General features: G+C 38.6%; 3 protein-coding genes and 2 pseudogenes across 8 annotated transcripts in view; 4 read left to right on the forward strand and 1 right to left on the reverse strand.

Annotated features, from left to right (window-relative positions):
* The first annotated feature begins 33566 nt into the window (after positions 1–33566).
* Positions 33567–35058, forward strand: LOC118839288 (heterogeneous nuclear ribonucleoprotein K-like). 2 transcript variants are annotated; one of them, XM_036746747.1, is made up of 2 exons: positions 33567–34973; positions 35034–35058. In XM_036746747.1, the coding sequence occupies exons 1-2, from the start codon at positions 33583–33585 to the stop codon at positions 35056–35058; spliced, it is 1416 nt and encodes a 471-aa protein (XP_036602642.1). In that variant the 5' UTR covers positions 33567–33582. The 2 variants fall into 2 exon arrangements, with proteins under 2 accessions (XP_036602642.1, XP_036602641.1); XM_036746746.1 differs by having other exon boundaries at positions 33567–35058.
* Positions 35059–40646: 5588 nt separating this feature from the next.
* RCAN1 (regulator of calcineurin 1) lies at positions 40647–142499 on the reverse strand. 3 transcript variants are annotated; one of them, XM_036744815.1, is made up of 4 exons: positions 141769–142499; positions 48423–48596; positions 43626–43785; positions 40647–42368 (listed from the first exon to the last, which is right to left on the reverse strand). In XM_036744815.1, the coding sequence occupies exons 1-4, from the start codon at positions 142051–142053 to the stop codon at positions 42196–42198; spliced, it is 792 nt and encodes a 263-aa protein (XP_036600710.1). In that variant the 5' UTR covers positions 142054–142499; the 3' UTR covers positions 40647–42195. The 3 variants fall into 3 exon arrangements, with proteins under 3 accessions (XP_036600710.1, XP_036600712.1, XP_036600713.1); XM_036744817.1 differs by lacking the exon at positions 141769–142499 and adding an exon at positions 56450–56750; XM_036744818.1 differs by lacking the exon at positions 141769–142499 and adding an exon at positions 50806–50925.
* On the forward strand, positions 83406–84274 carry LOC118840192 (annotated as a pseudogene).
* Positions 142500–162539: 20040 nt separating the features above from the next.
* Positions 162540–195257, forward strand: LOC118837192 (annotated as a pseudogene).
* Positions 195258–203324: 8067 nt separating this feature from the next.
* Positions 203325–288358, forward strand: part of CLIC6 (chloride intracellular channel 6) — an 87046-nt gene continuing 2012 nt past the window's right edge. Inside the window, exons 1-7 of one of the 3 annotated variants that reach the window (XM_036744820.1) lie at positions 204732–204756; positions 214230–214241; positions 284097–284140; positions 284247–284356; positions 284956–285081; positions 285801–285907; positions 287480–287661. In XM_036744820.1, coding sequence (XP_036600715.1) covers positions 284301–284356; positions 284956–285081; positions 285801–285907; positions 287480–287661 — 471 coding nt within the window. In that variant the 5' untranslated portion in view covers positions 204732–204756; positions 214230–214241; positions 284097–284140; positions 284247–284300. Of the gene's footprint in view, positions 204757–214229; positions 214242–275786; positions 275805–284096; positions 284141–284246; positions 284357–284955; positions 285082–285800; positions 285908–287479; positions 287662–288358 lie in introns of those variants that run through there. The other 2 variants (XM_036744819.1, XM_036744821.1) reach the window with 2 other exon arrangements.

The raw sequence follows: 288358 nt of genomic DNA on the forward strand, positions 1-288358 counted from the left end.
GTCATTTAAAGAGGGCATCCAAGCCAGCCAGCTCTTCATTTCCTACCCAAATTAACTCCTCTGGACTTCTCTATCATGCCTTCACTCAGTGTCTTTTCCACCCACCCTCCACTCCATCTCCTCCTCCTCTGCTTTTCAGTATCTTCCTACATTAGATTATAAACTCCTTGAAGGCAGTGACTGTCTTTTGCCATTCTCTGCATACCCAGTGTACAACACAGTACCTAGCACATACTGGGCCCTTAACAAATGTTTTATTGAATATCTGATAATATAATCTTCCTAAGGTTCAAATCTGGCCATAAATATAATTCCCAGCTCAAAAACTCATTGCATGTAGAATAAAATACAAATTTATTACCTAGAATTTAAAGCTCTCTATAACCCAAGCTAATTTCATATTACAGTCAATCCTCAACATTCAAGCATTTACCTTTCATGACTTCAAGCATTCGAGCAATTTTATTAGTAACCTCATTTTCACTTTTGTGTTGGCAACTACACACGTTCCTGGCTATGCTCAGTAAAGGAAAAAAAATGAGAGGCTCCATGCTCACAAGCTTGTGGAGTGGCTGGCATCCTACTAGGTGTTTCACTGGTTTTGTTCACCCTACCATTGTAAAGAGCTTCCTGGGCATCCATTTCATATTTTCATTGTTTGCATTTAAAATTCAAGTTTTGTGCTGAAATTATGCTCCCAAAGTGTAGTACAGGTCCTTTGGGCTCTAAGCCCAAGTGTGCAAAGTCAGTGATGCAGCTTAATGAGAAAATAAAGGTGTTAGATTAACTTCGAGCTAGAGCTGGAATGTCTACAGCTGCTGTTGGCCTAATCCACCAACTGGCTAGAGATATTCAAGGTGTCAATCACATCATGGATGGCAGCCTCAAGGTTAAACATCAACTTCTCATGCTATGCTCCTATACTCGGAGATCCTCAAGGAGCTCAAATGGTGCAGGAGGCAGATATCACTGACCAGTTACTTCAAGCTGGTTCATTCATCCTTCACTACCTCCAACACCATCTACTAGCCATGACGGACAGAGCGTCAGAGGTGATGTTAAGACCTTGCCAGTTTCAGTCTTCCAAAAACTGAAACAATTGAAGTCCCAGAAACCTCTCCCTTGGTTTTCAAAAGGTGGCCAAGGTTGAGAGCTTCATAGCAGTATAATATACAGTACAACAGCCTCACACCGGCCATTTCATTTGCTGTATAGTACTTATGATACTGTAGATTTCATGTGTTAAGAAAAGTGAATATTGTCTGAAATCTTTTTTTATTGATGTTAACATGAAAGGTCACAATTCTAGGGAATTACTAGTGAGAAAAAATGTTGCATGTTACCAATTTTATTTTGCATACTGCATTTTATGTGTTATTTCTTGGTTACTCTGTTAGGAAAAGTACATATTATCAGAATTAATGTTGTGTTATAAAGAATTGTATGCAGAGAAGGGTATTTTCAGCAATCTCAGCAAAAGATTACAGTTTTTGGTGGTCTGGGAACCTAACCCCCTATTTCCCATAGGTTCAATGTATCAACACTTGTGTTTTTGAATTTCACTCCCTTTTCTAGGAACATAATTCCTGCAAAAGTCAAGGATTGACTGCACTTGTCTTTATGAATACTATGTCCCAACCTAGCTGGTCCACTAGATACTATTCTCTAAACTCAATACTCGACCTCTTGTCAGCATAAATTCACACCAGCAGTCTGTCATGCTTTGAATGCACTCTAATCTTATCAGGGGCAGTTAGGTGGTACAGATGATAGAGCACTGGGCCTGGAGCTAGGCAGACTTGAGTTCAAGTTTGACCTCAGACACAAGCTGTGTGACACCAACCAGTCATTTAACTTCTGTTTGCCTCAGTTTTCTCATTTATAACATGAGAATAATAATAGCACCTACCTCCCAGGTTTGTTGTGAGAATCAAATGAGCGAATAATTGTAAGGCATTTAGCACAGTGCCTGGCACATAGTAAATGCTACATAAATATTTGCAATTATTATTGTTAATTATTATCTCCATTTCTCAGAATCCTTGTCTTCCCTCAAGGCTCAGCTCAAGTGACACTTCCACTGTGAAGCCTTCCCTGAATTTCTCAGTTATCAGGACTATATGTCTCCTCAATTTTTCTTTCTTACTAATATTCAGTCGTTTCAGTTGTTCTGATTCTTCACCATCCCATTTGGGGAAAACCACTGGAGAAATTTTCCATTTCCTTCTCCTTTGGGAAACTGAAGAATTCTCCTTGTACCATGCTTATTTGTGTACCTGTTGTATACATCCACTAGAATGGAAGCAAGTGGCAGAAGAGGGAGAAGCTGGTAGGCAGAATAACAAAGACTCCTGGCATCTGTAGCAAAGATAAGGCTCTTTTTGTGTGGAGAATGGATGGCAGCAGGATCCCCAAAGAGGTTTTGTGTGGGTGATAAGGTGAGGTAACTGCAAGAAAAAAAAGGAGGAGGGAAAAAAAACCCAACTTTACAGGTATCCATGAAAAAGGCCCACTTTCCAGGGATGTGACCTCATAAATCAGCCCGACTAGGCTATACTATGAAATTATGGGTCCTCGTAAATAGAAATCCCCAATAACTAGGAAGTCAAAGGTGAATTGTAGCTTTAGCTCCAAATCTTCATGAACATTCATAATCTTCTGAAATACAAAGGCACTGTAATATAGTGGATAGAATGCTGAACCAGGAAACCAGAGTTTGAATCCACTTGTAGGGTAGGAAAAAGGTTAGAGCAGATGATCTCTTACTTCCTTCCAGCTCTCTGAAAAAGAGGCATCCTTCCTTCTGGAACTGAAGATTTCTCTGGTCTTTATGTACCCATCGATGGGGGGATTCAGACTCTAAATCTTACAGAGTCTGATGAATCCCAATACTCATATATATTCATATATAAACAAAAACATTTCTTCTGTAACATCTTTCAACAACAACCACAAAAAATGTTACTTTGTACGGGTATGATATTTCTTTAATAAAACCATATGTATGAAAATCTTAAATTGCCAAAGGTAAATGCTACGGTGATCATTTACATGATAAAGCAGTTCCCTTTGAATAATGAATTCCCTCATAACCTTTAACAATGTGTGGATACAAATGACACACATTTAACTATTCAAAAGCACATCTGTTTCTTTAATCGAGGTTTATCGCTTCATGATATCATCAAAACTATTTTCTTCTGAAATTTATCCTTAGAATAAGATATGCTTGCACTCAAATTCTTACATCTTTTTATAGTCAATATAAATAGAATGGACCAAAGGAAAACAGAAGGAATTATTTTCCCTAACATTGGAGACATTGAGATGAAAACCTGCCTATTCTTCTTTGCCATGCAAATACCATGCACCAGCTAAGATGATTGTTTATTGACAGTGAAAGTTGTTTCCTTAGCATTTTCAAAGATTATAAATGTTTGGGTAAATAACCACTGAACCATCCAATTGAACCGTGATTCAAATACACATTTGGCCAATTCTTATATAATACTCTGGAAAGTCTAAGGAAATATGTCATAAATAATAATATGGGCGGCTGGGTGGTGCAATGGATAGAGTGCTAGGCCTGGAGTTGGGAAGACTCATCGTCCTGAGTTCAAATCCAGCCTCAGACACTTACTAGCTACATGACTCTGGGCAAGTCACTTAACCCTGTTTGCCTCGGTTTCTCATCTGCCAAATGAGCTAGAGAAGGGAATGGCAAACCACTTCTATATCTGTGCTGAGAAAGCCCCAAATGGGGTCATGAACAGTCAGACATGACAGAAAAACAACAAAACAACACCTGTGCTCTTAATGTAGGACTCAAATTTATCTCCTTGTTCTTATTATATTATGTGGGTTCCATGAGTTCATGTTTCCTTTGTGTTTCCTACTTTGTATTGCCTGCTATACATATTGTGCTCCCAACCTTTGATGTCATTAATGTAGGATAATCCTAACGGGGAAACTCCCTCCACCACTGCAGGCAGGCATATGACCTACAACTTCTAATCTAAGGGAGTTTTCTAGAGCACTGAGAGGGACTTGTGCACGATCATTCGCAGAGGTACTCCCAAAGTTTTAGTGCAATTTTAAGTTTTAGTAGCTTAGAAAAGTGGGATTAGAACACATCCTTCTGACTCTAAGGCCAGCTCTTAATCTGGTACTATGTACCCAGTAAGTGCTTAATAAATGTTTGCCAAACGATACAAATGAAAGAACGTCAAGTTCCTGTAATGCTTTTGGGACTAGCCTAAGAGCCCTAACTTTCTGCATTGCCTGAAAGGAATATCACAAGAAAATGGGACACTTTCTCCTGCAATGAACCCCTCTCACCTACTTTTAAAATAATGCAATATGATTACAGATTTAGAGGCCATTAACCTTAGAGGACATCTGTTCCAACCATTTCAACTTTACAGATGAGGAAACTGAGGCCCAGAAAGGTGAAATGACCTATCCCATTACACAGAGGTAACAAATGGCAGAACCAACCCTCAGCCCAAGGTCCTTGACATCTCTATCTAATTAACATCTTTCCCAGTGTCATAACTGGGATGATGGAATTTGAAGGAGGTGTTGATGTCATACAATCCATCCCCTTCTTTTTCAAAACTGAGAACCAGATTGATGAAGATAGCACAGTATCACACAGCTAGTTATGTGGCAGAGTCAGAGGAGTGTCTAAGTCCAATCTTCTGAGTCAGAAGAACTTTTTTCCAGTCCCAGAAAGCAAGGTTTCCACTGAGGTTCTGATAATTATCCTAGTGTGCCTAAAACTGTAAAGTGGAGGTAGGAATACAGAGATATTTCTGGCCAAGCTTCCTAGTGCTAGGTTCCAGCAGGTACCTGCTACAGGGTGATCTGCAGAGACCATAAGGCGCTTCCTTCTTTCCCAAGAGGGAAGTTCTGAGCTGGTGAATTCTTTCCAAGAGAAGTCATCATCTCTCACAGTCAATCAACCAGCCAGCCAGCCAATAAGCATTTCTTAAATGTATTCTGTCAGGCACTATGCTGAGAGCAGAGAATATGAAAAAGGCAAACATTCCCTGCTCTAAAGGAGTCCACATTCTAATGGAGGAGACAACATGTAAATAAACAAGTACATATAACATATATTGTACATGTGTATATATGCGCAAATATACACATGTATGCATGCATCTGTGTTTGAAGAATGCAAAATTTGAGTCCAATCTTAAAGAAAGCCAAGGAAAACTAAGAGATGGAGATGAGGAGACAGAACCTTCTAGTCACAAGGGACAGCCAGTGCATCGAGAATTGTGGCTAGGACAGCAGGCACAGAGGCTGTAGCATAAATGTCTTTCCTTCAACTTTCCTTCCTTCCCTTCTGCTTCCTGCCCTTCTGTATTTCAATAGTACAGTACAGCATCATTAATGGGCACTTGTGTAAGAGTCTGTTTAAGTAAAGGAAGCACTGAATATTTTAAAAGAAAACAAGTTACACTTTCAAGTACCCATATGGCAACTCAAACTAACTCCAACCCCAACCCCCACCCCCAAAGCTACCTAGAAGTTATTGGGGGCCTCTTTTAGTGAACAGATAACAGTCTGTAATTAATAAATACAATATAAATAATAAAAACATAATCTAGTAACAAATAAATAATAATAAATAGAAACTCCAAATACAAATACAAAATAATAAATACAAACTCTAAATCAATTTGCAAGGAATGTTTAAAATAGACAGTTTTAAACCTTAAATCTAGGTGAGTATTTTCACCATCTTAAGAACGGGTATGGCTAAACAGAGGTAAGTGTTAACTTAGTCTCTGTCAAGGGACCAGAATCCCACATTCACGCATTCTCTCCTATTAAGTTGTAAGATTTGGGGGCCCAACTAAAGTCTATCCGCGGAGTCTAAAGACACAAACCCCCTACTTACCTAAATATATCCCAGAGAATGGGAAGTGAGGTGAGGGGCAGCTTTCGAGCGGAGCCCAGAGCAGCTAGGATCAGAGGGAGCAAACGCTCTTTAGCCACGCTCCCTCCTCCTCCGACAGGTGAAGGGGAGGTGTTGGGAGGGCGTTTCCGCCCCCTAAGTGGTTTCTAGAGAGCCAGCTGGCCCCCGCCTCCTCTGGGACTCCACACCTCGGCCCCGCCCACCCCGCTACTAAAATCCGGGCTTGCTCTGGGGAGCCCAGCTAGTGCATCTTCCAAGAGACCCCGTTTGTGGGCTAGGCTAGATTAAGTCTCCGGTTTTGCTAGGTCAGACCGACACCTGCCCAACCTTCCTCCATCCAGTTCCGCTCCAGGTTGGCCAAGCCGGCTTCCTCCTTACCTCCTCACCCCCCAAACCCCCCCCCCCCCGCCCCACGTCCGATTTGGCCCACCCAGGACCTTGCTCTTTGGCTTCGTGCGTCCCAGAAGGTAGCCTGGGGGAGTATTCTAGGAATGCTTTGGGTCAGAGGTGCTTTTGCGAAGTCCTCGAAGATATTGATTATCCGAAACTCTCAAATCAGGCCACGGACAGCCTGCCATATAAACTGGATTTCTTCACGAAACAGTAAATAAAACGCTTTAGCTTTGTCATGCTCTCTGACTAGGTATCATAAGAAACCATGGCCAAGCACGGTCGGATCCTAAAGTCTAAAATCTAATTTCAAAAATTATCCAAGTGACTGTCTAATGTGCAAGACATTGCAGAATCCTAGATGGGATCACTGCAGTTCAAGAGGAGCTATCTCTTCACTCCGGCGCTGATATCCTTGGAGAACAGGAATTATTTTCCTATTCATATATTCCCTGTGGTGGACATTCAGTGCAATGTAAAAATCGAATCTGTTGACAAGTATATTATTTTTATAGAAAGAAAGACCACCCTTTCAAAAGGTGAAGAATCTTTCTTTCCCATGATTTCAGCCAGTAGTGGTAACAGGGAAAGCTATCCAAATACATTTTCAGAAACTCTCTGAGCATGCTAACCGTATTCTTCAGGATCCTTTGTCTCAATCCTTTCACTGAAAGCCTCAAGAGTCAGAGATGGGGGGAGGGGGAAGAATGAGTTGAGGCACTCATCCTGTCCCACTAAAATTCAACTTCACATTCTTATGAACCATTATCAGAAACAAATCAAACACAGGCAGACTGAAATGCATTCCTTTTTTCTCCCTAACCTCACCCCTCCCAGTAATGACTGATCTTTCCATTATTTTCATTAATGCTTTTTTTTCTTGTAAGAGTTTATAAGAAGATATGCTAACTGTAGATAAAGAAAATGGCACATGTGACCTTAAACTTACACTCTTTCCTTCCCTAAACTGTTTTCTACACCATCACTCCCAATGGACAGAAATAGTGGACATTTCATTTAAAAACCATGTTAAAAAAAGACTTCTTGATAAATGTTTGTTAGATTGCATTGCTGTTGAATGCGATCTACTTTGTGGTGTCTATTCAACATCTCCCCCATCCCCCGCCATCATACTCATTTAGTGTTCATTCTCTGCCCCCATCCTCCAGGGTCTTCTGTTTTCAATCCCTAGTTGTCTTGTGATGGGGGAAAACCTGATGGGAAGGGATTGGCAATCACTGCTGGCCCCATTCTGCACTAGTGTCTTTGGTTAGGAAACTAGGATAGCCACGGTACCACCATACCTAGTTTCCAATTCAATAGACAGATAGACATAGAGTGTTCAGAGGAATATGGTAGGTGCTGAGACAGATATAAAGTTTAAGTACGATGTGGTTCCCCCCTTCTTAGAGCTTACAATCTGGTTGGTTGGTTGGTTAGTTGTTGTCCTTCATTCTTGAAGAAGACCAAAATGACATCTCTATGCTAGAGTCAGGTTTCAATGTGTCTGACTGTGGCTAATCAGACCAATAGGAGCTCAGAAGGCTCTACCACAGATCTGGCACAAACAGGCCATGTAAACATTTGGGGTGGATTCTCTAAATTTGTGCATCCTGTGTTTCCTTCGAGCTGTCTCAATTCAGCTCCACTCATAGAGCACAGCACCTTCTCTGCTGTGGGCACGCCATGACGAGTGGTCCTATGGTAATGTCTCCCATGTCACACGATCAATTCCAAAGTTCTTAAGAGAGAACAGTCAATATGGTGTTTGCTGCCTGACAACTCCAGGAGAAATGCCAGGAGAAGGACAGAAGTCTATATACAACATTTGTAGATCTGACCAAGGCCTTTGATACTGTTAGTTGTGAGAGCTTATGGAAAATTATGTCAAAATTTGGTTGCCCAGAGAAGTTCATTAGCATTATACGCCAATTTCATGAAAGCATGCTTGCCCGGCTTCTAGATAGTGGGCAATGCTCTTGTGCCTTCCCAGTCGCCAATGGAGTGAAACAAAATTTACAGTCTAGTGAAAGGACATAATCTACACATGAACTATGAAATAAAATAAAACCTAAGTGCATAAAAGTGGTACAAAACAAAGTGGCATAATAAGTCCAGGAGAGAGAAAGTATAATATCATGGACAGAAAACTGCCCTTGGAGCCAGGAAGATTGGAGTTCAGTCCTGCCTCTGATACCTACTGGATAAATGATTCTGGGCAAGTCACCTACCCTTTCAATGCTACAGGCAATTCTCTAAGACTAAACTGAAGGGAAGAAGTTTCCTAAACTGTAGTTTCCCTGTGCCAATGAAAGTATAGGTTCAGACCCTATGTGAAGTTCAAGTGGAGAAAGGTAGTTACCAACTGGGAGATTAGAGAAAGCTTCCTGGATAAAGTGGCTTTTAAAAGATGGGTAGAGAGTTGACACATGGAGAAAAAAGTGCTTTTATTTAATCCTTCATTGCATTTCCTCAGTAACAAGAAGAACTCTCACTCATGATGGAGTTCACAGGTAATAATGTTCCTGAGTGTAACAATATACTCAAGGCTTCTCTTACTAGTCAAGGGGATGTGTTTGATTTATATGCTGTCTCTCCCCTGGTGCCCAGGGGCTCAATTCTTACCTCACTGTAGACACAGGAATCATTCAAGGCAGGCACTTATAAAAAACCTATTGAGACACACAACAAAGGACAAAAATATATTATTTGGAAAGATAAAGGACTGAGAGAATGAAACCACCATTGCATGATACAAGTACTTCATCAGCAGAACACAGCTGCAACCGAGGCCTGGTTGAACGCTTGAGGGATACTAAACCAAAGGGAGTAACGTAAAACTTATGTGATTGACTGAATTTCAAGAATTGAACACCAAGAAATTGAAAGAGAGCCAGGAATAGAAATCACCCAGATGGAAGCATATCACAGACTCGCTTCCTTAACAAAAAGTATTAAGAATTTAAGCAATGTACTCCAAGACTGTCACTGATTTTTAAAAAAAGGCCCCACATACACTAAAATATTTATATGAACACTTTTTATGGTAGCAAAGAACTGGAAGCAAATCCATCAATTTGGGAACGACTAAACAAATTGTGGTGAGACCCTATAAATATGATGAATACAGAGAAGCATGGAAAGATCTCCATGGTCAGGTGCAAAGTGAAGTAAGCATACTCAAGAAAACTATATACATAATGACTAAAATATTGTAAAGTGAAAGAACAACCAAAAAACAATCAAAAGCAAATGCTGTAAAAGTAAAAAGCATAAGTATGGCCCTGAAGAAGAAACCGAAGACACACATATCTCATTCCCTTGCAAAGGTAGGAGGTCCATGGGAGTGAAACATCACATATGTCTTCAGACTAGTTTTTGAGGTATTGCTCGGTTCTACTGATTGTATTCTCTTTCCTCTTTTAAATTGTTTTTCTTTAAAAATATTAGTTGTTATAAGGAATGGCTCTCTGGGAGAGGGGAGGGTATGGGATGATCAAAGAAATTTGGGTAATATTTTTTAAAAGTATGAATAAAATTTATTTTTAAAAAAAGAAATTAAGAGAGAAATATTTCTCTAGTGTAAAGTCCTTTGCAGACCTACCTGAATGAAGGATACTTCACTAGTATTTAATCAGACTTCTAAAAAACAATGATCTCCCTTTTTCCTTTTATCTAAAGCCTAAGTCCTAATACTTTCTGTTAGAAAATTGTACAAAGGTTAAGCACAAATTCTAAAGCTCCAGAAAATGGTTGAAGGGTGGTAACCAGATAGAATGTGCAATACATTAATCAAGTTTGGAAAAGATTCTTTAGCATGCACTGACATTTTAATTGACTATTGTTCTGCTTGAAGAAGCAAATTGTTAACTGAACTATTATGCAAACTTGTAACCCTTCCTCAATCTTGACCCTGAAATTTCCTTTCTTCAGAAATACATAAATTTTAACTTCAAAATAACTTTTGTTAGAGTGATTTTTTCTCTTTAAAATTTTCCTTTCTTTCAAAAAATTAATAAACATTTATTTTTCTCTCCCTCCCCCAATTGAAAAAGGAAAAAAAAACTTGTAAAAATCTGCATAGTCAAGGAAGAAAAATTTCCTTATTGGCCATGTCAAAAACAATGTATTTCATTTGTGTGCTTCATCATTGGCCTTCTGGAATCCTGCCTGGTTACTGCATTGATCAGAGTTCTAAAGTCTTTCAAAGTTGTTAATTTTTACAAATTATTGTATAGAGAGGATTCTGGGAAGATGGCAGAATAGGTCAGAAAATACCAAGCTCTCCAGATTTCCCCCACAAATAAGACTAAATAGTGCCTCAGGGTTAATATAGAGCCTTAAAAATAAACAAGAGTTGGGGCAGAATAGCAGTCCTCCCAGAGCCATGGGAGAAGAATGGAAGGGAAACCCCCGAACTGAGGTTTGGTCCCTGTGAAGTGTAAACATCTTCAGGCTAGTTCCACTGAAACAGCAAGCAGGCAAGACCTGGTTGAGCTGGGTTGGGAGGTAGCCTTGGCCCCAGCCACAGGAATCTTCACCTCCCAGACAGTGTGGGGAGTTGCATGACTGAGGAGGAAGATGCCGATAAGGGATGCTGGGCCCAGCTGTATTGTTGAGATGAAGGAACCAGCACGTGCCCAGTGAGTGCAGAAGCAGTGGGGGTAGGGAGAGGGATTGGCTGTGGGCACCTACAAGAGGTTAGAAGTGTTGGTTTCAGTTCCAGGCCAGAGGGGAGAACTAAAGGAGGACCCGAGGCCAGAGGCACCATCTCCCATACCCCAGGACTAAAGGTGATTACAAGTTGCTACAAATTTTTTGAAAAATTGAAAAACAAGGAGGCAAAGGAGAAAGAACCCAGCCCATAGAAAGTTACTATGGGAATAAAGAAGACCCAGGTTTATCTTCAGAGAAGGATGGTGAAGCAAAAAACCCTCTCTTACTCCAAAGAGTAACATCAAGTGGTCACCTGCCCAAAAAGAATTCACAGAAGAACTTTAAAAAGACTTTAAAAATCAAATGAGAGAGATTGAGGAAAATTAAAAAAAAACAATTCAAGAAAAATAAGAAGACTATGAAAAGAAAGTTAACCAACTGGAAAAGGAGATCCATAATCTTAAGGAAGAAAATGATTCATTGAAAATTAGAATTGGTCAAAGGGAAGCCAGTGAAGTTACAAGAGACCAAGAAATAATAAAATATAAAGAATGAAAAGCTAGAAGAGAATGTGAAACATCTCACAAGAAAAACAAGTGATCTGGAGAACAGATCAAGAAAAGAAAACATGAGAATAATTAGACTACCTGAAAGCTATGATCAAAAAAAGAATCTTCATACAGTAATTTTTAAAAATTATCCTGAAGTATTAGAATAAGAGGGGAAAGCAGAAATACAAAAAATACACTGATCACCACCTGAAAGAGATCCTACCAGGAAAATCTACAGGAATATCATAGCTAAATTCTGAAACCCCCAGCTCAAAGAGAAAATGTTATGAGAAACAAGAAAAAAAAATCAAATACGGAGAAGCCACAATTAGAATCACACAAGATCTAACAGCGGTTACACTAAAAGACCACAGGTCTTAGAACATTATGTATGAAGAGCAAAAGAACTGGGATTACAGGCAACAATATCAGACCCAGCAAAGTTAAACATAACCCTGAGTGAAAAAGAAAAGACATTCAATGAATTGCTTGACTTTCAGGATTTTATTGCAAAAAGACCTGAACTTAATGAAACTGCCTAACTCCTATTTGCACTACTTTAAATTTAGGTAAATAAGGGGAAGCAGAGAGATGGAAAAGATGGAAATTCCCACGAACAATGCTGAAAGCTGCCATTCCTTTCCTAAATATGCTGGAGTGGGAAGATGACAGAAGAGCACCCAGGTCTAGGCAAACCAGGGTCATATGGCATCCCAAATGCTGGCCAGGAAGAGGAGGAGAAAAGGGAGGGAACCCAGAGCCAGAGCAGGATCTGGACCAGAACCCGTGATGTGAAGCCCTGCACCACTTCCCAACATGCCACTAATAGCTCTACCACGCATTTTTTCATTGACCTCTATGTGGTGCACATCATTAGTTATTTGGGGGTAGTGGTATTTCAGGTCTTGCTGCCATATAACAACATTGGTAAAATGCTTGTATTGAAAAGATGAGCCTTTGCTGTTATGGAATGCTTGGGGTTAGTAAAAGTTCTTTACTATTTTCTTAAAGGAATCCAGTCAACCCTCTTCTGATCTTTTCAACTCTGGGTCTAGTCCATTGTTTGTCTTAACTGTGTGGCCTAGTAACATGCCTGTTGATCTAGACATTCCAATGGATCTTCTCCACCACAGTGATGAACGCTTTCACCTTACTCAACGTTTATTATCAGAGGGTTGTTGAACAAGGTTGTTTCTGTTATTGTATCTTCCAAGAATAATTTTGATATGTGAAAAGGAAATAACTTGTTGTAAAAGAGTCCATTAGAAGAGGTTTTGTTCTCCTTAGATGAATGCTTTTATACAAGCGACAAATAGCAAGCAAATGGAATCTTATACTTTTGACATATTTCAATAGTTTGTGAAATGGTAAAGATGTGGCCCATTGTTGAATATCACCTATTTTGATAATGCCTTTAATTTATCTACAGACAACCCTTATAAACATTTTATAGAGATAGGAGAGTAGGCATATGGGTCAGGAATTCTTTCAGTCACCTTTTTTTTAAGGTATTAGCAAGGATCAAGATTTTTTCCATGTCTTTCACATCCTCTTTTGCCTCCAATACATAATCTTTATGTACTTGATTTTCCCATTCTCTTTAATGCCATTTCTATCTCCTGTGTAATCAATAACCTCAAGGACTATGATGTTAGAATCTCCTCTGTTTAGTGGTGGGCAAAAGTCTGTAAAAGTTTTTTAAAAAACATAATAATAATTTTACCCAGGTTTTGATGAAGCCTAGGACATTTAGTGCACTGTTACTTAGGTATGACTTTGGCTTGGGGAACAGGATGCTGATGCAAATCTCCGTGCCTGCTAAGGGGCTGAACTGGTATGGGAGCTTTGAGAGGAGAGACATCCTTTTCTTGGAGAGAACACTTCTGGGGCCAGAGAAGAGATCAAAGGAGACAGATCTCCAGGAGAGGAAGAGACTTTGGAAGCTGTAGACATGAAGGGGAAGTAAGCTTTCATAGCAATGCCACTTGTTGTGTAGCCATGGAGCCTTGCATCAGCATTGTCTCCACCAGTCTGCCTAAGCAACAGCAGGTAAAATCTCCCAGACTCAGTTGAAAATCTTATTATTAATTATTAATATCATATCATGACTAGTAATAACTTATTGAGTAATAATATTAATTAATATAATAATTAATATCAATAACATAATGAATATGCTATTTGAGCCAAAAAGGTAGCTACTACTTTGAGTTTATTCTTTAATCTCTGTGTTCATATGATGCCACATAACAAAAAAATTGTTGCTTTTGTTCAGTCATGTCTGACTTTTTGCGAACCCATTTGGGGTTTTGTTGGCAAAGATACTGGAGTGGTTTGCCATTTCCTTCTCTGGCTCATTTTACAGATGAGGAAACTGAGGTAAACAGGGTTAAGTGACTTGCCCAGAGTCACACAGCTAGTAAGTGTCTGAGGCCAGATTTGAACTCAGTAAAATGGGTCTTCTTCAATTCAGGCCCAGCAAGCTATCCACTGTGCCACCATAAAGCTACATTTCTTCAGTGATCACTCTGTGTAGAACACTATTAAGTTCAGAGGGTATAGAAGAAAAGATGCTCTAGAGGGGCAGCTAGGTGGCACAGTGAGTAGAGCACCGGCCCTGGAGTCAGGAGGACCTGAGTTCAAATCTGGCTTCAGACACTTGACATACTTACTAGCTGTGTGACCTTGGGCAAGTCATTTAACCCCGATTGCCCTGCCTTCCCCCTTAATAAAATCTAAAAAAGAAAAGAGGGCCTAGAATGGAATGCTGGGGGATACCCACAGTTAGGGGGTTCACCAAAGTGAGAGGCATGCTTCATCAGATTTCTGGAATCATGGTTAGTCATTGCATTGATCTTAAGTATTTTGAAGTTATTCCCCTTTGCAATGATGTTTAAGTAAGACACCATCCTTGTCCTTATGGAATTGACAGTTAAACATAGAAAAAAATGTGGCTTTTATCATAAGGACGTTAGAGAAGTGATCTCCATCATAGGGGCCATGGTCTTTCTCTGAGGGTAAAGATCCTGATTTGAGCCCAAGGGGTGAGCGATCCAGAAATCAGAGTGTGGGAAGAAGGCTTATATTCCATCTTCACTTTGATGGCCACTGGTGAGGATCGTCCCTGCCACAATCATACTTAGCCCCTTCCTCTTCTTACTTTTACCCAGCAAACTTTCCCCTCTGCCTTTCTGAGCTGGGCGTTGGCCCATCAAAGCACCCACAGCAGCAACTGTGTTGGTGCCAATGATAAAATAATAACAATAGCTCACATTCCTATAGAGTTTGCTCTGTGTTAGTTGCTTTACAATTACTATATTATCTGATCTCACAATGACCCTGAGAGGTAGGGGCTATTATCATCCCTGTTTTATAGATGAGGAAACTGAGGTCAACAGGGTAAGCGACTTGCCCCCTTGAGCTCAAGTAAGTGTTTCAGGCCAAATTGGAGCTCAGGTCTTCCTGACTACAGGCCCCATGATCCATCTATTGTGCCGCCTATCTGTCAATTATCATCATTATTAAAATTATGCCCCTGGCTTCTACCCATCTGTGGCAGGAACAACATCTTGAACCCTGCCTCCATGCAAGTTAGGCTAATTTTTTCTTAAATGGTATTGAAAACTTTCTGGTCACTCGAGTACAAAACAGCCATGAGAAACTCCGGGTGTCTCTCTGATACTTGACTGGTGGGAAGCAATGAGGAGATCAGGCAGGGGAGTGTGCTCAGCTGAATCAGGTCTAGATGACCTCAACATCTATCCTTATTAAATATCCTACTTTTGCCATGGCTAAGTAAATCTCATTTTGTTAATGGTTGAATAAACTATGAATGTCTCAGTTCCTGGCTTGAATCAGGTCCAGAAGTGTGGGTTCTGCTCTCAAATGGCAGTGATCAAAGAGTAAGAGCCCCCACCACCTTCCTTTTCATATTCTTTGGGACACAGTGAGTCATAGAATGAACAGGCACATCATTATATTGCCTTTGTTACAAACCTACTCTTCTTCAGCAGCCTTCCCTCACTCAAATCAAGGTCAACTGAAAGTCAGGTCATCATTTCCCTGATGTTATGGTCCTCTTCGAAACCTAAGGACAAACACAACTCCTCTTCTGAACCTCCCTATTGCTGTAAAGGTCACCAGCACCCTTCCAGCCACCCAGGTTCAAGTAGCTTGGTTGCTTCTACCTTCACTTTCCCACTATCTGCCCTCTCTCTCTACTGACACACCCATCCCCCAGATCTATGCCTTTATGGACTCTCCCCTGGACTATTGCAATCACTTTTTTCCTACCTCCATTCTCTCTCCCTCTGCAACCACCACCGCCCATGAGTCCTTCATACATCTGAGAAAGTAATTTTCCAAAACTGCAGATCCAGCTATAGAGTGTTCCTAAAGTCTAGACATATAGGCAAAAATGCGTATTTTCAAGAAATGAATCAAATTTTCAACATTTTATTTCATTGGAATATTAACAAATAACATCTTCAGTATGATTTCCATCATTTGGGATGCAAAGGTTGATGCTCTTTGCAAGATTCACATGAACTTGATGCAATAAAATAACTCCACATTGCCATCAATTTTAGCTCATTCACTCTTTATGTGTTTGATCAAGTGTGTTGCATCTGTGATTTTCATTGAGTACACCTTCTCCTTTAGCATACCCCAGAAAAAGAAGTGGCTGAACAACACAGAGTCTTTGGTGAACCGGTTAATGAGATGTTAATGAGATTTCTTATGTGTCCAGACTTTAGGGACACATTGTATGTCACCCCCTCCCACTCAATAAACTCCAATAGTTCCCTACTGACTCTAAGATCAAATGTGATTTTATCTTTATCTTGTTTTAATGCCTATTTTTGTGCTTTGCAATGTAAATAATTAATAATACAGCAAAACATTATATAATTTACAAATCAGTAAATATACTCTTATTGGAGGTTTATGTTAAAGTTTTCTTTTTTTCTGTCTGATAAGTATGCACTACTAGAGAAGATTGTAGACCTCTGCATTGGAGAATTAAAGAACAACGTGCTTTGTGAGGTGTGTGTGTGTGTGTGTGTGTGTGTGTGTGTGTGTGTGTGTGTATCGTTACTGATGTATTGATGCAAGGGGATCTGTACTAAAAAAGCCAGCATTTCGATCTGCTTGTCTGCCTGCCTTTCTGTCTTTGCCTCTTTTGCTGTCTCTATGTCTCAGCCCCACCTCACTCAAATCAAAGTCAAGTGCAAGTCATGTCATCATTTCCCTGACGTCATGGTCCTCCTTGAGAAGGAAGAACAAACAGAAGTTTCTATTTCTATGTCTATCTCTATGTCTGTCTCTGTCTCTGTCTACATTTATCTCTGTCTCTGTGTCTCCGTATTTGTCTTCTCTGCCTCTCTGTGTCTCTTTGCCTCTGTCTTGGTCTTTTGGATCTGTGTCTTTATGTCTATCTTTTCTTTGTGTCCCTATATTTGTCTCTGTGTCTCTTTGATTTTGGCTCAGCATTCCTACCCATCGGGGTAGGAGCTCCTTAGGTGGAAAGACTCCATACCAAAGGTAATCAAACAACTTTCGTTTATAGTCTTACAAAGTTCCTGGGGCAATGAAAATTCAAATGACTTGCTCAGTCTTCAGAACCGAACCCACAATGCAACCCTATCTGTCATAATTTGGCTTCATATTAATCAGTAATTCTAGACTGAAAGTGAATGATCTTTGAATTTTGCTAGTACTGTGTTAACATTTTATCTTTCACAACATGTAATCTAGGCTTTTTACTCCAAAGAAATTATCTATGTTATGAACATTTTAAAAAGCTTTTTGGCAACAGTCAAGTATTAAAGGCTGATGACTGTAGTTGGTTAGAGGTTTCTAGTGACAAGGTGATTATTGGAATTGCAGCCTGGTTACCCCAGGTTACTCTACTTCAAGGGTAGAGAGGTTATATTTTTAAGCTCTTTCAGGAAGAAGGGAGGTACCAGAGAAAAAGGAAGATGAAGGAAAGAACTTATCAGGCTCACAGATGGGCAAATCACTTAAAAGCAATATAGTCAGTTTCATATGAACTGATTCACAGCAACACCATTGGAAATTGTGATGGATATGATGGCACCTTCTAAGAAATTGGTTAATGTGAAACCCAAGTCAAGTGGCACAAAACTCTACAGCATTAAAATACATCACTTACTATTTGAGGTTTGGAAAAAATGAACTTTTATCATCCTAGTAAATACTAAAAGATTGATTTGAAAACACTTTTGCCTTAATTCCTTAACAATTAATTTTGAGCTATAAGGGAACTTAGAGATGGTCACTATGACACAGAAGAAAGAGTATTGATACTGGAGTCCAAAAGACTTGGTTCAAATTATACCTTTGATGCTCACTACCTGTATGATCTTGGACAAGTCACTTAGCTTCCTTGAACCTCAACTGGGGCTCAGAGACCTGGAGAAGGTAACCAAGCCACCAAGGTCACACAGACAGGAAATAGAAAAGCCTGGTTTCAAATTCAGATGCTCTAATTCTAGCATGCTTTCCACTGCAACTGTACTCTAAAACTTTGCAAAAGTATATTTTGTTTCATACAATATTCATAATTAAAGAAGGAATTGGCTGGAATGACATCTCAAGTATCATTGAGAAGCCATATAAATTATGGTCCTGGGTAGGAGTATAAATGGACTATTGGGTCAGGTACCTTCTTGCCTATGAGGGAGAGTGGAGGAAGTAGCTGGTCTTAGATATGACTGTATCCTCCTATGAAAAAAAATTTCCTCCAGATTGAACAAAGCAGGGGAAAGCAATGTCGTGAACCAGATTGGAATCTGTGTGGACTGGTTTTGTTCTCTCCCTACTCAATTTTTTCCTGCTGTTGAATAGTCCAAAGCTAACTATGTATAGTATAAAGTCCTTGTTGTCTGGAACTCATGTAAATTATGCTCCTTACCTACAATGATATGATCTCACCTTGTTCTGTTATTCAGAAAGAACAGTCCAAAACAGAGACTTACTATGCCTTTCTCAGTGTATGAGGTCCTTCTGTCAACAAATATTTATTGAATGCCTATTGTCTATTATTCTCTTCTAACAAATATGAAGTGAAAAGGATCTAGGGCTTTAATTCCAGAGCTGAAATTAAAGTGATATAACTTAATGACAGATGATTTGATAACACTTTTGTTATATATCAGAAATAGAAGAAGGATCACAGGTGGTTTAGTCCAACCTATACTAGAACAGAAATCCCTAGCATGCAGTCATCCGGCTTGTCCTTGAAAACCTTCAGTAATGAAGAATTCATGGTTTTTTGTAGACAACTCTAATTGTGAGGAAGATGTCCTTATATTAAATCAAATGCTGTTTCTCTGCCATCTAACTATTATAGAACTGAGTGTTAGAAAAGACATTAAAATTCATCTTTTCCTGGCCCATAATTTTACAGATGAAAAAACTGAGACTTCAAGAGGTTAAGTTATTTTTTAAGGGCACATAGTTACTAAGTAGAAGAGCAAGAATTTGAATCCAAGAGTTCTTATTCCAAATCTAGAACAGTTTCCATCTCCCTATGTTGCTTCAACCCACTGTTCCCAGGTGTCCTAAGGGGCTAAGGAAAACAAATCTAATCTCTGTTACACATGACAATCTGTCCAAGACTTGAAGACAACTAGTATATTCCACCTAAGTCTTTCACATATGCCTAGATCACCTAAGATGATGTACCCATATGGAAGACACTGGAGTATGATGGCAAGTAAAGTGGCACTTTTTGTTGTCTTTTGTTCTGGAGTGCTTTTCAGCGCTATGGCAATCAAGTGCCTTTGAGTCTTGCCTTTGTTTCAATCAAGAGTCATTGATTGAATCCAGAGTCTTTGATGACCTGCTTAAGTCACCAGAAGGCTTAGATCACATGGGTTTGAGTCTCATGGTTGTGACGCCCTCTGACCCTGAAGAAGTGTAAATATACTCTGAGGTTAGCATTTAGTTTTGGGGGCTTACTAACAGGAAGAGAGTCCATGTAACTTGGCCAGATGAAACTCTCAATAGTAGTTGTTGCAGAGCCCCCCCTCCCCCAAACCCTGCCTTTGAAAACCCAGATGTTGGTGCTTATCTCTCTGATAACTATGTGTGTATGTATTTCTATGGACAGACAGAAGCTCTGTCTGCTGATTTGTGTTTATTTGCTCTGTTTATATAATTTCTGCTTGTAATTTCTGTTTATATTCTGTCTGAAGTTCAGGGTGCTGGCTTTTCCCCCTGAACTAAATGAATGATATATGTATGTTTAATTAAAATGAGATTGTAAACCCCTTAAAGTAGGTTTTCTTAGAAAAGCAGATCAAAGAAACCGTGCTAGTGATGGGGTTTAGACTGTGGGAAACCCCTTGAACCCCACCCTGAAACTTCCCACCAGATCTGGCTTTTCATGCCCAAATAGCCTAGCCTAGCCTTCCTTGTCTGGATTGCCTTTTGGCTGTTTCCTACCCTTGATGATTGTATCAAAATTTCTATACCCTAGCTCTGTTACCCTAGCCCTCTATTATCTGTCATCTTCAGGCAGCCTTCAGCTGTTTCACACCCTGGAGTCTGACCTCACCCCAGTCACCCCAGGCCACCCTAAACCCCTCCTCCCATCACTCTGGACTACCTAACCACCCTGGATCCCTCCCACAATCTTTCTGTGTATAAGCTCCATCTTGCCTCCACGAAGGCGCTCAGATTCAATCTAGCTCAGCTCAGATTAATCTGGCTGGCCGGCATTAGCATCATGGATGCTCAGGCTCCCTAAGATACTGCCCAATATGGTGAATCTGTAATAAACTTTGTTTTTCTTTTACTGAGAAGGCCTGAGTCAAATTTATTTGAGCAGGACCTGACATGTTGGTATTTTGGGGTCTCGAGTACCCCTCAACCCCAAGCCTTAACACTAGCAGCCGGGTGTTCTGGTGTTATTGGTCTTGTTGTTGGCCTTACACAGCCACAGTAGCAGCAAGTAGCATCGTTGTTGCACAGCGGATCTGCTTCCAGGAGTCTAGAAAACTGGTGTGCATGTGTAGACATACTACATTGACCTACCATATGGTTGGAAGCAGCATTTTCCCACTGGTTGCATAACCATAACTGTTCCCATTGATTGCATAATTGTCTTTGTCTTTAAAACTACTTAACAGCACTGAGTTATTTTTTTTTTGTGGCACTTGAGTCTGAAGGTGAAGGATTTTATCACTTACATCTAGTATGTCATGCTTCCCAACTTGTCTTTGTTATTAAGCCACCTTTATTTTGCTTTGCCCTTCCATTGATAAAACACTATTCTGAGGTGGCCAATTCTCCATTAAATTCTAGACTAATTGCCATTCCTATAACAGATGTTGACAGAAATCATGGGATTTAGTGTATAGAGCACTGGTTTTGTAATCGGAAGATATGACTTCTAGGTAGTAGTAGTGAGTACTTAGTTATAGGCAGCTAGATGCACTGGGCCTGCAGTCAGGAACTTTGCTGTTATTTAGTCATTTTTTAGTGGTGTCTGACTTTTTGTGACCCCGATTTGGGGTTTTCTTGGCAAAGATACTGGAGTGGTTTGCTATTTCCTTCTTCAGGTCATTTTACAGATGAGAAAACTGAGGCAAACAGGGTTAAGTGACTCACCCAGAGTTACACAGCTAGTATCTAAGGCCAGATTTAAACTTAGGAAAAGTTTAGTCCTCCTGACTCTAGGCCCAGCACTTTATACACTTTGTTACCTAGCTATCCCATATACCCCTAAAAGATTAGATAAAAGGAGAACATGTACGCACAAAAATATTTAAAGTAGCATTATTTTTTTTGTAGCAAAGAACTAGAAACAAAGAGTGCAGCCCTCTATTTGCTAAACAAACTGTGGTTTATATTATTGTTCCATAAGAAATTATGAAAGGAACAGATTTAGAGAAACCTGAGAAAGCTTATATGAATAGATACAGAGTGAACTGAGCAGAAACAGAAATATTTGTGTAATACCACAGTATGGTAAAGGAACTCTGACCAGTTCAATGACCCAGAAACATTCTGCCCAACTCTTGGTGGGAGGTGATGATGGGTTGTTGATTTAGGGTGAGATTTGTATTTACAGACGCAACCAAATGCAACACAAATTTACATGCTTTGACTATACTTATTTCTTATAAAAGAGGGCTTTTATTTGTAAGAGGTAGCTGTGGAGTGTGAGAAATGCGATTTTGGGGATCACTGGACTTCCTAGGCAGGGCCAAAGTCCTGAGGAAGAACCCTGTGATAATCCCTAAGGAAGGCTGTGCAGACCACAGGACTCCCCAAGGAAGACCAAGTGGTAGCTCCCCTTAATCGGTGGGGATCCCAGGGCCTCCTAGGGATTAGACCCTAAGGAGGACCCAAGTGATGGCCTCTTAGAACGGCAGTAAGATCACAAGGCTCCCAAGACAGGGCCAGAAGTCCCAAGTGATGTAGCCTGAGATGAGCTTCTGCTGCTCATTGTTTTCCTTTCCTTAACCTTAGGAAAATCCATGTGATTTGCCCATTCTCACCCAAAGAACTCAGGACTAGAGTGGGCAGAGGAAGGCATTTATTATGCTCCTCGGGGTGTAGTGCTCACTGGACCACTCACACTAATACAGCTGTAGGAGTGGGGGGGGGGGGGGGCGGGGATGGGCCTGGGTAACCATTCCCTCCACTCCTGCTAGAGTTATGGTTAGTTTACATTCTTTATTTTTTACATAGTTTTCCTAGGTTATACAGTTTATATAGGTAAGATAATAAAGATACAGAAGCAAAAGTGAAGTTAATTAGATTTTCCTTGTCTGAGTTTAGGATTAATCTACATTCTTAACCCCCTACGTTCCCTCTTTAACATATGCAAATTATGCAAATCAGTAGGTCTAGACTCTTGACCAAGACCAGACCCTAGATAAGCTTCAACTGGTTCAACCTGGTTCCCCTGACTGCCTTCTCAAAAAGCATGTGTACAAGCCTCTGACCTTCACCTGACCGACCTTGAGGCCTGGTTTCTGCTAAAGCTGGGATGGGGGAGGGGGGGAAGTACATCTTTAGTTCTGTGGAAACAAAACTCCTCCTCCCATTTCTTACAGGGGGAAAAGGGAAAGGAATCATGATGCAATAAAAGTGAAAAGAAGGATACATTTGAAAAATACACAGGGGAGCAGAAGGACAGTAAAAAAAAAAAAGAATTCAGAAAAGATGGTAATCTTCATGTGACCATTTTGAGTTCGATATATCAATCAACAAACATTTATTAAGTGCCTACTGCCCTAACATTGTGCTTGCTAAGCACCACAGATAGAAAAAGAGGCAAAAGACAGTTCCTGCCCTCAAGGAGTTTATAACCTAATGGGGGAGAAAACATGCAAAATAAATATATGCAAAGCAAGCTACATAAAGAATAAATAGGAGATAATTAACAGAGGGAAAGGACAAGAATTAAGAGAGGTTGGGAAAGACTTCCTTCCTTTAAAAGACAGGCTTTTAGTTGGAACTTAAAGGAAGCCAGGGAGGTCAGTAGGTGGAGTTGAGAAGGTAGAATGCCCCAGATGGCCGGTGAAAATGCCTGCAGCCAAGAGGTAGAAAGTCTTATTCATGGAACAGTCTGGAGGTTACTGTCACTGGTTTAAAGAGTACCGTATTTCCCCATGTATAAGATGCACCTTAATTTGGGGACCCGAAATTTGAAAAAAAAAATGTATTACATAAAGTTATTGAACTCAAGTTTTATTCATCATAAAATTCATACAACTCCTCATCATGGTCAAAACTCCCATCCATTAGCTTGTCCTCATCTGTGTTTGATGACAAATCACTGTCTTCATATATTGCCTCGTCCTCAGTTCCATCTATGGCATTTGAAAGGCCACACTACTTAAATGACTTGACAACGATCTTAATCTTGATATTATCCCAGGATCTTTTCACCCAGGTACAAACTTCTCCTATAGTTGGTTTCTTCACTCTTGCCTCTCTCTTCTGCCCTGGCGTTTTCAGTAGGGTTTCTTCTTCCCATAGCCGGTCTTGGATTGTTTTCTCAGTTGGAGAAGGACCAAATTTCCATTCAGCAGCATGATTTCCATTCACTTTTGCAAACTGGATCACTTTTAACTTGAGTTCAGCACTGTACAAAAATCTTTTCTGAGCCATTTCTGGGCAGAACGTGGCAAAACGTAACCTAATATACTGGCAAGAAATGCAAAACAATGAGCACAAAGACAACAAGTGCGAAAAAGTGGGAAATGCAAGTAAAAAAATTTACAACCACTGTATGAGACGCACCCAGTTTTTAGACCCCAAATTTTTCAGAAAAGGGTGTGTCTTATACACGGGGAAATATAGTACATGTTGGGAAGTAAGATTTAAGAAGACTGGAAGAGTAGGAGGGGGCTACATTATGAAGGAATTTGAATGCCAAACAGAAAATTTTGTATTCAGTCCTGTAGGCAATAGGGAGCTACTATAGTTTATTGATTAGAAGGATGATGTGATCTTACCAGCACTTTAGGAAAAATCCACTTTGGTGGCTGAATGGAAGACAAGAGTAAGGAAAGATTTGAGGAAGGCAGACCCACCAGTTGGCTATTACAATAGTCAAGGCATGAAGTGATGAGGACATGCGCTAGAGAAGTGTCAGTGTCAAAGAAGAGAAGGCTTTTTGAGAGATTTTGCAAAGGTGAAATGGAGAGGCCTTGGGAACAGATGGGATATGGGGATGGGGGGGGCAGGGATAGTGAGGAATCCAGGACAACTCCTAGGTTGTGAGTCTAAGGGACTGGGAAGCTGGTGTTGCCCTTATAATAATAGGTATAATATGTATGGGGGGGGGCGGTGCAGTTAGGGTCAAAGATAATGAGTCTTCTTGCATATATATTATTGCTACATGTAACAGATTCATGGTTTTATACATTATCTGGCCTTCTTGGTATCCGAAAATGTTCATTTTTATTGATAACTTTCTAGTCTATAATTTAAAACATGAAAAAAAAATTCTGAGAATGGGTTTTAGATTTCTGGATGACCAAAAATTAGAAATGACAGGCCACAGACAGAGTTAAGTGAACACAAGCATTAAACTGGAAAGGAAGAGGAGAAGATGGAGAAAATTAAATACTATACTATGCAGAGTAGGTATGATGGAGGAAGATGAATATCAGAAGAGATATCCTGATGCTAACAGGAGCCAAAATCGAAGAAAGGGGCCATGATAAAATCCATGGCCCCAGAATTCTAAATATGTAACAAACAAGGTGATCTAGACCTCCTAGTGAAAGTGACAAATTTGATCTTATGAGTATGGTGGGATATAGAGAAATTAGGCCCTTTCCTGATGCAAATGAAATAGGGAACATGATATACTGATGTGAGGAGATTCAGGAACCAGAGCGGGCAACACATGTATTTGGGTGAAGAACAATAGAGGCAAAAATAGGGGCAATATTGTTATCAGTCTATACCAGAGTATACTGTAGACCACCTGGACAGAAAGAAGAAATAGATAAAGACTTTAGGAAACAAATCCTAAGCCTGGAACAAGGAGAGTACGTGTGTGTGTGTGTGTGTGTGTGTATATCTATCTGCACATATGTACACACATATATGTATGTAAATATACCTATATATTAGTGTAAGGCACTTCAATTATTTGGACTGTATATGAAAATATGTCTCATTCTACATCTCTAGTCAATAGATAATAGTTAGAAAATATTTATTATCACCTCCTATGTGCCAGGCACTGGGGATACAAACAGAAAAAAAAAGTCCCTAACCTCAAGGAGCTTACAGTCTAATGGGAGAAGACAACACACAAAAAGAACTCTATCACCTTTCTGTCACAAGGTGGGAAGCGTGCTTCATTAATAGCCTTTTGGAGTTATGGTTGTTCATTGCACTGATCAGAATTTTTATGTCTTTCAAAGTCGTTTTCCATTACAATGTTGTAGTCATTGTGGTCCTGCATCCTTGATTCTGAATCAGTTAATATAAATTTTACCACATTTCTCTGAATCCATCCCTTTTATCATTTCTTAGAGCACAATAACAGTCACTACATTCATATACAATTGTTGTTGTTCAGTTGTTAAAGTTGTGTCTGACTCTTCATGACCCCATTTGGGGTTTTCTGGGCTGAGATATTATAGTGGTTTGCCATATTATCTATTGTTCCTACAATTTGTTCATTGATTAATTCTTCAGTTTCCACTTAAGTTTGAATATCTTATTCAAAAGCCCTTTATTGATTATAATTTTAATTGTAATTATATTAGTAAGGAATATATTTAAGATTTCTGTATTTATGAAATATTTATGTCCTACTAAATGGTCAATTTTTATAAAGTTGGCATGTACATATGAGATCTATATCTATATATCTAAAGATAGAGATATACTTACTTTTTATTTCCATTCACTGATCTCCAGAGATCTATTATATTTAATTTTTCTAAAGTTTTATTTTGGTCCTGAACTTTTTTTTGTTTATATTTTTGTTAGACTTGTCTAGCTCTGAAAGAGCTGCAGTGAGGTCCCCACTATTATAGTGTTGCTAACAATGTGTGTGGAGAGAAGTTGCAAGTATCAACTTATAAAAATCTACCGACATATTCCTGACCAGTGCCAAATTAGATGCTGCTTTCTAGAGATAACCAGCAACACTAGCCAAATATGAATTCAGCATACTTAACTGGACAGGGAAGACCAATGTGGATGTAGATGCTCTGTCTTGGAAGCCATTTGGCACTTTTATTGTAATATTTAAAGGAGGAGTGGAGACCATGTATGACTGGGCTACAAGCAAATGACAGCTGAAAGCTATGACTCCCATCAGACAGCATGTCAGCATTGTATATGAATCTCATTTCACTGGACCAACTCTCTTTGCTTCAGTTGTCTGTGGTTGACTGGCAGGGAGAGCAGATGGTTGATGGAAGACCATGAGAAATGTTACAAGCCAAGAAGGGAGTGGTTCCAAAGGAATGGAACTTTGGGCCCTAGAATGCATCTTGCTATTTAGACAATGGCAATAGTCGTAACAGTTTCCAGGAAAAAAAAGTTGCAAAGAGTATTCTAATGAGCAGTCACTGATCCCACACATGATGTCAGGAAGCTGTTGCTGCTACTTAGTCTGGCACATACTAGTCACTTAATAAATAATAGTTGATTGATTTTGTTCTATGGCTATGATATCTTTACATGAAGACTTTGGATTTACATGTCAAGAGAGAACATTAGACCTTGCAAGAAACAGATTTTAATGGCTCAAGGTGCCTACAGATGTCAACAAGAAGTGTGAAACATGTGTCCCTTACGTACAAAGAAAAGTACTACCAAAGAATGCTGCCGATTGATAGAACATAAATACTGGCAAACATTGAGAACTTGGCCTCCTTGACTTCCTATTTCCAGAAGATGATATTAAGAACATAAGCCACATATTCATGGTGTCTGACCATTTCACAAAGTATCCAGAGGCATATGCAACCAGGAGCCAGAAAGTTTCAGAGATTGCTAAAGGGTTGTGGGGAAATTATTTTTCAATTTTTGGCCTTTCTTCCTGGATCCCTTTGGACCATGGTAGAAACTTTGAGAGCACGTTGTTCAAAGAAATTTTAGCTTTGTCTGACATCAAGATGTCTAGGATCATACCTTACTTACCTTCAGGGGGACCTGCTGCCTCCTTGTTTCATCTGCATGCTTTCAAACATGTTAGGGATACTGTGGAGTCAATGTGTGGCTTTCCTAGTGCACAATGCAATTCCACCAGTAATGATACCGTTGGATTTAAACATTACCTGCCAATGTTTAGGTCTGAGCCCATGGCTAACCATTGATTTGTGGTTTTGTATACTCTACTCACAGAGAGACTGGAGATACTTCCAGCTAGTACATATCTTGATTGAAAGAAAAGATAAGAGAAACTTAACACCCAGCTACAAATTTAGCTCAAAAGAGCATTGACACACAAATGTCAGTATGATGCCTCAGTTTGTGGTCAAGACTTTCAACAAGGGAATGATTTTGTTGAGAAATCTTTGTGTTCATGGGACATACTTATTAGAAGATCATTTAAAAACTACTATACTCTACCTAGTTGGGGAGACACCATCAACTTGCTTCCTTACAAATAGTCATAGAGGTTGTTGGGGTTCTTTTAAAGACTATTCATTTGCAATAACTTATTGTCCGTAGGTGAGCTAACTAACCTCCCTGATGAGCAGGTGGGGACTATTGGACACTAGACTTGGTGCCTTTAAGCAAAAGAGTCTTCCAGTTATGCAAAGATGGTCTCAGGGCAGCTAAATAGTGCAGTGGATAGAGGACTTGAGTTCACATCTGACCTCAGACATGACACTTACTAGCTGTGTGACCCTGGGCAAGTCACTTAACCTGAATTGCCTTGTTTCCCACCCCTTCCCCCTGCCCCCCCAAAAGATGCTCTGACCCAGACGATTGCTCAGAAAGAGATATTTCAAGTGAAGACTGTATTGTAACATAATAATCTGTTCAAAAAAGGGAAGACTAAACCCAGGCACAATACTTTGTCTGCCTAGAACTTCAGCTGTAAAGGATCATAAACTAATGAATGACTCAGAACATAGCAACATGGCTAACTCACCTTGGCCCTTTTCAGGTTCAGGTATAGGAATAAAGGCCAATAGTTTTCATAAAGAAGATGACCAGACAATGTGAGCTAGTTTACATAGGTCAGCTGTGTCTATTGTATCTTTGATAAGGCAAACATGAAATTATAGGCAAAAATGACGAAATGGTTATGATGTTCGTTTTTACTCATGTGATGTGTGCCTTGCATATAACTGCATATGTTCATTGATAAATGTGTTAATTACTTATTATTTTCTTATTCATCTTTATTTGATTTTGTGATAGCATTATACATGTACTTTTAACGATGCATAGTTTCATTACTGGTCTATTTCTATATACATTGCTGTTTTTAGCTACTTTTTCCACAGGTCTACTGATATAACTGCTTTACCTTTGTTGTGAACATTTTCCTGTGTACTTTGGATATACATGTACCTCTATGACATATGCTTGTAACAAATCCTGTGTGTAACTTAGACCTTTAGTCATAGAAGCTACCTGTCAAATGAAGGTTTACACTCTTATTTCTATTGCACGTATTGTTGGCATATGGGATTCTGGGTCAATTATCCATGTTCTCTTGAGGGCTGATATTTATTTGGTTCAACAATGTATAATTCCACACGCCAAGTGCATTGCAGCTGATTTTGCAATTTATGATCCCATGGCAGGTCACTGGAGACAACATTCACTGGAAGAGAGAGGATTCTGGTATCTTCACTACTGACTCTGGGAACCACAAAACTGTGGTTATGTTTGAAAAGACAATTTCTTTTTCCTCTCATGTGAATGCAAGGAGAGAGCAGAACTCCTGTGGGGGTTGAGGTGGGATATTAATTCAAGATAGGGCAGGAACTCTCAGTAACTGCATAAATGGGAGAGAGAGGCCAGAAGAGAAGCACCATGGCTACCATTGCTACTATAATTACTGCTATGTCTGAAAACTTGAAGGAGAGAGATTGTATTTTCCTTGCTGCTCAGAACAGTAATGGTGAAACTCTTACTTCCCCATTTCATACATTGTGCTGATTTTTCTCCAAGAGCCTCCCACCTACTGACCTGATGGGGTGATGGGACCTGGACCCTGAATTTTCCCATACAGTTTCAGCTGCCCAGATCACTGGTTTCTCCCTTAAGGCATATGGCCCACCCCAGCCCACCTTGATTACTTAATTAGTTTACTTGGTACTTCTTAATCCCATTTAGAGCCTTTCACTGTTGTGCCTGGGCCCCCAGGCTATTTACCACTCCTTAATCCCATCCAAACCTTCTCACAGTCTCCTTTGTTTAAAAGTATCAGTCACATCCTTATCAAATTTGCAGACTCACTCCGAACTCTGCCCCCTCCTATTGGCTATACAATAGCAGGTTCACTTAGATTCTAACCTGCTTCTATTGGTGTCACAAATAAACCTCAATACTTGACTGAAAGAAGGCTTGAGTGGTCGAATTCTTTCTAGGCAGACCTCCCCTGTACCCTTGCATTTTGGGATTCCCAGCCCCCCAAACCACAACACACCCACCCACCCTCCCTTCTTTCCTTCTTTTCTTCCTTCCTTCCTTCCTTTTGTCTCTCTCTTCCTTTCTCTTTCTGAATTGGCCAAGTGTTCTCAAAAAGAAACCAGTTTCTCTGAGATACTATTTAATACATATGCATTTGTCTTGGAGGAAATTAAAAGAAGTAGCAGAATGACAGGCTATGATCATCCTGAAGATATACAGGGAGAAAAGGAAACTCTTTCCAATTCACTAGTGCTTTCCCATGCCTTGAAGTTGGGGCTCAAGTGAATAAAGAGATATTACTTGTATGTGATATTATAGCTCTCCCAAAGGAGAAAAAAGGATTAAACCACATTAGTCTGGATTGTCATGGATCCCCTTGGGCAAAGAATTAGCTAAATCAAGGTGGTAAAGTGATGGAAACTTAGTAAGCAGAAACTTTCTAAATTGACTAAGGTGGTTGGAATCAGCTGATGACCATCTCCATTGTTCTAGTTTTTGAGACAGGTTAAAGGAAACTCTTTTCATGAGAGGTGGAGTGAAGGCATTAACTAAAGGAAAGTCACACCCATGATAATGCCTTATGGGAGGCACAAGAAAGGAATGTCTCCACCTACAAATGGTGGGAAGCATCCAAGAGAGAGTAGTTAGCTTTCAAACAAATGCAACTCTCAACCACTATTAGATATTTATGGCATGATATAGCTTAGGAATAAAGAGATAGATAAGGAAATTAGACTTTCTTGCCTGTTCTCCTTTGTGTGAAGTGACAGGCTAGTGGCTTTCCGCAGAAAGTTTACAAAAAGTTTTACAAGTGTTTCAAAGAGCAGGGGGTAGAAGCTTAAGTACTAGATACTTAACAATTTTTTCACAAAGATATCTGGTTTCCAAAACCCCTTTGCCATGCACCTGTAGTGTACTTATCTCTCTATAGGTCCTCTAATCATCTTACCAATCGTTATACCTCAGATCTAGCATGACAGGTACGACAGGCCCAAGGGTAAAAAATTTCATTTTAAGCCTTCAGTTCAAAATGAAGAGTGAAAAACAAATTGTTTAACTGAACTTTTGTTCATATTAATATTCCTTTCCTTTAGATGTTCTTAGTTCTTAGTTCCCTTATTAAATTAAATTCCTCAAGGCCAATGGTGGTATGTGTGTGGGGAGTTTTTGATGAATTTAATGAAATTATTAAATTTAATTAAAGTTTTTAATAATCCTAGCAATATAGTAATCTAGTCAAGCTTCTATCTAGGTAGACCCTGTAAGCAAAATAAAGGTATATTTCTAGATTACTTTGTAATAGAGGGTGCATGTTCATATTTGCCTTTCTTGGTGGATTAACGGAGCATGCAGATATTCTATGTTTGGTTTCAATCACTACATGGAACCTTAGGGAGCCAGTTTCCAGCTATGCATGACTGAGGGACTTATATTGTGTGGTACCAAAGTCTTCTAATTAGTTACAGAGCAGAAAGAACTGATGACTAAGGAGTTCCTGAGTTAGAACTGAGTGGGCATACAGAAGGGATGGATTATGCACCACTCTCTTTCATTTGTGCATGCAAGGAGGTAGGACTACTTTGAGTTTCCTAAGAGCTGGGTGAGAGAAAGACAGCTTCCAGGTCTCTCCCCTGGCCATGGCAGCTAGGAATGGCTGTCTCTGTCTCTTTGTGCCTACTCTTTACTGATTTCTGAATGAGATAAAGAGATACCACCAGAGATCCCATTAGCAGTTGGAGCTGAATGGTAGCAATAGCAATGTCCACAGGAGGCACTAGCGCTGTGGTGGATGTTATAAGGCACAGATTCTGGGAGCTGGCTAGAGTGGCCTGCCTACAGTGGAGGGTCCAACTTCATGAAGATTCTATGAAGGAAGAAAAGAAAAACCAACTCATCTAGTGCCATGTGATTTGGATAAATGTACCTCATTACCACCGTACTTGAAGCTTGAGGCACTTTTCTCATAGCATACAATGGGAAAAATCTCTCACTTAGTTAGCCCCACCTGGGGCCCCACCTTAGTTAACAATTCACACCCACATAGGTTTAACACCTAATAGGGGTTTGGGCCTGGAGCTTAGCACCTAGTAAGACTCAATCAAAGACACTTAATTAATCATTTTAAAACAGTAAGAAAGTCCCAACTTAATTGATGTTACAACAAGTCTACGGGGTCCCAAAGACTTGCCTCAGCAACAACTAATACCAATATTTTAAAAAAGCACTTGTTACTTCCAATTTTATTTTACATTCTACGCTCTTGTTTTCCATTGCCTAAAGTGAGGACGTCTAATTCCTAGGAGCTTAAAAAAATGCCTAGAATTTCCACCAAGGATTGACACAAAGAAAACAAAGTCAAATGGAAACTATTGTTACCTTTCTATGTTAGATTTAAATCATTGTTGGAAATGAACCTAGTTAATGTGAGCCATTTTTTTTATTTAGATTTTATTTTTATTTAGAAAAAAAGTCTCATGAAAGCATATCTGATTTTAGAAGGGGCAGACACATGTAAAACAAAAGTTCTTTACTCAATGATTAGAGCTTATCCTACGTGTCTGTTTGTGTGTGTGCTGTTGTGTGTTTGTTCTTCATTCTCAAAGAGGACCATGACATCAGGGAAATGATGACATGACTTGCAGTTGGCTTTGATTTGAGTGAGGGAGGGCTGTGCAAAGTCACCAGCCTCACTTTCTCCTCCAGAGCCATATGGGTCCAGCGGCCTGATATTCACTAGGATGACTGGAGATGGCCCAGGATGCATCAGGAAACCCTGGTCCTTCCAGGCTAAGGTCTTTTCAGGTTCTCACTTTGAGTGAGGTAATGATCGTTCAGCACAAACAAATGTAAAATGTGCCTTGTGAATTACAGATGCTCATGTTGGTACTGTTGCCAATTTTGGGAACCTGGGCAGGTGAAATAACTGATATGGGTCTTAAATTCTTTTCCTATGCGGCAAATATGGGCACAAACTACTTTCCTTTCTACAGGCAGTGAAAAGATGTTTTGTGGGTTCTACTTGTTGCTAAAGGAGACATTTTTTAAGCAATAAGGGAAAAAAGCAATTTTGTAAAAGTAAATTTTCTTTAAGAGATTTATATAAGCTCATGGATTATTATAGAGGACCCTAGATTCTACTTTGCTGCCCCATGTAAACTGCCACATTGGTTGATTCATAGTTTCCTGGGTGGGTCCATTTTAGGTTGCTGTGGTAGGTATGGCTCTAATGCCAGCACGCTTAGTTCAAGATCAATTTGGGGACAAAATGGGGTAATCATAATTCATCAAACATTTAACAAAGTAGTTTTACTTCAGCCAAACACAGCAAGGGTGTACAGCAAAGATACCATGGCTCTTATCTTCACTTTTGGTAAATGCATTTCCCATACCTTCTCAAGGAAATTTTCTTGTCTCGGTTCAGGCTCTGGAAACCCCCTTGAACTCTCCTTGAATCATCCCACTTGATTTGGCATTTGCCTGAGGTGACAATCCCTGCCACTGGCCTTTCATTGTCTCTATGCCTAATTCTCTGTTACCTTTAACCTAGAGCAGGTCTTATTGTCTGTTATCTCTGGATTGCCTCTGGCTACTTCCCCACCCTTGATCCTATCAAAACCCCATTCTTTTGGTTCCTGGCCTCCGACCTCTAGTCAACCCAGCCTTCTGACCACTCCCATCAAGATCCTCCCTAGACCCCTCCTCCAATCACCTCCAGACTACTTGGCCAACTCTAGGTCCCTCCCACAGCCTTCCTGTATATAAGATCCATTTTGTTCCTCGAAGGCAGTTGAGGAGGGGAGTGAGGGGCTTGAACTCTCTGTTGAACCCACTGGGGCAGCGGCGGCGGCGGCGGCGGCGGCGGCGGCGGCGGCAGCAGCGGCAGCAGCAGCAGCAGCAGCATAGAAGAGAAGGCGGCCACATCTACCCATTTAATCTGAGAAAATGGAGACTGAGCAGCCAGAAGAAACCTTCTCCGATACTGAAACCAATGGTGAATCTGGTAAGAGGCCTGCTGAAGATATGGAGGGGGAGGGAGCCTTTAAAAGACCTAGAAACACTGACAAGATAGTTAAACTGCGCATTTTGCTTCGAAACAAGCATGCTGGAGCAGTGATTGGTAAGGGAGGCAAAAATATCAAAGCGCTTCGTACAGACTACAATGCCAGTGTTTCAGTCCCAGACAGCTGTGGCCCCGAGCGCATATTGAGTATCAGTGCAGATGTTGAAACAATTGGAGAAATTCTGAAGAAAATCATCTCTACCTTGGAAGAGGACCTGCAGTTGACATCACCCACGGCAACAAGCCAGCTCCCCCTCGAATCTGATGCTATGGAATGCTTAAATTACGGACACTATGAAGGAAGTGACTTTGACTGTGAGTTAAGACTGTTGATTCACCAGAGTCTGGCAGGAGGAATTATTGGGGTCAAAGGTGCTACAATCAAAGAACTTCGAGAGAACACTCAGACAACTATCAAGCTTTTCCATGAATGCTGTCCTCATTCCACAGATAGAGTTGTTCTTATCCGAGGAAAGCCTGATAGGGTTGTAGAGTGCATAAGGATCATTCTGGATCTTATATCTGAGTCTCCCATCAAAGGATGTGCACAACCGTATGATCCCAATTTCTATGATGAAACCTATGACTATGGTGGTTTCACAATGATGTTTGATCGTGGAGGACGTCCTGTAGGATTTCCAATGTGGGGAAGAGGAGGCTTTGATAGAATGCCTCTAGGTCATCACGGGCATCCTATGCTCCCATCTAGAAGAGATTATGATGACATGAGCCCTTGCAGAGGAGCCCCACCACTTCCTCCTGGACGTAGTGGCAGGAGCAGTAGCAGAGCTAGAGATCTTACTCTTCCTCCACCATCACCACCTGGAGGAGATCTTATGGCTTATGACAGAAGAGGAAGACCTGGTGACCATTATGATGGCATGGTTGGTTTTAGTGCTGATGAGACTTGGGACTCTGCAATAGATACATGGAGTCCTTCTGAATGGCAGGTGGCTTATGAAGCACAGGTTGAGTACCATGAGTTTAGGGGTGGTTCTGGATATGATTATTCATATGATTATTATGTAGGGGACTGTGGCTCATACAATGACCTTGGTGGACCCATTATTACAACACAAGTAACTATTCACAAAGATTTGGCTGGATCTATTATTGGCAAAGGTGGTCAGCGAATCAAACAAATACGTCATGAATCTGGAGCATCAATCAAAATTGATGAGACTTTGGAAGGATCTGAGGATCGAATTATTACTATTAGAGGAACACAGGACCAGATACGGAATGCACAGTATTTACTGCGAAACAGTGTGAAGCAGTATGCAGATGTTGAAGGATTCTAATGCAAGATATTTTTTCTTTTTTATAGTGTGAGGCAGTATTCTGGAAAGTTTTTCTAAGGCTAGTGAAGAACTGAAGGAGTCCTGCATCTTTTTTTTTATCTGCTTCTGTTTAAAAAGCCAACATTCCTCTGTTTCATAGGTGTTGTGCATTTGAGGTGTAGTGAAATCTTTGCTGTTTACCAGATGTAATGTTTTAGTTCTTGGGGGGTGAGGTGTGAAGGCACACAAAACTAACATTGAAACTTTGAAACAGCAGCTGAGAGTGAATTTTGTGTTCGTTGTTAGTGGTAAAAAATGATAATTTTTTTCTCCTCTTGTAACTATTGTGAATGCCTTGCTTTGTGGTCACTGTAATTTTTTTTTGGGGGGGGGGTGGGACGGGGGAGAAAGAGTATCCAAGTGTCCTTGGCATCCATTCAGAGCAGTGTGCAGAATGTAATGCTCTTTTGTAAGAAATGTTTCATGATTTTTAAAATAAATTTAGTGAACCAAAAAAAAAATTTCATCTTGTTTCCATAAAAGTGCTCAGATTCAATCTGGCTTCTTACATTAGTGATACAAATATTCAGATTCCTTAAGTCTGGCCAGTATGGCGGATCTTTAACAAAACTTGTTTTCCTTTGGCTGAAAGAAGGCTTGGGTCAAATTCATTTGGGCAGGGCCGCCGTGTTGCTATTTCAGGGTCTCAGTACCCCTAAACCTCAACACTCTGATCAGCAGGTTTACAGGATAGGGTAACTAGTGTGGTCTCAGGCAACTAGTTGAGAAGGCCATACTCTGCATGACTGGGGATTTTTTTTGCCCATAGAGCAGAAAACTTCACCAAGAAAGCTGAAAGCTGAAGAAGTGTGTGTGGGGGGTGGGGTGGGTATGGTCAATGTTCATGAGGCAGAAAGGCACTCATTTTGATAGATAAAGAAACATTCTGCATATTGAAATTTTGTAAAGATAGATTCTAAATTCCGAAAAAGTGGTGGATGCAGAGCTTCTGGAAAAATCAGGGTGGCATACTGTAGTGGAAAGAGCACCCACTGGACATTGGACTGAATCCTCGGTTTAGCAGTCTGCTGAGATAGTTTTTACAGGGGTGTGGCTACTGTGCATGCTACAACTTCTTCGGAGGCACAGGCCAGGAAGGCAGCTGAAAGCAGGTGCTGTGAAGTGCCTAGAGTTTGGTCAGACATGCAAGTTGCTAAAGCCATCTACTGAATCTCATGCCAACACCAGTGGTCTTGACTTTTGTCCTTCCACTGGACTTCAAGGACTCTGCAGGAGTGAGGCTGATGACTTTGTGTAACCTTGCCTCACTTAAATCCAATTCACCCATGAGTCAAGACATCACCCTGTGATGTCACTGGTCCTCTTCAAAAATGAAGGATGAACAAGTTGGCCAAATCACAGAGTCCTCATTTGTAAAATGAAGACTTTGCATTACATGATCTCTCAGGTTTCTTCTTGTTTTACCTTCTATGATCCATGAAGTCAAAGCCTGAATCTAGAATAGTTCATTGCTAATGAAGTGTCCACATTGAAAAATTTCTGATTTTAATTTTTTTTTGCCCCTGAGTTTTCATTTAATCTGTTTAAAGTTGTTTTTCGAAAAGCATATCAGTAACTATTCTGCAACTAGAAGTGGCTGGTGCCCTGAGAGTTTAAGGGACTCCCCTAAGGTCACTCATGCAGTTTGCATCTACGGCAGGAAGAGACCAAGAAACCTCATCACTCCGCAAGATCCAATGGGAGCCTCTGTGTTCTACCTCAGGCCTGTCTAACCTTAGGTTTTTATTGAAACAGTAGACAATATGTTTTGATTTGCCATTTTAGTGAGATCTCTGCAGTAGCTTGGCTTCCTTTACTAAAGCATTTATGCAAATTTCTATGCTTGTAGGTGGGCCTCATTTTGGACAGCCCTGATCTATCTCATCACCATCCTCTGTCTCTTTGGAAGGTGGGGCCATAAACTCTAAACCTCCTTTTAAAGAGCTCAGCTCAGACATTGCCTTTTTCCTCTCCTGGCTGACTACTTTGGGAGCTCTGATACCTCCTCTTTCTCAATCCCTGCCCCACTCTGCACCTTGGGCTCCCCCACCCCCTTCACCTTCAGCTTCTTTTTGTATGTTGTTTTCCCCCCATTAGATACTAAGTTCTCATAGGGCAGATACTGTTTCTTTTGCTATTTGCATCTCCAGTGCTTAGCACAGTCCTGGGCACGTGGTAGGCACTTAATAAATGTTTATTGACTGAATCTTGACTCTGAGAACACTGTACCATGTTCAGTCTCTTGAGGTAGATAAGTGGCAAAGTGGATAGAATGACAGGTCTGGAGTCAGGAAGACCTCAGTTTATATCAGGACTCAAGACTGACTGTGTGACCACAGGCAAATCACTTAACCTCCAACTGCCTCAGCTTTCTCATATATAAAATGGGGATAAAAATACACCTATGTTCCAGTGCTGTGAGGATCAAGTGAAACAATTATTTGTAAAATTCTTTGCAAACCTTAAAGCGCTATGTAAATGCTAGTTATTGCTACTGTTGAATGTGCCATGGCCATTTATTAGGTTGCTCCTCTGCTTCATAAAGTTTCCATCCTCATTTGGGGGAAAGTTTGTCCCACATAATCCCAACCCGAAGCATTCACTTTTGTTTTTGCTTTGAAAAAGCAGCTGCTGCCTTCTCAGAACAGATAGTGCTTTGTCCTTGCCAGGACAAAGGGGTGACCTGATTGGGGGAGAGGGAGAGGTAAGAGCTGTTCATTGTTCATTTCTTTCTCTTCATCCAATTGCTTCTCACCCCTTTGCACTAGATCCTTTTATTTTGAGGGGGAGGGCAGGACAATTGGGGTTAAGTGACTTGCCCAAGGTCACACAGCTAGTATGTCAAGTGTCTGAGGCTGGATTTGAACTCAGGTCCTTGTGACTCCAGGGCCAGTGCTCTACTAACTTTACCACCTAGCTGCCCCACTAGATCCTCTTCTTCTGGCTATTTATCTACCACTGACTTGGCACCTTCAAGGATACAGTCCTCTAATATAGCAGGCACTTCGTCGGAATTGCTAGCTGTGAGCACTGGGAGTAGTAGCTGTTTGGCCATTTTCTGTGGGGAATGGGGGTGAGGGATGGGTAGGGATGGAACAAAGTGCCATAGTTCTAGACTTAAAATTCAGGAGAAAAAAGATTCTACAAGTATGTAACACTTATCACTCATTTGCAGATCTTTGCTATCTGGCTTTCATAAGCAGTCTCACAAGAAACTAGAGTCTAATTTTTCTATTAATTGCCATGTTAACTAATTCTTTGGTGAATCTGTCATGTAACAAGCACTGGACTGAGAGATTTTTGCCTTTAGGAAATAAGGGTGACAATCTGAAATATTAAGGAAGGTTACAGAAGACCAGGGCTCATTGCTTTGATAATTTTCCCTTTACCTCTTAGTCAAAATGGGAAAATTTCAGAAGTGACTATAATATATAGATACACCTCCTAAATGATTGTTTTATGTATGTATTAATGGGGAATGTTCAGCAATAGGTTAATATTCACCAAGAGACAACCTGTGTAAATTATTCCCATCAGAATTTAGCCACAGTATCTACATGAAATGCTTAGTTTTTGCTACATTTAACTTACGGCCATTTATTCTTGTCAAAGTTGAAGACTCTTTTGGAAACCTCAAACTTCCTGTGATTATTAATTCATATAACACATATGTAGAGCCTTAATATTTTCTGGGGTGAATTAATGTTTACAACCAGAAGAAGTATAAAGAGTTGTGTGGATTATTCTGTTCCCCTTTCACCATCCTTGATTTCTTTTACAGATTATCTGAATGTACCTAACAGCTCAATATCAGAATAAAGTGGTATTCTACCAAGAACCATTTCAATGAACGTTGGAATTAAAATCCATAACAAAAAGTCATGCATTTGGTGTACTTTTTCATGCTGTCTGACTTTTGGGGCAGCTAGGTGGTGCAGTGGAGAGAGTGCCAGGCCTGGAGTCAGAAAGACTCATCTTCCTGACTTCGAATCTGTCCTAAGACACTTACTAGCTGTGTGACCCTGGACAAGTCACTTAACCCTGTTTGCCTCAGTTTCCTCATTTGTAAAAGCAAGTGGAGATATGGCAAAGCACTACAGTATCTCTGCCAAGAAAACCCCAAATTAGGTTACAAAGAGTCAGACATGACTGAAATGGCTGAACACCAACACAACTGGCTCTATTTTATATTAAACCCACAGTTATGCTTTGGTGTTCCTCATCGTATGGAGCTATGAGCTATGTTGTACATAAGGATAGGGCTACTTTGCTAGAAGTATTCATCCCTCTATTGGTCAAATGAACAAGATTTCTTTTAATCATTCTGGTATTCATATTCAATTTACTAGATAGAAATGTGAAGTTATCGATATATTTAGGAAATGCTTAAGGAATGTCAGGGCCTGACTGCTCATAACAAAGAAGGAAAAACTATAGTGCATGAAATTTCCACAAAATGCATATGTGTATTACATATGTACACACATGTGTCTATATACAGATATATGAATGAAAAGCTTAGAGAATCAGTGAGTTCAAAAGTGGAGGGAGGAAAAATCTTTAAAAATCTGGAATATTTTAAAGGACATTTTTGGGGTGGGATCCTAGGACTTCTGACAGCCTAAAAGTGGAATTTCACCTCCCAAATATTGCACCCCCCCCCTGCCCTGCCCAGCCCCATGCATCTGAATTTTAAATTTTATTATATTGTGGGGAAATTCTACCATTTAGAGTAGGGGTTCTTAACCTGGGGTTTGCAAACTAAAAAAAAAAATGATAACTATACTTATAGTTTATGGCTTTAAAAATATTCTGAGAACAGCTTTACCCTAGCTAAAGTAGTCTATTATACAAAAAAAGACTAAGAATTTCCTGCTTTAAAGAGTCATCTGCATTAGTAAGTACTTTCTTTTAAAAACTGCAAATAACTTCGGGAAGATTAGGAGGTTAACGAGTTTCAACATGATGTGAATCAGACTGACCAGATTTTAATTCCTAAAATTTAGCTAGCATGAGGACACTGGAATGAGGGGAAAGAGAAGCTAGGGATTGGGAGAAGGTACAGAAAGGGAGATGGGATGAATTTTGCCTGTTATGAAATTTTGCCAAGGAAAGAAGGAGAAAGTTCATCCAACTCTCTTTTCTTCCCCTCTGGATGATTTCCTTATTCTAAAACTCCAAATCGGTTATATAGTTTTTTGTGGTTTGGCTGGACCGCCTAAATTATCAAAATGGTTCTAAGGTTAAAAAATTCTTATGAGTTCCAAATAAACTTTTATAACAAATCCCATTTACAATGTGGGTGCTATCTATACACATTTAGACATTTCTTAATAGACATAAAAGTCACAGGCACCTCTTCTTTTTTTAGTGGAACTAAATGGAATTATGGAACTCGAGGGTTTTGTGCGAACCTTCATGCACACAGGAAATGCTAACTCCTGAATCTGATTTTTATTCACTTCTTTACCAAGCATACGGTGTATACTACAGGATCCACAGCGAAGGCTCAGGATCTGCTAGTCCCAAACTACTTGCACTGGATTTTGATTTACGATGTATTTGGAGCTCAAAATTGATACTGCCCAAAAAAAACAGAGTAGAAATTGTTTGCACAAAGAGCATATTGTGCCAATTTATTATAGAATGCAGTTTTAAAAAAATGATGTCTCAAGGTTAGGTTCTCCAATTAAAAACCACACAACTAGAAACACTTGCACAGCTATGCAATGGTAGTTTTTCCTCCTGGTGCGTTGTAAACAGAGTTCTGAGAGCATTCGACTACATTCTTGATCATAGTAACTAACGAGTAGCTTCCAAACTTACTGTTCCTTCAGGGAAACCATATTTCAAATTTCTGAGGCATGCATTGTCATTTGGCATTAAGTACTTCAACATGAAACACTTATTTACTGGACGGACATACACATTGCAACAAGGAAAAAAATGACATGTGTAGATAGTAGAATACCACTTGAAATTTGGGGAAAGGCACTGCATCCCTCTTCTCTAATCACACATTTACTATCCACTTCACATGCTTTGAACCCAAACTCTGTTAAAAACGTTTAACAGCATCTTCTACAACATACAGATACACAAGTAATTATGCTTTGCAATAGTCTCCCACTGCCATATTTTCACCCAGCTATACACAGCTATGAATATACTTTAACAACTTTATTTACAAGTTTAAGTTTATTTTCATATTTCAGTGGAAAAAAAATCAAAATATTTGTGCCAATATTCCCTAAGCAGGCCTACAGCTAGCATTCATATTTTAACAAACATTAAATAAACCCAGATCCCAACAAAAATAACTAAACTAAGACTATCCACTGGCTAAATTGTGCAATAAAAATGCTATTTCCTTAATTCTTCATGCTGAATCCCACATATGAATATTAAAATCCAGATCAATTTCTTTTGGAAAGCACAGTTACAAACGGCACCAAGTAAGATGTCAGTGAATGCATTCCAGCTGTAAATCGAGTGTCACCAAAAACAGAGGACTAGGATCTGGAAGGGCAATAAATATCAAAATATAAAACAACAAAGAAACTCAACAAGACACTAACACAACAGTTAGTTTGGAAAATCAGCAACTGCACATGCACAAAAATAAGAAAACTTAAGGAAAAAGAAAAGATTTCAAAATTCCCACATTGTATGTTTGTGTGTTTTAAACAATGCTACTGTACTATGTATGTATTCCACACAATGACTGTAGCCCACCAGATGATGAATTCTATAATTGTAGATTGTGTAGCAACATAAAGTTCTCCCTACACCTGTGATCATCTTTTCTCTGAAACAAAATAAAAACAAAAAACCAAAACAGCCCACCTGAAAAGAACAAGTACAAGTGTCACTTATTAGCTTTGTCAATTCTTTCCCAAATGTCTGATCATCATTAACTCAGTGATGGGCATAAGGCCATTCTAGGGCTCCATGAACACTAACTGATGTGCAGCACTGAGAACAAGGAGCCAGGTGGCTCCTTGATTCTTTTCTGAGCAACATGAACTAGAAATCTCGCCGTAGCTACCCATCTTTGTTGCCACCACAAAAACCATGACCTGACATTTCCACAGTAAAAGATTACTCCCTATGAATGAACAGTGGTTTGGAATTCATCTATGCCATTATGCCAGTTCAGCTTAAATGAATAGGTGTGTACTCTGGTCTTCTTGTCTGAATAATTTTTGGTTTGGGTTTCTTCATTCCTTCGGCCTCATCATCCTCTTCATTTTCCTGATCGCTCTCACATACATGGACCACCACACTGGGAGTGGTGTCGGTTGCTGCATGCAATTCATATTTTTCACCTGTGAGTGGAAAACAATCACAGGACACCTTAGAAACACCCCTAATACGTGTGAAAACAAAACCAAGAGGTAGTAAATGGAAATGTGGCTGGCTAGAGTACACATCAGTTTGAGTAACCGGCCAAGGAAAAATGAATAAAGTTAGGGAGACAGGTATTCGTCATGGCTAGACCAAGGATTAGCCTTTTTTGCATGTGATGAACCCTCTGAAGAGCTATAAACACATTCTCAGAATATTTCTAAATGTATAAAATAAAATACACAGATTATGAAGGAAACCAGTTATACTGAAATATGTTTATTTCAATCTAAAATTTTAAAAATCAAATTCATAAACCCTAGGTCAAGAATCTCTGTAGATAAGATTCTGTAATTTCCTGTATTTGGTGAATTATTCCTAAAAAACAAGAATAATAAAAAACCCACTCCCACAGCACCCAATTCTTCTGAAATAAAAAGAAATTTGCAGCTGATTTGTAATGATGTAATGACAGAAAAAAATTTGACAACAGACCTATTGAGAGGCTTATTTTGTACCCTGAGGCAAATTGACAAACTAGGTGATTACCAATTTCATCTTGGCGCTGAGTATTTTCATTCTTACTGCTCAAGTGTACCTGTGAAACAGTCAACACTAATACTTTGAGGGCTTATCCAAGTATCAGTGTGTTTTCTCCTTTGAAAAGATGGACAAATATCTATCCGTGCCATAATAGACGGTTTCCATGGCTTTTGCTTTGTTTTCAGTTCTCCTACAGCCAGCCTGCTAATGAACGGTTCTTAAATTTAGTGAGGTTTGTCCTCAGACAGATAGCCCATCACTGGGCCTCTATCTGAAGTCTTTTTATCTCAGTAGATCATGTCAGAACTTGTATTCCATTAAGATAGCCTGGAAATTGCAGGGTTACCTTTGTGCTACAATGAGGCAATAAAGGACATCAGGGACTTAAAACATAATTTTTTTCTGATCAAAAATTTTTATTTTTTTTCTCTCTCCCACCTCCACCCCCCAAAAGCTTTCCACTGAAAAAGACATTAAGCCTATAATAAATGCCTGTTAAACTGAACTGAACAAAAATGGCTCTGAGGAAGAATAAAAATGTACTTGGTTTAAATTGTATGAAATGAAAAAGCCGATGGGAAAGGCGGCTATCTTTGAATTTTAACATCTTTACAATCTCCTCTTCCTCTTACATTCTTTTGCTTCTCGCCCCAGACTTCTACCATTGTTACATTGGTCATAAGAATAGTCCTTACCTGGCCCTAGCTTGGAGATAGCATATAAAAGATCATAATTAATGACTGGAGTAGCATCTTCCACTTGTTTCCAGCCAACAGGCGGAGAGGCAGGAGGAGAAATCAAAAACTGCTTGTCCGGATTAGGTGGAGCCAAGTGTGAACTTCCTATGTGCAAAGTCTAAAGAGAAAAGAACATCGGCATGAACATTTTCAGAAGGATTCTTCAGCAGGGAATTAAAGCATATGAACAAGGCTCTCTCATGGTACTATAATCTAGTGCATCATAAACTATTAAACATAACTGAGATGCCTGAAAAGACAGTTGTGAAACTGAAAAAAAAATGCTCAGGCATAAAAACACTTGTGAATCTAGCAATAATTCTAAAATGACCTTACCATAGTCAGGGAAAAAGATCCTTAAACAAATCATATTGCCTAGTTAGCTGTGTGACCACAGGCAAAGCGTTGAAACTCTCTGACTCCCACTTTCCAAATCTTGGGCTCAGAGATGTCGGGATGGTAATAAATAAGGATAAAAATCCCTGCCCTACTTTGCACAAAGGCTTACTGTGGGCATATGAAATAACATATATCAATCCTATGTAATCACATTAGTAAATATATGCAAGCTTTTAAAAATAATTGTTTTACACTTAGAGCACCCTCTTAGTAAAGCTTACAGGTATAGATTAGGAGTTCTCAACCTTTTGCACTTTGGGGAAGACAATGGACTCAGTTTCTCAGAGTAAGATTTTTGTTGACTACATTTGTAATTGAAGAAAATGTTACATTTTAGTTAGAGGTTAGTGAAAATAAATAATTTTTTCTAGGTCCATTAAGTTCATGGACCCCCTGAACTCTATCCATAGACCTAGTAGCCTCCTGGTTAACTGCCTTGGAGGAGCTTTAGTAATTATGTTGGAATCATGTAGCCATCTTAAACACTTGGAATTTTTTTAGGGTAGGGGGCCTCAAACATATCATAGTCTAACTTTCTAAATTTATAGATGGAGAACCTGAGATTTGTTCAAGATCCCACATGACTTAGTTGCAGAGATAGGACTAGAAGTCTTTGTTCAATTTCAGCCCAATCTTTTCATCAAATCCACATTACCTCTGTAACATTGGCTCTGTGTTTTAGCTCAATGAGGTTTATTATTATTTATTATATTATTACAAAGAGTGTTGCTAAAATCATATCTGCAAAAATAGATCTTTTTCTGGCTATTAATAGCATCTTTAAGTTATATTCCTGGTAAAAGTGAAAAAATCTGTTAAAGCTTTTAAATTAATCTATTAAAGATTAAAGATTTGAAAAGTCTACTTTCTAGGAGAACAAGAAAAATGGAAAAAGAACAAGTTGGCAAATGTTTAAAATAAATATCCACAAAAACTGAAGACAAGGTTTCACCAAATAAGATGATAAGCAGGTAAAGGGCATAGGCTAAAAGATGATGAGAAGAGAGTAACTTGACAGCAAAAGATTAAGGTCATCGGGAACCTTTGGTCAAGAGGTAGAGAATGACTCCTAATTTGAAGAGAAAGTACTACTAGCATTATGTCAGAAGAGGCTTGCCATTTTAAAGCTTTGCTTTTATTAGTTAACAATCTTCTACTAAAAGCCCATTTCTTGAGCTCCCATTGAAATACATCGCACCCTAATGAAATAACTGACGTAATTAGGAAGATGGAAAACTCATATGAAAATTCTTTCCTTCAGCTTAGCAGTAACATTTCCAAAACTCATTCCCTTAAGACTTCCTTTCCTTGGCCCCTTGAGATTACTCTCAATATATTACTATTAATAGCACAGGACAGTGGAAAGAGCATTGAACTAGATATCAGATAAAGTGGGGTCTAGGCTGGTGACCCACACAGACAGAAGGAATTTTTTCAGAAACTGGCATAGCAGAAGAGGAGGGAAAATGCGCAGGATCTATAAACAAATAGAAAAGGTTTGATGATAGTGCCTCCATTTAAGTTACGTGACTTTGGGCAAGTCACTTAAATTCTTTAGGTCTCAGGTTACAATAATAACACTAACTCATGATATATGCAGCCTAAAGGAGATAATAATATATGTGAAAATACACTGTAACTTATAAAGGGCTTACAAATTAAGAAATTAGTAAAAACCTATTGGGTTTATGACTTAGTCCTTTCTTGTGCTTATCAATGTCATAACGACAAAGTTCCTGATGGTGGTGAATGGGGAGCTCACGTACCTCCCTCCCCCAGAATGGTATGTATGCAGGCACAATTAAAAATTTATTAAAAATATACTACTTGTTTTAGGTGCGACTCTTTTCATGGTTGGCTTTAAGGATTGAGACTAGAGCTATTAGCTAAACTTTTTGATGCAAGTATTTATTATTTGCTGTGAGCTGAGCACAGAACTAGGCACCATGTGAGGTGAACATGGAGCAAACCTACAGTCCTGACCTAAGAACAAATTACAATATGAAAACTATATATGCATATGCATATAGAGACACATACACATATATGTATAGATATGTCAGGCCTAGACTAGTTATGTAAATAAAAACAAAATTATTTTCCAACTCACAGTTTTTGGAAGTTTTCTCTCTGAAGATGCAGAGTGAGAAAAAAATGAATGCTGCTTAATACCCTTGGATTCAGTGGAACTGTTATTTGGACTATAATTAAAGGATGTTATTAATAGTCCCCCAAATGATTGTTATATATTTATATGATATTTATATACAATGTATTTATATTTTATATTTATATATACTTATACAGTATATACATTTATATAATAGAAATAATTTTTAATAAAATTATTTAAACAGCATTCTTGTAATTGCAACAAAATTGGAAACAATCTGGATATCTAAAGATCAGGGAATATTTGAATTGTGGTATGTGAACATAACGTAATATTGCATCATGTTGTGTTGTTTTTCAGTAGTGTGCAACTCTTCGTGACTCCATTTGGGGTTTTCTTGGAAAAGGTAATGGAGTGGCTTGCTGTTTCTTTCTGGAGCTCATTTTACAGATTAGGAACCAAGGCAAACAGGGTCAAGTGACTTGCTCAGGGTCACACAGCTATTAAATCTCTGAGGCCAGATTTGAACTCAGGAAGAGTCTTCTTGACTCCAAGCCCTCTACCTAGCTGCCCTATTATATCATGAGAAATAGCAAAGATGAAGACTATGAAGAAATGCAGCAAGACTGAATTGAAATAGAATAAAGAAAGTAGGCTAAAAAAGCATGACTATGCACAAATTACAACTATGAAGAGAGAAGGGACTACAGAGATTTTTGATTACTTGTGGAAAGTAGGGCAAAGGCTTGCCAGTTCCACTTGGCCCCAGTGTTACTCCTCAGTGGATCTGTCAGCAGAGGGCAGCAGTTGTTCAGAAAACAAGCTCAGAAAACAGGAGGGCGATAATGTCATGGGGCATGTTGGTGGCTCTGCAGCGTCAGAGGTGTGAGCCATCTGTATTCTGCATGACTGTGCCTTCCCTCCCACAGAGGACTATACCACAATATGCATAACCAGAGAACACACACAGGGATACACACATGGCTAGGGCGAGAACAATTTCTATTTCTTGTAGAGTGGATGGCTTCCTTGGGTGTAACCGTCACCCTGCACTCTGAGAGGTGTCTTTGCTGAGCTGCTGCTGCTCTCTGCTGATGGCCACTTGTAATGTGGCTTCTTCAGCTACAGTCTTTTTGTGTGTTTTCCCAGCAGTGAAGCTTCTTAACTTGACTGCTACTGCTCTTTGCTGAGACTGGACTGACCTTCAAGTGTGATGCAGTTTCTTCCCTGTAGAATCCATAGGGCTGGCCAGTCCTTTAATGTCACAGTCCCAGCTATCTTTAGCTTTTTTTGAGATGCAAACCTTAGCCAAAAAGCCAAAATAGCTAGAAACAGAAGGCCTTGAGCATGTTTGAGTCTATCACTTAACTCCTATTCTCCTGTGGCTGGTTAGGGTTGCTCGGTATAAACTCATTTCAGTTACAGTTTGAAGTTCCTTTTAATTTCCTTCAAAACTTGGGCACTAGCCTGAATCCTTTTCAAATTATACTGCACTTAGCAAATCGTAAAGGAGCTGGGTGGTGCTGGAATGAGAAGTTTTTCATCTCTCCATAATCCTCCAGGTTGCCCTGCAAATCAACTCAGTAGAAGGACTGAAAAGGGCAGGGTGGATCTGGCTGAGATAGTGCCTTTGCCCTACTTCCCATAAGCAACTAAATCATGGTACTCCCTACATGTGAAAACAATATAATAGCAACAACATCTGGAAAACATAAAAAAATGAGCACACATGTAAACAAATATGACAAATCTGATACTACTTTGTTAATGTCAATTTGCATATTTATGCATATTTGCTATAAATATTGAAAAGCTTATGATTTAATGTATGATCTTTTGGCTTTTCTTTGTGAACCTGAAAGACGTGTTTGTTGAAAGCTATCGAGTTTATAAAAGAAAATATTTAAAGGAAAGAAGTGAATGAATGAAATCAGTATTATTTTCTACTTCCTTCCATAAATCATCACTATACAAAGCCACTCGTTCACTCGTGCATTTCTACTGATTTCCATGGTTGATTTAAAATACACCTCAATAGATTCTATCCCCGTACTTTTATGTTCCTTATAAACAAAACAAAATGTGACCTGCCCATCTTAGATGCTATTAAAAGGATGACACCAGTTTTCTTTCTTTCGAGTCACTACCAAATTTGACAAGTCTCAAGTTTGGATTTTTAGGTCAATTCATAAGTTGTAGCAGCAGAACACCTGTGTATAGAAAGAGTACTTATTCCAACTTACCTGAGCAAAATATAATTTCATTTCCTTCCCAAGAAACTCGGTTTTATGAAGCTGCAGTCGGGCATCTGCTGCAGACAATGGGTTACTGAAGTTTATTCGTACTCGTTTGAAGCTCTTAAAATACTGAAATGTGATGTCCTTGTCATATGTTCTGAAGAGAGATTCAAATTTGGCCTGAAAAATGACAAAAAGAGTGGTTACTATATTTCAGCAAATTTTTCAGGGTCTCTTTCTTAGATGACTGACAACATACAGGGGAACTCAGCTAGGTTGAGCTGCTCCCAATTATTTTAGGAACTGACAAATTTTTACTTCCTTCAGTAATGTAAAGGGCAGAAATTCAGCCTTCCCATTCAGATAAAATATTGTAACACAGCCCCCCAATAAGATTTGATATGCAACCTTTTATTTTGTGATTGGTCTCTCTCATTCCACCCTGACTCCCCTGGGGAACCTGGAGAATCAGGAACAAGGTGTTTTCTAATCTCAGCCCTGAAACTCTCAAATTTCCTTAATTTGATGTAGCTTAAGTTTACTGACTTTCAGAATGTATTCTCTAACTGTACTTGGTTGAATAAAAAACCAATGTTTAAGGCTTACTTCCACTTATTTTTGTGGAAATACATAGAAACCACCATTTGTAGACCGGTACTACTCAAATGTAGAGAACCATTTATGCAAGGCTTAAAAAATAATAATGCCATTCTAAAGTCCATTTTTATGGAAAATAAGTTTAAAACAAGTTAGTGAAAAAGGATTCAATTCAATGGAGGAAACTAAAAATTTATCTATTTTATCCTTTCACTCATTATTAACAAAACAATTTGTAAAACAAATAGTTTTTTGACATACTGGTTTTAGAATACTTATACATTTTTGCCTCTCTGAGCTATTATGTAGATGCACAATTATTGTGAAATTGTATGAAATCATAGAAATAAAAACTTGTTTTATTTATTATTAGAAGTTTATAGATAGAATATAGACAACATTATTTCATTTAAAAACAGATATCATCAATGTTCTCATTATAAATCCACTATTAAGAGCTCATCTAAATTTGGCAGCATGTTACTACTCCAAAAAGCAATTTATCATAATCTAACATGGGAAGCAAACAAAAGATACTATGCAGCTATAAAGAAATGAATCAAGGAAAAATGAGCTAGAAGGTTATCTAAAAGCTCTCCAATCTGACCCCAATCCCTTCACCCAATGGTGTTCTTCTCCTTTTCTAGTATTCCCAGAACATTTGATCCTTTCTTTGTCTCTTTCCCTTGCTTCTTTCTTGCTCTGCTTTATATTATACTGCTTTGCTTACGTGTGATATCCCACCCTCCACCCCTGCCTCAAGAATGTAAGGTCCTTGAGGACACAGATAATTTCATTTTTGCCTCTGCATCCCCAGGACATAGCATAGTATCTTGCTTAAAAAGTGTTTGTAGAATGCTTATATTTTATTTTTTATAGCAATTAACAATAACAGTATCTCTATAATGCTTTGAGGTTTGCAAAATGCTTTACATTTGTTCTTTCATTTGATCCGTCCCCAAACTCCTGGGATATAGATACTATCGTTATTTCAATTTTATAGATGAGAAAACAGAGGTTCTAGGAAGTTAAAGGCTGAAGAAGGGATTCAAGCTCCCATCTTCTTGTCTTCAAATCTAACACTCTATGCACTGTACCATGATAAGGTGACTTCTATTTATATCCACTCATATTTCTCCCCCCAAAATCTTAAGTTACACAAATTGCTGTAAATTCATAGAATGTTAGAGAACATCTAGCCTGAGCTGCTTATTTTTTCTTGATGAGATTAGAGTCAGCACTAGGAATAAAAGTCCAGGTACCCTGACTTACAATGTTTGGTTTACATTATAGAAATCTAACAGGTACAAGATGAAGACTCCCAATAAGCAGAGCAGTTAAGATTGGTGGACTGGACATATATATATATATATGAGTCTACAAGACACTAGTCCTTACCCCTCTCTCCCTGCTACTGAATCATTTTCTTATTAATTCTCTATCAGAGTTCTAAGACAGTCAACGAGCATGTTTTGATAATTCCTAATAAATTAGTAGAAATGCACACTATCTCTTACTAATCACTTAGCCTCAAGCTTCCACCCTAGTTAATAAGTAAACCAGAAAAATTGCTTTTCTCATATGGTTTTGCTCCTCTATCTCAAACCCCTGCTCTTACAGGCTAACACAACATCAATGTTACTGGTCGTATTCCCGTATTTGCTACTATTCCAGTAGCAAACAGCTATACAAAAACATAAAGTATTTATAATGCACTGACAGTGAGAAAAGTTCATAGCCTGTTTGTGCTCTTCAAAAACAGAGGGAAAAGAGTATGATAGAACATTCTCACCAATACTGCCATTGAATTCTTCTTGACTTAAAACACAGTTCTCAGGATAATAATCAATATCCAAGTCTTTCAGGAGTTCTCTTCAAGGTGTCTCATCTAAATGAGAGTTAAACTCAGGTCTCTCACAGTGTCTTTTCAGGTTCTCTCACAAAACAATAGTTAAACTCTCCTAGTCTTTGAAGTGACTCTTGACCTCAGTGCCAATCTCTCACAAGAATAAATAATAGCTAAACTCTCTTAGTCCTTGAACAGACTTTTAACAGACGATGGTTAACTCCTTCAATCCCAATCTTTCACACCAATGATTATCAGCTTCTATTGATCCCAATTCTGTCACAAGGTGACAACTAATTTACAATTTTTCTTTTCAGGAAACTGCAGTTTAAATGTAGTACTTTGGTCTCCCTGTACTACAATTAATTGCTAGTTCTCTGCAAGAGTCTCTCCCTTATTAAGGTTATAGTAGCAACATCTCTGTGGGACAGGCTGCTGAAACTGATTGTAAGAAAGACATACAGACTCTCAAAGTACCAGATAAAGCTCCTTTGCTTCCATCACAGGATAATATCTCATATTATCCTCATTTGTGTATAGGTCAAATCCTCACCCACACAGAAGAATGTAAACTCTTTGATGACAGACTTTCATTTTGTATTTTGAATCTCCAGAAATTAATTATATTAATGTACATTTCTATTAAAATATAGAATTGTGTCAGTGCTAGGGAAGAGATGAAAAAAATCACCTAAGAAGAGGGATTGTATTTATTTTAAATGCTCAAGTCAATAAAAAGCAAGAATTTATTGCCTTTTTAGTATGTTTACTCCTTTCCTGGATTTAGGGGAATATGCCCAAAGGAATAGATAGAAAGGAAAGGCAGGGCATATATTTGGCTCAGAGCTTACTGGTTTACTTTCATAATGAACAAGGGATAAATCAGCAGTTGTCATGAGGAATTTTGGTATACAGTGTTTATTATATGTGTTTATTTTAAAATAAGGAAAATGATACAAACTGTTGCTTTGCTCGATACTATCCTATGTCTCCTTTATTCCTATAACTTATAATTCATATTATACATATGTTTAGGTTAGAAGATAAAAGTGTTTCAGCTGCATGTGTATTGCTAAGTCTTTTTTTCTACTGTAACATGGGCAAAATTCATGTGAAAATGTGGGCTTAGTTAATGTGTAATTTGACATGGTCTCATCAATGGATATCATGACTATTCAATTATAAATGAATTTATAATTAAGAAGAGGTGACTTATTGAAAGAGTTAGAAGAAACAATAAAACATTCATTGAAAAGAAAATGACAAATTCCTAGAATGTATGCCCTGTATTGCTAATGCCTTATCATCACTAATCCCTTAAATACAACCAACTTTTTTCTTGTAGATGTCATGACAATTCCTGCAAAGCATGAACAAGATTATATATTATTACTATGCTTTCTCAAGCCATCATTTTTTAAGCAAACAAAAACTATGTCTCTGATTTACTCATATAGCCAGAGGTTCACCAATGTTTGTCTTCTTGGAAAGCTCTTGGGCTTGGACTGGAAGCTCAGTTCATACTCACTGTAAGGGAGGGAAGTGCAGCAAATACATTCTGGGGAAGGGATGACATCAGAGAGAATGAGAAAGTATACTGGAGAGTTGGGAAGGAACTTCAGGAGTTTTTGGCCCCTCCAAGACTGACTTGCTAGAGGCTATTGGGAGGGAAAAGCTGGCAGCTGTCTTCCTTGCCACAACTACTTTCTCCTATCCTCTGGGGGGTAGGGGTAGGGGACTAAGCTTCCAGTTTCAGTCCTAGGGCTCTCCAAACAGATAAAACATTGTTAAACCCTCAGTTACAGTTTTGTATTTCTAACACCTAAATATTAATTAATATTTGTACAAATTAGGTTAGCCTCTGGAGGGGAAGGACTCCCTGGAGACCGGGACTCACCTAAGCTCTTCCCCATATCCCTCCAAAGACCTTTAAATTTTTCCCTAAAACAATTCCTGGAGTGGCAGAACCCACAAAAGGACAGGGTGAAATAATTTTCTAGCCCAAGACAACTTAAAAGTTTGGCAGGAAAGTCCTGTTGCATCAGGTTGAGAGTGGAGTGCAGTCCAGTACAGGCCATACCAGAACAGACCAGGTATCAGCAAACCAGGAGCTGGTCTTGGCAGTAAATGGATCAGTAGCTGCAGCAGCTGCTTCCGTAGCTCTCAGCCCATGGATGTTAAGGGGGTCAAACAACTGGTCACAAAGAGATTACAGGGGTCTCTCTGCTGGCACTGGGGGTAGGGCTCTGTTGTTTTGCCCATATTAGATCCAGGTTGCAGTCCTGGGTGGCAGTCCCTGGGTGATGAGGAGCACTAGCACATCAGAGATTGCGGCAGCAACGGAACAAGGACCCTTATCACAGTTCCAAGGCAGAAAAGGGTGCTTGTGGTCACTCCTAGACTAGAAGAGCAGCAAATGAACCTATTTTTAGATCATATCCCCTTGGAAGAGCTGAAAACTTACAGGTCCCTAGAAGTATCTCTGAAAACAGCTGCACAAACACCCTGAAGCTTGGAACAGTGTGCCCTTCACCCTGGAAGCAGAGCCCCATTTTAGCAAAGAGTTGAAAGTAAAGAAATAAGCTGGGAAAATGAGCAAACAACAGAAAAAAGTTCTGACCACAGAAAGTTACTATGGTGACAAAGAAGGTCAAAAGGACTTTAAAAAACAAGTAAGAGAGGTAGAGGAAAAATTGGGAAGAGAAATGAGAGTGATGCATGAAAAAAGAGTCAACAGCTTGATAAAAGAGGCACAAAAAATGCTGAAGAAAATAACATCTTGGAAAACAGAATAGGCCAAATGTAAAAGAGGTTCAAAAATTCAATAAGGAGAAGAATGCCTTGAAAAGCAGAATTTGCCAAATGGAAAAAGAGGTACAATACCTTACTGAAGAAAATTATTCCTTAAAAATTAGAATGGAGCAAATGGGAGCTAATGACTCTACGAGACATCAAGAAACAATAAAAACCAAAAGGATGAAAAAATAGAACACAATGTGAAATATCTTATTAGAAAAACAACTGACCTGGAAAAAAGATCCAGGAGGGATAATTTAAAAATTGCTGGACTTCCTGAAAGCCATAATTAAAAAAAGAGCCTAGACATCATCTTTCAAGAAATCATCAAGGAAAACTTTCCTGATCTTTTAGAACCAGAGGGTAAAATAGAAATTGAAAGAATCCATCAATCACCTCCTGAAAGAGATCCCAAAATTAAAACTTCCAGGGATATTATAGCTAAATTCCAGAACTCCCAGGTTAAGGAAAAAATATCACAAGCAGCCAGAAAGAAACAGTTCAAATAGGAAGTAGGAAGAGAAAGGGATGGAGAGGGAGGTGGGGTGATCATAGAAGGGAGGGTGGATGGGGTGGGCAATAGTCAGAAGCAAAACACTTTTGAGGAGGGACAGGGTGAAAGGAGAGAGATAATAGAATAGGGGAGAAATAAGATGAAGGGAAATATGGTTATTAATCATAATTGTGAAAAAATTTTTGAAGCAAGTATCTTTGATGAAGGCTTCATCTCTCAAATATATAGAGAAGTAAGTCAAATTTATAAAAATAAGAGCCATTCCCCAATTGACAAATTATCAAAAAATATAGACAGTTTTCGGATGAAGTAATCAAAGCTATCTATAGCCATATAAAAAAAATGCTCTAAATCATTATTCATTGGAGAAATGCAAATTAAAACAACACTGAGGTACTACCCTCATATCTAATAGGTATGAGGCTAATATGGCTAATAGGACAGAAAAGAAGATAAATATTGGAGAGGATGTAGGAAAATTTAGACACTAATGCACCATTGGTGGAGTTGTGAATTGATTCAACCATTATGAAGAGCAATTTGGAACTCTGCCCAAATATTTATAGCAGCTCTTTTCTGGTGACAAAGAATTGGAAATTGAGGAGATGCCCATCAATTGGGGAATGGCAGAACAAGTTGTGGTATATGATTGTGATGGAATACTATTGTGACATAAGAAATGATGAGTTAGATGCTCTCAGAAAAAAGAAACTTACATGAACTGATGCAAAGTGAAATGAGTAGAATAAAGAGAACGTTGTACACAGTAACAGCAACATTGTATGATGATCAATTTTGACAGACTTAGCTACTCACAGCAATACAATGATCCAAGACAACTCTGAAGGACTTAACATGAAAAAGCTATCCATTCCCAGAAAAAGAACTGATGGAATCTGAATACAGACTGAAGCATACTTTTTTTAAAAAAAACTTTCTTTATATTTTTTAGGTTTTTATTTTGGTCTGTTTTCTTTTATAACAGGACTAATAAAGAAATATGTTTTGCATGATTAGGTATGTATAACTATATAAAAAAAGAATATATAACCTCTGCCTTAAATAACATTACAATCAAAATGTACTCTTTCTGCTGGATCACATTCAGTGAATAACAGCAGCTTGCAAGTAGCATTTAGAGTTTATGAAGACTTTTACACACATAGTATCACGTGATCCTTAGACCTGCCCTGTAAAATAGCCAGTATGAGTATTGTTATTACTGTTTTGCATATGAGGAAACTGAGGCTCAGGGAGGTAAGTGATTTGGCTAAGGTCATATAATAAGTGGAATAGCCAGGGCATTCACCTAGATATTTTGGACTTGGCTCCATTCAAGTGCTACCTCTTTCCTCATTTTCCCAGCTGTTAGTGTTATCTCTACCCTAATCATTTCCCCCTGTAGTATACTTACTTGTACCCTCCCAGTCGACTGTAACCTCCTTGGGGTCAGGGGACTTTGTATTTTTGCCTATGTACACCCAGCTCCTAGCACAATGCCTTGCAAATAATAAGGGAAGAATAATTTTGTTGTTGTTGCTATAAAAGATGATGCCATTCAGTAAAGTGTTTATTACCTTAAGAAGCGGCAAAATTAAATTAGGCTGTCAGGATTCATATAAAATACAAAAGTATTAAAGGACAGTTAGCTAGATCCTAAGAAATGTTGACAGGCAAACTAGAAAGGAAAAAACAACTCTACAAGGTGATAAAAATTGCCTAGGTTTCATTTTGTGAACTATTTCTCTGCATTTCATTAACTAGCACCACTCTACTCACTAGCAAGCTATGCTTTTTAGGAAGGCACTGAGACTCCACACCTCAATGATTTATTGTGTTTTGGGATTTTATTATTATTTCTTCCTTCTTACAAACTACAGATAGAAGCTGAGTGTTTAAGACAAAATAAAATTTTGAACATCTAAAGCCCATTTCCACAAAAGATGCAAATAATTTGCTCTCTTCAGATTGTCAATACTATTTCTTATAAGTCAGAGCTCTATCCCCCCTACCACCAAACAACACATTTTTGAGGAAAATTTACTATCTTTTGTAAAGTATCCACAGACACAATGCTAACCTCTTTTTTGATTCAAGCCAAAGAGTACACATGTATCCCAAAAAATCTCTTTCAATGTGCCACAGATAATTTTCAAATTTTAAAAACAAAATTATCTTAAACCCTTCTTAAACTCTTAAAATCCACAAGATAACAACCAATGCCTTTTAGCTAAAAGTCCGAGAGCTACTTTTAAATCACATTAATTTTGGAAGCCTTACCCTGGTTTCACTTTCGCAGAAGACATCACTGTGTGCAACACAGGCAATCAAGGAGCTAAAACTGTAGTTAAAATTTCTGAAATGCATCTTGCCTCTTTTTAAACTGCTAATGGTAGCTAGAGACAAGAGTGGTAAAGTCCCGAGTGGAGTGCTTTTTAAAGAAGCTACAAGTTCTTTCCGTAGAGAGCATTTATAAAGGAAAGCAGTCCAGCCCCTTGGGGAAAAAAGAGTAGCTTTCAGAGTATCCTGTATGGGACAGCAAATTCCTGAATAAAGTCCTGCATGCTTACAGGCAGTCAGGGACAAAATGTAAGCTCCTACTGGAAAGAGCTGACGTCAGCACATTAGTCACTTTCCCTATGCTAATTAACTTTGCTTTGGGAGGATGGAAAAAACAGCTGAAGTTTGCACAGCAGCTGCTTTATCAACTCCTCTTGCAGCATAGTTTCCATTGGTAGTAATTCCATTCAGTGCTCAGACAACATGCTCCTCACTTGAATGGGATGGCTCTCCCTAAGATGGAAAATGTTACTGCAGAAAAGGACGAAGGTCTATAGCAGTAAACAGTAATTACCCTTAGGGGAAATTTCAAGGCTCTTGGAAACTTGGAAACAAATCTCTTAGCATTTTTGATCCTTGTGATTTCTGAAAAACTTGATGAAAGTTTCAAATTAGGAGATTAGAGGAAAGATTTTGAAATGTCTTGGGCAATAAATCTAACAGTGAAATTAATTTTGAAATATAATTTTTCTAATATAACTTTTGATTGGATGAATATCCCAATTACTATTCACTAAGTTGTGCTTCAGTGCTTTGTCAAGAAAAAAAGGGTCCCTCAGTTTTTATTTCTACAAGGAGCTCTAAGAATTTCTTTTGAAAACCTTAAACTTGACCATTCTTATTGTCTGAAGTCTAAAAGTATGCTGCTCCTGGAGACTTACACACACACACACACACACAGACACACATACACACTATACATACTTAAATCACACAATAATGAGACTTCTTTCTTAAGTTGCATGGAGAACAGTGTTTTGAAAGGGAGAGCAGAGAGACAGAACATACAGCCTTAGCTGAAGACCAAAGTTCACATGGATTTTTTTCAGGTAAGATTACACACAAGCCTAGTTGAACACATGAGGATAGTTAGATTCTTTGCTGCTTTCCACTTCAAAAGCCTGAAACTCTTATGAAAATGCTAAATATTTGGCCAATTCAAAGTACTAACAAAGTACTTCTCTTCCTGGGCCCTTAACAGTCATTCCAATTTCCTTTTACAACTTATGTGCAAGCAGATTATTTAAAAAAAAACTTTTTCTAGTGAAGCATAGAATGACATTTGAGCTTTCAATGTAAAGGAGTGGTGGTGGTAGCAATCAGAATGTAAATTTTAAAATGAAGTTTGAAGAATTCTTAAAACTTTGTGAGTGATTTAAAAACCAGACAAAAACTTAACAGCAAATGTATCCCATCCAAAAAAGTCAAATATAATCTTACTTACAAAAATGTTAAATTGTGATGCAGTTTGACTGGCTGACAAATTATGTATACTATATAGGCTTTGCTATGCCAATTAACCATAACTTTCAATCTGAGAAGATCTAAATGTACACATTCTAAAAGCTGCTGAAAAAAAGGACACACTAGTCCCCATGGCCAGTGTTGTTCTTTGAGGTTGTTTATTAGATTGCCCATTACTGAAGAACTTGCCATTCCATTGCCAAGATTCAGCTGCTTAACCTGGACATAGATTTAAGGCTTGGGGTGGGGTAGAAGGAGGTGGGAAGGCATGCTGGTTCTTTTTTTGGAAGCCTTTAATTTCATTCCACCCTTTCTGATTGGGTGGAAATGGCTCTGGAATGTCCTCCACCTACTCTACCATCTTCTCTCTTCTCCTGTTATGTGGGGAAATATATAAAACATTAAAACCAAAAAAGGATTTTCTGGTCCAAATGCCTCATTTGCAGGTGAAGGAACTGATGTCTAAGAGATGAGAAGTGACATTCACAAGGTCACAAAGCAAAGCTAGCACGTATCAAATTCTATGTCTGATCCAGTTTTCTATCCACTGTACTGCATTGTCAAAAGAAGACAGGAGGTAAAAGGTAGTCAGGGTTGATGGTCAGAGAACAAGAAATGTATATGAGAAGGAGAATAAGGAGGAAGAGGAAATTCTACCTTCTTTCCTCCCCTGAGCAAAGTTAACACACAAGTAAGCTTGAGGAAGAGCACCTAAAATAGCAATAATCAACTTCGGTTTTTAGTTATCATTTGTTTGATGACCTAGATACAATAAATGATATGATTTTAGAATTATAATTCTATAAAGAAAGGGCACACTTCTTAAACAAGGCTCCCCCAGAGCTAACCAAAAACCTTTCAGTCACGGGCCAGTCTTTGATCCAATGTTTAAACTGAATTTGGTGGAGTGGGTAGCTTCCATTTTTAGGTGAGTTTTTGCCATTTAAAGCCCTGGCTTTCAATGACTGGTTTTGGTGGGTCACAAATTATCTGCACAGACTCACTAAAAAATCTTGATATGATAATCTTGTAGTTGGGGGCTGGCTGAGGATACTTCCCATGGAGCAAGGACCCTTCTCTTGTGCTCCGGACTCTTGCTAAAGGACATGCTCAAACAGAGGCCTATGGTTGGTGCCTGGATCCTTGTGACTACAGGTTGCGCCAAAGATGACTGGCAACTGAGCCAGGAAGAAGATGAAATCAGTCAATCAATCAGTAAAGATTTAATAAGTGCCTAAAATGTGCCAGGCGTTGTAAGAGCTAGAGGTACAAAAAAAAGAAAAAAAAAGGTAAGCGACAGTCCCTGCTGTCAGAGCACACAGTATGATGAGGGAGACAATATACAAACAACTATGTTCAAAGAAGCCATGTTCAGTATAAATTGGAAATAATCAGCAGAGGGAAGGCACAAGAATTAGGAAGGATTCAGCAGTCTCTGTTTGAGTATGTCACTAGGGCCTGCCATCTCTCTTTTGGCCTTCCAGCAAAGAAGGGAAAGGATTTTCCTTTTCTGGGTCTCTAGCAGCAGTTATTGTGGCTACGTGCACACGTCAGCGAGAACCTGAGCTTCCCTAGGGGAGCTGGCAACTGGATCCCAAGTCCTTAGGTGCCTCTTCTCTTCAGTATTTCTTTTCTGGGGCACAGGTGACGGAACAGTGCTGTCCTAAGAGATGGATGTTCCCAGTCGTGGTGGCTGCTCCCTACAATGATACACTTCTCAGAAGAGGAGTGGACCACCAACAGGAAGATTTCCACAGTAACAGAACCAAGTCATTAAAACTTTTTGGAGCCACGTATTAAGTCATGCCTTCCTGGATGGACAGATGATATGTACCTTGGATAAGCCAGTAAGAAAGGTGAAAGTAGGATACTTGTTCAGCAGTCCCAAAGTATTTCATGTTTTTAACTATCGACTTTCTGGCAGAGTACAATGGAGTATTATAAAAGAGTATTAAAAAGAATATTAATAGTACTGTATTTTAGCGTTAGTATATTAATAATGGAGTATAAATAAGAGTGTTATGTTTTAAATGCAAGCTAATGTGCACTTAAGTCTTTTTTTTTTTTTTTTTTTGCTTTAAGAGCTTTTTTTGTAGTAGAGGAAATAAATGCCTGTCTCAAAAATATTCTTAGTATAGTTAGTACATTTTTGAAGAGACCCTGTTAATCCTCTTTTGGGAGAGATCCCAGACATAAGCCACACTTAAGAGTTATTTAAGAGATTTCTCTAGGACTTTGGGGTTAGGGGTACAAATAGAGATAGCTGGTGGCGCAGTAGACAGAGTGCTAGGCCTGGGTTCAGGAAGACCCGAGTTCAAATCCAGCCTCAGACACTTACTAGCTCTGTGACCCTGAACAAGTTGCTTAACCTCTGTTTGCCTCAGTTTCCTCAACTGTAAAATAGGGATAATAATAGCACCTACCTTGAAGGGTTATTGTGAGGGTCAAATAAGATAATATTTGCAAGAAGTGCTGAGCACAGTATCTGGCACACAGTAGGCACTAAACAAACACTTATTCTTTTTCTTTCCGTTCCCTACAGAAAAAAAGTGTGAAGTCAAGTCAACAAACGTTTATTAAATGTTCACTGAATGCTGAGGATACAAAGGCAAAAAATAGCTCTGTTCTCAAGCAGCTCATAGTCTGTTGAGGGAGACATGTAATGGCAATCAAAATGGGTCTTTTCGCTGTTGTTTGAATGGGGCAGGTACTGTGGGATCTTTTTTGTCTTGGAGTATTTCTCAGCACTAAGACAATCGAGAGTTACTGAACCGCATATGATGTGGTGCTGGTGGTTGGTGCTTTCCCACATTGATTTCTCACACTCTAAATGGTGAGCCTCAACTGCCCCAGGACCCTGAGACAGGTATACCAGATCCAAGGCTGGCGTTTGACTTTTGGGGGTACACTCACTTAAAGAATGTGGATGACCAGACTCTGGGCAAGCTGTTGAATCCGCACCCCGCTCCCCAGCTTTATAACCCAGATAGATGTTGGTGCTTCTCTGGTAACTATGAATTGTGATTTGAATCAGACAAGGTCCATCTGTTGATGTTTGTAATTTGTCCTAAAGTTCAGGGGGCTGATCTTTTCCTCCCTGAACTAAGCGAATGATATATGCATGTTTGATTAAACTGAGATTGTTAACCACTTAAAGTTGCTTTCCTTAGAAAAGCATATCAAGGAACCTGTGTTAGCAGCCCTTCTGCATGCTGGTTGTTGTTGGTCTTACACAGCCACAGCAGCTGCTAGCCAGATTGTTGCTACAAGATAACACACAAACAACTAACTATGTACAAACAAGACACACACAAGGTAAATTGGATATATTTTCAGAGGGAAGGCACTAGGATTATAGAGGACTGGGAAAGATTTCTTGTAGAAGGTAGGACTTTAGTTGAAACCTGTAGGAAGCCAGGAAGCCGAGATGAGGAGGAAGAGCATTCCAGGCAGTGAAAATGTAGAGCCGAGATGGAAGTACTCTAATCCAATCCTCCCACTACAATTCCATAATGCAAAGACCACTGACCTGAGAGTCAGGAGGATGAAGCTTTAGTCCTGGCAGTGCCATGACTAGCCGTCTGAAAGGATTAAGTAACTTAATCTTTCTGGGGCTCAGTTTTCTCATCCATAAAATAAGGAATTTGACCTAGTTGATTATTAAAGTCCCTTCTGGTTCATTTATTCTGTGGTTCTTTGATACTGCTACAACCATCACAATGGTGATCTGTGTGAACAATCACTTTCAATTTATAGTCTACCAGTTCTCTTTCCTGATAGTTTATTCCTTAGCTTTTAGACACACACTTTGAAGTAGCTTGTCAAGTATTCACAAGCCTACGAAGAACGAAGATAAATACATAAAACTAAAAAAGAAAAGTTTGGATTAGATGATCTCTAAGGTACCCTGTATCATCACTGATACTGATTCAATACTAAAGATGACTGATTCTATTATTTGTAAAATAATTGTACTGTTTTCCCTGATCTCCTTTCCCTTCACAAAGGCCTGGTCATGGAATCAAGGGGTATGACTGATCAGAGTCCATGAGGTTAATCATACCTACTGAAGGAATGGAGACTGACAAGAAGTTTCTGTGTATTTAGGTATAAGGCACTTTAGTGGATCCACGTAGACAAGTTCAGGAACTGAAAAGGTCAGAGCAAGGGGCAGTGTCTGAAGGAAAAGCAGGGTTCAAACCAGGAATCACAAAAAGGTTCAACAACTAGTAGTAAGGTTAATAATAATAAGTAAGGCTACTAGGGCCTGGAGGAAGATTGAAGTTAAAGCCTTAAGGTTTTGGTGCTGGACAAGAAATGAAGATTTGGGGTAGAAAGAATGATCTCAATTTGCTGTACTGGGTCTGCCTCATGGAGGAATGTGGGTGTTAAGTTTAGCTGTGTGTAGCCAGCCTTGCCTGAATTCCCTCCAGCTGGAGAGCTTCCTGCTAGAGCCCTGATCCTCCTTAAAAGACCACTCTGTGTCCATCACCTCCTGGCAGTCAGACAGGTAAATGCTTTGTTCTTGTTTGCAAGTATGATTTAAATAATTTAAGAATGGGAGTTTCCGAAGTAATAGAACCATGTCATTACAGCTTTTTGGAGCCACATATTAAGTATGTTCTCAGAAGAGTGGAAAACAAAAACAAAAATAAAAGCCAAGGCCAACTGCCACTCCCTCCACCCCCAAAAAACCTCAGAACAATAATAAACACCCCTTAAATGCTTTGGTTAGCTTAAAGTTTTAGAAGAAAACTGGAAGCTTAGTGTGTTTTTTTCCCATTGGGATTATAAAAATCACAAATACCTTTAATGTACTTTCTTGAGCTTGCAAAATGTCATTTCACATATATTTCCATTAAGAAATTTTGGGGGGTTATATTCAGTATAGCAACAAGGAAAAACTGAGGTTTATGTTGAACTCCATCATTCCTATTATAGCATTCCTACAACCCAATTAAGGTTACCTCAGCTCTTCCATTATAAAGCACAAGGAGTTTATAACTCTACCTCAAAAATATGCTGTGGGCTGAGAACATATGCACAAATTAATTGACCAGAAAGAAAAAAAGATTTTTGACTTCAATGTGCAAACTTAAGCTGGGTGGAGGATGAAGCAATCTTTCCTGTTCTTACCCTCTTCACAAAGGGTGTCACCTGTTGCACTTAACCCCAAAGCTAAGACAACTTCAATTTTATGTGAACTTTCTTTGAGTTAATAGGGCTATGTTGTTATTTAGCATGTTCTTCCATTATTAGGTAAGGCAGCATTCTCCCCACTGCTGAGATCATACAAAAGAAATACGTTGTCATAACTCTTTTTCTCATAAGGTCAAAAATGGGATGTAGAGTGGTATAAACTGAGCACTAATAGTCCTAAATACTATGGTATGGTAGAATAGATCAAAGGTATAAGCAAATGACCAATGGAAACAGTTAAAAACACAGTTTCATCAATAAAGGGGCTAACTTACATTTTCCCCCATTTTAAAAAAAGAGACTACAAGACTGGACACCCTTGGACACCCTTTAAGATTCTACCTTGTTTGTCAAATTCTTTGTATGTTTCTAATCCTACTAATCATACTTCACATTCCTGTTTTCAAGTTTCCTTATTACCTCAACCTATCCTTAGCTGGCAAAGGTTACCCACTCTTCTGTAACTTACTGGAACCGACTGACCATGGAATGTTTAAGATGAAAAAAATAGCCAAAGGCAAATCATAAGGATTATTAATGATTCTGAAACTAGAAAGTAAGCATACTTGGGTAACATCTATTTCCAAAGTCTCTTTCTACCGATGCTGCAGTTACAGTTATGGTAGCTTTAATGGCTGAATGTGGAAACATTAACATGCTATGTTGTGGAAATGGGAGTTTTTCACTGTCAGTCTGGAGACTGTTCAGAGAAACAGATTGAGAAAAGTTGAAAAGTTGAAGTTGTTTTACTGTCATGGCTTGAAAGAAGCTGTAGAAGACAGAGAGAAGAAGAGGGAGAAGCCTTTTTTCTTGATGGAACCGATCTAATTTTTATGTCGCAAAGAAAACTCATTCGTTATCCTGAATGAATTGAATAGAGTGGAACTATGTTTTTAGAAGTGAAGTCTTCAGCAATAACAGGGATGGTCAGGGGTGACTCTGGCTGTGACTACTCACTCAGTTGTTGTTGTCGAGTTGTTTCAGTCACGTCCAACTCTTTGTGATCCCATTTGGGGTTTTTTTTAGCAAAGTTACTGGAGTGGTTTGCCATTTCCTTCTTCAGCTCATTTTAGAGGTGAGGAATTGAGGCCAACAGGGTTAAGTGACTTGCCCAGGGTCACTCAGCTAGTAAGTGTCTGAGCATGGATTTGAACTCACAAAGATTGAGTTTTCCTGATTCCAAGCGCAGTACTTTATCTACTGTTCTATCTAGTTGCCTACTCTCTCAGTTAAACACTGTAAATAATTACCTGTTTTTGTTTTATTATTGATTTAATTGTTGATAAGCTGTTTATTCAGTAACTAGTATTTATTTAATCCAAGAAGATTAGGGGACTTTTCTACTTATTAAACAAATGTGATCAACTGGTAGCGACTCTGGGCTTAGCTGACCGGGAAATGTTGAAATTTTATTAATTAGTGGGGGAATATATAAATATACCCCTGAATTACCTTAAACTGGGGATAAGACAACAAGATATGAGATGGGAGAAACTGTGTTGGCTTTGCGTGAATAGTGGGTGGGGTGCTGAGTATTGTCATTTGATGAGGATGGACTGGGTTGTTGTGCCTAGGCTGTGGTGTGCAATGCTGTGGTGAAGACATGTTTGCAGCCCCTTTGGGACAACTTCCATAGTCCTTATTCTTCTTCTCTTTTTTCTTCTTCTCTGCCCCCTTGTTCTTTTCTTTGGGTAGCCCTGTCCCATATTCTTTATATGGGACAATAACTCAAGGAACAGATGAATTAGGCTGGTCCTGTGAAGGAAGGGAGGCATTTGGCTTTTTAAAATGCTGCTTCAAGTATAAAAGGCTCAACCTGGGGAGAAACTTGTGTCAGAAACTTTACCTGAATTCTTGCTGCCCTTGGGGGAATGCCTTCCTGATCTAGCTGACTATTTGCTATCCTTATCCTGGAGGAAGAGAGTAATGTTTTATCATGATTTAGTGTCCTTTTAAATTCCCTACTAGAAAAACTAATTTTAATTTTGTTTTATGATCCACAATGCCTCACTGCATTTTAAATCTTGAACCTGAATTACTGGACTGGCCTAGTTTAGGCCTGGCCCACAAGACATGGAATGGGGCATGTAGTGGTGTGGGTTGATCCTGTTTAACCCTGTTACATTTGGAAAAAAAAAAAGTGAAGCCACAGAAATACATTTATTCAGAGATGACCTGGCCAAAGCAACCCTAACTTGGGCCCGGCTGTTTGCTCTTTTTAGCATATCCCTTCCTGGAGTCACTGTGCTCTGTTTACTTAAACTACTATAGCCTTGTTAGTTAGTGGATCCAGCCAGTGGGATTGGATCATAGGATTAGTAGCTGGAAGAGACCTCAGAAGTCATTCAGTCTAACTTCTTCATTTTGTAGACCAGGGAACTGAAGCCCAAAGAGGTGATGTGATTTATCCAAGGTTACATAAGTAATAAACATCAGCTGGGATTCAAATCCAGGGCTTTTTCTATTTTTTCCACATGCTACCTCCTCCCACTGGCAGTATGAGTTGTAAAGCCGGGATTCAAACCCAGGCAATGGCTCCAAATCCAAAGCTATTCTTTTTCCATTACACCACTATTAGCATTAAGGTGACAAGAGGATGGGACAACGGATTCACTAGGCTGTCTTGTTCAACTAATCTTGGCATTTGTTCTTGGTTTGAGTCTCATGCAACATGAAGCACCTGGATAATTCTGACAAACCCAAACTGACTCATTCACAGGTTAAGTCATTTCCCTTAGATTTAAGTGGGATGGTCTGTTTTCCATGTTAAAACCAGCCCAAACTTGAATCTTAAAGTCCTGTACTAGAAGCTAGGTGAGATCCAAGGTTAAGACAAGACAAAGTCCTTGCCATTGTAGGGCTCACAGTCTAGGAGGGGATATGACCTATACACAGGTAACTATAACAAAACAGGATTATATAATAAGTACGTAAAAGAGATGGAAAGTGAGACCAGGTCCAAAGTGGTGAAAAGTGAAATAGGAACTGTGGTGAAAGAGGGAAAGGAGATCAGAGAAGGTTTAGAAAGATGTTGCATTTGAGTCAGGGGTCAAAATATCAGTAGTAATTCAGCAGGCAGAGGACAGTATTACAGGCATAAAAGCTTTGTATGTCTCTGAATGAACATTAAACAATCAAAAAGGTAGAAATCAGTCTCTAAGCTCCTTGAGAGAGGAGCCTGTCTCATTCTCATTTGGTATTTTCTATTGCCTAATATATCCCCAGGCACAAATTGATAGGACACTAAAAGCTAAGAGCTGATCATAATAGAAGGCAGTGAGGCAAGGAAAAAAAATAGGATGTAAGCCTTTTGTCATCTCTGGAATCTAAATGAAACCCTTTTTAAAAAGTGAATCACATCCAGCAAACAGTAATGAATGTCTCCTACGTGACAGGCACAGTACTAGGTTCAGATGGTACCAAGACCCAAAGAGAAGAATCTCTGGCTTTTTTTTTTTTTGGAGGGAAGAAGGCAGGGCAATTGGGGTTAAGTGACTTGCCCAAGGTCACACAGCTAGTACATATCTCAAGTGTCTGAGGCTGGATTTGAACTCAGATCCTCCTGACTCCAGGGCCTGTGCTCTACTCACTGTGCCACCTAGTTGCCCCTGAATCTCTGGCTTTAAGGAGCTCACATTCATTAATTCTGCTAAGGATAATTTGCATCTACACCCATTTTTTGAGGCTCTCAAACTGTTTATGACAGATCAGAAATATGTAGGTAGCATTTTTATTAAATCCAGTATTAAATCAGTATATTTCCTGCCAAAACATAAAAGACACAAAATCAAATGTAAATACAAAACAAGCACATGGCACTCTGGATTAACCCTTAACCCCTAGGAAAGGAATTATGACAACACAGAGGTAAATTAATGCCAGACAACTGACACAGGTCAGGAAGCAATTCATTCTTTCCAATAGTTTACAAAATAATTGTCCTCATGGTGAGGATTAGTAGTGGCTGTTACTGGGAAATGAAACCAAAAACTTATCTGGAGACTAAGCTCAGGGATTACAGAAAGTGAGGGTTTAAAAAAAATTTTTAATAGTGTTTAAACACTGTCTTTTTAAGGAGACTTTCGTTGTTTTTCCTTTAGAAAATATAGACACTGCTGTTAATATTTAGGTACCATCACTGATGACAAGAACTATCAAGAAAGTCATGACTGACTGTATTCCTTCCCCTTCAAGTCTTTCCATTAGGCTGTGAATCAGCAGGCTTGGGACTGCCCTGATCCTTGTTACTCAGAGGGAAACCATCATAATGGTGCTCACTGGTTTCCTTGCAGTTGTGAAATTAGGTGACTTCAAGGTCATAACATATGAGGACCAGTCGAAGGAAGGGAGATGTTTCATCTGGAGAAGAGAAGATTTAGGGAGGGAACCTGATAATTGCTTTCAAATATCTGAAAAGCTGTAATGTAGAAGAGGAAATATACTTCGTCTACTTGATCCCAGGCAGCAGAAGTAAAGGGAAGAAGGCACAAAGGAACACACTTAGGTTTGAAAGAAGGAAAAATTTTCAAATGTTAGATTTATTGAAAAGTGCAAAGGGATGCCTCCAGAGGAAATGGGTTCCTCCTTACTGGAAGCCTTTAAGTAAGGGCTGGAATAATTGCCACTTGTTAATTATAATGTAGGGGAGATTTCTGGTCAGTTATGTTTTGGGGTAGTTGCCCTCCAAAGTCCACTCGGCCTCTCAGATTCTGTGCAATATTTAGATTGCCTAATTAAATAAAATAAACCATTGTAGGAAATCAGGATCACCCAAAGCCTAATGAGTACTAATAACACACTACAATAACTTCCTTTAAGTTTTATGAAGGGCTTTCCTTCCAACTGCCTGTATATTAGGTAGTGTAAATATGATTCCCATTTTACAGATGAGGATACAGACGTGGATAGATTCCAGATAGGACCTTTCCATGGCAGACAGTTTTAAGTGTTGAGCTGGGATTAGAGTCTCATGACTCCCAAATTTAGTACCTTATATTAATCATCAGAAATAGTATAAAAATATTACAACTATTACACTATTATAGCCTATAATATTTCAGAATCTACTGAATAAAATTAGCTCATGTATCAATATAAAGATACCTAGTTAGCAAGCATTTATTAAGTGTCTACTTATCAAGTTTTGTGTTAACTGTTTGGGATACAAAGAGCAAAAAAAAAAGTTTTGGATCCAGGAGCAAAAAAAAAAAAAAGTCCCTGCTCTTAAGGTACTCTTAAGGAGTTCAAATAGGAGAGACAATATACAAATAACTAATATAAACATGATATATACAAGGTAAGTTGGAGATCATCAACAGAGGGGAGGCACTTGTATTAAAGGGAGATAAGGAAAAGCTTCTGAGAGAAGTAGGATTTTAGCTGGGACTTGAAAAAAGTCAGGGAAGTCAAGCAGAGATGAGGAAGGAGAGAATTCCAGGGATGAGGGACAGCAAGTGAAAATACCCAGACGTGGGAGATAGAGTAGCCTGTGTGAGGAGCGGCAATGAGGCCAATGTCACTGGACTACAGAGTATGTGAATGTGAGTGATGCATAAGAAGACTGGAAATGTGGGGGAAGAGAAGCAGGTCACTAATGGCTCTGGATGCCAGAGGAATTTGTATTTAATCTGGGGGTAATAGGGAACCATTGGAGCTCTCTGAGTCCAGGGTGACATGGTTAAACTTGAGCTCCAGCAAGAGAATGGACTGTAGTGGTAAGAGACTGAAGTAGGGAGATGAATGAGTAGGCTATTACTATAGTCTAGGAGTGAGGTAGCATGTCAGAAGAGAGAAGGGATATATATGAGAGATGTCATGAAGGTAAAAACAGGACTTGATAACAGACTGAATAGGGTGGAGACATGGGACAGAGTAAAGATATGAGAATGCTAAGTTCCTATATATTACTATGCATTCCTAATAACAGAACATTATTTGTAATTTCAAAGAACTAGAAATAACCTAAATATCCAAAAGTTAGTGACTGGCTGAATAAAATTTGATATAACATTGTAACAGGATATTACCCACTAAAATTAGGATAAAAAGAGAATTGCAAAGAAATTTAGAAAGATATCAAACAGAACCAAAAGAACACTATATACATTAACTACAACTAAACATAATAGGTTTATTATTTTTATGTTAATATAAATTAATTTTTAAAATTGTCAGTTTTAATATCTAACACAGTAAACATTGACAGGATATAATTTATATAAGCAAAAGCTCTTGGGGGTGAGGGTGGGGATGTTTCTCAATAATTTATAATAGTATAAAGGGGTCCTGACACTAAAAGTTTTGAGAACTGTTGCCACACTATGCATGCTGCCTCTCAGCAATGAAAAAAGCTGCTTGTAAATTAAGATACTAGAGAAATGTTACTGATATTTGTAGAATCACAATATTTTTTATTTATAGATATTTTCTGACAGAGACAATATTGCCATCTACTTAAAAAGGCAGTTAATTAATTTTAAGTAAAATAACCACAAAAGTTGTCCCTCCATATAAAGCTTAAATTTACTCTCTAACAGATACATACACATTTATAGGGCCTTTATTTTAAAATTGTTGTGAGTGCTAGATCAAGAAGAATGCTGTCCAGGGAAAATAAAAAATTATCTAGCTTAAAATGAGATTTAAATTTTTTTTTTTAGTTTAGAAGTCTTCAAGGCAAAAATCAAAGGTTTAGGGAAAAAAAACCAAACCATATCTAAATCCAGTATTAGAAGTCAGAGGGTAAAACTGTAACAAGAACAATTTAGTTACAACAATGGAATATTCCCTGAGGTATACATTTCACAAGAAACTGTATAATTCCATTTCAGATGTAAAAAAAAATGTTGCATGGAATAATTGTGTTTTTCCTTTTGGGAAGGGAAATAGGAAAGGTGTATGTAGTTTTATCCATTAGAAGTTCTTAATTTAAATGTACTACTCAGAAAGGAAAAAAAAGAGGAGAAAATTACAAGTCCAATCTTCATGATTATTATTATGTAAAGGCACGCAACTAAGGGGGCAGCGCCTTCTGTTCTCATTAAGGGGTGGCGGGGAGGTCTGAACTCAAGTAGACCTAGCCTTTTAGAAAGACAAGTCTCAAGCTCTCTGGCTCATTACGATCCCACCGTAGAGTACAACCCTGGGGAAAAATGTCTTTAAATAAAGCTTAGGAATGGCTCATGCCTAAGACCTCCCCAAAAGGGATCAACAGGATACAAAGTAGATTAGACACAGAACAGCTATTTATTTCCTCCATCATAAAAAAGAAATGTTTAAAATACAAAAAACTCCTAAATGCACAGTGACAAATACTTAAAGCAAGGAACAGTAATCCACCATACGTTATGCTCTCCTAGGAGCCTAATATATAAATATATATAAAAAGTTTAAATACTTGAAACCAGTGGTGTGTTAACAACTGGCTCTATAAAAAAAAGTGAATATGAAAGACTTTTTTTTTTTTGCTTTTTTTGGCAAGGCAATTGGGGTTAAGTGACTTGCCCAAGGTCACACAGCTAGTACATGTGTCAAGTGTCTGAGGCCATATTTGAACTCAGGTCCTCCTGACTCCAGGGCCGGTGTTCTACTCACTGTGCCACCTAGCTGCCCCGATGAAAGACTTTTAAGTTTAATCTGCATTACTAATATTTTCTCCATCAGTTTCTTAAGTCTAGACAACAAAACAATAAATCAAGCCTTGGTTTGCCAATTTCCTGGGGTGAAGATGCTCACACTGAAAATCTAACAATTGGTGGGAGTCAGCTAGGTGGCACAGTGGAGAGAGTACCAGACCTGGAGTCAGGAACACTCATTTTTCTTCATGGCCTCAGACACTCACTAGCTGTGTGACCCTGAGCAAAGTCACTTAACCCTGTTAGCCCTAGTTTCCTCACCTGTAAAATGAACTGGAGAAGAAAATGGCAAAACATTCCAGTATCTTTGCCAAGAAAACCCCAAATGGGGTCATGAAGAATCAGACAACTGAAATGACTGAACGACATCAACAAAAGTTTGAGTTGGCTCCAGCACACCCCTGTTTGAAATACTTTGTGAGGCTGCAGAATAGGCATTTCCCTTTCACTTCAGATTTTCACCATCCAAACAACATGCTCATGGTCCATGCTGTATGTTCTGGCAAGCCAGGTATGCACGATTTGGGCTCAAGTTCCTGGCACTGGTCATGTTCTTTGAGTTCTTTTGGAGATTACTTTTGCCTGGTAAGACAACTAGCACCTGGATCCAGGAGCTCCTGACCTCTCAAACTAACAAGTTAGCCACTAATACTAGGAACACTCCTCTCAGGATCTCTGTTGCTTGTGCTCAGGGAAAGAAATAGACAAAGAAGCAGCCACAGGCGTATCTCAAGCCTACCTGACAAACATGACTCCTTGCTGCCACGTGTGAACAGCTGCCATTGCTACTAGGGATATTTCTTCCTTCCCCTTCCCACTACCAGAAGTAGAGAATCAAAGGGTCCCAACATGTGCCAAAGACAGAAGTTTGCTCTCCTTTTAAAGTCTACTGAGTGGGATAAAAAAGGGAGGGGGGGACCTATTTGTACAAAAATGTTTATAGCAGCTCTTTTTGTGGTGGCACAGAACTGGAAATTGCAGGGATGCCCCAATCAGTTGAGGATTGGCTGAACAAGTTGTGGTATATGATTGTGATGGAATATGACTATATACAAGAAATGATAAGCAGGATGATTTCAGAAAAAACCCAGACACTGGGGGCTGGGTTGGGCTATTTGGGTCAGTCAACTGGACTCAGGTGTGTTGGAAGGGGAGCTATGCTGCTGAATATGTTCCTTCTGGAGTGGAGAGGCCCCCCTCCCCCACTCTCTCCATCTCCCCCACTATAGACACCCAAGGTGGGAATTCCAAAACTGCTTTCTCCACCTGAGCTCCTTCTTGGTAACTTAAGAATTCTGGGCATGGGGAAAATCCGTTTACCTTTATTTGTTTTAAATATTTACTTTGATTTTACAAACAGCATTAACCAGTGACATTTTCTAAATATATGTTTGTTAGGAATATGGATGGGAGAAAGCAATCAAGAATACACCCCAGAGATAAGATGGCATTGTCTTCTAGTTAATAGAGGTCAATAAAGTTTTTCACTCTAGTGTAGAAAAGGACTTCAGACTACAATATTGTCAAATATTTTTTGTAATATTTTATAACATGCCTGAGGCCTAAGTGGTATATATTTCCACACCAAATATTCATAACATTCAAGCTACATGGAGCAGAATGCTTTCAAAATAGAAAGACCTAGAAGAAGAGCTCAAAATAATATGGGAACAGAATGAGGTATGTATCTTCTCTGTTGTTCCATCTGCTACTGGGACTGTATCAAAGATGCTTTCCATGAGCTTACATCAGATGAATTTATGTTCTAATTCTTTTATTCAACCACAAGAGCAATGATTTTATTTATCTATGCAACAGTTCATATAACATTAAATAAAAATGGCCTGATAGGTACTTCTCCTAGGACTATTCTCAGTCTACTTTGCTGGATCTTCATTCAGGTCATGCCCATGTTCTCAAAGGCTCTGCCCTGGGCCCTCTGCTCTCTATATAATAACTCACTTGGTGATTACATCAGTGCTGATGAGTTCAACTGTCTTTACTATGTAATTGATTTTCAGATTTATTTATCAAGTCCTAACCTCTCTACTTTTCTTTCCAAGTAGGATTATGCTCGGTTTCATTTGGTAGGTTATTCTTAGTTGTAAGCCTAGATCCTTTGCCTTCTGGAATCTCACTCCAAGCTCTCCATTCATAAATGACAGTGGCTGCTAAATACTGTGTGATCATAACTGGGGACTCCATGGTACCAGAATTCTTGCTGGCTACTTCCAAAGTAATGTGATCCTGGAAGAATTCTGTTCATTATCCTTCTGGTCTGAGCTCTGTAAGTTCTTGACCCAGATTTGAGTCTGATGGCTCGTGTGGGGTTGAGTTTTCAGTAGATTGCTCCTGGATTCAGTCACTGTTAGCCTTTAAAGATGTTCTGCAGATTCAGAGTAACTGAGCTCTTAGTTCCTCTTTGGTCTGGAACTTCTGCCCTGGTTATTCCACTGTAGGCTTACTCACTGGGCCAAAGGCTAGAACTGGGCTGACCTCCTACTGCTAGGCTCAGAGTCACACAGTTATGTTTCCAGAACTTGTTCCATGCTCGGTACATAGTTAGGGCCCTTACTGTCTTACTGCTGTTCCTCTTTGTCCCGCACTAGTTCAGGGATCTCCTGGGATCTCTTCTCTGACTTAGTACTTCATGTCTTGGTGTTCTGTTTTGGCCCTCTTTCCACCCTGGGGTGCAAGAATGCTCCCCACCACTGTGCAGGCTCCTGGCCAGACCTGTGCCCAGGTCTGAAAAACCTTTGTCTGTCTCCCTAAGATGCCCTAGGCTTCAAAAATGATTCATTGTAACTTTTTCTTGGTTTTCCTGATCAGCATTTGGTCTGGTACGTTTTCTAGATCATGGAGGAGGCATATTAGGCAAAAATGATTCCTCACTTGGCCTTCTTGACTCTGGTTATTTTTACATGCTGTCCCCCATGCCTGGAACTCTGTCTCTTCTCATCTCTACCTCCTAGCTTCCTTGGCTTTCTTCACATCTCCCATAGACTGCAAGTCTGAGGACGAGGGACTATTTGATACTACTAACCACATGAAGTAAGAGATCTGAGCAAACATTTGTTAAAGATTCAATGGACCACAGAGTCCATTGAATCAAATGTCTTTATTTTACAAATAAAGGTACAGGTACAGTAAGGTTAAGTGACTCACTCAGGATCACATAGGTAATAAAGGCAGAGGTGGTATTTAAGCTTAGGTCTCCTGTCTCCAAATATAGTGTTCTTTCTACTATGCAATGTCTTTGTGCTTTAATCTGAGTGAAATAACATGTAAAGAGGATAAAGTCTAACATTTTGGTGCTAATGCAAGCATATTTCAAAAGGTTAAAAAGAATAGAATGATGCATTGTAGCAAAAAGAGTAATAATCCAGAAAGCATCTAGTCCCTGTTCTGCCATGGGCCTACTGTGTGATCAAGAACTAATTAATCTTTCTGTTCAAGTTTGACCATTTGTTAGTAGCAAATAATAACCTTTGCCTCTCTGTGTGTATTGCACAAATATGTTATAAGGTATATTGCAACAACCTTTACAAGTTACTTTGAAACATAAGATTTCACGGTATCATACCCACACTATTTCCAGTAAGAACTTGTTCGTAAGAATCTTTACAGATCTCAATCAATGAATTACAACTGAAATAGGACCAGAAAAAAGTCAATACGGCTCATAAACCATTCTTCTAATGCCCAAGACGGACTTACTTCACATATTATCTTCTTTTAGGGATATTTCTGTTACGGTGACATTTAAGCCTTTTAAAAAGGACAATATGAACATCTCATAAGACTAACAAGCAAGAGTAATCATAGCAATTCACACACGCATATACTGTTTAGAGGTTTAAGAGTGTTTCAGTGGTTCAGAATTCAAGAAACGAAACATGTCCTTTTAAAAAAAATGTCCTTTTTAAAAAAGAAAAAAAACTTCTCCACAATTCTTTGTAAATTTTCTCTGTAAAACTAGTTAACTTTTAAGCTTAAATCTGTGATGTGCCTGGCCCTGAGGATGAAACAAAACAAAACAAAACAAAACAAAACAAAAAAAATGAAATAGTTTCTGTCCTTAAGAAGTGTATATTCTTCTAGGATAGGGTGGGGAAGTGGGACAACATGTACACAGAAAAGTAAATATAAAGTACATTAAAAATACAAAGTAATTTTATGGGCAAGAAGAACTAACATCTGGGGAAATTAGGAAAGCCCAAATGTAGGAAGGAGGTGGCACTTGGGCTGGGCCTTCAAGGAAGCAAGGCATTCTAGGAGGTAAAGATGAGGAGAGTTAAGATACATTAAGGAATGAAAAAAATATGCTCTAGTTCACAGCCTGATTTGGATCAACTTTCATTTACAAAAGGTGTGGCTATTCAGAAGAGTCATTTTAATCAGTTTTCTGGAATGAAGGCTTTCTTTTAGAGGAAAGTTCTAACTGTTATTAGTGCTACAATGCCAAACACAGATAAATTCAAGCTCTCTCATTGGATGAATGAGAGGGTGCAGCTCTTTGTAAAAAGGTTAAGAACTTCAAGATGGTTTGGGTCTGACAAATGTATGCCTTTGACGTTTGCTAAGTGCTTTCTTTGATCACAATTCAGTCACCAGAAAAAGGGCTACAAGAAAAAGGTGGCCTCCCTCAGTTGATGCTCTTACTACTAAAAAGATAAATGCATACTCCTAGCAAAAGCACAACTGTGTAATTATAGTTTGCCTTGAGGGTTTTATAGAAGAGTATTTGGAAGAAACCATGAGGCTAGTTTAATGATAGTTCCAGTTCACTGAACTATGGCCTAAGCTGCTACTTCAAGACTATTTCCATCTCCAAGTATGTGCTTATGGTACAATATATGTTTAGAGGGAGCCCTACATACCAGAGTAATGAACTACTATTAAATAACAAGTTATGAGTACCCTGTTCACATATTCATACTACATACACTGGATATAGTAACATAATATTATATTATGTATAGTAAAATAAAGGTAAATAGCTCTCTGACATTGATTAATGTGGACTTTTCAAATACAGAATTCTTGGCACTATTTCTTTCTTTAAAGAAAAAAGAAGGCCTTAAAAATATCTGAAAAGCTTTCAAAAGAGCTCATTATAGTATGAGAAATCCATCACAAAAATGCCAGAACCCGAACCCTAGCAGTCACTCCATTATATTCCTAACTACATATTAGAAATGTTCCTCTTCAAATAGAATATGTTTGACTTCATTTCTGCTGGTTATCTTCTAATAGGAAAATACATGCAAATTTACCATTCCAGAAAATACCTATAACAGCTTCCTTTGGGGGAAAAAAAACCCATGATAAAGGCTGAATCATCTCCCCTATGATTTTAAATAATGATGTCCATTAGCTGTTTAAAAATTCCTCAATAATGAAAGAACCAATTAGAGAATTAACCTATTTTTCTTAAGGGCAAAGACTCGGTGTCTTTTCTTTCTGGCTAAATACTTCTTTAAGCTCATCGCAAAACTCAGTTTGTTGAACTAGAAGAAAATAAAAGCCAAAACCATATTCTTGTAACTCTATATACTTTTGGGGTTCTAGCCTGTTCTTTTATTAGAGTAGGGAAGTTTCTTTGAGGCAATATCCTCTCTCCCAATGCAGATCAGAATCTATGCAACAACTTATAGTTTTAAGACAGTTGCTTTGGGCACTGAGAGGTTAAGTGATTTGCTTAGGGACCTCTGGCTAATACTGGTAAAAGCTGGGGCTTGAAACCAGGTGCTTCTGACTCTGAGGTCAAATCTCTAGTCTATATCAGTTTGATTCTCAGCCATTAGTATTTTATCCTTTTATTACTTTTGAAATACTTCTTGTATTTAGAAAGTAGGGAAAAATAGGCAAAAGTTATGCTGAGAGAAGACAAGATGTGGTGGAAAGAGCGATGGCCTACAAATATGGCCTACCAATGGTTTAAGCTTTAGCTCTACTACTTCCTTTATGACCCTGGAAAAATCATTTAACCTCCATCAGCTTAATTTCTCTCATTTATAGAATGAAATGAACACTAGCTATTACATAAAGGTGTGAGTCTCAAATGAGATACTCTATTCTTACCAGGTTTTCATGGTACTGCTCTCTCTCTTAGTTTTCCTTCTACTTTGTTTGATGGATCTTTATCCAAATCAAGCCCACTAACTCTGTGGCCCACAGAGCTCTGTCCTAGGGTCCTCTTCTTTCTACCTCTCAACCATTTTGCTTGGTGATTTCATGAGCTCTCTTGGATTCAGTTATCATCTCTATGCAAATGATTCCTAGTCCCAACTTCTCTCCCAAACTTCAGTCTTACCTCTCCAACTGCCTACTGGATCTAAAACTGGATGTTCCACAGACACGTTAAAATCAACTCTTTATCTCACCTCCCCCCCACTCCAAACTCTCCCCTCTTCTTAACTTTCCTATTACTGTGGAGAGTACCACTATCTTCCAGTCACCTAGGCTCACAACTTAAGTGCCATCCTCAATTTCTGTCTGTCTCAAGCCCCATTATCTAATCCGTTGTCATGCACTGTCTCCTCTGCCCCCCACAACTGCCACATTCAACCCTTTCTATCTTCTGACACTACCCCCACCCTGGTGCAGATCTTATCAACTCACATCTGTATTACTGCAATAAATAGCCTGATGATTGGTCTCCCTGTCTCATCTCTCCTCACTCCAGTCCATCATTCATTCAGGTGTCAAATTGATCTTCCTAAAGTGCAAGTCTGACCAAAGGACCTTCGTATTCAATCAACTGCAAGGGCTCCCTATTGCCCCCAGGATCAAATACAAAATCCTCTGTTTAGCTTTTATAGCCTCTCATAACCTGGCCCCTTTGTACCTTTCTAGGCCTCTCATACCTTATTCCTTTCCTCACCAAGTACTCTACAACCAGTGATACTGGCGTCCTTGCTATTCTTACACAAGACACTCCATCTCCCAACTCTGCATTGTCACTGCTGTCCCCCATGCCTGGAATGCTCTCCCTCCTCATCTCCATTTCCTGGTGTCCTTCAAGACTCAGCTAAAGCACCATCTTCTGAAAGAAGCCTTTCCCAGTCTTCCTTAATCTTGGTGCCTTCCCTCTGAGATGATTCTCAATTACACACACACACACACACACACACACACACACACACACACACCTTGTATGTACATAGTTTTGCATGTTGTCTTCTCCATTTGATTGTGAGCTCCTTGCGAGGAGGAATTTTTTTTTTTTTTACATTTCTTTGTATTTCCATCACTTAGTATAGAGTCTGGTGAGTAGTAAGTACTTAAAAAATTCTTGCTGACTGACTGATAAGTATTCTTTGTGTACAGTCTGAAGGGTAAATCTACCAGATAGTCTCTAAGAAGTCGGGAGGCAGTGAAGATTCTTCAGTGACCCTATATGAAGGTGTTTTTTAACCTTAAGATACTAAACGTATTTGAGCTAAACTGAACATCTACTTCACTTTAAAAGTGAAAAATCAAGACAAGAGGCAAAGTGTAAGAATCTGAAGTTTTTTTTTTTAATGGAAGAAAGATTAGACTTATTCTGTCTGATCTCACATGGCAGTATCAGGAATGATGGGTGGACATTGCAGAGAAGCAGACTTTGGTATTTTATAAGGAAAATCTTGGTAGAACCACACAAAAATAAAATGGGCTGCCTCAGGTGGTAGTGAATTCCCCTTTGCTAGAGATCTTCAAGTAAAGGACAGATAGCCAGTTGTTGAAGGATGTCCCAGAAGGGATTTTTTTTTGAAAGGCATGGGTTGGACTACATGGCCTTTGAGGTCCTTTACAACTCAGAGATTATATAATTCTATGAAGTACCACATCCTTTCAAGAGAATGGAAAAGTCTGGGACAGTAGATAAAGCATCCCATTTTACTAAATAAAGTAAATAATAAAATAAAGTACTAAACTATAACAATTTAGGGACCACTACTAGCTATGACTCTTTCATGGACTCAGTCTAAGACCCCAAGTGCTAGTTCTTCATTCCTCTATTGTTCTCCTAAATGTTAAAAAGGGATCCTGAAGAAAAGTGCCTAACTGTAAGTAAAAGTTGCAGTTCAATAAGAAAAAAGAAATAACCTCTCAGCTAAAAAGAACAAACCTTCACAACACTAGATAACCTCAGCAATAACCACAATACAGATTCCACAAATCAGCACCTCAGGAAACAGCAAAAATACTTAAGAAGCAAATTTATAGTGTTGAATACACATAATGACATGAAAGGATACTTCCAGTTTCTTCTTAACCAAATCTAACAAATATATAGTCCTAATCCAGATTTGACCATATCACTTACCTACTCAAATGTCTTTGTTGGCTCCCAATTGCCTCTAGGATAAAATACAAACCTCTTAGCCTTGTATTTAAATTCACACAAAACATGGCTCCCACCAACTTTTTGTTTGCTCATTTTTTTTGAATTTTCTTTTTCTTTTTAAACTATGAACTTAACAAACATCAACATGGATATTTCAATAAACAAAGAACAGAAAGGAAGACTGTATATGAATTTATAAACCATTATTACATACCACTTAAAAGAATATTTTTTTAGTTTAACGTGATAGTAACATGATTGTCCTAGTTGTCTAAGTCACCTACTGAATTTCTTTCTGTTTTTATCTTTGCATTTTAAAGTTTTCACTGATACTCTTTTTTTGGCATCGTTATCACTACTCATTCCCCATTCCCCAGGCCGCCAAAAGAAGCCTTTCCTAGGAACAAATATGTACACTCAAGCGGAACAAATCAATATAATGGCTGGGTCTGAAAACATTTGTTTAATTTTGCCCTCTACTCCATTCTCTCTCTCATGAGATTGGAAGCACGTTTTATATCAATCTTCTGAAGACATTCCAATCCACTTTTCTAGTCAAACCACATTCAGACTTCACATATTCTTTGTTTCAGTCAAACTTGCCTTACTAGCTGTTCTCCATACAGAAAATTACATTTTCCACCTCCATTCCATGTCTGCATAGACTCAAAAATGGTATGATAAGGAATAGTTGGCATAAGACATTCATCCCCAAAGCTTGGGGCCCATCCTCTCTTCAAATATATACAGTGTCCATGGGAGGGGGCTCAAACTTAAAGTAAAAAGGGAGTGAAGCACATACGTGGAAAGTACACAGCAAATTCTGAAGCTCCTGGAAGTAATTTCTTCCTTCATGGAGTGTCCGACAGCAACTTTGGATGCAGCTCTTTGCTGAATGTGCCTCGAAGATTCGGTTCCTTTCTCGAATCTAGAGGCAGCACTTTTCTCCAAAATTGTGGATCGTGTTCCCTGAAGCAGTCTCTTTCTTTATCCATCTGTGCTTAGGGTTTCTCTCTGCTCCTAATGCAGATCCTTCCCCTGCTATTTGCAACAGTCCTTCCAAGAACACTGCAGCTGCCACATCACAGGCTGCTCAAGATCTATGGACCTTTAGGTGCTCATCAGGTTTCCTACGAACTCTCACTTGGTACACTCATTTGGTCAAAGTCAGGAAAGAACAGACACCAAGAGAAAGAGAAAGCTACAGGTTCACTGCCACATGGCAGCTAGGTGGGTAAATGGGGTCAACTGCCCTTCCTTTAGGTTTTTAGAAGGCAGATCAAAGCAGTCCTTGTGCTTTTCAACCAAAATGAAGGGAATGATGGAGGAGCAACTTTTTCTATAACCATTAAGTTTCAGCAGACAGAGAACCTTCATCATCTCCCACTGCAATTGCTCAGTCACATGGGGCCAGAAACAGGCCGCCCCATGCTCCAAGGAATAGCCCCTATGGGCCAGTCCACCCATATTACATCTGTGTCCCCAGTGCCTTGTATACACAGTGAGTGATTCACAAGTGCTTGTTGAATTAAATTAGGTGGAGCCTGTACTTTAGTACTTTAGAAGAGGAATAAAATGATACTGATAGAAAATATCAAAAGAGGGGGAAAAAAGAGCAGAGCAGAGATTAATAAAATGGAAATTACGAAAATAACTGAAATGATAAAAAGTTTATAACAGGTACAAACTGATAAGCAATCACAAAACTGCATTAATTTAATAAAAAGGAAAGAATATACTCAAATGGCAAAAATTATCAAGTGAGATCACCGGTTTAAAAGAAGTAGAAAAAAATCAGATATCTTCATGCCAATATATTTGAGAAAATAACCAATCTATACCTAAAAATCACAAAATGATTAAATTGTAAAGTTCTCTATAAGTCTGGACTTCTGGAGTCAAAGGGTTATACAATATTACAGCTGGCGAGTCCATTAGACATAATCTAGAATAACACTCTTATTTAACAGATGAAGAAACTGAAGCCTAAGGTTACACATCTAGTTAGTGACAAAACTGGAACCCAGGTACTTTCTCCAAACTTTCTAAAACTTAGCAATATACAGTCCTCTATTTGGAGCTTTGTAACGAGCTGCAAGTGCCAGAAAAGGTGAATACTTTTGTAAACATTTATAAGAGCCCAGGCAAATACTGCCCCTCTGTACCTATGATTTTGTTTCTCAAAATCTACTAAGGTTCAAGACAGATGCTCTGAAGAATTCCGGGGGTAGAAAACCTCTTAAAGATGACCACACAGCAAAATTAAAACTGCACTTTAGTGATGTCAAATAACTAAAAGGAGCTTGGGAACTCTTGTTCCACGGTATATTTACCTTGAGTGAAAAATAAAAAGTAAGTAAGAATCTGGGTCTCTAGTTTGTTACCCACATGATTTCCAGTATTAAAAAAAAAATCATGGAAAGTGACAATTTCCTGACAGCAGACAACTTATGCTGATCACTGAAACACTTCTGACTAATTCATTCCATGGTGTAGTTTTCCATATGTGACTCATGACCATATCCTTCTTTTTTTGCTGCCTGGAATAATTCTGATGAAGGTTATTCCATATGTAAAATATACAGATGATAAAAGTGCTGGAGCACTTTTGGATTCTTAAACCTAAACCCTAGATGAATATTAAGTGATGTATAGGATTTAGATAAAAAAAAGGGGGTCCTTATTTCTGGGTTCTATATTCTAATTAGAGATCATTGTCCAATTTTATTTGTTTTTGAAATATTAACTGGTAAAAAAAGAAATTCAGTATTTTAGAAAACAGTTTAAAAAAAGGAACAAAGTGACAGGGAAAAAAGGAGTCATTAAAAAAGACCCTGAGAAATGCTACACAATACACATCAAACATAACAAAGTAAAGATAACTTCACCTTTTGTACTTACGAAAGTAATAAGGATGGCAAGAAGCTGTTTTATGATTACCCATTTCATTCAGATTAACAGAAAAAATACAATTTAATTTTGATTTCTGAAATGATTAAGACCTCTGGTAACACACAATAATACCACATGAATTCAATTGATCTCTCTTGGAAATGTTTACTTCTTATAATGGTGGTGTAAAATTAGAATGGCAAGTGGGGCAGCTAGGTGGCGCAGTGCATAGAGCACTGACCCTGGAGTCAGGCGAACCTGAGTTCAAATCCTGCCTCAGACACAACCTTTACTAGCTGTGTGACCCTGGGCAAGTCACTTAATCCCAATTGCCTTGTAAGAAAAAAATAAAAAGAAAGAATCCTTAAATTAGGATGGCAAAATATCCTGGAAAGTTTCCAAAGCATCTTTAAATTATTTCTATAGAAACACATCAACTTGCCTTCAATGAATGAACAAGCATTACCTAAATACACATTTATAACAGACCCAGAGAATGGTAGTGAACGTTATTAGAAATATTACAAGTGTCAAAAGCCCTAATTATAAGACATACTCAATACTGTATGAAGGGTGAAAGGGCCATGTTGAAAAGTATGCTTTTATTGCTGATAAAACTTTCATATCCTTATACTGCTGGAGCTATTACTTTACCTATATAGTATCTTCTGAAATCACCATCAAGTTTCATTACTTCAGATTTAATGTCCTTTATAGGACCTATCCACAGAATGTAATCTATAGGGCAATATGTACCGCAAACTAATACTTAGTAGCTTATTTCAAGGAGGTAACTGTTCTGTTATCATTTAACTGATGAAAAGACTGAAGGGAATCATGTGATGTGCCTAAAGACATTCAGAGTGACAGCAGGACAGCTAGAAATAAAACCCAACAGAAGAATTCTGACTTTCAGTGTGCAAGTTAGGATTACCCCAATGTGCTCCTTTCCCAAATCTAGAGAAAATACCAAATCAGGCCACAAATTAAGATGAAGATTAACAAGTATTTTGTGGTGGTATTCTAAATTTTGGAGTAATTTAGAAATATAATTTTGGTGTCATTTAAAAAATCAACACATCACATTGCCATACTTGAAAACAGAAGCAAAAGAATTAAATTTACAATAAGCAAGATTAATAAGTTTTGTGGAAGAAAATGATATGGATTAAGTTATAAACCAGAGTACAGCAAAATTCTGACCATCTAGATTAAGGGTTCTTAATCATTTTTTGGTGTCATAGAGCACTTTGGCAGTCTGATGAAGCCTATGAATCTCTTCTCAGAATGTTTTTAAATGCGTAAAATACATAAGATTACAAAGGAAACCAGTTAAGCTGAAATACAGTTATCAAAATATTTTTTATAGATCATGGAGCCTAGATTAGCCAGACCACAGCAGGCGTGGACCACGGAGCAGCTGTGCAGCGAGGTGCTACCCAAGAAAGACATCATCAAGTTTCTGTAGGACAACGGCTTAGATTCGTTTCTTGCAGAACATAAATTACTAGGAAACATAAAAAATGTGGCCAAGACAGCAAACAAGGATCATTTAGTCATAGCCTACAACCTCCTTTTTGAAAGTAAGCATTTCAAAGGTACTGAGAGTATTGCCAAAAGTGACAGAGCAGTGGGGCAGCTAGGTGGCGAAGTGAGTAGAGCACTGGCCCTGGAGTCAGGAGGACCTGAGTTCAAATCAGGCCTCAGACACTTGACACATGTACTAGCTGTGTGACCTTGGGCAAGTCACTTAACCCCAAATGCCCTGCCAAAAAACAAACAACAAAAAAAAAACAAAGTAACAGACAGATCAGGTGAAAAGTGTGAAACTTGATGAAGAGAAATCCAAAGAAGTCAAGCCTGAAGAGACTTTGGATGAGGGTCCACCAAAATATACAAAATCTATTCTTAAGAAGGGAGCAAAAACTAACTTTCCCAAAAAGGGAGATGTTGCTCATTGCTGGTACACAGGAACATTACAGGATGGAACTGTTTTTGATACTAATATTCAAACTAGTACAAAGAAGAAAAAGAATGCTAAGCCTTTAAGTTTTAAAGTTGGAGTAGGTAAAGTTATCAGAGGATGGGATGAAGCACTCATTATTAACAATGAGTAAAGGAGAAAAGGTTTGCCTGGAGATTGAATCTGAATGGGCTTACGGCAAGAAAGGACAGCCTGATGCAAAAATTCCACCCAATGCAAAACTTTATTTCGAAGTGGAATTAGTGGGCATCGATTGAATAAATGTTTTAGTGACTGAACTACATGCTTCAGGAGCTATTTCTACAAACCTGTGGCCTTGTCTGTACTTGAAGAACAAGTGACTTTATTCTTGGGGGTGAGGAAAACAGATTATTCATTTTGAGAATAACTCCCTCAATTTAAACATGTTGGGGCAGTTGGGGCTGGTTGGGGTTGAGTATTCATATTGTAATGTTGTAAATATCCTGAATACAAATACATCAAATACACACACACACACACACACACACACACACACACACGCAAAAAAATTAAAGTGAGATTGTTAATTCCTTAAAGTTACTTTCATTAGTAAAGTAGATCAAAAGAACCTTTGTTGGCAGCTTTTGTTGCTGGTCTTGTTGGGTCTTACATCCCACAACAGTTGCTAGCTGGATTGTTGCTACACCAGGGCAGCAACACCAGACCAATGGGGAGCCTACAATTCCACCACTGAACCAACAGAGCTTTCTAGCTAGCTGACAGGGGGCTGAGTCCAGCAGCATCTACTGTTGCTCAGACCAAAACCCACCTCAGGAACTTGAAGAGCTCAGCCCAGGGGGCAGCAAACAGATTTTGTCCTAGATCAGATGACTTTGAGAGCACTAAAAACTTGCAGGTTCCAAGCCTGTCCCTGAGATCCTGGAATAATACAATACTCAATATCCCAACAAAACAGAAATGAGAACAGCCCAGATTTTTTCCTCCAGCAGTGCCACAGAGCCCAACCCTAACTAACATCAAGTCTGAAGTCAGGAAGTAGGCTAGTAGGCTAGAAGAACAGACCAAGACCAAAAACAAACAAACAAACAAATAATTCTGTTGTAAGGAGTTATTTTGATGGTAGGAAAGCTCAAAACAAACCCAGAAGAAGAAATGGACTCCAACAAACCAACAAGAAAAGTCTCAGAGAAAAACATGGTTTAGGCATAAACTTAACTAGAATTCATGGAAAAGATGAACCAAGATTTAAAAATTGTTTTTGATAAAGGAATGATAGTACTTGAAGAAAAAATTGGAAAAGAAATGAGTTATGGAAGAAAAACTAGGAAAGAAAATTAACAGCATGGCATAAAAGGTTTAAAATCTTGCCCAAGCAACAAATTCCCTGAAAATTCAAATGGACCAAATAGAAGCCAATTACTCCATGAAGACAAAAGAAATATTAAAAGACAGTCAAAGGACTAAGAATATAGAAGTAAAAGGTATCTTACATGCAAAAACAAATGACCTGAAAAACACATAAAGGAAAAAAAAATTAAGAATCACTGAATTATATGAACACCATGACCAAAAACCAACCAAACAAAAAACCTAACAACAACAAAAAATGAGCCTAAATGTCATATTTCAGGAAATCTTAAAAGAAAATAAGTAATTACTAAGTGCACGTACTATTGCCAGGAACTGTGCTAAGCACTAGGAATACAAAAACAAGTAGAAAGAAAGACAATCCTTGCTGGTAAGGAACTTACATTCTAATGCAATAAGAAAATGTGTAAAAGGAAGACTGAAAGGGGAGAGGAGGAAACAATACAAAGGACGAGACAGATTCAAAACAGTCTTAGTTCTACCACTTAGTGATTTTGGCTCAGTCACTTAATCTCTTCAGGCCTCACATTTTCTCATTTCTCAAACAGAAATAAAATAGCCATGCTACCCAACTCAGAGGATTGTTTCTCGGATCAAATAAGATAGTATACATGAAATTGCCTTGTAAAACGTGAAGACATTGGTCTTTCTGTAAGAAGAATGATGCATCAATTTAGGGAGCACAATGATAGTTTAAGGGTGATTAAGGTGTCAACTACTGGGAAAATAAGAAAATAGTGATGGCTGTCTTCCCAGACAAGAAAGCTCCAGAAAAGTGGCTTTGGATATGGTTAGGAAATGAAAGTTATCCAGGAAACATTATCAGCTAAAATTCTGCAAACTACAGATTCTTTTTTCTTTTCTTTTCTTTTTTTTGTATTCACAAAAATGACATCAGCTAGATTCCTTTGTTTGCTTTACAAGTGACTTCAACATACTATAAACAAGGATACAATTAAAGTCACTTTATTTTCTCCCAGAGTATAATTAATATTAATTAAATTTAAATATTTAATTTACTCTCTTTTGCTTGGTTCGACTATTTAGGTACTTGTAAACAATTTTCTGGGAGTTGATGTTTAAGTTTCTTTTTTAAAAAGTCAGCTTTCCGAATAATCTATATATAGAAAGTTAGGCTAAAGAGAATTGACATTCTGGAAACCTTCAAAATTAAGTGTGTCATTTTGAATAGTTGGAGTTGAAGGAGCCAGCCCTCAGCCAAAGGCAGACAGAATCTGAGGGCCTTACTCCTACTTACTAATACTTTATAGCTCCAGTAACTGATTAATTAAATCAAGAACCAGAGAATAGATCCCAATCTCTCTTGTTAACATTCTGTAATGAGTTCATTCCCTTACTAAAAACCTTTCTCAACAGTACAGTATCAGCAGATGCATTCCCACCTAGAATCAGCAGGGTTTCTTGAAATTTACTCTTTAATCCAAGGATTCATTCAGAGGGTTAAATTTGCTTTTATTACAATTGCTGACTTATCAATCAAGGCCTTGACTTGCTCATCTGGGGGGGAGGGGAGGGTATGTTGGATGAAATTGTATCTTAGGTTCTTTCTAGATTCTCTTTCAAATATGGGTTGTTTTAAGGACTTCCAGCCCTACCTCATATTTGTTAAGTCATGCAGAGAAAACACCTCAACAAACTCAGGTTGCCTTAGTTTCCATTATGAACTCACATTAGACAGTCATTTTGAATTATGTCTCTCAAAGGTACTCTAAAGTACATTCTGGCTAAATTTCCACTTCAACAAAAGGCCTCTCAAGCAACTGTTTGCTCTTCAATGACATAAGTTTCAGTTCCCTCTGGCATGAACATTGGGTTTTTTTTTGAAATTCCAGCTAAGCTATTCTGCCTTTATTCACTCCACTCTCTGTTCTTTTCTTTTAGAGGGAAACCTTTGTTTCCCTGCAGGTTCTACAGGATGACCTTGTTTTCCATCAACATAAGTTCAAGCCAATCCAAAGGACAAATATAATAAAAATAATCTTATCATTCATTCATCATCAAAAAAGGACACTAATTTTTCATGTCAAACATCTGCCATACCTAGAACTCAGGCTTACTGAACTTACTGATCTATGAAAACCTCAGAGGACATTTTTAGATCAATTTGCTCATTTTCTAGATGAAGAAATTGTTTTACATATGTCTCTGTGACAAACATGGGAAAACAACTTGCCAGTGTTTCCTTATGCAAGTCATTAAGCCTCCTGCACCTACATGACCCGTTACCATCCTTGTCACCATCCTCATCCTATCGCTACACTTCAAATGATCTGGGGCTGAATCAATTTGGCTCCACTGACAAAAATCACAACCCCTCCACGCCTTAGAAGCCCAGTTTAATGAGCTGCTGGGGTGGAAATAATTCATTAACTAATGGCCAAATGCTTTGGTGTTTATTAAGGCTATCTGAATTTAACTAAGCTGGTCCTTAGGAAAAAAATCCTGTTTCAGTGACCAGGTTCTGAGAACCCAGGGTCATCTGCATATGCCACAATGAGGTATTTGAGTAGGATAGGGATATTCCTAAAGTATCAGTGTGACCATGTCACTCTATTACTCAAAAAGCTTCAGTGACCGAGAGCTTAAAATACAAATTCCTGTTGGACACTGAAAGCCCTTCCCATTCTAGTTTCATTCTATCTTTTTGGGCTTATTATTCATTAATTCTTTAATTTATTATAGGTTCCCTTCTGTAATCTGACAATCTGGCCCATGCTGTTCTTTATACACAACGATCCATGTCCCATCTCTGTGTCTTGGTACCAGCTGACATCCATACCTCTGTAACTTCCTCTTCATCTCTCACTATTAGAATCTCCAGTTCCTATCAAAGCTCAGCTCAAGTTGCAGCTTCTGTATGAGGCATATAGTGTCTCTTGCCTCGACACTCCTTGCCTCCCATTACATTGTATCTGCCTTGAATATACTTTGTACTTACTTATTTGTGTAGGCCTACCTTCCCTAAGTAGAATGTAAGATTCTTGGGGGCAGGACTTGCATTTTTGTGTGTATCACTGTACCTAGCATAGTGCTTGGAACATAGTAGATGCTTAATAAATGTTTGTTTCAGTTAACCCCAGAGCTGGAATTTGAACCCAGGTTTTCTGATTCCAAATACAGTACTTTTTCCTTTACACTCCCTCATTTCATAGAAAACCTGGATAATTGGAAATAAGAGAAAGACTGTATCTTGTAGGGGTAAGAGTCAACCTAGTACAAACGCTGACTCAAACTTTTCCATACTAAAATTTTAAATTTCCATATTAAAATTCCAATTAAAATTCAACCTGGACTTGTCATGTAAATCAACTGTCACTCAATACTGCTATTAACTTCTACAGCTGATGGGCAGCAGTTCAGACAACCTGTCACCTAAGCAGCTGCTGCTAATCAGTACTACTCAATTCACATTTTTATAGTTCTTGTGAGCTAGGAACTAATTTCCTCACAACTCCTAGCACAGGAACTATTATCCCCGTTTTACAGGAAACTGAAGCTCAGAGAGGTTAAGTGACTTGCCCATGGTCACAATAAATATTCAACCTCAATCTATGCCATGTCCATACTGTGGCTGGTTATTTCATTAGCCCTTGGGCTAACCCCTGGGGAGAGGTAAGCTATTTGTATACTTGACATATACACTGACGACGATTTGAAGCAATATTAAATTCTGTGCCACAGCATACAGTTGCTCGGGGCAAAGGAATGAAATGTCAAAATAAGAAACCTACTATAATTTTCTAGGACTTTTTTTTTGGTTGGGGCAGTTAAGTGGCACAGTGAATAGAAGGCTGACCCGAGCGTCAGCTGGACTTGAGTTCAAATCCAGCCTCAGACTTAATAGCTGTGTGCCCCTGGGCAAGTCACTTGACCCTGTTTGCCTCAGTTCCCCATTTGTAAAATGAACTGGAGAAGGAAATGGCAAACCCTCCAGCACCTTTGCCAAGAAAACCCTAAATAGGGTAATGGAGAGTCAGACATGACCGAAACAACAAAAATAACTATAATTTTCTAGGACCTTTATCCTTCCAAATTCTCTATTCTTCTTCCCCTCTATTCTTAGGGAAAGCATAAGACCCCACATGACAGTCTCTATTGGCTTGTACTGCCCTTAATCTACTGGTCTTTGTGGTAGAAGCAATATCCTAAGGCCCTACCCCATGGAGGTTAGGATATTTTTTTCCCTTAAAAAGCACTGAAACCATCTTTGAGACTTAATTGGCTTAAGGGACTAAGACTCCAAGCCATCAATATAACTTTCTGGTTGCCAAATTACATGAAAAGAAAACTAAAGGCATAACATATCTTATATAGTTCCCTATTTCCCCCTCCTCTAAACCAATCAAAAGATCCTGCTATATAAGGATTATAATTCTAATTAAGACTGGGTTATACACCCTGACCTTAGGTACCCTCTGCTTCCTTCATCAACTCCGAGACTAGTTTACCAGACTCAGAGTAAGTTGTAATTAAGAAGCTAAAAAGGTAGCTTGCAGGACGAGAAACTACAGAGGCTAAAGATGGCAATGTAGTGTTAACATTGTCTGACACATTTAATTCTTATGTACCCAATAGAGACTTCTTTAGATCAGTGCTGAGACAACCACATATTGCCACATAACAAAGCGAGCTTTTTCTTAAAAAGGAGTCATTTGTCTAAGTAACTGCTCCCATGGATTGATAATCTCTAACAACAGAACAAGGCCTCATTCAGACACATTACATATACCTATGTATTAGGGGTCTTGCATATGCAAAGTGCTTTTTATGATGCCTTTCCACATGGAGAAACTTGAGAAAGCTGCTTTCAGGAGAGTTGGGAAGGGCATTTGAAAGACTGAGGACCATGTATGGACATTTAGTAACTGATTCCAGTTTGTTAACCACGTGGTTACTAGTAGGCTCTGTGGTCTTAGTGGGCTTCCATCATCTCTCTCTTGCCTCAGTCCTTTCAACTCTCCACTCATAGCTGGACTCCTTTTAATGGTGGCATCCATTGAGAGACAATGCTCTAAGGGGAAGAGGTCTTAGGGTTACAGAAAGTTGCTTGTGTATGCAAGGATTTAAAAAGGGGCAGGTCTTTGTCCATGTTTTCAAAGTATCCACATCTAATGGAATACTGAGTAGGTTTATTACAAGAAGTGAGAGGAAAGGAAGTGGAGGCAATGAATGCAATTACCTTAAGAAATTGTGGCTGATGGGAGCAACAGCTGTGTCTCAGGCCAGAAAACCTAATTAGGCTTATTAACATGCTATAGCAAAATCCCAAACAATTATTAGCCATCAAAGAGTATTTCAAATGATAGCTATTGGAAGCTTAGCACCCTGCCATCCTGCTTGAAGGAGGTGGGGAATGGCTACAGCAAGAGCCATGGTTGTCCGGAGTGTTTGCCAGTTACAACCATTTCTCTTTTTCCTTCTTCTCAGCTGTCCCTGCCACTACCACTTACAGGGAGAGGGCAGCATGCCGCAGAAAAAGCCTTCCCCATCTAGGATCCGTTCTATACCTGTACAAGACTGGGAGCAGCTGCCCTGCATTGCTGGTGCTGTACCTTGACCCTTTTACATTTGGCAGAGTACAAAGCCAAACTGATGAAAAGCTTCACCTTCCTATTCACAATGAGGGGCTGAGCAACGTGTACTTTCTAATAGGCAAAGGGATACACTAGAGCCTCGTCACCACCTACCGCTACCCACTAAGGACCACAGAGCCTAGATACCTGTCCTTTGACCCAGCAATACCACTATTAGGTCTGTTTCCCAAGCTGATTTTATGTTCTATATGTTCTAAGATATTTACAGCAGCTCTCTTTGGGACAGCAAAGACACAGAAATCAAGGGGATGGCTGTCAGCTGGGGAATGGCTAAACAAGTTGTGGCATATGGTTGTGATGAAATACTACTGTATTATAAGAAATGGTGAACAGGTTGATTTTAGAAAAAAACATGGAAAGACTTCCATGAAATAATGAAGAGTGAAATGAGCAGAACCAAGAGAGTATTGTATACACCAACAGCAGTATTGTTCTAAGAAATTTGAACGACTAAGTCATTTGAGTACTGTGAAACTCAAATCAACTACAAAGGGGCTATGAAGGAAGATGCTATCTACCTCCAGAGAAAGAACTAATAAATAGTAAGTATAGTATGGTTTTACATATACATACATATTTATGTCTAATGGTAGCTTTCTCTAGAGTGCTGTGGGGAGGGAGAAAAAAATACACAGCAGAGAACAAAAGAAAACTTAGAAGGAAGCACAGAAAAGCAGGGTAGCTTTGAAAACAATGTATAGTACTTATTATATAGTTTTTTAAAAAAAGTAAACAATGTAAAATGGAAATTCATGTTTTTATATTGAATTCTTTTTATGTTGTGTTATGTACATGGAAATGTTCTCTTTTTTGGTATTTAAGTTCAAAATGAATGAAAAAAATTCAGAGGGCTTTAAATTGAAAAGACACATATATGCCTATCTAGTCAGACACTTCAGAGAAAGAAGAGTATCAGTATAAGGAACCAAATAATTAAGAAGAATCAAGCAATAAAATTTATGGTTTCAGATGCTAGTATACAAAATGTGCAAAGTGTGTACAATAATCAAGGTGATTGAGAGAATTTAAGGAACAGCAATACATTGTAGGTTATTTGAGATTTGATAAGATGTGATTCAAAACTAGAATGTGGCTGTGGAAGAATATCTCTTATTCAAAAAGAACAGATTAGATAAAAGGGGAAGTAGAGGAACACTACACGTTAAAAGTGCAAATATATGGAATGGAAAGTCTGGAGAGCCTCAACCTAGTACAACAAACTTGGCTGATGCAATCTCCATGTGGAAGAAGCTTGAGAAACTGCTTCCAGAAAGGAGGAATGACATATAATGGAAAGGCTCTGCTCTCTAATTTGGTGCATGCATCCTATAAATGGATCTGGCCTGCTAATCATATGGTGAAGAGATGGACAACACCTGGGATACAGGCAAAAGGCAATCCCTCATTCCTGATTAGGTGTCATCCAGTCCTTGGTAGAGAGAGGTTTCAGGTCTATTTTTATATCTCCCCAACAGTTGTACCATGTGTAACGGCAAAGTGGGACTTTTCACTGTTTTTTCTTTTGGACTACTTCTCAGCACTAAGGCAACCAAGTGCCTTTGATTGAGCCTTGCCTTTGATTGAATCGAGACTCTTTGATGACCTGCCACAAGAAAGCCTAAGTCACATGAGTTTGAGTCACATGGTTGTGATACCCTCTGCCCCTGAAGAAGCGTGTATATACTCTGAGGTTAGCATTTTGTTTTAGGACTCACTCATTGGAAGAGTGTTCGTGTGATTTGGCCAGACGAGACTCTGGATAGCTGTTAAGGAGCTGGATGGGGGGCGCCCTGACTTCCCGATTTGAAAACCCAGATGTTGGTGCTTCTCTCCCTGAGAACTATGTAATTATTGCTATGGACAGACAGTTAGAACCCCTGTCTACTGATTTGTGTTATTTGCTCTGTTTATATAGTTTCTGCTTGTAATTTCTATTTGTGTTTTCTCTGAAGTTTACGGTGCTGATTTCTTCCCCTGAACGAAATGAATGATATACGTATGTTTAATTCAAGTGAGATTGTAAACCCCTTAAAGTTGCTTTCCTTAGAAAAGCAGACCAAAAAATCTGTGCTAGCAGCCCTCCTGTGTGCTGGTGTTATTGGTCTTACACAGCCACAGCAGCTGCAAGCAGCATTGGTGTTACACTATGATGTGGCCCCAGGGCAAGTGGCCCCAGGGCAAGTGGCCCTGCTGTTGTTTTTATCTCACTTGTCTATTTTTTTCCTGTTCTGGCTGGAGTAATAGTGACAGGCACAACCTTGTGAGCTTTAAAAGGTCAAAATGGCAATCCACCAGAAGTTTGGGAATCACAGTCCAATGCCAAGGCTTGCTGCTGGCTAGCCCAGAAGCAAACTGATATTTTCACAATTTACATTTCATCCTCACAACAACCCAGTGGGCTAACCAGCGTAGTCTTCTTCTCATTTTATGGATGAGACACTTGAGGCTCCAAATAATTCAATGACAGCACACAGTTGGTCAGTGACAAGATCAAGGACTTAAAGTAAGCAGATTTCCTGACTCCAAGTCCAGAGGTCATTCCACTGTATCATAATAGCTTCCTGGGCTAATGAAGTGACTTTAAAGCTGGGAACAATGAGTAGGGAATGATAGCAAGAGATGGGAGGAAAGAAAAGAACTAAATTAGAATTTACTTTAGATGATCTCTAAAGTCAGAACTGAAAAGTTCTGAAGTTCTATATTTTACAATTACGACTGCCTTTCTAATTCTTCTACAAGTGCTGCAAGTTCAAGTGTCATCTGGCAGGAGAACAAAATAATAAACTCCAGGTACTTTGCAGGTTCATTCTTGTATGATGCCATTTTTCTGGCTTCCTGACTACATGAGCAGACAGGGAGGTGGAACATATAAGGGCAGGGTTTCAAAACTCTTCCAACCAGGGCTTCTAACCAACCACCTAACTTTCTAACTAACCAAAAAAAACTAACTTTGCTGAGAGGTAAATACCTGTGGCACAAGAAAGTTCTTTAAAAGGAACAATTTCATTTAATATCAAACTGAATGGCCTCTAAGTATTTTCAAACTAAAGGAGAAGAAAGAAGACTTTTGCATGAAAACAATCTGTTGACTGTATTACAAAGCCATTTTTACACAGTAAATTGGGAATGGTGCATATTTACAATTAACTCAGACTGGCAAGGGCTCTGAAGTTTGGAAACTACAAGAAAATGTTTTGAAGACAACTTGTAAGAAGTCTTAGCTAATTGGTACAATAGGAGACATGATAAAATAAGTGAATTTAACAAGTTAGGAAGAGGGGAAAATCCTTCAAAAGCTATTTCCTAAGTTATGTATGTGTGTTCCTTGTCTTTTTAAGATGAGGTTAGGTTTTAATTGTTCATTATATTACTAGGTAGCTATGTCATGCTACCAATTCTATAAGAGTAATAAAGTTTCATAAATATGAAAGCAGAAGATTTGTTGTGGCCCAAGTGGGGTGCCTCAACTTGTCCTAGCTCAGCCTCCTGAGCTGAAGAGTAGTGCACAAGGCTTGTGTAAGGGAGTTCATACCTCCTCTTATGCAGACAATCCAGATTTGTTAAGTAAGTATCCCAAGGTATCTAAAAACCCCAGATGAGATCTGGTGCTGAGTTTGCCCTAGCTGTTTGACTTTGGACAAGTTATCTGATTGTTCTGGGTTTCAATCTCCTGATTTGTCAAAGGAAAACAAGGTGGGGAGGGAGAGACCAAAGTTCTTTGTACTAGGTAATTCTTGAAGGCCAATCAATCTAAAATTTTCTGACTCTGAATATGCTTCTTTAATAAATGGGAATGATTCCAAATACCAAGACACAGGCCAGTTTCATTACTCAGACATTATTCATTTGCTAATGAATAATTACAGGACAAAACAAATGAATCATAGGTTCCAAAGTAGATCCTTTCTCAATTCCCAAAAGTGGGGTCTAATCTGTTGGAAGTATTCCTAAAATAGGAGAAGGGAGGCAATGGACAGAGGCGTATGACCTTGGGCAAAGTAATTCTAACTTTGGTTTCCTTCTTTGTAAAATGGGTGTGATGACAGCTGACCAGCTTCTTTAGGATGTTGGCCAGAATAACTACACCAAACTCTCTGTTAATATGGAGTCTGACAGCTCCATGTGCCAATGCTACTAGGACCAAGGGATGATGGTGACACAAAGATAATTTTACCCTCAGACCCCAAATGCTTACACTACATTTATGTCAACATCTCAAAATAAAACAGGGCAGCATGGTGGAAAGAATGCTGGACTTAGTTTCATAAGACTTTGTTTTGAGGTTCAGCTCTACCACTTGCTAGCTGGGTAACCCTGGGCAGATTGCTTTATCTCTCTGGGCTTCAGTTTCTTCATCTTTAAAATGAAGGTCACTGGACTAGATAGTTTCTATGACTCCCTCTACATGCAACAATTCTCTGAAAGAGAATCTGGCACAAGGGCTCAGGATGAAGTAGGCCTTGCTTATTTTATGGGTGTGAGAGTTCAACTTTGAAAAAAGCAAGAGCCAAACTCCTGTGTGCTGAGAAAGGAGGTCAATCTGCACAATCAGACCAGCTGCTCTCCTTTGGTTAAATCTGCTGGCACTTGGGCATGATACTAAGCAAGTAGGGTCAGTTCTAATGGAAAGAATGATGTGGCCTTCCTTCCATCTTGCTGAGGTTCCAGACTGATATGTAAACTGGCTAGTGCTGCCGGCAGTGGAAAATATGAATCCATTCTTGCCTGGGGTTATATGACTGAAAGAATAATCAGATCGGGGCTCATGTTAAAATATCACTGCTGTTCACTTGACAAGTTATTAGCCAGTCATGTCCTTGCAGCTTTGGGAATCATGTATGTTGCAACCTGATGCAGCTAAATACACACTACTTTAAAAGATCAGGACAGGGAAAATGATTGTTAGAACTAGGCTGGATGTTAGTGTGATTTTATGCCACTGATTTACTATTATTTCTCTTACACGAACAGGGTAGGTTCAGAAATGAATACTCACACCCCAGTGACTAGGCAACTAGCATCTTCATTCTTACCAGCATCAGAACTAGATTACTCATTCTTTTTCTAGAACAGCAACTATAAATGTTTGGCAGACTGGACTATTTAAATAAAACCACAGAAGGGGTCCAATTAAGATGGCACTGTGAAAGGTCACAGAGGAGTCCAGCTCTCCCACATGTGATCTTAAAAAGGCACCAGATCAAATAATGATCAAGAAAGCCAGAAAAAAAAACACAAAAAGCACCATTAGCAAGCCCCTCTATCCAGCCTAGGACTGCACAAAAAGACAGCCAAAAGCCACAATCACTGGAAGAGGTAGCCAGCCAATAAAGTCAGCACTTGCTTAGGGGAAGAGTATGGAAACCCGCAGCAGGGCTGGAATGAGGAACATCCCCTCAGCCTTAGAAGATTAGATCTAAGTAGAAACTTTTAATTGCAAACATAGAAGTCAAGAGACACCTAAAATTGTGAGTACACTGGAGCAAATGGAAGGAGCTATAATACATCAGGTCCATTCCAATGGGGAGGGGCAGGGAGAAGAGACAAGGATTCCTTCAAAATCCTAAGATCTTTAAGAGTCACAGAAGGAATTAAATAAGGCAAATGGAGGGACGAGTAATGGTATTGTTCTGTTTTGATGGTCTTGAGACAAGAAGGAAAATGGAAGAAAAACCACTAGGGAAGAGATGAAGGGGGTGGAAAGGGAGGAGTATACATACATGGAAGAAAGGAGGAGCAGAGTGGACAACAAATGAGCTTCACTGCTACCTGAGTGCAAAGGATGGTTAAACACACACATCTATATACCCACACAAAGATTTGGTGTTTGAAGAGGTTTAACTCAACAACTCAACAAGAAAGCTGGTGGGGATAGGAAAAAGGGAGAGAAGAGTTAAGGGGAAAGGGCTATTCACAACCAAAATAAACTGGGTAGATCATAAAATGGTTAGTAAATGAAAGTGTAAGAACCAGTGATGAGGTCTGGGAAAGGGGAAAATAGGAGGAGCAACAGAGCAGAAGAAGACTGGTTCAATTACAAAGGATTAGATCTCCTTCACCATCTTTTCTTTGTAAAGAGTGGGACCGGGTAGGGGTGGGGACCAAAGGAAAGTATATAAGGATGATAGAAGGAAAAATAGAATTAATATCACATATGAATGGGATAAATTTAACCATAAAATGGAAGGGGATATCAGACTTCATTTTAAAGTGGAATCCAACAATAAACTGTTTACCAGAAACATAAACATTCATATAGAGCTAAAGTGAGAGGCTGAAGTTGAATTTATAATTAAATGAATTTAAAGAATCTGGGGTAGCAAACATGACAAGGTAATGGTAAAAACAGACATGATTAAAGGGATAAATAGGAAAGTGTCTTGTGCTTTAAAGCACTATAAACAATGAAAATAATATCAGCAATTAATATATATGCACTCAATAGCATATCATTTAAATACTTGAAGGGAAAGATAATGAAATTATAATAGTTGGGGGCTTTGAAGCATTCCTCTCAGATCTAGAGAAATACGATAAAAAGAGAAATAAGAAGGAAGTTAAGGATCAGAACAGAACTTTAGAAAAGTCAGATGATTCATAGTATGATAGATCTCTAGTGATTAATGAAAGGAACACACACACACATCATCTCTGCATGGCACTTTTATGAAAAATAACCACGCATGGGACACAAATTCAAAACCAAATGCAAAAAATGAATATTAAATGTTTTTGCTAACCACAAATTTTTAAAAAATAAAGGGCCTTTGAAGAAAGTATTCAAACGTAAGTGGCTATGAAATAGCTTAATCCTAAGAAATTGGTGGATCAAAGAATTAATCATAGAAACAATAGATAATTTCATTAAAAGATAACAATTACAATGTAAGATTTTTTGCATGAACAACATAACAAAACTTGCAAGAATAATATGATAAAACTTTTCATATGGAACAAAAACAGTCCTCAGAAAAATTTATAACAATAAATTCTTTCATTAACAAGACAGAAAGAATAGCTCAATGAACTGGTCATGCAACTAAAATTAACTAGAAAAGTCACAAATAAAAAACTCCAAACTAAATTAAAAAAAAAGAAATCTTGAAAATCAAATAATAGATGAACAAAACTGAAAGCAAAACAAACAAATAACAAAATACTGAAATGAAAAATAAAACTAGGAACTAGTATTTTGGGGGGGAAAAGACTGGAATAAACTATTAGCTAATCTAATTTTTAAAGACAGTAAAACCAATATTAGAAATTAAAAAGGAGAAATAATAAATTATGAGAAAATAAAGGACATTATTAGAAACTATTTTGCTTAATTACATGACAACAAAAATTATAAATGAAATTAATAATAAATGTAATAGGATGTTATTCTGATGTAAGAAATGATGGAACGGATAGAGTCAGGAAAATCTAGAAGGACCTCTATGATTTGATAATAGAGAGTGGGGGTGAGTAGAACAATGAGAACAATTTATACAGTGACTACAATACTGTACAGAAAAACACCTTGAAAGATTTAAAATCTCTAATCAATGCAATGCCCAACCATGACTCCAGGGAACTAATGATTAAACATGCTTCCCAACTCTTGATGGAGCAGCCACACACTAGAGGTGTCAAGAAGACAGGTTTCTGAATAAGGCTAATGTTCCAATTTGTTTTGCTTTACTGTAGTGATTTGTCACAAAAATAGGCTTAGTTTGTGGGGGTGGAGAATTTTAAGGACTGAGGCTAGTGATAGCAATGCCAAAAAAATGTAAAGGAAAAAAGGCATCAATGAAAGAAAATTAAGGGATGAGATCAGGAGGCAGTTCTGAGGGATCACAGGGACATAAAGTTAGAGCTGGAAGAGATCTCAGAAATAATGTGGATCAATCTGCTTCCTTTTACAGCTGAGGAAACTGAAGCCCTGAGAAGTTAAGTGCCTGAATCAAGTTCATACAAGTAGCAAATGGCAGAGCCAGGATTTGAATTCAGGTCTTCTGACTTCTAATCCACCATTCTTTCCGGTCACTATGACAAGTGAGACAACTTTGAAATTAATGTGTTGAATTGAGTATCTACTTGGAAAAACAAACAAAACAAGCAAGCTGCACATAAGAGAAAAAAAGAAACGGCAATAGAATTTAACATGAAAAAAATAATACCACAATATTCAAGCCTTAAATAACGAGTTTTTTTTTTTTTTAGGAGAGCCCTGTTAGTGAGCATTAAGGGGTATCATCAAAGTAGACTTAGAAACTTAAATATCCAGGGCAGTGGTCTCCAAAGTAGACTGCACAACAGTCCTTTAGGCTGTGCAAAGAAAATATCAGAACTGAGAACAATATAGCTGTTCCCTGGCAGGCGGAAAGGGTGGAGGGACCATTTGAATTTTATTTAGGTTTCAATTCAGTGCAGAAAAAAAATGACAACAACTTCACAGGTTATAACATTCAAAGGAAAGATACTGCTACTTGATTATTTTTGTTTGTGCTACAAGCTGTAGGAAACTCAAAGCCCCTGAGGAAAAAAAATGTACTTTTTTTTCCTTTGGAGGGGAGAAGGCAGGGCAATTGGGGTTAAGTAACTTGCCCAAGGTCACACAGCTAGTAAGTGTGTCAAGTGTCTGAGGCTGGATTTGAACTCAGGTCCTCCTGACTCCAGGGCTGGTGCTCTACTCACTGCACCACCTAGCTGTCCCCAAAAACGTACTTTTAAGGTAAAAATGGCTTTTTTTTTTTTAGGAAAAGATAAGGGATGAAACACAGGGGTTGGGGTGGGGAGCTTTTCTGGGAATGCTCAGGGAAAACTGGAGACATCTCTCCCATTTTGATTTAGGAAACTACTTCTATTTTCTGGAAAGACCTGCTTTGTTTGCAGCAGTGAAACGCTCCTGGAGCTACTAGTTTTGGGTAGACCTTCACTAATCATGATCCCAGCTGCTCTGGACGCAGATTTTAACCCAGCAGAAAGACAAGTCAACACCGTCAAAGCAAAGATTAAGGAAACCAGGGTCTGCCTGGAGATTGTGCTATAACAACCTTCAACAGCAGCCACCTTTTGGGACTGAGACCTGACCTCCGGGAACCACTGTCTTTCCTTACACCCAACATCAGATAAGATGGAAATTTACTAGCTATATTTAAACAAAAACCTTTGCATAATTGATAGGTGGGTTTGAAAAATGAATATCATGATTTATTATGCACAGGCAATGATATATTTCTTCCATTTGGATCTATGTCTCTTTGTGACATATCATTTCAGCTAAGATGGCTTTTAAAACCAAGTACTAAAATAAACTGAACTAAGAACTGGACCTTCAAATTGTTATTTCACAAAGTATTAGATGAAGGTTTTCAAAAATAACAAAACATATTCAGTTACATTGCTCTGGCTAAAGCTATTATAATTTTTAGTAGAAACAAAAAATTTTTCTAACATTAATAAAATAAAAAATTTTTAAATAACATTTACTTCATTTTTGTCTCTTCATTTTAAATTTCTATTATGTATTGGTTTTTAAATATACAGTAGCACTTGTATATGATTTATAAATAAATATATATATATGAATGTGTGGACTCAAATTTTTTTTACTGATAGGGATATGCAAAAAAAAAGTTTGGGGATCATTAATCTAAGGTTGAAATTAAAGACTCATTGAACAAATAAAAGAATAAATAAATGACTTTACCTTTGGATGATGTTGCAACCCTGCGATCTGTTTGAGCTGATAAACAGTAAAACAGTTTGTCCTACTGACAAACTAAGGATTTGGAGTTTTTCTCTGTCTTTAAAAAATATGTCCTATGGAATCCCCTCATTTTCTTTTACTAATCCTGTTATTCCCTTCAAGTGATCCCATAGGAAAAACAAAAGTAATTCTCAAAAAGTAGGTACAACTATTTTGAAAGAAAAAAAAAGGAAAAAAAGCTTTCTTTTTGACAGGCTTTGAAAACAATTAACCAAAACTGAAAGATCCTGCATCACCAAAGACAGAAATTGTATTTTCTAAAGTGGCATTTTCCTAATTTACAACATCTATGTTCTTGATATGCATGCTTTTAATGAAAATCTAAAAAGAACCAAAATATTACTGAAAAGTATAAAAAGGTTAGGAAGCGGCCTAAACTTTCACTGAGTAAGAAGTGCTAAGGCCTTCTGCTGAGGTTCTCTAGACTTCCTGGAAAAAAGACACCTCTCTATGTAGGTCGAAGAATCATGTGCCCTTGTCTCAGTCAGCAGTTCTCAGTTCTGATTTATCAAGATACTGTGGAGGACAACAAATAGTGCATAACCCTGTTTCAAAAGAACTGGCTTCACTTAACCTTGCAAATTGGTTCTCCCCTATTTATTCTGGTAATAATATTAGATTTCTAAAGTGACTTTTTGTAAAATCATTTTTGAAGGAATGTCATGGGTGAATGAAGAAGTCAATGACTTTACTTTTAAGAGGTGGTATTACAAGATTTTTTTCTGTGTGATAATCATTTCCTTGAATAAAATCATGGATTTAGATCTGCAGACAGAAGACAGTGTAAAACATTCTATATTTATTTTCAAGTTAAATTAGTGGAATTGCCTACTTCAATCTATGAGGGTAAAAATACATCTGTGCTATTGCCTCTAAGTTACACAGGGAGCAGAGTCAAGATTAGAAACCAGGAAACAGGATCATAGTATTTGGAGCAGGTAGAGATTTTAGGTCTCAACTAATCCCCAAAGCTGTCATTTTACACATGAGTAAACTGAGGCCTTGAGAGGTAAAATGATTTGCCGAAGGTTACATACACATAAGCAAAATCAGAATTGAGGCTCATTTCCTCCAATTCCAAATTTAGTGTTCTTTCCACTAGACTCTAGCTTTCCCTAGCTCAGGGATCAAAGAGAAAGAATTGAGGTTAGATTTGGACAAATAAATAATAACGACTTAATTTATAGTCAAGTGAAGTCAATAAGCATTTATGAAGAAGCCACTACGTGCCATGCACTGTGCTATGCACTAAGGATACAAAGACAGGCAAAAGGTTGTCCCTGTTATCAAAAAGCTCACAATATAATAGGGTAGATGCTGTCCAAACCATGAACAAAAAAAGATAAATTAAAAATAATAAGAGGGAAGTCACTAGCAGGATTTTAGGTGAGGGGCAGCTAGGTGGCACAGTGAATAGAGCACCGGCCACGGAGTCAGGAGGACCTGAGTTCACATCCAGCCTCAGACACTTGACACACTTAATAGCTGTGTGACCTTTGGCAAATCACTTAACCCCAATTGCCCTGCCTTCCCTTTTTCAAAAAAAAAATGATTTTAGGTGAGATATGAAGGAAGCTGGGTAAGTTAGGAGGTAAAGATAAGGGGGAACAGAATTTCAGGCATGAGAGCAGTAGTAAAATTCACAAAGTTGGGGGATGGAATATCTTGTATCAGAAATAGCAAAGAGGCCAGTGTCACTGAATATAGACTCCTTGGAGGGGAGTAAGATTTAAGAGGTTTGGGAAGGACAGACTAGCTTAAGGAAGGGGTTAAAAAGTCAAATAGAGGATTTTATATTTGATTTTGTAAGTAATAGGGAGCCACTGGAATTTACTGAATGGGGATGACATGATCAGACCTGCACTTTAGGAAGATCACTTTGGTAACTGACTAGAGAGAGACTTGAGTTGGGGAGAACAGGTAGCCTATTGCAACAGTCTAGGAATGAGGTGATGAGGGCCTGGCATCATGGTGGCAGCGTAGAAGAAAGAAGGCAGCATATAAGAGATCCTACGAAGGTAGAAGAAACAGGGCTTGGAAACATTACATATGGGAGGTAAAAGAGAATGAGGAGCTGAGCATGACACCTAGGTTGGGAGCATGGGTGGCTGGGAGGATGGTGATGCTCTTAGCAGTATTAGGGGAATTTGGAAGAAGGAAGGGTTGATTAGGCAGAGACAATGAGTTCTGCTTGGGACAAGTTGAGTTTAAGATGTTTATGGGACATTTAGTTTGAGATGTCCAAGAGGTAGTTGGAGATGTGAGACTGGAGGTAGGAGAGAGGTTAGGGCTGGTTAAATAGATCAATTGCACAGAGATACTAACTAAATCCATGATGACTGATGAGATCACCAACCAAAATAATATAGAAGAGGGCCCAGAACAGAGCCTTGGGGGACACCCAGTATTTAGTGGGCATGACCTGGATAAAGATACAGCAAAGGAGCCTGAGAAGAGAAAGGATCAGAGAGGTGCGAGGAGAATCAGGAGAGAACAGTCTCAAAAATGAGAGGCAGTGTCAAGAATAGAATGATCAACAGTGAAAAATGAGACTTTTAGTTTCAAAAGATGCCAAGGGAACAAGAAGGATGAGGACTGAGAAATGGCCATTAGATTTAGATCATTGGTAACTTTGGGGAGAGCAATTTCATTTGAATGATGAGATCAGAAGCCAGACAGAGATTTAAGAAATGAAAAGAAAGTAAGTAGAGTCACAAATTATAGACAGTTTTCTTAAGGAATTTAACTAGCAAAAGGAAGAGAGATATATTAAAATAGCTACTGGGGTGAATGGATCAAGTGAGAATTTTTTCAGGATGGGGGAGGTATGGGGATGTATGTAGGTGGCAGTGAAGCAGCCATGGGAGAAACCGAAGATTAATGAGAGAGTGGGAGTGGTGGGGGCAATCCTGGAGAAGATGGGATGGATTAGGATCACTTGTGCATGGTAGAGAGGTTTGCCTTGGCAAGGAGAAGGGCTACCTTTTCATGTGAGATAAAAATGAAGGAGGAAGTCATAGTAAAAAGTATCTGAGTACTGTGAAATGTAAAGGAGGGGAAAAGAGGGAGCTCTCAGTGAATGGTCTCAATTTTTTTGAGTGAAATAAGAGGAAAGGTTCTCAACCGAGAGGATGTTTTACAATTCACAAAGCACTTTCTTCATTACCACCCATTTTACAGATGCAGAAACTGAGCCTTGAAGAGGTAAAGTTATTTGTCCATGGTCACAAAGCTGGTTAGTCTCAGAGTTGGGATTTCAACCACAACTCCAAATTCTATTTTTATTCTGCTGTCTCACTTGGCCATAGTTTCCCAGAGGCATACATTTCGGTCCAAGAATTAAAACTATTCTTGGAATCCTAGTAGATGAGGGGCAGAGTGAAGAGGAGAAGGAGTAATGTTGACATCCTGAAATAAAAAGCTGAAAGGGCTTCCAAACTGAATCAATCTATTGTACTTTACTTTGAATGAGATCATTAAAACAAACCAAAACAGACCAACAATAACAAAAAATACAGTGCTTTAATTTGGAGTATAATGAAGACATTTATATTTTCCAAGGTCATAACTATGTATAAAATATAAATTCTGTTTCCTGTAAAGTCAGTAAATGCTGTGGTGGTGTTAGTTTATTTCTAAATACATTACAGGAGGAGGAAAGAAAGTAGGCAAGCTATAAGCTCATTTGCCGTTCTCCCTCCTTTGTCAAGAAGGTCAGTGGCTCACAATCTTTCCATCCCAAATTGGGCCTTTCCATTTGGGGACTTGCAACTTGTATGTTAAAGGTAACAAAAGCCTTTAGATCCCATTTTATCGGCCTCTCCACCTCACCCACATCTGGGGGGCTTTTATTACAATCTTCCCCTCATTTACAAGTGTCCAACACATACAATCCATGGCTCTGGAATCCCTCTATATAACTAAACTCCTGCCTTTCCAGTCGTCCCTCTGCCTCACCCTAACCTCCACACTCACTAGTCTTGTTTCACTCCATGCAGTACTTTCCCATATTATCACTGTTGCTCTGGCTTCACTTCAAAATCTTCAAATCTTTTCCTAGAAAGTTCAGCTTTACGCTCTTCTCTACTTGCCCTGTTGCCTGCTCTGCCCCTTCCAAACCCCAATCCTAAATTACTCCCACCAGCCTTCTTTTCTGCCTATGTGCTGCTGAATATCACTGAAGGAAGTCACATGACAGTTCTGATGATTGGATCCACTGCAAACTTCTGCTTTCGTGTCCAAATTTGGTTCTCATTGTTGCATATCAATCCTCTTACGGTTCCTGCTTGACCACTGTATTCCTTGCAGTGGCTCTTTCAAACTTTCTCTTCTCTCTGAAGTCACCTACACCTACACACCAAGCAGAGGACTGTCTTAGGCTTCACTGAAAAAAAAAAATGAAGTCATTTGTCCTAAACTCCCTCTCAATTCCAAACAAAATCACCTCAGCATCATTGTGCTCCCCTTCCCATGCTCTCTGGTTCTGAAGAATAAAGCGGCCCTTCTTCCTGTAAACACTAATGCCTCTACTTGTGCCGTTGATCCTGTCTCCTCAGGTTTCCTAGAGGAGCTTGCTCCTTCTATCATCTCTCTTCCTAATGTCTGTGCTTTCTTTATCCACTGGCTGTTTCCCTGCTGCCTGTGAACATGCTCAGAACTCCCCCATCCTTAAACTTTCATTAACTCTACCTCCCCCTCAAAAATCATCCTCTAGATTTTTCCTTTCACAATCAAATGTCTAGGGGGAAAATGTCTCTACTAGTATAATCTCCTTTCTCACCTACCAACCATCTCAACCCTTGGCAATGTGACTTCTGTTCCAATGCTGCTTTTGTCCCCACCTCCAGACTAAAACTATTCTTTCCAAGGTTACCAAAAATAAGCTTCTCTGAAGCATCTGACAATATTGCCCACCTCCTCCTTTTAGGTACTCTTTCTTCCCTGAACTTTTATGAAATTTTGCTGTCATGATTCTCCTCCTACCTGTCAGAATTTCTGGGTCTCCTTTGTAGGATCATCATAGATGATCCTGGGCTCCCTATGTGTGGGGGCTGTGTCCTGATTGACCTTCTCTTCTCTCTCTATCTTCTCTGGCTCACCGCATCACCTACCACGGAATCAACTGCCATCTCTGCAGATGAATCCCATAAATACACCCCTAGTCTCTCTCCTGAACTCCAATTCCACATATCCAGTTGTCTAGACATCTCCCATAGGTATCTCAAATTCAACACGTACAAAAAAGAACTCATTAGCTTTCCCCCTTAAACTCACCCCTCCTCCTAACTTCCTTACATCTGTCAAGATCACTGCCATACTTCTAGGAAGTCATCCTTGACTCTTCATTTTGTCTTAAGTCTCCTGATCCAATTCGTTGCCAAATTTTGCTGATTTTCCCTCCCCAATATCCTTCATACCTGTCCCTTTCTCTCTACCCTCTCCTCGTATAGGCTCTCTTAACCTTTCACCCTGACTATGGCAAAGTCACTCTAATTTAAATAGTCTCCCCCATCTAGTTTCTTCCCTCTCTGACCCATCCTTAACAGCGGTGAATTGACATTCCTATCATGTCTCTCATCTACTCAAGAAGTTTTTGTGGCTCCTCATTAACCATGGGATAAAATACAAATTTCTATTTGGCATTTGAAGTTCTTTATAAGCTTGCCCTAGTCTATCTTCCTAGGCTGATTTAGCCATTATTTTCCCTAGCTCACTCTATGCTAGCCACATTGGCCTACTTACTGTTCCCCATATGCAATATTCTATGCCACTCCCACTCCAGTACCTTGATCAGTGCTTTCATACAGGCTGGAATAGTCTCTTACCACCTCAGTCTCTTGGCACTCCATCCCCCTTTATGGCTCAGCTCAAGTGCCATCTCTTATAAAAGGCCCTTCCTCAAGTTCAAGCTATTAATGCCCATACCATGCCTTTCACCCCAGTTACTGGGTATTTACTTTGTATATAGCTGTGAATATGGTGTATTCATTCTGATTTTTAAAATTTCTGTCCCTAATGCCTGAGGGCACAGTGCCTGGCACATAGTAGGCACTTAATAAATATCTGTTGACTGATTAGGCAAATTAAATTCTTGATAAAGATGACCACATTTATTTTACTCCTGGTAATCAGAGAAACTTTTCCTCCATGAATCTACTCCATTAAGGACATGGAAAGTGCTTGCTCAGATATGAATTTCCTGAGGCAGGATGAACACTGATTTGGAATGGTGATCAGACTAAGCTACTCTTCAGGATAGACTTACAAGGATTCATTTGTTGGCTTGAAGCTTTTGCCCATGTTCTTGGAAAATGCCTGTGTTCTTGGAAACATTCTATTATTAACTATAAATCTGTTTGTAGTAGCAGAAAAATCACAAGGTTTATTTCAAGCAAATAGTGTACCCCCCTCTGCCAATTTTTCTCTTCAGCTGATTTTAATAATCCAAAGGTGATGTAGAAACTGTTATCCTAGAAAAATTAATATATAAATCCAAACTACAATTTAAAAATAGAATGTGAAACCATAATAAAAAACACATTTCCTCTCTGGATTTTAGAAGCAGACTAATTATTACTCTAGAAAAATAATTATACCTTAAAAAATAAGAAAAATTTAAATTCACAATCACAATTCGTCCTTTTGCTCTGAAACATGTCCTTTTAAAATATTTCCTCTTACAAACCTACTCTTTCTTTTGCTGATTTCAGTGGAAAATTTCACTTCACTAAAGAAATACAATCCTTCCAGTATTAACATCTGTTATGGCTTTCATCAAATTGCTAGGTGAGATGATATAATTAGGGGTATCCAGGAAAGAAATAACAAAAAATGCAAAGAACATCAGTTGAGAATATAAGTGCTAGAAAAATTCTAAGTATTTAAATATGGGTCATGTGCAACCAAAGAAATAAAAGCTAACATGGCATTCTGATCATGTTATTATGCAGATAGCCACCTGGTTTCTTGATAACTGGGCCTCTTCTATCTTCTTCCATCACCCCCAAAGAATTTTCTTTTCTAAATCCACCTTTCATGGGGGGGATCCTGTTATACTGAATTTTATGAAAGCATCATGAATTTAAATCCCCAAATTAAGTGCATGATAACATGACAGGAGTGATCTAAATGTGTGGCATTAAATTGTAAAATGAGAAACTGGAATTACTTGTACAAGTATGTTTTGGTAAGTATTTAATGAATACCTCTCAGAATGTTTAAGAACCATGCCTATAAATACCATTTTAAAAAATGTCCAGTTTTAGTTATCCTGATCAAAACGATTGAGAATACTTCCTTTATTAAAAACAACAGCAACAAAACCTTCTCTTACTGAGCTAATAAAACTATACTTCAGAAAGGTTTGAAGCCCAGATGAAGGTTAAAAAAAAGATTTAAGTTCCTTATAGAGATTACTACAAAGAGTTTATTTACCTTATTATTGCTGGCATAGTCACAGGATTGGGAGATAAAAGGAGATCACCTAGCTCAATTTCCTCATTTTATAGAAGAAACAGAGAACTTCGGAGATGAAGTGCACTACTTCTGATGGAGTGCTTGGGTGCTTGTGCTTGGACCCTAATTCTAACATCTCTCCTTAGCCTCTGCTTGGGTACCTGTGCCTGGACCCCAATTCCAAAACCACATCCAGTTCTAAAATGACATCTCTCCCTAGCCTCAAAATACTGTCTCAGGCAGTTCCTCTCCAGTTCAAGGGCAGCATGCTTTAGCAAAATACTTATCTTTCCTCCTGATACTGTAGCCAGCTGTACCTATAGAATTTATTAGTTTGTACTCCCTGTGTATGTGACATAGTCAAAAGTATACTTACTTACATTCATCTTGTCTAACAAGACATTAGTTGAGAGCCACCTGGATATCTCCAGTCAGCCCTGACTCTTAGCTGACTTAGTGAAGGTTCACAGTCAAAACCACACTTCCAGATCAACCCCTCTTTGGGCTATTTCCCAGTGAACTCTGGGTAAGATACCTGTGCAGTAGATACAAAAAGAGCATGTTCCTTTAAGAACTGACCACCCCTTAATCACTTCCAAATCCCAACCCAAAACACCTAATTGACATGTTTCACCCCAAAAATCTCCTATAAAAACTAACTTTTCCTGCATCCCTATAAGGTTGCAGGTTCCCTAAGAACTCTTGCCTGCTGTAAAGCATAATAAATCTTTGCCACCTTGACTTAAAGAATGCTTGAGATCATGAATTCATTCCAGACAGGCTCGACCCTCTCCAGTACTCAGGTCCTTGAGGGATACTACCTCTCAACGACCCAGTCTGGGAACTCCAGTTTTGGGGTTCCTGGACCTCGTCTCCCTCAGCCCGCAACACTTCCTCACTTGCCCTGGTTGCACTGCCCACATACAAAAAATATTTTCAACTTGAGGTATGGTATCACCATTCCTATTACTAATGTAGTTCAGGGAAAACAAAAACAGAGATACAATCCCCAGTTCTGTTACCAGCATACTCCTAACATGGATATATGTGGATGTCCCTCTGATTCAGGACTAGTGACAGGAAGAGGACAATGGAAAATGGGAGAGAATTAGTGATATATTCCTTTGTGGAGGCAGATCAGGAAAGGGGGTGAGCAGTCAGTCAATAAACATTTATTAAGCACCTATTATGTGTCAGGCACTGTGCTAAGCTCTGGGGATACTAAAAAAGGCAAAAGACAGAACCTGCCCTCAAAGAGCTTATGATCTAGTGGGAGAGACAACAGGTAAACATATATGTGCAAACAAGAAATAAACAGGAAATAATCGAGAAAGGAAAGGCACTGGAATTAAAAGGAATTGGAGAATACTTTCTGTAGAAGGTGAGAGTTTAGTTGGTAAATAAAAGAAGTCAGAAAGGTCAGTAGTTGGAGCACAGGAGAGAGAATGTTCCAGGCATGGGAAACAACCAGAGAAAATGCCTGGAGCTGAGATGGATTATCTTCTTTGCAAACAAGCCAGAGGCCAGTGTCAGTCGACAATGTGAATAATAACAATAATACTAGTTTATAATTATGTAACTTTTATGGTTTGCAAAGTGCTTCAACTTATTTGCTCTTCAAGACACTGAGAGGTAGGTGATATCTCCCAAATGATGGTAACGTCTCCATTTTAGAGTTGAGGAAACTAAGGCTCAGAAAAGTTAAGTCCAGAATTATATAGCTATTAAGTGTCTAAAGTGCTAATTAAACTCAGATCTTCCTGATTCTAAATTGAGGACTCTCCTGACTATACTGAACTGTCTCTGGTGAGGAAAGTGTAATGGTTGCCACATCAGCTGAAAAATGGCTAGACTTGAAGGGAAGCTCTAGCTTCAGAGGGCTCACAAGGAAACCTATCTAATGCCTCTCAACAGAGATGTGCAAAATAAGGCACAGATTGTCAGACATGGCCATTGTGTTGATTTGTTTCCATTAGCTGTATTTTTTGTTATAGGGAGAAGAGGGGGTTTTCCAAAGGGGCAGAAATATTTTAAAAGATAAATAAAATATTTGGGGGGGGCAAACTTGGGGTTAACGGGGGAGCTCTTAATAAATAAGTCCCAGAATAAAGGGACATGTTTCTTTAATGGCAATTAAATGGCAATGCCTATTTAATACTATTGTATGGATGTACCAAGAAAACTAGTATACTTAAGTGTTTGTTTATAAATAATAACTACCAGATTTAGAGGAAGCAGAGTAACTGAAAGTTATAGACAGAGACAATTCATGGTCAACCAAAAATGAAAATAGAAGTAGTTAAGAAATTATAATATATGCTAATTAAGAATGTGATTTGATCCATAAAAACTTTTTATTGTCCACTGAAGTCTTCCCCTACTGTCGCTTTAAGGCATGGAGATGAACCCGCACCTTCAAAGCTGTGTCAGAAGACTTGGCTATCAAGTACAGAAAAACTGGAAAGATTTTCAAAGAGGCTAGAGACTACGGTTTTGCTCTGATGGCCAGCCTAACAAAGTTTGGAGAAGGTTATCACCAGAAGATTAGTGACCAGGTGATGATTTTTTTTGTAATGGTGGGAAGGAAATGAGGGAAAAGGTGGGGTTATTTTTTGGTGGGGGGGAGGCAGAGGCATAGCAACTCATGGAACTATGTACTAAGACATCGAGAGGCTCATCACAGCCTCTGGCTATGATTCTGTGAGTCTAAGTACTTCTATCATCAGAGAATAAGTTTGTACAGTTTTGCGTAAGACATTCCTGTGTCAGAAACATATTTAGTAAACCTGCCTTAACTAACCAACAATATATAAATGATGGAGTGATTGGAATAACTAGATCTAGGCTGAACTATCTGGTAAGGTCTTATGGAAGAGGTTGATCTGATGCAGCAAGGAAAGGCAGAAAGGGCCACTAAATCCAAGTCTGTTTTTCTTAGCACAAACATAGCTCTCAAAATAAATAATTCCATCTTCCCTTCTAGATCACCTCCAAGTCTATTGCAAAAGGGATTTTTATCAATTTAGATATTTTAAGAACTAAGTTTCTTTTAAAACTTGTTGGTTGCTATGAGGTTTAATGAATTAATCAACATATGACAAAAAAAAAGGAAATAAATGTTGGAGGGGACATGGGAAAACTGGGACATAAATGCACTGTTGGTGGAGTTGTGAACTGACCCAAATCATTCTGGAGAGCAATTTGGAACTATGCCCAAAGGGCTATAAAACTGTGCATACCTATCCAGCAATACCACTGGTAGGTCTGTATTCTAAAGAGATGAAAAAAGGGGGGAGGGGAGGAAGAATCAGTTTGTATAAAAATATTTTCAGCAGCTCTTTTTGTGGTGGTGAAGAATTTTAAATTGAGGGGATGCCCATCAATTGGGGAATGGCTAAACAAGTTGTGGTATTTGTAATGGAATATTATTGTGCTATAAGAAATGACAGGCAGGATGATTTCAGAAAAACCTGGAAAGACTTACATGAACCGATACAAAGTAAAGTAAGCAGAAGCAGATGACAGCAGTCCATTGTAACAGCAATATTACATGACGAAGAACTGTGAATGCCTTAGCTATTTTCAGCAATGCAATGATCTAAGACAATCCCAAAGGATTCATGATGAAAAATGCAATCTGCCTCCAGAGAAAGAACTGATGTCTAGATAAGAGACTGAGGCATACTATTTTAATCTTATTTTCTTTCTTTCTTCCTTTCTTTTGTCTTCTTGTACAAAATAACCAAAATGGAAATGTTTTACATGATTACACATGTATAACTCATATCACCACATTGCTTACCATCTCATGGAGGGAAGAAGGAAGGGAGAGAGGGTTGAAATCTGGGACTCAAAATTTTAAAAAATGTTTAAAATTGTTTTTATGTATGATTGGGGAAAAATAATTTTAAAAAAAGAATTTATCAGCATAAAGGACTTCAAGATCCAGTAATTTGGGGGAAATCTGGCCTATTATGCTGGTTAGAACAAGTAATTACTAAGAGTGATTCTACTAACCATTGGTCTGACTTCACAGCTAATAAGGCTGAAATAACTGAATTAAACCCTGAGCAAAAAGTAATGCTGTACAGATACAATTCACTATTCGTAGGTTAGTATGTAACACAGGGTGGCCAAAAAGTCCAAAAAGGTTTAATAGTGTAAAACTGTACCAAGAGTTTTTGACAACCCTACATGTCATGCCAAAGTGACAGCTGGCAAATAATGAAAGCATTTTTTATTTACATTGGAATGTATCACATCTTGGAAGAAATTATTAATTTTGTAATAGAAAAAACACAAATGAGGTACAGAATTAAATTTTTATTCAGAACCTACGAGATGCAAGGCAGTGAGTCAAGAATGAGGCTTTTCCTGCTATTGATCCCAAAGTTAGAGTCTAACATTCAAATTTCTGCATTATCCATGTAAGTCTTTTCCATTACAATAAAAATGGAGAAGGTTCCATCTACTTTCCCTTGTGCAGTTCAACTGCTAATGTAGACCTCCAAAAATTCCATTACCTTTTTTTAAAACAAAGTTTGTTAATATAGGAAAGCAGGAGAAAAGAACAAATATAAGAAGGCAAAAAAATGGCAGCATAACTGAGAAAAATGCTGAAATTGAAACAAAGACTGAACTTACATTCTGGGACACAACATTGCTTGACACTGGCAAGCTTGTTTAACAATGAGACATTGTTAGGTGGGATTCTGAAACAACTGATAGCCTGAGACACAAGAATATAGTTTGAGCCTGCACATACATGCACATAGTTCTCTAACCATATCAGAACAGTTACTTTAAGTGAAATTACTTCAATAGTTTATGACAAATTTACAATGCTGTCCGACAGTATTCCCACATGAATTTGCCACAAATTTTTGAGATCTGCTGTGCTTAAAAAGATTTTCTAAAACCCAAGAAACACTTATCAGGCTCCTGCTTATTATCTGTATGAATATAAACACCAGTGGGGAAGCAATTATAGCTTGGGGGAAGGGATTGCTTTTTTCTACAACTGTCATCAGAATAATAATTCAAAAAAAAAGAATAATAATTCAACAAAGGACCCAATGTATAGGCTACCAGGAAAAAAACTGCAAATAAGCATATGCAGTCTCTCATCCCTGACTGTACCAGGGGTGGTGAATCTGTGGCCTCCAGATCCTCAAGTGCGGCCCTCTGACTGTATCTAAACTTCATAGAATAAATCCCTATAATAAAAGGATTTGTTCTGTAAAACTTAGACAGCATTGTGACCTAGAAGGCCACAGGTTTCCCACCCCTGCAAGCCTATACTTTTAAAGAACAATATAATTGAACATATTAGACATAACTACCTGTCCTTAACACTGTTAAAATCATTGGAATTAAGTGCAGAGAATTTGTTACTGGCTCAAAGTAAGTCAGTTACATATAAGCTAAATACATCAAAGGCAATTTGGCTCCCTATAGGCCATGATTAATTTGTCTAGTTTCCCTGCTAGATTTTTTTTGACATAACTTCTTAATTTTATGTACAGTTTTATGATTCTTGATTATAGATCATAGATCATAAAGTTGTAGCCACTAACAGGGGAAAAAAATGCTTGATGATTTGCCTTAATTGGACCACCTCCATTCAAAAAACTCTAGCAGCTCTGTTATTTGCAGGATTCAATATGAAATCCTTTGATTTTTAAAACCTTCTGTAACCTGGCACCATCCTGCCTCTGTAGTTTTCTTATACTTTACTTTCCGCTACCTAATCTATGATCCAGTAAAGCCTTTCCTAGTCCCCCAGCTGCTAGTACCCTTTCCCAAACTGCCTCTACTTAACTGCTTTACATAAATTTGTATTCACTTTATATTCATGCCTATAGATTTTGGGCACATGATTAACTCTGGTTCCACTCTCTACTATCCAGTCCTATTTTGTCTTCCCCTCAGGGCTCTCTGAGGTTGGAAGTTTCTCTTCTGCCAGCTGTTGGCTCTGGTGTCTGCTATTGGCTCAAGCCCCCACTTGTTATGTTCCGAATTCCATTTGTTAGTATAGTGACCATCATCACCTCTATTTCCATTTAACCACTTAACATGAGATTAGCTTTTACAAAGGTATATTTACTTCAAAGGTATAGCAAATACAAAAACACAAACATTCCCCCCTCCCAAGATTTTAGGGGCATAATCTCCACTACACCACCTAGTTAATTTCGTTCCTATATAGCACTGGTCCCATAAAGTTTGAATCCAGCTGGGTTAGGGCTGGGTTCTTAACGGTCACTTCCAAAAGTCTCTCCTTGCTGGAGAACAAGGGCATTAATGCTGCAAAACTGAACTCTGGAACACTGAAGTGCTGAGAAGCCCTCTGGACCTTTTGAACTCACACAGCTCTAAATTCCCCTCCCTCCAGCTTCCCCAGAGGCCAAGAAACTACAACTGAAGCTTAAAGAACTTTCTGAATGCCTCTCCAATCAAAGAGCCTCCTCTTCAACACATGGTTAGCCAACCAAAAGCAGTTACAGAATGTCTATGCATGCTCTACAGTCTGTCTATCCAAGATACTTCCCTTAGACATAATAATGATTTTCTGGAACCAGTTCTCTACCCTCTGCCATGCAGAGAGATGCCATCTCAGGAAGTATGGGTAAGCTTCAGACCCCCATTTCATTTTTATATGTACTTGTTTTCACTATTGTTCCATTCATTGTGCTTGCATCCCCACAGTCTGGCACATAGTAGGTACATAATAAGTTCTTGTTGATTGGTTGATTGATTAGAACAGTCTTACTAAAGAAGGTATTAACAGCTTTCCCAGGACATTTTTCAACTAACTCAGACCTTATAAGGATGAACCAATTATTACATTTGGATCCAGCCTTTAGTATGAAATCACCTAAAAGCTAGAAAATATACCTTTTGCTCCAGGGGGGAAGTATCACTATAGATGCTAGATAATGTGCTATCACCGAAACTACTGTAGAAGTTCTAAGGTTAGAACATGGGCGGGGAACCTGTGGCCTCAAGGTCACATGTGGCGCTCTAGGTCCTCAAGTGCTACCCTTTGACTGAATCTGAACTTCACAGAACAAATCCCCTTAATAAAAACATTTGTTCCGTAAAACTTGGACTCAGTCAAAAGGCTACACCCAAGGAAGGACCTAGAAGGCTACATGTGGCCTCAAGGCTGCAGGTTCCCCCATCCCCGGGTTAGCAGATCCTCCTGACCCCACATCCTTATTAAGATGATCAAACTGTGATTAATTAGACAGAACCCTAGACTTTATCTTGAACTAAGAATGGAGAGGGCATTGAATAGTGATATCTATGGAATTCAAGCCATTTATAAGTTATTGGCACATGCTGCGTGTCAATTTTTTTGAAATGCATTTCCTAGTAAAATCACATTATTTTAGACACATGCAGAACCCAGGAATTATATGAAAGCACAGGCAAGAAATGATCTGGTTCCCTGGAAATGACTTGAATCTTGAAAAGATACTAAGTATTTGTATTACATGCCAGACTGCATAAACCAACAAAGGCATCTGCTTTTTCGTGTGGCTCCCTCCCCTGAGTATGCCCCTCCCAGGATAAGCTCTTCTCTTCTAATCTCATCACCATTCTGCTACCTCAAGCTTTGAATGACACCACCTTGCTCAGTCTCCCCTCCCCTCTGGAAAGCTGAAGGGTGTAGTACCAAACTCCTTCTAATGCTTCCCTTTATAGAGGGCAGAAACTGGACTTTTTGGCTTACTCCACTTAGCATTTACTGCTCTTATTGGTTTCAATTCCACAAAACAAGATGACCCTGTGAAAGGTATTCACCTGGTAGTTGCTCCCCACCTCTGAGGGGGAGAGGGATTACATTTCTTTTTATTCATTGTATCCCTAGAGCTTAGCACAGTGCCTGGCACAGAGTAGATGCTTAATAAATGTTTATTGGATAGGAATGAAAAGAACCCTAGGTCAAAATTCTATAACAGCTTTGCAGGATCACTCAAAGGATTATGGTATAATCTTTCTCAGAATGCTCCCAGTTCAATTTTAACCTATCTTGCAATAGATATAGCTCTCTGCCACTTCTGTGCAACATACAAATTACCAAAAACCACTGCTTCTGACAGTGACTCTGAACCACATGTTTTCCAACTGCACATTACTAGAATTAATGGGTATTGTATCAGAGAAGCTTCTAACTGATACCGTGTGAGGTAATGGCCAAATTTTTTGTTTGTTTGTATACTGCTGGGGGTGAAGAAGCTGATCTTGGCACTATAACAATTGGTTTCCTTTCTAGTAGATTCCTATTGTCCCCAATTTCTATAATTACAGAAAGGAGCAGGTAACAGAATCAATGAAGTATTAAGGCCCTAAATGAAGTATAATAAGAAGGGTTTACACTTCAATACCACTTTATAAAGTATGAAGAGGCTCTAATCAAAACTGATGGAACTAGGGGAGAACTAACCTTTGGTAGGCCAGGGACTGGCCATAATCCTGGTAGCTTTTAAAAAAAAAGACATAAATTCCTCCTATAGTCAAAGAACAGATTTTTTTTTTAAAGTTGCAAGTAAAAAAAAAAAAATCCACAGAATTAATAAATAAAACTGTGAGGTTTTTTTTTGGGGGGGGGGACTTAATAAAACCCATTAGCTAATTTGCTTTTTAGAAGGAAAGAAAAATAAATGACCAGTATCAAAAATTAAAAAAGGGGACTACACCATCAATGAAAAAAGAAATAAATTACTAGTGATGGGGAAAGAAAGAGAGAGGGGGAGAGAGAGAAAGTGTGTGTGTGTGTCTGGGATCTTCTGGCTTCCAGCATCAACAGAGAAGGCAAGCAATTCCAACTTCTCTCACATGTAGGAAAGGTGGCAATCTCTATCACATTCCTATTCTCAGGTTGCTACACTAGAGATTTCATGAAATTTCCCACTGGGTGAGATCTGAGGCTCTCTTCTGTTTGAGTTATTTTGGTTCTCAAAGAGAGCTCATTCAACCTATTTTGTCTGGCATATATTCTCTTAAGTGTGTTTTTTCTTTGATTTCTCTTTGCTATCTGTTTGGACAAATGGATTTATTTGCTACTTGCTGTGTATTGATTGTGAAATTGGTATCTGGTGAGAAGAGAATCAAACCTTGGATATATAGCTCAGGGTTCTACTTTCCCATTAAAGAATAGTGATCAGAGTGTACCTTGAACCCCAAAACTACTTTCCTTAGACTAACAATATTTAAGGGAGCAAATAAATAAAATTCTAGCCTGGTATCACCCTCACTCTGAAGAAAGAAGAGTAGCTAACCTCTGGCCCCAACCTCCTACTTTTTCTCCTGGCAGGAATCAAAGTCTCTCTTGGAGAAGTGTGGGGAAGGAGATGCTGGAAATATCTTTTCTTGCCTCCCATATCTAGACAGAACCATATGGGCACACACAACTCACACAGGTAAAAACAAAAAAACATGGCACCCACACTCTACCTCTAATATTAGAGACTAAATGAAATGGATGAATATTTACAAAAATATAAAATGCTCAGATTAACAAAACAAGAAATAGAGGACTTAAATAACCCAATCTCAAAACAAAAAAATTAAGCCACAAATGAACTCCCAAAGAAATAAAATCCCACATCTAGATGGGTTATAATGAATTCTATCAAACATTTAAATAAAAATTGATTCTAACACTACAAAAGTTGTTTGGAAAAATTGAAAAAGGGGGCCTACCAAATTTCTTCCATGACCAAAGAAGAGTAACAAAATTAAAAGTAAAATTAGACACACCCTTACAAAGGAGTCAGTCAACACAGAAGACAGTTTTAAAGAGTGTAATTATGGTACCAGAGAAGATAGCAAGGTATGGGAGACACCATACCCAGGAGAAATCAATCAATCAATAAACACTTATTAAGCTGCTGCTATGTACCAGGCACTGTGCTAAGTGCTAGGGAAACAAAAAGAGGCAAAAGACAGTTGCTGTTCTCAAGTAGCTTATATTCTAATGGAGGAGACATAATATATACAAACAACCTATATACAGGATAGGAAATAATTAATAGAGGAAAGGTGCTAGAATTAAGAAAGGTTGGGAACAGCTTCCTGTAAAAGACTGGATTTTAGTTGGGACTTAAAAGAAGCCAGGAAAGTCAGTAATGGAAGTATAAATGCAGACACATGCTAAGGAGTCAACTGACACACAGGAGGCAGTTTTGAAGACTGTGACTTCTGGCAGCAGAGAAGAGAGCAAGACATAGGGAACATCATACTCAGGAGGAAATAAGCTATGCAGGAGGCAGACCTCAGGAGTGAAAGCTTGGTGAGTTAAGACAAACAGCCCTTACCATCCTTACTATCCAGCAGGGACAAGGAGAGCAGCATGAGGGCACCACAAGAAGGGAAAAGACATTGAGGCCCTGAGATGCTGGAGGTGAGTTGCCCTGTCCACATGAGTTCTTTAAATGCGTAATGTTTTTACTAATGTACTCTCAGTTTGTCTACTCATCCCACTAATGCTGTGCACAACTGGGGGAGAAAGAGACCTATATTTATAGGGGAAATGTTTTGGTACTCTTGATATTACAATGCAATCTCAGTAAATGCCTGATTATGTCCTCTGGTTGACTATGAAAGATAAGCTTACTACCAGAGTTCAGTGAACCATAGTTTTAGGAATGGAGACCCACAGGAACACCGAATCTAGGGGAAAGTGTCTCAGTAGAGACCCAATCTGTGAGCATGAGTTGAGGGAATAGCTCTAGAGGAAATGCTACATTTGTTTTTAGTTTTGATTTTAGCTATCATAGCTATCACCTCAGCTAGCTTTTACAGGGTGTTCCTAAAGTCTGGACACATAGGCAAAAATGCATATTTTCAAAAAATGAAATAAATGAAATTTTCAACATTTTATTTAATTGGAATGTTAACAAATAATATCTTCAATATGATTTCCATCATTTGTGATGCAAAGGTTGATGCGCTTTGCAAGATTCAGGTGAACTCGATGCAATAACTCCACATTGTCATCAATTTTAGCACATTCACTCTTTACGCGTTCAATCAAGTGTGTTGCATCTGTGATTTTCATTGAGTACACCTTCTCCTTTAGCATACCCCAGAAAAAAAAGTCACTGAACAACACAGAGTCTTCGGCAAAACTGTTAATGAGATTTCCTATGTGTCCAGACTTCAGGGGCACCCTGTATTATAGGTTAAGAATCTTATCTAAATGGGGCAGCTCGGTGGCGCTGTGAGTTCAAATCCAGCCTCAGACACTTGACACACTAGCTGTGTGACCTTGGGCAAGTCACTTAACCCCAATTGCCCTGCCTTCCCCCCTGCAAAAAAAAAAAAAAAGAATCTTATCTAAATAATTACTGCTGTGCTTCATCTCTCAAGTTGCCAGGTTGAAAAGATGGGGCAAACTGCTAAAGATGCCATGAAACAGATATGGGATGGAGATGAGACCTATGACATGTCTATGGCACTGTTTGAAGAACAGATTGGTTTAGGAAACTCCCAAACTCCCTGTACCAATGCAGTTTGGTATACACTTGCTTGTGGGGTGGGGGGCAGGGACTGAGAAGATAAGTGACTTGCCTAGAGTCAGTATTTGTCAGCAGTCCAAGTCTTTCTGGCTCTGAGACTAGCTCTCTATCCACTGAATAAACCTATCTGTCCTGTAAAAGATTGTTAAAAACAACTAACAAGATTTGCCAAAGTTACACAAAAGTCACATTATTACACAAAAGATCACTCCATGAACAGAAAAGCAGGACTTTCTTGCATGCACTAAAGAGGCAATGTATCAAGACTTATATCAACTGTCTCTATCCAGACTGATCGGAGCATTCACAAGAAAAACAAGAATATATTCTGTATGTTGTTCACTTTGTACCTACTCCTCATTCATTTTTACCAAAAGTGTTAACATTTGTTAGGCATTATGGAACTGAAACAAGGTGCATCCCTGCCCTCATAAATAACTGCAGCCACAGAGTGTATATCATATAGAAAACCAAAGTGCAGACAGGTCATCATATTGAGCAAGCAAGAAATTATTCTTCCTCTATTTCATCTCTGGGAAAAAAAAAAAACAGAGCCATTAAAAGTGTCCCTTAGACCCATTTGTTACTGATCTTTTGGTTCTATCTCCTAAGAATGCCCCAGAGCCATAATATGAAGGAAATGATAATTCCTTTCTGACCACTACAAAGAGCTGAAGCCGTCAACTATTTGTTCACCTAACAGCATAAACACAGAGATAGACAGACATACCAAAGGGTATCTCAACTGCTGACTGAAATAGAATGTATTCTAAGGCAGAAGATGTGTTATACACACACACACACACACACACACACACACACACACTTCAAGGGACACTATTTGTATAATGTAGTGATTTTATTGCTTCAGAGTTCCCTTTTGAATCCCCCTAGCCATATGCAATGATTTCTAAAGGACTTCAATAGCAATAAAGTTCAAATCATGTTGAAGACCTATTAATTTCTTGTTTACTGATAATCAATACATGTTCTGCTTGAACTTACTTAAAACTAATGAAAAGATTAATTTAGAGTCCATCTGTGAATGTCCATATCTGTAGTAAGAAAATAGTAATAGCTAACATGGTGATATTCAACCAGTGAACTAGGTTGAAAATGAAACATCATGTAACAATCTGGATTCTTTAACAGACAAGAAATGTTAGACATTTTTCCATAATGCCAATAAAAATTCACTTTGGTAACCTAATATAGACAAGTACAACTGGAGAGTTTTACTTGAGTAGAGTCATATTTTCTAATGAGTAAGTCCTTTTGATGAGAAAGATGACAAGAGCTCAATAAGCTATTCCCCAGATCCAGAAATTAGTTACTGGTCCTACTCTAAAAAGATGTAGCCTGACCTTATAAAACTGGAAGATGGTAAAATTCTCTATCAACTATGGTAGAGGAATATCTACCACAGGTGCCTGCCATAGGGATGGGCTAGTTCTTTTACTTGTAAGACATGAAACTGTCCTTGGAACTTAAGTGGCTGAGAGGGGAGGGTGGGTAATGTTGGGGCTACCTACATAGTTTCCTGGTCATCAGAGAATAAAGCCAGGAGAAGCTGTAGCTGAAGCTAGTGCTCCCTTGCTTGCTCTTTCTCTCTCTGTGTATAGACACACACACACACACACACACACACACACACACACAAAATGAAACAAACAGGAAGGGAAGCTGTGCTTAACTTAATCAATGCTGTATGCTTGGCTGAATATCTTTCCATTGCTATAATAAGTAAATCTACCGAGGCAGCTAGATGGTGGAATGTTATAGAGAGCTGGGCCTGGAATCAAGAAGACCCGAGTTCAAATTCAGCCTCAGACACTCACTGTGTGAACCTGGATAAGTCAACTAACCTCCGTTGGCCTTAGTTTCTTCAACTATAAAATGGGGATAATAATACCTCTCTTGTAGGATTGATGCGAGGATCACACGAGATATCTATAAAGCACTTTGTACAGTGCCTGGTACATAGTAGGCATGATATAAATGCTTATTCCCATCTATTCTATTCCCCTGGTCAACTATTATTAGATGGATAATAAATATCTCAATTCATTCTAATCTTGAACCTGAGGTACTAGCCTGGACTTGAACCTAGGTACTAAACCAGCCCTGGCCTATGATACCCCCAACTCCTGTCCCTACAACATTTTTTGTTTTGTTTAGTTTTGGTTCAGAACTGTGATCTCATTAGTATAGCGAGCTTTTTGTTAGGAAACGTCCTCCGCCAATGCAGATCAGCCACTGTTAGACAACTTACAGATTTAGAGAGATGCCTGGAATACTAAGAGGTTAATGGATCATGTAGACAGTGCATATCAGATGTAGGACTTGAATCCAGGTCTTGATAACTTTGAGGTCACCTTTCTATCCACTATGCCACAGTGTTTCTCACTCTTACTGCAAAGCCCCATTACTTATTATTTATTTGGTTGAATTTGGAAAACAAATAAGTGGGGGTAGAAATCAAGATTTGTTAATGGGTTTATTTAAATAAAAGCACAGCAAGCCATTTCCAGGGTAGTATGAATAGCCAAGAGGGGGATCATCTTTCCTGGCACACACTAATGGAAAACTAGAGTAGCACTGAGTGATAAGAAGATAAAGACTTATCTCCTGACTAGATAAGACAGAGAATGTTAGGCATCTAAAGGATCTCAAAGTACTAATAAAAGGGCTTGTTTCTCATGTGGAGGATTCCCAAACACAATGCAAAAGAGGAGGAGGAAAGGGAAAAGTAGACAATAATGAAACAGACTCTTTTTCAGTCAATACCTTGGAGGACAGGAAAGGAGAGGGAGAGGAGAGAGAGAGGAGAGGGAGAGGAGAGAGAGAGGAGAGGGAGAGGAGAGAGAGAGGAGAGAGAGAGGAGAGGGAGAGGAGAGAGAGAGGAGAGAGAGACGAGAGGAAGAGGAGAGGGAGAGAAGAGAGAGAGGAGAGAGAGAGGAGAGGGAGAGAAGAGAGAGAGGAGAGAGAGACGAGAGGAAGAGGAGAGGGAGAGGAGAGGGAGAGGAAAGGGAGAGGAGAGAGAGACGAGAGGGAGAGGAGAGAGAGAGGAGAGAGAGAGGAGAGGGAGAGAAGAGAGAGAGGAGAGAGAGACGAGAGGAAGAGGAGAGGGAGAGGAGAGGGAGAGGAAAGGGAGAGGAGAGAGAGACGAGAGGGAGAGGAGAGAGAGAGGAGAGAGAGAGGAGAGGGAGAGAAGAGAGAGAGGAGAGAGAGACGAGAGGAAGAGGAGAGGGAGAGGAGAGGAAGAGGAGAGGGAGAGGAGAGGGAGAGGAAAGGGAGAGGAGAGAGAGACGAGAGGGAGAGGAGAGGGAGAGGAGAGAGAGAGAAAAGAGAGAGGAGAGGGAGAGGAGAGAGAGACGAGAGGGAGAGGAGAGGGAGAGGAGAGGGAGAGGAGAAGGAGAGGAGAGAGAGAGAGGAGAGGGAGAGGAGAGAGAGAGGAGAGGGAGAGGAGAGAGAGAGGAGAGGGAGAGAAGAGAGAGAGGAGAGGGAGAGGAGAGGGAGAGGAGAGAGAGAGAGGAGAGGGAGAGGAGAGGAAGAGGAGAGGAGAGGAAGAGGAGAGAGAGAGAGGAGAGAGAGAGGAGAGGGAGAGGAAAGGGAGAGGAGAGAGAGACGAGAGGGAGAGGAGAGAGAGAGGAGAGGGAGAGGAGAGGGAGACGAGAGGGAGAGGAGAGGGAGAGGAAAGGGAGAGGAGAGAGAGACGAGAGGGAGAGGAGAGAGGGAGAGGAGAGAGGGAGAGGAGAGAGGGAGAGGAGAGAGGGAGAGGAGAGGGAGAGGAGAAGGAGAGGCTACTCACAGGCTGTGTTTGTCCTTCACTCTCAAAGAGGACCATGACATCGGAGAAATAATGACATGATTTGCAGTTGACTTTGATTTGAGTGATGGACAGCTGTGCAAGGTCACCAGCCTCACTTTCTCCTCCGGAGCCAGCTGGGTCCAGTGGCCTGATATTGGCTAGGATGACTGGAGATGGCCCAGGATACGTTTCTACAATTTTGATTAAAGGGGCCATCCCTTGAATAACTTCTTAAAGAGGCCTATTCACTCAATGGGCGGTACCTCACTCAAAGTGAGAACCTGAAAAGACCTTAACCTAAAAGGGCTAGGGTCTCCCAATGCATTCTGGGCCACCTCCAGTCATCCTGGTATAGTAGCAATTTGGATTTGAAGATCTTTCCCACCCATTAATAGGCCATGTGACCTGCTTACCTCATAGGAAGCCTAAGACATGTGGTAGGAGGAGTTTCCTGATAGGAAAAGGAAGTTATGTCACAGAAAATGCTTAAAGAGAGAGAGATGTTATGGCTGCTGGTGACTGCTAATGGCCACCCTTGTGATTTTTAGAACTGAACAGACTGACTTAGCTGTGAGTTTGTTTTGGGGAAGACCCCAGCAGGGGGTCAGAGAGGCTCCATGTTGTGATATTGTATGTTGAATGTTTTCAGTTCCTTGCTGTTATGATGAAGTGGACTGACTGGCTGTGGGAGCTGAGCGTTTGGTTATGGGATCTGGTTCTCTGGTGTCTGAATAAATGGTTTACTTCTTCTGCCTTCTATGTGGAGAGCCCTGCATACTTTGCGATACAGAACCACATAGGCATTTTGACAATTATCCTTTACGTTGTTATTATTGCCTTACTGTTTCACCTGATGAATATCTGGTCACTGGACCCAGAGGGCTCTGGAGGAGAAGGTGAGGCTGGTGACCTCTCACAGCCCTCCCTCGCTCAAATCAAAGTCAACTGCGAGTCATGTCATCATTTCCCTGACGTCATGGTCCTCTTGGAGAATGAAGGACAAACACGACAACAACTATGTGTCATGCACTGGGGCCACAAAGACAAAACCAAAACAGTACCTGCCCTCAAGAAGCTTACATTCTGATGAGAAAGCCATATCCATCCATAAACACATACATATACACTTAAATTATATATATACAAATACATATATGTATACAAAACAAATAAAAAGATACTTTTGCCAACTAAGCCTTACCCCAAAACCTCACATCAAAGAGATGACCTTAGATTCTACAAAACAATGCCACTGAACAACACACAATTCTAACGGCCAAAAAGAGTCTGTATCGCTTTAAAAGATACCTTATTTGCTTCTGGGAAAATATGATCAGATTTATAATAACATTTCAATTTTGATGTTGCTTATTTTAATATCTGAATTTCAATATATGGAATTGCTAGCTGAATCAGATATTGAGGTCCATTTTGGGGGGGAAAAAGATATGTATATATTTACACACATATATTGGCCTTTTTTCTTGATCAGGCTTCAGATATAAACAAAGTATCAATACTACTAATTTTGCTAGTGAGGATTAAATGAGATAGTATTTGTAAAGTGCTTAGCACATGTGCCTGGCATATGATAAGTGCTACACCAATGCTAGTTATTATTGTGTGTATATACATATATAGACATATACATGTATTATACATACACATATGTATATACATATGTATATGCACATATGCAATATGCATAAGTATAGATTCAAACTGAAAGATATAGCTCACTTTACAGAATACCTAAAGTGCAATCAAAGAATAAGAAATTCTGATGTAACAAATGAAAGGCAGCAAGGCATGGTGGATAAAGAGCCGTCCTTAGTGTTGGAATGACCAAAGTTAAACTTCCTCCTCAGCTATGTGATGTGAACCTGGGAAAGTCATTTAATGTCTCAGTGGATGAGGCAGCTCTCTACAATTACAAACTTAGATAACAATTGCTGATCTACATTGGTAGACAGAATTTCCTTACTCAAGAGTTGTTTTATAGTCCAGTGGTATCAAACAAGTATCTTTTTGTTTTTTGTATTTTTATTTTATTAAGCATTTTCTAATTACATTTTAATCCCATTTGGGCTGCACTTGGGAGTTTTGCCTGCTGGCCCATGGAGAGGAGTTTGATACCTCTGTTTTATACCAATGAAACTACAGATTCCTGAAGAAACAAATATATAACATATGATACATAAATAGTATTACTGTAAATGTAAAGGAAGACTAACTGGACAGATGGCAGAAGAAGGCTACAAGAAAAAATTAAGTATGGCTACCTGGCAAATTCATGAAAACATTTCAGAGAAGTGTATTTATTTCCCACAGGTTTATGGTTGGTTCCCAAAGCAAGGTCATTCTGTAAACAGAGTAATGCAATCACTTGAGTTCAATAAAGATTTGATCTAGTAAGGAAGCTGTGTGTGTGTGTGTGTGTGTGTGTGTGTGTGTGTGTGTGTGTGTGTGTGTAGGGAGGGAGTGGATTTGTAATTTCAGTAATAAAGGAAACTCTCAAATGGAAAAACTCTCTCTATCAATGTACTTCCCTGCAATTTAAAGTCTTAGAAAGATGTCTAGAGCATTGAGAGGGTGCCCAAAGTCATAGAGCCAACATGTGTTAGAGGTGTGACGAACTCAGGCTTCAAGGTCAGTTCTCTCTCTACTACTCCACGCACCCTCCCAATATGTATAAATAAATAAAAGGACTGAATAACTTCTAGAACTAAACTAAAAAAGAAAAAAAGGTTTTTTGAGGTCAGTTCACGAACGGTAACTCAGTTAAATGTTCTAAAGGTTAGTCTAGTTTTAGAGCTGCAACATTATCTGCTGATTTAAGTCTTGGAAGGACCCAGTTGCCACTAGAGGGCCACAGGCTCAACTAACCACTGGAAAAGTAGATGTCTAATAACAGTGGTGGTGAGCTGTATCAGTCCACCACAATCTTGGCTCCAGAAGAGAGAAATATTGACAGCATGCAGCCCCAGAAAGTAGTTAATGCCAGTACTATTTGAGGGCAGAGACTCCCATGTGAGAGAAAACTTTCCCCCAATGCCTACTGTTTTCCTACAGTCCACTGCCCCTGCAAGTTTTTTTGTTTGTTTTGGGGGGTTCCTTTTGCTTTTAAAATTAATCTATGTAGAAATTTGATTAATTCCCAAAGGTTTTCTGTGGGAAATCTCATTATCCCTGAATAAAACATTTGTTTCATCAGATGAGTTCCTCTATCTGAACTTTCTTTTTTCTAAAGTAATGATTTAAGTCATAGAATAACCAAAACTACATTTGAGTAAATGGAATACAAATTTATACATGAGAATGTTTAGAGTCAGGTTAGTTATCTTGTTTTCCTTCTATATATGCGAAACTACCTTATTTTTCATTTTCCTAACAAAACTGTGAGTATCTTGAGAACTCTTTTCCATACTAGGTCCTCTCAGAGTAGCCTATCTAATTCACTGGGTATATCACTTATTTTTTGGTTCTTACATAATTTTAAGCTCTACCTGTAAGCACATTTTGATAACACCTTTGCTTGGAGGATACTTCCATATAACTTTAACATCTAAAACTATACTTTTCTTCCCTGCTAGATGAAGCAAAAGCAACGTCATTTACCAGACTGGATTCAGGACAGAACATAAATGAAGTTACTTTGCCCCCTAGTGGTGACTGCTGGCCTTTTATTCTCATTCATTCTCTACCCTCCCCTCTCCCTCCCCACCCCACCCCAGATAAATGGACTAGAGGAGCATAAATCATGGATTTACTACTGAAAGGAATCTTAGAGGTCATCTAAGCCATTTCACAAATGAGAAAATTAACACCCAGAGTCTAGTGACTTTCCCATGGTCACACTGATAAGTGGTTCAGCCAGTAGCTTGGAAGCTTTATGTGATTTTATAAAAGTACTTGATGTATAATAGGGATATATAATAGACACAGTGGAAACCCTTATTACTGGCTTTGGTGGATAGGCCTAACCCTCATCTTAAGCACTAACAATGTTCCATAACATTTTTTTGTTTTTACTACTGCAGGTAGGTGTTTGTCGTTTTTTGCTCTTTCACTTTTTGGGAAAAGAGGAAGCATGATTCTACATATAGTAAATAAAAGGAAGTGTGACACAGTGATAAAAGCAGTAGATCAGAAGCCAGGAGATTTGGATTATTGTCTAGTCTCTGCAATTAGCTAGCTATATGACCTCGGACAAGTCGCTTCTACCTTGTCACACTCAATTTCTTTAACTGTGAAATTAGGGGTTTAGATTCCATTCCAGTTCTAACATTTTATATTTTTATTCAACTACCAATAGTAACTCATAATCCATAAATATACAACATGGGATTCTATCCTTCTTTTATACATCACATTTTTCTTTTATTTTCTTTGGGGAAGAGGAGGGATATGTATCTCCAGGATTTTATTCTGCAATCTGAGCTTATGTCTTCATATAATAAAAGCTCACATTTACGGAGAACTTAACATATTCCAGGCACTATGCCATTACAGTTATTATTTCATTTGATCCTCAGAACTCTCCTAAATAGGTAGGTGCTATTATTATCATTTTACAGATAAGGAAACTGAGGCAGAGGAGCCTAAGTGACTTACCCAGGCTCACACAGCTGGTAAGTATCTGAAGCCTCATTTGAACTTAGACCTTCCTGACTCCAGGCCTAGCACTCTATCTACTGTGCCATCTAGCTGCCCCCTCATGTAAAATGGGGATAATAATACTCCCTACCTCAAAGGACTACTGTATAAGACATGATAATGTGAAACTTATAAACCACAAAGAACTATACAAACGTAAACTATCAGCATCACTCCTCATTTGGCAATGAACACTGTTTTGTAATATCCCTTTTGCTGTTGTACTTAAATGTACATCTTTTATATTGGTATTTAAATTTTCAGTCTCCTCCACTAGACTGTAAGTTCTCTGGCATCAGATTTGGCAGCGAACATAGAGAAGACCAGATGATTTCTGTTCATTCCCTGAGTTCCTAAACTCCCAATATTCAAGCTTCAGAGTAGAAGTTTCCAACCTGTGTGACTATTATAGCCACCAAGGAATTCAATCCATGAATATGCCTTCTGTTTATAGTAACTGGGAAGCAGGAGGTAGCAAGGGTGAGGGATATGCACCATCTTAACAGAGAAAACAGGAGCTACAGGACTGAATTTCTATATACTTTCTTCAAGTATGGGTGCTATAAGCAATTGGAACTAATGCTGAATACTTGCTACAGGACCTGTTTTGCATTTATAGTCTACATTTCCAAGAGAACAGGACAACGAAGGAAGGAATAATTAGAGAGCAAATCATTTGTGCCTTAACATTGGAAAAACACTCGTAAAGAATATGCACATTAGAGAGGAAAGGATAAAAAAATGGAGAAAAATAATAAAGCTGGTCTTTTGGGGGCCTTTAACTTGGTTCTATATATAACCTTATATGGTAACTTACATAACCTAGTTCCTAGTTCTTTTTGCTTCATTCAACATATTTTTGCTAAGTGCCTTCTGTGTTAAAGAAATATTCTCAATGAAAATGGACATTATAAGAGATACAAGGATTAGTAAGACATGGCCTCATTACATAGGGATCTTATAATCTAAAGGTGAAAAAGTAAATACACAAATTACTGTAATATATTATATTACTGTTTGTGATGAGTGCCATAAAAATGGTACTAAAAAAGGAACTATATAGGCAATGGGAAGGCCTAGAAGAAAGAAGACAGTGTCCACATGGAGAGACCATGGAAGAGATGGCACTTAAGCAGAGCTCTGAAGGTTGTACAAGCTTTTAACAAAAGGGAAGAGGAGAGTACAAGCAGAAAAAGTGGCATGAGAGGTATAGAGATATTTATAAGAAATGGGGAACAGTCCAATTTGGTTGGAATATAGGCTATGTATAGAAGAACAATGTGAAAAAGAATTATTGATAACAATTCAGGCCCAGTTTCTGCCACCAGAAACTATAGAGGAGTTATACAGAGGTATCTGATTTAGTGATCAATGTAAATTATGAAAAGAATGTAGATTATGCCATTTTTCAGAGAGATAATTTAAGCCTATTATGGTTCTGCTTGGTCTTAAATCCACTATCATCTCTCCCAAGTAGGACTAAGTATGGCTTCCAAATTAAAGAGGGAGTCAAACCAAAACATCTCCTCAATATCTTGATTACATGGATGTTCATCAAGCTATATTAGTTCCACCAGAAAACATATTAAAAAGTTCCTTCATCTTATGGAACCTTCTCCAATGATAGCAAAATGCCATTTAGATCCCACAAGTATAAAATTCTTAGCATATACCAAATAAAGATAAGAGACTGAAAACTTTAAGCTTAAATTCAGAGGTTAGTCAACAATCATTATTATGGGTCAGGTACTGTACTAAGCACTTTAAAGAAAGGCAAAAACATGGTCCCTGTTCTTAAGAAGCTCACATTCTTTTAAGAAGAAAGCATGCATATTAAGTATGTACATAAAAGATATATACAGTATAAATGGAAGGTAACTACAAAAGGACATTTCTACCTACTAGGTGACCTTATCCCTTATGTTATTGAGGAACTCAAATATTCTTGGGGAAAAGTGGCTTAGATTCTCAAAGATTAGGCTATCCCTGTGCTAGGATATTATTTTTCTAGCTCTACAAAGCTAACCTTTAATAATCTGATTAGTATGGCAATGAGTAAGCAATCTGATTTAGGTAGCATTGTCATTTTTATTATATTGACATTGCCCACCCATAAGTGATTAATATCTCTAATTGTTTAGTTCTTCACTAGTGCAAAAAAATGTTTTGTAGTTGTATTCATATAATTTCTGTGTATTTCTTGGCAGGTGGACTCCCAAATATTTTAGATGTTCTGTAATTATTTTGAACTGAATATTTCTTTTTCTTCTTGCTCAGTTTTATTAGTAATATAAAGAAAGACTGATGGTTTTGTGGGTTTGTTTTATATCCTGTTACTGTGCTGAAGTTATTGAATAAAACTTTATTAAATAATAAAATTCAGAGAGAGCAAGTATTCTAAAATGTGGTGCAGGTATTCCTGAGGGTCCCCAAGATGCTTTCAGGGGGTCCTCTAAGATAAAATTATTTTACAATAAGATGTTTTAATTTTGAATATGGTATATATAGATAAATATAACCCACACAAACAAAAGCTCTTTGGGGGAGTGTTCTACTGTAATTTTTAAGTGTGAAAAGGGGTCCTCGGACCAAAAATTTTGATAACTACTTATGTGGATGACCAAAAGATCAGACTCTCAAGAGAAATAAAGAAAAAAGTGGGAAGGAAGTGGGGCTAGATTTCAAATGATGTACTTCAAAATTATCCAGTGCTGTTTAAGAAACATCAAGTTTGACAAAACCTAGGAGGCTTTCTGGATTGCTCATGTGAGGATGATATAATGGTTGCCTCTTTGACGCTCATCAGCAAGTCACTAATGACTAGGAACCTGCTCATCTTTTGTATGGCTTCTGTCTTGTTGGCACTGGTGGATCCTTACTATTATTCTGAGGAATATGGGAAATTGCTTCCTATGCCTTCTCACAGGGTCTACTTCCACCCAACTGGAGGAACCCCTGTATTATTGCTCCAGTGATGAAGTGGTACTTCTTGCTTTCCTTCTCTGTCATGTTTGTGAACTTTCCAACCTCCTTAGATAGGGTTGATTCTTGCTCTGCCTTATTATAGAGAAGGACATAACCAAGGACAGTTCTAGTTTAGAATACGAGCTCATTTTAGATCACTAAATGGGTAGATAAAAAGTGTTAACAGAACACCAAAACACTAGATAAAAAACTAAATTCATATTGAATCATCTTAAGGTTCATTGGCAAGAGACCGGACAAGCTGGATAACTTGGTAAATGCAGATAATTGACTGATTTTCTTTAACTTTACATTGAGATATTTTGCATTGTGCAGACTTGTCTTTTACTATAGTAGGCAGAACACTAATTTGGGTTTCTGTTTCAAGGCACAATGCCTAGTCATTGAAGTTTTACTTGTCTAATACAATGACACATGGGTGTCCTCATATCCCGTACACACTCAAAAAAGAAATCCTCAAAGAGGATCCAATGCTAACCTCAGTCAGGAAGACTAAAGTTTAAATCCTTCCTCTGCCATATACAGTCTATATGCATGACCCTGGGCAAATCACTTAACCCAGGAGTGCAGAACCTGTGGCCTCAAGGCTACATGTGGCCCACTAAGTCCTCAAGTGCAGCCCTTTGAAGCCAAACTTCAGAGAACAAATCCCCTTAATAAAAGGATTTGTTCTATAAAACTTGGACTCAGTCAGAAGGCCACATCCAAGGACCTAAAAGGCCACATGTGGCCTTGAGGCCACAGGTTCCCTATCCCGATTAACCTCTCAGCGCCCTAGGCAACTAAGATTATATGTTTTAGATCAGGTGCCAATCTGTACTTTAAGAGGGAGTTTCTTATTGAGGAGTTTGTCCCAATAGGTCCAGACAAATGTACACACACACACACAGAGTCCTACTCATCCAAATATATTTTTAAAAATTATTGCCCTATTACAGAAGCTCAAACAATTTAACTGAAATATGTGTTCATTTCAGCTTACTAAATAAACCATAAAGAAATCGCAGGATTCAACAGATTATCTTTTTGCTTAATGTATCATATTCTGATAATGAAGTATTAATATCTTATAATTTATTACTAGATGTCAGATTTCTTTGATTAGTTCAAGCATTAATTATTTAGGGCAAATGAATTCAATATTTGATTTTCATTATTTTTTATTCCTTTTACAATGATGTAATAACATTTTCTGTTTCTTTTAATGCTTTCCAGACTAAATTCAACTTAACTGGATATCACAGCTGCCATATCTGCCTTTCTTCAGCTGAATGTTATATGATATGTTTCTTAATCTTTTCAATTCCTGTATTTCTCTTTGCCTTAGATTTCTTGCTTTCAGTACCTAGCTGTATTTATGTGGTGTCAAACCAACTGACTGAAAAGCGAAAAATTCAGTCAAATAGGAGGGACAAAACTAAAGAGTTATTTGAATTAAATGGTTGTAAGTTTAAAATAAAAACCAACCAAACAAAACCTAACTTCAGTCTTAATAGTCTAAATATATCTACAGTCTCAAAGAGAACAATAACCTCTATAAGAGGAAGAAAATAAATATCCTTAAGTGTGAAAGCACTGCTTAGTTTTAATACGTCCTTTCCTGTTGTAAAAGTGGAAGTATTATATTGTATCTGCTGAAATCACTATGGAAAAAAATTCTAGGATTGTTCAAGGTTCAAACTGCAAAATTTGCTTTTAGCTGCTTTGACATGTTTCCTACAATCCTTTCTGGTAGCTTTATTGCTTTACTATAGACAATCTATACTAGTACTGTCCATAAATGCTACTGGATAGGGCTTTAAACACATCCCCCTTAGTGAGCTGAAGCCTGTAAGATCCCAGATTAGGAAACTATTTTCATGAAAACTAGATATTTTCTCTGCGCTTTCAGCAGAACATTTAGTTTCTTTAGAACTGCCTAAAGATTCAGTGCTAAAAAGAAACAGAAAATAAATTCATGAAGAAAAACGGGGTCTGAAGCAAAAATGCTAATCATCAAATTATAAATTTCAGTGAGAATGCTGATAGCATTTTCACTCTGACGTAGTGAATTCAACATTAATTTCAATGGGGATTCAGGGAAGAGAGGTAAGAGAAATAAGGTAAATAAAAGCACTTTAAAATACATTGTAATTTCTCAATAATTACCCACAAAATATAATTTTGTTCTTTGACAATGTCAAAACTTGGCTTAAAGTATTTGGAAAAATGCTTCCCTCTTGGTAGGAAGGGCAGAAAAAGCTATTTTTATTTTCTATCACTACCATATGGACTATTCGAGGACCACAGCAGAGAGTGTTTACTATCTCATTAAGCAACAGCCTCCCTGTTTTGATGGTTATTAATATTTATAAAAAAAAAGAAACTGAAGGCAATTCTTCACATTCACATATGAAATGCATTTCAAGTGGATGGCACTACTCCCATCACTTAAAATGCTTTCTACACAATTGAGCATAAAAAATGTACACCAAAGGGTCTATTTTGCTTCCACTGATATACATATAATGACTATTACTATTACTATTACAGTGACACATTGAAAGGGGCAGGAGAACAGGCTCCTCAATGATGTGTAAGAAAAAGAATGTAAAGTGTCATTTGACATTTAAAAAAAAAAAAGAATACAGCCAGAAACATAAACACCAGAAACAACATCCTCTGCTTTAGCTATTCTATTTGACTGAAAAGCCTATTTTCTAATTTCCCTTTGTAATTGTCTTGGGACTCAGTCAGTCTAATGGTAGCCAACAACATATTAAGCCACTTATACTTTCTTTTTTAATGTTTTAATCAATTTATTGCAGAAGCAGGATATGCCCCCAAAATGAAACAAAATATTTAGAAAGGGGAAACATTCATGAAAGAAAAAGAACATTTTACTTCTTCTTTAAGGAATTTTGAAATGAGGTAATAACAATAACTCAATTATTTTTTAGTGCTTTAAGGTGTCCAGAATGCTTTCCCTAAGTCATTTCATTTGATCCTCATAACAACCATGTGAAAGTAGGTGCTTCCACATGTAGTCTTTAATGTGGAAGATACTGTAAGTTTTCAGCTAAATTCTGGAGCCCTGTGATAATGGGAAAGAACATACTTTTATCTTTGCTACTCATTTCCCCCAAATAAAAGATGTAGGAGGAAAACTAGGGTCTTCTAGATATTTCATACATAATCTGAGCCTCAGAACCCATGTGTTTATACCTAGGGGTAAAGTAAAAATAACCTACAAATGTCTGGATTTTACAGTGTAATATAACCCAGCTGTTAACATGCTACTAGAACTTCAGGATTTCTTTTCACAAATCTAACTATAACATGCATAGATACAGAGCAGCTTCAAAGAACTCAGAGTCATAAACTGGAATCATGTATCATGTTAACCATATTATTTTATATCTCAAACATTCTTCCCAGCAGTAAACAATGAAATGGTTTCAATCCTTTCCCCCCAAAGTTATAGGTAAGCAAATAAATGTACTGAATGTTACGTTCAGTGAGCAGTGTGCACTGATGGTTATTACATGTTGATATTCTTGCACCTTGCATGCTAAATGAAAGATCAAAATCAGAGGGCAGTCAAGCTTGGTACTGTTCCTATAGCATCACTGGCCCCAGGGCAGAGGTTTGGACAGCTATTCTATCAAGGGTCACTATTGGGTAGGTATGGTTGAACGAACAGAGAGGAAACCTGGGAAGTGATTACAGAGCTCAAAATGTTAAGGGTCAGGGCTTGTATTTATACTGTTGTATTTACTGTTGTTTGTCCTTTATTCTGAAGATGACCAATGACATCATGGGGTGATATCTTGACTTGCGGATGAACTGGATTTAAGTGAAGCAGAGTTGCACAAAGTTATCAGCCTCACACTCTCTCTCCAGCAGTTGAATTCCAGTGGCAAGACAGAAGTCAGGATGGCTGGCAATGGCCCGGGATGCTGTGGTGGATGACCCTGGCATTTCTGATGTCTGACCAAGCTCTATGAACTCTACAACTCTTGTTTGAGCCAAATTCATGGCACTGGATCAAATTATTCTCATCTGCCCATTCCACTGGAGGAAGTCTTCACATGCTTGGGGTAGACGTCCCCCTAACTCACCAACAGGTTTGAGGTCTGTTAACTACCTTCAACCTGGTTTAGTCCATCTGCTGAGACACTTTTACCTGGGTGTGACTGTTGTACATGCTACAGTTTCTGGAGTCACAGGTGAGAGCGGGGTGACGGTGGACACCAAAGGTGGATGAGCAGCCCTAAAAAGAACTCAGCAAGCCTTCACACCAGAGGTGCTAGTCTTCCCTTATCACCCCATATACCCCTGTATTTACCACAGCTTTTGGTATGATAACATTTTGTTCACCTAATTTAGTTCTAAGAATTCCTAAGTTAATGTAAGCAATCTTTTCCCATTAATTAAAAAATTTCAAAATTCTGTCAGCAAGATTTCTTTTATTTACCCACTACAATTATACTAGGAAAATGTAATAATTTAGATTTTAGTCAAGAAAAAACATGCATCTAACATGCATCTAAGGCACTGAAAATTAATTAATGTGATTCTGATTTACAGAGTTATATAGCCTTTCTAATTAAAGGTGACTGAATAGTCATATTACTTGCTAGTTCCAGGAAAGATAATCAAATCTTTGCTAAAAGATATAGGCAAACACTGATTTATTTTAGAATATATTAGTTGATTTTTTTCCTTTTATAGGTATCACCGTGAACAATACGGTGCAATTATAGAATGTACATAAAGTATTTGCACAGACACCAATTAATTTTTCTTAATTTGTTACAAGTCAATGAAATCTAATCTTTTTAAATGTATGACTTTTACATAATCATTTCTATAGCTGTGTTTTAATTACTATGTTTATCACAAACCTAGGTGACTTGCCCAGAGTTACATAGCTAGTAACTAGCTACCCTGAGACCAGATTTTAACTTGGGCTTTCCTGACTCCAAGCCCAGCATTCTATCAACTGCACCACCTAGCTAGAATCTTTTACCTAGAATTCAGGCAATAAAGAAAAATAAGATTTTATATTGGAGATAAACTGCTACAGTTATTAAACTTGTTTATACCTTTAAAATTCTTAAATGAATGAGCAATTAAAACCAAGGCTCTTCTTTCCTTAACAGCTAAAATTACAGGATACAATCAATAGAAAAAAAAAGGGGAAGGGGAGAAAGGGGCTGACATATTCCATATATTTCTCTCGGTATGTAAGCTCCTTGAGGGCAGGGATGATCTTATATTTGTATCCCCAGTATGCAGTACTAGAATATTATAGGTGTCTAATAAATTCTTGTTAATTGACTGATTTCATTATACAGTACAATGAACTAATATACAGGAAAAACAATGGGAAGACTTAAAGAACAGGGACAATGTTAGACTTCAAACTAACACTGTGGCCTATGTTTTAAGGCTCAGACAACTTCAGATCTCACCCTACGAAGTTTCAGCATTAGATTACTCCTACTGTGCACTGCCTTCACTCCTACTCACCTGCTGCTGAATAAAACTGAAGAAACTCACAAAATCACTGAGCGGATGGATCCACTACAAATGTATGGCACATAATTGCTGGGGCAAGGCAATCCCTATTCAAGTCAGTACTCTACTCACCACAGCACCTTTTCTAAACCTTTGCATCCCCTCCCATCACCACCCTCTCAGCTGAGGATCCTGCCCCATATTTTGCTGAAAAAATTGAGGCCATTCACCAAGAGCTCCCTCTTATCCCTTTTGCCTCACCTTATACCCCTCTGATACCTCTCTCCACTTTTACCCTTGTCTCACACGAAAAGGTGGCCTCTCCTTGCCAAGGTAAATCCCTTTAAATGCACAACATCCTCATTCAATTGAAACTTCTTTCTCCAAAGTTACCAATGACCTCTTAATTGTTAAATCTAATGGGTATTTCATAGTCTTCATCCTTCATGACTTCTTTAAACCTTTGACACTGTGAATCCTTCTCTTTGATATTCTCTTCTCTCTTGGTTTTTATGACACTGTTCTTTTACAATACAACATCCCTCCCCCAAGCCAGTCCCCTTCTCCTGTTGGTGATTCCTTCTAGGGCCTCCTTTTTGGGGCGAGGCTCAAGCTAGCCAACCTTCATTCCACTCCCAGCTCTGTTTCTGACTCTCTGAACTTCAATACCATGCCTCAGCTGCATTCTCTTTCTGGGCCGGGGAGCCACTTGACCCAAGAACATTCATCTTCCGCAGCCTTCTTACCCTGGCACATCTCTCCACGATGCTGGCCTCTTTCAACCATTGTTAAGTTCCTTCCCAAGGCCTCCATTTTGGGCAGTTATCTAGATTGGCCAACCTTCATTCTCCTAGCTCTGTTTTAGACTTTCCAGACTTTAACAGCTGGCTCTCAGGTACCTTTCTCCTCCCACTTCTTTTCAATTCCCTTTCATGTATTGTTTTTCTTCATTAGAATATAAGCTCCTTGAAAGCAAATAATGCCTTTTTGTACCCTCAGCACTTTGCACAGTCCCTGGTCTATAGTAAACATCTAATGTTTACTGTCTTGCCTTACCTCTCTCCTGACCTCCAGTCTTAAATCTTCAACTGCCTGTTGGACATCTCGAATAGATCATCCTGTAGACACCTTAGGTTCAACATAAAATCATTATCTTGTCTTCCAAACTCTCCCCTCTTCCACACTTCCCAAGTACTAATGAGAGTACCATCATCCTCTGAGTCTTCCAGGCTCAAAACCTAAGTGTCATCCTTTATCCTCAACTCTTCTATCTTTAACTCTCAGTCCCTCTATCTGTAAGCAAATCCTGTCTTTTCTACCCGTCTCTCTGAAATGGGCCCTCGTTGCCACCTGTCTGGACTATGCAATAGCCTTCTGGTCGGTCTCCCTGCCTCAAATTTCTCCCCATTCCAGTCCACCCTCCACTTAGCTGTCAAATTGATCTTCATAAAGTACAGGTCTGACTATGTAAACCTCAGTCCCTCATTCAATAAACTCCAGTGGCTTCCTGGTACTTACAGGATAAAATATAAAACCCTCCAGTTCAGCTTTTAAAGCCCTTCATAATTTTGCCCTTTCCTACCTTTCTAGTCTTCTTATACCGTATTCCCCTCTATTTACTTTGCCATCCAGTGTCACTTGCCTCCTTGCTGTTCCTCGAACAGGAAAGCCTTAAACTCTCTCCCTCCGGAGAACAGAAACTTTTCTATCTTTCTTAGTATCCCCAGCGCTTAACACAGTGACTGGCACATAATAGGAACTTAATAAATGCTTGCTAACTTGATAATTTCTTCATGTAAGCAAACTATATTTAGACAAATCTGTTAGCCTTAACTACCTAAAATATATTGCCCAAATAGAGTGGATTAGTTATTTATACACACGCACCCCCCTTACAATGACTGATTCATACATATATTTATATATAGACACATACGTGTGTATGTAATGTATATATGGAGGGAGGGAGAAGGAGAGAGGGGAAAGGGGAGGGAAGGAAAGAGGGGTGGGGTGGGAGGGGGGGGGAGAGGGAGAAAGGGAGAGAGAGGGAGGGAGAGTGAGGGAGGGAGGAAGGGAGGGAGGGAGGGAGGGAGAGGGGGAGAGGGAGGGAGAGAGGGAGAGGGGGAGAGGGGGAGAGAGAGAGAGAGAGAAAGAGAGAGAGAGAGATGGAGAGAGAGTATCTCCCCAATTTTGAAACATACAAAAGCCATGGGCCTGCCCATAATGATTTTAGCCAATGGATAAGTTCTCTGTCCAATGACCTAAAACAATGAAGAGATCTTTGGTTTCTATCTCCCTCAATGCACTGGGGTAAAAGGTTCAAGTATTCCATTCTGAAGATCCTGTTCATTTTGACCAATGCCAGAACTGAGGAGGTGGGAGTGCCTTTACAAAAGGGAAAAGGCGATTTCATATGTCATGGAATGTCAGAACTGAAAAATACCTCAAAGATCCTTTAGTCTAACTTCCTTATTTTACAGAGAATGAGTAATTGGCAGTTGCATGACTCTGGCTCATCACAAAAAGATTCTAGGTTTGTCTTCTCTCTCCCTCACTGGGAAAAGGGCAATGCTTTTATTGCCTATCATAGGCTATCTACATTGTGAAACTCACTGTGCAGAGCATGTCTTTGTTCATGTAGCAAGACATGCATGGGGCCAACAAAAGTTAGGCATTGATCACTTACTCCTGAATATAGATGGAATTGGTCTTAGAATATAATGCACCTACTTAGATATGAATCATTATCCATTCCACAGAGATTTTTTTTTTTTTAGAAAGCAGCCTTCAGATATAGACTCTGGATAAATGTAACCTAAAATCCATGCTGCGAAAATTCAAGTCTTTTGGGACATGCACACTTTTAAAAGAAAAAGTCTCAGAGGCAAATCTCTTTCTGCAATGCCAATTATAGAATTCTAGTGCCCAAATTCTATCTAGCAGAATATATGTAGATGCAAATTTTAAATGAAAAATTAACTAGTTCCAGTCATTATTAAAACTTCCTTTTCTCCCTGCCACCAAAGTATTTAAGGGTTTTTTAAATGAACTTTTGATATATTAAGTACTACAATCAATTTTCTTAGTACTCTGCTCATTACTGACATCACTCTAACAAAGTAATAAGTTCCCTAGAATTAGTTCCACAATAGACTAATTACAAAAGCATTTTAGAAGTTTGTTTCCTTCCACCCAGTCAACCAAACCAGATGACTAGATATGAGCTCCAATTTGAAATAATGTGGCCATGGACAAGTCAGATATCGTGTTTGACCCTCAGTTTTCTCATCTGTAAAATAAAAATAATACTCTCACAATCTACCTCATATCATTGTTGTAGGGAAAGCATTCTGCGATTCTTAAAAGTGCAATACAAACGTGAGTTGTTATTCTCATCAACAATCGCTCTTACTGCCCAGGGCCTCAATTTTCAAACCTATAAAAATAATTGCCTATTCCATAAGGAGAAAGGAGATTACACAGATTATTGGACAGACACACTTTATAAGACAATATAGCACTAATAATAACAGCTAGCATTTACATAGCCCTTTAAGGTTTGCAAAGTGCTTTACAAATATCTCATTTTATCTTCACAATGACCCAGGGAGATAGGCTTTATCATTATTCTTATTTTTACAGATAAGGAAACTGAAATAGGTGAAGTGACTTGTCCAGGGGTGCACAGCTAGTAAACTTCACAGGCTGGATCTGAATTCACATCTTCTCTCTCCAGGCCCAGCACTGCATCCACTGTCCCCCTGGTATTAGGCACTAAAAGAAGGCAGAGAACCATCTTGTGGTTTTTATCAGTATGAAGAGTTGAAAGAATATCACAAAACCTGTTGAGTCCTTTCTCAACTACTATTTGACCACAGGTTCCTTAAACTGTTCAAGACCTGTTTTCTTGGTATGTAAATTTGGAATACAGTTTCACAACCCACTTCACAATGATTCTCAAATAATAAAACGTATGAAACAGCATAAATAAGTACTAGCCCACGATCATGACTATTGTTGTTCTGGTAATAGCACATACTAGATAGATAATCCTGGAAAAGTCCCTTTCTTGAGATTCTTACCTCATCTGTAAAATGGGGATATCTGCACTAACTCGTTGGACTGCGGTAAGGAAAGCTTCTGTAAGTCTTAAAATGCCACACGAATGGGAGCTATTATTATTACCTTTACACAAGCAGATTTTCCTAATACAACACAAGCTCTTTGAGGGCAGAGATTGTTTCGTTTCTCTCAGGTCTTAGCACAGACCCCACACCCAGTAAAAGCTTAATTAATACTTGTGGACAGTTGATTGGCCGCTTTCCTAACATTTCCAGTGGTGTCCCATTAATAGAGGAGGTTGTAAGAAATGACAAAATGCTTGTTTCTCAGGGATGAGGCCTCGGGTCACATTATAAAAAGCTGCTGGGGTCGTGCAGGTGACCCTGCACCTTGGGTGCAGCTCGGGTCCTGGGCTGGACAGCAACAGGCGGCAGCTCTCGGCCAGAGCGTCCGGATCCAGAACGATTTGAGGCCCCGTAGGACTGGGAATGGGGAAACGGCCCTGGAGCTGAACGAAGCGCTACACCCTTGAAGCGCAATACCTTGGACGGCTTCTTCCTCCGACCCCGGGTGAGAGGACACCCAGATCTGGAAGGCTTGTGGAGGGGCCACTGAAAGCCTCCCCGGACAAACCGGGGACCCGCTCCCCAAGGAAACGCCCCCCCCCCCGGGAGCATCGGTGTCGGAGGCCGCCCCCCCCCCCCCCCCCCCATGCTCCTACCCGGACGTCTCCTCTCCTGGACTCTGCGCTTCTGACTCCCTCCAGCCCAGCCCACACACGCACCGCACTGGGCGCTCGCAGGTCCAGGTCACCCCGAGGCCGCACAGCGCAACAAGTGCCCCCCGCCCTCAGCACGGGCACGGGGCGAGCCCCCGCGGCCCCTCCCCGGCGCAGCCAGGTGCGGCCTCCCCCGCCCCGCCATCTGCCCCGGGGAGCCCGGCCCGAGGGGCTGCAGAGGGCGCGGCCGGGGTAGCGCAGGCTGCCCGCCGCCCTCCTCGCCCGCCCCGGTCAGGTGCCCCGCTAGAGCCTCACCCGGCACAGGCTGTCCACGAAGACACGCGGGTCCAGGTTGCAGGCGATGGTGGCGCTGGGCAGGTCCTGCAGGTCGATCTCCTCCATCTCACAGTCAATGAAGCTCCAGTCCCCCCCGCCCTCGTCCCGGGCCTCCGCCCCCTCGAACGGGGAGAAGTGTCGCCGCGTCGTCTCCAAGCCCGGTGGCACCGCCTCCTCCCCTGCCTCCTCCCCTTCCACCGACGCCGCGCCGGCCACGGTGACAACCGCCGCCTCGCTCCGGGACCCCAGCACGCCGCCCTCCATCCCGGGCAGACCGGGACGCGGACCCGGCCCGGACGAGGCGGGGCCGCGGCGAGTCCTCCCGGAGGAGGGGGGAGCCTGGCTCGAGCGCCGGGTGGGAGGGGGAGCACGGAGGCCGGCGAGCGCTGGAGCGCGAGCCTCCCGCACCTAGACGTTCAGCCCAGGGCGCGAGCGCAGCTCGGAGCTCCGCCGGCTCCTTCCCACCGTTACCGCCTCAGTCCGGCTCGCTGTTAACCCCCTCGTTCCCGAGCGCCGCTTGGACGAACTGCCTCTGGAGCTCAGTCACTTCACCTTCCCCGGAGCCCGGCTGCAGGGAAGCGAATCCGCCCGGGCCATCACCTTTCCCAAGCTAGAGAACAGCGAATTTGATTGCGGGTTCTTTAAGTGAGGGTAGGAGCTAAAGCTTTCTTTTCGGCCGAACCCCCAGGAAAAGCCAATAAGATGCAGAGGTTTTTGTCACGTGATCGGGAGCTCGCGCCGCTTTTGTGAAGCCGCTGGCGCTGCCATGTTTGGTTTGGGCGGAGGCCTCTTAGCCGAGTTTGGGTCCTCGGGAGAACGCTGGACAGAGACCTGGCGCGGTGGGGATGGGGAACTGGAGGGGGTGAGGAGGTGACGCTGCTTCTGACTTTCCTGGCTCAGTCTATTTCACTCAGACCCCCGAGTTCTTCCATGCCCTTGGGTTAAAGTAGTGAGCGCAGTGTGAAAGTGGGCAAGAGACCCTGGTTCAGCAGTGGGCTGATAAACGTTTAGCAACCGACTCTTTTTTTGTGAGGGGTGGGATGGGAATTGCACGCTCACAATTTTAAGTTAAATTTGCATTATTAATATATTCTCTATCACTTTCTTAAATCTATGTAATCAACAATATAATTAATCAAGCCTTGGTTTATAGTTTTAGGAGGTGTAAATGCACATACAATTTAACAATCGGCTTCCTAGCTCTAGATCCCAACTTGGCTGGTATTTTCTAAACTCTTTCAAGTATGAGGACTGATTTTTAACCCCGAAAAATTCTCGCAGAGATTGCCCACATGAGAATAGCCGTGCTATTTGTGTGTTAATTTGTAAAATACATTATGATAACGAGCTTCTGGAAATTCAGCCATACTAAGCAGACGGGCTTGGTGGGAAGAGCTGCACCAGGACTCAGATCCTTTCTTGTCACTAGTGTGCCCTGAGTCAGAGGACTTAACTTCTCTGGCTCTCAAGTCTAAATGAGACAGTTGGGCCAGGGGACCTCTAAAACTCCTTCCTGATACATTGTTTGGTAGGAGGGGCAAAATAGACCCACAATCATTTCAAAACGTTTTGATGGACCAGCAATGTGGAAATCAACACCCCATCCCCCCACCCCCACTCTGCCATTCCTCGACCTCTACAGTAGGAGAGATACAATGTAACAAACGATGCAGACAATGTAAAGCAAATGGTCTTGGCCACTGTTACGACAAATACTCGCTGCCTTTGGGTAAGAGACACCTGAGTTTTGTTTAAGTGGACTTCCTTAACAATTATATAAGTGGTTGTTCACCTCTTCAGTGTCCTGCCTTTCAAAAGGGAATATTTTCTCATTCTGAGAACAAACCTTGCCAGCTTCATGGCACATATCCTTTCAAAACCCTTCTTTTATCTTAGCTGATTTTCCTTTTTTCTTCTCCCTCATTTGAAAGGTGTTCATTTCCTCTATCCTAACTTGCTACATACAGAATGCTGCTGATTTGTCTGTGTACTCTAAGTGAGCCTGGAAAGTTTAAAAAACCTGTACCCTAGAAAGCTGAAACTGTTCTCAGCAGTCTTCCACATCATGGTAGTACATTTCTTTGATTGCAGTTTGGCCTCCTATCAGGCTCCCTTCTTTCCTCTCCCAAGACATGTGATTCCTCTCTCAAGAGAATTCCCTGACTTTGGCTATTTTAAAATAAATCTGTGATTTATTCATTCCAGCAGCATCTATACCATCTTCTACATATAGAAGGAAGGAGGTATGTTTGCTATTTATCGATTCCCAGACTTATTGCAAAAACTGTGTGACTGGGGCTTCAGATGAGGAACTGCCATTGCCTTAGGGCTCAGTTTTCTCGTTTAAGAATGATATTGAGAGAGGGTTTGAACTAGATGACCATGATAACACTGCTTGCACACTCCAATTTTTCAAAATGTTTTTACTTACATTATGGCATTTGCTCAGAAAGTTCTATGATTCCAAGTATTTGAGTAATGAGGAGGATGAACAAACACATGCAACGAAATTCAGATTTAAGGCTATGGTAGAACATACAGTCTGAGTTTTAATAAAGTGCTAATTTGGATAAAACCAAATGCCAAAAATACATTTCTGATGTGCAGTTGGGGGTGGGGTGCACATTACAAGTTAGATGAATCAGGTGGCAGCTCTCATTATTGGTCTATCAGAGAAGGTTAAGGTATGCATAGAGTTAAAAAAGCCAAAATTAGTTGGAGGGGGTGGGGATCCCCTATTAGTGACTGCTAGTATTCCATAGCAGTAATAACAATTTAATTTCAGTGAGCCATATTGAAAATATATGTTGTTAATAGTGGAGAGAAGACAAGACAGTGTGAGTTGGAATCAAAACAAATGCAACTCACAATTAGAAAAGCAATTCCAAACCAAACATGTGGTAATTACAAATCAAAAGCATAATCATCCTTAGGATTGTATATTCATCTACTGAAGGCCAATTGTTGGAGAGGATAAAGGAGGGAAGACTCAAATATAAGTGATAAGGATATAGTGATAGCAAGCACAAAAAAAATACCAATAAATGATTGGCAATAGCAAAAAAAAAAAAAGACTTCCAAAGCAAATGAATAATACAGAATTATTTCTATTTGTTTGGGCAGCTAGGTAGTGAAGTGGGTAGAGCACTTGGCAGGAGTCAGGAAGTCCTGTGTTCAAATTCGACCTCAGATACTTCCTAGCTGTGTGACCCTGAGCAAGTCACTTAACATTGTTTGCCTCAGTTTCCTCATCTGTAAAATGAGTTGGAGAAGGAAATGGCAAACCACTCCAGTATCTTTGCCAAGAAAACCCTAAAAGGGGTCACAAAGAGTCAGACACCACTGAACAACATTTTCTATTTGTTTATCTTCCACAACCAGGTTTACTAAAAATAAGGCCAAGCTGGCCTGGGAAACAGAGAAGATAAGGGCTAGAGGAAGGGAGACCATATCTCTTGAAAGTCTAAAGATAATCTGAAAAATAGATTAGCTACTTAAGAATTAGGATGAAGTGTTTCCTATTCAAATATACAGAGCAACATATCATGTGAGGTAAATAGAACTTCAGTGGTTCTATCCTATTTTCCCCCAGCAACATCCCACCCCTTACAGACACCCAGTTTAGGTTTGAGGGAGAAGAGAAAGGAAATGTAGAGGAAAGGGAAAGAGGAAAGAAGAACAGAGCATGGGAAATACGCTCTAAAGTAGTTGACTTCAACCTAAAATTCTTACATTTCAGACATTTCAAAAAAAAATTTTTTTTAAAGATTTTATTAAGCATCTCCACACAGTCCTACTCAGTACCTCATCATAAGGTAGAGGTGAATTTGACTCTTCAGTCAATCAAAAAGCATTTATTACATGTTATCCAAGTGCTGGAGAGGCACTATGCTAGGTGATAGAAATACAAACTTGAAACAGTCCCCGGCCTCAAGAAGTTTACTTTCTATCAGGGAAAATAATATGAAGGTTTACTATATCGACTGTATATGTAGTCTCTGTCTGCACTGGCTGCCCCCAATGCCTCAAATTCACTTTGTCATTTCTACCTCTAGAATCCCTTATTTCCTTCCAGCCTCTACTCTAGTACCACCTTCTAAATGAAGCCTTTCCTGATCCCCCCAACTGCTAGACCATACCCCTGAAATTATCTTATATTTCCACAAAATTATTATGTTGTACATGTGATATATATGCATATATGTACACACACAAGTAATATATAACAGGCAGGAAAGGTAAGTTGAGATTTTAAAGGACTTCATATTTTATCCTAAAGTCAATAAGGAGCCATTGGAGTTTATTGAGTAGAGGAGATACTTCTTCAGACCTGTGCTTGAGGAAAATCTTATTGGCAATGTGGAGGATGGATTAAAGAAGGAGGAGACTTGAGGTTGTTAATAATAGAAGGGCAGAAGAACAGAAGCATCCAACATATTGCAGTGGTGCTAAGCACATTCCTTTCTTATCGCTCTCTCCTTCATAAATAGGGGAAAGTAAATTGATCGTCAAAATGACCGCACAGGAATCCACAGGACTCATGAAGAAACATGCTACTCATCCCGTCCTGACAGAAAGGTGATGAATTCACAGTGCAATGGATGTGGCCAATGCAGGAATTTGTGTGTGGAGGGGAGAGGAGGAAGTTCAATCTATTTTTTTTTTAAATTGGGTTACATTTTATGTTCCAACCTGTCTCCCTCCCTCCACACGCCGCACCAGAGAAGGCTACCATTTGATGCAGATTTATATATGTAAAACCATACTGTGTGTATTTCTATTTATCAGTTCTTTCTCTGGAGGTGGGTAGCATCTTCCTTCATGGATCCTTTATAATTGATTTGAGTATAGTACTCAGAATAACTTGATTGTTCACAGTTATTCTTCAAACAGTATTGCTATTATTATATACGTCATTCTTTTGGTTCTGCTTACTTCACTTTTCATTATTTCATGTAAGTCTTTCGATGTTTTTTTAAGATCAACCAGGTCATCATTTCTTATAGCACAGTAGTATTCCATCACAATTATATTCCCTAATTGATAGGTATTCTCTTTATTTTCAATTCATTGCCCCCACAAAGAAAGTGGCTATAAATATTTTAGAACTTGTAGGTTCTTTTCCTTTTTCTCTGGATCATCTTGGGAAACAGACCTAATAGTGGCATTGCTGAGTCAGAGGGTATACACAGTATTATAGCAATTTGGTCATAATTCTAGATCGCTCTCCAAAATGGCTGGATCAGCTCACAGTTCCACCAGCAATGCATTAGTGTCCTAATTTTTCCACATCTCCAACATTTGTCATTTTCCCCTTCTGTCATTTTAGCCAATCTGATAGGTGTGAGATGCTATCTCAAAGTTGTTTTAATTTATATTTCTCTGATCAATAATGAACTAAAGCATTTTTTTCATATGACTATAGTTTTGATTTCTTCATTGCAAAACTGCCTATTCATCTCTTTTGACCATTTATCAATTGGGGAATGACTCATATTCTTTTAAATTCGACAAAGTTCTTTCGAGGTTTGAGATATGAGACCTTTATCTGAGAAACTGTCTATAAAGTTTTTTCCCCAAATTTTTTGCTTTCCTAATCTTGGCTACATTGGTTTTATTTGTACAAAAACTTTTTAATTTAATAAGAATTATCCATTTTACATTTTGCGGTGCTCTTTATCTCTTGTTTATTCATGAATTCTTCTATCCATAAGTTTGATAGGTAATATGTTTCGTGTTCTTTTAGTTTTCTTATATCTCCTTTTATATCTAGGTCATGTATCCATTTTGACTGTATCTTGGTAAGTTATGTAAGATATTGGTCTATGCCCAATTTTTGCCAGACTTGCAGTTTTCCCAATAATTTTTACTAAATATTGTATTCTTATCCCAAAAGCTTAAGTTTTTACATTTGTCAAACACAAATGTGTATTGAATGTCTACTCTGTTTCACTGATTCACCTTCCCATTTCTTAGCCAGTACCAGATAGCTTTGGTAATTACTGCTTATAATACAGTTTAAGATGTGGTACTGCTAAACCTCATTCCTTTACATTTGTTCCTTTGATATTCTTGAGTGATTTGCCATTTCCTTCTTCAGTGGATTAAGGCAAACAGAGATTAAGTGACTTGTTCAGGGTCACACAGCTAGTAAGTTTCTTGAGGCCAGATTTGATCTCAGGTCTTCCTGACTCCAGGCTCAGAGCACTATCTACTGAACCATCTAGCTCGGTATGTATAAGATAATTGCTCCATTTCACCTCACCTCCCCACAGTTTTTTAAAGGATCATCCCATCATACTCAACTCATCCTCAAGCCTTCTATCTATGTAAGCTCTTTGAAACTACCCAAATAACAATAACATTATTTTATTTTCAGATCATTTTTATTTGCTTAATATTTTTAGTTTTCAGCATTAATTTTCACAAGAGTTTGAATTACAAATTTTCTCCCCATTTCTACCCTCCCCCCACTCCAAGATGGCATATATTCTGGTTGCGCTGTTCCCCAGTCAAACCTCCCTTCTGTCACCCCACTCCTCCCCCCATCCCCTTTTCCCTTACTTTCTTGTAAGGCAAGATAGATTTTTAAGCCCCATTGCCTGTATATCTTATTTCCTAGTTGCATGCAAAAACTTTTTTTTTGAACATGTGCTTTTAAAACTTTGAGTTCCCAATTCTCTTCCCTCCCTACCTACCCTCCCTAAGAAGGCAAGCAATTCAACATAGGCCACATGTGTATCATTATGCAAAACCCTTCCACAATACTCATGTTGTGAAAGGCTAACTATATTTTGCTCCTTCCTATCCTATCCCCTTTTATCCAATTTTCTTCCTTGACCATGTCCCTTTTCAAATGTGTTTGCTTTTGATTACCTCCTCCCCCATCTGCCCTCCCTTCTATCGTCCCCACTTTTTTATCTCCTTCCTCCTTCTTTCCTGTGGGGTAAGATGCCCAATTGAGTGTGTATGTTATTCCCTCCTCAGGTCAAATCCGATGAGAGCAAGATTCACTCATTCCCCCTCACCTGCCCCCTTTTCCCTCCCAACAGAACTGCTTTTTCTTGCCACTTTCATGTGAGATAATTTACCCCATTCTATCTTTCCCTTTCTCCCTCTCTCAATACGTTCCTCTCTCATCCCTTAATTTTATTGTATTTCTTTTTAGATATTATCCCTTCATATTCAACTCACCCTGTGACCTCTGTCTCTCTCTCTCTCTCTCTCTCTCTCTTTCTCTCTCTCTCTCTCTCTCTCTCTCTCTCTCTCTCTCTCTCTCTATATATATATATATATATATATATATATATATATATATGTGTGTGTGTGTGTGTGTGTATGTATATTCCCTTCAGCTACACTAATACTAAGGTCTCATGAATTATACACATCATCTTTCCATGGGGGAATGTAAACAAAACAGTTCAACTTTAGTAAGTCCCTTATGGTTTCTCGATTACCTTTTCACGCTTCTCTTGATTCTTGTGTTTGAAAGTCAAATTTTCTATTCAGCTCTGGTCTTTTCACTGAGAAAGCTTGAAAGTCCTCTATTTTATTGGAAATCCATATTTTGCCTTGGAGCATGATACTCAGTTTTGCTGGGTAGATGATTCTTGGTTTTAATCCTAGTTCCATTGACCTCCAGAATATCATATTCCAAGCCCTTTGATCCCTTAATGTAGAAGCTGCTAGATCTTGTGTTATCCTGATTGTGTTTTCACAATACTCAAATTGTTTTTTTTCTGGCTGCTCGCAGTATTTTCTCCTTGATCTGGGAGCTATGGAATTTGGCAACAATATTCCTAGAGTTTTCTTTTTGGGATCTTTTTCAGGAGGTGATTGGTGGATTCTTTCAATTTCTATTTTACTGTCTGTCTTGACTTCTCCTTGATAATTTCTTGAAAGATGATATCTAGGCTCTTTTTTGATCATGGCTTTCAGGTAATCCAATAATTTTTAAATTATCTCTCCTGGATCTATTTTCCAGGTCAGTGGTTTTTCCAATGAGATATTTCACATTGTCTTCCATTTTTTCCTTCCTTTGGTTCTGTTTTATAATATCTTGATTTCTCATAAAGTCACTAGCTTCCACTTGCTCTATTCTAATTTTTAAGATAGTACTTTCTTCAGTGGTCTTTTGGACCTCCTTTTCCATTTGGCTAATTCTGCCTTCTCATTGGCTTTTTGGAGCTCTTTTGCCATTTGAGTTAGCCTACTTTTTAAGGTGTTATTTTCTTCAGTATTTTTTTGAGTCTCCTTTAGCAAGTTGATGACTTGTTTTTCATGGTTTTCTTGTGTCACTCTCATTTCTCTTCCCAGTTTTTCCTCTACTTCTCCAACTTGCTTTTCCAAATCCTTTTTGAGCTCTTCCATGGCCTGAGACCAGTTCATGTTTTTCTTGGAGGCTTTTGATGTAGGCTCTTTGACTTTGTTGACTTCTTCTGGCTGTATGTTTTGGTCTTCTTTGTCACCAAAGAAAGATTCCAAAGTCTGAGTCTGAATCTGAGTCTGTTTTCGCAGCCTGGCCATGTTCCCAGCCAACTGCTTTACCCTTGAGTTTTTCGTGGGGTTATGACTGCTTGTAGAGTAGAGAGTACTTTGTCCCATGCTTGAGGGGTTGAGCTGTTGTTTTCAGAGCTATTTTCTACACAGCAAGCTCTGCCATACCAGCTCTCCTCCTCCCCCAAGAACTGCCAACCCAGACCGTGACTCAGATCTTAAGCAGGCTCTGCACTCCTGCTCTGATCTGCCACTTAATTCCTCCCACCAGGTGGGTCTGGGGCCAGATGCAACTGCAGCTGTAGTTCTGTCCTCAGAGCTGCACCACCTCCGCTGCCCCTGGGGTGGTGGCTGAACAGAGAACTCCTTTCACTCTGTCCCCACAGCTTTTCCCACTAACCTTCTCTGTTGTCTTTGGTGTTTGTGGGTTGAGAAGTCTGGTGACTGCCATAGCTCAGTGATTCATGGCACTAGGGCCTGTTCCACCTGGCTCCCAGTCTGGTGATCTGGGTGTGGCTCACACTGGGCTCTGCTCCCCTCCGCTCCCAGCTCTGTGCGATAGACCTTACCCGGCGAACATCCAGGCTGTCCTAGGCTGGAGCCCTGCTTCCCTCTGCTATTCCGTGGGTTCTGCAGCTTTAGAATTTGTTCAGAGCCATTTTTATAGGTTCTTGGAGGGATCTGAGCAGCAGCTCATGCAAGTCCCTCCTTTCCAGCTGCCATCTTGGCTCTGCCCCCATAACAATAACATTCTTAAGAGTTACTGATAACATTTTTTCATATTAGAAGGATTTTGACCTTGTCAAGTCCTTTATAATTGGTCTTTAATGTTTTCCTTCTTATGTTTCTCCTGAGTCTAGGAGGTCAAATTTTTCATTTAGTTCTGGTCTTTTCTTCACAAATACCTGAATGTCCTTTAGTTCATTAAATATCCCCCCTTTTTTCCCCATTCAGGATAACACACAGAGTTTTTCTGGGTGTTATTTTGATTGGAAACCCAGATCTTTTGCTCTTTGGAATATATTGTTCCATTACTTTTGATCTTTTAATATAGAAGCTGTTAAATCTTGTGTTATCCTGACTATGGCTCCACAATATTTAAATTGGTTTCTTTTCTAGTTACTTGTAGTATTTTCTACTTAACCAGGGAGCTTTGAAGCTTAGTGGTGATGTTCCTGCGAGTTGGAATTTGTTTTGCTTGACTATGCATATTTGTCACAAGGGTTTTGTGTTTATTTTTTCAGTTGTGGTGGTGGTGGTATGTATGTATGTATGTATGTATGAGTGTTAGGGGGATGTTCAGTGGGAGGGAGAGAAGGTGGCTTTTCATCAACTAAAAAACAATTTACATTTTAAAAAGATGTAGGTTGAATTCAGCTAAGTAAAAACTGTAGAATGTTTCTCTGATAAAGATCTTGGACCTTGATTGACCTTTCCTATATGCTTGCTTATATATCAGAATAACTGATAAACGGTCAAAGGATGTGAATAGACAATGTTTCAAAGGAAGAAATCCAAACTATTAATAGCCAAATGAAAAAATTCTCCAAAGCAGTAATAATTAGAGTAAAGCAAATTAAAGAGACTCTGAGGGTCCACCTCATACTCCTCAGGTTGACAAAGATGACAAAAAAGAAAATAAAGTTAGAAGTGCTGCAGGAAAAAAGGCACTTTAATATACTGTTGTGTAGCTGTTAAATGATCCAGCCATTTGGAAAATAATATGTCCCCCAAGATATTACACTGTGAGTGCATTATTGCATGTAGCAATACCACTACTAGGCCTATGTCCTAAAGAAATCAAATAGAAAAAGGACTCACGCATGCAAAAATATGCTTAGCAACTCTTTTTTATTGTAGTAAGAGACTGGAAACTTAGGTGGGGAGACATCATTTGGGAAAAGGCTGAACCTATTAAGTTATATCAACGTAATGGAATATCATTGCACCATAAGAAATGATGAAATGGATAGTTTCTAAATAACCTTGGAAATGATGCAGAGTAAATTGAACAGAACCAAGAAAATAAGTTATACAATAATGACATTGTTAAGAGAAACAACTTTAAAAAAGAACTCTTAAATATATTGACCAAGAATCATAATTCCAGAAGACTGGTGATGAAGAATGCTACGCTTGCTTCTGACAGAGAACTGATGGACTCAAGATGCAAAATATGATTTACATTTCTATATGACCAATCTAAGAAAGGTTTTTTTTTTTTGCTTGACTATGCTTATTTTTTTACAAGGGTTTTGTTTTTCTTTTTTCAGTGTGGTGGTCGGGGAGAGGTTGGGAGAGAAACAAATAATAATGCCCAATATATATCATCCTTACAGGATCATAGATTTAGAACCTGAGGGTATATCAGAAGTCTTCTAAACCAAAAATTCCATTTTACAATTGAGGAAACTTAAGGTCCAGAGAGGTTAAGTGGATTGTCTGACATCACAGAGGTAGTAAGTAGCAGGACTAGAATTCACATCCAAGCTCTCTGATTGAACCTTACTTTTGTGAGACAGAGCAGGAATTATTATCCTCATTTTACAGATAAGGGAAGCACTACGAAGTTAAAAGACATGGCCATGATCGTATATTATTATAGGAAGGACTTCCTCAGAAGGTCCTGCTTTTTCAGGGAGATCCTTCTAATCCTTATACCTTCAAATATTTAATAGTCCTTTTTTTCTTTCTTCTTTTTGCCACCATTTTCTTTCCTCCCTTTCTCTTCTATATCCTTTGCAGTCTGCTTTCTGACCTTACATTCAACTGAAATTGCTCTCTGAATTGCCTCATCTGATGGATCCTCATCAGAGGTATTGCTTGAACCTAGGACTTCTGGACCTTTCCTCTCTAAATATAGTCTATTTATACTATGCTAAAGTTATGTTGCTTTTAGTCTAAAGAGTATTGCCTTCTGCTTTTTATTTATTCATTTGTTTATTCATACATTCATTTATTTATCTATTTATGTATTTGTTTTAGTGTTCTGAAACTTGAAAATGAAGCTTCTTTAAGTCAGTTTTTAGGATTTTATTCATAAACGTTCTGCAATAAATAACAGATTCTTGTGTCTGAGTAATAATTCTGAAGAACTAATGTTGACATTTTACTGGTTTGGTGCACATATATGCTAATAATGATTAATACTTGATACTATACAAAGTATATAATAAAGGCAAAGCTTCAATGCCTGTGTTATTTTTGCATTCAAACCCAAGACTTTTCTATGTAGAAAAATCAGAATCAAATATTATATCAGGGCACTCTGAACTGATTGGAGGTGGTTTTAAATCTTTCATTCTTAGTTATCTGATGAGGTTTAAGGATGTTACCCCCCCCCCACCCCTTCCATCATGTAGTCTAGTTATGATTGTTGAACCTGCTGTGCATGTAGACAACAGTACAAACCTCCATATCTCTCTAACTATTACTGGCTCAATTCCTTATTAATTCTATATGTGGGTCTTAAACTGTGCAAGGCAATCAAGGAGCATGTTCTTATATTCTCTCAAAAATTAATACAGATGCACCATCTTGCTTAATAATCAGCTCTGAGCCCCCAATCAACCTCTGGTTTATTTATAAGATAAATCTCTTTTCCAGGAAGCTTTTTGATCCTCTCTGTCTTGATATCAAATTTCCTTTGCTCATAGGCTTAAAAAATAGAGATCATATAATTTATTGCCATAGCAAATAGTAATATAGAGAAATAAATATTTATAACATATTGGAGTAAGAAAAGTTCACAGCCAAAGTCAAGGCCCAATCTCCTACTCCTACTTCCATGCTCCTCAAAAGCAAAGCAAAGATTTGTGAAATAGAATATTCTCATTGACACTGACACTAACTCCCCTTTGACTCTGGAAAATATAGTTATCTCAGGATAATAATTCTAGTGTCTCCCCATCCCTCAGTTAATTCATAATGTCTCCTCACAAAATAAGAGTTAAACTCAGTTCTCTCACAGTATCTTCCTCAGGTTCTCTCAGAAGCATTATAGCTAAACTGTCTCTTATTCCACTCACAGACTCCACAGAAGACAGGCAACTCTGTCTTTTTTCCTCAGGAAACAGCCATTTGAACTTAGGTTTCTAATAGTACCTTTGCAGAATCCTTCTGCCATCATAGTCAATTGTCAGTTCACCAATTAAAGATCCAGTTACGTAGTCTCTGTGTGAAGGACCTTTGATACCTAAATTGAGACATTTGGAAGTGTAGAAATTTTGAGTTGTTCTGTCCCTTTATTTTACAGATAAAGATTTGACTTTTTTTCCTATCATATATTCCTGAATTGGCCTCATAGCTGGGATGTTGTGTGATATTATCTGAAAAAAAATGGAGAATATTCATCACTTTGTGATTTTTCTACACACAGTGTAATTCTGAATTTTAGTAATTGAATTACTAAACAACTAAGCAACAGTGCATGAACATGTTAATCAGTGAAGTTGTATAGACTAGAATATATCAAAATGCATCTTTTTTCTTTAAAAGACTCCTACCATTTTTTAGCAAGTGTAGTACTGTAAAGAGTTCTTTCAAGGAGAGATTGTCATTGTCCTCTGCCTGTCTAGCAGGGCATTGAGCTCTGTGACTCCTCCCTCTACTTCCAAAATGCCTGTTCACACTGGTAGCAGTAGTTGCCCAACTATCCAAACCTCCTGCTCAAACTTTATCAATTAATCAGCCTACACCTGTATGTTGTGTGGTTGGGGAAACCCATAGCTAAAGTCTGAAGCCACTCTGGTGGGGTCCCATCCAGAAGGCAGGATCTAATTGCCTTTGAATCAGGATGGACATAGAATATGGCAGGCTGTGGAGGAGGGTACATAAATCTAATTTATCAGTCCCATTTCCTTTAGGAACCTCACCCCTTCTTTCCCTTGGAAATCCCCAATGGGATGCTGGTTACAATAGGAATTCATCTTTATGAGACTTGGTGTTAATAACTCCCCATCTCAGACACCTAAAAAGTGACAAAGAGCATTCCACAGCTAAAGATTCTAAAAAAAGTTAGTTGACACTGTAAAAATAAGTCCTCAGAGAGCTCTCCTAGCCTGTTGAAATCAGCTGAGCAGTGCAGCTCAGCACTGGCTCCATTAGACAACAGGAACCATTACTCCAGTGACTCATAAAGTTTCTGTTCTGCAGCTTCTTCGGCAACCACACTAGCTTCCTGGTGAAGAATGCCTGCCCACGTACCCCCTTCTCCCTCAGGTCAGGGAGTCACTTTCCTGCTGGGAGCAGTGATAGGATGAGCCTGGAGCTTTGTTACCACCAGTGAGAATTCCCACTGGGCAAGCTCACTCTCAGTCTTTTTATACTGGCAGTCCAGCTTCTGAAGGACATTTAATAACAGCTAGGAAATGCAGGACTTGGCACTCTCCTAACCTTCCCACATAGCCTGCTCTAAAACCCACTGAGTTATTTCCTCTGCCTGATCAGGAGCCTACTCGTCATCCCACAGATAAGATTCCCCATGTACAATAAAAAGGCTCTCGCAACTGGAAACTGTATAGTGAGCTGCCATTTGATTGGCTACCCTCTGTAATGGTAGTACTCTCCCCAACTCAACCACAATATGAGCCATGAGGCCATCTCATCTCAATCCAAATTTCTGAATACCCAAATATTAGAAGTGGGCCTAATGCCAGCAGCCTTTAAGTTTATGTTTTATGTTGGGACAAAATGAGCCACTCACAAGTCACTGAATAGTTAACAAGGAGGCTTCATTATATAATCTTAAAATTGCAAAGGGCCTCAGAAGTCATGGAGTCTAACCCCTATTTAAATTAATTCTATTTACAACTTCCCAGAAAAATTCCACAGTCAAGAAGCCATCATTAAGCACCCACTATGTGCCAGGCACTGTACCAAGAGTTGAGGCCTTAGAAAGGCAAAAGCCCTTAAAAAGGCAAAAGACAGTTCCAATTCTTGAGGAGTTCACAGTGTTTTATTTACATATATATACACACACATAATATATATATATATATATATATAGATATATATATATAGATATATACACACACACATATACATATATAATATGTATATAATACAACATATAACATTACATATAGCATATAATAACACATAAATAACATGTGTGTATGTATACAGAGAGAGAAAATAAATTGGCAATAATCAGAGGGAAGGCACTGTACCAGTAAGGCAATGATAACAATGTAGATGATAATTGTCAAAATGCCTATGTGGTTCTGTATCACAAAGTATATGAGACTCTCCACATAGAAGGTAGAAGAAGTAAAGCACTTATTCAGACACCAGAGAACCACATCCCATAAGCCCAGTCTATCAGAGCAGTAAAACATTCCACACACAATATCACAACATGGAGCCTCTCCATCTCAAAATCTCTCCGACCCCCTGCTAGGGTCTTCCCAAAGACAAACTCACAGTACAGCTAAGTCAGCCTGTTCAGCTCTAACTATCATAATGGCCATTAGCAGCCATAACTGCTCGCTCTCTCTCTCTCTCTCTCTCTCTTTGCATTTCCTGTGACACAACTTCCTTTTCCTGTCAGGAAGCTCCTCCCACCACACATGACTTAGGCTTCCTGTGACATAAGCAAGTCAAATGGCCCATCAATGGGTGGGAAAGATCTTTAAATCTAAATTGCTACTACAGGCACTAACATCAAGGAGGATTAGGGAAGGCACTAGCATCAAGGAGGATTGGAAAAGACTTCTTGTAAAATGTGGAATTTTAGCTGTGACTTGAAGTAAGTCGGGGAAGGTAGGAGGTAGAGATGAGAGAGTGCATTCCAGGCATGCAGGCCAGCCAATGAAAACGTAACGAGTTGGGAGGAGACAGAGTGTCTTGTTCCAGAAAAATAAAGGGGATCAGTTTCACTGGGTCACAGATTACATGGGAATGAGTCAAGTGTAGTAAGAAATGGATTAGAAAAGCAGGAAAGGGCTAGGTTATGAAGGGCTTTGAATGCCAAATAGAGGATTTTATATTTTATCCTGGATGTGATAGGGAGCCACTGGAGTTGATCATGGTCAGACCTGTGACAGCTGAGTAGAGTATGTGCTGGAGAAGGGAGAGACCACAACATCTAGCCTCCAGTAGAAGGTTTTTGGTGTCTTAGAATTAATTACTATTACATTTTACAACAATTCTAATTCTTAGGAAGGTTTTCCCCATATTGAATTCATATCTACCTCCCTTCACTTTCTACCCATTGGTGGTAGCTCTGCCCTTTCAGAACTATTTAATCCCTTCCAACATGTGAAGATAAATATGATTTTGAAGTGCATCCTGTTTCATTTGATATTTTCTGTTAGAACCACTATAGACATACTTTTCCTCTCCGGTGCTTAGACATCTTTGTATCTGACCCATCCCTCTCCCCAGTCCATGGCTTCTGCAAGAATGATTTGCTCATTTTTTTCTATCTATATTTGTAGCAACTAACACAATGCCTGGTAAAAAATAAGTGCTTAATAGATGCTTCTTGATGAGTTTCAGCATCTAGGCAAAAACTCTAGAAGAATCTCTTTTGTCTTTTACAAAGTATACCACCCAGGAATAACCTATTTATGTGTGTTTCTGTAAGAGCCTTTCTGCCTAACTCATGTTACAAATACTCGTATTCTTTAACTGGAATCTTGTTTATTGAACATGAACAGTCAACACCACCACTTAGTGGCTAAAAATGGTACAGGAGAAAAAAATGTGGATTTTTTAAAAAAAGTTAAATCAATAAGCATTTATTAAGCATGTACTGTGTACCAGGCACTGTACTGACTGCTAGGGATACAAAGAAAGTCAAAACAGTCCCTGCCATTGAGGAGCTCACAACATAATGCGAGAGATAACACACAGACAACTATGTACGAATAAGATAAACTGGAGGGAAGGCACTAATATTTAGGGAGACTAAGAAAAGCTGGGATTTTATCTTAGGCTCATTGGAAGGCAGGAAAGCCAGGAATATTCCAGGCATGGTATCCAATAAAAATGCAGAATTGGATGATGAATACAATGGTAACCAAGGAACAGCAAGGCCAATGTCACTGGATCTCTAGGTATGTGGAAGGGAGAAAGGTATAAGAAGACTGAAAAATTAGGAAAAGGCATGTTATAAAGGTCTTTGCAAGGCAAACAGAGGATTTTAATTTGATACTGGAGGTAATAAGGAGTCACTGGAGATTTTTTTTTGAGGTGGCTGTGTTTTTTACTTCCAAAACCATACATTAAACTGATAATAACATCCAAAATGGCTACCTAAAACCAAGGAGTCCTTTTTTGCATATCTTTTTAAAAGAAGATCCAAACTGAAATGAAATTAAACTATACAACTTTGTGAATATTAACAAACTGCTTTTAGAGAGCAAAATGAAAAACAGCAGATAGGAACTTTTGTGAGGTTGGGTTCCATGTCTCTGGAGGCAGCATAAAGTACAAATAGCTTAACTAACAGTCAAGTGGGAAGGAGGAGTCCCTCTCTGAGGGCTGGCCTGGAAGTGGGGCTCATGGAGAAGAGGAGGAGGAGGAGGTCTTTTTCCTTTTACATTCCTTAAACCTGAGAATGAGGACAGCTCCACTGGCAGACCCCTTGATCAAACTACTTCTGGTCCTCTTTCAAATGCTAGGACCATGAACAGGTACAGTGGGAGTGAGGAGAGTGGGATGTTGGTTAAAAAAACAAAACATTTAGTCTTTCTCCCAGTTTGCATCAAATTTCCTGGTATTCTCTTGGGGGCATAAGTAGGCCCAGCTTGATCTCTAACCAGTCAGTCTGGACAAATGTTTCTGAAGAGAAACTGAGAGGCCTACCATACCATAATATGGCAGGAAGCATACATGGGGCCAGTTCTGGCCATGTGGTTATTTGGTTGGTTATTTGTCTTTGCTCCACTTAAATATCCATTTCCCCTTCTTCTACTCCTCCCCACTCTCTACTCCCTTCCCCTTCCTCCTTCCCCATCAAAGACTCAAAATGCCCCACAAGCAGCCAGAGTGAACTCCAGGAACCACCTCTGACCCAGGAAGTGTCCAGACATTGACTGAAGCATCCTTGGTCTTGTGACATCCACGCCAGGGGTTGTATCAGCTTAGACAAACAGGGCCACCCAGGTTGTTGGCTATGGAATGGAATTGGGAAGTGATAGGGTCAATCAATCCTGTGCTTTAGGAAGATCACTTGGATAGGTGAGATGAGGATGGATTGGGGTGGGGAGAGACCTTGAAGCTTGGAAACTAACCAGGAAGCTATTGTAATAGTCCAGAATGAGGTGATGAGGGTTTGCACCAGGGGAAGTGTCAGAAGAGAGAAGAGGATGTATATAAGAGATGAGATGTTGTGAAGGGAGAATTTGTAGGACAGTACAACAGATTGAATATGAGATTTGACAGAAAATGAGTGGAGAGTCATGCATAGGTTGGTGGTAGGGAGAGGTCTGGGTCACTGGTATTTTGAGGATGGAGAAGATAGGGGTATGTTTGTAGGTAGCAGAAAAAATAGTAGACAGGGAGAGATTGAAGATTAGATCAAGAGTGGGGATAATAGAAGGGGCGATCTTCTGGAGAAGAAAGAATGGGATGAGATCACTTGTGCCAGTGAAGGGATCTGCCTTGTCACAGAGGTATAGCTTTTCATGTGAGACAGTGGTAAAGGCAGCAATAGTAGAGGAGTGGAGAAGCAGGAGATCTAGGCAAAGGGCCTCAATTTTTTTCAGTGAAATGTGAGGCAAGCTATTCAGCTTAGAGGGTGGGAGAGAGGGAGAAGCATAGGAGGTTTAAAGGATATGAAGGTCGAAAAAGAGCATCTGGTGATTAGCACAATGAAACAATTAGAGTAGTATGAAAGGATTGTCTTGCCACCATGATGGCTCAGTTGATATCATGTAACTTAAAGTTGTAGTGGACCCAGTTAGAATGGGTCCCATCTTTGCTCAGCAGCACATGAATAGTAGTGAAGGTAACAGATTGTGGGAGTAATCATAAGTTGAGTTTTGGCAGGGCAAGATTGGCAATAAGATAAAAGGGCAAGGAACATGAGGGAAGAGGATAGTATAAGGTTGCATTGGTTTGCCAAAGGGTCAACATATAAAGGGAGAAGAACTGAAGAGTAAAGGTACCACATATCACAGTGAGAAGGAAGAAGCAAGTTAGGAGTTGCAAGGTAAAGGGAGAGGTTGAATGACAGCAGATAGAGGAATGATCAGTTAAAGGAGTTTTGGAGTTCATGAACATGCACATGGTATATATTTGTGATTGATGTTCAAAGGTATGACCATCTCTGTGGTTAAATGAGGTAGGGTGGAGAAGTAGGTCATAGAAAGGAGTAAGCTGAGAAATTGTGAGGCAAGGGTATTTTAAGGAGGATTGATATGTATTCTGAAGTTCCCTAGTATAAGTGAAAGAATTGGGAAGGGGAGAAAGACTATGACTGAATTCAGTGAGGAAGAAAGGAGGCTATCTTGGATGTCTGTAGACTACAGCAACTAGAATCTTGATTGGGAGATAAATACGGATTGAATGAGACTCAAAGGAGGGCATATTACTGAGTGATGGTAGTAGAGGAAGAGTCTGGATATGGAAATTGGAAGCAAAGAGTATTTTGACTCACCTACCTCGAACAGTAAGTTGGAGGTCTGAGTGAAAGTGCGACCATTGCTGGAAAGGAGGGCCTGGGAATCTGAGAGATCAGAGGGGAGCCAGGTCTCAGTGAGTGCAAGAGGCTAGAAGGAAGAAGAAAAGGAAATTTCTAACACGAAAGCAGATTTGTTTCCTATGAAGCAAACATTCCACAGAGCATAGTGTATGTAAGGTCTGGGTAGAGCTCATGTGGTCTGTTGAGGGTGGGGTGGTTCACATTAGGTCGGTGGGTGATGGGGAATAGTCACTAAATTTAGAATAGCTACTAATGTGTCTTTTACAGTCCCATGGCTTTTGCCTCCAATATGAAGTCATACTCCATATCCCTGACAGAAGGAAGAAGAAAGAGTGACTAGGGGAGAAGCAGCTTAGTGTAGTGAAAATAGTACTAGACCAGAAGAATCCTGGTTTCTTTTGAACTTCTCACACTCTGCCATTAAGTAGCTGTGTGTTCTCTGCAATTCTTGGGACTGCAGTTTCACATCTGTAAAACAAATGACTTAATCTTCAAGGACCAGAGGTGTGCTGGAGCCAGTTCTAACCAGCTTGGGAACCTGTTAAATTTTCAAGTGAGTGTTTACACCTCAGAAATCTGCAATTGCTACACATCAGGGCTTGATTTATTATTTTTTGATGGTCTAGACTTAATAAAGTATTGATATTGCAGACTAAACTTAAAAGTGTATGCATACATAAAAGCAGATTGTTAAACGTTTACCAGAACACCCTGCATTGCTTTATAAACATTGCTTGAGCTCAGCTGGAGTGCAGTAGAAGGCTCAGGGAGTGAAGTCATCACCAGACTAGAGGCCTGGTAGGCTAATAATATCAACTGGCCTTTATACAGCACTTTAAAGTTTGCAAAGTGTTTTACATCCATTATCACATGTGAGCCTCACGACACCCCTGCTAAGGTCTCTTCCAGCTTTCCCATTCTTTGAAAAGGAAGGTAGAGGGTCAGTTTGGTTGTCTGAGCACCTATACACATATATTTAAAACTCTGGAGAGAGACATAGAGAGACAGACAGGCAGAGAGAGATAAGCAGGGCTTACATTATGTAAATAATGTAATTTGAGGGGCATCACCAGACCCAACTACTTCAAAATATCTCCACAGCATGGTACTGCTTGTACCTCCTAATTATGCTGAAATCCCCACTATTCTAGTTGCTAGAGGAAAAAAAAATGGGATGGTTATCTTCACAAGGTCACTTTTTTGTTGTTTTTGGCAGGGCAATTGGGGTTAAGTGACTTGCCCAAGGTCACACAGCTAGTACATGTGTCAAGTGTCTGAGGCCGGATTTGAGTCCTCCTGACTCCAGGGCCGGTGCTCTACTCACTGTGCCACCTAGCTGCCCCACAAGGTCACTTTTTAAGCACACTTTCATTACTTGGTAGTAGAGAAAGGTCTGCTGACTCTCTCCCATTGGTACAAATTAGTTTGTTAGCCAGTTAAGACTTTCAAAGGTACAGAAAATCTGGTCCTGAGATGGTGAAATAAATAACCACTCAATTTAAATTTCTGTACTAAAGTCCCATTTCATCTTGTCATGAAGGTAACCCTGTGCTCTCTAATACTAAAACTGCAGAGCACAAGCACTAGCAAATTGGGCCAAATGGGAAAGTCTTCTAGCGTGATAACCGGTTGTATGTCTGTGGCCTATGAGCCAGTCAAGCTAAGTGCCAGGTGGATCAACACCAAAAAGTTGTCATCAGTAAACAAATTCTTATTGGCTAGAGTAATTCATAAAGCCCTTTTGTTAAAGATAAAGTGGGGTTGTAATCTGTAATCTCCTCTGGCATCACCACTACTCTAGTGCAGGCTCTCATCACCACATGCCTTGATTATTGCAATGCCCTGCTTGCTAGTGGGTCTACTTTCCTCAAGTCTTTCCCCACTCCAAGCTATCCTCCACTCAACCACTAAAGTGATTTTCCTAAAATACAAGTCTGATCATCTCACCCCTTTACTCAATAATCTCCAGTGGCTTCTTATTGTCTCCAGGAGCAAATACCAAGTGCGCTGTTTGGCATTCAAAGCCCCTCATAACCTAGCCCCCTCCTAACTTTCCAGTCTTCTTCCAACTTATTCCCCAAAACATACATTTAGATCCAGTGATGCTGATCTCCTGGTTGTTCCACCAACAAGATACTCTATCTCTCTCCTCTGGGCATTCTCTCTGGCTGTCCTCCATGCCTGGAATGCCCTTCTTCTCCTCTGACCACTGACATCCCTGGCTTCCTTTAAGTCCCAAATAACATCCCACCCTCTACAGGAAGCCTTTCTCAACCCCTCTTAAAAGTCCAGTGCCTCCTCTTTGTTCACTCTTTTCTACTTTCTGTAATATAGCTTGCTTTGTAATTTGTTTGCATATTATCTCCCGTTAGATTGTAAGCTCCTTAAGGACCTTGTATCTTTTTGTTTCCTCAGAGCTTAGCACAGTGCCTGGCACATAGTAGGTATCTAATAAATGTTTATTGATTTATTGTTATGGGCATGATGAACATAGAGAAGAATGGGAAGACACAGGAATGTAAAATGATACGTACAGTGACTTTTATTGTTGTTCAGTCGTTTCAGTTTTGTTCCACTCTTTGTGACTCCATCTGAGGTTTTCCTAGCAAAGATACTAGAGTGGTTTGCCATTTCTTTTTTTCAGATCATTTTTATAGATGAGGAAACTGAAGCAAACAGCACTGAGTGACTTGCCCAGGGTCATACAGCTGGTAAGTATCTGAGGCTGGATTTGAATTCAGGTCTTCTTGACTCCAGGCCCAGCACTCTATCCACTGAATTGCTCTCTGCACAGTGACTACAACAATGTAAATGGAACGAACAACAGCAAAATGGTATAAACTAAATTTGGCAAAATTGTGATGACCAAGCTTGATTCCAAACAAGAAATATGAGGAGATGCTGCACTTTTGCAGAAGTGGAGGAACATGGGTGTGAAATACTGCACATAATATCGGATTTTTGTAATGTTGGTTAATTTTTATGCACATTTTTCATTCCACTTTTTCCTTCCACTTTTACTTTAAGGATGACTGTCTTATAAGGGGTGGAAAGAGGAATGCAATGAGAAATGTGGGTAATGTGAAAAACAAAGTTAATTTTTAAAAATAGAAAGAAAATGAATGCCAGACTAGACTAGAAAATAAAACTCAAGAATTTATTGCATGCAAGTGGAGGGTATGTAAGTTGTAGAGATCCTTATCTGAACCCACTTACACTGATGAGTCAAGCCCCCTGGAGGCTTCAGGCTATACCTCCTCCTCAGAGTTCTAGGGGCATCCTTGAGGGGTGGTTATGATATTTTTCTCTAAATTCATAAGCTTGAGTCCTCATTCCATTGTGATCTTCCCAGTATTAATTGCTAGTTATAGCTAGTATCTCCTTTACTTACACCACTGATTGACCCACTGATTACCACCCTAGTATCATTTAATCTATTGACATCAATTAATTTTTACAAAAAGATATTTACTGAGAAAGTAAAGCAAGATCAAAATTACAAAATATATTTCCCTGAATTGGGGGCACACTTTTTCCTATACCATCTCACTCCCTTGGGAGAAAGAACTCAAACTTAAAGTAGTTACTATAGAGCATTTGCACCCACAAGTTCATTTCTTAATGCAGCCTAGCCAATGGATTCCCTCACCTGTAGGACCTGGTATCTCAGTTGTGGGGTCAATCTTCAACTGAACTGGATACCAGTCACTCCTTGGGCCTGTGTTTGTGCTCCATTGCTTTAGACTCTGGCATGGACTGTGCTTTCTGGACTTTTGCTTACTATAATTATAAAATACATAAAATAGGAGTTAATAAGGCATTAATCATCTAAACCTTTTGATCTTTATTAAAAAAATAGATAAGGAAGACTCAGAAGTAATTTAACTTGGTTAATCTAGTATTCATTAAACCCAAAAAGATAAACTACCTAGGAAAGAACTCCTATTTGAGAAGATTTGGTGGGAAAACTGGAAATCTGTCTATCAGATACTAGGCTTACACCAATATCTCACATCATATTCCATATTGAATTAAAAATGCATGCATCATCTGAGTAATAAATAACGTATTCACACATATTTGAATCAATTCTCTCTACATATTTTTGATTTGTGGTCTTTAATAGATTTGCTTCAAATATCCCTGCCCCCACTCCCCAGTTAACTGTTTCTCTTCTAAAGTAATCTGCATCGATTTGGTTTATGAAGAAGCTTTTCAGTGTAATCAAAAGTGTCCATTTTATCTTTTGTGTTCTCCTCTACCATTTTCTGATCAAGAATTCTCTGACCCCAAGCAAATGACAACAACAATCATTTAATGTTTGCAAAATACTTTACAAACAGTGTCGTTTTATTCTCACAACCCTGGCAGGCTGTTGTTGTTGTTCAGTCATGTCCTACTCTTTGTGACTCCATTTGGGGTTTTCTTGGCAAAGATACTGGGATGGTTTGTCATTTCTTTCTCCAGCTCATTTTACAGATGAGGAAACTGAGGCAAACAGGGTTAAATGACTTGTCCAGGGTCACACAGCTAGTAAATGTCTGAGGCCAGATTTGAACTTAGGAAGATAAGTCTTTGTAACTCCAGGCCTGACACTTTATCCACTGTACCACCTCACTGCCCCAAGGCAGTTGCTAATATTTTCCCCACTTTTACAGGTAAGGAAACTGAGATAGACAAAAGTTAAGTGATTTTCTCAAGATCACTGTAGCAACAATTCGGCTAGCAGCTCTTGTGGCTGTGTAAAACCTATAACAACTAGCACACAGAAGGCCGCTAACATGGGTTCTTTGATCTGCTTTACCAAGGAAAGTAACTTTAAGGGGTTAACAATCTTACTTTAATTCAACATACAAATATCATTCACTTACTTCAGGAGGAAAAGCCAGCAACCTGAACTTCAGAGCAAATACAAATTACAAACATACATTAGAAACAGACCAAATCATAATTCATAGTTACCAGGAGAGCATCAACATCTGGGTTCACAAGCCAGGGGCTCTTAACAATGGCTGCCCAGAGTCTCCACATCGAAACTCCTCCATGAGTGAGAACCCCAGACAAAATGCCAACCTTTGAGTTTTTATACTCTGTTCAGAGCTCGAAGGATTTACATCTAGTTAGCAAAAGGGTATGTGCCTTCATGCCTAGTAAGGCTCAATCAAAGACACTTAATTAATTTAGCATTCTAAAACAGTAAAAAAAGTCCCACCTTAATTACCAATACAATCACACAACTAGTAAGTATCATATTCTGAATTTGAACTCAGGTCTTTCTGCTTCCAGGTCCAGTATTCTATCTACTCTACCACCTCTCCTTCCCTGTTTTTCTAACTTGTTTATGATATGACCTTTTATATCTAAGTTATGTATTCATTTGAAGTGTACTCTGGCATATACTGTGAAATGCTGATCTAAACCTAATTTCTGCTTAATTTCTTTCAAGTTTTTCAAGCAGTTTTAGTCAAATAGTGTATCATTACACCAGGAGTTCAAGTCTTTGGGCTTATCAAACACTATTATGATGTTCATTTGCTTTTGGTTTGTGTGTATCTAATCTGTTTCACTGATTTACCATTATTGTTTGTGGTATAGTTTGAGATATAATGCTGTTGGGTTCCCCTCTTCCCATTTTTCTTCATTATTTCTTTTGATGTTCCTGACCTTCTGTCCCTCCAAATGAATCTTATTATTTTTTTCTATCTGTATAATGTAATTTTTTTAGAAGTTAGATTCTATTGACGCTGAGTAAATCAATTTCAGTAGTATTGTCATTTTTATTGTGTCTTCATAGCCAAGTGCTGAGTAACTAATATTTCTTCCATTTTTCAGCTAGGTCTATATTTCTATAAGGGTGGTTTGTAGTTGCATGTTTGTAGTGCCTGTTTGTGTGTTTTAGTAAGTAGATGACAAAAATATTTTTATATATTCTGCAATTACTTTGAATGAAGTTTCTTTCTCTCTTCCCACTGGGTTTTATTGGCAATATACCTATGTTTATTTTGTATCTTGCCACTTTCTTGAGATTATTGTTTCAATTAATTTTTAGTTAAAAATTTAGAGAATTTTGCAGAAAGTGATAGCTATTTCTATCTTCTTCCTAGGCTTATTTCCTCAATTTATTTTTCTGGTTTTATTGCTATAACTAACATTTTCAGTATTATATTGATAATGAATACCCTTCCTTTTTTTTACTACTTTATCCCTGGTTTTAGATAGACATTATTTACCATCTTAAGAAAAGTTACATTTATTGTTACACTTTTTAATGTTTCTAATGGAAATGGATATTGAACTTTTATATATATATATATATATATATTTTATATAAATTTCTTTATTTATTTTTAGTTTACCACACACGGTTCTACATAGTTTTGAGTTCCAGATTTTCTCCCCTCCCTTCCCCCTCCCTCCCCAAGACGGCATGGAGTCTCATATAACTGTCATGTATAACTTCGCATTGAATTAATTTATGCACTAGTCAAGTCGTGGAGAAGAATTTTGACCAATGGAATGAATCATGAGAAAGAAGAAACAGAACCAAAAAAAAAAAACAAACAAACCCAAAAACAAAAACAAAAGAGAAGCAAAAAAGGCGAGCATGTAGTGTGCCTCAGTCTGTATTCAAACTTTGCAGTTCTTTGTCTCGATGAAGATAGCATTCTCCATCGTGAGTCCCCTGGAGTTGTCCTTGCCCCTTAGGTTGCTGAGAAAAGTGCAGTATGTCAGGGTTGGTCCTCATGGAATCCATATATCTGTGGCTGTGCACAGCATTCTCCTGGCTCTGCTCCACTCACTCAGCATTATGTCGTGTAGGTTTTTCCAGGTTGTTATGAAGTCTGCATCATCCCCATTTCTTATGGCACAATAGTATTCCATCACCTTCATATACCATAGCTTGTTCAGCCATTCCCCAACTGATGGGCATCCCTTTGATTTCCAATTCTTGGCTACCACAAAGAGAGCTGCTATAAATATTTTTGTACATATGGGTCCTTTTCCCGCTTGTGTGATTTCTTTGGGATACAACCCTAGAAGTGGTATTGCTGGGTCAAAGGGTATGAACATTTCTGTAGCCCTTTGGGCATAGTTCCAAACTGCTCTCCAAAATGGCTGGATCAGCTCACAACTCCACCAGCAATGCAACAATGTTCCAATTTCCCCACATCCTTTCCAGCATTTATCATTTTCCTGTTTTGTTATTTTAGCCAATCTGACAGGAGAGATGTGGTATCTAAGAGTTGTTTTGATTTGCATTTCTCTAATCAGTAGTGATCCAGAGCATTTTTCCATATGCCTGTAGATAGCTTTCATTTCTTCCTCTGAAAACTGCCTGTTCATATCCTTTGACCATTTCTCAATTGGGGAATGGCTTGTATTCCTATATATTTGGCTCAGCTCCCTGTATATTTTAGAGATGAGGCCTTTATCAGAGATACTAGTTGCAAAGATTTTCTCCCAATTTTCTGCTTCACTCCTAATTCTTGTTGCATTGGCTTTTTTTGTACAAAAACATTTCAATTTGACATAATCAAAATTATCCATTTTGCATTTTGTAATGCTCTCTATCTCTTGTTGGGTCATGAATTCTTTACTTTTCCACAAATCTGATAAGTAAACTATTCCTTGCTTTCCCAAATTACTTAGAGTATCAACTTTTACTCCTAAATCATGAACCCATTTTGACTTTATTTTGGTATATGGTGTAAGATATTGGTCTATGCCCAGTTTTTGCCCTACCATTTTCCAATTTTCCCAACAGTTTTTGTGAAATAGTGAATTATTAACTTTGAATGGAATTTCTCTTTCTATCTCTTGCTGTTGGGCTTTGTCAGTAATGTATAGGAATGCTGAGGATTTATGTGGGTTTATTTTATATCCTGCAACTTTGCTAAAGTTGTTTATTATTTCAAGTAGTTTTTTACTTGATTCTCTAGGATTCTCTAGATAAATCATCATATGATCTGCAAAAAGTGATAATTTAGTTTCTTCTTTTCCTATTCTAATTCCTTCAATTTCTTTTTCTTCTCTTATTGCTACAGCTAATGTTTCTAGTACCAAATTGAATAATAGGGGTGATAATGGACATCCTTGTTTCACCCCTGATCTTATTGGGAATGCATCTAGTTTATCCCCATTACAAATAATGCTTGTCGATGGTTTTAGGTAGATGCTATTTATAATTTTGAGGAAGGTTCCACTTATTCCTATGCTTTCTAGTGTTTTTAATAGGAATGGGTGTTGTACTTTGTCAAAGGCTTTTTCTGCGTCTATTGAGATGATCATATGGTTTCTGCTAGTTTTGTTGTTGATATGGTCAATTATGCTAATAGTTTTCCTAATATTGAACCAGCCTTGCATTCCTGGAATAAATCCTACCTGGTCATAGTGTATTATTCTCGTAATGAGTTGCTGCAATCTTTTTGCTAATATTTTATTTAAAATTTTTGCATCAATATTCATTAGAGAAATTGGTCTATAATTTTCTTTCTCTGTTTTAACTCTACCTGGTTTGGGTATTAGTACCATATTTGTGTCATAAAAAGAATTTGGTAGGACTCCTTCTTCACCTATTTTCCCAAATAGTCTACAAAGTATTGGAATTAGTTGTTCTTTAAATGTTTGATAGAATTCACATGTAAAACCATCTGGCCCTGGAGATTTTTTCCTAGGGAGTTCGTTGATGGCCTGCTCAATTTCTTTTTCTGATATGGGGTCATTAAGAAATTTCACTTCCTTCTCTGTTAGCCTGGGCAGTTTATGTTTTTGTAGATATTCATCCATATCTCTAAGGTTGTCAAATTTATGGGCATACAGTTGGGCAAAATAATTCCTAATTATTGTTTTGATTTCCTCTTCATTAGAGGTGACCTCACCCTTTTCATTTTTGATACTGGTAATTTGATTTTCTTCTTTCTTTTTTTTAATCAAATTGGCCAAAGGTTTGTCAATTTTATTGGTTTTTTCATAAAACCAGCTCTTTGTTTTATTTATTGATTCAATAGTTTTCTTGGTTTCAATTTTATTAATCTCTCCTTTGATTTTCAGTATTTCTAATTTGGTATTTAATTGGGGGTTTTCAATTTGCTCTTTTTCTAGCTTTTTCAGCTGTATGCCCAGATCATTGATCTCCTCTTTCCCTATTTTATTCATGTAGGCATTTAGAGATATAAAACTTCCCCTAAGAACTGCTTTTGCTGCATCCCATAAGTTTTGGTATGTTGTTTCATTATTGTCATTCTCTTGAATGAAATTATTAATTGTTTCTCTGATTTGTTCTTTGGCCCACTCACTCTTTAGAATTAAATTATTTAGTTTCCAATTAGTTTTTAGCTTATTTTTCCATGGTACTTTATTAAAAATGATTCTTATTGCATCATGATCTGAAAAGGATGCATTGACTACTTCTGCTTTTCTACACTGGATTGTGAGGTTTTTATGCCCTAGTACATGGTCAATTTTTGAGTATGTGCCATGTACTTTTGAGAAGAAAGTATATTCCTTTTTCTCCCCATTCAGTTTTCTCCAGAGGTCTATCATATGTGCCTTTTCTAAAATTCTGTTTACCTCCTTAACTTTTTTCTTATTTATTTTGAGGTTAGATTTATCAAGTTCAGAAAGGGGGAGGTTGAGGTCTCCCAATATTATAGTTTTGCTGTCTATTTCTTCCTGTAACTCCCTTAACCTCTCCTCTAAGAATTTGTATGCCTTACCACTTGGTGCATATATGTTAAGCAATGATATTGCTTCATTGTTTATGGTGCCTTTTAGCAGGATATAATGTCCTTCCTTATCTCTTTTAATTAGATCTATCTTTACTTTTGCTTTGTCTGAGATTAGGATTGCTACACCTGCTGTTTTTACTTTAGCTGAGGCACAATATATTTTACTCCAGCCTTTTACCTTAACCCTATGTGTATTCCCCTGTTTCAGATGCGTTTCTTGTAAACAGCATATTGTAGGATTATGGTTTTTAATCCATTCTGCTATCTGCTTCTGTTTTGTGAGAATGTTCATCCCCTGCACGTTCAGGGTTATGATTTCTATCTGTGTCTTTTTCTCTATCCTAATTCCCCCTGTTTATGCTTTTATTTCTCCCTTTCCCCTTCTCCTCCTCAACAAAGTTTTGCTTTTGACCGCCGCTTTCCTCAGTTAACCCTCCCTCTTTATTCCCCTCCCTTATCTTACCGTTACCCACTTGCTACTTCTCCTCTTCCTTCTGCCCACCCTCCTCCCTTTTTCCCCCCTTACCTTCCCACTTCCCGTAGGACAAGTTAGTTTTCTAAACTTATCAGGGTATGTTATTCCTTTCATGAACTAGATCAGATGACAGTAAAGCTCAAATACTGCTCTTCTCCCTCCCTTCTTTCCCTCTACTATAATATGTTTTTTGTGCCACTTCCTTTGGTGTAATTTACCCTTTTCTACTACCTCCTTACCACTTCCCTCATAGCCCTCCCTTTATATCTCTTATTTATATTTTATATCTTTACATCGGTTAATTTATACAGGCATTCACAACCTATGTATATCCCTTTCATTTGTCATAATAGTTGTACCATTCACAAGAATGACTTATATATGTATATGTGTATATATATATATATATATATATATATATATATATATATATATATATATACATACACACATAAAAAACATACATAAGATGATATAATCCCACATAAAGATGTAAACAACCTGCCCTTATTGGTTAATAAGGTTTGTGGGGTTTTTCCCCCTGGCTACCTTTTTGTGTCTCTCTTGAGTTTTGTATTTGGAGATCAAATTTTCCATTGAATTCTGGCCTTTTCATCAGGAAGGTCTGGAATTCCCTTATTTCATTGAATGTCCATCGCCTTGCCTGGAAAATTATGCTTAGTTTTGCTGGGTAGTTGATCCTTGGTTGTAGTCCCAGCTCCTTTGCCCTTTGGAATATCATATTCCAATTTCTCCTGTCTTTTAATGTGGAAGCTGAGAGATCCTGCGTGATCCTGACTGTAGTTCCACGATATTTGAATTGCTTCTTTTTGGCTGCTTGCAGTATTTTCTCCTTGAGTTTATAGCTCTGAAATTTGGCTATAATATTTCTTGGTGTTTTCAGTTTGGGATCTCTTTCAGGGGGTGATCGGTGAATTCTTTCAATGACTATTTTGCCCTCTGGTTCTAGGACCTCTGGGCAGTTGTCTTTGATAATTTCTTTGAAGATACTGTCAAGGCTCCTTTTTTCATCGTGGATTTCCGGTAGACCAATAACTCTCAAATTGTCTCTCCTGGATCTATTTTCCAGGTCAGTTGTTTTGCCAATCAGATATTTCACATTTTTTTCTATTTTTTCATTCTTTACGTTTTGTTTTATTACTTCTTGGTGCCTCATAGATTCATTAGCTTCCACTTGCTCAAGTCTAATTTTGAATGAGTTAATGTTTACATTTTGCTTTTGAGCCTCCATTTTCAATTGGTTGATTCGCCTCTCAGGGTGTCCTTTTCTCTCTCTAGCTTCTGAATCTCCGTAGCCATTTTGCCAATCTTATTCTTTAGGGACTTGATTTCATCAGTGGATTTTTTCTCCCTTTTTTCCTTTTTTTCCATATTTTCTTTTAGCTCCCTAATTTGGTTTTTAAAATCCTCCTTTAGCTCTTCCAGCAGTGCTTTTTGGGCTGGAGACCAGTTCATATTAGCTTTTGAGGTATCTGATGTATCTACCATGTCATTGCTATCCTCTTCTATGTTGATATTTTGATCCTGCTTGTCTCCATAAAAAGAATCTATTGTCCTCGGTTTTTTTGTGTTCTTCTTCATGTTGGTTTGCCTTTTGCTGGCTTTACAACGAATTTCTATCTGTGGATCTCAGGGCTTTCTGTCCCAGCTTTCTTATTCTGGGGGTTGTGAGTCTAGAATTATAACCTTCAGTTTCCTGAGGTGTGGGGGAGGGGTCTGGCTCCCTGGAGTCTCACTCCCTGTGGGTGCTCTCCAGCACTTGCTTTTCAGCAATGGTCTCAGCTGTTTGTTGTTTGAGCTGATGTCTGGCACTTCCCCTGGGGGAGTAAGGTTACGTCTGTGCCGTTGGTGTTGACCCCTGCCGACCCTGCCCCTCTGGGACTAATGGGCTTCTACTATTTGTCCTGTGAGGCCCCACTACTTTCTCTTCTGTTTCAGTTCTCTTTTTTTTTTTCCCGAGGAATTCTCTGGGTGAGGGGGGGAGGGATTAGAGCCTTTTACCTGGCCATTGAGTCTTCCGGAAGTTCAAGAAGCCGAGTTCCTGGGTTTTGCAAGCGTAAGGAGCGGGTGTTTTGGCCGGTGGCGTTGTGCTGCCTCTCGTTGCTCCCACAGACTGCCGTCCTGTGTTGGAAGTCCTGGGGATCTCCACCGGTTTCGGGCGCCCAACTTTCTCCCAGCCCGTCTCCCACGTGGATCTCCCGGCCAGCCGCTTCCGCCTTGGTCTGGAGCTGCTCCGCACAGAGCACTCTCCGAGCCCACAGGTTCGTGCCTCCGTCCCCTCAGACTCTCCCGGCTCGGAAATTTGCCCCACGCAGACTGCTCGCGGTTTCTGACTCTCTCAAATCTGCTCAAATTCACTTTTTTATAGGAATCTGACAGATTGTGAGAGAGCTCCGGTAAGACACTGCCTTCACGTGGCCATCTTGGCTCCGCCCCTCATATTGAACTTTTTTAAAAGCTCTTTTTTTAACATGTATTGATATAATCATGTGATTAATGTTGGTTTTTGTATTAATGTGATCTTTTATATTTGTATTATTCTAATATTTAACCAATCCTGTGTTACTGGTATAAATCCAATCCAGTCATTTTCAAAATGATTTAATAATCGCTTTTAGTACGAATTGTGTCAATATCCATTAGGAGTGTGAAGAAACATATCGTAGTGGAGATATGCCTCTGACACATGGATTGTTTGACCTTTGGCAAATCACTGTTCCTTTTGGTACTTTTGATAGGTTTCTAAGGATGTGAATTACAGAGAAGGTACCAACTTTCATTCACAGATAGAGTTTCCTCCTCTAGGAGTTTCCTATACTAATGAAGGTTCAGACCCTAGCCCTATCATCAGACATATCAGTCTACACTTTTCTTTTTCTACTTTATCTCTCTTTGGATCAGGTACTGAGACTACATTTATGTCATGGAAAGATTGTGGTAGGATTTCTTCTTTTTCTTTTCTTTGTAAACAGTTTATGTAATATTAGAATTAATTGTTCTTCAACTATTTAATATAATTTGCAAGAATTTACTTTCAAGGACAGCTGGGCAGTGCAGTGGACAGAGTGCCTGCTCTGAGTTCAGATTTGGTCTCAGACACTTAAGTAGCTGTGTAACCCTGGGCAAGTCACTTAACCCCAATTGCTACCCCCCAAAAAAGGGAAAAAAAGAACTTATTTGCAAATTCATCTGGCCCTGGCATTTTTTTTCTTGTGGCTTGTTTAATTTATTTTTAGGGAATCTAATTATTTAAAATGTCTATTTCTTATTTGCTTACTTGTGTCTTTTATGTTATTATTACTACTGACTAGTTAGAAAAGCTGATGATACAGGGTGCCAAACTTGGTAGAAGAGTAGGCAGCTTCCTGCTGGTGGGGCTTGAGAAGACAAGATGTAACTCCAGTCAAGAGGTGGAAAAAGGAAGGCTCCTTTCCTGCCCTCGAGTAATGGTGGGGCCAGTGTCCTTCAGGCTCCCAATGTCCAAACAGTGCATGGGCTCAACTAGAACCTTTCATGTTGTTATGTTTTCCAGAAGTCTATAAAATTTTTATGAGAATGGTGAGTGGTGTCCTTGAAAATGTGAAATGGAGACAGGTAGGTTTTCACAGCCTATTTACTTCAGCAAACTACATTTTCAGCCACACTGTTCGCTGTGAAAGGTGGGCATAAAAAGATGGGAATATATTACCATTGATGGTTTACATCTGAGAAAAGCAAGTGATTTCCTCAAGAAAATGTATGACTGAAAAAGCAGTTGGGTCCATAATATTGTGAGAGTGAGGGGTAAAAGATGGTTAGTGCCACTGGTAGCAATGGCAGGGCAAGGTCTTTAGCAGGTTGGTTAGATTCCCAATGGAGAATTTGGAGAGTTCATGGGAAAGAGCTGGGTTAAAAGTGGGTTAAAAATGATTAGCCTACCAAGCCATCTTAACAGATTATCGAATGTTCAGTGTTCATAATGTCAACTCTCTTAATATTAAACATAGAACAATTACTGATCTGCCTTGGTAAAGGGAGTTTGCTTACTGGGAGTTCCCTGTGTCAATTAAATTGCATATCTAGAACAAATTTAAAACAGCAAAATATTTCAACTTATAGAAAGAATCCAGGAGCCAAGGTGGTGGAATAACGCAGGAAGTTGCCTGAACTCTCTCAAATTTACCTCAAAACAACATAAAATAGTACCTCAAAATGAATTCTGGAATAGTGGAACCAACAAAAAGATAGGATAAAACAATTTTTCAGCCTAAGACAACTTGAAAAGTTGTCAGGAAAGGTCTGTCTCACTTGGATAAAAGGGGAGTGTAGTTCCAGTGCAGCAGCAGTGGTAACCAGCAGTCGGAAGCCAGGTCCGCATGCCCCATCCCCACAGGCCTCAGCTCAGCACCAGTTAAGCAGCAGCCAGGCCCTTTGTGGCACCTGCATAACACCAGTCAAGCAGTCAGGGCCTGCAGCCCCTGGCACAAGAAACTTGAGACAGTGCTCTCTCTACCCTAGGAACAGAGCTCAACTTTAAAAATAATGAAATAAGCTGGCAAAAATGATCAAACAAATAAAAAAAGAACCTGCCCATAGAAAGTTATTATGGTGACAGGGAAGATCAAAACACAAGCTCAGAAGAGAACAGCAATGTCAAAATGCCTACATGCAAAGCCTCAAAGAAAATATGAATTGATCTCAGACCCAAAAAGAACTCCTGGAGGACTCGAAAAGGATTTTTAAAATTAAATGAGAGAGGTAGAAGAAAAAATGGTAAAAGAAATGAGAGTGATAGAAAAGAGTCAATGCCTTGATAAAGGAAACACAAAAAAGTGGGAAAAGATGTACAAAAACTTACTGAATAAAGAATTCAGATATCATTGGACCTAAAAGGCACCTTATACATATATAATATCCGCCTCTTGTCTAAGGTCAGAAAGCAGGAACAAGATAGGAACTCAGGTCCCTTGATTCCTTATTTAGTTTTTCTGCTACTGTGCCCTATTCAAATGAAAAAATATTTGTAAAGTGCTTAGCACAATGTCTGGCACATAATAGGCACTTTATAAATGCTTATTCCCTTATTACCATACTTCTGCACTATTCCACTCTGAAATCAACAAACTTTCTGGAAGAAATGCCTACAGTTCCACAAAGTACCAGAGGTACTTAGTTCCTTAAGTACAGAGTACTTAAGGTACTAAAATATTACCCTATGGTAATTCAGTAGCCTAAGATTTCCTGAGTGCCATTAGGAAACACCATTGCTTCTTCCTCTATTTGAAAAATGGCTTTGTTTCTGTAAGGCAGGCTGACCTGACCTACCAGTTTTTCCCCAAGCTCTCTATTCACATCTACATCTTGAAGAATGCCTATAATCCTTCTCTGCCTCATATTATCTTCAAATGTAATGAGACTTAAATCCCAGTCAAAAGAATTACACACAAAAGGGTTAGATTCCTTCTGAGGATAACCCTAAAAAACACACCAGCAAATCTCACACATTTCATAGGCTACAAAGACTGAGAGCTGTCCCCATTCTTGAGAGCTAAATGCCACCTAATCTACCCCTGTGATCAAAAGCTTATGTTGTCCATTAAAAGCTTAGGAACATAGGATTTAGATCTGGAAGGGACCTTGGTGATTATCTGGTCCTACTTCTCACTTTAGAAAGTAGGGAATCAAGAGAGAAGTGAAGGGACTTGCCAGATTCCACAGAAAGTAGCAGGACAGGATTTGAATCCAGATATATTGACTACAAACCAGTATTATTTCCATTGTTTTTATGCTGCTAAAATCCCTTATTGTTGATCATCTGCCAAAAAATCTCTTTACAGTGTAACTGGTTGCAAAGGAAGGGTTTATTCACCTCTGATATGTGATCCAACTCCAGTTATATGATACAACCAAGGACAGTATAAAAGTAAAGTCTTGGTGTAAGAAAGCAGGACCTTTGATTTCTCAAGAGCTTATCAATACCAGTAAAGTATCAGGTGATTGATCTATTCAGCAGCTTTCCTGTAGAATAAGTGACAAACAAGGCTTACTAAAAACAAGATTATTGACTTAAAAAGTTTGAAGGGAGGGTTGAGCTTTTTATTTTTGGTAGAAAAGAGAGGGGGAAGGTCTGTGGTATCTGTATAGGTTTCACAGGGGAGAATTCCAGTGAGTATGCTATTTTGATAAAGGAAGATTAGTCATAAGAAAGGTTATGCGGAAAATTAGAGTGGGTCAATGAATAGAATGGAATACAAGATGGATTAGAATTTTAAAAGTTTACAACTCAAATTTAAAAGAATAGTAAATTAACTTTGATCTTCTATAGCTATGACCTTTCTGTGAAGTGGAGGCAAACTAAAACACAGGCAAAATCAAATATATCCCAAAGGCCCTATGTTAATTCCTATGTGGCTGTCCAAATTTTACAGCAGGGCTTTTAAATTTTTATCTTTTCATCCATACACAACAACCCATACATGTTCACAGGAATATAAAAGCCTGCTTTTATATGAACAAAATGAAACGACTTCATTCCCAATGGGAGAGCTCCTTCAATCTGTATTGTCTGGATATTCTCCTAGGTATAATTCCTCTGATTTCAGTTTTTCCATCAACTTAAAGTCTCCCTTGGAGAAGAGTAGGGGGAAAAGAGGCTAGAGATGTCTATTCTGCCTCCCTTTGAGCCCCACAACAACACTCCCATGCTACATAGACATTAGCAAAAGGCAAATGTTCATGACATGCTATGAAATATTTGTACCTACTTTGTCTTGAAACTTTACTTACAGTGATAAGAACTTCCCGCCGCCCCCAATTTGAAGCTCATAGATGTAGGGATGGAAAGACCTCAGAAGCCATCCAATTTAACCTTCTCGTTTTATAGACGAGGATATCAAGGCCCAGGGAGATTTAATAGCTTGCCAAAGGTTACACAGTTAATCACGGCAGTGGTGGGATTTGAACCCGAAACTCCAGAGTCAATGTTTTTCCATTGTTAAATGTGTTATACAGAGAACAGATGACATTCAGAAACTTACATAACAAATAATCAGCAATTTAACTTTTAAAGTACATTGATTTTTCCATTGTGGTTTCTCCGGTATTAACTCTCTACTCTTCATGATAACTAGTTTCAGATTTAACAAACCATCATGTATCTATACACTGTTAGTATCTATTATTGATTACAGATAGCCTGGCAAAGATGAATAAGAACTTTCTATCTTTCCCTAGTTGCTCCTGTGTATTTTTTAACTCCTCCTTATCCTTCCTATTACACAAACCAGATTTGCATTCTCTGACCCTTACCCTCAACCCAGGTCAATAACAAAAGGAAGAGAGATGAAAGATGGTGAAGAAGAAAAGAAAATTCTGTCCTCCCATCACACTTATGAGGCATCATTTACTACCACCACACAGCTATAGAGCGGGAATGAGAGAGAAGAGGGCAAGTCACGGATCCACTTCAGGACCCACTGAATCACCATATTAAATAAAGCAGGGCACCTCCTAAGGAGAACTCATCCCTTACAAACTTCTTCATTGGAAGCTATTTCTTCTCCCACTCCTTCTGATTTGTATGGCCAAGAAAGGAGATTGTCTGTTCCTTGCTTAGGAAATGCTTTTGCTTCCAGAGCAGTTCTCTATCTCCATCCCCCAATAACCTGATCTATTTATATCATCATCTTCCCATCCTTGCTGCCATCTACTCATTTCCAATTCACCCTTGCAGTGCTCATTGTTACTCTAACATACTATCTAATAGTCTTTCTTTCTATGCTGTTAATATCCTTCTAACACTACCCTTCTACTAAAATTGCTCCCTCCAATGTTCTTTTAATTGCTGAATCTGATGGCCTTTTAAATATAACAGCCCATATGGCAAGGCTGGATTGATTTCCTCCAAAGAGGCATAAGTTGCTAGAGATCCTGGAAATTGTACTTCTTCTAAGGCAAGAAGATACGATTTTAATTGTGGGATTGGTACTGGACAGTGGAGTTTCTGATGCAGTGGAAGTTTGAAAAAGATCTCTGGAGAAGGAGAGACAGAGAGAGAGAGACAGAGGGAGAAAGACAGAGAGAGAGAGAGAGGGAGAGAGAGAGAGAGAGAGCGAGAGAGAGAGCGAGAGAGAGAGAGAGAGAGAGAGAGAGAGAGAGGGAGGAGGTATGGTAGAGTTAGACGGATGACAGTTTTCAAAGGCCTTAGAAGCCCCTTATTGGCTGGAGCATTTTTCTTGCAGTTTGGTTTATTAAAAGAGTCTAGCAGAGAAATATTGAATTCGGCCTTTTTTGGGGGAAAAATCGCTGGAAGAATAGTGAATCAGAGTTTCTTCTTTTTGTTTTATTGTTTATTGAGCAGCAGCATCATTAAGGGTTTCTTTGCTATTTCAACATTTTGCCTATTGGGACCTTTACCCTCCACTAAAACTCTTAGCACTAATCTCATTTTCTCCAAAGCAGACTGATTAATTTGTGCCAGAGTATTTTGGGTTTCCCCCCCCCCCCAACTTCTAGAGAGAGGAGGAGAGTGTAGAAACTTCAAAAGAAGGTTGGACTTGAGTTAACCACAGTGCCATCTGCTGGGCAAAACTAAGACTTCTCTGCAGCCTTTGAAACTGTTGACCGCCCACTGCTGTTAGAGATTTTCTCATCTCTGATACTTGCCTGATACTACTCTGGTCTCTTTCTCCTCTTAACTCTGACAAGTCTGGATAATCCATGTGTCATCTTCAAGACTGTCCTTCTTTACATTCTTTGGTGATCTTATCAGCAATTATGGGTTCAATTTTCATTTCTCTTCAGAAAACTTCCAAATCTTTTTATATTCAATTTGAATTTCTCTCCTAAGTTCTAGTCCATCATGCCAATACTATTGCAATAGTCTGCTGGTTGGTCTCCCTACCCCAAATTTCTTCCCACTCCATCCCATCCTCTACTCAGATGCCAAAATGATTTTCCTAAAGTGGGCACTGATCATGCCACCTTCCGACTCTATAAACTCCGAAGGCTCCCTGTCGTCTCCAAGATAAAAAATAAAATCTTTTGTTTGGCATTTAAAGCCCTACACAACCTGCTCCCTGAGGCACTTTTAGCCTTCTTACACTTTATTCCCCTCCATATACTTTACAATCCAGCAACAATGACCTGTTCCTTGCACATGACACTTCATCTCTTGATTCTATGCCTGTTTTCTGGCTATCTACCGTGTCTGGAATGCCATTCCTCCTCACCCTTACCTCTTGGCTTCTCTGACCTTTTTCAAGACTCAGTACAAATCCCATTTTCTTCAAAAGTTCTTTCTTGTTTTCTCTCTCCCTTCCAACATAAACCCAGTATGTTCCCTCTGAGATTTCCTTCCATTTACAATGCATTTATCTTGTATATAGTTACTTGCGTGATGCCTCCTCCATTAGAATATACACATTTTGAAAGCAGGGGACTGTATTTTTGCTTTTATCTGTAACCCTAGCTCTTAACACAGTATCTGGAACATGGTAAATACTTAGTGGTTGTGTTTGTTGTCCTTTGTGATAGAAGAGGGTCAAAATGAAATCACTATCTTAGGGTCAAGGTACAGTGTGTCTGATCATGGCTGATCAGACCAACACAAGCTGGAAAGGCTCTACCACACGTTGGGCACAAATAGTCCACATAAACATTTTGATTTTCTGGCATAGCACTGGTAGGCTGTCCAGGTTGCACAGGCATATAACAATGAAGTCAGCACAATGGCTCTGTAGACAATTCACACTCTCCCACACTTTCCTTTAGAGCCTCTGGCAATGTGTGCATCAACCTCATCATCTATGTGTATGTCCCTGGGAAGTATACTGCCAAGGTAAGTGAACTTATCCATAGTATTCAATATTTCCCCATTTGCTGTAACCAATGGTTCCATGTATGGATGGTGTGGTGCTGGCAGGTGGAGAACCTGTGTTTTCTTAGTGTTAATTGTCAGGCCAAAATTAGCACAAGTAGCAGAGAAGCAATCCATACTCTGTTGTGTCTCAGCCTCGGAGGCTGCATTGAGTGCACAATCATCTGTGAACAAAAAAAATCATGTATTAACTCTCCCTCTACTTTAGTCTTGGCTTGTAGCCTTTTCAAGTTAAATAATTTTCCATTAGTATAGTAGCTGACCTTGATTTCATTTTGATTTCCTGGAAGGTATCTGACAACATTGCTGAAAACATCATGCTAAAAAAAAGCATGAGGGCAAGCTCACCCCATTGGTGACTAGGAAAGCGTGAAAGCTTTGTCCATTATCCAGAACCTATAAAGGCATGCTGTTGTGGAGCTGGCATACAATACTCATGAACTTCTCCACGGAGCCAAATTTTGCCATGATCTTCCACAAACCTTTATGAGTGATACTATCAAAGGCTTTGGTCAGATTGACAAGTGTTGTCTACAGCCCTCTGTTCTGCTCTGGGCATTTCTTCGAGAGTTGTTGGGCAGCAAACCGTATTGACCATTCTTCAGCCCTTTCTGAAGTCACACTGGTTCCTGAGTAGATGACTATATTCCTGGTGAAGGATCTGTCTTTTTAGGAGGAATCTGGCCAACAATGACTAAGAGAGAGCCACCCGCTAGCCCCACCTGATTGTCACAGGACAACTTTTTTCCTTTTTCCTTATAGAGATAGACAGTGGAGGTATCCTTGAACTCCTGGAGGATAACCTCCTCTTTCCATGTAACCCAGAAAATTTCAGTCAGCTTTTGTGTGAGCAGTGAACCCCCAGCCTTGTAGATCTCAACTGGAATAGAATCAGCACCAGGTGCTTTGCCACACAAAAGGAGCCTAACAGCATTCAAAACCTCTTCTTCAGTTGGAAGTTCAGCTAAAAAGGGATAGACTTCAAACTCTTAATAAAAGTTTTAATAAAAGCTTATTGACTGACTCACAGTCTGATATCACCAATTTTTGGTTAGACATCTCTACTTGTGTGTCCAGTGCACACCTCAGACTCAATATATCCAAAACACAACTTGTTATGTTCCTTAATTAACCCAACCTTCCTCTAAACTTCCTGAAATCCTCTCACTGATCGTTCTCCTTCTGTGTCTCCCTCCACCTCACCCCTTCTTGACCTATCCCTCTTCTCCCAGGCATCACATTCTTTTGGCCCTAATTTCCTCCCTTGATAGTTTTAAGTTAACACAACATATCTACTCTCCTTGAATACTTTCTTATTCATCTGTTCACACATTGTCAATCTTCAATCTTGGGGTATCCTCTCCACTAAACCCCTGGCTTATTCTCCCACTGCTCAGGGATGGCTGGTGGGAGACAGAAGACAATGAAGAGGAATGACAAATTATAGTCATTGTGAAAATGTTGATTATGGAGTTTATGTTATATATTTGGTGACATTACTATATTTGCCCCCCCAAACTAATCAAACCTTTTTTGCTTGTCTAAAAGGTCTAAATGAATGATAATACCTGGCTATAAACAGGAGGTATTTCCAGTGAGTGGGAGCTACACCAAGAATGAAATTACTTGAGAATAAAAAGATCTGTTGCATAGAAAGGAACCTATTACCTCCAGAAGCCTGTCACATATTGGGTGGGGCAAACCTCAGTGCAAAATGAGGCATAATGTCATTTGCCATATCCATAGAGAAGTATAGTTGGGTAATCTCATAACTCAGTCACTTTTTGCTTGGTACATAAAATATTTATCTTATTTCAGTCAGCTCTGTGCATCCTGGTTATCTACTTGGATTTGGAAAATGCCTAGCTTATGATGTCACTAGTGCCACTAAAGAGCTCTTCTGTTGCTTCTCCATGGCGTCCACATGATCCTGAGTTATCAAAACCCTAGCTCTGTCTGGCAGGTCCTAATGAGTGGAAAGTTTTTGAGCACCAACTCTAAGATGAACTTTGTGTGTATTCTCTCAAGATCAGAGATTTGAGAGGTTCATTATCAAAGGCAGGCCCACCAGGTGACTATTATTATTGTTGTTATTGTCACAGTAACTCATTAAGACATCAACAAAGGTATGGGGGGGGCGCTTATGATCCATATTGGTGGAGGGAGTTTCCTCACTTATTAAAAAATAGGTCTTTTGGAGTATTGAAGCACCATGGTGTAATAGTTATGCCTTCGCACTTCCTGAAAGGAATCCATGGTATCTTGAAAACAAAGAAGCAAGATGAGTGTAACTAGGCATGAGAAAATGCACCCACTCAAAAATATCCTTTAGCTTGATGCATTCTGAGTTTCTACTGAAACCTGAGCCTATTTAATGCTGGGAAAATTCAACTTCCTTGTTCAAAGCTAGGCTTATAGCATGGTTTACAGGACTAATGGATATCAAATGCAGTTGTTTTTACCCAACAAGATTTTTTAAATGAAATGAATATAATTGAATCAGTGACGTAGCTGTAACCCTTGAGCTCCCAGGCAACCACTGCCCAATCAGCATCATCCTAAAGATATCAGATACCAAAAATGACTGACGCAGCCTATCCCTGAATTTACCCATGCTAACATTTATTGAATTCCGTATAGGAACTTATGGGGTAGAAATGCAGGAATAGATTCTATGCTGAGAATCATATAAAAGCAGGGACTGAGTTGGCATATAAGGAAGCACACATTGGCATGAGTGTCCTTCCTCTTTCCCTGGGATCCTCATCAAAATCAAAGAGAAATGCCCTGTACCACCATCTTGTTAGAATTCCTTGGGCAACTAGCTAGAAGGAACCCTTCTTTGAGACCTCTGTTGGGATTCATATGAAAGGAATGGGATAAAAGACAAAGTCTTAGACCCATGGGGGCCTGTGAGAAACTTTCCTCTTTCTTCTATGGAGACTAGGTAAACACTTCTGCCTCCCCTTTGTTGCCATAAAGCAAGCTCTCTCCTTTCCTCCCAGCAATGTTAGTCTTTGATCCTTTTAGTTCTCTGCGTTTAGTCTCCCATTGCATCCTGGATCATCTCCAGTCATTCTGATGAATATCTGGCCACTGGACCCAGATGGTTCTGGAGGACAGAGTGAGGCTGGTGACTTTGCACAGCCCTCCTTCACTCAAATCAAAGTCAACTGCAAGTCATGTCATCATTTCCCTGATGTCATGGTCCTCTTTGAAAACGAAGGACAAACCATATAACCTAGTTCTCTTGGGAGGAGTTGCACAACATCACTAGGGGTTGCACTAGCAACAATGTGGAGGGGGTCAATCAGTTATACACTACAGCAAGCAGTGGGCTATAGTGGGCTTGTCTATTGCCACCGAACATGCCCATTCTCCTGCCACTGGAGTATCACTCTACTGTTCACTGGCATCAGGGCCTGTGTGCGTGCCTGCTCCCACTCAGACACTGTTGGTAGGGTTTGTCCCTTCCAACTGCCTGTTCTCCAAGGATTAATTGCTATCTTCTTTGCTGCGCTGAAATAACTGCTACTTCTTGGGCCTGAACCCTTCGGCCCTTTGATGGGACAGAGAGTATCCATAGGCCTGAGCACTATCACACTGCCACTTTCGGGGCCTGAAGCTGCTGGTCTAAGACAGGATTGACTCTGCTCCCTTATGCAAAGGGTTGCTGGGAGCCAGAGATCCACTGCCTACCTGTGCTTAGCAGGAGTTCTGTGGATGCTCTTATTGCTAAGGACTCTGCTCTCCTATGCTCTGCTCTGGTGCTGCAAGTCAGAATATCATTGCCTCTGGCTGTTCCACAACGAGTGATGATATCAGGGACTGCCAGACAGGAAGAATCACACATCTCCAAGGGATCTGGCTAATCATGCCAGGGTTTAGGTTCCTTTTCTCAGGCACTATCCTCTCCAATACAGGAAAGTCTTCTTGATGCCAACTGACTCTCACTGAAGGACATAGAAACTCCTAACATCTCAAACTCACAAAACTTGCACTAAAACTAGGAATGACTAGCTTGAGATCAATTTATACATAACGAAAGAGCCTACCTGTATTCCAAGAGACCTTTCTAGAAATGAACATATGGACAAATGTTCTAAAAGCACACCAGTTGATTTTCTGGTGCCAACAAATATTAAATTGTCTTTTGTTTTTCTCTTTGTATCCTCAGCACCTAATAGAGTACATTGTAGTCACTCTGTCAATTTATTGAGTTTCATTAAGTACTTACTATGTGCTAGGTGCTACACTAAATGCTGGGGATGTGAAATTTAAAAAATTAAGAAAGTCCTTTCCCTGCAGGAACAGACGTTCTACTGGTGGAAAAACACAAAAATAGATGAATAAGTAAAATATTATTTAAATAGTGGCAGAAATATAGGAAAATCTTTCTGTAGGATGTAGCACCTAAGCTGAGCCTCAAAGAAAGCTAAGGATTTTCGGAAATGAGGAAGAAGTGAATTCCAGCCATGGGGGACAATCTGTATAAAAACATGGAAGTGGGAAGTGTCATACGGAGTTTGGGGAAATCAAAGAGGCTACTCTGGCCGGAGCACCATATGTATAAAGAGGGGTAATATGAAATAAAGCAGCTGAAGCTCAATTGTGAAGGCTTTAAGTACCAAGTTGAGTTCAGATTTTACCTTAGAGGCAATAGGGAGTCTGCTGAACAGTCACCAGCTGCCATCTCAAAAATACTCAAATAACTTATCATCTGCCTCCAAAAACTCACCCTTTGTCTTAATTTCCCCATTTCATTCACTTAGGTTGACAACCTTGGAGACATCCTTACATCTCCAACATCTTTCCTATCCTTTTCTCTTCACCAAAAGGACTACCACCTTAGCTCAGGCCCTCATTACCTTTCAAGTGAACTATTGCAGTACACTTCTAATTGATCTCTTGGCTTCCAATGTCTTTCCTTGGCACGCCATTCTTCACATAGCTGCCAAACAGGTTATTCGTAAAAGCATAGGTCTGATCATATCAACTCTTTGCTCAAAGAGATCCAGTGTCTGGCTCTCTATTGCCTGGTAGATCAAGCACGAATTCTTCTGTTTGGCATTGACAGCAATTTACATTTTTGGTTCCAGTCTGCCTTTGCAATTTGTTATACATCACCCACTTTACCCACTCTGTAGCAAAGCCAAACTGGCCTTTTTGCTACTCCTCATATACCACATTCCACCTCCCCAATGAGTCTCTCTATAGTTTGTCCCTCCTTGCCTAGAATGTACTTCCTACTCACCTTTACCTCTGTTATCTCTTGTCACATCTCAGTTCATGTCCTTCTACACTAATCATTTCCTGATCCTCTGAGCTATTGGTGTTTCCCCTCTCTCAGAAATTGCCATACCAAATACATATGTATATGTATTTTGTACCTACTTATCTATGTACACATGGTTTTTCCCAGTAGAATTTGTGCATGGCACATTAATATTAATTAATATTAATGTTGATTGATTGATAGGAGAGTGACATGGTCAAATCTGTGTTTGAGGAAGACCATTTTGTTACTTATATTTTAGGGGTAGGTCTAACTCAAGCTAGCACCCTGTGAATTCGGGTTTGAGGGGATAAAATGAGGCACTTGAAGATCAGGCATCAGTTCTCAAAAGGAGATATGCTTTCTTTAGAAGGGAAAATCAACAAGCATACTCCTACACTTGGCTTGACTCAGCCCAGCCTTGTCTCCACATAGAAATGCATCTGGTCATCAGGGTGTAGTGAATTTTGAAGTCTTGAGATATCTGCCAAATCTGATGGACCCTGACTGGACTTGGAGGCCTTTTATATGTTTAGGAGACTAGAAACCCGTTTTAAAATGTCCAGAGGCTACAAGGAAGCTGGGTCAAGGGAAGAACATCTTGAGGCTTAGGACTCCTTCTCCTTATCCTCACTTTGACTTGCCAATAAAGTCCTAAGGACTGCTTTGCTGCCTTTTAGGGAAAAATTAACTAATTATGTTATGGTCTGGGGGACAGGGGGAAGGAAATTTAGCAGATATTGGTCCAATTAAACCATGTAAAGGGTAGAGTAGAGAGGGAGAGAATGAAATCCAGAAAATTATTTCAGTAGTCCATGTGAGAGGTGAGGAGGGCATGAACTAGGATGATGACCATGTAAGTGTAAAGAAAAGGATAGATTCAAGAAATATAAATACAGAATCAACAAAAAATATTGGCACCTGGTTGAATATGAAGCATGAAAGAGAATAAGGATAGCTGGATATATGTCCATGATTACAAACTAGTTGACAAGAAAGATAATGGTGTACTCAATTGAAATAAGTTTAGAAGAGTTTTAGGAGAAAATATAATGAGTTCTGTTTTGAGCATGTTCAATTTGAGGTGCCAGTGGGAGATCAGGGTGGTGATATCTACTAGAAAATTGGTGATATGGAACTGGAGCTTAGGAGACAGATTAGAGCTGAATGTACAACTCCAAATATTTGGGAGTTTTCTGAATTGAGATTATAACTGAACTCATGGGACATGATGAGATCTCTATGAGAGAGAGTGTAGGGAGAAAAGAAGAGAGTCCAGGATAGAAAAAGGGAAGGCTACATTTAGTAGGCTGGAGATGGATGACGATATAGCAAAGGAGACCAAGGAGGGGTCAAACAGGGAAGCTTATCAAGACAGAGCACTGTCATAGCAGCCAAGGGAGGAGAGAATAACTATGAGGGAGGGGTGGTCAGCAGTAGCGAATGTTGCAGAGAGGTCAAGTAGAAAGTAAACTAAGAAAAGTCCATTGGATTTAGTAATTAAGAAGGTATTTGGTAAAGAGCATTTTCAATGGGATGGTGGAAGCTAAAGTCAGATTGCAAGGTGTTGAGGAATGACCCAGAGATTGTATCACTAGGCTTCTATCACAAGGAAATCATTGAAAAATTCACAAAATAAAATATATTGGATTATAAATATAATACATACACATACATATATGTGTATATATGTATATAAGTATATATGTATATATGTAAAGATCAAGGATCCCAGATTAAGAACCCCTATACTGTAGGATAGGGATATAAATCAGAAAGTAGGAGAAAAGCCACCTTTTTTTTAGTGGTCAGCTTCCCTCAGGACTGAACCCTATCTATTCAAGACCAGAGCCTACATCCATGTAGTAGGAGAGGCTTATTGAGGAAGCCTAGGTTAGATCATCTTTAGAGAGCTTCAGTAAGTCAACAGATACATATTTAGAGCCTATTATATGTCCTAAATTTCTGGGAATCATTAAAAAAAATCACAACCAACTATCTTGTACCATTTAGATGTTTATGTGCTGAAGGGTAACTAGATCTGATGATATCTTGAGGTTCGTTCCAGATTGAGAATCTATCATTCTAGATGTGGTAGAGTGCAAGTGTCCTTTGGATTAGATCCAATTGATCAGATCCATTAGACAAAGACAGATTGGTAAGATTTTATTTATTTTAAAATTCTTACCTTATTATAGGTGGCATACTTACTTTGGAAATGACTGATCAAAGAGACAATTATACTTCTATTATATCTAGAGTAGGTCTACTATCTAAGGTAATGGTGTCAAACTCATATAGAAACAGAGGTCACCAAACAACACATAAGGACAGATCCCTGTAGGCCACATATTGCCTTAGAAAATCATACATGTTTATATATTTCTTTTTTATAATTAATATATCAACATAGTAAAATCAGATAGAAACTACATTTTAACCTGGTTCAGGCCCCCCTCAGGAGTATTGTGGGCTGCGTGTGGTTTGCAGGCCTGATGTTTGACACCTTTGCTCTAAGGTATACTCTTCTTTAAATCCCAAACTAGAGACTTTTAAATAGATAACCAAGCAGGGCAAGACAGAAAGGGAAATAGGTGCTTGCCTACTTTTAGGTGAAGTGCAGGTGTTTGAAGAGAAACAAAAGCCAAAGGACCTTTAAAAAATCTCTGACCTGCATGACTTATGTAATATCACAGTCAATGGAACAGAAACCTCCCAGGAAAAGAAGGTTGGTCCTTTTTTGTTAGCTAGCTGGCTGATTCAATGGAAGAATCTCCACAAGAACTTAGTTAAAAGTTTTTAGTGGTTATTAAGATTTTGTTAGCCATATAAGTATAAATATATATTTGCATGGTTAACTTTTATGATTTTATTTATAAATATATTTATAATTTATGTGTTATATTTATATTGTTGTAAATATATATTCACCATTATGTCATACCTCCATATAAATATTCACATAGAAATTAACATAACGGTAAATGTATGTGCATATTTATCATTATATCATGCCACCATATAAATATTTGTTTTCTGTTTTTGAAGAAGACCAGTGAAATCAAGGGGTTATGTCTTGACTCACGTGTGTGTTGGAGCTAAGTGAGGCAGAATTGCACCAAGTTGTCAGCCTCACTCTTTCTTCCAGAGTCATCAAAGTCCGGTGGCAAGACAAAAGTCAAGATGACTGGGGATGACCCAGGATGCAGTGGATGGTATTGGTGTCTTTGATATCTGACCAGGCTCTAACCACTCCACAGTACCTGCTTCAGCCGCCTTCATGGCTGTTGGAAGAAATTATTCTCATCCACCCATTCTGCTGGGGGAAGTCTTCACGTACTTGGGATAGAAATCTCCCTAAGGCACCAGTGGATTTGAGGCCTGTCAGTTACCCTTAACCTGGATTAACCTGTCTACCAAGATGATTTTACTGGGATGTGGCTGAGGCTCATGCAACAGCTTCTTGGAGCCACAGGTGAGAGTTGAGTACCTCATAGACACCAAAGGTGGATGAGCAACTCTGAAAAGGGCACACCAAGCCTTTATACCAAAGGTGTCATTCATTCTTGAACAACTCATAATGTATATGTACATATGTGTAAATATTACATGTATGTATTACATAATGTAAATTACAAATATATATGTGTATATATATATATAAACATATGTTTGTAATTTACCAACATTAAAAATTACTATTTGTAATTTACCAATGTAATTTACCATTGTCGTACCCCATTGACCTAAAGTAGGCTAGTCCTATACTAATGAATAACATTTAATCGTCCAGTGTTGTTCCCTCCTTCTTCCTCCCCACTCCCACTCTGTGACCTCTGTTTAATCATCACTAATATTTAGATAGCTAATCTAGCGTTAGATGTAAAGTTACCAATGTATTAATCTCTAAATGACTTTACAGTAAGTGACCTTCACATTACTATTTGGTGTTTCCTTTTGTGTTTCTTTATGTGACTTGAATTGGCCTTGGTTTGCTAGAAAAATTTAAAGCACTCACCAAGGCAGCCAATGCCTGTTTCTGTATATCATTGTGCTTCATTATATTTGGGATCCAAAAATTCACTTGAGAAAATGAAATCAGCTGTGGAAGTTTTTAAATGCATTTTCTTGAAAAGTGTTTGCCAACGGGTTCAGAAGAAATGGAAAATTCAACCAAAAGTCAAATGTTGCTGTGAGGGCTAAAAACTAACTCTTCAATGTTGTTAAATTGATTCAAACTGCTGACCTCAGCCATGGTAAGAAACAAACAGCCAAGGATCAATGTTACCAAATATTTATTAAATATCTCTCAATAAGGTAATAACCATTTCTGTCACATAAAATTGTTGAACAATTCAAGGAACCTGGAATTATCTTTTTTCCCTCCTCTCATTCAAAAGGAAATCTTTCTGGGTTCTTTATGTATCTATCATACAACCAAAAGATTACTGTCAGAGAAGCTTTTTATGGAACACTAACAGGTCATACATATTCCTGAGGAGTAGCAAATTTGGTTCTTCAGGAAAACAAACTAATAAAGCAAGTTGGTTTGGAATTAGGAGAGTTTAATGGTAAGAGTACTCTACTTGGAATCAGGAGATTAGGTAAAAGTCCTATTTCAATAAAAGTGTATTATTATTATTATTATTGACATTATTATTGTTCCTTTATTAGGGTTCTGTTTCAGTTCCTCATTATGGTATGGTGGCCCTGGGATCGCAAAGGCTGCTACACCAGACTTTATGACCTGCTAGATCTTGTAAAGTTGAAAAGCCTTAAAGTACAGACCTGACCAAGGACTTTGTATCTGTTATCTAAAGTCCTGTCTCAATGAGGTCATAGGGGCTCATCGCCATAGGACTGGCTGTTTTGTGATTAATTTAGGATCACAAGCCCATAGATTTGAAGCTGGAAGGAATCTTAGAGATCATCTAATTCAAGCCCCTAATTTTACAAATGAGAAAACTAAAGCCCAGTAAGGTTGAATTATTTCCTCAAATTCACAGAGGTAATTAAGAAAAGGCCAGGATTTGAACCTAGGTCCTCTGATTACAGACTACACATGATGCCTCAACTGGATTGGTCATGAAATTGACTTATTGAAGAATGGAGAATTTGTGAACTTCTTTGGTAGGGAGTAGACCAATAACAGTGAAATCACAGTTATTTTGATGTGCTAGAGTATGATTATACTAATTATTAGTAATATTTAAACAATTTTAACTAATAATGAAATTATAGAGGTGGCAAATCAAACATTTTCTAAAGAATTGAAGTAGAGAAAACCCTTAAGGCACTGCCTTAAAAGTTTAGGAAACAGAATAAAGTCAGCCAGTCAATTAGAATTTATTAAGTGCCTACTATGTTCCAGGCACTGTACTTAGCACAAAGAAATGCAAAAACCAAACCAAACTAAACCAAACAACAACAACAAAAACCAGTCCCTGCTCTCAAGGATCCCACAGTTTAATGCGGGAAAGCAGAGAACAAGAATTGTGGAAAAACTATTTACAAACAAGTTATCTATCAATACATGCTATTCTGGGGATAATCTCAGTTTGTTATTTTTGTCTCATTGTATCTGATTCTTCACGATTCCATTTGGGGTTTTCTTGGCAAAGATACTGGAGTGGTTTGCCATTTCTTTCCCCAGTTGATTTTATAGATGAGGAAACTGAGGCAAATAGGGTTAAGTGATTTGCCCAGGGTCACATTTGAACTCAGGTCTTCCTGACTCCAGGCCAAGTGCTCACTTGTGCCACCTGGCTACTCTCAGGGGAAAGATTAGGGAGGTCTGGGAAAGGCTTTTTATAGAAGTTGGACTTCAGCTAAGACTTCAAAGTAATGCTTGGGTTCCCTAACCCACACATTCTAACCCTTAAATGAAACTATAACTGAGTCCCTTAAACATACACTCTAAAATCTGGTACAGGGTTGCATTATTTTGGATTGATAGCTATTGATGCAGTTGTGCTCTCCCCTTGAGAAGAAGCCTGCTATCATTGAAAAAGCATTGGATGCAGATGCAGAAAATCCTCTTTCTACTCCTGGCTCTTCCACTAACTAGATGTGTGACCTTGAGTAAATCACTTTATTTCTTTGGGATTCAATTTCCTCATCTAGGCTAGACTGACTTGCTTCTTAGGAGATAATATTAGGTACTTAAGTAGGTACTTAATAAACACTTATTCCCTTCTTTTCACTTCCCTTCTGATGTCCCTTAAGTTCAGACATGCAACTGGAATTTTATTCTTGGGAAGTTGACTCTGAAGCTCTAAGAGGGCTTTGCAACCATGGAAGTACAAGGTGGGAGATGGAGGAGGTGAAGGGAGGGTGGTATCTGAGGCATCAGCTGGAAGAAGCAAAGAGAAGAGAGGAGGCAGACAATTAGATTGAATTAGACTGAAGTCTTGCAGATAATTGGATTTCTCTTGAGTCGCTTATGCAAAGGCCATTCAGGGAAATTTTCTAAAAATTTCAGGGAACGTGGCAGAAATCTATGTTACAAAATAAAAGCAGCTGAATCAGATAGACTCATATTTCAAGAAAAAGTGGGTCTGCCATCATAAATATATTAAGACCCCCAAGTGCTCAAGAGATTGAATCCTCAGCCAGTGATCAAGTAAGCCTAATAGAAAGTTTATTATGAATTAGTCACAAGGGCTAACAATATAAATGACAAACACCTGAGGATCTTGCTTCTAGAAAGGAGAAAAGTCACGAAGTTTGCAGTGACGTTCAGAGAGTGTACTAAATTTACCTTTCAGCCAGTACATATTCACAAAGTAAAGTTTGGTTTCCCTCTAACAGCAGGAGGTGAAAGGGCTAGACTAATGCCTATTTGCTTTTCAAGTTACCTGGGAGAAGAATGGAAGAACTGTTTGAGGAGAAAATAAAAGAGCAAAGGCATCTGATAAGGCAGAGGGTAATCCTAACCTGTGTAAGGAGTTTGGAGGGCAGAAGAATGGGACAAAGGAGAAAAGGGTGAAGTAACTCTGAAAATTCTTTACTAAGAGCTATTAACTTATTTTGAAGCTTTTCCCTTAGAGCAGGGGTGGGAAACCTGCAGCCTCCAGTTCTCAAATCCTCAAGTGTGGCTTTTTGACTGAGTCCAAATTTTATGAACCAGTCCTTTTATTAAGGGGATTTGTTCTGTGAAGTTTGGAATCAGTCAAAGGGCCTCACTTGAGGACCTAGAAGGCCACATGTGGCCCCACCTAAAAGAATGGAATTATCCAATAATAGAAGAAGAAGAGATAAGATTGGTGGTTGTTAACTCCCTTCAGATGAGTACTAAAACAAGTATTTTGTTGCTTTGGCATAAATAATAGAGAGTTTTGCTCTTTCTGGGGCAAGTATCTAGGATAGGGTGAAAAAAATTCTGAGATTTGCCAAACCTGACAATCCCTATTAATTCCCAATGATTCATCGAGGGATAAAGGATAATACTTGAAGGACCCTAGAAAGCATTATTAAAATTTAAGAAATCCTGTAAAGACCTTAGGGGTACAGGAAGTATTTTCCTTGTTTTTGCTGATTGAAGGGAGGGATTTCAAGGGAGAAAGGCAGATTTTGAAAGTGAACACAAGGTTAAGAAATGGTTCAAAAATTGTATCTGGATTTCTGGTGCTATTTCCTTCTCTAGCTCATTTTATAGATGAGGGAACTGAGGCAAATGGGGTTAAGTGACACAGCTAGTAAGTGTCTGAGGCCAGATTTGAACTCATGAAGATGAGTCTTCCTGACTTCAAGCCTGGCACTCTATCCATTGTGCTACCTAGCTTGCTTTTGGCAAAGTCTTAGGCGAAGGACAGTTTGCCACCGTGGAACTGGCAACTTCCAGGGATTAAATAATTAAAAATCCTGGAGAAAAAGCATGTAATTAAAGAGAAGGAAGGTACAATATTCTTTGTCAAGCTTTACTTCACTTTTCAGGAAGAGGAGAAGATGCATTTTATTCTCAGCTATGCCCAAAATGGAACCTGCTGAGATATATTCAGAAACTGGGTCCTCTGGGTGAGTGCCTAGTTTTAATTCTGCAGAGATGGTATCTGCCCTGGAGTACTTGCATGGGAAGGAGATTATTCGCAGGGACCTGAAACTCAAGAACATTCTATTAAATGCTGAGATACACATTCAGATTACAGACTTTATAGTAAACAAGCCAGGACTGACTCTTCCAAAGGCACACCACAATATGTCTTGCGAGAACTCTTCATGGAGAAAAGTGCATGTAAGAGTTTGAACCTGTGGTCTCTGGGTTGTGTAATATACCACCTTATAGCAGGAATGCCTCCATTCCAAGCTTGAAATGAATATTTTATATTTCAGAAAATCATTAAGCTAGCATATAACTTTCCAGAATAATTCTTCCCAAAGGCAAAAGACCTCCTGCGAAAGCTGATGGTTTTAGCATCTACAAATCAATTAGGCTGTGAAGAAATGGGGAGTTATGGAGGCTTATATCTTGAATGTATCACCTGGGATAATCTGCATTTTCATATACCTCCACATGTCACACATCATTAGTCTCTGCATCTGAAGATGAAAATGACTTGGGAAATTATGACATTCTCTGGAGCATAGGGCCTTCTTCATCTTTTTCCCATTTGTTGGCTGCCACAGAGGTCCACTGATCATGTAGAGGACTACATTCATGATCTGGATGAGAGTTTTTTGGAATTAGACCTAGAATTTTTCTGAAGAGAAGGCTAGTGGGAAGCCATGGCATCAATTTGTGGACAATCATTTAATGCTAAAAATGGGCTCAGTAGACAAGCAGAAGGGCTTGTTTGTCTGTCCTTGCCAGTTGCTTTGCATAGAAGGACTTCATCCATAATTATGTGGATCCTGTAAGCAAAGTCCTGAAAGTCCTGTGGCTTGAATCAAAGAATTTTAAGACCTCTTTTGTTCACACATGTAACAGAACCTATTACCTACCGGAAGTTTGTCATTTCTTATAGCACATAAAACACAATAACATTCTATCACAATCATATTACATAGCTTGTCTAGCCATTCCCCAGTTGATGGGCATCCTCTCATTTTCAAATTCTTAGCCAACACAAAAAGAGCTGCTATAAATATTTTTGTATAAATAGGTTCCTCCCCCACCATCTTTTGTTTGATGTCTTTGGGACATAGACCTAGTAGTAATATTGCTGGGTTAAAGAGTATGCACACTTTTATAGCCCTTTGAGCAAAGGAACCCACCATTTCTCAAGGCATCCTATGGCATCTTTGGACAGCTGTAGTTGTTAAGGAGTTTTTCCTGACAGCAAAACTCAGTTGACCTCTTTGAATTTACCACCCATTGATCCTGGTTCTGCCCTTTGAGGCCAAACTAAACAAATCTAATTGCTCCTCAACTTCAAATACTTGAGGAGAGTTATCATGTCCCTCTCTACCTTATCCACACTCCCTTGAGTCTTCCCTTTTCCAGACTAAAAACTCCAATTCCTTCAACTGATTTTCATATTACCTGAACTCAACTTGGTTGTCCTTCTCTGGGCACTTTACGGATTATCAATGTTCTTCTGATATAGTAGTACCCAGAACTGAAAATACAATTCCAGATGAGGTTTGATGAGGGCAAAGACCATTGCTTTCTAATTCCTGGAAATTACACCACTTTTAAGGAGTCACTATAGTGCATTAGCAGTTATCCCTGAAAAGCTGTTACATTACAATGCAGACTCATATGGAGCTTATAGTCCACTAAAACCCCCAGATATTTTTCAGAGCAATTGTCTTTCCATGCATGTTCCATTTTATACCTGCAAAGTTGATTTTTTGGAACCCAAGTATAAGACTTCACATTTATCTCTGTTTAATTTAAACTTCTCACATTCAACTCAATGTGGTCAATATTCTTTCAGATCATGAATTCGTTACTCACTGTGTCAGTTTGTTGTCTCCCCCACCTTTGTGCCACCTGAAAATTTTATGAGCATACTATCTTTCTCTTTATCCAAGTCACTGATAAAAAATGTTAAATAGCACAGAGTGAAACACCAATGCCTAGGTTACTCCAAAGGAAAATTTCTGCCACACTGACATTGAACCATTAATAAAAAACAAAACAAAACAAAAACAAAAAAAATAAAAAAATAAAAAACAAAACAAAACAAAACTACTTCTTGAGTTCAGCTATGAAATCAGTTCTGGATTCATGTAATTGTATGGTTATCCTAGCCTAACACATTTCTTCATGTGCTCCACAAGAATATCAAGAAATACTTTAGCAAAATATTTATTAAAATCTAAGTAAACTACTCTCAGCATTCTTCTCATCAATAGTTTTATACTCATGTCAAAAAAGGAAATGAAGTTACTATGGCATGACCTATGCTTGATGAAGCTATGATGACTCTTTGTAATCACTATTTTCATTTCTAGATGTTTATTAACCATCTCATTTAATACCTTCTAGAATTTTCTGAGGAATCAAAGTCAAGATTATTGTCTTGTAGCCTGCAGATACTATTCTCCCTTTTTGAAAATTGGAATAACATTTGCCTTTCTCCAATCTTGTAGTACATCTCTTATATTTCATGACCTTTCAAATATCACTGACAGTGGCTTATTGATCACATCTATAAGTTCTTCCAAGACCTGGGGATGGAATTTATCTGGACCAGATGACTTGAATTCATCAAGTGCAGTTAGATGCCCTCTTATATTGTCCATCAGCAGTCATTTTCATCCTATCATTTCCAGTGTAAAGGGCATTCTCCTTTACATAGAAAATAGAAATAAACTTGTTCTTTATAATTTCCCAACACTTAATTTTTATTGTGATGGTTTTTATTTTTTATTTACATCAATGAAATCATTGCATACTCCAGTATCTTTGCCAAGAAAACCCATGGACAAATTTGCAGGGTCATGTAGAGTTGGACTTGACTGACAACAAAGTCATTGCATATAGTCAGGTTTTTGGTTCTACTTTTTTCACTTTGCATCTAAATGTGTAAATCTTTCTATACTTTTTTGCATTCATCATATTTGTCTTCCTTACAGCACAGTAACATTCCGTTAATTCAATCACTTCACAAGTGATGGACATCTATTTGTTTCTAGTTCTTTGCTATCACAAAAAGTGCTAATACAAATATTTTGATATATATAATTTTTATTTTTGTCAGTGACCTCAGAAGTTGAATAAAGTTGTTATGCTAATCACTGAGATTATCCTTGACCTTGTCAATGTTGTGGACCAGGTATCTCAAACCCAGGATGATTAGTATGGTGTTATTGATCTTGCCTATGACTGAGACTAGTAAGGAACAATTTTCTTTTACCCTATAACTTTACCATTCTTCCTCAAGGTTATTTGAATTATCCTTCAAATTGTATAGTTTTGTAGACAGAGACCTGAAAGAGATCCCACTTTCTGAGGGCATTGATGTTCACCACTATACTGACAATGCAATATTGATTGAGTCAGATAAGTCTATGGTGGCAGAGACCCTAGATGGGATGATAGTTCATATGAGACATGGGTTGGTAGATCAATCTTAAGAAGATTCAGGGGTCAACTCTCCAGGGATTTTTGGACAAAAGCTATATGAAGAGAACTCAAAAGATTCTGGAAATAGTCTATAGTTGCCTAGTGACATTTGGTCTCCCATCAACTAGGTGAAAACTTAGAGGTTTGTTAGAAAATTAGGTTCTGGAGAACTCATATTCTCTACTTGGGTATTTTGGTAGTCCCCATTTACTGAGTTACTGAAAAGTCTGCCTCTCTCTAATGGTGATTGGAATAGTCTATAGCCTTGGAAGATCTAAAGCAAGCTGTCCATCAGTCTTTCCCTTTGGTTTTTTATGATCCTGTACATTCTGTTTTCTTGGACATTCATTTCCATAAGAAACAAGACGATACCAGGGTCATCACCCAAAAGATAAGTTTGCTCCGGGTGGAGCAATTTTCATTGGAAGAAATCTAAGCTATCGAGAATACAAAAATGCTCCAAATCATTAATTAGTAAAATGCTGATTTAAAAAATCTTGAAGGTCCTGCCTCAAACCCACCAAATAAGCAAAGATAATAAAAACAAAAAGAAAAGAAAATTATAATAGAGTTGTTTCAGGGAAACAGGCACACTAATGTACTGTTAGTGAGGCTTTTGATTGGTCCAGCCATTCTGGAAAGCAATTTGGAACTATGTTGAAAAATTCTCTGAATTGCACAACACTTAATTCAGTTATATCACAACTATATCCCATATACCTATATATCCATACCCCAAAGAGAGTAAGGAAGTGAAGTCCAGTCAAGAAGCATTTGTTAGACAACTATTATATACCAAGCACTGTGCTAAGCTCTGGGGATACATAGAAAGGCAAAAACAGTTCTTGTTCTCAAGAATCTCACAGTCTAGTGGGGGAGACAAACAACTATGTGCAAATAAGATACATACAGGATAAGTTGGAGATGATTTTAGAGAGTAGATTCTAGTGCTAAAGGGAACTGGGAAAGGCTTCCTCTAGAGTGTTGCATTTTATTTGGGAATGGATGGAACCCAGGGAAACCAGGGGATAAACATGAGAAGGGAGAGAATTCTAGTCATGGGGGACAGCCAGATAAGGTACATAAAGTCAAGAGATGTAGTATTGTTTTCAAGGTGTTTTAAAGTGTAAAAAAAGACTGGAAAGGTAGGAAGGGGTCCAGGTTTTGAAAGGCTTTAAAAGCCAAACAAAGGATTTTGTATTTGGTCCTAAAGGTAATAGAAAATCACTAACATTTGTTGGATAGATGGGTGATATAGACAGATTTGCGCCTAAAAAGATCAATTTGATAGTTAAGTGAAAGATAGACAGGAGTGCAGAGAAATTTGAAGCAGGAATACTACTTCAGACTATTGCAATAGTCCAGGTGTGAGGTGATGATGATTTGCACCAGGATGATGGCAGTGTCAGAGGAGAGAAGGGAGCATACATTGGGGATATTTCAAAATTAGAATTAATAAGAATTCAAAACAGAATGGATATGGAGAGTGAGAAAGAGAGCGAAGAATCAAAGATGATGCTTAAGTTATGAGCCTGGGAGGATGATGATACCACTGGAAGTAATAGTGAAGTTAGGAAGAGGGTACCCCAAGCCTTAAGGCATCTGTTCACTTGACACAGCTTCTTGGTAGCCTCTGGCTACTTTGAAGTGGCTTCTTGGTCTCCTAAGGACATAAAACGGCCTTTGCTTATTGACCAGACCATATTTCTAGAAAGGATTAGGTTTCGGCTGGTGGGTCAGGAATCTCTGAATGGTGTGTAGGTGATACAACAGTGAGTCCTTTTATCAAACTTAGGCCCTGGAAGAAGATGTATGCACTAGGTCTATAACTTATTAGCTATCTTTTTAAAATTGAATTTTATTTCTTAGTTATCAATTTTTTTTGCTGACATCCAGCAAAAAAAAAAAACAAGAAAGAAAAGCAAATCCTAATAATAAATAAGCATAGTCAAACAAAACAAATTCCTACATAGGTCATGTCCAAAAATGTGCCTCTCATTTTTCATTTGTTCATTGCCTCCCTCTCAGGAGGTGAGTGGCATTCTATATAAGTATTTTAGAATCATGGTTAGTCAATGTATTGATCTGAGTTTTAAGTCTTTCAAAATTATTCATTTTAAAAATGTTGATGTCACAGTATAAACTCTTCTACTGGTTCTGTTTACTTCAATTTGCATCAGTTCATATAAATCTTCCTAAATTTCCCTGAAACTGTCTTTTTCATCATTTTTATGTATAATAATATTCTATTACCTTCACATGCCATAATTTGTTCAGCCATTCCCCAGTAGATGGGCACCCCTTTAGTTTCCAGTTCTTCGCCAGTATAAAAAGAGCTACTATAAACACTTAGATGTAAAAAAGACTCTGCTCACCAACTTTGATCTCTTTGGGGGTTATAGGCCTAATAGTGGTTTAATTTGTATCAAATGATATGTAAAGTTTATTAACTTTATATTAAGGGGGGCATTTTCAGATTGCTTTCTAAAATGGTTGAACCTAGTAACAGCTATATCAATAATCAATGTGTCTATTTTCCTGAAATCCCTCCAACATTTGTTATTTTTCTTTTGTGTCAACTTTGCCCATCTGATGGATGTGAGATGCAACCTAAGAATTGCTTTAATTTGTATTTTCCCAATAATTGTTGACTTGGAACATTTTTTTATATGATTATAGATAGTTTAGATTTCTTCTCCTGAGAACTGACCATTTTGAATTAGGACAGGGCTCTTATTCTTTGTAAATTTGAATCATTTACTTACATGTCTTAGAAATGAGACCTTCAGGAGAGAAATATGTTGCATAAACCTTTTTTTCCTCCATAAAACTGTGCATAAACTTTGACTCAGCAATACCTCTTCTAGGTCTGTATTCCAAAGAGATTTTTTTAAAGAGGAAAAATCACTTATTTGTACAAAATATTTATAGAAGTTCTTTTTTTGGTGGCAAAGAATCAGAAATTGAGGGTATGCCCATCAGTTGGGGAATGGCTGAACAAGTTGTATGAGAGAAATGAGTATTAATAACCAATGATTTGAGGAGATCCAGAGTTGCCCCTTTTCCTAAAGTCCTGATTTTAAAAGTTCACTCTCTTGAAGGAAATTATTGCAAGTGAGTTTGGACTAATTTTTTTGTTCAGACCCAACCCAGTTAGGGAAGCTACTTGGGTTTGCGTGGGGATAAATTCTTTAAATAGATTGCCCAAGGCTGGGGATAACTTAAGAAGTAAATGACAAAATCAAAGTTCAGGTCCAGGCTCTCATTGAAATATTTATTTTCTCATTAATTGTTAACCAATCAGAATTGGTTGCTACCCTCAGGAACACCCCTCTTCCAATAGGCACATAAGTTTTGACAGCCCTCTCCCATGATTATCTGTAGTCTAAGAGACACCAAATGACTATCCTTTTGTTGAAATGCTGGCATTACTAATAAAAGGATTAAATTACCCAGAAATTGTGTGATATATGATTGTAATGGAATACTATTGTGCTATAAAAAATGATAAGCAGAATGCTTTCAGAAAAACCTGGAAAGACTTACATGAACTGATGCGAAGTGAAGTGAGCAGAACCAGGAGAGCAGTTGTATACAGTAACAACAATATCATATGATGATCAACTGTGAATGATGACTATTCTCAGCAATACAATGATCCAAGACAATTCCAAAAAACTCATGACAAAATGCTCTCCACAAGAATTGATAGAATCTGAATGCAGACTGAAGCATACTATTTTCACTTTTTTTTCATTTTTTTGTCCTTGTCTTCTTTCACAATATGACTAATAGAAATATATTTTGCATGATTGCACATGTATAACCTATATCAAACTACTTACTATTTTAGGGAGATAGGGAAAGGGAGGGAGAGAGAGAATTTAGAACTCTAAATTTAAAAAAAGAATGTTAAATACTGTCTACATGTAATTGGGAAAAATAAAATTATCTAAAAAAGATTTTTCCCTTGTTAACTGATTCTCTTCTAATTTTGGATTTATTTATGAAAAACTTTGTTTTTATATAATCAAACTTTACCATTTTATCTTCTGTGATTCTTTGTATCCCTTGTTTGGCCACAAATGCTTCTCTTATCCTTAGATCCAAAAGGTAATTTCTTCCTTGTTCCTCTAATTTGTTTCCAACAATGACCTTTTTATATTTAGATTATGTGTCCATTTTGGACTTATCTTGACATATAAGATGAAGCATTGGTCTAAACCTAATTTATTCCATAGTGTTTTCCAGCTTTCCCAGTAATTTTTGTTCAAAAATGAACTTACTCTGGTTCTTATCCCAGTATCTTAGACCTTTGAACCTCTTGGATATCTTGGTACAGAAAGCCAACACTTAATGGAGACCAATTATGCCACCAAAGGTATGGTCATTTATGTTGTGGACATGGGTACTATTTCTGGCAATCATGACTTTTATGAACTGTGTTGTATACTACTCCTGACTATTTAAAAAAGATTATATTGTTTTATGTTTTTATAATTTTCATTAAACTGCTTCTCTAGTAGCTGGGGTGGTTTTAAAATTATTTTAGTGGTGGAAAGTCCCATTGAAAAATTTGGGGACTTTGCTACTAAAAAGTGGGCTCTGGTAGGAGGTGTATTGCACCATAGTATCTACAGTAACTTTCCTGTTGCTTCTTTCAGTGACCACAGAGAGGATGTGAAAAGTGGGTGGGGCACTGGAGCCAACACTGGAGAGAAATGCCTCAGAGGGCAGCACCAGGAGCAATGACTAGTAGACAGAAAGAGATCAATTTAGTTTGAATGTCAGGGGTGGGAAAAGTACTAACAACTAGAATTCTACAAAAATAGAATTAGATGGCAGCTGAAGTCTCTCTTAACTTTCAAAGATTCTGGATTCTGTGAGGCAAAGCTTAAATGGTTGGTGTATCACCTCAGCATTGTTTTGAAAAACACACACTTTTGGCCTAATAGGCTTTTGTTTGTGGAATCCTTTATTTAAAACCAACCGGGGCCCCAGGAAGGAATGCCTGACGTTGGCTCTAGTACCAAAGGTTAGCCTAGGTGACTGAGCTCCGCCCAAGGACGAGGGGATGAAGTTTGTGTTGAGGGGGAAGGGCAGGCAGGTACTTCAAGGGTTTGCTAAGTGACCAGCTAGTGAAAGTCATCCAAGCTCCATAGGTGACCAAGGGAATACTCCAATTTTCAGGTTGGTAAACAGACTGGAATTTGAGTGAAGACTAAGACAGCGAAGGAACCATTAAATTTTTGAGACCGAGATCAAGGTCTTGGGACAGAAAGGATTTAGCTCTGAACGTCATGAATGCAGCTAGTAATAAACACTAATCCATCTGAACCAGAGTCACCATAGGTCCCAGAAGTCCAAGGCTAGGGAGGCAGGAAAAGGAGTATAACAAAGGAGTCTATCCCTCGGACTAGAGCTCAAAGGCTTGGAAGAGACGCCCTGTCTGCGGAATCTTCACCAGCTTTTTTCTTTCACAAGCGGTCTCAAGCTAAGGACAATAATTTCATGAGACATGACAGAGGCTACTGAACCTGCGGTAAGAGGCCTAGCCCCCAAGGAGAATGCTGACCCCCTAGCAATGTTGGATAAGGGAATCGGAGAACTGGGGCCTGCTACTGGGGCGAAAGAGGAGCAGGAGACGGAGGTGAAGTTCAGTGAGGAAAAGCGGCCTTGTGAAGAAGATGCTAGCGGAGACGGGGCGGGAGCAATTGCCCCAGTCGAGACTCCCGAGGAGGTGAGGGAGGAAGCAGGAACGACAATTGGCCAAGTAGACCAGAAGGAAGCAGAAGAGAGTAAAACCCTGACGCAAAGTGACTGGGAGGAGGATACACAGAAAAAACACGAGGACAAAATAAGGGAATCCCTTGGGAACGTGGAGGTGCAAAGAGAACAGCAAAAGGAGGAAAAGGAAGAGAGGAGTGAAGTACTGGACGATACACAAGTAGAGGCCATCTGCCAGGAAAGGAGATGCGAGCCGGAGGACAGCAGCAGCACTGAGCGCCAAAGGCGAGAGGAGAGCCAGGTAGCAGCCAAAGGAGCCCAGGACCCGGGAGACCCGGAGACAGAGGCAGAGGTAGGGGCGGAGCACAGCGCTGGGGGTGAAGCAGCAGTAGTAACTACCGCAGCCGCAGGAGCAGCTTCCCAGGACACCGTGCGGGGAGGCGTGAAGCTGTTACAACCCCAGGGAGAGCTAGCAGAGCCGGGAGCGGGGATGGAAGTAGAGGACCTCCAAAGAGGGAGGGCAAAAGGACTAGAAGGTATAAATTCTGAAAATGGTGAGAGCTATAGAGAAGAAAACAGTCCGGTACACCAAACGGAGCTGGAAGGTACAACGGCCGGGCAGCAGAAGGGGGAAGTGGAGGAGCAACAGAGCCTTGAGGAAAGCCCTGACCCGGGCAGTTTGATAGATGATGAGCAGGAAAATGAAGCTCTTCAAAGCGCACGTTACCCCGAGAGCGTGGAAGTTGAAGCTGCAGAAGGGCTGGTCGAGGAGGAAAGCGGGGGCCAGGAAGGTGTAAAGGATTCCGCCGCTGGAGGGGATCCTAGAGAAGCAGTGCAGGTGGAATGTGCCAGCCCAGGTGCCAAGAAGGATGTCCAAGAAGGAGCCCTGGAAGAGGGAAGAGAAAATTGGGGTAAGGAGAATCCTGACGTAGAAGTCGTGGTCCAGGGCGAGGAAGAGAACTTTGGTGGGAGCCCACAGAAGGAGGAGGAAAATGAGGAGGCTACTCCCGAAAGAAACTTAGAAGCAGAGCTGAGCAACCACCTGTCGGAGACTAGCTCTGAAGGTGTCCTTGCTGAAGCCCAGACAAATAAACTAGGGGAAGGGCTGAACGGCGCGAGAGAGGAAGGAGAAACATCGGAGGAGGAGGCTTCAGGAGAGAGCGTCTCAGCCCCCGCGCTGGCCCCGGGGAATGAACACGACATTTCCCTCTTCGTTAAGGTAAGTCCCGCTTCTCTGGTCTCTCTCCACCTTACATCCCACTCTTCAGTCCCTTAACCCTTCCCCTCTGTGAGTGTGGGCTTCTCACATTCGAGAAGAGGTTGGCCAGAGCGGGCTTCCCCCTTCGTACCCTATAAGCTCTTGGGTTTCCAGGGAAGAAAGTCGAAATTAGGGGTAATTATGCAAGTGCATTAAACTTTCCACTGTCCTTTGTCCTGAAAATAATGACTTGCTCTTCTAGTCGACTATTAAAAAAAATCCTTCTCCCATTTACCTTCCTTCTCTTCTTTCTCCTCTCCCCCCACCTTCTTCCTCCTCCACCCCACCTCCCATTTATCGGCAAACTAGCTGCTAAACAACCGCTACTGGGGTCAGAGTAGTGCTAAGTAGTTTCTGCCAACAGGATTAAAGATGTGAAAATGTCACGGATAGGGATAATCAGGAAGCAGGTGAAGTGAAAAGTTAATCACAGTACTTCAAATTTCAGCGATTAAAGAGATAATCTATGTTTTCAGTCTCCAAAAATATCATGAAGATCCCATTTCTAGTAGAATAAATAAAGAATATTTATAATGAAAAAGTGTACTTTTAATATCATGCCACATACAGAAAAAAGGAATATATAAAGTAGTAGTACTCTATGGTGATTAAAAATTCCTTTCTTTGTATGTTAAAACTTCAAATTCATTTCACATACTAAGAAGTTCTTACCTTGTTTAGGATAGCTGTAAAGTTTTACTTTTAAATTTGAAGTTGTAGGAGGTATTTAAAAAAACAATACTCAGTCACTTAATATGGCTTCCTTGTTAATAAGTTCTGGATGACTAGGACAGAAGGCTATAATAAGACTAAGAATGTGCTTTACATATTGCGTCATAATCCTTTAAGAAGTTATTGACAGAGTTCTAGAAGCTAGTGAACTCAAATATAAACAGATACCTAAAGTAAAAAATGAGAATGTGAAACTTCTTTATATAATTTAGAGTAAATCTCAGAATTCCTTGATGGAAAGGGAAATGTGGAAAAAAAGGCAATCACCATTTCTTCACTTAAAGGAAATAATCTCTTTTCAAAGAGAGATGGCCACTAGCTTGTGTAGGATGTTTTCAAAATAAATCTAAGGATATAGCTTCAAGACTGGTAGGAGGTTGTCTATATCCTCCAATATGTACTAGTCTACAGAGATTAACAACTATTTCATTTTACCATCTTGACTGATAGATTTAGGAACCTCACTTCCAGTACCTCCAAAAAATAGATAGGACCAATGTTTGTTCTCCTTTGGCACTTTGCTGATAGACTTAGGTTCTACTTTCTTAATCTTCTCCTGGGTTGATTAAAAAAAACCCCACAACATTCCTCCCCTCCCCCCCCAACTGCTTATTTCAAGGTCACCAGTGACCGTGACAAATCCAACTTTTATTTTTCTGAGTCTATATTTTCTGTGACTTCTCTATAGCATTTGACATTACTTATTCTTTCCTCCTTTTTGAAACTCTGGCTTCCATGAAATTGCCTTTTTCCCATTTCCCTCTTCTCTGCTCCTACTTTCCTGACTATCTTTTCTTTGTTGGTACCTCTTTCCACCCTATTTGTTAATATTTCTAAGAGTTCAATCATTACCTCTGGTTTTCTCTTCCCACATTCTTCCCCTTCACAAATGAATCCTGCTGTATAGCTTCCACTATTGCCTTTATACTGTTAACTGTTTTCTATTTCTTTAGCTTTGACCTGTCACTTGTGTTCCACTCCAATACTTCTCCACCACTTATAATACATTTTATGCAAATGTCCTGACATATACTAAAAATAAGCCTCTTAAAACTATTCTCCTCTTTCTCCCTTCCCCAGTTTCCTATTCCAACCATAGCACTAACCACTGTCTTAGGCATTCAGTTCAAAACCTCAGAACTATCTTTGTCAAAATCCTTTTTTCATGTTTTATTCCTTATGAGATCCCCATGAATAGGAAGAGCAGGTGTTAGTTCCATTTGACAACTGAGTAAATGCAAAAAAAGCTTAAAACTTGCCCATGCCAAATCATGAACAGAGCTAAGGCTAGTATAGAGGACTCTTAATTCCTGCCTCCAGCTCTAGACTATTATACTCCCTTGGGTTATGGGATGCTGAATTAACTAATTTTTGTTGTTCTTGTTCAGTCATTTCAGTCATGTCTGACTCTTCATGACCCCATTTGGGGCTTGTTTGGCAAAGATACTAGAGTGGCTTGCTATTTCCTTCTCCAGCTGATTTTACAGATGAGGAACTGAGGCAAAGAGGGTTAAGTGACTTGCCCAGGGTCACACAGCTAGTAAGTGTTTGAGGCCAGGTTTGAACTCATGAAGATGAATCTTTCTGACTTCAGGCCTGACACTCTATCCATTTGCACCACCTAGCTGTACCCTGCCATTTTTTTTGTCTAGGTGTCAGAAATGCTACTTTAATGCCCCCTTTCCATTAATGAGAACAAAATGTGGTAGAGAATATTTCTGATTGATGATTTTTAAAGGAAATTCCAAACCTTTAAAATCCAGACTTATTGTGGTCTCTTGAAACCTGATTGTGTTACCCCACTTATGACCTTTAAAATATTATTGTGGATTTTTGTCATGTGGAGTTTAAAATATGCAAGGCAACCTTTTCAAACACTGTGAGGGAATTTTTAGCTGCTCAGCTACCAATAACTTTATTGGATTTGTGGGGATAAAAAAAAATCTTGCTTTGAAAAAAAATCCCCTTAGGCACTTAATTATCCCCTTTTCTGGGGCAAGAAAAGAAATAATTAGTTTCTCAAGTTTTACTGGGAAGTAGTATAGCTGATTTGTTTGTACAGAAAAATGCAGCCCGAAGGGCATTAATAAACAAATAACTTATCCAAAAAAAGGTGGATTTAAAAAATTCATTGTTTTTAAAGGAAACAAATCCCTAAACACATTTTTCAAGCAGGTCTCTAACTAAAGCAAACTTTGAAGGTCACTCGAAGCTTGTCTCTCATTAAACTATTGAGTTTTTAAAACTTCTTCCTGCACTATTAATGCCATTTTAAACACAACAAAACTCAAAATCGTATGTCTTCTTTGTAATGATACCAAATTAAAAACAAACAGCCCTTGCTTTAAACTCCATACAGAATTCCTTGCCAGATATAACATTTTTTCTAGGTTTCTTTTTTGGATCCAGTGCTCTTTGGAATCAGATTGTTTTGATTACCAGGATCAACACGTCCACAGAGGATGCCACAGATGCCCTATATCTTTAGGCAAGCAGAAGTGATGGCAATAAGCAGTTAACAAACAACAACAGACACAATACATAAGCAATATATTTTTCCTTTGCGGTCAAGCAGTGGGTTAATACCTTTTAAAATGCTTCAGCTTTCTTATGAGAGTTCCTTTTGTCTTTTTTATTGGCCATGCTATTACAAACTTTTAAAAAAGATATATATTGTTTATTTTATTTTTAGTTTACAACACTCAGTTCCACAAGTTTTTGAGTTCCAAATTTTCTTCCCCACCTCTCCTCCCCCTTCCCCCGCTCCAAGATGGCATGTGATCTGTTATATAGGTTCTACATATACCTTCACATTAAACTTATTTTCCCAATAATCAGGTTGTAAAGAAGAATTATGACCAATGAAATGAATCATGAGAAAGATAAAACAAAACCTAAAATAAAGTAAAATTTAAAAAAGAAGAAGCAAATAGTATGCTTCAATCTGTATTCAGACTGCCTAATTCTTTATCTGGATGTGGATAATCTTTTCCATTATGAGTCTTTTGGGACAACTGTCTTAGTACCTTGCATTGTTGAGAAAAGCCAAGTCTATCAATGTTAGTCATCACAGAAGCAGTGTGTCTGCAGTTGCGTACAATGTTCTCCTGGTTCTGCTCCCTTCACTCATGATCAGATCATATAAGTTTCTCCAGGTTCTTACGAAGCCCATCTGCTCCTCATTTCTTATAACACAATAGTTTCCCATTACATTCATATACCACAATTTGTTTAGCCATTCCCCAATTGATGGGCATCCCCTTGATTTCCAATTCTTTGCAACCACAAAAAGAGCTGCTATAAATATTTTTGTACATACGAGTCCTTTTCCCTCTTGTATGATCTCTTCTAATACCACTTCTAGGGCTATAGCCCTAGAAGTGGTATTACTGGGTCAGAGGGTATGCCAATTTTTATAGCCCTTTGGGCTGTAGGGCTATTTGGGCATAATTCCAAATTGCTCTCCAGAATGGTTGGATCAGTTCACAGCTCCACCAACAATGCAACAGTGTTCCAATTTTCCCACATCTTCTCCAGCACTTATCATTTTCCTGTTTTGACATGTTAGCCAATCTGACAGGAGAGATGTAGTATCTAAGAGTTGTTTTGATTTGCATTTCTCTAATCAATAGAGATTTAGAGTATTTTTTCATATGACTATAGATATCTTTAATTTCTTCCTCTGAAAATTGCTTGTTCATATCCTTTGACCATTTTTCAATTGGGGAATGACTTGTATTCTCATAAATTTGACTCAGTTCCCCATATATTTTAGAGATGAGGCCTTTGTCAGAGACACTGGTTGCACTTATTTGTGTCTAATGGTAGCCATCTCTAGGGCAGGGAAAGGGAAAGGGGAAAAAAAGAAAAAAGAAATTTATATGATAATTTTATTATATGTTTTAAAAAGAATAGCAAGTTATACATCACAGATATGCAATTTTGTGTGCAACAAAAACCCAATATCAATAAAAATGTGGATTTTTAAAAATGTATTAAAATAATACTATAAAGTGGTAATGAGTACCTGTGTGTTCAAGTGATGAAAGAATAAAGTTGAGAAACAGAATGGATTTAAGTGCTGCAGTGGAGGCACAATCATCAAAAACAGGTCATAGAGGATTACTCAATTTCCTTGTTTGATAGGGTTACTAGATTGGCAATTAAGGAAATAGTTTATCTGCATTTTAGAAATGCATTAGAAAAACTGGGATGAAAGTCAGATTACAAAGGGTTAAGAACAGAAAAGGTAATAAGGAAGTGGAAGCATTAGTTATAAATGAGGTTTTTTTTTTTTTCAAGAAATTTAATGGTGAAGGGGTTTTGAGGGATGGACCCATATAGCTGGGAAGTTTTAGGTTTGGATTAAGGAGATGTGAGCACGTTTGTAGGCTGATGGGAAGTAGCCACTAGAGAGGAAAAGACTGAACATGAATGAGAAAGAGTATATTATGGTTGGTGCACAGTGGATGGAGTACCAGGCCTGGAGTCAGGACCACTCATCTTCATGAGTTCAAATCTGGCCTTAGATACTTACTAGCTCTGTGACCCTGAGCTGGCCACTTATATCTATCTTATATATGTTATTATTGTTGTTGAGTCATTTTTCACTTGAGGTCATACAGCTAGAAAGTGTCTGAGACCAGATTTGAACTCAGGAAGATGAATCTTCCTGACAGGCCTGGCACTCTATCCACTGTGCCATCTAGCCACCCTAATCTTATATATACTTATTTACAAAAATGTTTCCCCATTGGAATATAAGCTCCTTGAGGGTAGTAACTGTTTTTGCTTTTGCTTTGTATCACCAGTACCTAGCACAACACTTGGCACTTGTTGTTGTTTGAGTGTTTCAACTGTGTCTGACTCTTGGTGATCCCCTTTTTTTGGTTTTCTTGGCAAAGATACTAGAACAGTTTGCTATTTCCTTCTCCAGCTCATTTTACAGATGAGGAAACTGAGGCAAACAAGGTTAAGTGACTTGCTCAGGGTCACACAGCTAGTAAATGTCTGAGGCCAGGTTTGAACTCGGGTCTTCTTGACTCCAGGATCAGCATTCTATCCCCTGTGCCACCTAGCTGCCCTATGCCTGGCACATAGTAAATGCTTAATAAATTCTTTTTGATTGATTGGTTGATGTCAGTCTGGTTATTTGAATCTTTATTTCTGTAACAGTATTTTATGGTTCTATTGATCTAAGCCCTGAGAGTGCTTTGGTATACTCCTAGATACTGTCTATGTATCAAGTACACGCTGGCTCACTTTCCCAGAGGAAGTTTCTACATCAGCCTCTCAAGTTTCCAAGAGGGGGTACCCTAAGGGGTTGGGGTGCTTCTTTTCTCTGCTGCCATTGTCTTGAGGCTTCATGACCAAATTCCTTCCCATTTTTAGTGCTCCATTCAATCTAAAATAAACTAGCTTTTACAATGATTATTTACTTCAAAGACAATAGCAAATACATCTTTCTCCAAACATCTCAGGCATCTACTGTCTTCTAGATGACCTCAGTCTCTGTGTGGAGCAGGTTTAAAACTTAGTTCAGTTCTTAAATAGCATTGATCCCATCGAATTCATGCCTACATCTATGTCAGATGCTGAGGACGGACAATAACACCTAGTTCTTAGGTAGTACTTTCTTTTTGTAATTTTCCACCTGGTTCTAATTGATTTCTTAAAATCTTATATACAAGTTTTTCATTTGTTCATGGTTTTCAGGTTGTCCAATGATTCTTAAATTATTTCTCCTCTACTTGTTTTCCAGGTCAATTAATTTTGATAGTAGATACCTTACACACTTTTCTATTTCTTCACTCTTTTGAATTTATTCTCCTATTTGTTGTTATCGAATTGAATTTTATTTGCTTCATTCCATTTTTCAGAGTTATGTTTTCTATCTTTTGTTCTAAGCTCCATCCCACTTCTGGTTGTCTTCTTGTGCAGTTTTATTCACCTTTGACACTTTCTAGTTATTGGGATTGAGAAACTGAAGGCAAAAACTAGAGATGAGTCATTCTTTCTGAGTCTCAGTTTCCTTATTTGTAAAATGACTGGGTGTGATTCAGCAACCTTTAAGTTCTAAAACTATGATGCTATAAACTTTCGTGTTATCAGCTTCATCAGAAATCTTGGTGTTCTGCCTTCTTGCAGCAGAACCAATAAAATAGCCAAGACTGACTCTTGCCTAATCTATTTTTAGAGTGAAGCCTTTATAGATATATATAGAGTCTCTCTAACAAAATAGTGCTAATACTTAATGTTTACCAGTACCTACAATTGCCTGACCACTTCTCCCTGACTCTGGCCAAGAAAAAAAAATGGTTGTTCACAAATGAAATGCATGAATGGAACACAAATTGAAGTTATTTCTCCTATTCTCCTTCAGTAGCTGGAAAGGTAAGAGAGAACCAATGGACTTGGTCTGGGTCAAATGAATGGTGGAGAAAACAGTCAAGTAGAATTTCCAGACTCTAGGGTTCAATGTCTTCCTCCCTGTTCAGTACTTGGTCCTTGATTTCTGAACCTGTGTGTTGTCTAGAATTCAGCGCTTATTAGACTGCGGGTCCTGACCCCACATGGGGTCATGAAAGATTTGGCAACAGCAAAAGGTTTCTGAATGCACACTGACCAATAATTAATTGAAAATCAAACGCATAATGAATCAGAAGGGTTTGTGGCAGTGCTTGATCATGCAGCTTCACTGCAGCCTTGGTTCTGAATACAAAACATGAGCACTTTGCACTGTACATGCCCTCGGGCCACACAATGCCAGTGCTAAGGAAACTGGAAAAGGGGTCATGAGTGGAAAAAGTTTAAGAAGGTCCGATCTAGATCTCAACAGGGATGAATGGAACTTAAGATGGTTATTATTATCATGATTCATCTCCAACTTACAGCTACCACCACCATTCTCTCATTGATATTTAACCAGTAAATCAGTGTATAATTTCTACATCTGATTCTCTAGGCCAAAGTTTTAATATTGGGATAGGGAATAGTGACTGTGATTTCGTTGGGATAGGAACTTTGCAGATGAGGAAAATCCCTCTCTCAAAGTAGGTTAGAGTATTCTCTACTACTTATCTTTGAAAGTTGCACCACACTCTGAAAAGTTAAATGACTTGCACTGGGTAACATGGCCAACTTGTGTCAAAGGCAGAACTTGAACTCAGGCCCTGGCTCCACTATACTGTCCTGCCTTTCGAATTCAGACTAAAGGTCTGAAATAACTTATTGTTCCCTCATAGGTAGGGTTTAATATCTCTTCTCTTGCTGTTCTTATGGTCCTCATGTCTTGCTAATTCTTTCACTTTAGGTCCAGAAAAAGGAGGTAACTTGCCTGAAGTCACACAACTCTGTAGGGTCAGACTTATGTCTAGAACCCTGCCATTATCATTTCCAGTAGGGTAATTTATACATACTAAGATGATTGTATTTTCTCTTTTGTTTTATTTATCTATGCATTTATTTATTTTGTTTGTGTTTTTGGCAGGGCAATTGGGGTTAAGTGACTGGCCCCAGGTCACACAGCTAGTACATGTGTCAAGTGTCTGAGGCTGGATTTGAACTCAGGTCCTCCTGCCTCCAGGGCCACTGCTCTACTCACTGCGCCACCTAGCTGCCCCTATTTTCTTTTTTGTATGAAGACACCTAGTATAGCTTATCAGATGGAAGAATTTCTATAGAATCAATAAAGGTAGCTTGGCCCTGAGTATGCCACAGACCATAACTGTTTCTGGGCCACATCAATCTGACATGTGTTAAGTGAGCATGAAGTCTACAGGAAGGAATGGGAGGTTTAATACATCTTTATCATCATGTTGCTACACACAAACACTTGGAAAAATATTTTACCTTTACATTTTTTAAATTTTAAATTTTACTTGTACATTTTACTTGTACATTTTTGTATATATGTATATATGTAAAATATATGTATAAATGTATAAAAGTAGCATATGTATATATAAAATATATGTATATATTTTTACATTTAAGTTTTTACATTTTTTTTTGCTTTTTGCATTTTTTTTTTACTTTCTACATTTAAACTTCGAGTTTATTGAAGAATATCGTCTTAGATGACTTTTTAAAACTATCTCAAATTAAAAGCTGAGTATGACAGACTTGATTTGAAGCACGTAATAATTATAACAGAGCAGCTAGGTGATGCAATAGATAGAGCACCAGACCTTAGGCAGATCTGAGTTCAAATCCAGCCTCAGACACTTACTAGTTGGGTAACCCTGTACAAGTCACTTAACCCCTTTTTGCCTCAGTTCTTCATTTGTAAAATGGGGATACACTGGAAAAAGAAATGGCAAACCACTCCAGGATCTTTGCCGGGAAAACTCCCTGGGTTCACAAGGAGTCAAACACAACTGAAGGACTGAACAACAAAGTTACTACCATACCCCCAGAATGTAAACTCCCATTCATTGAACAAAGATTTACTTATCACCTTCTATGTTTGTGGTAATGTGCTGGTGATGGGGAGACAGACAGAAACAAAACAATCTCTACAGTTGGTATATATTGTTAGAGGAGAAGATGGGATACAAAATAGAACTACAGAAGTAACTATAAACTATTTTGAAGTGAAGAGAGAGCACTAAGCACTCTGTGGATTAGGGGAAGCTTCAAAGAAGAAGCAGAGTTTCAACTGAGTCTTAAGGGAATTTAAGAATTCCAGGAGGGAGATATGAACAGAGATTGCTGCCTGTGAGGGTGGGGGTGGGGATGATGTGGGCAGATTGAATGTAGCAACAATGTGGCTAGCAGCTCTTGTTAGGGTGTAAGACCCAGCAAGACGAGCAACAAGAGGCACACAGAAGGGCTGCTGGCAGAGATTCTTTGATCTGCTTTTCTAAGGAAAGCAGTTTTAAGGGGTTAGCAATCTCACTTTAATCAAACATGCATATATCATTCACTTAGCTCAGGGGGAAAAGCCAGAACCCTGACCTTCAGAGAGGATAAAAACAGAAATTACAAACATACATCATATAAACAGAGCAAATAACACAAACCAGGCTATCCATAGCAATACATAGTTACCAGAAAAGTACCAACATCCGGGTTTTTTTTTTGAGGCTGGGGGGCTCTTAACAACGGCTGCCCATAGTCTCCATCTTGTCAAATCCCACAACACTCTTCCAGTGAGTGAGAGCCCCAGAGCAAAATGCTAACCTCCAAATATATATATCCTTCTTAGGGCCTGAAGGCTTCATACCTAATCTGCAAAAGGGTGTGGTCCTGGGGCATCACACCTAGCTAGACAGGCTCTTGATTACTTTAGCATTCTCAAAGAGAAAACAGTTTTAAAAAAGTCTTACCCTGCTTAACATTACATTGAGGAGCAGTGAGGATCACAACTATTGTGGCTGGAATGTTGTTTGTTAAGGAGAGTAATGTAAAATAGGGTTGTAAAGAAGTCATATGAAGGAGAGTCTCAAACACATTTGGAATCAAGTAAGTCTTCCAAAAGCAGAATTTAAAACTGAGAGTTAATAAGGTTAATGATTTGATATTTTAGAAATTAATTTAATGTAAATTATAATTAGGAGAAGTTTTCTCCTTCAAACTTTTAAAACTTTTTATTCATTTCTGCTGAATGCTTCTTATATTGACTTAGATTCTTAATGTGACAAATTCTTAGACAGAGCAATTGGAAGACCAATTTTAAACTTTAGTACTTTCATTTTAGAAGACATCAAGCCTGCCAGAGATATAATGGTGATTTGAAAATATTTCAAGTTAGGAATGGGAAAAAGAGCCCAAACTCACCTTAATATGTTCCAGGAGATATTTGCAGGAATGTGTTGAATAGGTAAACTACTTTTAAAACACAGCTCGTTGCTTTCAATTTCTCAACCCTAGTAATTGCCCAAGAGTGGTATAGCATTTGAACAAACATTGACATTTTGCAGTGCACAATTATTCTAAAAACAATCACGTCTGTGTGCTTATTGCCACACAGGCTGTCTATGAATAAACCAATTGTAGCTGGGTTCCCTGTTGCTTTTCATTGTAGCAAGAGAGAGCATGTGGTGGCACATTTTCTGGTGCTGCCTTTTGGTTTCCAGAGGGTTTGGGAAAAAAGCATTCATTTTTGCAATGTTATATAAACTGTAAGATTTAAAGGAAAATGGGCAATGATGTAACCAAGGAATATTCATTTTGTAATTTCATTTTTCCCATTTCTAAGCAAAAAACAACTCAGCATTTGCTTTCTGATAATCTTTAAAGACCAAGTTCCACTTGTGATGAAAAATTCCTTATAAATCTGTTCAGTGAATGTAAAAGTAGAACATGAGAGGTATTGAAATAGAGTGGAAAGAACACTAGATTTGGAGTCAAGAGGATGTGAGTTCAGATCCCAGATCAGTCCTTTGAATCTCTATTAACTTGGTTAAGCTCTCTGGGTCTCAGTTTTCTCATCTATAAAATGAAGGGATTAGAATAGATTATCTCTAAAGTCTCTTCCAACTCTAAATCAATGTTTCTTCAATTTATATATTCTTCAATTTGTTTTATAAAACCAAAATCCATTTTCCTAGAACATCTCGAAGTGTCAGAGCACAGAAGAAAGCTTCCCTATGCACTTCTTGCTCATTCCTTCCCTATTTTCTAGGTATTTCTAAATCTCCATCCAGGCCTATATATGATATTTGATTTTGTTGTCGTGCCTGACTCTTCATGACCCCATTTGGGGTTTTCTTGGCACAGATACTGGAGTGGTTTTGCCATTTCCTTCTCCAGCTCATTTTACAGATGAGGAAATGGAGGCAAAGAGGTTTAAGTGACTTGCCCAGGGTCACACACCTAGTAAATGTATGAGGCCAGATTTGTCAAGAAGATGAATCTTCCTGACTCCAGGCCCAGCACTTTATCCACTGATCCACCTAGTTGCCCATGAAACTTGATAGAGGTGAGGGTAAACTGCTTTGTTTGTTTTGTCTTTGAGTTTGCATAAGGCTCTAAACATAGTAAGAACTTAAAAATGCTTTTGTATAGGAGTGCTGGGAAGTTTATCAGAATGGGTGACCACAACACTTCTGTTTTGACAGGATAATTCATACAGCAAATGTATTAATATATAAATGCATAACATATAAACTGTAAATGTAAAATGTATAATTTAATACAGCCGAGCAAATGATCATAGAAACATAGAATGTTAGGACTTGGAGGGAGCTTAGAGATGACGGGTTCCAACTAGATGGTCTCTGAGGTCACTTCCAGCTCTTGGCCAATGACCCTACTTGCTCATTTTTCAGTTGAGGAAACAAGGCCGAAGGGGTAGAGTGATTTGGGGAAGCTTACACAGCTAGTTAGTAGCAGATCTGGGTCTTAAATAAGTGTCCTGTTTCCTCAGTTCAGTGATTTACTTCAGTTGACTTGAGTGTACCCCTCTTTGTATCAAGACATTTAACAGCAGAGTTAACTAGACGGATTTTTGACAGTTATTTTAAGGGCATCTCAGACCCTGCTGTGCCATAGATTATTCTCATTTATATGCTTCATTAACTATATATATTGTATATAATTATTGAAATACATTCATGGGAATATAACATATATGTATATATGTATATGTATATATACACATATACACCTATATACACATACACATGCATATATACATGCATACACATACACACACACATATATAAATCTATCTATCTCTCTATCTATCTCTCTATCTATCTATCTACTGTGTTATACGTGGGGTGGTGGATGTGAGAGGGCAGGAGATGGTTAGTACTTATGCATCATGACAATATTCTCAGATCCCCACTTATTTCTTTATCATTGATTTCTGCCTGGCCTCCTCCCCATCCTCTTCCTCAAGCTAATTTCCTTCACCATTTCATTCCCTCATTCTTTCGATACTGCCACTTGCTTTTGTACCACTTTTCATAGCTTCTCTTTGTGCATTTTTAAAGTGCGACTGCCTCCCTGATTCCGGCTGCCAATTGTGGTATTTCCTGGCAAGTACCTAAAGAATTGGGAGTGCCTTCCTCTATTTCATAACTTCATAAATTAATTATCAATTCAAGTATAAGTTGTTTTTCTGGTTCTGTTTAGTTCACTCCACCTCAATTCATACAAGTCTTTCCATGGTTTTGTTAAATGATCTTTTTCCTTATTACAACAACTTAGTATTCTATTACCTTCATACATCAGAATTTGTTGAGACATTCCCCAATTAATGGGTATCCTTTTAGTTTTCAGAGTTTTTTTGCCACCATAAAAATAGCTGCTATAAATATTTGTGTACATATAGGACATTTTCTTCTTTCTTTGATTTCTTTCGAGTATAAACTTAGCAGTCATATAGCTAGGTCAAAGGGCATTCACTGTTAGTTACTTTTTGTGGATAATTCCAAATAGCTTTCCAGAATCATCGAGCCTATCCATAGCTTCAACAATAGTGCATCAATGTACCTGTTTTCCTGTAACCCCTTCAATATTTGAATAGTTGAAAATTTCTTTTTTCTTTTTTTGGGGCAATCTTTGCCAATATGATTAGTATGAGATAGAACCTCAGAATATCTTTAATGTGCAATGCTCTAATTATCAGTGCTGGAGAAGGAAATAACAAACCTTTCCAGTATCTTTGCCAAGAAAACCCCAAAAAGGTTAATGAAAAGTTAGGCATGACTGAAAATGACTAAATGACAAATTATTAGTGACTTGGAGTATTTTTTCATGTGGCTATCGATAGCCTGAGCTAGTGTTTTCAAATTCCCAATGGATATTAAGCTTCAGGATTTGGGAATAAGAAATTGAAATTCCTGGGATTTTTTGAGAAATTTTAAAGTTATAAATTATTCTATATTTTCATACATGGGAAGGGGAGTCTGGTCAGGAGCTCATTGAGTGGAACTCTCTAGCAAAGATTTTTGTCCCAGTTAACTGTTTCCATTCAATATTTACTATATTGGATTTGTTCATGTAAAACATTTTAATTTTTTTGGAAATAGAATTATCCATTTTATCTTCTGTGATCCTTTCTAACCTTCGTTTGGCTATTGGTTCTTCTCCTATCCATTGGTTTGATAGGTAATTTCTTGCTTTTCTAATTTGTTTATGATTGATTTTTTCTATCTAGTTCACATATCCATTTGAACCTTACCTTTTGTTTTTATTATGATTAATTATATTGATTAACTTACGTTGAGACAGCCTTACATTCTAGTATAAACCTAACATGGTCATAATGAATGATTTCTTAGGTGAACTGATGTAGTTTGTCTTGAGTTTATTTTAAATTTTCAAATGGATATTAATGAATGATCTTAGACTATAGTTCTCTTTGTTTTTATCATTCTCTGGTTTATGTGCTAGGACTGTATTTGTCTCATAAAAGAGTCTGGTAGAGTACTTTCTTGCTCTTTTGCGAATAATTTGTATGACAACTGTACTAATTTTTCTTTTAAAATTTGATAAAATTTTCTTGTGAATCTATCAGGACCAGGAATATTTTTCTTGTTAGTTACCTTGCAGTTAGTCCTATTTCCTTTTCTAAGATTGAATTACTGAAGAACTTGATGTGTTCTTCTTATTGTCATTGTTCTGTAGTGTCTGATTTTGTGACCCCATTTGGAGTTTTCTTGGCAAAAATATTGGAATATTTGTTGTTTTCCTTCTCCAGCTCATTTTACAGATGAGGAAACCGAGACAAGCAGGGTTAAATGACTTGGCCGGGGTCACACAGATAGCAAATATCTGAGGTCAGATTTGAACTCAGGTCTTCCTGTCTCCAGGCCTGGTGATCTATCCATTGCTATGCTTAGCTGCCCTGTTCTTTTGGTAGTTGGAACATATCATATTTTTAAAAAATATTCCTCCATTTCTTTTGTGTACCTAGTTTTGTTAGCATATACTTGCATAGTAGGTTCTGACAATTCCTTTGATTTTTTCTCGTCTTGTTATTTCATCCTTTACTAGTTTGTTGATTAGATTTTTCTGACCTCTTCATTTTAATCCTATTGGCTAAAAGTTTATCAGTTTTGTTAGTCTTTTCAAAGAACCAGATTTTAGTTATGTTTATAATTTCTGTAGGCTTTTGGATTTCTAGTTTACCTTATAACTTCTAATTTTCAATATCCTTTTTTCCCTCTTTTTATTATTTAATATTTTTAGTTTTCATTTTTTTTTGGAAGGGGGAAGGCAAGGCAATTGGGGTTAAGTGACTTGCCCAAGGTCACACAGCTAGGAAGTGTGTCAAGTGTCTGAGGCCGGATTTGAACTCAGATCTCCCTGACTCCAGGGCTGGTGCTCTACAACTGTGCCACCTAGTTGCCCCAATATTTTTAGTTTTCAACATTGATTTCCACAAGATTTTGAGTTACAAATTTTCTTCCCATTTCTACCCTCCACCACCACTCCAAGATGGCAGATATTCTGATTGCCCTTTTCCCCAGTCTGCCCTCCCTTATGTCACCCCACTCCCCCTCCCTTATCCCCTTACTTTCTTATAGGGCAAGATAGATTTCTATACCTGATTGCCTGTATATCTTATTTCCCAGTTGCATGTAAAAACAACTTTTTTTTTGAGCATTTGCTTTTAGAACTGTGAGTTCCAAATTCTTTCCCTTCTTCCCTCCCCACCCACCCTCTTTGAGAAGACAAGCAATTCAACATAGGCCACACATGTATCATTATGCAAAAGACTTCCATAATAGTCATGTTGTGAAAGACTAACTACATTTCCCTCCATCCTATCCTGTCCCCCTTTATTCAAATTTCTCCCTTGACCTTGTCCCTTTTCAACAGCGTTTGCTTTTGACTACCTCCTCCCCCGATCTGCCCTCCCTTCTATCATCCCCCCTCTCTTATCCCCTTCCCCCCTACTTTCCTGTACAGTAAGATACCCAGTTGAGTGTGTATGTTACTCCATCCTTAAGTCAAATCTGATGAGAGCAAGATTCACTCACTCTTTTTCACCTGCCCCCCTTCCCTACCAATAGAACTGCTTTTTCTTGCCACTTTTATGTGAGATAATTTACCCCATTCTATCTCTCCCTTTCTCCTCCCAATATATTCCTCTCTCATCCCTTAATTTTATTTTATTTTTTAGATATCATCTCTTCATATTCAACTCACCCCCTTCAACTACCCTAATACTGAGAAAGGTTTCATGAGTTGCAAACATCATCTTTCCATGTAAGAATATAAACAAAACAGGTCAACTTTAGTAAGTCCCTTATGATTTCTCTTTCCTGTTTACCTTCTCATGCTTCTCTTGATTCTTCATATTTGAAAGCCAAATTTTCTATTCACCTCTGGTCTTTTCATTGAGAAAGCTTGAAAATCCTCTATTGTTTTGAAAATCCATATTTTGCCCTGGAGTATTATACTCAGTTTTGCTGGACAGGTGATTCTTGATTTCAATCCTAGCTCCTTTGATCTATGGAATATCATATTCCAAGACCTTTGAGCCCTTAATGCAGAAGCCGCTAGATCTTGTGTTGTCCTGATTGTGTTTCTACAATACTTGAGTTGTTTCTTTCTGGCTGCTTGCAATATTTTCTCCTTGACCTGGGAACTCTGGAATTTAGCTACAATATTCCCAGGAGTTTTCTTTTCCGGGATCTTTTTCAAGAAGTGATCAGTGGATTCTTTCAATTTCTATTTTACCCTCTGGTTCTAGAATATCAGGGCAGTTTTCCTTGATAATTTCTTGAAAGATGATGTCTAGGCTCTTTTTTTTGATCATGGCTTTCAGGTAGTCCAATAATTTTAAAATTATCTCTCCTGAATCTATTTTCCAGGTCAGTGGTTTTTTCAATGAGATATTTCACATTGTCTTCCATTTTTTCATACTTTTGGCTCTGTTTTATAATTTCTTGATTTCTCATAAAGTCACTAGCTTCCACTTGCTCTATTCTAATTTTTAAGGTAGTATTTTCTTCAGTGGTGTTTTGAACCTCCTTTTCCATTTGGCTGTTCTGCCTTTTCAGGCATTCTTTTCCTCATTGGCTTTTTGGAGCTCTTTTGCCATTTGGGTTAGTCTGTTTTTAAGGTGTTATTTTCTTCAATATTCTTGGGGTCTCCTTTAACAAGTCATTCACTTGTGTTTCATGATTTTCTTGCATTACTCTGATTTCTCTTCCCAATTTTTCTTCTACTTCTCTAACTTGCTTTTCCAAATCCTTTCTGAGCTCTTCCATAGCCTGAGACCAATTTATATTTTTCTTGGAGGCTTTTGATGTAGGCTCTTTGACTTTGTTGACTTCATCTGGCTGTATGTTTTGATCTTCTTTGTTGCCAAAAAAAGATTCTATAGTCTGAGTCCTTTTACGCTTCTTGCTCATGTTCCCAGCCTCCTACTTGATCCTTGAACTTTTTGTCAGGGCATGACTGCTTTCAGAGTGGAGTGTGCTTTGACCCAAGCTTTAGAGGCCTTACACTGCTGTTTTCAAAGTTACTACTGTTCTGAGGTCGTATGATATTCCTTTCCTGGCCTGTGCTGTGGTCTGTGAGTGAAAGAACTCCTTTCTGCCTTGTAGCTATCAGGAGGACTCCCTCTGTACAGTCGCCATAAGCTCTGCCACACCAGCACTCCTCCTCCCCCAAGAACTGCCAACCAGCACTGTGGCCCAGACCCAAGCTGGGCAAAGCAAGGGAACCCTGCCTCTGCACCAGCAAAGCACTTCCTGCACTCCTGCTCTGATCTGCTGCTTGATTCCTCCCACCCTGTGGGCCAGGGGCTCCCGAAGCAGCTGCCTCTAGAGCTCTGGAAGCAGTTGATGGAGCTTCCTGCTACTGCTGCCACCACCTCCTCCAGCCCCAGGGAGTTTTTCCACTGACCTGCTTTGGTGTTTGTGGGTTGAGAAGTCTAGTAACTGCTACAGCTCAGTCATTCATGGCCCTGAAGCTTTCTCCACCCAATCTACTCTGTGCCTGGTCTGTCTTGGCATGGCTCACACTAGGCTGAGCTCTGCTCCCAGTACCATGCGCTAGACCGTTCCCAGCAACCATCCAGGCCAACCTGGACTGGAGACCTGCTTCCTTCTGTTATTTTGTGGGTTCTTGTAGCAACAATTCATCTAGCAGCTGTTGTGGAGGTGAAAGCCCAACAGAAGCCCAACAACAAGAGCTGCCAGCACAGTTTCTTTTGATCTGTTTTACTAAGGAAAGCAATGTTAAGGGGTTAACAATCTCACTTTAATTCAACATATACATATAAACTCACTTAGTTCAGGAGGAAAAACCAGCAAACTAAACTTCAGAGCAAATACAAACAAGTTACAAACATACACAACATAAACAGGCCAGATCACAATTCATAGTTACCAAGAAACCATCAACACCTAGATTGATGAGCCGGGAGGCTCTTAGAGCAGCTGCCCAGAGTCCTATGCCAACACTCCTCCAGGAGTAAGAGCCTCAAGCAAGCAACTCTGTTATCCCTTTTTACGCGGAGTTTAGATGTCATCAAACATCATCTGAGCGATCAGAACTTAGGTGCTTACTATTGGCTCTGGTCTTACCAACTCCCTTTAGGGCCCTGGGGGCTTCCCACCTCTCTCAAACTAGAGAACTAGTTTGCTAACCAGCCTGGGGCTTTGCACCTAGTAGTAAAAGGGCATGGGCCTGGGGTTTAGCACCTAGTAAGACTCAATCAAAGACAATTAATTTAGCATTCTAAAGCAATAAAAATGTCCCAACTTAATTAATATTACATTTCTGTAGCTCTAGAATTTGTTCTGAGCAATTTTTTATAGGTGTTTGGAGGGATTTGGGGGAAAGCTTAAGCCATTCCCTGTTTTCCAACTGTCATCTTGGCTCTGCCCCGCTTTATATCATTAAGGCAGAATTCATGACTTCAAAGATAACCATGAATATGCCTGAATGGTCCAGAATCGCAGGATATAAAGAATTCTCTAAGTAGAAGGCAGAGGAGTTAAAGCATTTATTAAAACTCAAAAGTAGCAGACCCACGGACCAGTGTCCCCAGTTCGACATTCTGGCAAGAACCTTCCAAAACCAGTATTCCCCTCTCACAATAGTGCCCAGGAGGCCACAGAAAAACATTAGGGCAGCAAGCCAAGCCATACTGGTGCTTCCCCCCCACCCAAATGCCATGGCCCCCCAGCAAGAAGACCACCCACTGGCCTCAAGCCCCTGCTCAGCACTTTCTGGTCTCTACAAGGGTCAGTCCTGCTTTTTTTGTAACCCCTGCCACCATCGCCGCTGCTTCCACTGCTTCTGCCGCAATCTCCAAGCTGTGTTCCAGCTAGCTGACTGCTTCCTCTCTCCTTCAGCTCTTAACTGCTCTCACCAACTGCCTCACCAACTGTCTCTTAGCTCTGCTGCAACCATTCAGCAAGCTCCTCCCACCACAGGCTTCATGTCATCACGTGGACCAGAACTCAAGCGCCTACCATTGGCTCCAGTCCTAGCCACTCCCCCCAGGACCCTGAGAGCCCCACCCCCGAAGTCTACTCAAATGGGTAGGGAAGATCTTCCCATTCACTGATTGCCTTTACACCCTTCAATATCCTTTCTTTTCTTCTTATTTTGGTCTTGTTCATGTTGGCTTTCTAATTTTTAAAAAAGTATCTTCACTTCACTCATCCTTTGTTTTTCTATTTTGTATGTTTGTATATTTTTAGGAGTATCATTTTTCCTTTGAGGACTACTTTGGCTGAATCCCAGAAATTTGGGTATATTGTTTCTTTATTGTTTTCTTTCACATAATTTTAATTGTTTCTATGCTTTGCTCTCTGACCTACTCATTGCCATGTCTCCATTTGGGTCTGTGTTCTCTGATTTTATTTTTATTGGGTTATAGTCTGTAAAATAGTCCAGTTCTGTTTCTTGTTGCCGCAGAATGGTGGCACAAGGGCAGCCACAGAAGATGTGCAGGAACAGCAGCAACTGCAGAGTTCCTTTAATTTGCATTTCTCTACTTATTAGTGATTTGGAGCATGCTTGTTTGTTTGTTTTGTGGGTGCTGATAGTTCTGATTTCTTCTTTTGAAAACAGCCTGTTAATATCCTTTGACAATTTATCTTTTGGGATCTCTTTCCCAAGGTGATTGGTGGATTTTTTTCAATGCCTATTTTGCCCTCTGATTCCAGGATATCTGGGCAGTTTTACTTGGATTCCTTTGGTGCAGGTGGTCTGTCTACTGGTTTTCCCTTGATATTTCTAAATGGTCTATCCACTTCATTTTACTTTCACACATTTTCATGATTATATCCTTTACATTGTTTACCTTGTGCAGTTTTCACTATTAAAATATATTGTAGCTTATTCACTCCCACTATGTACTTTCCATTGGTTTGGGCATCCTATAACCTTTTGACATTGTGATATTCCAGGACTTGTAGACATACAGAATCATGGGAAGACTGTTGTTAAAAAAGATGGGCTTTTGTTTAAAGAGAATCTTGGAGCTATAAAAAACCATTTAGTCTACTTTCTTCTCCTTGTTCAGTTCTAAGTTCCCATCCAAGGCAGATGTATGCTCATGGATGCACCTTGTGGGCTGTCTATTCAATATTATCTGGACTATTTATCTATCCATTCATCTATCCATCCATCTATATCTATCTATCTATCTATCTATCATCTATCTATCTGTCTGTCTGTCTGTCTGTCTCTATATCTATCTATCTATCTATTCTCCATCTGCTTGTTTTTTCCTTACTCCAATGTAGCCAGGTAGAAAAGAAAACAAGGTTGAGATGTTGGAGCCTTTTGTAAGCATTCTTAGTACTGACTCAGAAACCAGTAGAAAAGCCTTTTCTCACCAGAGGTAAATGCGCTGGAAACAGTCACTGAATACCTGTAGGTGCTCCAAAGGCCACATCAGAGATTGCATCAGATTGAGCACTTGGTCATAAGGACTGGGCTTTTTTTATTGGCCAGTATGTGTATGTACATAATACATAAATAAAATGATCTATTTCATTATTCAGTCATTTTCAGTTCTGTCCAACTCTGTGACCCCATTTGGGATTTCCTTGGCAAAGATACTGGAATGATTTGCCATTTCTTTCTCCACCTCATTTTATAGATGAGGAAACCGAGGCAAACAAGGTTAAGTGACTTGCCTAGGTCCACACAGATGTGTCTGAGGCCAGATTTGAACTCAGAAAGATGAGTCTTCCTGACTCCAGTCCCAGCACTATGCACTATGGCGTCACCTAGCTGTGCCAAATTACATATGCAATATATTATTAGCCCAAATTTAATGGAGCAATTTTAAACACAATTCCTCTGCTAAGTCCTCTGCTGCATCAGTCTCACAGGATGGTAAGATAAGAGATCTAGAGCTGGCAGAGACACCAGGGACATTTTGTTCAACATTCTTATTTTAAATATGAGGAAACTGAGGCCCAGAGAATTTAGCTAACTTGCCCAAGAGTAGACAGAGGCAGTATTTAAACCCATGCCCTCTTGTGCTTTTAAGTTGAATTTCCCTCTTATCACTTTAAAATTACCCTGTCCCCTATTGTCCTAACCTCTTTTGGATTTTCCCCCTTCCCCCCCACATTCATCTTTCTGAAGCCTTCCATGACAGGCAGTGCAAAATACTGTGAGCTCTTATATTTTGTTAACAGATATTTTATTTTATCTTAAATACTTTCAAAACATGTTTTTGACTGGGTAGCATGCTTGTTGCTGAAAGACTTGATGGGCATGGAACTGTTTCAAAATCTTGTCAAGTCTACCTGCTTCTCCAGGATCCATCTTGTCTTTATAGAATATATGACGTTTTGCTGGATAGATAATTCTGCATTCATGTCATATGCCTTTTAATGTTACAGATCTTGTACTCCAATGTCCCCAAACCTCCCTTTGTCCTCCTTTTCTGTGGTGTTAATATTTGTTTCTTGGTGAGTAATTTCTTCACTTCTGGAAACTTGTAATAATCTTTCCTTGTCCTTGTAGCATATAATAAATGTTAACTTGAGTTCTTCCTTGTGGATTCTTTCATAGATGTTTTTTCTATTGGTGACTTTGAAACATTTTTTAAATTTAAAATTTTATTTTTAAATTATGGAATAAAATCAACATTTCCATAGCATAGTACAATAAAAAAGATGATTGTATATGAAACTGCAACTCTACCATGCACAATTTGCTATTCCTTTAAAATATACAACAAAATTATCAGGTAATTTTTTTTCTTCCCCCCTCCCCCACCCTGGAGATGGAGCACAAATAAACATACACACATATGTAAAATTATTCTATACATACTTCTCTTTATCAGTTCTTCCTCTGGATGCAGATAGTGTCTTCCTTCATATGTCCTTTATAGTTAATTTGGGTATTTATAATAGACAAAATAACTTACTTGCTCAAAGTCATTCTTAAAACAATATTGCTGTTACTGTACATAATGTTCTTTTATTATGTCTCAAAGGTATAGGTATTTTAATAACTCTTGGAACATAATTCCAGATTGCTTTCCAAAATGGGTGAATCATAGATTTTTACCAGTTCTGGAAAACAGATTTGATAATTTGAAATAAACTGTCTACTCTTTTTTCCCCATTTTCTGGCATATTGGTAATCCCGAGGTTGCTGTATCATGATCTATGTTCTGGGTATTTTACTCAGGACTGTGTATTTTTCAATAATTTTAACAATTCAATGATTTTTCTTTTTAACCTGTATTTTCAGATTCTTAGCATTTCATGGAATCTGATATTTATAGTGGCAAGTTTTCTGCTTGTTCCTTCTTTGGATTTTTAAAGTTTTTCCGTTGTATTATACATAGTCATTTTCTTCCTCACTTTCACTTTTTAATGCACTATTTCACTTGATTTTTCATCTGATTTTATACTCTCTTTGAGCTCTTCTTTTACTTGGTTATGTCATTTTCTTAGCATAGTTTATTTTTATTTACTTTCTTTGAATGTGTCATTTGTCTATTTGAAGATGTCTCTGGTAATATAGTATGTGATACCCTTATTTTTCTTGGTGCTTCTGGTATTCAAGCTTATTCAGTTATCCTATATTATTTTTTTAATTGTGTCGGCACTTCTTTGCTTTGTTCATTTTAAGTTTTACCATTTATTTTCTTGTATTTTAAACTTTTTTCTTCTTTTAATATTGTATTTGTTATTCTCTGTCTCTCTCACTTTTTCTCTTGCTGAACTCTCTCTCTCTCTCTCTCTGATTCTTTCATGCCAACATTTTGAATTAGCTTAACAGTCACTATTTCTGTCATTTGAAGAATGATGTTTGGACGGTGTGATCATTTAAAGTTTCATACATTATTTATACTGCCTAGCAATGCCTCATTTACTTATTCATCCGCTAAAAAAGAAAACTAATTGTTCAAAGCACTGAGCATGTATTCATATTAGGGCAGGTATAAATTATATTTTATCTAATTATAGCAAACATTGATAATAAAGATGGCACAACATGCTAAGGAATCATATTTGTCATTTTCTCCCTTAATGCTTTTGTTTATGGTAAGGGAATAGAATATGCCAGAAGGCAGGCAAAAGGACAAAAATCTCAGGATTCTGTTGCTTGGCTGTTTAATGTTATATTATTTTCTCCTTTTCTTCCTCTTCCTTCCTTCCTTCCTTCTTTCCTTCCTTCCTTCCTTCCTTCCATCCATCCATCCTTCTTTTCCCCATTTCTAAAGAGAAATGATTATACTTAGCCTGAAGTCAAAATGTTATGAGGATTAAAGAGAGTCTAGACAAAGTTTTCTGTTTTTGTATTTGGGAAGCAGCTATCTATGTGTTCTGGAGGAATAGGTGAGTTTGACCTCGCTATATACACTGGATGAATTTCTTCTTACTTGTGTTGTGGAGGTACAGTTGCTAATAGAATTAGAAAATTGCACTCACTCCAGCTAAGTCTCACTTTCCCCTTTTTTTCTGGGAATACAAAGAGTGCAATAACATGATGGGAGAATCAACATTGCTATACTCCTAGTAGGTCTCTTCCCTGCCCCTCTCCCAGCCACAACCTCACCTATCTCTAGTTGGACCTATCTTTAAATCATGTTTCTCTCTGTGACTTTCATAAAGGCATGTGAGGTTTCCTGAGACATCCTGATATACCCCAAGATACCCTGCCATATTATATGAACCAGGTCCAGCAGTTAGCAACTATCATTTACTAGAACATTTGAATACCAAACACCATGTGTACATATTATTAGATTGGGACCAATTTTGTGGTTGTTCAGGGCAACTAACTTAACTGCTTTCCCAAATGAAGTGAGTTCCATGGAGCCTAAGTTCCAGAGATTCTGTGGAATCTCTTGTTACCAGAGCATAAGAGAGAATTTATGAGGAAATACCCCCATTTCAGTTTTCTTGGCTTTATTTCAACCCAAGATTAGACTTGTCAACTATATTGTTAAATGATCAGATTAAGAAAGCTGAAAAAATATGGCATATAATGATTTAGATTTCTAGATTGATCATTTAATGCTTAAGAAAACATAAAATAAAATAGGAAATAAGCTTTTTATAGGAATAAAATGTTATCTTACATTTTGATCAGTTCTCTCAATCAGAAACAACATTTCATAAAACATATATTTCATAAAATGAAGCATATCTTGTAATTACTAGGAATTTAGATTCTTATCAATAGCATGATAGAAAGGTCAACCTATTAACTTTCAATTATTGCTAAAAGTGACATAGTTTAATTCAAAATAGTTCAATAAATTATAAATAGATAAATCAATGCAAAATTTTTTTCATTTCCTAGATTCACAACATATATGTCTGGTAAAAGTTGCAAATAGGACCCAAATAGAGGTTCAAGGGACAGAAAGTTAAAAAAAAATCAAGGGATAGTTTTTGACTCTTGAGATGAAGGCATTTTACATAGCTAAGTTTCCATGCTTAGAACAGTAAAAAAGAAAATTCTAAGGACTGGATAACTTAAGTCATTTGACAACAGAAACACACCTTCGAAGTAGTCTACATAAACATCATTAAAACACTACATAAAATAGTATGTAAATGTCATCAAATATTAAATGTCATAAATAAATGTTAAACTAACACCAGTTAATAATCTTCTTTTTCCAAACCAATAATGTTTTTTAGAATAAAGAGTTCTTTTGTTAAAATAATCCTTTGAAGGACTTTAACAAGGAAACAAGGTTTTATCTCTAAGTAAAAAGTTCAGCTGGTACCTAGCCATGTTATTAAACGAGGATTAGAAATAGCACAGGGTTTTTAAAAGCATAATTCTTACATTAGGATAAATAGCAAATATGATTTGGTTTGGTTATGTACTACTTTTGATATGCTTTCAGCTATCATAACCTATGACACTGGGTAAATGAAATATCTTGTGACAATTTAAAGCAAAGAGAAATTATTTCAATTAAGCTACTGGGTTAAATCTTTTAATCCATTTAGTAATATAAATAGTTTGTGAAAGTAGATATGACACATTGCTGGGTATACAGAGTTTTTAGGTATTTAGGATTTGTACATTTGCAATGTTATATTATTTTTATGTGTAGCAACCAATCAGGGGACCTCAATTTAATTGAATACTCCCAATCTACTTGAAATGATAGGCCATAAGGGGCAGGAACAGAGTCAATGAGCTGTAGGATTATTCTCTCTTCAGGCCCATTTGCACCTTGCAAAAAGTGGTTCTGTTTTAGACATTGATTGACCCATTTCAGCCATGAATCTGCAGACAATTGAAGTTCCCCTGGGTGGGGATAGCCTTAGTAAAAATTTGAAAGCAAATTAATCCAGTCAAGATGTCAGTCGAGAAAGCATTCAGCTTTGGCAGATGAGAAGAAAGAATTCAGCTTCCAAGCTCAGTGTTCACCTTTCCTCTTGTCCCTCTTATAGAATGCAACTATAGAGGAGGAGATTTCTTTCCCAAACCGTGTTCCATTTGTAATACCATCTTTCATGTGCCCTGAAAAGAGAATTCAAAGATGTTGCTTCTTGAACCTCTATCTTCCTTGTACAGCAAAGATTGCTTGACCTGAAAAACTCCTGAGTGCTGTCTGAACTAGATTAAAATGTAACTGGGAAATGCTTAACAAATGAATAAAAATACAATACAACATAGATAAGGTTAATTTGTGGTTTTCTAAATCAGTCAATATGTAGCCCACAGAGATCCTGTTCTATTTGAATTTGACAGAATTGATTAGAGGATGGGAGATATTGAACTCAAGAGTTCCAGAAAATCCATCTGTGAAGTTCGGTTTGGTGAATTAGTAAGAGGAGTTGTAAGGCTGGCACCTGGAGCTAAGATACTGCTCAGGTCATGGCAGATCTCAGAACCAAGACTCTTTATGGTTCTGGGGTGTAGCCATCAGTTTTTTTTTCAGAAAGCACATGGAAGTATCCTAAGCCAGGATGTCATTTGAGTCTGAAGCTGGAGGCAGTGATTATAGGGAAGCAGCATACAACAGAGGCTGTGAAACCAGTGTTGGCTGGAGCAATGTAAGAACACCAGCACCTTGCAAAAGTGAGTTGCCCCATATCATGGAAATCTGTTCCCTAAGAGTGTGTGCCTCTCTACTAATGAACTTTGGGCATTCACACTTCCCATTAATCTGTATTCATGGGAAAGAACACTCAAGGGTCATGGAAAAGATATTATATTGCTAGTGTTGTATTGTTATGCCCTTACGCTATTGCTTTGCCTTGGCCTTGAGCTAGTTGTATCTTTTGGTCAATCAAAGTGAAGGTAAGTGCACTAGTAATGTCTTATGACTTTTAGATTAGGAGTGCTGACCCATAAAGTGCATTGATTCTGGAGTAGTCATCCCCCAAGGGACCCAACCTGTGAGGCTGAGTTTGGGGGGGTAACCCTAAAAGGGTATATGTAGCACCCAGGGACCCTCCCTACATGAATCCCAGAATGCTATCCTCAGTTCTAGAAAGTTGGTGGTTAAGAATCTTCTTGAAAACAGCTCACAAGTCCCCTGATTGGTTACTTTTCCTAGTTAACCAGAAGATATGCAAGGCAAAAACATTTAATAAAGTAGGATATTAATAAAAGTCACAACCAAAAATTCCCCTCCATAAACTCAAGTTAACTCTCCAACAAATATACAATTTCAATGTCAAGAGACAATGTGTAGGGATCACATCTGTGCCATACAAGTGTGCCAGGTACAAGTGTACCTTTGCAGAAGGGCAAACACAAAGGAAATACATATAACTAAGGTAAACATGGTGGGTCCATTCAAACCTCAATGCAAAGCTGTTGATGATTTAATCGAACTTTTCTCTTTTGGCCCTAAACCTCTGCATGCAGCATTCTCTATTATTCCTCAATAAGCATCAAGTCTGCAGCTCCTTTCTGGGTGTCATTTTCTGCTATAGCTGGTCATCAGCTAGCCAGTTACCTTCAGTCACCTAATGTCCTATTCATAATCCATGAAAGATGTCATGAGTAGTAAACTTCTCCCCTTTAGCAGTTAGTAAGTTTCTCCCACGAAACTTTTTTCAGCCAATGCTTATAATGGCCATGAAGCTCTTTTTTCAGCAAATGCTTACAAAGATCTTCTCAGTCAGGCTACTCAAAGAAGGTAGCAGATGACCAGTTTAAGATAATTCTTCTCTTTGAACTCATCTGTTCTCTACTGCCTCCTCTGATTCCCTCAATTCAACCCTCATTTGATTTATTTTTTAAAATTTCAAATACATTTTATTTCCATTGAAAGCCATTTTAATTTTTAGTTCTGAAACTCTCTGACCTTAGTGAGGATTCCCAGGGTGGTATTTCCACAAATGGCCAAGGAGCTAAATAAAACCATAAGTAAGAAAAACTGTATCCCAATCATACTTCTCAATATTGTGCAAAAGACAAAACTATATTGATTAAAGATGATTGAAAGACTGGGTGTGATGGTGCATGTCTGTAAAATCCCAACTACTGGAATGCTGAGGCTGGCAGATCTCTTGAGATAGTTCTTGGAGTTCTGAGTTGCATTGGGTTATGTCTGCCAGATATCTGTTCTCAGTCTAGGATGAATATGAGTGTCTGTAAGGGTTGCCTAAGGAGGGGCCAACTGGGCCAGGTCAGAAATAGAGCTGGTCAAAGTTGCTGCAACAATCTGTAGTGGGATCAGGCTGGTGAGTAGCCTTGTGCTTCTAGCCTGGGTCTTAAAAGATACTTCTCCTCAAACAACAATTTACATCATTGTTCCCCCACATTGAAATTGAAAAAATGTAATTTTTAATATGTAAAAATAAAATTAAATTAAGAATATGATTTCCAAGATGGAACATGATCTTTGTCCTTTTGGTAAAGATTGATAAGTGGTATATCTTCCTTATTTTTATGTCTTTCCACAATTAGGCCAATGATCCTTTCCCAGCCATTTCCCCATAGGATATAAACATCTATAATAGTAATTCTTGTATATTTTATCTTATGCTTTTAGCTTAATTACAAATTCAATTCACAGGTTCCATCTACCTTGTGTCACAGTGTTAACTGAGGAAACAAAGCTTCAAATTTTTGAGCAGATCAATTTATTAGCAAGGCTAGCAACTGCCCACCAGTTGGGTCCAAGACCTTCTCAGTGGGTGCAAGGACACCACTTGGCGGTTGAAAGAACTTTCTTATAGTCGATAATGAGAACCAACAGTTTACACAATTTTGAGTAACATGGGCATTCTCTCTTTCTGATTGACCAGAGTTTGACAAATCTTGTGGTTATTTCAAGAGTATTCTGGTATATTCTGTGGTTGTTACAAAAATATAATACAACATCTTGTGGTTGGTATCTACTATCCCAATTTCCCAGAATTATATCAATATCTCAATTTCCCCATAACCATATGATTTACAGCAAAGCAAGGCCTAACTCACAAAATGGAAGACAATTACAAAATGGAAAGAAGCAAACAAAATGGAGTTAGTTTTGGATTCCACGACTGTTAGAAGACATGGTCATATTTCACCATTTTTTATAGCATAGGACAGCAAATTTCTGTTTCCTGCTGAATTTGACCTTATAATAACTGACAACACATGGTAAAGTATCATTATAATATCCAAATCTGTGATACCTCTTATCATTACTTCCAAATGTTCTGGAGCTATTCCAAGAAAAGCACAGTGGGCATAGTCATTGAAATACATTTTTTTTTAAAAAAAAATGGGTACCAAAAATATTCCTTCCGTTTTTGGATAAGTGCTTTAAGAAGTCTGACATAATAGCTTAATTCTTCTCTTTTTTTCCTCAGGAATTTATTATATAATCATACTTTTTTTCTTATTGCTTTGGCTTCATGTATCTTTGCAACATTTTAATGCTTCAGAAGAAGACAAGAAAGGAAAGGAAAAAAATATATGTGAAGTTCATATTCATGTGTTTCAGGTATTAATGTCTGAAACTTGCACATTCACACTCTCCTGGAGAACTATTTGTTTTTCTGGGTAATTTGCATTAATTATGCCTTGCAGACAAGTTAAAAAATATCCAACACGCTAGAAATTGGCTCTGCACACTTAGCAGAGTCATAGCAATGACACAGCTGAAGGTATTGGGCATTCAAAAACTCTCAAATGTAGATATTCCTTCATTTGTTGCTATGAAACTTACTTCTTTTACATCTTTCTATTTTTTCAATAAAACACCATTTTTTGGTTCTTTTACTTCTTTTCCTACCTTTCTCTCTTCATCCCCAAACTGAGAAAGAAGGAAAACCAAAAACCCTTATTACAAATGTCTAGTCAAGCAAAAGAAATTCCCCCATTGGCCATGTCCAAAAAAATTTGTCCCAATCTTCAATCTGAGTTTATCACCTTTATCAGAGGGTAAGTAGCATGTTTCATCATTAGTCCTCTGGAATCATGATATATCATTATATTGATCAGAGTTCCTAAGTCTATCAAAATAGTTTGTCTTTATAATATTGTTGTCATTGCACAAATTGTTCTCCTGGTTCTGCTCACTTCACTTTGCATTAGTTCATGGAAGTCTTCTCAGGTTTTTCCAAAACTGTCCTCTTCATCATTTTTATAACACAATAATATTCCATCACATTTATATACGATAACTTGCCTAGACATTCCCCAATTGATGGGCACCCTGTCAGTTTACAATTCTTTGCAAGCACAGTAAGACTTGCTATAAATATTTTTGTGCCCATGGGTCCTTTTCTTCTTTCTATTGTTTCTCTGGAGTATCAACTTAATATTAGTATCATTGAGTCAAAGAGTATTGGTTCATGATTCCAAAAAAATAGTGCAATAATCTACATGTTTTCCCACATCCCCTCCAGCATGTTATTTCTGTCAACTTTGCCAGTCTGATGAATATGAGGTAGAATGCCATAGTTGTTTTAATTTGCATTTTTCTAATTAGTGATTTAGAGCATTTTTTTATACAACTATTGATAACTTGGACTTCTTTCTCTGAAAATTACCTGTTCATATTCTTTGACCACTTATCAGTTAGAAAATGGCTCTTATTCTTATACATTTGAATCAGTTCTCTGAAAAACTTAGAAATGAGACCTTTGTCAGAGAAACTTGCTGCAATGAAATCCCCCTTTACCTGCTTCTTTTCTGATTTTAGCTGGATTGATTTTATTTGTGCAACAAGTTTTGAATTTTATGCAATCTAAATAATTCATTTTACCTCTTATTATCCTTTTTATCCTTTGTTTGATCATGAACTCTTCCCTTATCCATAGTTCTGATGGGTAATTTCTTGCTTGTTCTTATAATTTGTTTATGATGGTCTAAATCATGCAGCCATTTGGAATTTATCTTATTATATAATATGAGACGTTAACTATATCCAGCGTATGCTAGATTGCTTTCCAATTTTCCCAAGTTCTTACCTCAACATCTTGGATCCCTGTATTTATCAAACACTAGGATCTTGTACTTGTTTGCTTCTATAAATTGGGTGTCTGATCTGTTCCACTGATCAAGCTCTCTATTTTTTGCATAGTTCTGATTTGTTTTGTTGATTACTGATTTATAGTGTAGTTTGAGATATGATCCTGCTGGGTTTCCTTCTTTCTTACTTTTTCCTTAGGAGATACTGGACATCATGTTCCTTTATATAAACTTTATTGTCATTTTTTCTAGCTCTATAAAATAATCCTTTTGGTAGTTGGATTAGTATGGCACTGAATAAGTGAATTAATTTAGAGAGGAATGTTATTTTAGCTTAGTCTATCCATAAAAAATTATTATTTCTCCAATCATTTAAATCTGTTTTTGTTTGTGTAAAGTGTGTTTTGTAGTTGTATTTATGTAGCTCCTGTGTGTGTCTTGACAGGTGGAACCCCAAGTATTTTTTATTTTCTGTAGTTATTTAAATTCTAATCTCTCTTTCTACCTCTTCTTGCTGGGTTTTGTTATCAATATACAAAAATATCAAGGTTTTATGTGAATTCATTTTATACCTTGTGACTTTGCTGAAGTTGTTAATTGTTTCAATAATTTTGGAGGGGTTGACTCTATAGGGTTCTCTAAATAAACCACCAAATTATCTGCAACCCCCCCCATAAATTTGCTTCCTTTCTTTTTCTTTTATTATTGCTATAGTTAGTATTTCTAGTGCTATATCAAATAGTAGTGGTGATAATAGACATCCTTATATTTCCTCTGATCATATTGGAAATTTTATTGCTTTTGCATACAATCTTAGCTCTTCATTTTGGATAGATAATACTTATCATATTAAGAAAAGATCCCTTTATTCTTATACTGTCTAGTTTTTTTTAAACAGGATGGTGTATTATATATTTTCAAAGGCTTTTACTGTATCTATTGATATAATTATATGCTTTTTTCTTTTTGTTATTAATATGTTAATATAATAAAGAATCATTTTTATAGTTTTCCTAATGTTAAACACTAATATTGCATTAGTTGTATAAATTCAGCCTAGTCATAGTGTGTAATCCTTGTTATATGTTGCTGTGTTCTCCTTGCTGATACTTTATTTAACATTTTTGCAGGGATATTCATTAGGAATATTGATCTGTGGTTTTATTTCTCAGCTCTTCCTGTCCCTGGTTTAGGTTAACTAGATTGTATTTTTGCCACAGAAAGAATTTGGTGGAATATCTGGAGGAAATGTCTGCATTTAGTTTGGATCCTGCTGCCGCCTTCTTGGGGTATTGAGTAGTGTGTTATTTGAGGAGCTCTAGGACAGCTCAGGTTTCATGCCTGCAATGCTTTCCAATGCTTCCAATGCTTTCAAAATGACCTAGTAGAGGAAAAATTCTGATCAGTGTTCTCCTCTTGTTAGCTCTGCAAGTTCCTGATCTAGATTTGGGTTTAAGAAACACACTTGTGGGTTTGACTCTAGTTGGAGTGACAAGGAGACTACTGTTAGACTTAACCAATATCAAACCAGCTGGAAATCTCTAAGTGACAGACTTATAGACTTCCTTTCTTCTGAGATTCTTGATCATTCTCCTTTAGGCTTCATACTGGGCTAGGGGCTGGAACTGAGAACCTGCTCTGCTTCTCGGTTCAAAGTCATGCAACTACTGCTTACTTCGGAAGTTCCTCTTGCCTTATTCACGGCCATGGCCACTCACAATCACTTCTCTACCTTGGAATGCAACTCCTCAGTCAGCCTGGAATCTGTCCCTTGGAACTGGGTAATGAGTGACAGAACTGCCAGTTGCTAATTGTTCCTGAAATCTGTACAAGTTTATTTTGTGTCTCTGGGACCTCTTCTTGTTCTGGTATATAGCCTCCTCTTTCAGGCCCTGACCTGAAATGCTCTGTACTGTGTGCTCCTGTGTGCTCCTCAAGATCTCTCTATTTTCATTCCAACCTGGACTAGATAAATGATGTACAGTGATTTTTTTCCCCCTTGGAAATTAGGATACAATTAATTAATTAATTTAATCCCCTTGGATCAGGACTTAGTCTGGTGGGTTTCCTAGATCTTTATGAATGAGTTTTTTTGTTTTTTGGTGGAGGGGTGGTGGTGCTTCAGTTGTACTTTTTCCTGCTACTCTGCCATCTTGGTTCTACAACCCCCATTTACATTAACAGTGCCCATCTACTTATACCCACACTCAGAATACTGGCTCAGCTGCATAGCAGGGAGGGATCTAGCAGAGCTATGCAAGCTGAGAAAACGTAGAGTAAGTAGACTATACGGAGGATGTAAGTAAAAGAAAATGGTAAGAGACCAAGGCAACCTGTCCTGTGAGTTTGTCCTATAGCTATTAAACTGATTGAATGTCAGTCCAAAGAAGGTGACCCAAAAAATCTTTTGAGTAATGACAGCATCATTAAAATAAATATGTCTCTTCTTAGGAAATTGCTTAAAAGAACAATGCTATTTTGGATGTAAAAATTTTGCAAGGCTAAGAAAAAGATCAGGTCTAGTGAAAAAAAAAGCTAGTCACAAAAGAAGTGATAGAAAAAGAGTAATGGAAGTCAGTCAGCAGGCAAGTAATAGGCACCTATTGGCTGCTGGAGCTACAAACAAAAAACAAAAAACCCACAAAATACAGTTCAGTTTCTTAAGGAGCTTGCAGTCTAACAGAGTATGAAGGAAAAATGAAGTATTTTTGTTTGAGATGAAAACATTTTTGATTTTCTGAATTCAAGAGCAAACATAGAGTTGTAAGTCTGAATCTAGCTACCATTCAAACCAAAACTTTGAGGTTTTTAACTATTAATCACCTTCATAGTGAAGAATCAGAGTAGAAAAGTCATTGTAAATAAGAGTTATTTGTGCTTTTTAGCACCAAGTAAGCTTTGCATAATACCAACATGCAAGATGAAGCTGTTAATGCATCTGGGATATGGCTGCTTTTGTTCCAAAAGGAAGTAAGCATTATAATCAACAATTTAGCCATTAATGCTTGAGTGACTACAGAGAATTCATAAGGAAAAAAAGAAGGCAGGGAAATTAAGTCCTTGGTTTCAAAAAGCCCTCTAGTCTCCCCCAAGGTTCACTAACATCTAGAAATATTACTGAAGACATTCTTAGGAAATAAACTTAAGAGCATTGTACCCTGAATGAATGAGTACAATTTTCTGATTTCCTGTCTTGCCTAAAGAAATTTATACATTAGAAAGCTTTTACACTCCAGTTTAATTTATGGGCTTTTTGTATTGATGCTCCTATTTACAACAACAGCTGAAATTTCTATGATTATAATGTTTAGGAGCTCCAGATATGATCGTACCAATTTTAAAGGAGAGGAAACTGAGATTTAGAGAGGATAAATGACTTTCCCAAGGCCATACAGCTTCTCAGTGTTAGAGATATGATTCAAACCCAAGTCTTCCTGACTCCAAGTCTAGGAGTCTAGCTGCTCCATAATGTTTATAAAGTGGATATTTAAAAAAAAGGTAAATAGAGCTCTTGATAGGAAAATAACAATACTTTATTATTAGAATTATAACCAGGTCAGGACTATTGGAGCAGTTTCCCAGAGTGAGGATTTTTCTGAAGGGTATTATTATTGCAAATAATAATAATACTTAGCATTTACACATATTTTAAAGATGCATAACACTTTACAAATATTAAGTCATTTTATTCTTACAACAGCCCTGGGAGATAGGTGCTATTATTATTACCCCCTTTTTACAGATGAGGAAACTGAGGCAAACAGAGGTTAAGTGACTTGCTCAGAGTCACACACAACAGACAAGTGTCTGAAGTGGGTAAAATATTTAAATGGTTACTGACAGAAATTATAGTTCTTTAAGGATGGAAGTGGGGACAAAGACCAGTGGAGGTGATGAAGTGACAGGATACTGAGAATAGGGATAGCAGGATGCTACTACCACTGCTGCAGGAGCTATTTGACTCTGTTTTTGCCTGAGGTGATCTTCTTCCCTCCAGGGACAGCTGGAGCAGAGAGCATGCAAAAGACAGCAACAATGCTGGGTTTGTCAAGTGCTGCTTGTGCAGCTGAAGTGTGCGGGAGGGACCGGGAAGAACTGGATCATGGGAAAATAGACTTGGAGAGGAAAAGGACCTTAGAGTTTGTCTGATCCAATCCTATCATTTTATAGATGAGGAAACTGAGGCCCAGACACATTAAATGATTTGATTATGGTCACATAGGTAGTCAGCATTGGAGATGAGACTTGAATTCAGATCTTTTGGTTCCAGAGCTATGATGTTTCTGTGAGTTTTCGTCTTGAGATCTCTTTCAGGTAGTAATCAGTACATTTTTTTTCAACTTTACTTTCTAGTTCTAAATTTTAGTTCAATTTTACTTTCTAGTTCTAAAAATTCAGGGCAATTTTCCTTAGTAATTTCTTGAAGTATAGTGTCTAGATTCTTTTTTTATCATAAATTTCAGGCAATCCAACAATTATTATATTGTCTTTCCTCAATCTGTTTTCCAGGTCAGTTATTTTTGTAATGAGATATTTCACATTCTCTTTCATTTTTTCATTCTTCTGATTTTGCTTTATTATTTCTTGGTGTCTTACTGAAGTCTTTAGCTTCCCCTTGCCCAATTCTAATTTTAAGGAGTTATTTTCTTCCATAAGTTTTTGGATCACTTTTTTAATTGGTTGGCTTGCTTTTAATAATTGTCTTGCATTACACTTATTTTTTTCTCTAATTTTTCCTCAGTCACTCTCATTTGATTTTTAAAGTTCTTTTTGAATTCTTCCAAGAACTCCTTTTAAGTGTGTGGCTATTTTACATGTTTCTTTGAAGTTTTAGAAGTAGCCGTTTTGACTTCATTGTCTTCTGAGTGTGAAACCAGATTTTCTCTATCACCATAGTAGCTATATATGGTTGAGTTCTTTCTCTTTTGCTTTCTCATTTTTTAGCAGCCTATTTCTTGACTGTTAAGTTTATGTTAGAGTTGAGCTCTAGTTCCAAGGTGTGGAGGATAATGTTTCAGACTTCAGGTTTTTCATGATGGTGTTTTTTGTGCTCTATCTGGGGGCCTTTGACATCTTTATTCTTCCAATATATTATAATCCAAAGCCAGGTGTGATCACTGCTCCTCTGGGTTATACCTTGGTCTCTGAGTACCCTCAGGTACTCCTCTCTGCCCCTGAGGCACAACTAATGCCCCTAGCAATACTGTCACCAAAATACTCTCTGTGATCCCTCCTGTGGCTTCAAGCTTCAGGTGACCCCTCTGCCCTGGAACTGAAACCAGGTACTCTGCTCTCCTATGAGTCACCACAGTGAGCAGGGCCACCCTTTTCTGCAATCTCACTCACCAGCATGTACTCACTCCTCCTTGCCCACAGCCTCATCCTGGGACCATGACTGGTCAGTGCACCTGGGCTTTGTGTCCAATGCTAGTTAGTGGATGGCTTTGTAATTTTCCCCTGATCAGCAACTTGATCCCCCACAGTCTGTGGGGCAAAAGTTCCTGCAGCTGAGGCTGCCATTGACAAAGCTGCTCTTAGGGCTTGTTGTATGTTGATTAAATGGCATCTGCCCAAAGGTATCTCCACTTCAGTCAGGCCAGACCACCAACTCAGGAGGTCAAGTCTTTTCTACAGTTCTCCAAAGTTGTCTTAGGCTGGACAACTGCTTTTGCCTGACTTTGAATTATTTCTGCCACTGTAAAGTTCACTTTGAGACAATAGTTAAAATTATATTTGGAGGAATTTAGGAGAGTCAGGTAATTTCGTACCTTATTCTGCCATCTTCCCAGAAACTCTCTAATAATTCTCAAATTATCTCCCTTTGATCTATTTTCCAGGTCAGTTAGTTTGCCTGTGAGAGAGTTCATATTTTCTTCAATTTTTTTTCAGTCTTTTCACTTTGTTTTATTGTTTCTTGATGCATTATTGATATCTACTTGACCAATTCTAACTTTTAAGCAGTTATTTTCTTCAGGGAGGTTTTGTATCTCTTTTTCTACTTAGCTTATTCTGATTTTTAAGGAGTTATTTTCTTCCATATTTTTGTCCCCCCCATTTGGTCAGCTTTTTTTTTAACTATTTGGTCAGTTATTACTTTAAGGAGTTATTTGTTTTTTGGTATTCTAAAATATGTATTAACACCCAACTTGCACAATCAATCCTGGGAGTTTTGCATTGTGCTAAGTCATCTAATTTCTTTCTTTTTAAAAAATCATTATTTATTTATTTAATATTTTTAGTTTTCAGTATTAATTTTCACAAGAGTTTGAATTACAAATTTTCTCTCCATTTCTACCCTGCCCCCTCCAAGATGGCATATATTCTGATTGCCCCATTCCCCAGTCAGCCCTTCCTTCTGTCACCCCACTTCCCCCCTCCCCTTTTCCCTTACCTTCTTGTAGAGAAAGATAGATTTTTATGCCCCATTGCCTGTATATCTTATTTCCTAGTTGCATGCAAAAACTTTTTTTGAACATGTGCTTTTAAAACTTTGAGTTCCATATTCTCTCCCCTCTTCCTTTCCCATCCACCCTCCCTAAGAAGCCAAGCAATTCAACATAGGCCACATGTGTATCATTATGCAAAACCCTTCCACAATACTTATGTTGTGAAAGACTAACTATATTTTGCTCCTTCTTATCCTATCCCCCTTTATCCAATTTTCTCCCTTGACCCTGTCCCTTTTCAAAAGTGTTTGCTTTTGATCCCCTCCTCCCCCATCTGCTCTTCTTTCTATCGTACCCCCTTTTTTATCTCCTTCCTCCTTCTTTCTTGTGGGGTAAGATATCCAGTTGAGTGTGTATGTTATTCCCTCCTCAGGTCAAATGAGAGCAAAATTCACTTATTCCCCCTCACCTGCCCCCTCTTCCCTCCCAACAGAACTGCTATTTCTTGCTACTTTTATGTGAGATAATTTACCCCATTCTATCTTTCCCTTTCTCCCTCTCTCAATATGTTCCTCTCTCATCCCTTAATTTGATTTTATTTTTTTAGATATCATCCCTTCATATTCAACTCACCCTGTGCCCTCTGTCTATACACACACACACACACACACACACACACACACATATGTATATATATCTATATCTATCTATCTATCTATCTGTTACCTTCAGCTACCCTAATACTGAGGTCTCATGAATTATACACATCATCTTTCCATGTAGGAATGTAAACAAAACAGTTCAACTTTAGTAAGCCCCTTATGATTTCTCTTTCTTGTTTACCTTTTCATGCTTCTCTTGATTCTTGTGTTTGAAAGTCAAATTTTCTATTCAGCTCTGGTCTTTTCACTGAGAAAGCTTGTAAGTCCTCTATTTTATTGAAAGTCCATATTTTGCCTTGGAGCACAATACTCAGTTTTTCTGGGTAGGTGATTCTTGGTTTTAATCCTAGCTCCTTTGACCTCTGGAATATCATATTCCAAGCCCTTTGATCCCTTAATGTAGAAGCTGCTAGATCTTGTGTTGTTCTGATTGTGTTTCCACAATACTCGCATTGTTTCTTTCTGGCTGCTTGCAGTATTTTCTCCTTGATCTGGGAGCTCTGGAATTTGGCGACAATATTCCTAGGAGTTTTCTTTTTGGGAACTTTTTGAGGAGGTGATCTGTGGATTCTTTCAATTTCTATTTTGCCCTCTGGCTCAGAATATCAGGGCAGTTCTCCTTGATGATTTCTTGAAAGATATCTAGGTTCTTTTTTTTTGATCATGACTTTCAGGTAGTTCAATAATTTTTAAATTATCTCTCCTGGATCTATTTTCTAGGTCAGTGGTTTTTCCAGTGAGATATTTCACATTGTCTTCCACTTTTTCTTTCCTTTGTTTCTGTTTTGTAATATCTTGATTTCTCATAAAGTCACTAACTTCTTCTTGTTCCAGTCTAATTTTTAAGGTAGTATTTTCTTCAGTGGTCTTTTGGACCTCCTTTTCCATTGGGCTAATTCTGCCTTTCAAGGCATTCTTCTCCTCATTAGCTTTTTGGAGCTCTTTTGCCATTTGAGTTAGTCTATTTTTTTAAGGTGTTATTTTCTTCAGTATTTTTTTGGGTCTCCTTTAGCAAGTCATTGACTTGTTTTTCATGGTTTTCTCACATCACTCTCATTTCTCTTCCCAATTTTTCCTGTACTTCTCTAACTTGCTTTTCCAAATCCTTTTTGAGCTCTTCCATGGCCTGAGACCAGTTCATGTTTTTCTTGGAAGCTTTTGATGTAGGCTCTTTGACTTTGTTGACTTCTTCTGGCTGTATGTTTTGGTCTTATTTGTTACCAAAGAAAGATTCCAAAGTCTGAATCTGAATCTGAGTCCATTTTTGCAGCCTGGTCGTGTTCCCAGCCAACTACTTGACCCTTGAGTTTTTGTTGGGGTATGACTACTTGTAGAGCAGAGAGTACTTTGTCCCAAGCTTGAGGGGTTGCACTGTTGTTTTCAGAGCTATTTCTACACAGTAAGATGTGCCACACCAGCGCTCCTCCTCCCCCAAGAACTGCCAACCTGGATAGGACTCAGATCTTATGCAGGCTCTGCACTCCCTCTCTGATCTACCACTTAATTCCTCCCACTCAGTGCGCCTGGGGCTGGAAGCAACTGCAGCTGTAGTTCAGTCCTCAGAGCTGCACCACCTCCGCTGCCCCTGAGGCAGTAGCTGAACAGAGAACTCTTTTCACTGTCCCCACAGCTTTTCCCACTAACCTTCTCTGTTGTCTTTGGTGTTTGTGGGTTGAGAAGTCTGATGACTGCCACAGCTTACTGATTCAGGGCGCTAGGGCCTGTTCCGCCTGGCTCCCAATCTGGTTGGTCCAGGTGTGGCTCATGCTGGGCTCTGCTCCCCTCCGCTCCCAGCTCCGTGCAATAGACTACTCGGCGACCATCGAGGTGGTCCTGGGCTGGAGCCCTGCTTCCCTCTGCTATTTCACGGGTTTTGCAGTTCTAGAATTTGTTCAGAGCCATTTTTTATAGTTGTTTGGAGGGTCCTGGGGGAGAACTTTAGGCAAGTCCCTGCTTTCCAGCTGCCATCTTCGCTCTGCCCCCTCTATCTCTTAAGGAGTTATTTTAAGGAGTTATCTTCAGTATTTTTTGTACCAAGCTCTTTTCACAATTTTCTTGCATTGATCTAATTTCTTTGCCCAGTTTTTTCTCTAATAATTTTATGTGATTTTTTGTGTTTTTTTTTGTTTTTTGCTTTTTAAAAAGTTTTACTTTAGCCCTTCCAAGAATTCTTATTGAGCTTGTGTACAATCTATATTTTTATTTGAGGTTTGCTTATACATACTTTCAAGTTATTGTCTTCTGGGTTTGTGTCTTGAGCTTTCCTGTCACCATAGTAGATTTTTATAGACAGGTTTTTTCTTTGGTTATTTCCCCAGCCCATTTCTTGACTTTAGACTTTATGATAGTGTTGGGCTCTGCTCATCTCTGGGGGCAGGGAGATGACTGCTCTGAGCTTCTGTATTTTATGAACTCGTTCTGCTTTTACAATTCAGTAAGTACTTGTAAGTTTTCAGGGCTTCCAAAGTGGTATGAACTGAGGAGAGGTCTGATCACTGCCCTCCTGGTCTGTGCTCTGGTCCTCACACAAGCAGGGTCCCTTCTCCCTTGTGATTGTGATTACTTTTCTTCTGTTTGGAACTATGGCCTGGAACTGGATAATGGGTGACAGTGCTGCCAAATATCACTAGATCCTCTGCCCAGTACAAGGGTCCCCTGAGATCTTTTTCTGACCAGGTCTTCCTTCCCTTTACCATCCCTGGGCAGCCTCTACTGCTGCTACCTCACAACCCATAGTCAGTGCTGCTTCTACTCTCCTTCACTGTGCTCTTGGCTGGTCTCCACCTCAGTGTTCACAGACCTTTTTTCTACCTTTCTAAGTTGTGCTGGGCTGGAAAAAATGATTTATTGTGTTTTTGTTGGTTTTCTTGCTCAGAATTCAGATTGATGTGCTTTTTAAAATTATTGTAAAAGGGTATGCTAGGAAAGTTGGGCAAAAATGCTCACTTCATCCACCATCTTGGCTCTATCCTCTCAAAATCCTGCTATTTAAAGCTCATTGTTGTATTAACTTTTATATTTCCTTGATCAAATCTTTTTTTTACTTTAATCAATGCAAAATAATAACTCTATTTTTGCCCAGGCCTTATGAAAACTGAGGTTTCAGTTTATGAACATGGGTTTTCCTTTTAACTATCAGATACCAGAATAAGAAATAAAATCATGGAACATTCTAAAATTGATATTTAATTTACTTAAATCTACTTATGATTTGTGCTCTCTCTGCTCCCACCGAGAAACTACCCAAGGTTTGAGGTACTCTGTCAGTCTCCATTCACTCAAAATCATTGCATTCCCCAACTAGAATACCCATTAGTTAAAATGAAAGACATTTATTCAAAAAGCATAGTGAATAAAGTAACAAAACATACACATTACACATAGGGAGGGTGCACACTGAAGAACTGCAGTTGTCCTCTAATGGTGCTATATCATCGTTCTGTGCTTTCTTTCATTTTGCTTTTTCTGAGTATCTTCTCCAACCATCTGCTGGACTCAAGCTATTCAGGACTATCTGCTGCTTTCTGCTCCCATTCATTGGGTTACAGTGGCTAAGAAACCTTTCCCTGACAAGAGAAGGCTGAAATTTTTATTGCATAGCCATTGCTAATGCCGTAAATCACCAAGCCTCACTCCTTTACTCATCTGTAGCTCTGTTTCGTTTCAGTTCCATGGAATAAGATGCCCTCAAGCAGCTGGGTACCCACAGATTTCCTTCCCCACTCCCCCCCATCCCCAGGTCCCACTCCTACCTTCCCTTCTTTCTTGCTTCCCTTTGCGTGTGGTCTTCCCCCAGTAGATTGTGAGCTCCATGAGGGCAAGGGCTATCTTTTTATCCTTTTTAATTTATATCCCCAGTCACAGTGCTTGGCAGAGTAGGCACTGGATAAATATTTGTCTTATTGAATTAAAGTAGTAAACAAAAGTCAGCAGATTGCCCCAGGATAAGATCATCCCTTCTTTTTGATCCAGGTTCCAGGTGTTTTACAAATATCTAATTTGGAGTTAAGAAATTCCTTTGAACTCCTGTTTAATCCTTGAATGTGAGAGAGTGTATCCTCTTAATCATTTCTCCCCCACCAAACAAACAAAACCATTGAAGCAATGTAGAGAATGAAATGAAAATGAAGCTAAGAGCAAGAAAGAATAAGGGCCAGGTGAAGCAGACAAGTAGACTGGGTCCACATTCCTACCTTTGTAATGCATATCTACCAGAAACAAAAGTGCTGATCCTTTCTTTCCTGTATTCTGGCTAGTATAACCCACATCGGCGTCCTTAAACTTAAGGAAAAAAAATAGAAAGTTTATTGCATTTGGACTTCGAAGGGATTATGATTCCAGTTCAGGATATGATGACTCAGTTCATTATGTAATTGTTCTTTGAAATTAAAGGAATATTTTTTTGTTGTGAGATGTTAAGGTCCTTACCATTTTTTTCCCTCTAAAAACCCTTTCTCATGGAATTTAATTATCACATGGAGATATGCATATTTCTTAATTTAATTATAAATGACTTTGTCTTAAAAATGAAGCCTAAAAATTTCATTTCATAGGAGACATAATAAATGATGAAACTTAAAAACCTCAAAATCAAAAAATTAAATTGTCTCTCCACCAGTAGACTAACAAACATTTCTTAATCATCTGCTATGTTTCAGTCATGAGAGGTAATGTGGTGTAGTAGTTAGAAACTGGCACTGAAGCCAGGAAGACCTGGTTCAAGTCTCACCTTTGACGCATAATGGTCAAGGGAGCCTCACACTTTGCCTTCTAGAGCTGTAGGTAACTTCCTAAGACTATAAATTACAAAAGTATGTATGTATACACAAAACTATAAGTGACCAGACTTCATTGACAGAAGAAATTTTCTCACCTGATTTTTCCCACAAGTCCAAAAATAGTCAGTGTCCTCAAGGAGATTATATTATACTATTACTAGGTGTCATAGTTTGCTATTTTATCCAGTTAATTTTGATTATTTATTTTAGATTTTAAGAATGTTTTGCACTAAATAGCTCCAGAGCCATAAAACCATGCATATCCTTTGACCAAGCAATACTACTACTACTAGATCTGCATCCCAAAGAGATTAAAAACAAAAAAGAAAAGGACTTACATGTACAATAATATTTATAGTACTTGTTTTAGTAAACAGCTTGGCAAAGAGTTGGAAACTGAAGTTATGTCCATCAATTGTGGGATGGTTGAACACGTTGTGGTATTTAATTATGATGGAATACTATTGTGCTGCAAGAAATGACAAGCAGGATGCTCTCAGAAAAACCTGAAAAGATTTACATAAACTGATGCTAAGTGAAATAAACAGAACCAGAAGTACATTGTACACAGTAACACCAATACTGTACAATGATCACCTGTGAATTACTAAGCTATTCTCAGAAATACAATGACCCTAGACAATTTTGAAGGATTTATGATGAAAAATCATGCCCATCTCCAGAGAAAGAACTGTTGGAATGTGAATGCAGATTGAAGCACACTTTCTCTTTACTTTATTTTTCTTTTTTGTTTGTATTTACTTTCACAGAATGACTTACATGGAAATATATTTTGTGTGACTGCGCATGTTTAGCCTATATCAAGTTGCTTGCCTTCTTAAAGAGGTGGGAAGGAGAGGGAAAACAGGGAGGGAGAGAATTTGCAACTCAAAATTAAGAAAAAAGAATTGTTTTTACATGTAATTGGGGGAAAATAAAATATTAAATTAGCTAAATAACTCCAGATAAGTGTGCTAAAAAGTGGACACGTTTTAGATCAGCATGAACACATAATTTCTTTAACAATAAACATGTCATCACAATAAAGCCAGTGACCTTTTCTTAATTCTCATCCCCATCTCTCTGCAGTCCATTACACTGTTGATCACTCTCTCCTCCTTGATCCTCTATCTAGGTTTTTGGGATGCCACTCTCTTCTCATTCTTGTTCTCTGAATCTGAGTGCTCCTTCTCTGTTTTTGCTGATTGCTCTTCAGATCATCTCCTTTAACTATAGGTATTCCTCATTCTGTCTTGGGCCCTCTTCTCCCTTTATACTACTTCACTTGGTAATCTTATCAGCTCCCATGGATTTAATTATCATCTTTATACTGATGATTCTCACATCTACCTATCCTGCCCCAACCTTTCTATTGATCTCCAATCTTGTATCTTTAACTGCCTTTCAAACCTCTTGAACTGGATGTTCAGTAGACATCTTAAACTCAACATGTCCAAAACAAAACTCAGTATCTTTTCCCCTGACTGCCCCACCTCCCAGTCCCCCCAGTCCCAGACTCCCATTCTAGGAGTCATCCTGGACTCCTTATGATCTTTCACCCCCCAGGATCCTACCTGTTGCCAAGGTCTGTCACTTTCACCTTTGCAACATCATTTATATATACACCCCCTTCTTTCTTCTGAAAACACCACCATTCTAGTGTACGGCCTCATCTCGTCAACAATCTTCCTTCCTTTGAGGTTCACTCTATCACTTCGGGGCATACCACAATGTGAAGGGCGCGATTTCTGGACACTGGTCTTCTGGTCATGTGGTTTAGATGATTTCTTGTGTATTGTCTCCAAAAGATGCTTTTAGACACATACAACTCTGGACAAAGGCCATCTGGGAAACTTCTATTTCTAGTTTCTGCTTTAGCTAAAATATTTGTCTATCTTTTTCTCATGAGAAGCATTGCCATGGCTACTTAGTTAAAAGCCATAGGATTTCTTAAGAGTTCTTTTAGGAAAGTGGCAACCTTTATTTTGAAACATTAAAGTCTTTCTTGTCTTGCTCTCTTTAGAATTTTGGCTGAGTCTCTCGTCAATAACAGGAGATTTTTTCAACCCCCAGGGTCTTGAAGCTAGCTAATATTCTTAGGATTAATTTTTCATTAGATTAAATTTCCTAGTCTCTGGATTTGGGGTTTCCATGGGTTACTTGATTCTAGCTCATGGTGGGCATTCTCTGTAACTTTCTAATTTTAATTTCTGAAGGACAGACTACAAGCCATGTAAAGTGCAGTAGTACAAAAGTACTACTTCAAAAATTTTGAAAGTTGTGGTTTCCCAGTCTTAAATTTCTTTCATTTTCTCATGCAGACAAGTGAGGAAAAGGCACCCAGATAAAGCTAAGCCTAAAGCCAAAGTCATTGCCTCTTCTACTTGTCTAGTTACATTCCTGACCTTTCATATTTAGATATAAGTAGTCAAAACTAAAGGTTTTGAGACGAACCTTACACGTTTATACATCCAGGCTTTGAGCTGATCCTGTTATGTTCTATCAGCTTCCAAGTCACTCTCCCTCATTTCTTGAGGAAAAGTACCGGCCTTAAAATCTTTCCTTCCATCTCAAACATTTCCCTATAACTGGAGACTTAAGTATACTTGTTGATGTTTCCACAAACATCTTGGCCTCATAACATTACAAATTTCTAAACTCTAATGATGTACAGCTTCATCTAAAAAGCCTACAGGGGGCTAATCAGGGCTTGGATCTCATCATCAACTATAAATTGTGGCACCTCTATGATTCTGACCTCAGAAAATTTTCCTTAATGATCACAAGCTCCTATTCTTTCATGTTTCTCTCTGCTTCACTCCTAAATCTATTCATCATCCTCAATGTAACTTTTTATCACTCTTTCCTTTCCTGGTCTCCCAATCCAGGGGTGGCTTTGAGGACACATGTGGTCTTCTAGGTCCTTGGGTGCGGCCTTTTGACTGAGTCCAAATTTTACAGAACAAATCTTTTTATTAAGGGGATTTGTTCTGTGAAGTTTGGATTCAGTCAAAGGGCCACACTTGAGGACCTAGAAGGTCACATGTGGCCTCCAGGATGTAGGTCACCCTGTGACCTAGTTCTACATCCTCTCTGGCCTTACTTTCCTCCAGGCATAGATTTAACCCTATAGCTGACTAATTTAACTCTACAAACCCTGTCATTTAATTTTCTTGCCCCTTGGTTCTCTTGATTTAGATCCTGACCATGTTCAACCCTTGTTTACCTCTATCATTTAGCTTTCCGTGTTTACTCACAAGCTTCTTCATGCTTCCATAGTAAGTCTCTCCCCTGAACTCCAATTCCACATTGCCAAATTCTTGATGGATAACTCCATCAGTCTGTCCCATAGGTATCTCAAATTCAACATGTCTTAAAAGAGAACCCATCATTTCTCTCTCCAGACCTACCTTTCATTCTAACTTCCCTATTTCTGCTGAACAGGGCACCATCATTCTTCCAGCTGTCCAGTTTTGGAATCTCAGAACCATTTCTGACTTCTCTCTCCTTCAGCTACACCCACACCATAACCAGCCAATTACCATGTCTTATAGATTTGATCTCTACAAATATATCTCACATCTCTTTCTTTCTTTCTACTCACATCATGGCCACCATCTTAGTTTAGGCTCTCATCAGCTTTTTCAGTGTCTCTCATCTCCAATTCCTCATTCAGACCATTGCCAAAATGATGTTATTAAAGCGCTGTTCTGACCGTGCACTGACCTACTCAAAAAATTTCAATAGTTTCTTTTTGGTTTGAGGATAAAATACAAGTTTCTCTGGATTTAAAGACCTTCACAATCTGGCCCTAACCTCTATTTCTATACTTATTTTACTTTGCATGATTTTGTATGCAGAAGGTTCTTGTTATCTCAGTCTTAATTGGTACTGGAAAAAGATCACAAAATGACAACCAAAAATGGGAACTACTGTCTTTAGAAATAGTGAAAAAAGAATGGTGTGGAATTTCATCTTGAAAAATGAAGCAATAATCATGAAAACAAGTTTATTTTATCTTATTTGACAAAATTTAGCTTATAATTACAACTATGTACTTTTTTTAACAGAATGAATCAAGTATTAATGGAAAGGGCTATAATTTTTCTGACAATATATGTATGATAGAACAACATGACTTTGTTTCATGGTTAATTTTTTCAGGACAGTTATAAAAAGGGTTATTGTTGCAAATATATTCAAGGGTTTAATCTCCTCAAGGATGACTTAATTTTTTTTTTGATTTTCAAATCATGTCCTTTTGAAGTTCTTACTGGTGCCTATAGTCAGAGGCTAATGAATTATAGACAGAGATGGTCAGGAATAGGTGCTACTGATAATAGGAAAATGATGTTTTAATAGAGATGAATTTTATATACAGTCATTTCACAAGTGAAGATTTTCAAGTTATGCAGACTTTTGTTGGTAACTTTCTTTTTTTATAACATAGAATATTTTATTTTTTTCCCCAATTACATGTTAAAACAATTTTTAACATTTGTTTCTTTTAAAGTTTTGAATTCCAAATTGTATCCCTCCTTTCCCTCCCCCATTCCAGAGAGAGCAAGCAATCAGACATAGGTTATCGATGTGCAATCCTGCAAAAAATTCCTATAGTAGTCATTTTGTATAAGAAGACTCCAAACAAAAGAAAAAGAACAAAAGAAAGAAAGCGAAAAATAGCATGCTTCAATCTGTATTCAAACAATATCAGTTCTTTCTCTGGAGGCAGATAGTATACTTCATCATTAGTCCTTTGGGATTGTTTTGGATCATTGTATTGCTGAGAATAGCTAAATCATTCACAGTTCTTCATCGAAGAATATTGCTGTTACTGTGTACAATGTTCTCCTAGGGTTGGTAGCTTTTAAAAAAAGTGTTGTGTTTGTCCTTCATTTTTGAAGAGGACCACGACATCAGGGAAATGATGACATGACTTGCAGTTGACTTTGATTTGAGTGAGGGATGGCTGTGCAAGGTCACCAGCCTCACTTTCTCCTCCAGAGCCATCTGGGTCCAGTGGCCTGGTATTCATCAAGATGACTGGAGGTGGCCCAGGATGCAATGGGAGACCCTGGCTCTTTTAGGCTAAGGCCTTTTCAGATTCTCACTTTGAGTGAGGTTACTCCCATTTAGTGGATAGATCTCTTTAAGAAGTGAGTCAAGGAATGGCCCCTTTAATTATTTTTTTTTTCTAAAAAAGCATTATGATGTAATGGATAGCTAAATCAGCCTTCTCTCTCTTACACACACACACACACACACACACACACACACACACACACGTACATGCACACGCACACGCACAAAATCCCTCAATGTAAAACCATGGGTAAATCATGTAACCTTTTGTAGTTGGGGACATTGATCACTGTTCAAATGAGATAATATATGTAAAATACTTTGTAAATTTAAAAGTGTTACATGGTAGCTATTTATTGATGTTGTTGCTACTTTCACAGACATTCTCAACATGAATGTAATTACAGGTCCAAACCAAAATGAAATGCAGCCTCATACCTGTAGGAAATTAAGCACTCCCTCTTTATCATTATTATTATTTTGGTCCAGACCTATGATTTCACTGGTATAAGGAGCTCCGTGGTGTGGCATTTTCCTTTACTAATTCTGGTCAACAACTTTTCACTCAGATGTAATTTATGGTTATAATTTCAAAGAGTTATCTGTGGAATTAAGAGGTTGCTACTTTCCTATGGTCACATAGCTAGCACATGCCAGAAGACATATGTCAGGAGCTGGTTTGGTCTCTGTGTCTCCAAATCCAGCTCTATCAACTCCCAATACCAGGGAAACAAAGACTAAAAACAAAAAACCCAAACAACTCTGCCCTAGCATCTAGTATAGTGCCTGGCACATAGTAGGTGCTTAACAAAAATTTATTGACTGTTTGAGGTTGTACCTGTCTCCCCCTGCCCCCAAAAGAAGTATACTCCCTTCCCAAATATATAATCATGCTTAAAAAATTAAAACACATACTTTTTATTGCTATATATCACATAAGATTTAAATTGGTCAAGTTTTTTGTCCCGGTATTTGTTTTTGAGGAATAATTCTTACTTTTTTCCCCAAATCACAAAAATTCTGAAAGAACATGCAATTCAGACTGCTCTAGTTTCCTCTCAAATTAAGATTTCTTTACAGAAAATGGTTTTTGCAAGCTTTTTGAGCTTCAACTATGTTTCAGAATAGTGTTATCTTGGCTCTAAGAAACAAAAGCATTTTGCTTTTAGCCCCCTTGCAGATATTCTAGTATATTTTGGATATATATATATATACACACATACACACATACACACACATATAAAATATACATACACATGTATACACAGACCTATATATGTGTACATACATATATATTTAGCATATTATGCCCCTTCTTTTCAAATTCAAACGAGGCAATGTCTTTACCTTTAAAAAAACTTGAACATTTACAATAATGCCACTAGGTGGCACCAATAGCATGAAAACAAAGTTTAACTGATTTAAAGACATAACAGACATTTAAGAAGACAATAAAAATAGTGATATAAACATAAGAGGTTGACTGGTGAAGCAGATTCGAAGAGATCAATGTTGAAGGTGTTTGTGGTCTGGCTCTACCATAGCCATTTTATAGACATGGAAAATGTCAAATTATTTACCAAGAGCACAGAGATATAGGCAGAGCCATTTGAAATGCAAATCAATTATCTTTGTTACAGTTTTTTTCTGGGTTTTAAAATTTCAACAGAACTTGGAATGAAACATTATCAAGAAGTCCTGCATCTCTCTAGAATGATCCCTCCAGAGCAGAGATTGTAGAACCAAAAGTATACATAGCTCTTTCTTTCCTCTGTCTTTGTACAAACACTATAAGAGAATTTTTACCCATCAGAGCCATTATAGGGATAATAATCTTTGTAAAAGGCAGAACCCAATTTGTATGTTATGGAATCTATGGGAATCTAATTTTGATAGATATGCATCCAATTTTGTGTCTAGAATAGTATCTGAGCGCAAAATCCTTAACTGATAGAGAAATAACCAAAGGTGGGCATCTGGTTTCATTTGGTCAAGGTGAAATGTTCTCAGCCTAGCATCAGTAGGAGCACACATGTCACAAAATAAAACCACATAAAAATTATTACTTATCCCAAGCAATTTACACACTGCTCTGTAATTAGTTTACTGGATTAATCTGTGCTAATATGTACAAGTAGTCTGGACTAGTGAATATATTATTGGGCTTCTAATCAGGAAGATACGGATACAAATCCTGACTCTGATATTTATTTGTTAGCTGTGTGACCCTGGGCAAGCCACTTAACTTGTATGTGACCTAGGACTTATCTACTAAGTGAACTGTTGGCAGGGAGAGTTACCCTAGGCTGAGGAAAAGACAGAGCATTTAGGATATACTAGAGAAAGAGAGTTAAAGTCCTGCTCCCAATGAATACATCATACATTTAAAACTAATTCTTCTGAAGACAGTACTTCCACCTCCCTAGAGAAACCTGCTAGTAATTCTAATAGTGGGATTTTCAAGTCAACTATGAATGAAAAGCAGTTTCATTGGCTGGCTGTGAGGAGACACTTTCAGGTAGGGGGAGAAATACTTTGAGGCAAGGAAGCCCTTTTTTTGCCCTTAAAATCTTCCTGGTAGGCTGTCTACACATAAAGCCAGCACTAGTGTTTGAGGTATGAAACTAGTAAAGCAAGAACTCTGGGCACACCATTCCTCAACCCTGTGAGAGTGGGGTGGGCGGTAGCCAGTCTAGCTCTGGGACAGTGAGTCCAGTGTACTCACTTTAATAGTAAAATCATTTGTTTCCAGCATAATGAATATGCCCTGACTCACTCTCTCAAGATCCATGAAGGCTATATCAGCCCCTCAGGGTTCCAGGGAGCTCCAAAGAAATGGGGACAATTTTTCCCTTGCTTCTATCAGCCTAAGTCCCCCACTACTAGCATCCTAGTATAAAGGAACCATTTAACCACTTATCATTGATTCACTTTTACAAAAAGAATATTTACTTCAAAGGCAGAGCCAAAACAAACATTTCTCCAACACATACCTCCAGGGCATACTTTGCCCTATACTATTTCTGTCTCTGGGGGAGGGAAAGAGAGGGAAGTCAGTTCTCCTACATAGCATTGGTCCTACTAAGCTCATTTCCAAAGGCAGTCTCTTTAATGTATGATTCCTCATCTTATGCTGGACAGAGAACCTGAAGGTCCTCCTGAATATTGTTCTCCTCAGGAAATTAATATTGAGCTAATGGCATCACTAGGCTCTGACTACTAGAGTTCTGTTGCCTTGATCTCCCAGGCTTTTGAAACTTGCAAGGTTGGAGACTCAAGTCCCTTCAACAGATATCATGAGCAAAGGAATTACCAAGATCTCCCCAAAATGAATGAGGCAAAGAGAGAGTATCTGAGGCTGACAGGCCTTTTTGAATAGAAGCCTCTCCTTTAACTCATGATTTGCCAACCAGGGCATATACACATGCTTCTCAGTCTATTTCTCCAAGGCCCTTCTCTTATACATCATCACAATTCCAGAAATGGCTCCCTATCGCCTTCAATGTAGAGAGATGCCATCTTTTCCCTGGAGTCCTCTATGTCAAGGTGGCAACAGAAGTACTCTGTGCCAGATCCCCATTACACTAGGAAACTACAGATCAAAGCAAATTTCTTAGTTCACTTCATGACTAGTACTTTTCACACGACTCCATGGAAAAAGAAACTGCTGCTGAGGAGAATAGCCACTTGATTTCATTGATCAACCAGATTAGTTGAGATCTCCATATGCCAGGCACAATGGAGTATAGAAGTCACAGTCCCTCACCTCAGTGAGACACCATTTGCTACTTTATAGTTTACAAAGGATTTTCCTCATCTCAAGACTATCAGATAGAATGCTCAAGTATTAACATCTCCATTGTATAGATGAGGAATTAGACTCTGAGAGAATAAGTGACTTTGGCCATAGTAACACATGTAAGTACTAAAACTAGGCTTGAACCCAGACCTCTTGAAAGCCTGCTGCAATGTTCTTCATATTGTATTACCTTGCTTCTTAAGGAGCTGGTGAGAGAGAGAGAGAGAGAAACAGAGGGAGAGAGACAGGGAGAGAGAGACAGAGAAAGACACACACACACAGACAGCGACACAGAGATAGAGACACAGAGACAGAGACAGACTGATAGAGATAGAGAGAGACAGAGAAACTAACAGATACAGACAAAGATATTAAGATGGAAACAATGTAGTATTAGCTCTGAGTACACTAAGAATGCAGAGGAGAGAGAGAGAGAGAGAGAGAGAGAGAGAGAGAGAGAGAGAGAGAGAGAGGTGGAGTAGACAGAAGTACTTTAATGGAAGGGGTTAGGATTTTTGTTAGGTCCTTAAGCACGCATATGATTTAGATAGAAAGAAGATGAGAGGAGAAGCATTTGCAGTGAGGAGGGGATTTGTGGGCAAAAAAGCATGGAGGTGAAAGAGGATGGCCAGTGTAGTATATCTATGGCAGGAGAATGAGGAAGCCAAATTAATTTAAGGAATAGTATATGTAGATAGGGTAGTGGATAGAGTGCTGGGCATGGAGTCAAGAAGACTCATTTTTTTGTTGTTTTTGTTGTTCGGTGGCTTTTGGTCATGTCTGATTCTTCTTGACCCCATTTAGGTTTTTCTTGGTAAAGATACTACAGTGGAGATACTGAAACAGTGACCTGTCCAGGGTCACACATCTACTAAGTATCTGAAGTCAGATTTGAACTAGAGTAGATGAGTCTTCCTGACTCAGGCCAAGCATTTTATCTGCTGTGCCACCTAGCTCCAAATCCAGCCTTAGACACTTACTAGCTGTATGATCCTGCCCTAGTCACTTAACCCTGTTTGCTTCATTTTCCTCATCTTTAAAATGGTCTAGAGAAGGAAATGCCAAACCACTCCAGTATCTTTGCCAAGAAAATCCCAAATGGGGTCATGAAGAGTCAGGCATGATTGAAAAACAACCGGACAACAAAATATACAGATAAGTAATGAGAAATAAGGATAAGTTTTGGACTAGATTATGGGTTTCTTGAAGTCTAGGCAGAAGAATTTCCGTAACTGATTAGGAAGACATTTTCCCAGGGTGACATCGGGCAAATCACTTAATCTCTCTGGGCCTCTGTTCCCTCACATTGAAAAGGAGGAGGTTGGACTGGCTGACCTCTAAGGTCTCTTCCTACTTTTTGAGCAGAGGGTGACATGATCAAAGTGGAGTGTTTTAGCAGGAGTCATCCAGAAGCACGTGCAACACGGATTGGAGTAGGGGAGACCAGAGGTAGGGAGCACAGTGAGGAGGTTACTGAAATAATTTAGACCTGAAGTGATGAAAGCCTGATTAGTGAGGTAGCTGTGGGGATAAGGGCAAAAGGAAAACCTGAGACACATTTTGAAAGGTGAAACAAGACTCAGTGAAAGATTAAATATAGAGATTGAAGGAGAGGAAAGATCAAAGATGACCTCAAGGTTTCTAGGCTAGGAAAGTGGAAGAGTAGTGTTACTACTGACAGAAATGAGAGAGCTGGGAAAAGGAAGTTGATTTGGGAGGGACCCTAGTTTTTGGACAGGTTAAACTAAAGACAATGAATGGCATGGTATACTCTAGAATTCCTCTGTCTTTCAAGATTTTACCAAATTTGAAGTAATATGAAAAAGAAATTTTTGCAAGTAGAGGAAAGAATAATTTCTAAATTATTAAAAAATCATGATTTCAACAAATACCACATTAAAGCTGCCCTTTTTGAGGGAGAAAATATTGTTAGTGGATTATTTATACTTTCAGCCCAAGAAGGAATAGATGAACCTAATTATGTTTCTGCTCTGTATTTTATTGCCTTTTTTTAAAAATAAAATTTTATTGATATCTTTTTTAATATCACCAGAGTGTCTCCCAGTATCTTTCCATTATCTCATTTTAGAAAGCCAACTTGTATAACAAATAATAATTTAAATAGAAAATGGAGGAAGAAGAGGAAAAAAATCAGCAAAACCTATTAACACACTGAAAAATATCTGAAAATATCTGCAGTTTACCAAACCCATGGAATTTGCATCTCTACAGGGGAGTGGGTGAGGCTATCTTCTCATATATTTTCTTTGGGATTGTCCATGTTCACAATTTCACAGCACTGACTTTTGACCGTTTTTGGTTGTTCTTTTCATTTACATTGCTGTAGTCATTATATGTTAATATTATTCTCCATCTAGATCTATTGCTCCCTATAATGGAAATTTAGCTTAGAAAGGAGAGGGCATACTACTGTTTCTAGTTCTTGAAATTTACCATCACCAAGGAGATGGTAGACAAAAGAACTGAGGACTGTTGGAGTTGCCTCAGCTCCACAAGAAAAAGTCAGAACATCTAACTTTTATGAGCAGGGGAACTTTACAAAAAAGCTGAGGAAAAAAAGCTCATTCCACCATGATTGGCAGGTCATCACTATCTTAAATGTTGTGCCAAGTTCTTCAGATACAACCAGGAAGCCTCTTTTATACTTGAAGTACATAAGCCCCAAAATGCAACAACATCAAGCATTGGAGTCAGAGTGAGAAGAGGGATGTTGAAAAGGAAGGGCAGGGCCTCCTTCTGTTGCAAATCAGTTTACTTTGTTATCTAAAAAAGGTAAATTACATTTTTGCTTGATGAAGTTAAAATGTCTTTTCTTTTTAGGCCTCACTACTTTTTGAGAAAACTTCTTTATCCTGCAAGGATCACAATTTTGTGCATTGGAAAGACTTAAAAAATTATATTTGTTAATTCAGTTAAAATTTCATCCCCTAAATTTCAATGTGAAAATGCAAAATTATTTAATAGATACATTAGAGACCAATTGATTTTTTTTAAAAGATTCAATAGTGTATTTTCTACCTGGGAAGGGAGGAAGGACGGTGGAGTGGAAGGATTAGAAGTCAGACCTGCTACTACCATGGGCAGGTCATTTCGTCTCTCTAAGCCCCTTTTTCCTCATCTATAAAATCTAGTAAGTTGTTGATGTATAAGGCTCCTATTTCTAAATACCATTAATGCATCCTGTGGTCCTCAAGCAGATCCTAATATTTGCAGATATTTAATAATTGAGTAAGAGTATAGGAAAATGAAGTTGGTATCAGAAGATGTTTGGTTTTTATACTTGAACCTTTCTCCTATTTTCATCTCTCTCTATCCCTACCTTCTAGCTCTTTTACTATATTCAGTTAGTCAAGGGGTATGCCTTCCTGCAATGGGACTTACTGTATAGGAATAATGAATACCCCAGTACTCAGATTGATCTATGGTCTTCTTAATGTGGGTATTCTTTCCAGTACTGCAGATCATGACACATCTGTGGCAGGAACAACATCTGCTATGGAGGCTAGACTAGTCTTTCCTTAAAAGGTTTTGACTGTCCTCAAGATTTAGCTTCCTGGTGGCCAAAGTTCCAGCCCAGTGCCTCTCCCTTAGGCTAGACAGAGCATACCAGCGTGACCAATATGGAGGCTGGGAATCTGTGCTTGACTGTATCTAACAATGCTGTATCCTTGATGAGTATCCTTTCGATGCTATGTCTAAGTAAACCTTGTGTTAACTATTGGATGATCTATAATAACATTATAGGACTTAAAGCCTGAAGCACCAGACCACCTACAACATTGTCTATGCCTTCCCATTTTGTTTGACTCTTTCCATGTCTCACTGAAACGATGGTCCTCAGTTTCATGAAGGCTGTGTCAGTAATCTGGCAGATTTTGCTGTACGTACTGGAAAGACTTCAAGCACGGTCCCCCATGCAAGAGATTCCCTATCAGTTTTCATTAGCAAGCTAATGGAGATTGTGTATTTTTGCCCCAGAGGTAATGGAGAGAAAAGAGAGATGATGCATATCATTGTCTAAAGTGGATCAGGGTCAGAGAGTTTCAAAATAAGGAGAAGTAAGGTATGTAGATTGTTTTTTCCTCCCAGTTGTCCTGCGTCTCTCCCCCTTCTCCCACCTATGAAGAATGAATGAATTGGATACGATAAATAGCACACGTTCTCTCAGGCCTTTCATAGAGGTTTGGAAAACCTTCACAAAGTAGGCCAGGCAAATTCTCATGTCACCCCATTTACCAGTGGAAGTAGCCCTTTTAAAAGCGTTACTTATTCCATAGGCGCTGGCCGGACAACCAATGATGTTTTGACACAGTCTGACTTGGAGAGTAGGCCTTTCAGGGGAATATTCCAGGGTGAGGAGGTGATAGACTGTTCCAGGGTAAATAAGTCTCAGGCACTGAAGAAAGTTCCAGGATGACCCAACAAGTAGAGAAGGCACAGTTTTGAAGTATGGACAGTTAGAAACAAGACCTGAAGAAGAATGAAGCACCGTGCTAGGCATTGGGGAAGATATGAAATCTAGATAAGACACTATCTCTTTTTTCATGTAGCTTATAGTCTAGTAAAGGAATAAGGCACATTGTTTTAATACACAGTGTTATAGGATAAGTGCATTGGAGAGTAGAATAAATGTTATCTGTATGAGACCCGGGCTGAGATAACAATGAAGTCATTATGGAGGAGATATGTCATTCAACTTGGACTTTAAAAGATATTTACATGAATTCATAGACTACATTTCCTGTGATCCACATTTGTTGAAATATGTAGTTATTGACATATTGATGTCAAAGGCCAAGAACATTTAGGGACATTTGAAGGTAAAGTAGAATGTCATGTTGTCAATTTTGTCAGTTGGCTTTTATCTCCTGAATTTAAAAGTGATCATCTAAATTTACCAAATAGATATAATAAGGACTCTTTGGCTTGCAAAAATAATTCAATAATGCATTTTACATCGGGAGTGGAAAACAGAGTGATGTGTCCTACAGAAAGCAGGCTACCGAGCCCAGTTAAGCCACCTGGTCAGCCAAGGTGTTTTGCATCTTGTCCAGCAAGGAGGAACGCAGGGATCTAATAGGAGGAATCAGCCCTGCAACTCTGTAGCGTTCTAAGTTTCTCTTTGTATATGCTTGCCCACACGTTTCCTACTTGTGTCTCTCTCTTCTGACTTCTATCTGTGTCCACTTGCCTTGATAATGCTGGGTTTATTCGTAGGAGAGAGCTTCAGGTTTATGGAGGAGATGTATTGCTACTCATCTTCTTATATTATGTTAGTAAGTGACTTTGCTTTGGCTTATTGTGTCCTCTGACCCACTATAGAAAGAGAGACTCAACAGTGGGGCCATGCAAGCTATAATTTCAGGATTTGGACCCACAGAGTAACTCAAATCTCAGGTATCCACCCTCTTAGGAACCCATGCGGCATGCTGGGGATTAGTCTCAATTATTATCTCATTATATAATAATATACTAATATATAGCGTATAATAATAATATACTAATATGCTAATAGTTTTATAATAGCATTTATGTAGCTGTAAGGTTTTGCAAAGTGTTTCACGTGTTATCTCATTTGACACAATAATTCTGAAATGTAGATACTATTATCATCATTTTACAAATGAGGAAATTGAGACTGAAGAGACGTTAAGACAACCAGTATATTTATTAAGTACCTACTATATGTTAGGCACTGTGCTAAGGATACAAAGAAAGACAAAAAAAAAAAACCCTAGTCCTAAATCTAATGGGGGAGACAACATGCAAACACCTATGTGCAAATAAAAATACATATATATATATATATATATATACATACACAAGATAAATTGATAATCTCAGGGGAAATATCAAGGAAGACTTGAGAGAGCTTCTTTGAGGTTTAGTGACTTAACGGAGGATGACACAGCTAGTGTCTGAGGCAAGATTTGTACTCAGTTCTTTGTGAAATCAAGTGCAGGTCTCTACATGTCACCTAGTTGCCACATACATTCCTCAACATATACCTGTGAGATGCATACTAGGACTATTGCTACGCCCTTCCCAGTTTATAGATGAGGAAACTAAAGCTTAGAGGGGACGATGAAGTTTTTGAAAGACACAACTAGTTAAAAGCAAAGCTGGGATGCCAATGGCACTGTGTGGGAGCCAGCTTGAACTGGCTCAGAGATGATTCCTTGTGAGAATCCCTATTGTTTTATTATTGTCTAGACTTGAAGGGTTGGAGAAAATGTTAATGATGCAGATTAAATTTGAGTGTGTGTCCTGTGTCCATTTTTTTTTCTGGAGAGCCGGTTGTTAAGCATTTAAAAGCATACTCCTGGACACCAACCTACCAATTCTGAAGCCTAGTCCAGTGCTCTTTTCTCCATACCATGCTGAAAGCTGTAGTACTGTTAAATTTGGATATCCTATGCACTTTTGATGGCCAGTTTTAAAAATGTATCAGATAGTTATGTTTTTAAAGATGCATATTAGGAGAAATTCAAGGAAAGAGGTAGGTGAAAGTCAGTCAGAGGTAATCATCTCCCATCTGACTTACTTGAATTTCTTTCCCATTGGCTTTGTCCTATCCACTCTTCCCCTGCTACTTAATTCAGTCTCAGATGTTGCCACCTGAGTAGTATTTTTAGCTACTGTTTTACCATATCATTTTCCTCCATAGAAAACCCTTCAGCGGCCTCCGATTGCTGGCCACATCTAATCTATCTTCTTTGTTTCAAAGCCCCCATCTAGACTGCTGCTGTTTATATTTGTGCTAGTGGTCCCAACAGGGCTATCATACTTGACTGTGTCCATCACCACTCAATAATCTCCTCTACATGTTCTTTGATCAAGCCAAATTAACCCTATATCTATCTCATGCTTTGTCCCTTTTCAATGCCAAGCTAAAAATCTTTTCCTGGTTTATTGCCTATGTGTGGAATAATCTGGAGACCCTCCACATGTCCCCAAGGTTCTCTCTTCATCCATTAAAAACAACTACATATAACTTTCCTCCTAATTAAATGAAAGCAAAGTGCAGCGTATAGAATTACATATCTCGTAACACTTGTATAAACTCCAACCTTTTCCTCTATTTTCCCATCAAAAATTATTCTTCCTTTCTAAAAAGAAAAGAAAAGGTTTCACTGAATCATGAAATTTTAGAGCAGACAGGACCTCAAAGATCATCAGTGTGGTGTGGTTGAATGTTTACTGATGCAGGAATTCAGAGATCAATCTGTAATTCTAATTCTGTCTTTATCAACCTGTGTGATTTTGGGCAAGTCACTTAAACTCTCAGGGTCTCAGTTTCCTCATTTTTTAAACCAAACCGGGGCTGGCAAACTACAGTCTGAGGGTCAAATACAGTCCACAGCTGTTTTTGTATCATCCAATGAGCTAAGAATATTTTTTTAACATTTTTAAATTTCTTTTAAAATTAAAGATTGATTTTGAAATATAAAAAAGAAGTATTCTTAGCTTGGCCAGCCACACACAAACAGCTGGTAGGCTATGTCTATGGGACAGTTTGCTGACCCCTGGACTAGATGGTCTCCTCTAACTTTCTGTAATCCTGTCCAATTTGTTAATTATACATGTGAGAAAAATGAGATGCAGAGACATGAAGTGATTCAGCCAAGAGTACAGTATGTTAGTTGCAGAGCCAGGAGTAAAATCCCGGCCTCATTCCAAAGCTCTTTTGACCATGTCACACTGCTTAGGTCCATGGTTCGTCCTAGAAAGCCAGTCCCATTACTTGCATATTGGGGTACCCCAGTAGCATGCTCATCAGTCTACTCTAATACGTCTAGTGGGAGATTTGGATCCTTATCTCAGGTCATTTACTTTCCCTCCCTTGATGCTTTTGTCAAACAGAACTACCCCCTGCCCAGGAAAATGCGTGATCTCTCCTAACTCCACATCTTTGCTTATATTGTACCCAAGAGCTGGACTGAACTCCTGCTGAATTTGTGCCAGTGTTTTAAAACCCAACTCAAATGTCACTTCCTCTATAAAATCTTCATTGCTGCTCATGACCTTCCTGCTCCAACCTTACATAATATTTTGTTTTGGCAGCTCTTGAATGCACTTGTCAAATAATGTTTTATATGATAGCTATGCTGGTAGCAAGGCCCCACTTATAGTGAAGAGCTGTCCCCCATATATAGCACAGGAGTGTTTTTGCCTGGTTCAAAGAGAGGGAGAATAGATATCTGTAGCCTTTTTCTTCACACCACCACCATCCTTCTCCAAGGGAGACTTTTAATTCTTGCCAGGAGGGGAACAGGAAGTTGGAGCCAGAGGCTATTCTGCTTTCCACAGAGAGAGGGGATACAAGGCTAGAATTACATCAGTCTTCTTCATTACATATTACTAATCTAGGGGATGAGGTTTTTAACACCCCTTGGTTACCTTAGCTTTCTATCACTTCATTTTTCTTCATGTTTCAATGTGTCTGATTTTGTTTTTTTTTTTATGGCCTTAAATGTTCCTTGAAATGCTTGATTTCCCCATATGAAGAACTACTGCAATGTCTCTAATAGTCATTGAAGTTTGCTCTTTAAGAAATACATTTTTTTCATGTTTTCATGGATTAATATCTATTCTTAAAATCATAGAATTCCAATTGCAAGAAAAGCAAGCAATAAAATATGTGTATGGCTTGACATCCAGTAATCAAATGACAAAGAAATAACTAAAGGTGCTGAAACTAGCTCAATCTGGTTTTATCTGGTGAAAGTGAGATTTTCTGTGTCATCTTATTGTCAGTTGAAGCAAACACATGTGATTATTGCTGTCATGATATGAAACCATATCAAAATTATTGTTTGCTCCAAGTCAGTCACACACCAATATCTATTGGGGAATGGCTCATGTGTGTGTATATATAAATATATACACAAACATGTACATATACACATATATACATACATATACATATTTGCATATATATGTCAATTCACTAAACATATTGGATCTTGGAATTTTTCAGTCATGTTAATATTTTTTCTATTCAACACTTTCTCTTCTTATTATGTTTTGATTAACTTTGTGTTAAAGTATTTAAATTTTATTTAATAAAAATTGTCTGTTTTATCTTTTATGATCTCTTTATCTTGCTTGGTTAAGAATTCTCAACCACACATTTGTGACAGGTATCTATTGTCTGTTCCTGTTGTCTTCTAATTTTTAATGATGTGACCTTTAAACTCATGCATTTATTTTGAGGTTTTTTTTATTGTACTTAATGTATCCAGGGGTGGGGAACCTGTGACCTCGAGGTTGTAGGTTCCCCACCTCTGGACTATAAACCATTTCCCTACAACTGATTTCTACCAAATTGCTTTTCAGTTTTCTCAGAATGTTTTTTTTTATGAAAAATGTATCCTTCTCCCCAGCAATTTATGTTCCAGGGTTTTTAAAAATCCTTGGCTGCAGTTTTCAATTGTTTCTATTTTTTTCCATTTTCTCTTGTTGCCAAGAGGGGAACATATATGGTTTGTTTCATTGATTAATTTTTCTTCATTTTAACTAGTACCAAGTAGTTTTGGTAAATATTATTTTAGAGTATAGTCTTAACATTAATTCATTTTTTAACATCTGGCAGGGCTGGGTTTTTTTATTTATCCTTTTTCTCACTTATTTCTCTTGAAAATCTTGATCTTATTCTTTTCTCTAAATGCATTGCTACTGTTAAGTAACAAAAGTATCATTGTGCTGCTCTTTTTGGTATAGCACTAAACCTATAAAATAATTTTGATGGTATTTTTATTTTTATTACATTAGCATAACTCAACCATAAGTACTGAATACTTCCACTTATTTGTATGAAGTGTTTTATAGCAATAATTATATAAAATATGTACATTCCTTTGTAGGTTTACTATCAGGTATCTTACGTATTTTTCAGGCATTATAAATAGAATTTTTCATGTTATCATTTCTTTCTTTTTTTTGGTTAACATGGTTTTAAAAATGGTGATGTATTTGGTCTATTATCAAGCAACCAAAGATCTTAATCATCACAATTAATTTCATTCCTGATGATATATGGTTTTCTAAGTGCACCATCATGCCATCTACAAATGGGGATGATTTTTTCTCCATTGAAAATAATATTGGCTCTTAGTTCTAGATATGTGCTTTTTATCACATTAAAGATGAAAGAAGGTTCCTTCCATGCTTATGGTTTTTTTGTTTTTGTTTGCATGAAAGGACGTTGGATTTTGTCAAAGGCTTTTCCCCCTTCTGCATCTCCATGGAAATAATCATGCTTTTTATTATGCCAGTAGGTTTTTTTAAATATTGAACCACCATTGTATCTTGGGCATGAATCTAATTTGGATAGAGGGAATTATTTGCTGAGTGTATTTCTGCATTATCTTTGTAAAGATATTCTTTAAAGAGAAAACTAGGTTGTGCAGTGGCGAGAGGGCTGGCACTGGAGTCAAGAAGGCTGGAGTTCAGACCCAGCCTCAGATACCTACTTGCTGTGTGCCCCTGGCACATCACTTATCCTCTGACTGACTCAGTTTCCTCAACAGTAAAATAAGGATGATAATAATACCTACTTCCCAGGGTTAGTGAGAAGATCAAATGACATAATATTTGTAAAGCATTTAGCACAATGTTTGATACATAGAAGATGTTTAATAAATGCTCATTTCTTTCCTCTAAATTTTTTGCATCGATATTATTTAGGAAATTGGTTTATATTCTCTTTTCCTATTTTCTCTCTGATTTTTATATCAGAAACATGTTTGCTTTATAAAATCTTTGGCAAAGTACAGTTTTGTGAACAATTTTTGTAGTATAACTTTTCAGTGTGCTTCACATATTCAATAGAATTCATTTGCAACTGTTCAGCTATCTATTTTCTTTATTGCTTATCTTTCTGTGGCTTTATCCAGGTCTGTGAGGACTATTAAAGTCTTCTATGGATTTCGTATGACTATCAATGTCTATATGTTTTTGGTTCCCAAAATATTATCTTTTATCTCTTGTTCATTTTATGCTTCATTTTTCTGTTCCTTTGGTTCTTTTGCTCATTAGTGCTTTCTTCATTTTCTTAGTGTTCTTTGGACAATTTGAGAGTTTTTAAATGAAAATTATATATTATTATATTATAATTATATATTATATTAAAATATTAAACTTGTTGATTTCTTTTTTAAGATCTGTACTTTTTGTCCTTAACGTCTTAGATATTTTCACTTATTTCTTTGAATGCTTATTTGAACCATCGTTGAGGTTCTTGGAAATATTCCATTGTTATTTCAGAGGCCTTGGATAATTTGTTATAATACCTTCATTTTCCTCAGGGGATTTTGACTCATTATCCTTTGTTGCAAAGTATTTGATAAGATCGTCTTTTATTTATTTTTTTACACTTCTCCTTAGTCAATTTTCATATGCATTTTCAGTTTTTCTCCTGATTTTTTTCCTATGATGTTCTTGTAGATATGCTGCTGTGAATCATTTCCCTTTTGTTGGCCCAGCACTATTGTGGCCCTTAACCATCCCCTGCTGCCTGTTCTCTCTTTTTTCAAACTAGCATTTGTAAAAGGTCTGTGGTTCTCCTGGGGGTGAGGACAGTCCATTGAGAGACTTTTTCAGGGAGACTCAGGAAGCCATTTGTACCTAGACCTATTCTCTACTTTTTACAGTTTTACTTATCCATGGGTTCCACCCTCAAATTATTGTGACCAACTTTCTTTATTTCTTAGTTTAACTCCAGGAGGCTGGCCACAAAAGAAGCTGGAGAAGACCTCAGGACACTAATGATAGGAAAATCTGAGAAATGTTTAAAATTGAATCATTTTCCACCATTCTTTACTCCTTTGGTTACCTGTTTCTTCTTATACAGTTTTATGTTATTGTTACCAGCATCATACTTCTGGGCCTCTTTCACCTCTATGATCTTCTTCATAGGCTTCCACACACCTCTACAACCATCTCTTTATCTTCCTCTTGAGTCTCAAGCCTCATCTGATTCACCAACTTCAGCCTCTCCTGGGAGTAGATTTCCCTTCTACCATTGACAAATGGTGAACTCCAATTTTTTTTTTATAATTTAAATTTATTTATTTAACATATTTGGTTTTCAGCATTGATTTTCACAACAGTTTGAATTACAAATTTTCTCCCCATTTCTACCCTCCCCCCCACTCCAAGATGGCTTCTATTCTAGTTGCCCTGTTCCCCAGTCAGCCCTCCCCTCTATCACCCCTCACATCCCCTTTTCCCTTCTTTTCTTGTAAGGCAAGATAAATTTCTACGCCCCATTGCCTGTGTATCTTATTTTTTAGTTACATGCAAAAACTTTTTTTTTTTGAACATCTGATTTTAAAACTTTGAGTTCCAAATTCTCTCCCCTCTTCCCTTCCTACCCACCCTCCCTAAGAAGTCGAGCAATTCAACCTAGGCCACACATATATCATTATGTATAACCCTTCCACAATACTCATGTTGTGAAAGGCTAACTACATTTGCTCCTTTTCAACCCATCCCGCTTTATTGAATTTTCTCCCTTGACCCTGTCCCCTTTCCAAAGTGTTTGTTTTGATTACCTCCACCCCCATCTGCCCTCCCCTCCATCATCCCCCCCCTTTTATTTTATTTTTTTTATCTTCCTCCCTGTTCTTTCCTGTGGGGTAAGATACCCAACTGAGTATGTATGGTATTCCCCCTCAGGCCAAATCTGATGAGAGCAAGGTTCACTCATTCCCCCCTCACCTGCCCTCTCCCCTCCTCCCACAGAACTGCTTCCTCTTGCCACCTTTACGTGAGATAATCCACCCCATTCTATCTCTCCCTATCTCCCTCTCTCAGTATGTTGCTCTCTCATCCCTTAATTTCATTTTATTTCTTTTAGATATCTTCCCTTCATCTTCAACTCACTCTGTGTCTGCTCTCTCTCTCTTATACATATATATATAAACAGACATATATATATATATACACATACCTACACATACATACATATACACATAGATATATACATACATACACACTCTCTTATATATATACATAAACATATATATATATATATATACATATATATATATATATGAATATTCCCTTTAACTACCCTAATACTGAGGTCTCATGAATCATACACATCATCTTTCTATGTAGGAATGTAAACAAAACAGTTCAACTTTAGTAAGTCCCTTGCAATTTCCGTTTCTTGATTACCTCTTCATGCTTCTCTTGATTCTTGTGTTTGAAAGTCAAATTTTCTATTCAGTTCTGGTCTTTTCATTGAGAAAGCTTGAAAGTCCTCTATTTTATTGAAAGTCCATATTTTGCCTTGGAACATGATACTCACTTTTGCTGGGTAGGTGATTCTAGGTTTTAATCCTAGCTCCATTGACCTCCGGAATATCGCATTCCAAGCCCTTCGATCTCTTAATGTAGAAGCTGCCAGGTCTTGGGTTATTCTGATTGGGTTTCCACAATACTCAAATTGTTTCTTTCTGGCTGCTTGCAGTATTTTCTCCTTGATCTGGGAGCTCTGGAATTTGGCAACAATATTCCTAGGAGATTTCTTTTTGGGATCTATTTGAGGAGGCGATCGATGGATTCTTTCAATTTCTATTTTGCCCTGTGGCTCTAGAATATCAGGGCAGTTCTCCTTGATAATTTCTTGAAAGATGGTATCTGGGCTCTCTTTTTGATCATGGCTTTCAGGTAGTCCAATAATTTTTAAATTCTCTCTCCTGGATCTATTTTCCAGGTCAGTGGTTTTTCCAAGGAGATATTTCACATTGTCTTACATTTTTTCATTCCTTTGGTTCTGTTTTATAATATCCTGATTCCTCATAAAGTCACTAGCTTCCACTTGCTCCAATCTAATTTTTAAGGTAGTATTTTCTTCAGTGGTCTTTTGGACCTCCTTTTCCATTTGGCTAATTCTGCCTTTCAAGGCATTCTTCTCCTCATTGGCTTTTTGGAGCTCTTTTGCCATTTGAGTTAGTCTGTTTTTTAAGGTGTTGTTTTCTTCAGTGTATTTTTCAGTATTTTTTTGGGTCTCCTTTAGCAAGTCATTGACTTGTTTTTCATGGTTTTCTCACATCCTTCTCATTTCTCTTCCCAATTTTTCCTCTACTTCTCTAACTTGCTTTTCCAAATCCTTTTTGAGCTCTTCCATGGCCTGGGACCAGTTCATGTTTTTCTTGGAGGCTTTTGTTGTAGGCTCTATGACTTTGTTGTCTTCTTTAGGCTGTATGTTTTGGTCTTCTTTGTCACCAAAGAAAGAATCCAAAGTCTGAGACTGAATCTGGGTGTGCTTTCTCTGCCTGGCCATATTCCCAACCAACTAACTTGACCCTTGAGTTTTTCAGTGGGGTATGACTGCTTGTAGACTAACGAGTTCTATGTTCCACGTTTGGGGGGGAGGTGCCAGCTCTGTCAGACCCACACTACTCCTTCCCCAAGAACCCCCAGTCCAGACTGGGCTTAGATCTTCAGCAGGCTGTTGCACTCCTGCTCTGATCCACCACTTAATTCCTCCCACCAGATGGGCCTGGAGCCGTAAGTAACAACAGCTGTAGCTGCCCCACCTCCGCTGCCCCCGGGGCTGGAAGCCGAACCGTGAACTCCTTCCACTCCCGCAGCTTTTCCCACTAACCTTCTCCGCAGTCTTTGGTGTTTGTGAGTTGAGGGGTCTGGTAACTGCCGCAGCTCACTGAATCAGGGTGCTAGGGTCCCCTCCGCCCGGCTTCTGGTCTGGATGGTCCACGCCGCTCAGGCTGGGCTCTTCTCCACTCCATTCCCAGCTCCCAGCTCCCAGCTCCATGTGGAATAGACCTCACCCAGAGACCATCCAGGCTGTCCTGGGCTGGAGCCCTGCTTCCCTCTGCTGTTCTGTGGGTTCTGCCGTTCTAGAATTGGTTCAGAGCCATTTTTTTAATAGGTTTTTGGAGGGACTCGGTAACGGAGCTCACTCTAGTCCCTGCTTACCAGCCGCCATCTTGGCTCCGCCCCCTGAACTCCAAATTTTGAAGCCTAAAATTATAGTCAACACTGGGGTTTGGGGAAGGAAGGCAGCTTGGCTACAGGTTGCATCCATTTGGATTGGGGAGTTAACAATTGGCTGGTGATCTGGTGTTGATTATTTTTTCTGAAAATTTTTCAAAAATTATCTTTTCATGAACCATTTTAATCTTCTTTCTGTCATCGTCAAATTTTCTTTACTTGAGAGCCCTTTTCTTTTGAATTTGGTACATAGGAGCATCTCTAGTGCGGCAGGAAGGATCTTACAGTTTGTCCATGATGTTTACTAGGTTTGTGCACTTGGGCACCTCATTTCTTCTCCTTAGGCCTCATTTTCCTCATCTCTGAGAGAAGGAAGTTAGACTCGATAGTCCCTTCCAGCTCTCAATTTATGACCTCTCACTGTACCATCACTCTAGTATTGGGATTATAGGATTTATAGCCGAAAGAGACCTCAATATCATTTTTATCTCAGGGGCAGGATTTCAGATCCTTTAACTGTGGAGCCAGTGTGCTTTCTACTGTATATGTATGGTGTCCCAATGGTCTAATCTCTACCTTGTACAACTGAAGAAACTGAATTCTAGATTTTTTAAAGGCATTAAAAAAAGAAAGCTTACAAAATGTTAGTGCAGTTTTGGAATGCATTGAGGATGGTGAGGTGGCACAGTGGATAGAGCACTGGGCCTGGGACTCAGGAAGATCTGAGTTCAAATCTGGCCTCAGAGACTTACTGGCTGTGTGACACTGGGCAAGTCACTTAACCCTGTTTGCCTCAGTTTCCTCATCTGTAAAATGAGCTGGAGAAGGCAGTGGCAATCCACTCCAATATCCTTGCCAAGAAAACCTCAAATGGAGTCACAAAGAGTGACACAACTGAAACAACTGAACAACAACAACAAGGTGGGCAAAGTTTCCAAGAATGAGTCTTCCTACACTTTGCCTAGCCAGACCATAGCTGGATTACTGGGAGCAGTTTTGGGCACGATTTTTTTAGGAAGGAAGTTAATAAGCTAAAGAGATTATAGAAGAGGGCAACCAAAATGGTAAAGGAAGTACCTTCGACTCATGCCATAATGGGATCAGTTGAAAGAAATGGATATGTTCAGAAAAGAAGATTCTGGATGTCATGATAAATGTCTTCAAGTATTTGACTCCTGTCATATGAAAGAAGGATTAAACTTGTTTTGTTTGGCCCCAGAGGACAGACTTAGGAGCAACAAGTGGAAATTCCAAAGAGGAGAATTCAGGTTTGGCATAAAAACGCCTACACAATTAAAGCTATCCCCAAATGGAATGTGCTGTATTGGGAGGCAGTGCATTCTTTCGCATTATTATCTTTCTCTTTATACAAAGACTGGATAGCCACTTGTCTGGTAGATTTTTTTTCAAGTATAAATGAGAATACATAGATGCTGAGGTTCATTCTAACTCAGAAATTCTATGATTACGCAAAGTAGCAGAGCTGAGATTTGAATCTACTTTCTTTGATTACAAATGCCACGATTCTTTGAATATCTGCTGTTGTTGTTGAGTCATTTTAGTTGTGTCCAACTCTTCATGACTCAATATAGGGTTTTCTTGGCAAAGATACTGGAGTGGTTTGTGATTTCCTTCTCTGGTTCATTTTGCAGATGGGGAAACTGAGTCAAACAGGGCTAACTGACTTGTTCAGGGTTACATAGTGACTAAAGTGTCCGAGGTCAGATTTGAACTCACAAAGATGAGTCATCCTGACTATCCACTGCACCACCTAGCTGCTCTTCTTTGAATATGCCATACTTCTTTTGTGTTTAATGAACTTGACTGCTTTTTACTGGAATTCTCCAGTCATCTCTGAGCATTTCTCCTGAAGAAAAGCATCTCAGTTAATGCCACAGAGGAGAAAAGTAACATGGGTATTAACTCACTATCTCTCCCAGCATGTCTAGAACCTAAGATAACAATGAGAACTTGACATAAACTTGAGCAAATGCTCCTGGAGCGAAGCATCAACTGTTGAAAATAAAGGCAGAGAAACAGATTTTTATATTGTCAATACGAGGAGGGGAAAATCAGTGTCGTGGCATAACTAAACTCACAGCACTAAAGAACTCTTTTCCAAAACCAAGCAAGAAAGAAAAGTATAGTTGTGAAGACTAAATAGCATGAATCTAGTAGAAGCCTGACACAACATGATCCTTGAGAATGACTAGAAAGAGCCAGCTAAACGACAGGGAACTTGGAAGTATCACATGGCTAGTTATGTGGGTTTAGCATCATCTCCCAAACTAGTCTGTTCTTGTTCACAGCAGACTGATTGATGGCAGATACCTTCCAGGCTATGCATATAAACAGACCCCAGAGCTTCTCTCATTCCTAGGATACCTACAGGCCACCTATTGCTATTTCCTCATTTCCACAGGGAGAAAAATGAGTCCCAGAAAACTCTGAATGACTTACATTTCCATGATGTGGGTCACAACAAAGTGATCCTTTTTTCCCCTCCCCCTGAGAAAGGACAAAATTTACATGCCACTTCAAGGACAACTGGACACATAAATAAAGGTCCTTTTGCTTGATAAAACTTTGTTCATGCAGTTTGTAGATGAATAAACTGGAATCAAAACAGGTGGACTTAGATGATTTGCTCCATTCAAGATTTTTTGATTCAATTCAAGAAATAGAAAGGAAGGAAGAAAGGGAGGGACAGAGGGAGAAAAGGAAGAAGGAATGAAGGAAGGAAGGAAGGAAGGAAGGAGGAAGGAAAGAAAAGAAAGGAAGGAGGAAGTGAGAGAAGGAAGAAAGGAGGAAATAAGAGAAGAAAAAAGAAAAGAAAAGCAATATTGTACAATGAATATGGTATCTTTGTTATTGGCCATAGAAAGGCAGCTATGATATAGTCCTGGACTTGAAATCAGGAAGACCTGGGTTCAAATCCTTCCTTTGGAACTTACTAGCTATGTTACTCTAGGAAAGTTGCTTATGTTCTGTGAGCCTTAGACAATTCTTTAATACTCTAATATATTGGTTGTGATCTGACTCAATAGAGGGACTACCCATACCAGCAAAATCACTTCCAGACTACATGTGTTAAAACTTACGTGTGGAACTATCCATATTGAAGACATCTTTTTTTTTAAAGATAGTTATCTTTAAATAATGAGTTTGAATAGTTTATAAAGCTTCAAATCCATGTTTCAAAAAAAACCTCAACAACCAAACTTTGACCTTTTTAACTTTTTGAGTAGAAACCGTTTCGTAGCTTTGTATCATGAACAATTACTTTGCACAGTATCTTAAATCTTTAATCATTGTTTATTGAATTGAATGAAATTCTGTTTGCCTGCAGCAAAAGATACTAAAGTAATTTTTCTTCTTAGTTTCAAATATATTGAATCAGTGTGAAACAGGTAAACCATATAGACATTATTTAAAGTAAGTTTTGATTAAAAGAGAACAAATACTAAATTGTCCATTTTTTATAATGCAGGCTGCTGTGTTGTTCATTTCATTCCAGTACTTTCTGAGGGGAAAGTCAGCAGAAATTTCAGTGTTCTCAAATACTGAAACCTGAACAAGTTGTAAAGGAAATTACAATCTCAGGCTCTTAAAAAGTTGAGTTTTAAAAGCAGAACATCCAATTCTGAGTTGTCCAAAGTTGTCTTCAACAACTGGTGGGAAGCAGACACTTTTATCTCCCAATCTGTTTAATTTGAATGTATTAAAAATGTACACACACAAATTTCTTCCAAGGCTTAGAACATGGTTGAGAAATCCTAAAATTAGCCTAGAGAGTTGTTAGCATTGACAAATAAGACTTTAAAAATTTTCCTCCCCTATTAGACTATGAGCTTCTTGAGAGCAGAATCATTTTTTGCCTTTGTTATTCTCCTCAGTACAGTGCCTGGCAGTTAGTATGGTCTTAATAAATGCTTGTTGACTGACTTTATTTGATAAAAATTTCCCACTTATTGTAATATTGTCAGTTACTCACGCCTCATTTATATGTATTTATCCCATTATCTTGGCCTATTTTATGAATACCATCAAGATAGAATTCTCATTGCTCATTAATGGGCTAGATTATGTATCCTCTCCTTTATTTTTGCTGGCATGTCCTAGTACTGAAGCACATTAAAGTAATAAAATTAGGCAGCAAGACGTCCTAGTCACTCCCACTATGTTCCCGTAACCCCCTCATTTACAACCGACTGAGACAGATTTCTTTTAAGAGTAATTTAAGATGAGGCAACACTGCATATGTAAATCCTGTTTTATTGGCACTGGTGGCAGCCAGTTAATTCTTCTAAAATGTTGTTCAGCCTTCAGTCAAACAGCCGTACTAGTTTGCACTCTGTGATTTTAAAGTGACCCTGGGGGATAATGTGCAAAGGCAGCTTTCATGACTATCATATAAATCATGGACATTCTGGCCACACAGACGCTCCTGCCACCAACAAGCCAGATGTCAGAGTCCATCTGTAATTCTGCTGCTGAGTCTCTTGAAGTCTGGGACCTTAGCAGAGTCTGCTAACAATGGCACATCCCTGTCCCCCATTCATTTAACTCTACTTCCATAAAAAGGGAGCAGTAGCTGCCAGGATACAGGAAATGGAGAGGAGCAGGACAATTACCAGGAAAAACATTGACTTGATACAGAGGTTGAGATCATTAAAGAGATGGAGCAAATTAAGAGGCTCACACAATATAATTATTCTTTGGAGCTCAGGGTTGAAAACTACTTTCTGCATTAAAGATGCCCATTTCCAGACACAGAGCTCTTTGTGAAGGTGAGCTTTATCAACAAATCCAACAATGAAGAAAATACACATAGTTAAGCAGGGATTTCATTGCATTCAAAATGAGTTAGACTAGAACTCAAAAGGTTAAAGAGACAAGTCAGAAAAAAATGATTGCCCCACTCTGCAGACTTATTTTGGGCTTTACTGTACTTAGTATAACTACTACAAAATATGAGCTTTAAAAGGCTGCAAGTCCAGACTAGCTAAAATAGGTATGTGGTTGAATGTCCTTATTCTTTTGTACCCCTGCCCCCTTCCCCCTGCTTGAGTACGTTAAAAGCTGCAGCTATTCAGAATGTAGCACAATTTTAAAGAATAACAAAACAGTAAGCCATGTAAATTAAAAAAAATAAAACTCAGCTTTCTTTTTTCTTTAGTACAGATTGGGAGAGAGAGGAGGTAGCAGTGGTGAAAATACATTTTGTTTTGCTCTAAGGGGAAGAAGAAAAATTGTTTGGGGGCATTCTCACAGACAGGCACAGTGCTTGTGCCTTTTGTTTCCTCCAGTGTGAAAAAAAAACATTTATTAAGTATTTATTTAAAGCATTGTTCTAAGTTCTAGAGATATAATGTTCCTATCGTCAAGGGACTTACATTATAGTAGGGAATGGGTTTAATGTGCCATGTAATTATAATAGTTTGCATATATATATATATAATATATAGGATATGTCTATATTATGCCTATATTATATATATATGCTATATATATTATATGTGTGTATATGTATGTAGGTGTGTGTGTGTATATATATATGTATATATAAAATGTATATGTTGCTTTAAGGTTTGCAAAGTGCTTTTCAAGTAATATCTCATTTTATCCTTACAATAACCCTGTGAGATAGGGCCCATTATTTGCCCCATTTTACAGATGAGTAAACTGAGGCAGACAGCTATTAAGCGACTTGTCCAGGGTCATAAAGCCAGTAAGTGACTAGTTATAGATTTGAACTCAGGTCTTTCTAACTCCAGGTTCAGCACTCTAAACACCATGCCATATAGCTGCCTCTATATAGAAAAGTATGATACCGGATACTATATGATAGGGGGGAAGGAGAGATCTAGACAAAATGCTTTAGGGATTTTTGAAGGGGGAGAGTATGTCTCCTGAGGGCAAGAGGCAAGGGGTAGAGCTGGGAATCTTCCATCTTCCCCAGAGCAATGATTTTCATCCTAGCCATCACAAGGCAACTTTCTTCTGCTATCTGCCAAACTCCCAACAAGGGTGTGGAGAATCTCTGGTGCAAAGAGGAGCCACCTTGCCTTTGACTTCAGGTCTTCCATCTCCTGTTGTACCCCTTTCCTGTCTAATCTTACTCTTTGCAGTGAAGAGGAAGAGTGAAACAGGACCTCCTATTTTGTCTGCTGACCCTGTGCCTCCTATCTCATACTGCATTTGCCTCCGGCCTCATCTCCAGCCTCCTTTGGGAAGTGGAGTGATGGCCTCCATGCCATGATGAACATTCTCACACCTGGTCATATACTTCACATTTCAGTGATTCTGAACTCCCCTAGATAATCATCTATAAACATCATTATAAACATCATTCCCTACCTCCTGATTTCTTATTTCAATCCTCCTCAACCCTCTCACCCCAAAGTTTCAACAAACACCACCCAGATCTTCCACTGTATGCTGTGGAATATCTGTTCCAAAGGCAAAAACTTCTTTTCATTCTAAATTTTTTTCTTTTCCTCCTTCTATCTACTGGCTATTACTGAAACCTAGTTTCTCCCCCACTCCCCACCCCAGTGACATAGCCTCCCTGGACACTCTTTTTAATACTGGCTGCACCATCGCACATTCATTTCATCTCACTGGTTAAGGAGAGGGAGTTGGAATGTTCCTTGCTTCCCATTGTCACTTCCAGATTCTCTCCTTACCTCTATTATACTATACTATAACCCAATCAATATCCTGGTAGCTGTCGTTTATAGACCTTCAGGTCATTGCCTCTCCTTCCTCAGTGAACATGGCTCACAATTTTTTTTCTCCTTGCCAGCTCCTGCCCTTATACTAGGGGACTTCAATATACACATTGACTTTCCTTCAAACACTCTAACCATTCAGTTCCTCAATCTATTCACTTTCTGTGACCTCCTCCTCCACTCCACTTCAGTCATACTCAAAGATGATCATACCCTTGACCTTACCATCACCCACAAACATACCTCCTTCATGTTCAAGAATTCTGAAATCCCCTTATTTGACCATAATCTATTGGCTTTTCACCTCGCCCACCTCCTTCCCTTACAAAACCCTACTCTTTGTCTGTACCATGACTTCTAAAATCTTGAGCCCTTACTTCTCTCCCAGGCCATCTTCCATGCACTAGTCACTCTCCCCTCTTTTCCCCATCTTAAACCCTTAGGTGAACCAATTCAACTCTACGTGGTCTTCCTTTCTTAAATCTCTAGCCTCCTTAGTGATTCATTGATTATACCCTGCCAAGCCTCTGCTTTGGATCACTCTGGCCATTAGCTGCTTTTGATCCTACAAACATGATGCTGAATGAAAGTGGACAAAATCATGCAACCATTTTGACTAGATCCACTACAAATTTGTGTTCCACAACCTCAGTTGGGCCCTCAGTCCTGTTAAGAAATCCCTCTATACCTCTCTTGTCAACCCCCTCTCCCATTCTCCACAGTGGCTTTTCAAATCTTTAATGGCTTCCCCTCTTCCCACAGCTGAGAGCATTGCCTCACATTTTACAGAAAAAATTGAGGCCATGAGCTGCCTCTTTTACCCTCTCTTTTATCTTATATCACTGAGATGTTTTCTGCTGCTATCTCCTCCTTCACCTATTTTGCTTGAGGAGATGGCCTTACTCCTTCCCTTACCCTCTCTTTTATCTTATATCACTGAGATGCTTTCTGCCGCTCTCTCCTTCACCCACCTTACATGAGGAGATGGCTTTACTCCTTCCCTTACCCTCTCCATGTTCAAGTGATCACATTCTTTCTCACCTTCTTCAACAGATTGCAACCATCATCAACACCACTCTCTCACTTATTTTCAATCTCTCCCTGTCTACTGGCTCATTTCTTACTGCTTACAAACATGCCCATGTCTCCTCCATCATCAAAAAGATCTCTCGCTTTATCCTTCCATCCCAACTAACTATTGGCCTATATTTCTTCTGCTCTTTGTCACTAAAGTCCTTGAAAATGCCATCTATAATAGGTTCCTTCACTTTTTCTCTCCTTACTTTCTTCTTAACCCTTTGCAACATGACTCCCAATCTTATCATGCTACCAAAATGGCTCTCTCCAAAGTTACTAATCATCACTGAGTTGCCAAATCCAATGACCTTTTCTCAATCCTCATTCTGCTTGATCTTTCAGTTATGGATGCTGATACCATCTTCTCTGTAGATTTTTGCCCTCTTTGAGGGCAGGTATTATCTTTTGCCTTTTTTCCGTATCCCCTGCTCCTAACACAGTGCCTAGTACAGAAAAGCTATTTAGTAAATGTTGATTGAAAGAATGTTATTGACTGATAAGGATCAGGAAAGGCAAATGTGTTGAGCCTTGAAGGAAGATAAGGATCCTAAGAGGTAGAGATGAAAAGGGAGTACATTTTATGTCTATATAAATACTGTGTGATTAGACATAGGCATGTATGAAAGGGGGTAATATGAAATGCAATTGGAAAGTTAGTTTACACTCACATTGTGGGAGGTCTGAAATGTCAGGCTAATGAATATTTTATCCTAGAGACTGAAGTTTTTGAATAGGGAAATGAAATGGTCAGAAGGACATTTGACCATTTTGTAGAAGATGGAGAGGAGAGGGGTAGAGTCAAAAGAAAAGATCAGTTAGGAGGCTATTAGCATAGTCCAGGTGATTAGAATGAAGGTATAACCAGATGGTATTCAATGTTCCTGTCTTTCCCTTCCACTAATTTCATAGCAACCTCAAAATTTTCAGTTGTTTTAAGTGCTCAGGAACCTTTGATGTAGAGAAGTATACCAGAGAGTGATAAGAAGGGAACATGAGGTACATGGCATGGGGCCTAAAGGAAAAAGAAAATTGGCTTCTCTTGGTTTATCCATGATCTTCTCTTTTCTAGTTAAATCCAATCATATGAGACTTTGGGCACAATCTATGCACCTTCTCCCATTTTCCAGTTCTAGGCTCAAGCAAATTCTCCCAGGAAAGAACATATAGGTAACCCCTCAAATCCTCTTATTGGGGCTATATAGGTTTAGGGAAGATGAGCTATAACATTTTTGTCTTTGGTCATTACATTGAAGTTCAATGGCTCACATCTTGCCTCAGGTACCTCAGACATAGCCCCTTTACTTGTTATACCTCCCTGTAAGTAAATTGAGCTTCATGGAGGAATGTGCTCTCTTAGAGCCATATGATCATAGCACCATGGAAAATTAGAACTTAATTAGAACCTGAGAGACCATGTAGTCCAACCACCTGATTTTATAGATAAGGGGACCAGATGAAATAAGCAATTTGCTTATGGCCACACAACAGGTAGGCAGCTGAGCAAAGTTGGTTGAATTCTAGTCTAATTCTCTTCCTACTCTGGCACATCTTAGTTTTCTTTTCCTCAGTATACAAAAGAAAGGTCACTTAGGCTACCTTTTTTTGTTCAGGCTGTGCCTACATTGCTTTGGTGTACACTGTAGAGAATTAATTTATTAAATAGTCTTTATTCTTATTATATGTTGTGATTTCATTTGAGGTCACGTGAGTCCTTTACTGAAGAGCATGTCCAAATCTCATCCTGGTCTTTTTAGCATCTTTGCATTATTATGAATTTATTTAGTCAAGCTTTGGGACAGAGAAAGAAGAATTTCAGCTCCTGCTTTGTCAACTTTGATAATAAATGTCCATCTTAGAGGAGGTGTGAACCATTGTAGGGTAAGATGCCTTCCTTGCTTCTCTGTTACTTCACTCCCCACACAATCCACTGCCAGAAGGGTGAATCAATCAATATCAATAAGCATTTATTAAGCACTTATTGTGTGCCAAACACTATGCTGTGCATACAAAGAAAGACAAAAACTGTCCCTCTCCTCAGGAAGCTCACATGCGAATGAAGGAAACAATGCATAAAATATATGTATGTATGAGCTATATATCAAGTAAAAGAAGGTAACCTTAAAGGGGAGAACTCAAGTGGAAAATAGGGAAAGCCTCGAGCAGAAGACAGTAATTGACCTGAGTATTAAAGAAAGCTGGGATTTCAAGAGATCAAGATGAGGTTGGAGAGCATTCCAGGCATAAGCAACAGCCAGAGCAAAGACGTAGAGAAGAGAGATGGAGTGTCATGAATAAGGAACAGAAAGGAAATTAAGGAAGTACTCATCAATTGGGGAATGACTAAAGAAATTATTCTATGCAAGTGTAATGGGGTATTATTGTATTGTGAGAAATGATGACAGAGATAATTTCAGAGAAACTTTGGAAGAATTGTATGAATTGATACAGAGTGAAGCATGCAGAACCAGGAGCACAATTTATACAATAAAAGAAATGTTAAAGTTAAATAGCTTTGAAAAACTTGAACTCTGATTAGTGTAATGACCAACCACGGGACCAATGATGAACTTGACAGAAAAAGAATGCATACAAATGCAGAGTGAGAAATATTTTGGATGTGAATAACATGGGAATTTGTTTTGCGAAACTATGCATATTTGTTACAAGGATTCTTTTTTTCAGTTGGAGGGTGGGAAGGAGAAAAATAATTGCTTTTAATGGACAAAAAGTACTGATTTTTAGAAAAACAGCAAGAAGAAGGCTGGTATTGTTGGATTGTAGAGTTCATGGAGGGGAATGAATTGTGAGAAAACTGGAAAGGTCAGAAGAGACCAGATGGTAAAGAGCCTTAAATGCCAAACAGAAGAGTTTATATTTGATTCCACACAGTCAAACTAAGGCTTTAGTACAGTCAGTTTGGCAGCTGTGTAGAGGATGGATTGGACTTGGGAGAGGGTGAAGGCCTGGAAACAATTTCAATATAATTGCAACAGTCCAAGAGAGAGGCAACAAGAATATGAATTAGAATATTGCTTGTCTGATTGGAGAGAAGAGGACGTATAAGGGAGAATTTGTGAAGATAGGAAAGAGGATTTGGTGACTGATTGGAAATGTGGGGAAAGTGAGAGTGAAAAGTGAAGGAGGAATTTGGAGTAACAAACCTGAAATGATGATGTTGTCCTCAATAGTCATGGGAATGTTCAAAAGAGGAGATGACTTTGGAGGGGGAAATAATGAATTTTGCTTTGGACATGTTGAGTTTGAGGTGCCTATGGGACAACCAGTTCAAAATGCCCACTACACGGTTGGAGATGTCATAGTAGAAACAAGAAGTGGGACTAGAGATGGATATACAGATCTAAGAATCATCTATCTAGAGATGATAATTAAACCCATGGGAACTTATGAGATAATGATAATAATAGTTAGCATTTATATGGTGCTTTAGGTTTTTAAAAAGACTTTACAAATATGATCTCATTTTATCTTCATAACAACCCTGGGAAATAGATGTTATTATTAGCCTCATTTTACAGCTGAGGACACTGAGGTAGGCAGAGGTTAAGCCAAAGTTAACATAACTAGTAATTGTATGAAGCCATGTTTGAACTCACATGTGCCTGAATCCAAATCCAGCACTCGATGGGCCCAGGACGGGGCCTTGGGAGATAATTATACCTAGGAGATAAGAATGAAGATCCGGCAAAGGAGACAGAGAAGAATTGAAGAGAAATCGAGAAAGAGCATTACCAGGAAAACCCAGAGAGTTGAGAGTATCTAGGAGGAGGCAATCAACAGTGCCAAAAATTGCAGAGAGGTCAAGAAGAATGAGGAATGAGAAAATATCACTTGATTTAACAGTTAATAGATCACTGATAATTTGAGAGAACAGCTTCATATCAACAAATATGATTCATATCCTATCAGAAGTTAGACAGCAGTGGATTTAGAAGAGAGTAAGAAAAAACAAATATGTAACTGAGATTTTTACAATGAATTTAGCAGAGAAGGGAAAGAGAGATAAAGGATGATAGTAGCAGTTTTGAGGATGGAAACATGATCATGTTTGTAGACAACAGAGTAGGATCCAGCATATAAGGAGATATTGAAGATTAAAGAAAGAACAGTAATGATGGTGGGGGCAATGTGTTAGAGGACATGAGAAAAGATGGGACCAAAGTGGAATGTAAAGAGGTTGGCTTTGGCAAGGAAAAGGTCATCTGATACTGGAGTGAAGCAACAGATAGTAGACGGTGATATGAGAGGAAGAGGGGGGGAAATGAAGCTTTTGGCCAGTGGCATCAATTTTCCAGTGAAATGTGAGGTAAATTTCTCAGCTGAAAGGGTTGGGTGCTGTGGTAAGCTAGAGTCAAGATAAGGTTTGGGGGAGACATTATAGAGAGTAGGATCAATCAATTTAACAGGAATAGAAGGATTACCTCGCTATTATGAAGATCTAGATGAGATTAGATAACATAAATTTGTAGCAGAAGGGCATGTTCATTATTATGAGGAAGGATATATTTGAAAGATGAAGGTAGGAAGAATTATTTCACTTCCCCCAAGATCTTTTATAAAATACATGTTTTCTATTGGACAACTTTCATACTCTTTACCTATCTCTTCCTCTCCAGGTTTCCAGAATTGGAAGGGACAAATTTTCCTATAACACTTAAAAGTATGGATTCTAACTTGATATAATTGAGAAGTAGAAGTAAAATGTCTCCTTATTCTCTGTCTCTTTTGTGTGCTTCTCTTGTTCTGTCTCTCAGGAAAAAAAATCAATGGGGAATCTACAGGGCGCAGAGAACCATACAGAATATTAGAGCTAGATGGGATGTTAACATTCGTAGGATCGTAGATTTAGAGCTGGTCATAATCTCAGAGGCAATTTGGTCCAATTCCCCATTTTATAGTTAAATGAAGAGACCCATGGGGTTGGATGAATTGCCCAAGGTCACACAGGTAATATTTGTAATAGGCCTGAAAGAGGACAGAAACAATATTCCATTTGTCTTTGGCATCACTGGAGGAATTCTCAGGGCTCCTTCCTCCATTCTTTCTTGCTACTTCTTTTCCTCCCCAAAACCTTAGTTGAAAGCTGCTATTGGGAAGTGATGAGGTGATAGATGACAGAGAAAATAAATGTTTGGTAAAGCAAAGGAGTCAACATTGGAAGTAGAATCTGCTGAATTTTTGCTGTGTTCCCTTTACTTGCCTAACCTTCATTTGATCATGTCAGACTCCACTTATATGCACTTGGGACCAGAGTAAAATGTCCTAGAAAAGCACTTAAGAAATTGACATACCTTAGAGCAACAGCTTACCATAAACCATTTCATTTTTATTGTGGAATTTAGACCTTAGAAATATGAAATTACCTTACCTGAAGACCTTAAAAATGCTATTTTAATTTTGTAGGCTGGTTATGATGGTGAGAGCATTGGAAATTGCCCATTTTCTCAGAGACTCTTTATGATACTGTGGCTAAAAGGTGTTATATTTAATGTTACAACAGTGGACTTGAAAAGGTAAGAGGATCACACAATATTTTAATTTCAATGATTGCAATTAATTTTCCTCCATCCTGCTTTCTTTTGTCTCTTCCCTTTTTCCATACTCTCTTGATTCCCCCACTCCTACCCCTTCTCCTTTGTACCCCATCTGGGCACCTCCCCCCCACCTCCAATTAAAGGAATCATGTAAATAGACCTCTCTATCTCGACGTATATACATGAGTAGAGAACTTGAGTACAGACTTTGGCACAAAGGATGTGGTACAGGAGAGGAGAAGGGTATGAGGTAATGAGTAAGCCCTTCCAGTGAATATGGACTCCTTTTGAACTCAGGGTCAGCCATATACATTTAGAATATGGATCTGGGGATACTGTAGAGCAGCTCAACTCCATGGATCAGGCTATTCTTCAGTGCTTGTGACAGGAATCAAACCCATCATTTTAAGGAACTTTTTGTTCCCCCTGTCTTTAAAAATGATTGGAACATGACAATTTGCTTTGAAACAACAAGAGTTGTTTCTGGCAAAATTGGAACAGATTGATACACTAAGCAAAGGAAATGAGTATCAATGAACAGCTGCTTCCTACTAACTCCATTGTGCATCTCCTCTTAGGAAACCTGCAGACTTGCAGGATCTGGCTCCTGGAACAAACCCACCTTTTATGACTTTTGATGGAGAAGTAAAGACAGATGTGAATAAGATCGAGGAGTTCTTAGAAGAAAAATTAGCCCCACCAAGGTACTCCATAGAAAATTAATGGACTAATCTGGTTAAGATATTTCCAAAAATAAATTAATGTAAAATATTGCAAGTGGTGCTGAGAAAGGACATAAGTTTATTTTCCATTCTTCTGGGACTACCCCTAATTTATCTTGTATATATCATTTAATATAATTGTTTGTATACTGTTCTCCTCCATTAAACTATGAGGTGCTTGAGATCAGGAACTGCCTTTTGCCTTTCTATTTTTTCCCCAGTGCCAAACGCAGTGCCTGACACATTGTAGGTACCTAAAAAATGCTAGTTGAAGGGCTGACTGATTTATGTTTTGATGGGAATATTTCAACAACTTAACAGTTAAAAAGGGAGACTGTAAAACCGGTGTCTGTTTGCACACTGTATGACATTTAGAACAGTGGGTATGGTTAGGCACTTAGTAAATATTTTGGTGATAATATTCATGTCAATATCCTACTCCAAAAACTTGGATGTGAGTGGAACAGATGGGGATCCTTTTAGTTCTGAGTGCCAAATGACTTCGGAGCTAGTGTTACTTAGAGCAACCCTTTCCAGTATTCTGTTAGGAGGACTCCCTGGGAGGCAGGGGCACAGTCTTTGAAGGGAAGGGCTTTAAGGTCTTCATTTACTTTTTTCTCTTAGAAAAGATTTCTGCCTTCTACACAGCAACAACCCAGAATAGCTCTTGTCTGTGACATCTTTCATTTTGACCTCCACAGGTACCCTAAGCTTGGAACCCAGCACACGGAATCAAACTCTGCCGGAAATGATGTATTCGCAAAATTTTCTGCATTTATAAAAAACACAAGAAAGGATGCCAATGAGAGTGAGTTCCTCACAGTTACTCTGCTTTCTGCTCTTGGAGGGGGGATCTCTACTAGCAATTTGGAATTGTGAAAAGAACATTGGCCTAGAAATCCAGAAACTCAGACACTATCTGTGTAATCTTAGGCAAATAACTTTATCTTTCTGTTACTCGGTTTCTTCATCTCTAAAGCAAGAAAGCTAGTCTAGATGGCTCCTAAAGTTCTTTTTGTCTCTAAAACTTAGGCTGAGGTTTCATTAGTGGAAGGAACTTCTGGTGTAGAAACCACAAATGCAGACCAGCAACTAGACAGTAACTTTTTTTTAAACCCAGAGCTGTGATTTCATTAGTACAGGTCATTCTGGATGAAGCTGGAAAGATATCTAGTTGTATAGGATATTAAAACCTAAACAGAGAAATTTGTATTTTATCCTAGAGGTAATAGGAAGATAAGGTAGGGAAGATTACCAACTGAGATAATGTAGATAGAAGAGAAGAGGGCCCAGGTTGGTGCCTTGAGGTATACCCACAGTTAGGAGGCATTGCACAGATGATGAGATAGCCAAGGAGATTGAGAAGGTAGGCTCAGACCTATAGGAGAAGAACCAGGAGAGAGTAATCTCATAAAGACCCAGAAAGGAGGAAAGGGTAGTCAACAGTACTAAACACTGCAGAGATCTAGAAGGAAAATGATCATGTTTCATGATTAAGATGTCATCAGTAATTTTGGAGAGGATAGTTTCAGTTGAGTGATGAGGTTGGAAGTCAGATTAAAAAAGATTAAGCAGCAAGTATGACAAGAGAGGAAGTGAAAGGGCAATGATCTGAGAAACTGAATAGGAATAAAGGATAATAGCTCAAGAGGATGGTAGATTCTAGTGAAGGTGAAGGGTTTTTTTTTGGATGGGGACACCTTGAGCATGTTTGAAGGCTGTATGGAAAGAAGTAGATGAGAGGTTGAAGATTCTAGAAAGGGGAGGGGATGAATAAGAATGCAAACTAGGGTAGAGTGGATGTGATCAAGTCTAAATGTAAAGAGGTTGGGCTTGGAAAAGAGAAGGGTTTCCTCTTTGTGAGAGACTGGAGGAAAGGAGAAGAGAATGGGAGATGATGTCAAAGAGTTTTGAGATGAAGAGAATGGATACCAAGGGAGCTTAGATTGAATGGCCTCAATTTTCTAAGCAAAGTACCAGACAAGGTCCTCTGCAGAAAGAAGAGGGAGGAGGCAGCGTGGGAGGCTTGAGAAGAGAAGAAAAAGTTTGGAACAGCTTCTATTGGGAGTGAGATAGGGAATTGATTTGAGAAAGATAGAAGAATTGCCTTGCTGTAGTGAGGGCCCATGTAGATCTGGCTAACATAAATTTGTAATATACCCTGTAAGCATAGTTGTGAGACTTCCTCCAGCTGGGTTCATCATCTTATGAGTAGGAGCTTCTCAGGCCTCTCAAATGGTAGCAACATTGCTAACTACCCCTGTTGACAAGGGAGTGAACTAAATTGACTTCTTGAACCCAAAGAACTTTTTTGTTGAACCAGACATTATCTCTAATTGTGGTTTTTTTTTTTGTAATTTTTCTCCTTTTCTGATTCTAGATTTGGAAAAAAATCTGATAAAGGCTTTGAGGAAACTAGATAATTACTTAAATACCCCTCTGCCTGATGAAATTGATGCCTATAGCTCAGAAGACATCACTGTTTCCAACAGGAAGTTCCTCGATGGGAATGAGCTCAGTTTAGCAGATTGTAATCTCCTACCTAAGCTCCATATCATTAAGGTTTGGATTTCTATTCTCACATGTGTTGAAGAAATCACTTGCTTTTGGCCAGGCATAAACCCCCACCCCACCGACCCCTGAATCATGAATTGAATTAAAAAAAGTCCAACCTGTTCCTATTTCTAGTAATCAGTACTTCCATTTTAGTTTCATGAAATCAAGATGGCAGACATTCTCATGAGGTACCTGGGCTTGCTCCCATTCACTTTACCCTCACTGTTAGTACTTTTCCATACACTCCTATGGTGCAAAGAAAAGACCGGTAAAAACCAACACTTGCCCCAGTATGTCCACAGACATACTCTTTCAACAGGGGCCCCAGAGTTCTAGCAGCTAGGAAGGATAGCAAGGTAGAGGTGGACTGCCCTTGGTGTTTCTTAGGAATGCAACTCATCCTTTCTAGGGATCTTTGCAAGATTTAGAATCTCAACAAGTCTTTAAAATAATTCCCCTCTAGCTCAGGAGAAGCACACTTCCAAATCATTTACTTTCTTTGAGGAATGCTTCATTGATTTCTTTTGTTTTGTCATAGCAATATCCATGGAAAATACCCCTGTACACATACCCACATTAAGTTCTCCTTTGTAACAAAGAAAAACAAACAAAACCAATCAATGCAGTAACTGTTTCTCACAATGTAAGCAACATTCTTCCCTAGTAGTCCCTTACTTCTGTGCCAAGAGTGGGGAGGTATATT

This window comes from Trichosurus vulpecula, chromosome 2 (genome assembly GCF_011100635.1).
Source record: "Trichosurus vulpecula isolate mTriVul1 chromosome 2, mTriVul1.pri, whole genome shotgun sequence".
Taxonomy (NCBI): Eukaryota; Metazoa; Chordata; class Mammalia; order Diprotodontia; family Phalangeridae; genus Trichosurus; species Trichosurus vulpecula.

Excerpts from the sequence above, each read along its gene's own strand:
- RCAN1 (XM_036744815.1), bottom strand. The coding sequence starts at position 142,053 with ATGGAGGGCGGCGTGCTGGGGTCCCGGAGCGAGGCGGCGGTTGTCACC. Across the intron at positions 48,597-141,768 it reads TCGTGGACAGCCTGTGCCGG|GCCAAATTTGAATCTCTCTT; the intron begins GTGAGGCTCTAG and ends GTCATTTTTCAG. Across the intron at positions 43,786-48,422 it reads TGAAATTATATTTTGCTCAG|ACTTTGCACATAGGAAGTTC; the intron begins GTAAGTTGGAAT and ends TTTTCTCTTTAG.
- LOC118839288 (XM_036746746.1), top strand. The coding sequence starts at position 33,583 with ATGGAGACTGAGCAGCCAGAAGAAACCTTCTCCGATACTGAAACCAAT.